Here is a 288,358-nt window from a genome sequence, read left to right as displayed (position 1 = left end):
ACAAGATCAGGTTGGGATTCCAACCCCTACATGAGATCCCATAGGTTGTGTGAGTCAAGGACATGTCTCATCAGATTTTACCAAGTAGTGAAGTTCAACCCAAAAAAATGAGTCTTATGATTAAAGGTATGTTTGGCTAATGAGAAGGAAGAATCATGAGGTGTTAGATGAGTGGAATAAGATGAAGGAGGAGGATAAGCAGAAAGGGAAGGTGGGTAGGAAAAAATAGACTGATAATGTCCAATGGCTACTGATTGATGCAGAGATACTAGAACATGAATGTTTCCATAAAGTGCCAATGGAGGTGGAGGCACCAGGACATATAAGCCCTATCCAAATGATATAGCTTGGGCACAACACAATGACCACAAGGTCCAGTAGGTAATTCCATGGATGCAAACTATAGTACCAACTAATCCACGCTCGCTGAAGGGTGTGTGGCATTCCTAAGCCGTGAAAAACCCAAAAGTGTGGGGTGTCAAGATTGTGGGAGAGAAGGAAGGAGTCTCGCTTGAAGCTTTCTTGCTTGCACAATGGGGGAAGACACACAAGGGTGGAGGCTGAAAACAGTTTTCCTCTTCTTAGTTGTGTAAGCCAAAAGAACTCTCTTACAAAGAAATAGAAGAACCCTAAATATGGGTCTCAAACCAAACTCAACTAACTAAGGTGGCATACTAACTGAGCCACGAACTAGAGTAGATAAGGATAGCTATCATGTAGCTATTATTCACGGGCGGTGTACCAACCGCATCTGCAATTAACAAGTCGGTGACATAAATACACAACGGTCACCCTGGCGTATCACGAGTGGAGCTCGATATCTCAACACTCCCCCTCGAGCTCAATCCCAATTCCTGCACACCAAGCAGGTCTCTAAACTTGCGTAGCTTCTCTGCGCCCAATGCCTTCGTGAATATGTCAGCTACCTGATCCTCTGTGCTGACATAAACTAGATCAATAAGACCTAGTAAAACCCTCTCTCGCACATAGTGATAGTGCACCTCAATGTGCTTTGTTCTAGCATGATAGACTGGGTTATTTGCCAAGTGTATACTACTCATGTTGTCACAATAAATGACAACTGGCCCATCTGTAGACTGATGCATATCATAAAGTAGCTTATGCAACCAAGCTACCTCACATGCAGCCATTGCTGCACCCCTGTACTCAGCCTCTATGCTCGACAAGGCAACTGTAGGCTGTTTCTTGCTGCTCCAAGTGACTGCAGCACTCCCAAAAGAGAACACATATCCACTGGTAGATGGTCTATCAGAAATACTACCAGCCCAATCAGCATCAGTGTGTCCATGCAACTGTATCTAAACCCCAGTCTCATAAAATAGTCCATACTGCAATGTGGACTTCACATACCTGAGTATGCGTCTAGCCGCATCCAAATGTGGTTTCCTTGGAGCCTGCATAAACAGACTTACCAATCCAACAGCATAGCTCAAATCTGGCCTGGTAATAGTCATATAAATCAAACTTCCTACTATGCGTCTGTACATAGTAGGGTCTTCTAGAAGCTCACCTGCATCTGTGCTCAGCTTCACATTCTGCTCCAAAGGAACTGAAATAGGCTTACAGCCTGTCATCCCATATTTGGACAGCATGTCCAATCCATACTGCCTCTGCAAGAGCTGTATCCCACTTGGTGATCTAATCACCTCAATGCCCAAGAAATAATGCAGCTCTCCCAAATCCTTCATCTCAAACTTCTGCTTCAATAGCATTTTCACATGAAGGATATCTTCATCACTGTCACCTGTCATAATCAAATCATCAACATAAATGACAAGTAGCATAATACCTTTCTCTGTTTTTCTCACATAAAGTGAGAAATCTGCCTTGGAAATCTGAAAGCCAATAGTGACAATATATTGTCCTATCTTGTCAGACCATGCTCTAGGTGCTTGCTTCAAGCCATACAAGGCTTTCTTCAACCTGCAAACAAACTCAGGATGAACAGCATGCACATAACCTGGCGGCTGCTCCATATATACCTCTTCTTGCAAATCACCATGCAAGAAGGCATTCTTTACATCCATCTGATGTAAAGACCATCCCTTTGATGCAGCCATAGCAATGACTGCTCTTACAGTTGCCATCCTTGCAACTGGACTGAATGTTTCTTCATAGTCAATGCCATATGTTTGTGCATACCCCTTGACTACTAATCTTGCCTTGTATCTGTTCACAGAACCATCTGCATTGTGCTTCACCTTATAAACCCACTTACAGCCAATTGCATTTTTACCTTTAGGCAAAGGTACCAATTCCCATGTAGCATTTTCTTCCAAGGCATCCATTTCTTCATCCATGGCTTTCTCCCATTTTTCTTTTCCCATGGCTTCCTCAAAAGAAGTGGGTTCTGGTTCTTGTATCACTTTAACCATATATGCATAGTGAATGGCTGTATATCCATCATATTTCAGCCTATCCACAGGATACCTAGCTCTCGTAGACCTGCGCAAAGTAGGTTCACTCCCAGGTGCTCTCAAAACATCCCTGGTCTTCCTTACTCCAGGTGTAACAATAGAAGGAATACCCAACTCATCATCAATGCTCTGTTCTGAGCCACTGGATTCACCATCTACATAAGAGTGACCTGCATTCACATCAAACATGGGCTGATCTACCTTCTCTTTTCCTTTTCGTGATACTTGCATACCACTATCTGCATTACTTTGAGAAGATTCTCCTGATCTCAATCTGCCTGTCCATGGCGAAGAATGTGAACCACTGCTAGAGGACGCTCCAGGTCCACTAATATTTTGTGACTGTTGTTGTGAATTTTGTGCAGCATTACCATTTTGTGCATCTACATCATCAATCACATTTACTGGTTTATACCAGCTACTCATCTCATCAAAAACAACATCTCTGCTCACTGTAAACTTATGAGTAGAAGGGTTATAGCATCTATACCCTTTTTGCTGCAGAGAGTAACCAATAAAGATGCACTTCTCAGCTTTTGGATCCAACTTGGATCTCAACTCATCTGGCACATGTACATAGGCAATGCAACAAAAAATTTTCAAATGAGAAATATCTGGTTTCCTACCAGTATACCTCTCCTCTGGAGTCATTCCATGTATTGCTGCAGTGGGAGTCCTGTTCATTATGTAGACTGCTGTAGCAACTGCTTCAGCCCAATAGAAATCTGGCAAGTCTTTTTCATTGAGCATGGCACGAGATACCTCTCCAATATGCCTGTTTTTCCTTTCTGCAATTCCATTTTGTTGTGGGGTATGACTGCATGAATATTGCTGCTTTATGCCATGCTCCTATAGGAACCTTGCAAACTCATTTGAGAGGTACTCTCCCCCTCCATCTGACCTTAGGCATTTTATCTGCAGGCCTGTTTCTTTTTCAACCATCGCTTTAAGAGTTTTGAAATGCCCAAAAACTTCACTTTTCTTTTTCATAAAATACACCCAAACTTTTCTGCTATAGTCATCAATAAAACTGATAAAATAATGACAGCCTCCAAGAGATGCAGCTTTAGTTGTCCACACATCAGAGTGGATTAATTCCAATGGCTTCTTACTCTCTTGAACATGTCTAGGAAATGGTTTCCTTGCCTGTTTTCCAAACTGACAGGCTTCACATACCTTATGCATTTCTGCAACCTTGAACTTTGGCAAACCTGCAACAATATTTTGGGCCTGCATTGATTTAAGTCGCTGTACATTAACATGACCAATGCGTTTATGCCAGATATCAATATCTGCAACTACACCGGTCCCATGTGCAAACATTGCTGCACTCAATTCAGACATGTCTGCATCCAACGTAAACATTCTGCCCTTCTTCTTTCCTTTTGCTATCAAGCGACCTTTATTTTTCATATCCTCAACAAAGCATCCATGAGGATTAAATCTGACCTGCAAGCCCTGCTCAACCATTTGACCGACAGAAACCAGATTCTTGGTGATATTCGGGACATGAAATACATCGGACAGGTATTTCTTTTTCCCATCCTGCATAGACAAGGGAATTTTTCCAATCTGCACAATAGGATGTGCAGTATCATCACCAGTCTCCACAAATCCTGGTTTTTCCATTTTCCTTGCATCCTCCATCCATTCTGCATGACCTGTCATGTGGTTTGATGCACCTGAGTCAACATACCATACATCATTGCTTTCTTCTGCACTTGTCACAGAATTGTTCATGTGCTGCACCATGAACAAATGTTCATTTCTGTCATCACCCTGTCTGTTAGAAGATGCATAATTCCCTTGTTGCAGTTTTCCATTCATGATGTCATTCTGCTTTTTATAGCAGTCTTTAGCCATATGACCCATTTTACCACAGTAGTAGCATTCAACATTACTGTTTGCATTTTGACCTCTTTGCCATCCACCACGACCTCTTTGGCTCCCCCTGCCTCTAGAGTTACCACGTCCTCCTCCATAGGACTGGTTTTCTTGAGTTTGCTGCATATTCTGATTTCTGCCACGGCCTCCAAATCGGCCTCCTCTACCTCTGCCTCTACCTCTTCCAGCATTTGAGTAGAAGACAGCTTCTTTTGAAGTTCCTCCTGAAGAAGACGCACCACCATTTCTCTGTTCCTCAGAAATTAGAAGAGCAATCAACTCCTCAAAATCAGGAAATCTTTCACGAACTGAAATGGATGTCCGAAACTGTGCATAATCCTTTCCTAGACCATTCAAGGTCACAGAAACTAAATCATCATCTTCCACTGGCGACCCAATGGAAGCAAGTGCATCTGCAATCTTCTTCACCTTCATGTGGTAGTCATTGATGCTCATATTTTCTCTTTGCACATTGTGCAACTCTTGCTTGAGCTGCATTTTCCTGGCTTGCGTATTTGTGCTATACATCTTTGACAGAGTATCCCATGCCTCCTTTGGCGTACTTGCATCCTGAATATGCACAATCATAGAGTTTGAAATGCTGATAGACAGCCAGTACATAACTTTCCTGGCTCTCTCATGCCATGCTTTGAATGCCTGCATTTGCTGTTGATTGGGAACATCAGGAAGAACTGGTTCTTCTTCATTTCCTGCAACAAATTCCCAATATCCTTTTCCCATAAGGAAATTCGTCATTCTAAACTTCCATGCCTGGAAGTTGTTCTTGTCAAGCTTTTCAGTGACAATCTGTGAAAGAGAATCAGACGCCATTACAGAATACTGCAAGAAATTCTGTCACTGCCAAAAAACACAGCTTCACCCTCACAAGGGCAAATCTGCAAAACTGGCGAAAGTGGTATTTGACCACACAGTCACTTCCTAGTGACGATTTTGCATAAACAAGAACCAAGGATGATTCTGAAACTCCCAATGTCTCTGCGCACAAGCATACGATGCAATTTCTACAGTAACTTTTCACCGACCTGTAGAACAGTGGCTGCACATCATAAAACTGAGCCTTTTCCTGAGTGCGTGCAGAAAACTTCCGTCTGCGAAATAGGCCCCGAAATGGCCTCAAATAAAAAAAACAAGGTCGCCAAGGGCTAAAGCCCTTTCCCGCAGCATATACTGCCCTCTTACTTCACCGCGAAGGGCGTCTCAACCTGAGACAATGCACTCCTGCAATTTTCGGCTGCGCTACCTGCAGAGATCTGCTCCCAAAATAGAAAATGAAAGCAACACTGCTCCTCTTACCAGAACACCGCGAGCTTGGCTTGCTTTCTTGAGCTCCTTACCACGAACAAGGCTCTGATACCATGTCAAGATTGTGGAAGAGAAGGAAGGAGTCTCGCTTGAAGCTTTCTTGCTTGCACAATGGGGGAAGACACACAAGGGTGGAGGCTGAAAACAGTTTTCCTCTTCTTAGTTGTGTAAGCCAAAAGAACTCTCTTACAAAGAAATAGAAGAACCCTAAATATGGGTCTCAAACCAAACTCAACTAACTAAGGTGGCATACTAACTGAGCCACGAACTAGAGTAGATAAGGATAGCTATCATGTAGCTATTATTCACGGGCGGTGTACCAACCGCGTCTGCAACTAACAAGTCGGTGACATAAATACACAACGGTCACCCTCGCGTATCACGAGTGGAGCTCGATATCTCAACATGGGGATGGGAGGATAAACCTCCATCATGGAAATGCCACCCATTAGAGGATTAGCTGAGGTCCTAAGGGGCGTACCTATGGATGAAGGACCCCTCTATTTGATGTATAAAGACATGTATGATGTAAGATACAGTTAATGGAGACTGAAAGGATAGTGCAGTGGAACTAATGGGTAGGATGGGTGGGAGATTGAATGGATTTGTCTTGTGTAGTTGTGGGAAATGTACTAGGTTCTTTTTATCCATTAAATACAAACGAAGAAATAGATGAATCACCAAAATCATATTGACCATGAGATGTAAAAGGTTAAGGAGAAGATGAAAAAGGAGCACTCATCATAGATTCTTGCAATTTTTGTTTATTTTTTCATGAGTGCAACTAGAAAAGTCTATTCTCTTTGGGGATAATGAACCAATATTTAGTTTGATGAGTTCCTTCATCATGAGCACCTCCAATATCTTGCAGAAGAGAGCAAGTAAAATTAAAAGATTATTAAGTAGCAACATGCGTACCTAACATAGGAGTGAATAAAGGTGCAGAAATGTGTGGAAAAGATAAAAGAGGTAAATATATAGATGATGATGGTAGAGAGGGAAATGGTTGGTGCTTCATGCCAATTTCCAAGTCAAGATGGCTAGTTTGTTGTGGAACTTTCATTCTTCTTGCAAAATCATTAGACCGATGCATTGAATCTAAAGAGCAAAACTCAAATTTACCTTCAATCTGCTATTGAGCTCGATACATGGGAATAAGATTGTATTCCGCTCATGAGATCTCGTATGGTTTGTGGACTCCATGGTAGTCCGAAGACTCTCCAATCATGTTAGAAGAAGACGCAAGCTATGAAGCCCACTCTATCTTGTGTCTCGATGTGCTAGGCTGAGGAGTATCATGATGAAGTGGTGAAGATGTGTTCGAAGTCATCTTGCCCTCCTGTTGTTCTTGCTTCTTACAATCAAAGGTTGAGGTTTAGTGGAAGAGAACCTTGCTCTCATACCATGTGAAGAAATACCCTAAAGCAGAAACATAAATGAAAGTGTACAACAAAGCAAAAATTCAAATGAACACAGTTAGGGTTAGGGTAACTAAGAGACAATGAACACAGTGGAAATCTGAATGAATGACTAGATGGTGAATTTTCAATGCTAATGTAGCAAACAAACTATGCAAGAATGGAAATTGTACCCTGAACTCTTCTATCTCGTGGACCATGGCAGAGGTGCTAAGTGGAAGAGTATGTCATACTCTTGACAGACCCCAAAATGTAGCAAGATAATCTCCAAATGTCACAACAGCAGCAAATGCAGCAAATGCAACAGTGTGTTGTGCCAGATCAGTGTTAGACAAACAAGCATGGAAGAGAGAAAACAACAAATGCAGATTTTGATGATGATGTGGAGTATCAGAGGCAGCAGTTGGGCGGACCAAACACAACCTTCTAATGATGCCTGAGTGTTGGACAGCAGTTGGAAGAGTCAAACATAGCAAGTGTGAATAATTGCCATGCTGAGATCATTATACGCAACTTGCACACTCAATGTGAACACAACGTGTTTGGAGAAGAGATGCTTGTTGGTGGCAGCAAAACACATTAGAAAACCTACACAAGAGGTTGGAAACAAGTCGCTCTGTCGAAAGGGGATGCAATAATGGAAGAGTGGAAAACTGCTATACTAGATTGCTGAACACCAGGGACAAAGGAAAGAGAAAGAGAAACATTGCAAAAGAAAAGAACATTGCACAAAGAACTCAGAAGTAAAGAGATGCTCGAGAAATGAAATCCATGTACCAAGATATGAGATAGTATAGAATCAATGTGAGTCACAAGCTATGAAGGCACTGGCACATGCTCCTCTCCCTCCACCAGAACCTATTAGATCATGAAGGACAACTGATGCATGATGACTGTGGAGGAGGAGCCTAAATAAATAAGCAAAAACAATGCCATAAATGATGTTAGGTCAGCAAGTAACAAATGCTAAAATAGCCAAATAAAATGCCTAAATAATCTAGGAAATAAACAGATGCCCTAGCCCACTGAATCAATGCACAGGCTCAGCCATGAACTCACATATCTGCTAACACCGTCTCTCAAATCATGGGTGATCTAATACAATACAATATGCAATGATAATATCCCGTCATAGTACATACAAGAAGAACCACCATGGTAGAAGCATAGATGCCCAAGCAGTGGGTGTGCAAGCCACCACCAAGGTGCCTCAAAGAGAACCTAATATTGATGTTGATCATACCAACTCCTGAAAATAGAGAAGAATCGTAGCAACTCTTAATATCTGCTAACAGTGTCAGCATAGAAGACCATCTTGTCTAAAATACATGTCAACATATGTGACCATGGATTCCCTGCCTTTGGAGACTACCAAAGTGTCCCCTCAAAATACGCACGTTGAGCTAGGCACCATATGCCTAGAGTTTGTGCCTTCCTCCAACAATTTTGTGGACATATTGATCAAGGCGATCAATTGGCCAGTGTTGCATTATATTCTACCCAAGATCAGCCTCGGATACACCCTCTACTACTTTAGTTTGACAAGGAGAGTGATTCCCTCAAGCTTTCCTTTCCAGTTTGAGAGGGGGCAGCTTTCTTCTCTTGGTGGTAACAGGATATTGTTTAAAATTTATTTTTCATACATTTTTTTGTATATTGTACTTTGTACCTTCATCTGCATTATCCATTTGACATGATTCTAAAAGGACACTTGGGTAAGTGAATAATTCACTTGCAAGGACATTATCCAAGTGGCACTGTTGCATAGCATTTTGCATGAGCATGATCACACGAACAGTCTCTCTTGCATAACTCTAGTGCATTGGCAATCTATTCTTGTAAACATGCATCTTTGCACATTTATCCCTTTTTGATCTTTTTTAGTGGTCAACTCTGGATCCACCATATTTGTAGCATTGCAGATGGCAGTCTTCCTTGCTTCCTTAGCTAGATTGGCTTGCTTTCGCACATCTTCTTTGAATCTCCACATACCCACCATATTTGCGTCACACACCACTAGCCTCTTTCTTTGTCCTCGACATCGAGTAGTAGTTGGGATGACTTGCTTATTTTGTGAAAGCCTTTGGGTCTGGCTACTAGTCTCCCTTTTTGAAAGAATCATTATCCAAAAAAAAAAAGGAGTTCACTATGGTTCCATTCACCTTTGCAGGACTTGGTAGGCCATTGGGCAGCCAATGTGCACACCCTTTGTTTGATTCCTTGACCTCTTTGGGGTGACCACTTGGACTCCCTTGGTAAGATAACCATTTCCTCTGTAGTCTTGGTAGGCGACTGGGCAGCCACCATGCACCCTTTGTTCATTTGCCTAACTGCTTTGGGACGGGATGCCTTGGGGTAAAAACACTAAAACAAAAACACTCAAAACCTTGGATTAGTCTTCCTTTCTAGCTTAGTTTTTGGGCTTGAGGGGGGATATTGACCTAAAATAAGCATTACATGCTAAATTAGCCACTTCAACAGCCCCAAAAATGCTTAATGAATGAAAACCCTAAAATGATGCACGGTTTGAGAGGGTTTTAAAAGGTTCACAATATGAGGTCCCAAACATTTCTATAAATAGGCATGCTACACTCCATTTAGTTAGATCTCATCTTTGCAAGTTTCAAGCCCTCTAGCTTTGCCTCTCACACCTCATTCGTGGAGGACATCATAGTTGAAGTTGCTCGTTGCTGTCTACATCCATCAAGCACTTGTTTTTAATCTACATCGTATAGTTTATATTGATTTTTGCTGCATTTGCTGATCAGCCACATTATCTACAGCTGGCGACCCGCTCAACTGCTGCATTTGTGATCTATGGCTGTTGTTCGAATTGCCACATCATCATACATGTGTTTTTACTATCGTTACATTTGCAAATTGTCTTTCTCCCGCATGTCTGCCATACTAGATCCGACATAGTTTGTTGTGTTTACAAGTGTCTGCACTCAGAGAATACCTTGCTACATTTTAGGATGTCCAGGAATACAACACACTCTCCTACTCAGCACCTTTGACTCAGTCCTCGAGGCATGAGAGCTTGGCTATAGTTTTCATTTCTCCCTGGTTTGTTTGCTACATGAGCATTTTATATTGAGCATTCAAACATTGATTTAGATTTCCACTATGCTCATTGTCTCTAAGCTACCCTAACCCTAACAATATTCTTTGAGTTTATGCTTTGTCATTTGCTTTCATTCATGTTTCTGCGCTAGGGTATTTCTTCACACGCGGTTGTAGGGGCTCAAGAAATGAGAATATCCATGATGGGGATCATGTGACTGGTAACTCCATTGTCCACAATCAAGAAAGTAGTTGAAATACTAAGCTATGATGAGTGGGCCTTTACAGTTACCTTGTCAAGATGCAACTCCCAAATATAAAAAAGACTCACATCCTCAAATATCTATACGGAGTAGATGTGGGCCTCTAAAAACCAATCAAACAAGCCCTCTGTGTGGAGAATATTGTCGGGCTGTGATGGGTAATCGGTGGCAGCATGGATCTGGCCTCACCATTGACCCTATTGTGAGGGTTGCCACCACCCTACCTTCCCTGCCAATGGTTGCTCGACAAAGGGGTGGGGGTCTAAGTCTTAGCTTTAGTGATATGTCTCTTACTTTTAATCGACACTCATCATCAAAGTAGCTAGCCTTTTAACAATGTTCACAATACCGATTTTTCTTCAGTACATTATGGAACTGGGTTTTAGAGATGACTCAGAATTTTCTTGGGTCTCACTAGATTGATTTTGAGTTTGAGTTTGTTTTTTGTTTTGATTGAAAGATTGAATTTGTTTACCCTTCCCTTGCTGCCCCTTCTGGGAAAAAGCAATGAGAGCCCTTTCTGTAGAGATCAAACTATGAAACTAATCAAACAACCAAGCATAAGGCAATAGGTGACACTCAAATTCATAGTGTGAGCATAGTGAGCTGTGGGATCACCTACTACACAAAATGAAAGTACTTCCTCGATAGCTTCTTTAGAAACAATGTGACCTAATCATCCAAGGAGAGCCCTCGTAGTAGAGAACTCAATGAGAAGACACCAATACTTAGCGAACTTGACTTTCAAGTCATTCCGATCGGTGATTTTAAAGTTTTGAAGCTCATGATTCAAATTGATGCAATGAGTTTTACCTCAAGCCACATAGTGGTCAATCAAGTGTTCCCCACGTTCAGATACTGAGTCAAAATGCTAAAGCTATAAATGAAATTTAGGTAATAGAACTTGCATCAGTTCAATAATAGTTGCAAGGATTTCTAGCCTTCCATGAGTAGACAACCTCGTATGGAACAAGACTGAGATCAGGTTGGGATTCTGACCCCTACATAAGATCCCATAGGTTGTGTGAGTCGAGGACATGTCTCATCAGATTTGACCAAGTAGTGAAGTCTGACCTAAAAAAAGGAGTCTTGTCATTAAAGGTATGTTTGGTTGATGAAGAGGAAGAATAGTGAGGTGTTGAATAGGTGGAATAAAATGAAGGAGGGGGATAAGTTGAAGGGGAAGATGGGTAGGCAAAAATAGACCGATAATGTCCAATGGGTACTGATTGATGTAGAGGTACTGGAACATGAATGTTTCCATAAAGTGCTGATGGAGGTGGAGGCACTGGGACATATAAGCCCTATCCAATGGTCGAGCTTGGGAAAAACAAAATGACCAGAAGGCCTACTAGGTAACGCTATTGATGCAAACTATAGTACCAACTAATTCACACTCGGTGAGGGCTAGGTGGCATTCCTAAGCCGTCAAAAACCCAAAAGTGTGGGGATGGGAGGATAAACCTCCATCATGGAAACACCACTCGTTAGAGGAAAAGACGAGATTCTAAAGGGCATACCTAAGGATGAAGGACCCCTTGGTAGGCTGTATAAAGACATGTTTGATGTAAGATACAGTTAATGGAGGTTGAAAGGACAGTGCAGTGGAACTAATGGGTGCGATGGGTGGGAGATTAAATGGATTTGTCTTGTGTGTAGTTGTGGGAAATGTGTTAGGTTCTTTTTATCCATTAAATACAAATGAAGGAATAGATGAATCACCAAAATCATATTGACCATGAGATGTAAAAGCTAAAGGAAAAGATGAAAAAGGAGCACTCATCATAGATTCTTTCAATTTTTGTTTATTTTTTTGTGAGTGAAACTAGAAAAACCTATTCTCTTTGGGGATAATGAGCCAATATTTAGCTTGATGAGTTCCTTCATCATGAGCACCTCCAATTTCTTGCAGAAGAGAGCAAGTAAAATTAAAAGATTATTAAGTAGCAACATGCGTACCTAACATAGGAGTGAATAAAGGGAAATGTGTGGAAAAGATAAAAGAGGTAAATATACACATGATGGTGGTAGAGAGGAAAATGCTTGGTGCTTCATGACAATTTCCAAGTCAAGATGGCTAGTTTGTTGTGGAACTTTCATTCTTCTTGCAAAATCATTAGACCGATGCATCGAATCTAAAGAGGAAAATTCAAATTTACCTTCAATCTGCTTTTGAGATCGATACATGGGAATAAGATCCTATTCCGCTGGTGAGATCTCATATGGTTTGTGGACTCCATGGTAGTCTGAAGACTCTCCAATCATGTTAGAAGAAGACCCAATCTATGAAGCCCACTCTATCTTGTGTCTCGATGTGCTAGGCTCAAGAGTATCATGATGAAGTGGTGAAGATGTGTTCGAAGTCATCTTGCCCTCCTTTTGTTCTTGCTTCTTACAAAGGGCTTTTAGATCAAAGGTTGAGGTTTAGTGGAAGAGAACCTTGCTCTCATACCATGTGAAGAAATACCCTAAAGTAGAAACATAAATGAAAGTGTACAACAAAGCACAAATTCAAATGAACACAATTAGGGTCAGGGTAACTGAGAGACAATGAACATAGTGGAAATCTGAATGAATGACTAAATGGTGAATTCAATGCTAATGCAGCAATCAAACTATGCAAGAATGGAAATTGTACCCCGAACTCTTCTATCTCGTGGACCACGGTAGAGATGCTAAGTGGAAGAGTATGTGATACTCTTGACAGACCCCAAAATATAGCAAGCCAACCTCCAAATGTCACAACAGTTGTAAATGCAGCAGTGTGTTGTGCCAGATCAGTATTAGACAAACAAGCATAGAAAATAGAAAACAACAAATGCAAATTTTGATGATGATGCTGTGGACTATGAGAGGCGGCAGTTGGGCAGACCAAACGCAACCTTCTAATGATGCCTGAGTGTTGGACAGCAGTTGGAAGAGTCAAACATAGCAAGTGTGAATAATTGCCATGCTGAAATCAGCATACGCAACCTGCACACTCAACGTGAACACAACATGTTTGGAGAAGAGATGCTTGTTGATGACAGCAAAAAACATTAGAAAACCTACACAAGAGGCTGGAAACAAGCCGCTCTGTCGAAAGGGGATGCAATAATGGAAGAGTGGAAAACTGCTATAATAAATTGTTGAACACAAGGAACAAAGGAAAGAGAAAGAGAAACACTGCAAAAGAAAAGAAATTTGCACAAAGAACTCAAAAGCAAAGAGATACTCGAGAAATGAAATCGATATACCAAGATATGAGACAATATAGAACCCATGTGAATCACAAGCTATGAAGGCACTGGCACATGCTCCTCTCCCTCCAACAAAACTTATTAGATCATGAACGACAATTGATGCATGATGACTATGGAGGAGGAGCCTGAATAAATAGGCAAAATTGATGCCATAAATGATGTCAGGTTAGCCAATAAAAAATGCTAAAATAGCCAAATAAAATGTCTAAATAATCTAGGAAATAAACAGATGCCCTAGCCCACTGAATCACATGCACAAACTCAACCATGAACATACATATCTGCTTACACCCTCTCTCAAATCATGTGTGATCTAATACAATACAATATGCAATGATAATGTCCCATCATAGTACATACAAGAAGAACCACCAGAGTAGAACCATAAATGCCCAAGCAATGGGTGTGCAAGCCACCACCAAGGTGCCTCAAAGAGAACTTAATATTGATGTCAATCGTACCAACTCATGAAAATAGAGAAGAATAGTAGCAACTCTCAATATCTGCCAATAGTGTCTTGCGGTAGCATGCAAGACCATCTTGTCAAAAATACCTCTCAACATATGTGACCATGGATTCCCTGCCTTTGGTGAGACTGAAGTGTACCCTCATGCGAGATTAGACTAGGAGCCAATCTTGCTCCTTGCCAAAGAACAAGCTCATCATGAACTTGGATGTCAAGCCCAGCTCCAGGATTTGAACATGTTAGACTTCAGTGTTTGATGCATCAAGAAAACCCCTTGTGAGAGCCTATGCACATGTATAGTTGTATAGATGAGGTTCTCCGACCCCATCTCACCACCCTCTCACACTCCCTCTTTTGCACTAGAATGTTGTAAGGGATGACCACATCATCTGTAGTAGCAGCCTGGAAGGGAGGCTCCTGCAGGCATCGTCAAGGCCACATAGCTCGAGCCTAACTTGGACATGGAGATGAGGAAGACTCGTAGAGAGAGTCGTCATCCTTTTTCACTATATGCTCTAGCTTCTGCTGGTAAAACTACTAATGTCGTGCAATCCTTTTGAAAGTGTCCCTTCTTGCCACAATAATAGCATTGAGACTTGTACTTCTTCTTTTGTAGGGCATCCCTCTCTGAAACTAAAACATTTGAAGTACCAAGAGATAACATCCTCATAAAAATCTGAAGTTGAACACAACAAGTCTCCATCATAACACTAGTAGACGAGTAAAGTATGTTGGCATGCTGACCATTAGGAGAAGATGCCGGAGGAGCCATGATGAGAGAGATATAGAGAAGATGAAGACAAGGGATCTATAGGGAGATAAGTATGCCAAAAATATAGACCCACAAGGATTGCACGATTTTAAAGGACTAAAGAAAGCAAATCGAGAAAAGATCAATAGTAACCAGAGTGGATTGATGAGAGCACGACGCATTGATGAATAGAATCAACATTGGTGAGCATTGTTGCCCGGTCCTTCGATGAGGTAAACCTCAATGGATTCATGATGAGGAAGACGATAGAGATGTCGGAAAATGACTTAGCCACCAGTGGAAGACATGCAAGGGGAGAGTCCTTGGTCTCCAAAGCCATGATACCATCATCCTTAAAGGCCTCCACCATTGGCTTTGGAGGAATCTTGACAACCATAATAAGAGAAGCACTAGGGAATACACAAGACAGTGAAGTAGTTTGTAAAATGTTAGACACGTCCCTTCCACATCAAGGACAGGAGCAGTCCAGAAAAAGGACAATGAGTTGGGACAAATGAGAGCAAGAAGCACAATCTGGCCAAGAAAGGGCCATGAGGTAAAAGAAAAATACTCTATAGAAGAAAAAGACCAAAGAAGAGAGGGAGCAGAAGGATAAAATAGACCTATACCAAGCACAAAGTGAGTCCAAAAGCATGAAAGAACGACGAAAGAAAGAAGAAAGGTGTTGAGATGTTTGCAATCACACCTACTTCAATCTCTTTGGAAAGAGCAGTGAGGGCTCAGGACAAGAATCCCATAAGCACAGTAGGAGGATGTGCTGCCTAGACTTTCCTATAAAGCATTGTACTTGCTTCCTTTTTTTTCAATGATATGATAGTACTCTTTTCTTTTCAGTAAAGTGTCTATGTCATTGTGTACACACAAGATTGTGTTTATGAGTCCAAGTCTCAATCTTGGAACCTAATTCACTTGTGTGATAGTTGGTCTTGTCTTTGTCTATGTCTTCATGAGTTTGGTCTCCATCTCTCAACCTCCATAGCTTCCGCATTGCCATGTCCTAGATCCATGTTTCAACATGGTATTAGAGCCTAGTCGGGCATGGCCTAGATCATCTCACTTCTCTCTCAGCTCCTCTTCAGTTCTGGTCAGCTCATGACTTCAATTCCAGCTCCATTTTCACTTGTATCTTCAATCAAGCTTGTGGAAGCCATAGCCACAGAGCATGCACCTTGCCATATTTGAGCACTTGGATTTCTTCATAGAAGCCATATCTCATCACAAATACTTCTAGAGAATTATTCCTTAACTAAAGGCACTACTCTTTATCACTTAAAACCCTAACATTGCTACATCTTTAGACCAGCATTGCATCTGCAACGATTCGTTGCCCAGAATGCACCTGCAACCTATTGTATTGCTGATGCTACATCCACAGTCCACGATGTTGACGACCATCATAGGGCATTGTTAGCCCATGAACATCAAATCAAGGAGGGGAGATTCTGAAGGTCATTTTGAAGATCTCAAGCTTCAAGCCACAATCATCAGTATCTCTTGATACTATTCATCTTGTGCCTTTTGACACTTGTGCTTATCAAGTACACTCAAGATCAAGTCTTCTGCTATTGAAATCTGACATTTGAAGCTGATTTGCTATTGATCCTCCAACTCCAGCAAGGGCAAGGACTCTCCAGCAGTTCACTTCAAAGGGGTTGGGTTTCACACCTGGCAGACCTGCATAAAGCTCATCCTAATGAAGAAGGGTCTTTGGGCCATCACCAATGGCAAAGAGAAGAAGCCTCGTGATGTGGACCTTATAGTCACTTGGCAAAAGAATGATGATAAGGCTTAGGCCATTATCAAACTGGAGCTAGATGATAGCTATATCCACCATGTGGATAACTGTGATACTTCACAGGATACATGGAAGAGACTTGACACTTTGTTTGGTGCACAATCTAAGTCATCAATGTATGGTCTCTTGACTGAATTTTTTAGGCTTGAATTGAAGTCCAACACATCACTTGCCACACATCTAAATTACATGGAAGGACTTCAAACCCAGCTTGTAGGAATCAACATTAAAATGGAAGATGTTTGCATTGGTGTTTTGCTCAAAAGTTTACCTCCTGAATATAATAATGTGTCAACAACTCTAATCAATGTGCCAAACCCTGAACTTGTTGATATCCAAGCATCACTATTAGAGGGAAAATAAGATGAAAACTAAGGAAGAACCAAGCACCTCTAGAGATGAACAAGCATTATATGTTGGCAACATATACAAAGGCAAAAAGGATAAGCTTTTTTGTGATTTTTGCAAAAGGACCGAACATACCGAGAAGTTCTGCCATGCCAGAAAGAGGTCCCAAAAGGCCTATCTAGTTGTCATTAAAGAAGAAGAAGGACATGGGGCAAAAGAAGAAGAAGAAGAAGAAGACCACCAAGAGAAGGACAAACCTTAGTAGTCCTTCTATTCAGATAGACTTTTTTAGCCTTGTATTGCCTAGCCCTAATGCTTCGGACATAAACTTGTAAACTCCTCATGTAGCCTTGTACTACAGCCTCTCTTTACTTTGTGAGGCCCTTGTTATAGCCTTGATGTCCACCATGATTGTGGTACCCACTCTTAGCCTTTTTTGCGACAACCCTGGTGTTTTTCCATGTCTATGGTGTGCCCACACTTTGCAGGCGTTTACTAAAGCCTCTATATGCTTTGTACTTCTGGTTGTGATTGAGGAGGGGTGTTGAGATGTTTGCAATCACACCTACTTTAGTCTCTTTGGAAGGAGCAGTGAGGGATCAAGACAAGAATCCCATAAGCACAGTAGGAGGATGTGTTGCCTAGACTTTCCTATAAGCATTGTACTTGCTTCCTTTTTTTTCAATGATATGATAGTACTCTTTTCTTTTTAGTAAAGTGTCTATGTCATTGTACACACACAAGATTATGTTGATGAGTCCAAGTCTCAATCTTGGAACCTAATTCACTTGTGTGATTGTTGGTATTGTCTTTGTCTATGTCTTCATGAGTGTGGTCTTCATCTTTCAACCTTCATAGCTTCCGCATTGCCGTGTCCTAGATCCATGTTTCAACAAAAGGGACGAACAAGGTGAAGAAATAAAAGAGGAATCCAGAAGAGCTGAGGAGGAAGAGGCGAGCTCAGGATGAAGGAGGAAGAAGACATAGCTCTCGCTATCTACCTCTCAGTGGAGCAACCTTCAAGGAAAGAAGAGTTGGCAGCCATGAGCCCACCACCTCGACACGAAGGTCCAAGCACTAGCTCCAAGGTACCCACAAACCTAGCACCTTGGTCACTACACCCACCAAGACTCCTTTACCATAGTAAATGCTAGAAATCTTACGACATGGGTGCAGTTCTTGGTCAACAAGGAAGCAACTCAAGGTATGAGTCTAGGAACCCTTGTGACGAGAGCAAGAAGATAGGCAGCTCTACAGATGCAAAATCTAGAGGAGACCTCAAACAACCGAAGGTTGAAGCATCTACAGCCATGGGTCCCTTTGCACTGCTCTTGTCACAACCTACGATGCCTATGTGCGAGAATTCCTGTCACAGCTAGAACAGGCAAAGTAAGATAAGAAGATAGCTGTAGCTAAGCTTGAGGCCAAAAGGGAGACGATAAGAAGATAGCTATAGTTGAGCTTGAGGCTAAAAGGGAGACGATGGTAGCCTCTCAGTTAGAGAGAACCCTTCAAGTGGCCATCAATTAAAGAGAGATCAAGGAGGTAAAAGCGAAGCTCAAGGCCAAAGGAGGAGAGGACAAGAGATGGCAAGCAGAATTCACGGCGGAAACACACAACCTCATGAGCCTATAATGCAATTTTGATGAGTTGGTCCTATACGAGGATCTGCAAAACGAAAATGAAAATATCTGAGATGCATAGAGCAGCTAGCAGCAGTAGAAGAAGGGAGAATCTGACAGCACCGATAGCATATAGTAAATCTGGAACAAAGGCTAGCCTTGGAGCTTGAAGAACAATAGCACTTGGAAAGAGAAATCAAAGAATAGGAGATACGACTAAGGCCCGATCTCCAATGCTGGCCAAGATATCTATTCTATGACTAGATCAATGTGTGGCAAAAAAAAAAAGCACAAGGTCACAGTCACTACACCTAAGGGTCCTCAAGTTAGCAACGTCCGCTGGCTTTGGTCGGTGGGACGGCTCCATCTTTGACCCCCTAGCCCATTTTGATTCTCCACATCACGCTGAGGGCACATCAAGGGCATGACATACCAAGGGGGATCACACTCGCCTATGGTTAGACCTATCTCCCTAAGCCACACATCGCACCTCCAACGATGCATGAATTGGGTCCTCAAGTGTGGGACACCACCCAGGCTTCGACCCAAATCCTAGTTCCACTCGCATGAGCACTATGCACCACACGGTAAGCTAGACACACCCCTAGGTAGTGCACCTTCTTTTATTTTCAAGTTAAAGAAAAGGTTGTAATCCACCCACATTGGAGGCTCCATCATCCATGCAATACATTCTTGGCCCCCACCACCTCAATCGGTTAATCAATCCGTCCCCAAGACCAAAATCCCCACAAGATCTAATCATCATCGACTCACATGACTACTCTTTTTCAATCATGAAATCTTCATTAGCTCAACACTGCAAGTGTTAGGGAACTGGCACCTGTCTAGAAGGGGGTAATGTCCCACAACAGGTCACCATTCAGCCGAAACAAAGTAGAGGACGACCAAGGAAGACCATGCCAAAAAGTGAATGAAGAAGCTCTTTCTACTCAAGCAGGCACAATGAAGAAGAAGGAAAGATCACAAAATGTGTGAGAGCCCAAATAATTTTGATGACATCCTGTCAAGGATGAAGGATGCTCTGTTAAGGATGAAGGAGAATCCCCAAGGGCTCTCGCAAGGAAAGTGCAGGTACAATGTAATCCATTTTATGAGAGTGCCAGGCACCATTCTAAGCAAGTCTTAAAGTCTAACAGCCCCCATAGGTGAAGGGATAAGGCAACTTGAAGGAAATAGGCAAAGAGTGTTGAGATATCAAGCTCCACTTGTGATATGCCAGGGTGACCGTTGTGCATTTATGTCACCGACTTGTTAGTTGCAGATGCGGTTGGTACACCACCCATGAATAATAGCTAGATGACAGCTATCCTTATCTACTCTAGTTCGTGGCTTAGTTAGTATGCCACCTTAGTTAGTTGAGTTTGGTTTGAGACCCATATATAGGGTTCTTCTATTTCTATGTACTTGAGTTCTTTTAGCTTACACAACTAAGAAGAAGAAAACTGTTTTCAGCCTCCACCTTTGTGTGTATTCCCCCATTGTGCAAGAAAGAAAGCTACAAGTGAGACTCCTTTCTTCTCTCCCACAATCTTGACATGGTATCAGAGCCTTGTTCGTGTTAAGGAGCTCAAGAAAGCAAACCAAGTTCGCGGTGTTCTAGTAAGAGGACCAGTGTGGTATAGCAAAGGGACAGTATATGCTGTGGGACAGGGCTTTAGCCCTTGGTTGCTCTGTTTTTTTTATTTGAGGCCATTTCAGGGCCTATTTTGGAGGCGGAAGTTTTTTGCACGCACTCAGGAAAAGGCTCTGTTTTATGCTGTGCGACCACTGTTCTACAAGTCGGTGACAAGTTACTGTAGAAATTGCATCGTATGCTTGTGCGTAGAGACATTGGGAGTTACAGAATCATCCTTGTTGCCTATTGATGCAAAATTGTCACTAAGAAGTGACTGTGTGGTCAAATACCACTTTCGTCAGTTTTGCAGATTTGCCCTTGTGGGGTTGAAGCTGTGTTCTTTGCAGTGACATAATTTTTTGCAATGTTCTGTAATGGCATCTGATTCTCTTTCACAGATTGTCACTGAAAAGCTTGACAAGAACAACTTCCAAGCATGGAAGTTCAGAATGACGAATTTCCTTATGGGAAAAGGATATTGGGAATTCGTTGCAGGAAATGAAGAAGAACCAGTTCTTCCTGATGTTCCCAATCAACAGCAAATGCAGGCATTTAAAGCATGGCATGAGAGAGCCAGGAAAGTTATGTACTGGCTGTCTATCAGCATTTCAGACTCTATGATTGTACATATTCAAGATGCAAGTATGCCAAAGAGGCATGGGATACTTTATAAAAAATGTATAGCACAAATACGCAAGCCAGGAAAATGCAGCTCAAGCAAGAGTTGGACAATGTGCAAAGAGAAAGTATGAGCATCAATGACTACCATATGAAGGTGAAGAAGATTGCAGATGCACTTGCTTCCATTGGGTTGCTAGTGAAAGATGATGATTTAGTTTCTGTGACCTTGAATTGTCTAGGAAAGGATTATGCACAGTTCCGAACATCCATTTCCGTCCGCGAAAGATTTCCTGATTTTGAGGAGTTGATTGCTCTTCTAATTTCTGAGGAGCAGAGAAATGGTGGTGCATCTTCTTCAGGAGAAACTTCAAAAGAAGTTGTCTTCTACTCAAATGCTGGAAGAGGTAGAGGCAGAGGTAGAGGAGGCCGATATGGAGGCCGTGGTAGAAATCAAAATATGCAGCAAACTCAAGAAAACCAGTCCTATGGAGGAGGACATGGTAACTCTAGAGGCAGGGGGAGCCAAAGAGGTTGTGGTGGATGGCAAAGAGGCCAAAATGCAAACAACAATGTTGAATGCTACTACTATGGTAAAATGGGTCATATGGCTAAAGACTACTATAAAAAGCAGAATGACATCATGAATGGAAAATTGCAACAAGGGAATTATGCATCTTCTAGTAGACAGGGTGATGACAGAAATGAGCATTTGTTTATTGTGCAACGCATGACCAATTTTGTGACAAGTGCAGAAGAAAGCAACGATGTGTGGTATGTTGACTCAGGTGCATCAAACCACATGACAGGTCATGCAGAATGGATGTAGGATGCAAGAAAAATGGAAAAACCAGGATTTGTGGAGACTGGTGATGATATTGCACATCCTATTGTGCAGACTGGAAAAATTCCTTTGTCTATGCAGGTTGGGAAAAAGAAATACCCGTCGGATGTATTTCATGTCCCGAATATCACCAAGAACCTGGTTTCTGTTAGTCAAATGGTTGAGCAGGGCTTGCAGGTCAAATTTAATTCTCATGGATGCTTTGTTGAGGATATGAAAAATAAAGGTCGCTTGATAGCAAAAGGAAAGAAGAAGGGCAGAATGTTTACATTGGATGCAGACATGCCTGAATTGAGTGCAGCAATGTTTGCACATGGGACCGGTGTAGTTGCAGATATTTATATTTGGCATAAACGCATTGGTCATGTTAATGTACAATGACTTAAATCAATGCAAGCCCAAAATATTGTTGCAGGATTGCCTAAATTCAAGGTTGCAGAAATGCATAAGGTATGTAAAGCCTGTCAGTTTGGAAAACAGGCAAGGAAACCATTTCCTAGACATGTTCAAGAGAGTAAGAAGCCATTGGAATTAATCCACTCTGATGTGTGGACTACTAAAGTTGCATCTCTTGGAGGCTGTCATTATTTTGTCACTTTTATTGATGACTATAGCAGAAAAGTTTGGATGTATTTTATGAAAAAGAAAAGTGAAGTTTTTGGGTATTTCAAAACTCTTAAAGCTATGGTTGAAAAAGAAACAGGCCTGCAAATAAAATGCCTAAGGTCAGATGGAGGGGGAGAGTACCTCTCAAATGAGTTTGTAAGGTTCTTGCAGGAGCATGGCATAAAGCAGCAATATTCATGTAGTCATACCCCACAGCAAAATGGAATTGCAGAAAGAAAAGACAGGCATATTGGAGAGGTATCTCATGCCATGCTCAATGAAAAAGACCTACCAGATTTTTATTGGGCTGAGGCAGTTGCTATAGCAGTCCCACTGCAGGAATACATGGCATGACTCCAGAGGAGAGGTATACTGGTAGGAAACCAGATATTTCTCATTTGAAAATTTTTGGCTGCATTGCCTATGTTCATGTGCTAGATGAGTTGAGATCCAAGTTGGATCCAAAAGTTGAGAAGTGCATCTTTATTGGTTATTCTCTGCAGCAAAAAGGGTATAGATGCTATAACCCTTCTACTCGTAAGTTTACAGTGAGTAGAGATGTTGTTTTTGATGAGATGAGTAGTTGGTATAAACCAATAAATATGATTGATAATGTAGATGCACAAAATGGTAATGCTGCACAGAATTCACAGCAGCAGTCACAAGATATTAGTGGACCTAGAGTGTCCTCTAGCAGTGGTTCACATTCTTCGCCATGGACAGGCAGATTGAGATTAGGAGAATCTTCTCAAAGCAATGCAAATAGTGGTATGCAGGTATCACGAAAAGGAAAAGAGAAGGTAGATCAGCCCATGTTTGATGTGAATGCAGGTCACTCTTATGTGGATGGTGAATCCAGTGGCTCAGAACAGAGCATTGATGATGAGTTGGGTATTCCTTCTATTGTTACACTTGGAGTAAGGAAGACCAGGGATGTTTTGAGAGCACTTGGGAGTGAACCTACTTTGCGCAAGTCTACTAGAGCTAGGTATCCTGTGGATAGGCTGAAATATAATGGATTTACAGCCATTCACTATGCCTATATGGTTAGAGTGATACAGGAACCAGAACCCAGTTCTTTTGAGTAAGCCATGGGAAAAGAAAAATGGGAGAAAGCCATGGATGAAGAAATGGATATTCTCATATCTTGGGGGATTCTCATATACATGGTAAACAACATAATGTGGTGGCTCTTGGGGATAACCAAAACATCCCGTACCAAAATAAGGCCTTCTTGGCACTACAACAACTCTCTCAAGTGGTAGTATTTGTAACACTTTTCGATATGCCCAGAATGTTTTAGGTGTAGACTCATCCCCAATGTCTAGTAACCATTCAACAAAGGCAATGAACAAAAGGTATATCTTAACTATCCCTAATTGTTTTTCCCATTGAATCCTCCATAGCTCGTAATGAAGAAGGATGTTATGCCCAAAATATATATCCATACGTGACCTATTCCTTGGCCAAAAATCTCTCATGTACCATGAGTTAGGATAAGATTGCAATATAATTGGAGGAATAAAGATCATCTCCATTATCTCAAATATAGCTTTGCGGTATGAGAGATTATTCGACCCTAAGGCTACTTGATACATGATGGGATAAATATCCTGCAAACGTGTAGCTTCCTCATCGATAAGTTCCTGATGAGCACAATGTGTATACTAGTATTAGTGCAAGATAATTGACAATACTTTTCTTCAAACAAGTGTGGTTATTTTCTTAATTCCTTTTATACATTGACTAGTTAACCTTACACTAAAAGCTCTTTTAAAACCTAGGCTCTTTTGAAACCTAGGCTCTGATACCACGTGTGAGGTGCCTCCTCCAACAAACTCAGAGGAGTCCTCTAGTAGTCGGCTAAAATTTATATCCGTGCACATCACCATCTCGTCTCCTTGTTCAAAATGTCAGATCTAGAGTATGGCTATGGTGGATGAAACACAAAGACAATGTTCATGATGACATAGACTGAAGAGACTGACTGTTACTCACGTGAATTAGGTTCCAAGATGGAAGCTTGAACTCATAAACACAATCTTGAGTATGACACTGACTATGACTGAAAGGAAAAAGTATAGTTGTATTCCATCCTTGAATGATAAGAAGGTACATCACTTTATAGGCTCATGATGGTTCCCTTTTTCTCCACTGTGCTTATGGGATTTAGGCATCCTGCATTTCAAGTATCCTTTCTAGGAAACTATTTGTGTCTTTCCCTATTGCTCCATACAAATAGGTTGTCACATGGGTGTGATTGGATATTTCTCAACACTTCCCATGGGAAACCTTGGACTCAGTTGAACATGGGAATCTCAGTTCTACTTCACAGAGGAAGTGTGGACAATTCACCCCTAATAGCAATCTAATGCCTACCTAAGAAAGACCACTTTGTAATCAATCAAAGGTAGGAGTGAGGTTAACACCGCACTTGGTTCACTGAGAGTGAGAGATGGGGGAGAGTGTAACTCGATCCCCCTACTCTAGAGTTACTAGAGAAAAATGCAATGCTCGAATAGTCCAATGCATTTAAGAAATGGAATTAGGATGATTAGAAAGTTACATGTTGGCTTTTCATCAGTGTTTTAGACAAGATGATTGGGTATATATATGAGACAGATAGTCCTACAAAGGCATGGAATCATTTGACCAAGTAATTTTGTACAAATACCAAAATAAAAAAGTTACAGTTGAAGCCTAAGTTAAACAATGTTAAGCATATCAATATGTTTATCAATGCATATGCATTGAAGATTAATAGCACTGTTGAAGCTCTTGGTTAAAGTATCAGTTGATGTAATAATGTGATAGTGGTTGCATGCTTGGATGGCTTGTTCAAGGAGTGTAAATAGTTCTAAACCTCCATCAACACGAGATACTCTTATTGATTTTGCAGATTTAGTATCTATGTTGATATTAGAAGAGAAAAACTTGAAACTTGCTACATCCTCATTATACAAAGTATGAATAATTCAGAATATGTGCTCTCCTCTCACACAAGTAGAGATAGAGGTCATGGTGGTAGAGGCTATGATGATGGCTATTATAGGAAAAATTAGGGGTAATCTCATTAATTCTTAATAGGTGCAGTCACATAGAGGTGGTGAGGCCAATCTTAATGTAGGGGGAGTCATAGAGGTGATGAGGCCAGGGAGTCATAGAGGACATGGTAGATAGAATACTAGTTATGATAATAGAGAATGATATAATTGTGATTAGAAAGTTTATATTTCATATGACTATCCAAAAGAGAAAATAGATGGAAATAACAAAAATAGGAGAAAAATAATAATAATTATGTATCTATTAGTAATCAAGTTGATAATGAGAAGTTGTTTTTTATGCAGTGTATGATAAATACTATGAATCCAAATGTATCAGTAGTGAGTAATGATGTACGATATATGGATTTAGGCATTTGTTAATGAGATGGCAACAAGCTCAACACGTGCAAAAATTGATGATGGACCACCTGGTTAGGTGGGTCTGCATATCTGCACTTGCATATCAGCACTTAGCACATTAGTGGTCATTATGATCCTCACATGGCCATTGACTTATCACTTATTATATTTGGTTTATTGCACCTATCTACATCTATCATAGTTATAGCGCCAACAATCGATTAGTATAGTTACACTATTTGGCTTAGTAGGTCACTTGAATTTATGTTGTATCTTATATATACTTTATATACATTACATTACAAGTGAAAGAAGAAGAAAAAACCAGCAAGAAAAGGTTTTTAACTCCATCTCTATTCTTGTGTTCTTGAGTACGCTTTCTCTTATATATATAGTGTTTGTTTGGTGTAGCAGGTCAAGCAAGTCTCCCCCACCATATGATTTGTGATATGGTATTAGAGCAGTGCCAGTGAGAGAGACTAGTTTTGAAGGTTGAAGTGAAGAAGAAGAAGTAAGGATTCGAACAAGCAAGCAATGTGCAAGAAGTCTCCCCCACCATATGATTTGTGATATGGTATTAGAGCAGTGCCAGTGAGAGAGACTAGTTTTGAAGGTTGAAGTGAAGAAGAAGAAGTAAGGATTCGAACAAGCAAGCAATGTGCAAGAAGTCTCCCCCACCATATGATTTGTGATATGGTATTAGAGCAGTGCCAGTGAGAGAGACTAGTTTTGAAGGTTGAAGTGAAGAAGAAGAAGTAAGGATTCGAACAAGCAAGAAATGGGCAAGAAGCTTTCCTATTCTTCTACTCTTTCTCTTGGATAGTGCTATGGAGGCACTAGAAGCAAGGTAGAGCAAAAATCTTGAATTGTAGTGAATTTAGTGTGTTAGTAGAGCATTGAGTATTTTGCAGATATGATCTTAAGGGATTTTGACCTACTTTTTTTTGCCATATGAGACCATTTAGAATCCCATTTTAGGCCCGCAAGATTGCGGATAATAGTTTCAAGATATACTATGATTTTGGTTATGTTGACCAAAAGTGGGTGTACATGTTATAGATTTTGAATCTATAAGTTTTGAGGTGTATTCCTAGAAGCAATCACAAGTTTTATCTACTAATAGATTATAGATTATATAGACTATTAGAAAATTAGTAAAAGATGTTGCTTGATGTATTGTTATGGACTTATTGTGAAACATTACACAAGAGTTGCTTGTTGTTTTGTATTAAATTTTGTGATAATGGTAGAGAACATTGGAAACCCCATCATTGAGAAGTTGGAAAAGAACAATTACCCATTCTGAAAGTTTTGCGTGACCAACTTTCTTATTGGAAAATGGGCCTTTAAGAGTTTGTTTTAGGTGAAGAAAAGGAGCTAGAGTTAACTAATATTGTGATGAGACTGCAGAAGAATTAAAGGCATAGAAAGAGTAGAATGAAAAAGACAAAAAGGTAATGTATTGGTTATCTATAGTCATTAACACTATGTTGGGGCATATCAAAAATGTAAAAACTTCACACATAGCTTGGATAATCTTCAAGAATATGTTTTTAGTAAATACAAAGGCACAAAAGTTCATCCAACTCAACCAAGGATTGAATACCTTGAAAAAAGGAAAGATATTTGTTGCTCACATGGATATTCTCTATTACTTTGCACAGGCTTTCCCTACCAGGTTCATAATTTTAATGGAAAGGATGTGTTGTCTACAATTCCTTAAAAATGTACCTCAATACTTTGTAGATGAGAACAAAGCCTTGGATCGTCTTAAATTTAGTATGCAATTTAAGAAGAAATACCTTCATCCTACTTAGTAGGAGGGTTTTCATGATTGTATCCTCTCTTTCTTAATGGAAACTTCTTCTTTCTCTTCAATTTTTTGGGGATTTGTGCTATTCAGATTATATTTGTATATGGGCATTTTTTGTATTGGGTTTTTTTTGTTTTTTTTATATTGTAAGGAGCTGATGAAGATGAAGTTGTGAAGATTGCTGATGATGGTTATAACATGGTTGCAATACAGATTCTATGAAGATGATATGTTGGGATCGTGATAATAGCTGGTGATTTGAGCTAGATTGACGATTCTTTTTAGTAGATATTAGAGCTTTTATTCATTTTTTTCTGAGGTCGCGAGGACGCTTCTTTTCTAAGTGTAGAGATTTGCTGAGTGTTGAAATGATATGTTTTTTTGGGCTGATTTTTTGTTGTTTTTTATTGTTGAATGGTTATTTTTGGTGATGGATTGTTTGAATTTGAAGATGTTTTGAAGTGTTTGGAATGGTTTGAGTATGTTTGAAGGGTTTATGATGGTTTTTGATGAGGATATGTTGTTCTGTAGGGTTCTGCAATTTTTTCTGTTTGGTTCTGTAAGATCTAATTTTCTTCTGTTTTCTTATGTTTTGGTAGTTGAGATGGTTGAATGAATATTTTGAGAGTTGGTTGAGGTTGTGTTAAAAGTTTTATGAAAGATCGAATTGGTTTCGATTTTGTTTTTATGGTTTTTATGGTCTCTATTGATCTTCTGTAAGGCTCTGTAGCTTCTATAGTTCTGTTCTTCTGTTGTCCTGTTTCTTTGTGGTATGTTCTGTTCGTTTTTGTTGAGTGTTATATTGGACGTATGGATGTTTTGGGAAGTGTTTTTGTTTTAGGAAAGGATGAATGTAAGCTCTATTCAAGCTAATTGAAGTGAAGAAGTAGCTGCTAAAGATTCACAAAAGGTTATAGAAGAACAGTGATAGAAGCCAGATCTCACAGGACACTATGATGACTTTGGTGCCTCTTCGCATCAAACATACCTTTTGGGAGGTGTATCCACGACCAAGAGAGGAGAATTGAGAGCCATTATTGAGTATTGTAGTGAGGCTATGATGTATTACTGAGAGAGCAAGAGTATGTGAGAGAGAGAAGTGAGAGAAACTTAGTTCCATGCCTAAAAACAATGTACCTACTATGAGAGATAGAGAGAGAACTATGAAGACAATGAAGATGAATACTATGTGATTGATTTCCATTAAAAAATGGTGTATTCTTTTGTGTTCTTGTTTGTTATGATGGATTTTATGAAGATATTGAAGATTATGGTTGATTCTATTAAATCCGTGGGAGATATCTACTATGATGCTGCATGAAGATTTGTTCTTTTCCTTGTTATGGTTCTCTAAAGAATGAAATAAAAGCTTGTTGATGTTACAAGATCGATTTTCTTGCACTAGAAACCCCTTTTCCTTGGTGTCTCTCTTGGGGCTCCATAGGAGCTCCTAATTGAGTTGTCCTCAATTAGAAAGGTAGTTCAGACCACCACTTAGGATGACCTCTTTGATAGTTCTTTTTAGCTTGGCCGTGTTGGAGCAGCACGTTAGTGACTAGCTCTGGCCTCTTATCAGTTTGTGCTAGGTTTACTCCTTGTGGATTTCATGCCTTGTTTTTGTCAAGGGGTAGGGTGAGAGCTGTGATGTGTTTTGTTGTGTATCTATTTTGTATCGGCTTGATGCTCTTTGTGGTTGTGTTTATGTGCAGATTCGTCCATGGGATTCGACGGGCTAAGTCACCCTATCCCGTGGTCGCCAATGAGAGCTGGATTTTAGGACATGATTTGGACCCGTTCTTGAAGCGTTGAAGCTCGTTTTGGAGCCAAAAAGTGCCCAGAGGCGTTAAAAAGCCAATTTTCATGAAAAATCAAATGATGGAAGATGGCCGAGCTAGAGTTTTCCTAGATGCATTTCGACATCAAGAATCCAACACAAGTCTTGGTTCGTCAATCGGAGGTCATTTGACCCTCCATTTAATCCCCACAAGATTCAGCATTATAAAGCAATTACCGGATCAGGAAGTCGTAAAGTGTGAGGGAGATGCCAAGGGATGGAGTTCAACGCCACAACGCCTGTCCAGTCGGATTGCAAATCGGAGTTCGTTTGGGCCTTCAAAATTGAAAAATCCTCTTGCGAGACAGTGTGAACACAAAAAGATGAACCAATTATTTTAATGTTTTAACCTTAGGCTTAATAAAAGCCTTGAAACTAATGCAAAAACTGTCAATGCGCCTCCTCATTTTTGCTCGATGTCTCTCCGATTCAAACCCGTTTGGAGAGAGAGAGGGAGATTCTCGATCAAGGCAAGGAGAGGAATCAGATGGCTGTAAGCTTGCCCGTTTTAATGGAGGATTTAAAAACCTCATTTTTTAGTCTTTCTCTCTCCTCCCTCTCTCTCCCCTTAAGAGACAGTTCATGCCCATGAAGAGGATAGAAGACTGATTGAAGACTGCTTGTCCGGTATGGTACCGGATCACTCCCGGATTGGTGGAGGGCTAGAGTTTGCTATTCGGAGGTAGAATGAGCCTTAAATGAGGGATGACTTGCAGTCCCCCATCAGTTTTTAAAACCCGCAAAGAAGGAAAAAAAATCGATAATTCTATTTTACAAAGGAAAATTGCTTGTTTTTTACATTTGATTGAGCCAATGTTGTTCTTATGGAGTGAAAATTGGTAGAAATGCTGTTTATTGTTTGTTCTATGCTTGCATGATGAAAAAATCAAGAAACATAAAGTCAAAATGCTGGAAATAATTTTTTGAAACTCGTAAAACATGGTTTTTATGAGGAAAATGGGGTTTTTGGTGTTTTCCAGTGGGATAAACCAATACACATGGGATAAAATGCTAATAAAATCTACATTTCTATTGTTCTAAGAATCAAGAGCCACTGCTCAAAAAATATATCAAATTTTTATTGGAAAAATAGAGAAAAATGGGAAAAAATAAGAGAAAAAATAGGAATAGACCTTAGAAAAATACGAAAAAATATAGTAAATGGTTGTGGATGTATGGTGGGGAAAAGCATGAGGTTAGGCCTCAATTTGCCCTATTTTTTTTTGTCACAGTGTGTGATTTATTATTTTTTATACACTAAACCATGACAAAACAACCTCTATACACCTATGCAACGAATCAAAACTTAAACGATTAGGGGGAGTAGGATTTTGTGCAATAGTTTGAGGGCTGAAGTAATACAAATTTTGATTGTTTTTTCTATGCATAGCATTTAGGTATCGGACTATTTGGAAATTAGGGATCTAGTAGCAGAAGGTTTGCCTTGGTGCTAGATTCTTGCAATGAAGCATATACGTATTAGTTGGAATTCATGGAAAGACTGTTTGCGTACTAGCACATAGGTTGATTTCGAAACATAATTGTTTGTGCACGATGAGACATCCACTATTGCATTGATCATACATGTGGTATCAAATCCTGGAAATGCATAGCAACTGTTTGAATTATAGTTGACCCACGCTTAAGAGGGTGAGATTCCCCTTGCTGTAGGTTAGCCGTTCGTTTCTTGGGGGAGATTATTAGTGAGGAAGCATGGTATCTCCTAGATCTCGCTTACAAAGAGAGGAGTCTTGTGCGAATGTGTTTATATGTAAAAGCAGCACATTGAGGGGCCAATCCCCAAGATGTAGAAGAGCTGGAGTGGGGTCACGTCAATCAGCTGATGGGATGTCTCCAATGTTTGTGATACATGGCACTTATTGCCAATATGTGTGGGATACCCCCTTTGAGGGGTTTTAGGGAAGGTGCCGTTGGCTACAAATGCAATATTAGATGTATCTAGTGTGCATTTAGTTATTACAAGTGCTCTTGGACTGCAAGGCCGTCGTGTGGTGATGGAGGTGTTTGTTATGTGTATGAGGTCTGGCTAGTGTCATAGCCAGTGCCGACCCACCGGCCCATTTTTGGTCCCATTAGCCCATCAGGACTAGATTTTTCTCTTCGTCATACAAGACATAAGGGTTCACGTAGGCTTTGTTCTCGTTAGGCTCCTCCATATAATGGACTAGAGCATCACTTGGTGGATGGGTCACGTAGGGTCTTGGTGGCTTGGTATGCCCATGGGTTGATCTCTAACCTAGGGATGGCTAGTTTTGCATCGTTTGTTGCTAGGAGCATCAGCTGGGCTCCTCTTCCAAACAAATTTGGCGGCCTGTTCCCTAGGCCTGACAGATTGTACTGTTGGACATTGGGGAATCTCCTAGGCAACTTGCAGTGCATGGCATCGTGGCCAAACCTACCATTTGTGCAAGGCCTAGATCTAAGATCTTGGCACTCAGCTGGTAGGTGGTTGCCGTCACAATGCACACATTGGACGTGCGATCGTGTTAGTTTCCTCACCAGTTCCTACAATCATGCTAGCTCCATTCTCACCTTGGCTAGCTCCTAGCCTTGATCTACACTCTTCCCCTTGTCCTGCATGGTAGGGGTTGAACCGTTGCTAGAGGTTGTGGTTCTCTCTGAGGTCCTCTGACTGGGGTTGTCACGGTTTGAACTTCTAGAGCTTCTCTCTCTTGGTTGGTCATCCATCCTAATTGCGTCAAAGACCCTAGCTAACACATCTCACTGCAAGCTAGATTTACTCGCTAAAGCCTTGTACAACTCCTCGCTATGGATTCCATTTATGAGCACAGTTGGAAACAGCTCTTTCATTGGGTCGCTCATTTGCGAGAATTCTCTTGAAGAGGCTGCACACATGGGTGATGTAGTCTCTTATGTCCTCCTTGTCCTTTTGACTCAGTTGGACTATGAAGAGATCTTTTAGTTGGGCAAAGTTTGCTCGCTCTGTTGTGTCTAAGCTAGTGTATCAGATCCTACCTTTAGCACCTAAGTGGAGCCCAAAAGCCTGGGAGCATTGTGCAAGGTTTGTGAGATCATTGGCCTCACAAACTTGCTCAAACTGCTCTACAAAACTATACAAGTCACTCTATTAGGATGGTACTTGTCCAGCTGCTTAGCCATTGTAGGGATTTCTTATTGGCTCTTTGTTCCCTAAGTAATTCCTAGGCCTGAGAGTAGCGAGGTCGCTAGTGCTGCTGCACTCTGTTCAGCAGCCGTGTTGTCCATGAGCCACTTGGTCACAAGCTGACTCTGTGAGGTTTGCCTCTAGCGCTCTCTCTCTCTCTGCGTTTGGTCCCGCCTTGCTTTTTTCAGCTAAGACTAGCACGCATCGAGCTTTGTGCACATCAATGTCCTGCTACAGCTTCCTAGCTCTCTGCTCGTGGTTGTAGGCCACTATGCCCTGTAGTGCTTTCCTAACTGCTTTCCTCTCTTCCTCTAGGCTTGCCACTACCTCCTCTACTGGACTACCGTGGATTACTATTCTGGTCAGCAAGTCATATTCATTGACCATGGCTTAGAACGCGACTAGGAATTCACCCAAGTCTAGTTGATCGTCTCTCTGGTTTGCATTTGCTCGTGACATCATTCCTGCTTCCCGCTCCATGAGGTTATTGAAGGGGACGCAATGGCAGTGGAGAAGGAGAAGAGGAAGATGCGGGAGAGAAGAGCACACACAATGTAGGTGCTATCCAACTAAACTGATAGCCTTATTGCAGTATCATATTATATATGAATAAAGAATGGGTGGTCACAGTGTACAAGGGCAGGTCCAAAGGCCTTTTACCCCAACAACCTCCCATTAAAAAGGCAAATGTGGCTGGGGAGTGAAAACAAAGAAAAGAAAAAAAAAGACAAGGTGAGAAATCATGACATCTCACCCAACGCCCAATCAGAAAGCGAGCTATGCAAGAAGTGTCGGAAACCTCTACAGAAGAAGTGTCGGGAACCTCTATAGAAGAAGAGTCAAGCATCCCTGAGTCCATGACATCTAGGAGATAAGCGATCCCACAGCTCCATACAATGGAGCAATCCAAGAATGCTTCTCATGAAGCAAGCACAACTCATCAGTGCACGGTTGTAAAGCATCAAAGTCACGCATAGTATCACCATGGCACATACAAGACAACGAAGAGTAGTCAAACTCTCCAGATTCAATCATTGAAAGAGAGCCAACATCTCGGACACTTGTCCAATGGGGTCTCAAGACTACATGTGGTCTCAACGAAGTGGAAGACTGACATATGGCCTGCAAAACTACAAGAAAATGGCTTTCATGAGCTTGCAGCAAGGGGTCTCTAGCAACTGACCACCAACATCCTGATCGTGACTGCTATGCATAGCTACATCATTTGGGCCAATAAGTGCCTCATTTTCAGCATAAACAGCTTGCTATAATGGCACTATAGCTGCTGTAAGATCAGCCATAAAGCATATTGAACCCTCATTAAGAGGCCTAAGAGATGTTTACATCTCATACAAGACAACATGACAACTGTGTATGACCTACTGGCCATCCAAATCCCATAATCTGTAGGCCTTAAAGTCACCATCTCCATAACCAAGGAGGATACATCTACATGACATAGGCTCATGTGGCATATGTACAGATGCCTAGCAGCCAAACATCCTCAAGTAATCATAGGAGGGTTGCATGCCACTCTATGCCTCATGGGGTGTAATACGATCTAAGGTCAAGCACGTCGTCTTGTTAACCAAATAGACTACCGTCATAAGACAACCCAGCTGTGGTAAGTGTAGAAGCAACATTTGCTTGTAAGGTCATGCACATGCCATGGGCAATCCCATAATACCGTGGGCACAAGAAATCAATGCCATACTGCTGACAAGAGGTCCGAAAGCTGCGAGAGAGAGCATGACTCTCATAATCCATCTGCAATCACCTAGGTCCGCTACCAGCAGAATCCATAAACCTGTCAAGCGTAACTGCAACATCCTCAATCTGCACCAAGGGAAAAGCCCAAACACGGTGGGTAGCATGATCAACAAAGTTCACAAAGTACGATGCTCCACTAAGTGACTGGGAAGGCATAGGTCTATATACTCCACAATGGACAAGATCTAGAGGAGCATGCCTCGTACGATTTCCATAAGCCAAGGGGGCTCTGCAAGGACCAAGTGTACAATCAGGGCAAGCATCAAGATCTGTAAGTGACATAGGAGGCAAGAATGAGTCTAAACAAGACAATATCTCTATCTCTCTGTGGTGCATATGGCCTAGGCAATAATGCCATAACAATGCCTGTGGTATCTGGATAACTGCAACCATAGAATCTCCCACATGAGAGACATGCATTGGGTAATGAGAACCAATTCTAGAACCTCTAGCCAAAACCAAGCAACCACGAAAGATCTTTCATGACCTATCTTGAGGAGAAATAGTATATCCTACATTATGCAATTGATTGACAGAAATCTAGCTCTTACTGAGCATGGGAACATGTAAAACATCCCTGAGTATAAGAGAAGTCCCATTAGGCAAAGCTAGGTGTATATCCCCTATACCAATCATAGCATAAGACTACTCAAGGCCCAAATCAATACATCTGTCAACCTCCGTGTAAGAAGAGAACCATGCTCTTTGAGGGGTAACGTGACAAGATGCCATAGAGTCCAAAAGCCAATAAAACACATAGGCCTGATCACTGAGCAAGTAAGCTATAGGGAAACAAGGTGACAAGAGTATATGCTCAACTGCATCATCATGGGTAACTGCATGTATATCACCACTAGTAAGAGTGGTAACACATGCTGTATCTACTGTATCTTTGACTGCATCATCATGGGTAACACATGTACCTTGCCACTAGTAAGAGTGGTAACACATGCTGCATCTACTGCATCATCATGGGTAACTACATGTACCTTGCCACTAGTAAGAGTGGTAACACATGCTACATCTACTATAGGGAAACAAGGTGACAGGAGTACATGCTCAACTGCATCATCATGGGTAACTGCATGTAGCTCGCCACTAGTAAGAGTGGTAACACGTGCTGCATCTACTATATCTCTGACTCTCTGCTCATGTTGAGTCCGTCTCTGTCTCTGCTGCTCTCTAATCCATCTAAAGCATTTTCTTTGAACATGCCCAAGCTTCCCAAAATGGAAGCTTGGGCGTAGAAGAACCTGTAGAAGACAAGTCATCATGAATAGGGTTGTCCATAGCATCCATAGAGCTCAAGCAATCAAGGGCTATCCCAAGGAGGGAACATGCTCATAAAGACAATCATCTACAAGTACATCAGTGGTAGAAGCATGCTACAAAGGCTCATGAAACCTCAACAGACGGGAGGACATAAAGGCATCAACCAAGGATGCAAAATCTCCCACATGAAGAAGAGTTGTGGCCAACTGCATGACATAACCAACCATAGTACAATAAAACATAAGACATTTGTCATAAGAGCATATGGTATTCAGCCTCAAAATCAGCCCATAACCATAATGGCAAACATGACTCTGCAGTACATCAGACCACATAGTAGCATCCAGTCAATGCAAGACTGGTAAGTGGCATAAGATCCTACAATGGTCAAGCTCCAGGAGAAGCCCAAGTATCTATACAGCAACATCCAAATAAGTGGCTCTGTAAAGTACATGACAATAGACAAAGTGCATAGCTAGGTAAGCATCAAGAGCAATTGCTCTCTGACGTATATGGGAAAAAGCAACCCAACTAGCATAGAAGCTAGGCAACACAGAAGCAACAAAGCCATAACTGCTAAACCCAAGCACTGTCAAGAAGTCTAGTGATCAAGGAGTAAACCGCAAAGAACCAAGCATCAATGAACAATGAAATCTCAATAACCAACTACCAAGACAATGGAGCAAGCAGTGCTCAAAACATGTATCTGCATTCAAGTAAATCCAAGATCCATAATCGGGGCATTAAGGGCCAAATAGCATCCAAGCTTCATAAGTGATAAGCCAACCAAATACAAAATACTCCACAAAATTCTCAAATGCAAGTCGATTCAAGCCCAAACATCTGCCATACTGCAGTCGAACCCAAAAGCATCCACATCAGACATCAGTCCCATAATAGGTAGCACGGGGCATAAATCTTATCAAGTGAAATGCCAATTGCAAAGAAAATGACAGTGAACCAAGAATTGAGCTCTACTCTTTGCTCAAGAAGCCTCTGGGAACATAAACATCAAAGTGGCATCGTCCAAATATATTGGCATATCATCTCGAGTAGTCGGGAGCACCCGTAGACCATAGGCATAACCAAACTAGAGGTAAAATAACATGTCAACCATGATAGCATAAATCCCAACCAGCAACAAAGTGTCCGCATCCAAATCAAGGCTCAATATCTCTCAAATAGCATATCCGGGCATAAACCATGATGACCAAGCATCAATACATCCAACAGGACACCCGAATGTCAACAAAGAGCATTATGCATAAGTCGTCCATGATAAAACCTTGCTGCCTAAACAATGTACAACAGTAAATCCCTGCATAAATCGAGCTATGGAAGCGCAAACCAAGTCCCAAAGCATCTCAAAACATTGGGCAAACATCCCCAAAGCATTTGGGCATCAAATACCAAGTCTCAGGAGCATCACATAAGCTAAGAACATGATATTTTCTTACTGTAAATCAACTAAGATATGTTATAAAATATTATGTGATCAGAATTTGGTAGATCTAACATCACCATTGCATCCGAAGCGTGCCAAAACCCCAAGTTATACTCTTATCTTGCCTAAATCGGGTTCCAGATGCCCGAGATATGAGAAAAAATGAGATTTTTTAGCCAGATTTTGAAACAGACGCAAAAAAATTTGAGCTGCTACTGTGGGACCTACTGGTTATGCTGAGGATAAGGGGGCAAATGGGGGCATACAAGGTGCCCAATGAAGTCAAGGAACACCTGCAAAGAGCCTATGAGGGCCGGGGACATGCAAGAGATGAAATCTTACCTCGAGGGGAAGAAACCATTGTTGGCATTGAAGCTCCAAGCTCTAGGTCTTCAATTTGGGTTGGCCAAGCTCCACAATCAAGCTCTGATCCAAAGCTTTGATACCAATTGAAGTGGATGCAATAGCAGTGGAGAAGGAGAAGAGGAAGTTGCAGGAGAGAAGAGCACACACAATGTAGATGCTTTTCAATTGAAGTGACAGCCTTATTGCACCATCATATTATATATGAATAAAGAATGGGCGGTCACAGTGTACACGAGCAGCCCAGAGGCCTTTTACTCCAACAGTTATGATCAGTCTGAATAGCTATGGTAGTACTTTGCCCTCAATCTTGTTGTTCTTTATATCCTATCGTTGTCTCAGAAGGTCCTATCGATGGGGCTCTGAGGCACCTTGGGATCTCCTCTTATTGGTGGGTTCCTTAAAGTTATTAAGTCTGAATGTATTCCTTGTTATTGAAAACAATCCTCATCTTATGTACACTCAATGTTAGGTTCTCTATTATACATAGTGCAAAATCAAGCTTTTCGTTCTTTTGGTGCACTCGTGTGAAAGAAATCACTGTGGGGTGTGCCTGTAAAATGATTATGTAATTCTAGCTATCCCCCTTTCTTGTCTATGACCTAATATGGCTCTAAGCACATAGTCTTTGGTCGCTCCTAAGGATTTTTCGGGGTCTATGCATCCGATCGGATGGTCTGATTGGACCGAGCTAGTCTGACTCAAAGTTTGGTCCGATTTTTTGTGTGGTTAGATTAGGGGCTACTGGAGTTGGTTTGACTGGCAATTGGGTGTCTGATTGGACGTGTGGTATGGGTCCGCCGATCAGACCACATGGTGGGATAGTCCAACTAGACCAATTAGATGGTTTGACTCTGATAGTCAAATGGACCAACTCTGATTCTAGGAGTCGGACTAGGACACAGTGGTCCGACCGCTGATTGCGACATCGTGTCGAGATGCGTTTTAGCCAATTTCTCCACTCCGTGATTGCGGCTGCCTACAAAACTTTCCAAATTGAGCAAATACATAGCAATGAAAGTTTGTATCTACATGGGTGGCTGAAAAACTCCAAATCAACGGGTGTGATCTCTTCTTTGACCTACAACTCTCTCTCTCTCTCAAACTCTCCTTCTCTCTTTCACTCTTAGTGTGCAAAAATGAGCTCTTTCCCCCTATTCTTGGGGTTTTAGGGTCCTGCCTTACTCAGTCCTTACCTCCCAACTCACCCTCCTTAGTCATTAGGCCTAGAAGCCTATCTTCTTCCTGCTCTTTTCCTAGTTGTGCCATATTTACAGCAGCAAAACCCTACTATTTTCTCACAATCTTTTGGTCCTATCCTACCTTAATGCAAACAAAAATCACAAGACAATGCTTGGGCTGAATCAACCTACTCATCTACACATCAAAAACCCAAAATACTTACTTGTTTCGAAGATTAACACTCCTAAATCTCCTATCTACCTCAAGCACTGGTTTGGGGATGAAACCCTACTTCCATGCTCAATTCAAAGCTCACGGCCCCAAGGCTCAAATTCGTTGGTCTGATAGTGAAACCAAAATGAAGGGAGTTCTCTAGCTCAACCCCCTAGACCTACAGACCGCTTATTGGTCAAGCGTTTCAAGCCGAGTGGCCGTGGCTACCTCTCACATAGCCGATGCGCTATCCCTACCTATGGGGTGTAGTGAGCTTACCTTGATGTTCGATCGAGTACCCTCCTCTCCCCTGCACACTGGTAGCTCCACGATCCTTGAGGCAAGCTCAAGCAACCTCAATCCCTCTCCATCAAGCTCCATCCTCCATAGTTGCACGAGACAAGAGAAGAGAAGAAGGTGCAGAGAGGAGATGGGAAGCTTCTTCTCCTCAATCCCTCACTCTCTCACACTCCCTCTCTCAAAGCACAAGTAAGAAGGAAAGAAGAAGTGAAGAAGAAGAAGAAGCTTTTTGCCACATGCCAAGAATGAGCTCTCATTCACTTTTTGAACTTTATATACAAAACCCTCTTTCCCTTGGCTGGTCATCCCCTTTTTACTTGGCCAGCCTAGGCCCTTTTGTCCATTGTCCTCCTATCTTCCTAGCTTCCTTTCTACTGCTCATCTACCTTTACAATTTGCATAGGAGGGATCCTGGCGCTCTTTTATAACAATTTCAGGGGCATCTTGTATTTAAAAATGTGCTTTTACCTTTGACTTGATTTTTGAGGCCGCCCTTGTGCTTTTAGTCATTTCCCTTCCTATCTTTTTTCGTTGTGTCCGATTTCCTCATGGGCCACCTGTGTTAGGTCCCGACTTGTGCTCTTCTACTTTTTTTTCTATTTCTTCTTATGCTGAGATTAACATGATCAAATAGCATCCCTGGTCACTCTGAAGTCACATGTGATGACAGGGTTATAACAACAATACCCTTTCTACTTAAAGAGTATCCAATGAAAATTTGGTGGTAAATTGGTGACTCAGATAACGACACGTGCAGTAAATTGGTGATACAAATAGCGATGGTTGCAGAGAAAAAAAAATGGTGGTAGGCAACAAGCTACCCTGCCATCCTCCGGTACCATATGTGTTGAATAATAATTTGCAAAGAAATTACATATTGAATACACAATCGTTATCAAGGCACGTGCAAAAACTACATAAAAATACAAGAATGATAACTCATAAAATAAGTACAAAACTGATGATAACAACTCATAAAACTACATGGAACCATAGAGAGGAGAGTCCAAAATAAGTATGAAAATATATCTATAAATATCACAAAATGTGATTCTATAAAAGGATGATAAATATATCTAAGGAATGCTACATGGAAGAGTCTTGCATAGATCATAGGACCAAAAGAGAAAATGATGTGTGCTCCACGAATCCAAGTGCATGCTATAGCTCTCACCATCTAAAAGCTCATCTTGATGCAATGAAGCATTAATAAATAGACTCTACAAAATAAACAACTAGACATTAGTCCACCATACATAATGCATCACAAAATAATAAATTATTGTAAACAAGAAAATGGATTGACTTATTGGGCCTCCCCACACACACAATCTATTGATAAGTGTAGTGAGACCGTGTCTGTTTGTATATAGAGTCTCCAAACTTGTAGGATCACGGTTTGTGATGGAGTGCTACAAAGAAAATATAATAGAATCATTAGAAATAAGGTTATTAGTACAAGTGATATTTCAAATAAGAAAGCAAGAAGAACTAAAAGAAATCTTACAAAGTCCTCCAAATAAGTCCTATGGCTGCCACTCCCTAGATGATGTACGACCCCTGCATCCAATCATGCCCTCATTGCTTCCTGATGTTATCGCCATTGTCTTGGAGAGTCCATGGCCTCCTCCTTGAGTCTCCACCAGTCCTCTGCATCAAACTACTTGGGCTTTGAGGCTCCACTCACTCTTGATTGCATTGCATTCATTTGATTGTCTATGTGACATGTATTCATGGATACACTTCATCATCCACCCAACGGAAAACCTCTCTAGCACTGTATGTAGTGAAAAATCCTCATACAAAAATGCCATACATAGTCCTTGCTCCCCTCCAATATATTCTTCCAATGGTCTAGAACATTGTGTCTAAATACTTGTCGGCACAACTCAATCTATGAGACATCACCCTCCTCCCCTCATCATTCATGATCACAACACATGTTTTCTTATCTATGAGATATATGTACCCTATTGGGATATGTCTAAAGTGCGGCCTCTCCCACACACATGCGACTATGCTCTTGGGCATAACCAAGATACCCCTATATATTTGACATACCTATGAGGTTTGTATCTCTCAGAGTAGCACCCATAAGGGTGCCACCTATGGACGATTGAGCAAAACTTGAAGTCACAAAAGTAGATGTCCCTACAAGTGTGACAAATCCTGGAGGTGACAAGTGTCCACCAGACTGATAAGACATAGACAATGCATTAGTGCCTCCACAATACCCACTAGAGCCACTCTCTCTAGAATTGGTATGAGAGTGAGGAGTAGCAACCCGTCGTGGGCTCACAATATCTACATCTCTACAGCACCTCCTCTGAAAACCACTCCCTCCATCCACGACTAGTCTATAGCCTCGACTCTATCTACTGGGGAGATCGAAGCATCAGAGCATACTGAAGTAGAACTTGTAGAACTACCAGATGATGATTGCCACAACTCTTGGTCCACCATATCTCTAAAGTAGGCCATTTGATCTAGAGACATACATGTAAAGATCTCCTATAGCTCCTCATCTGTCATGCCTCGATTCATTCTTCTCTTAGATATAATCAAAGGTAACCCCCTGCATAGGAAGAAAATGATGTTAGCATAATCAATATAAGGATTTAGGTAAAGAAAGACAACATAAATTTTTCAAAAAGGGTACTAATTAAAACACATATACTAAAGTAACCTTAAAAGAGAATTATCAGCAAATTGAGCAAGTAGACACGAATATGACCTAGCCTATAGCTCCATGTCAAGCTCTTGGCATAGCTACACTAGAAGATCTATATATAGCTCTCCATAGATAGTGGCATGTCCCTAATATATTATCTTCTTTATGGTCTGTGACATTTGGGAGTCTAACTGTAGCCCACACAATGGATATGCATGATAACCTAAGGTAATCAGACTTGTCACAATACCCCTATCTAGTCAACACAAACTTGAACATGCCATGTTAGATATCAACAACGAGAATAAAAGCCCACTTACTTGAGTACTCTTTGAATCCCAAAAATTCATGCATGGTCCATATGAGAATGGTCATATATTAGCAGATTATCGATCATCATGCTTGCTTATGTCTTTCACAGTGATCCCCTCCTTTCATAAAATCTTGAGCCCATCAGCTAATGGATAGAGGTAGACGTCTATATTCTTGACTTTTTAGGGGCCAAGAATGAGCAAGCTAAGAATTAGGTGTCCTTTCTTTGTAGGAAGCCATGGTGAGATGTTGTAGTTTATAAGGACTACAAGCCACACATTGTAAAAAGTTGAGAAGTTGACTGAATGGATTCACACCATCCATAGCAAGGCTAATTCAAATATTCCTTGGCTCTCATGCAAAGCCTAGAAAGGTGGAGTCAATGTGGCTCCATACACAAGAATCTAATATTCATTGGACTCCATCTATGGATCTATTTTGCATATAAGCTCACCATGCCTGATATATAAAACATGTGATGTATACAGGGTATAAAAGTGGAAAGTGTTTGAGAACCTTATGAGGGACAATTTTCCCTTGCAAGTCTTATCAACACCCGTGAGCATCACACTTTATGAAAGGTGAGAAGGATCGAAGCTTGCATGGGAGAGCTATGGTGGCAGAGTAAGAGCAAGAGAGAGAAAGAAACTCACAATGTGGAAACTCCAAACAGTCACAATGTGTGACCATCCTTCGCTTTTATTCACCTGTCACTAAAATAATAAATAACAAATTGACAGTGACAAGTGTCCATCGCCTGCAACTTGCATGTGAAGGTACTATCAGTATAGTAATACACGGGAGGCTAGGCAAAGGCGCCTTTATCCCCAACAACCTCCCACTTAAAGGTGAATCTACCCCAGTGAGAAGTGAAAAAGAAAAAGAAAAGACAGTACAACACATACACATGTACAATAGGATGAGGAAAGATGTCATCTCATCCCACACCCATCAATCTCTTGAGAAAGGCAAAGTTTTCCGTAAAGAGGCTTTTGGTGAGCAGATCTGCCGGATTTTGGTTAATCGATATCTTGACAAGGTCAATAGACTTGTCCTCAATGACCCCACGTATAAAGTGATACCTCACCTCAATGTGTTTCGTCTTTGCATCATGGAAGACGAGATTCTTGGCTAACTGAATATAGCACTCATTGAATCTGAATTCAATGTAGGGACAACATCAATACCAAGGTCATGAACCAAATGGCCTAACCATATGGCCTCCTTGCAAGCCTCGATGGGTGCAACATACTCAACCTTAGTGGTGGAAAGAGCTGTATACTTCTACACCCTGGACATCCAAGAGATAGCACCTCTAGCATAGGTGAACACATAGCTAGAAGTGGACTTCCTACTATCTACATGTACTGCATAATCAAAGTGAGTGTACCCCATGACTCATGTATCCTGGCTACCATAGCATATATACATATCTACAGTGCCCTTCAGGTACCTCATGATACCCTTCACGACATCTGAATGCTTCTTGTAGGTGTAGCCATATAGCGTGCCACAACACCAACTACAAAGACAATATCTGGACGAGTGGCTATCATGGCATACATAAGACTACCCATTGCAGATGCATAGGGAATCTTGGGCATCTCAGCCCTCTACTTATTTGTCTGCGGACAACTAGCCTATGATACCTTCACATAAGAAGGCAATGGACAGCCAATAGGTTTCATGTATTGCATGTGGAAGTGCTCAAGGACTTTATGAATGTACTCCCTCTATGACAAGTAAAGGAGTCCCTAATGCCTATCACATCTAATGCCCATAACAAGTATGTGAGAGGCATGTCCTAGATCCTTCATCTCAAAGCTCTTCTTGAGTTGAGTCTTAAGAGCATCTAGCTCATCATGAGCTTTCCTTGCTAATAATAGCATGTCATCCACATAGAGTACCAAAATAAGAAAAGATCCATCACGGGCTTTCTTCTGTACAAGCACAGATCCATAGCACTACGATTGTAGCCTTGTGACTGCATAAAAGCATTAAGCTTATGGTATTGTTCCCTAGGTTCCTACTTCAAGCCATAAAGACTTTTCTTCAACCTGTATACTAGGTGCTCCCTGCTAGGCTTTGCAAAGCCCTTAGGCTGCTCCATGTAAATCTAATCATGCAAATCCCCATGTAAAAATGTTGTCTTTACATCTATCTGATACAAGTCCAAGTCAAGTTGTGAAAGTAAGGCCAAGCGAAGGGTGATTATCTTAACCACATGAGAAAAGACTTCACCAAAGTCAACTCCATGCTTCTATTTAAAACCCTTAGCAATAAGTATTGCCTTATAAGCTGGCTTGGGGTTTCCAGGGGTATTCTTCAACTTATACACCCATTTGCATGGCAAAGCCTTCTTGCCACTAGGCAAGGAAACCAAATCCCAAGTCTCATTCTTATGCAAGGAGTCTATCTCAGATTGCATAGCCCTCTCCTAGGAGTGACTATCACCCTTGCACATAGCCTCATTATAAGTGAAAGGCTCTCCTGCATCTATAATGAAGACATAATGCATTGAGGGGGCTTAAATCTGTCAGGGGGGCGTCTATCTCTAGTAGAACGCTGCACTATAGGCTCTACTATTGCCTGCCCAACATTCTATTCAACAGCCTAGCCAAGAGTACATGCTACTGCTGCAAGCTATCCAATTGGTTGCACAGAGAGTTCATGGCTCCTCTTGAAATATAACCTTGCATATCTCTACTATCTTCTCAGGTTGCCTATGCATCTTGTCTTTAAACTCAATCTCTTGCAAAGCTAAATGGTTTATGATGGATTGAAACTCATTCAAGTGTGCAAACATAGAAGTCCATTCCTTCATGCAAATGCCAATCAACTATTCTAGCCTATACATTTGAGATATAGGACTTTTCTTTTCATAAAATTTCTTAATCTATGTATAAAGCTCATATGCAGTCACAACATTGTAGTGAACTTGCTTAGAGAATGAAATGATTGTGGATTTATATAGCTCATCTAGTTCATTCCAATCCTTGGTTTTGCAATGTTTTCAAGTTTGGCACCCTAATTTTTGAGTGGTATAACATGTAATTTCTACACTAAAACTTGCTATACTTAGGTCTTTCAATAGCTATAGTTGGTCCCATCGAGTTTCTTAATATTGAAGATAGCACTATTGTAAGAATCACCGGCCATAATGAGACCAAGAAAGTGCACGAAGGGGTAAAATATACTACTATAATTTCCTACAAATCAGCCCCAAAACCATTGGCAAATCAAACAAAAAACAAGAGGTATTGAAAAAATAATGAGCTATCCACAAACTGTAGTCAAGAAATTGTCAAGACAATTTAACTATTCTCATAAAAAATGCAAAAAACTATAATTATAGCATGCTAAAAAAAGAGCATAGTAGTAAGAAATCAAAGCCAAGTATGAGCTATCACTCATAAATTGTACATTGCAATTGCTAGGAATATTCTGCATAATGTGAGTATTTACAAACAACTAGCAGTCAGCAAATATGTGACTAGTATCCAAATTTGTAACCTCATAGTGTTAGAGGGGGATATCTCCTATGGCATAACAATCATGCACGTAGTAGGTCTCACAAATAATAGAAGAGACCTATAAAATACACAATTGATTGAGCAATGGTAACATAAGTTCAATACATAGCCATGTTAGGTATATCCATCATTGATAACGATTTGATAGAGGTAGGTGTCGGCCCATGGCCCAAAGACAAATGTGAGATTATCCCACTAGACATCCACAACTGCATACATATAGTATGAAGAGAGCATAGACATGAAGTGAAGATCCCACTGTCTCACTATAAGGAGCTCAAGCTCAATTGCAATCCAATGCATAATATAACATCCAATGTCAAGAAAGATACTCGATACATAAAGTCAGATAGCTCCCATTGAAGCAAAATTTGAATGCCATATGAGCAAAGAAAGCTCTTCGATCATTCTACCAAGTATACTGAAGTAACATGGAGAGAAAAGGCCTACTTGACTTAGTGTAGTTAGAGTATCACTTTCATATATACAACAAGAGTCATTGGTTCAAATCCAATAGTAGGTAAAACTTATTAGGTACCATATTATGCTATGTCGATACCTAATAAGTTCTATCATTTGAGATAAGCTTTTAGGGTAAGTGTGGAAATTTGCAGTACTTCCAAATAAATCTCCAATTACTTAAATAAATTTTCTTATTGAATCCTTCCACTTTTTGTTTTCCATGATTTAGGAGATAGAAAAATTGTAATTAATTAGGATTTAAAGCTTATGATCAAGCTTTGGCCCTTTTGAATGCCAAATGAGCCTTGATCATCTCTTTTCTCCCTTGGGCCTTAGTTGAGTCTAGCTTGAGAGTTATCTTGTATAGCAGGTGCAATTACTATGTTATTAACTTATTGAAACTTTAATACTAGCTTTTTTTATCCTATTAGAGGGGGAGATCTTGTTTTATATTAGTATTTGTTTTGGTTTTTTGGTCATTTAGAGGTTTATATTTTGATATTTCCGAGATTTGGTATTATTAGTTATGTTGTTTCTACTTTTGTTAGAAAACCTATTGAGAGATGAAAAGATGAGTAGGTTGCCTCTTACCCACCTAGCCTCCAATCCTCACTAAGAGAGCTAAATAAGGGCACCACCTAGCCAAAGGGAGGATGGGCTAGAACATCCCTTTCCTCAAAGAGAATGGAAAGAACCAAAACACAACTTCACGAGAGAGAATTTGTAGCCCATCTTAATGGAAATGAGGATGATGGAAGGTTAAGAGAGGTGATGGCTCCTAGATTCTCCTATGAACATATATATAACATGAGGAAATAAGGATTCCCCACCAATAGAGCATATGGCAAGTCTTACTTAATAAGTTTACGTATGAATGTAGAGGAAGAATTAGAAGAGAGTACATATGATCTAGATACCATATTAGAATATGAGAGAGAGAGAGAGAAAGAAAGAAAGAAAGAAAGTTATATTAACGTCTTCTAAAGACCAAAACTGGCCTATGAGACAAACTGTGATACAATTGATGAGGTCCAGCTATCCAAAATAAAAGTGCTGAATGAAAAGCTAAAAACTAGAAACTGAAATTACGGTGCTATGAGTGTGATAAGTGTCGTGTATGTGTATGTGCGTATTTAGCTCTGATACTCCAGATAATGGCTACAAAAGGGGAACAAATGTCGGCTGTGATAGGGGAACAACTGTCGGCTGTGATAAAGTGGTGCGATGTGTATATGTAACAGATGCAGGGAGATATACTATCCTGGGATGTAGTAGTAGTCGTCGAAGTCGCTAATAGCAGGTGATCCCTCCTGGATGCAGGATGTGGTACATCAGCGGTGGAGAAAGAGCAAACTAGAGGTCTGAGATCCAATGTGTCGAGTGCCGTTGGATCTCAGTCTGCTATCGATGTAGATCAAGAATCCTCCGGATCTCCTGTCGATGTGGCTATGGGGTCCGAAACCCATGGATCCTTGTGCGGCGTCGGGTACGCTGGTCCTCAGCCTGCTGTAGTGTGAGCCCGGAGGTCTGGCTGGAGGCTGGTACAGTAGCTCTCACTCTGCCTGTCTGAAAGAACTGTATAATAGTCGTCTAGGTGGGCCCCTCTCTGACTGGGATCCACTGTGTGCTCTGCTCTCTGATGTGCCATGCCTCTACCAGAAAACGGCCAAATGATCTCTGATCCATATCAGTCATACATCCCTGAAGTGAGCTGCTCAATGTGTATCTAGATCTCAACTCTGAGTATGCCGAGCATCTGAGAACAAAATGCTCCTCACTCTCCACCTCTGATCTGTAAAGGGGGCATATCCTCTACTCCCGTGGGATGCCACTGGCTCTGCCACTCTCAATCATAAGCTGATGTGATGATACCCAGAGCTGTCCAATAAGAACTCTCAATCGATGTGGCATATAGATGAGAGAGAGAGAGAGAGAGAGAGAGAGAGAAGAGGAGAAGAGGTAGAGGAAGCTTACCATTATGTATTCATGGAATGCTACATAATAAAAGAGACTCACTCATAACTTACCTCAAAGAGATGGACTAGCATGAGGGTGTTCTAGAGTACTCTCATGTACTTGTCATTGTGTCTCCTTTACATTTCCGTGGACACCTTATATAGCCTCCATGAGGGATTAGATTAAGCTAATCTTATTGATTAACATAATCTTAGATGATATATGGCATCTTTAAAAATATAGAGAATAGTGGATGGGACAAGTCCCCACCTTGGTCATCATGCAAGAAGCCAAGGGTGGTGGTAGACAAGATAGAGAAAGGGAGCTAGATTACAAGAGGTGGGTGCCCAAAGCACATTATTATAATATATTTACAAGAAGGATAAAATGGAAAGTTGATGTGATAAGGGTGAAAGAGAGAAGAAAATTGTGTACAGCCAACAATCTGCACCTTTGTAACTTCAAATTGGTGAAGAATCTGAAAAAAGTTTCTTCTCCAACTTTATAGGCCAGGTAAAAAACAGTAGAATATCGTGAGAATTTTCTTGAAATTCAAATTTCCTTGGGATTTATTGAAATTATAAAAATTAGATTCCAAAAGCTACTTTGACTTTAGTTTCTTATATATATATAAATACATATAAGCATGTGACAGAGGGGGTCCATGCTTGTAAGCTTTTGTGTAAGATCCAAATGACACCATGATGTGGACATTGACTTGTTTACAAAGGTGAGTTGTCCTCTAATGATGGTGTTACATCCCAAATCTTAGTGATGCAGGTGGAACCTACGTGTAGTTGGAGGCTAGTCCTTTGAAAAAATCTATGTATTCACTCAACCCCTAGGTGTAATCCATTTCCACCTTCACTAAGAAAACCCATCCCTTTTACACTTTACATTGACATCCCTCCTAAGAACTTGTTCTCCCACTTGCTAGAGTTATCATAATTGAGAAGCAATGTAGCATACCTAGTGCTTGAAGAATAAACCCAAAGTGATATGGTAAGTCTCTTGATAGGGGTTTTGGCCAAAATTTGTGGTAGAAATCTGGTTTGTAAAAAATTTGGATCATTAGCCCTCCCCTTAGGCTAGAGGCATTGATGCCTCTAGCTTACTAATGATGGTCCAATAGAGCAAGGAGGATTGCACCCCCTCATTGGTGGCTCTTCATTGAATGGCTACTCGAAAGTGTTCCTATTTCTTTGAAAATAAGGCTTGAGTTGCCATCCATTTACCCTTGTCTTGTGAACCCTCCCATCCATGTCACCTAGCTTATAAATGCCATTTGGATATCTCCTTATGACTATGAATGACCCTTCCCACTTGAACACAAGTTTAGCATCCTTTCTGTTATCAAAGCGGTTATCATTGCATAGTACAAGTGATCCTTCCCTTATGTGTTTGCTAGCCAGCTTCTTATTAAATGTCTTCCTCCTCTCTTCAGCCTGCATGGAATAGTGTTGCACTACTACTTCTCTATCTAACTCTAGCCTCTCTAGATCCAAGATCCTTTCCTCTAACTTTTTATCTTGATTCTTCTCTCGATTGGCTACTAAAACATGTAAGCTTGATTCTTCTCTTGACTGGCTACTAAAACATGTAAGCTGGTTAGTTCTACTTCTATAGGAAGCAAAGCGTCTTGGCCATAAATGAGGTGAAATGGAGTATAGCCAAGTGAGGTTCTAAATGAAGTCATGTAGGCCCAAAGAGATGCACTCAATTTTTTATCCCAGTGCTTGGGTGCATGTGTACTTTCTTGGTAATTATCTTACAAATCAACCCATTCACCTTTTTGACCAAACCATTACACTATGGGTAGTAGGGAGTAGAATGCTTGCACTTGATTTTTAGCCTTTCCATTAGCTCCTCCACTAGATCAACCCTAAAACTAAGACCCCGATCATATATAATTTCTAAAGGTGTGCCAAATCTGCAACAAATATTTTTAAACATAAAAATGTTCACATTTCTTGGGCTGTGATCCTACTAGTTGTTGCTGAAGCCTCTGCCCACCTCGTCATGTAGTCCATACCCATTATGATGTATTCCTTGCCAGAGTGAGTTCATGGGAGTGGTCATATTGTATCAATCCCCCATTTCTCAAATGGGCCATATGTAGTTATGGGATTTTGTTCCTCGTGCACTAGCTTCCTTGGTCTGGCCTTTTGGCAAGCATCACACGTGCAACACCAATGTTGCACATGTGGAAGAGAGGGAGAGAGACAGAGTAGAGTGGAAGATGAGCCTCAGCTCATTGTTGTTCTTCTTCCATTACTCTTCCATCATACAACTGAAAGAGACTTACACACATAGGTATGACTAACCAAGACTAATTGTGGTTAAGCCACTGACTACACTGATTTATTGAATGTCACACATGTGTACAACTGTATCTAGCAGTCACACACATAAAGATAGACTAACTAAAGAGTAACGGGAGCTTGATATTCTAACACTCCTCCTCAATCTCAAACCATCTGATAAAATCCAAGTAGCTGTCTGAAGTATATGAGTTTTTCTTTACCAAGAGACTTGGTAAATATGTATGCTACTTGGTCTTTAGTCTTCACATGAATCAAGTCAATCTGCCTTGTAAGAACCATTTCTATGATGAAATGGTAGTGAACCTCAATATGTTTGGACCTAGCATGGTAGACAGGATTGCTAGCCAACATAACACTACTGAGGTTATCACAATGCAATCTCACTCTACTTTCCAGCTGTATTCCCAAGTCTTTCAATAGTTTCATCAACCAAACTGCTTCGAAAGCTACTAAGGCAACTCCTCTGCACTCTGCTTCTATACTAGACAATGCAATAGTAGGCTATTTCTTACTCTACCAACTGATCATACTGCTGCCCAATCCAAATGCATAACCACTGGTTGACCTCTTGTCATAGGCACAACCAGCCTAATCAGCATCAGTAAACCCTGTCAAGTCAAGAGATTTTTCCATATGCATAAAATAGACCATAATCTATAGTACCCTTTACATATCTTATGAACCTCTTGACTGCATCTAAATGTGGTTTGCAAGGCTTTTGCATGAACTGACTAATCAGCCTCACTGCATAATATAAGTCAGGATGGGTAATAGCCAAGTATATCAAGTTTCCCACCATCTATCGATACATGGTCACATTCTCTATGTCATTCCAAACATCAATCTACAGCTTGGCATTCTGATCAAGAGGTGTCTCCATAGGCTTGCATTCAGCCATACCATACTTTTGTAACATGTCATGAGCATACTGCTTTTGTAGCAGCCACATACCTTGAGGTGTAGAGACTACCTCAATCCCAAAAAAATGCTTTAGTTCACGAAGGTCTTTGATTCTAAATTCAGCCTATAAACATGATTTAATTTCAGCAATGCCCTCTTCATCATCTCCAATGATGATAAGATCATCTACATAAACCACTAGAAACACATGTCCATGATCTGTCTTCTTCATGAACAGACTGTGATCTGCCTAACCCAATCTAAATCCATGTTGTTGTAAATAACTGTTGATCTGAGCATTCCATGCTCTAGGTGCCTGTTTCAGTCCAGATAAAGCCTTTTTCAGCTTACATATATGTGTAGGAAATTGCGGGTAAACATAGCCTTCAAATTGCTCCATATATACTTCCTCAACCAAATCACTGTTCAAGAAAGCATTCTTGATGTCCATTTGCCATAATTTCTTGTCTTTGCATGTTTCCAAATCAATGACAGTTCTGACTGTTGCCATTTTAGCCACCAGACTGAAAGTCTCCTCATAGTCAAGGCCATATTGCTGTGCATACCCTTTTGCAACTAGCCTGGCCTTATAGCATTCTAACAAACCATCTGACTTGCACTTAACCTTGTACACCCATTTGCAACCAATGGAGACTTTTTCTTCAGGCAACTCAACCAATTCCCATGTCTCATTTTCAGCCAAGGCTACATACTCCTCATCCATGGCAGCACACCAATTATCACTAGTAACTGCATCATCAAACTTTGTAAGTTCTTTGTAACCTGTCACACTAGCCATATATGCATAATGGCAGGCTAAATAACCAGTGTATGTAAACTTGTCAAATGGTTTTCTGACTCTCTCAAATCTCTATAACTATGGCTTACTCTGAGCTTGCCTCTCATGAGGCGGTACATAACAACTCTGCCTTGCTCTAGGCATCATAATAGATGGAATGCCCAACTCACTATCCAAACTATCATTGTTAGATTACTCATAACTTGTTGTAAGTGGACCTATCACATCCTCAATCATGTTTTCTTTTCCCTTATCCAATCTCCCCTTCATTAACATATCCATGTCAGTGGATGTAGGAGTACGACTCTGCAAGCGTCGTGACCAAGGATTTGTTGTAGGTGACCCATCACCTGTCTAGGACCACTCATAGATGTACTCACTATAGGTGTATTTTTAGCATTACTAATGCTAGTTGATCCATCAGTAGTCACTACAATAGGATTACCATACCACGATGCCAGCTCATAAAAAACAACATCTCTACTAATCAATGTCTCATGTGTAGACGGTACATAACACTTGTAAGCTTTTCGGTCTTGTGCATAACCAAGGAACACACTCTTGACAACTTTAGGATCCAATTTCTTCCTCTTTTCATCAGGAACATGCACATATGCAATGCTGCCAAATACCTTCAAGCGTGAAATGTCAGGCTTATGACCATACAACTTCTCATATGGAGTTACATCATGAATCCCTGTTGTAGGGGTTCTATTCAATACATAGATAGCAATAACTACTGCTTCAACCCAATAACCATTTGGCAAACTCTTCTCATTCATCATAGCTCTTGCTGATTCCATCAGTACCCTATTTTTCCTTTCTGCTACACCATTTTGCTGCGATGTATAGCTATAAATTAACTGTTTTCTAATCCCATGTTTAGCAAGGTACCTATCAAAGTAATTAGAGACATATTCTCCACCTCCATCTGATCTAAGACATGAAATTTTACAACTCAACTCATTTTCAACATGCTTCTTGAAGTCCTTGAATGCATCAAACACATCATCCTTATGTTTCAGTATGTAAAGCCAAGTATACCTACTGAAATCATCAATGAAGGATACATAATAACGAGCACCACCAAACGAAGTAGTATGAGATGGACCCCATACATTTGAATGTACCAACTACAAGGGTTGTGAGCTATTCTGTACATGTCTCATAAATGGAAACAGTATTTGATTTCCAAACTGGCATGCATCACATACATGTCCAAAGTAATGACACTTGAACTTAGGCAGTCCAAGCATAATCTCCTTTTGCTGCATAGATTTTAGCTTTTGTACATTCACATGGCCAATCCGCTTATGCCATATCTCAACATCCCGTATAGCACCATCATCATGTGCAAACATGGCTGCTTTCAATTCTGGAATTGATGCATCAAGAGTAAACATTTTGCCATCTCTTCGGCCTCTAGCAATTAATTTGCAGCCATTACCATATTCTTCAACAAAGCATCCATCTCTATTAAATCTCACCTACAGATTCTGTTCTGCCATCTGTCCAACTGACAAAAGATTCTTGGTTATTGTAGGTACATGCAATGCATCATGCAGGCTCTTTTTCTTGCCATCAGGCATCAACAAAGGAACAAATCCTGTGTGCTGAATGTCATGCTGGGTGTCATCCTCAATACACACATAACCATGTGAACCTACAACCATCTCATCAAACCATTGTCCATGGGGTATCATATGATTTGAAGCCCCTGAATCAATGTACCATCCCTCATCTGTGTTCTGCCTAGATGCATTCTTAGACACATGCTGCATGGCAAACAACCTGTTAACCTACTCATCATGAGCACCACTAGAAGATGCATAGTGCCCATGTTGTTTGCCCTTTGCCTTCATATCTCCCTGCTTCTTGTAAAAATCCTTTGCAATGTGTCCATATTTGTCGCAGTAATGACAGTTCTTATCTTTGTTTGACTGATCATTTGATTGCCATGAACCAGATCCACCACCTCTACCATGGGGTGATCTCCCCTTGCCTCTAAAGCTACCAGATCCATGTTGTCCCTATGTATTTGTGCCATGCTAGGCATTTTGTTGATGCTATCCATAAGCATTTCGAGTGTCTCCTCGATGGCCTCTACTGCCTCTACTATGCTAGCTAAAGTAAAGAACAGTGTCTCTGCTTTGAGACGTACTAGAACTTGTATTCAGCCCAAGCTTAACTTCCTCATGCAGTAGCAAAGCAATTAGCTCATCCCAATTATGGGATTCAACTCTCACAAAAATAGACGTATCAAATGCTTTATACTCTTTGCCAAGTCTATTCAATGTCATTGCAATCATATCATCCTCAGACACTGAAGATCCAATGGTGGCAAGCTGATCCGCTATATTCTTGATCTCTATAGTGTAGGCCTAAATGCTTCTGCCATTCCTAAACATGTTATTAAACTGTTGCTTTAGCTGAATCTTTCTTGCATGTGTTATATTTCCATGATTCTTCATGAGTATGTCCCACGTATCCTTTGGGGAATTGCATCCAGTAATTTGTATAACCATAGCATTTGATATGCATAAGGAAAACCAAAGTAATACCTTGCATTCTCTCTAAGTCCATAGCTTATGAGCCCTTTTCTGATCATTTGTCAGATTCCTTTCATGTATTTCAGGTTTAGCCTCATCACCTGTACATAAGTCTCAATAACCTCTGCCAACCAAAAAATTCTTCATACGAAACTTCCATAATTTTTTTTTTTGTTGTCCAGCTTTTCTCCCACAATTTGAGTGATATTGTTAGTGCCTTGAGCATCTGCCATAGTTGTAGCTTAGGTATTCAATGATGTATACAACTGTAAGTATCTGACTCCTTTTCCTATAGTTCAGGGCCAGTTTCCTGCTATTCAGGATAGTTTCTTGCAATTCAAGACAATTTCCTAACAACCTGCTCTTGCAATAAATTGTATTGCAACAATGAAAAAACACTATCAACTGAGCATAAACCAAGCTTAAATCAGTTCAAAACATTCCATGGTAGTGGCAAAACATCCCAACAACAAACTATATCCATACAAGTATCAAGGTTTGTACTGCATGCAAGTAGCAGTACCAAATACAGCCATCCCACTGCTATAACCAATAGTATTTTCTCTGTTAAAACAAGAGTATTGAGACCTCAAAACATCCCCAAAACATCTCATTCAGTTGCCACTCTATGCAGGAGTTGATACATGTCCAGCTGGTGAGAATATATTGCATGTATATCAAGTGAAGATGATAGGTATCCTTCCTTGCAGACAATAACTAGTCAATACCCTGGTATAACTAGTAACAAATTAGTCCAAACTTTTGACTTTCAGCACTCACAATATCCCAAAAAGTATCTACCACTCAAGTGGTATGATCCAAGCATTTGCCACTAGCAAATAAGCATCACAGATACTTCAACCCTTTAGGTATATTGTTTCCAAATTCAGGACAACAATCAATTCACTGTTTTCAGCCTCCAAATAAGCTCCAAAATTGAGCATTCAACACTCCAATATCATGCTCAAATGCATGATAATAAGGGCATATACATTGTTAGGATAAAAGCCACCAATGCCCTGGAATCATGAAAGCCACCAGTGCCTTGTGATCTATCAAAAATATTAAGTAAAACCAAAAAAATTAGTCATATAATAATTTCTCTAAAAACATGCAAAACCCACAACATTGCAGTTTTAAGGAGAATCATGAGTTTTTGGAATGTTGTGTATATGGTGTTCCTATGAGATCGAATGTGATATAAAAATAATTCTTGGCAAGGTTAATTAGGCCAAATTAGTAAAGTAAAAAATATTTATATTCATAATAAATAAATAGAAAAAAATAAAAAAGAGAGAAAAAATATTTTTTACATCTAAAAAATAGGAAAAAACAAATTTGTGCTTGTGAATGTATGATAAGATCAAGCTATGAGATTTAGCCTCAATTCAGCTCTATCTTTATGTTAGAGTGGGTACTTATTGCTTTTATGAAGAAAAAATATATAAAAATACTCTCTAAACCTACTACCGAATACACAACCTTAAGCGGTTAGGGAGAAGGGGGGTGTTGTTGATAATACACTGAATTCTGATTGTTTTTTGATACATGGTGTATAGGACATGTAGTCTTAAAAATTTAGAGAGTCTAGTAGCATGAGCATACTCAATGTTGGCCCTATGCAGCAATACAGCAATTACATTTAGAGTAAAGGCATGAAAAGAAATGTTTTTACACTTTCATAATGCTGGTTGTTGATGAAAAAAAAATGTTTGAGCACCATGAATCATACACAATTTCATTGCATGCAACACATGGTATCATCCTAGATGCACAACAATTACTTTCATGAACATTGACCTATCTTTGAGGAGGTGATATACCCTAAGTTATAGAGCTAGTGATCAATTTCCTTGGGGAGTGTTCAGTGAGGTATATATTACATCTCCTAGAATGATTCATTAAAAGAGTAGAGCATGTACCAAATGTGTTCTATGTATGAGCGGCACATCTTAGGACCAAATCCCTGAGGTGTAGGAAAGCCGTAGTGGGGTTGTGGCAATCAACTGAGAGGCACTCCCTTTGTCTGTGCTTATATGGTGTATTACACCGATATGTGTAGGGATTCCCTTTGAGAAGTGTGGGAAGGGTTATCCATTAGATTGCAATCCATACAAATGTGAAGTTTTACATTAGAGGTTAGGGTAGAATACCCCTTAGACACTGCCAACAAGGGGTGGTTTGGATGCTTTGGCTAGTGCCATAGAACTAGTGTCGAGCACGTTTTAGATCATTCATATTTTTCCTTGATAGTGCAATAGTTACATGGAGTAACAAAAAGCAATCTACAATTGTTTTAGTGAGTATAGAGACTGAGTACAAAGGTACTGCTATGGCAACATGTGAGCTGGTATGATTGCAAAAGTTATTGGGTAACTTGGATGTGTAGGGAGATGGTCTAGTTGTTATTCACTGTGACAACATGAGTAGCATATAGTTAGCTAAGAACCTAGTGTTCCATGCTAGGACAAAGCACATTGAGATGGGTTATCATTTGTTGAGAGAGAAGGTGCTTGTAAGAGAGATTGACTTTGTGTATGTCAGCACACAAGATCAAATAGCTGATATGTTCACAAAGACATTGGGTGCAGAGAAACTTTAAAAACAAGGTAAAAATTATGGGCGAATTTTAGTCCAGAGGCTAATTTTTGGAGGTTTTCTTGCTCACTATGCTAATATTTAAGGCTTGAAAACTCAAAAAATGGTCCATATATACAAAAGTTTACATATTTTAACCTAAAATTCAACTAAAAATAGATTAAAAATAGGGTTTTCTCTTAATATTCACCCAATTTTCTAAACTCTTCACCATTGATCAACCAAATATTCACCCACCTATTTATAAACTAAAAATGAAGGGGGTCACTTAAAATTCAAAGCTTACTTAGAGTTGCAGAGATATAAATTGAGCTTGAGGGGGAGTGTTGAGATGGCAAGCTCAACACGCGTGAACATTGATGATGATAGGCTGCCTAGTTAGATGGGTCCGCACATTTACACTTAGCATGCCAATGGTCATTATGATCCTCACATGGCCATTGACTTATCACTTATTATATTTGATTCGTTGCACCTACCTATAGCTAGTATAGCTATAGTGCTAGTCGGTCACTATAGCTAGTTATGCATTGTTTGACTTAGCATGCCACTTTTCTTTATGTTGTATCAAATCTGTAATTTGTGTACATTGTATTGTGAGTGAAAGAAGAAGAAGAAACCAACAAGTAAACATTTTTGTCTCCATCTCTCTTCTTGTATTCTTGAATGAGTTTCCTCTTGTATATATGGCGTGTGTTTGGCATAGCAACTCAAGCAAGTCTCCCCACCATGCGATTTGTGATATCTCTAACCATATAGCATCTCATGGAAAATGATTTAGAGAAATGAAAAATCTTGAAAAAATACTTGCTCTTATGAAAATAGATGACAATACAATGCATCCTACTGGTCATATTGGGAGTGCCTCATTTTTTATGCATGTTAGAAAAGTTAAATGCATCCTATTGGTCATATTGGGAGTGCCTCATTTTCTATACATGCTAGAAACTTTAAGTGTTTGGTTGATGTGTTGCATGTGCCTAACATTACAAGGAATTTGATTTCTATTGGACAAATGGTTGAGTAGGGATTATAGAATATTTTGAGAATTGATGTAAGTTGATTGCAAAAAGGCAAGCATGTGGAAAGAATATTTACATTGGATGTAAATATATCCAAGTTGAAGGCTACTATGTTTGTACAAGGTGTAGGAGTTATGGCTAATATTGATATTTGGCATAAATGTATTGTCCATATAAGTATACAATGGTTGAAGAATATGCAATCACATTAAAGTGTGAAGGGCTTGCCTAGGTTCAAAATGGCTAATATGCAAAAAGTCTATGAAGTATACCAATTTGAAAAATAGACAAGGCACACATTTCCTCATTATAAACATGTAAGCATTGATTTACTTGATATTGTATAGTTGGATGCATGGATTTTTTAGAATACTATATCAATGGCTAGATGTAAGTTTTATGTAACCTCTATTGATGATGATACGAGGAAAGTATAGATTGTGTTTCATGAAGAAGAAAAGTGAGGTGTTCTCCCACTTTCAGGATTTTAACTATATGATTGTGAGAAACAAACATGTATAGATTAAGTATCTAAGATCAAATGAAGGGGGAGAATACTTCTTTACTTAATTCAATAATTTTCTGAAACATCATAGAATTCAAAGTCAAGTAGTTTACATGTATATATAATTTGCAACAAAATGGTGTTGGTGAAGTGAAAAACATGCACATGAATCTTGATGGTTGAAAAGAGCATGCCTCACTATTATTGGATTGAAGTTGTCTCTACAGCTGTGTATATCATGAGTAGGACTCCCACTACTATAGTGCATGATGTGATACCACTGGAGAAGCTTACTGGCAAGAAACAAGATTTATCATATATTAAAATGTTTGTATGCATTACTTATATACATATTCTTGATGAGCTAAGGAAGATATTGGATCCAAAAGCTAAAAATTGTGTATTTCTTGGCTATTCCCTTGATAAAAAGGGTTACAAGTGTTATATCTAGTTACATTCAAGATATACATGAGCAAATATGTGGTATTTGATGAGATGAGCAGTTTCTTTATTCCTAAGAAACAAATTATTGTAGATGATGTAAAAGAAAAGGTGGTTGGATAAAGTTTGGGTCCACAATCATATGAGAGGGGATCTTAAAGGCTATTTTTGAAGTCGAAAAGAGCTCTCAGAAGGTCGCAAAAGACCAAATTTTCATGCAAAATGAAACGATTGTGGATGGGTGACCTAGAGTTTTCTTAGATTGAACTCAATGCTAGGAAGCCAACCCAAGTCTCGGTTCGTCAATCGGAGTCCGTTTGACCCCCCATTTAATCCCCGCAAGGTTTCACGTTATGAAGCAACTATATGACCCAAAAGCCTGAAAGTGCATGACGATGGAAGTGCGTGACGATGGCCAGCTTTATAGATTTCGACATCATGAAACTAGCCATCCATACAGATCTCAAATTTGAGTGCATTTGCCCCTCCGAAAGCGAAAAAACCACTTTGGTGGAAGTGTAACCCAAAGATATGAACTAGTGTTTTGTAACATAAAATATAAAGCTCAAACAAGCTTTAGATGTGAAAAGTCACATCTCTCATGAATCATGGGGGGACACATACTGTCTTTTTGGCATCCTCTTTGATGGTTAAAATATCATTTTTGGAGTCTGCAACCTCATGAGGATTGATCAAGGCAGCATGCTCCTGTCAAGTTTGTGGGAGAGAAGGAAGGAGTCTCACTTGTAGCTTTCTTGCTTGCACAATGGGGGAATACATATAAGGGTGGAGGCTGAAAACAGTTTTCCTCTTCTTAGTTGTGTAAGCCAAAAAGAACTCTAGTACATAGAAATAGAAGAACCCTATATATGGGTTTCAAAACCAAACTCAACTAACTAAGGTGGCGTACTAACTGAGCCACGAACTAGAGTAGATAAGGATAGCTATCATCTAGCTATTATTCATGGGCGGTGTACCAACCGCATCTGCAACTAACAAGTCGGTGACATATATGCACAATGGTCACCCTGGCGTATCACGAGTGGAGCTCAATATCTCAACACTCCCCCTCGAGTTCAATCCCAATTCCTGCACACCAAGCAGGTCTCTGAACTTGCGCAGCTTCTCTGCACCCAATGCCTTCGTAAATATGTTAGCTACTTGATCCTCTGTGCCGTAAAACCCTCTCCCGCACATAGTGATAATGCACCTCAATGTGCTTTGTTCTAGCATGATAGACTGGGTTATTTGCCAAGTGTATACTACTCATGTTGTCACAATAAATGACAACTGGCCCATCTATAGGCTGATGCATATCATAAAGTAGCTTATGCAACCAAGCTACCTCACATGCAGCCATTGCTGCGCCCCTGTACTCAGCCTCTGTGCTTGACAAGGCAATTGTAGGCTGTTTCTTGCTGCTCCAAGTGACTGCAGCACTCCCAAAAGAGAACACATATCCACTAGTAGATGGTCTATCAGAAATACTACCAGCCCAATCAGCATCAGTGTATCCATGCAACTGTATTTGAACCCCAGTCTCATAAAGTAGTCCATACTGCAATGTGGACTTCACATACCTGAGTATGCGTCTAGCCGCATCCAAATGCGGTTTCCTTGGAGCCTGCATAAACTGACTTACCAATCCAATAGCATAGCTCAAAATCTGGCCTGGTAATAGTCATATAAATCAAACTTCCTACTATGCATCTGTACATAGTAGGGTCTTCCAGAAGCTCACCTGCATCTGCACGCTCAGCTTCACATTATGCTCCAAAGGAACTGAAATAGGCTTATAGCCTGTCATCCCATATTTGGACAGCATGTACAATCCATACTGCCTTTGTAAGAGCCATATCCCACTTGGTGATCTAATCACCTCAATGCCCAAGAAATAACGCAGCTCTCCCAAATCCTTCATCTCAAACTTCTGCTTCAATAGCATTTTCACATGAAGGATATCTTCATCACTGTCACCTATCATAATCAAATCATCAACATAAATGACAAGTAGCATAATACCTTTCTCTGTTTTTCTCACATAAAGTGAGAAATTTGTGTTGGAAATCTGAAAGCCAATAGTGACAAGATACTGTCCTATCTTGTCAGACCATGCTCTAGGTGCTTGCTTCAAGCCATACAATGCTTTCTTCAACTTGCAAACAAACTCAGGATGAACAGCATGCACATAACCTGGTGGCTGCTCCATATATACCTCTTCTTGCAAATCACCATGCAAGAAGGCATTCTTTACGTCCATCTGATGTAAAGACCATTCCTTTGATGCAGCCATAGCAATGACTGCTCTTACAATTGCCATCCTTGCAACCGGACTGAATGTTTCTTCATAATCAATGCCATATGTTTGTGCATACCCCTTGACTACTAATCTTGCCTTGTATCTGTTCACAGAACCATTTGCATTGTGCTTCACCTTATAAACCCACTTATAGCCAATTGCATTCTTACCTTTAGGCAAAGGTACCAATTCCCATGTAGCATTTTCTTCCAAGGCATCCATTTCTTCATCCATGGCTTCCTCCCATTTTTCTTTTCCCATGGCTTGCTCAAAAGAAGTGGGTTCTGGTTCATGTATCACTTTGACCATATAGGCATAGTGAATGGCTGTAAATCCATCATATTTCAGCCTATCCACAGGATACCTAGCTCTGGTAGACCTGTGCAAAGTAGGTTCACTCCCAGGTGCTCTCAAAACATCCCTGGTCTTCCTTACTCTAGGTGTAACAATAGAAGGAATACCCAACTCATCATCAATGCTCTGTTCTGAGCTGTTGGATTCACCATCCACATAAGAGTGACCTACATTCACATCAAACATGGGCTGATCTACCTTCTCTTTTCCTTTTCGTGATACCTGAATACCACTATTTGCATTGCTTTGAGAAGATTCTCCTGATCTCAATCTGCCTGTCCATGGCAAAGAATGTGAACCACTGCTAGAGGACGTTCCAGGTCCACTAATATTTTGTGATTGCTGCTGTGAATTCTGTGCAGCATTACCATTTTGTGCATCTACATCATCAATCACATTTACTGGTTTATACTAGCTACTCATCTCATAAAAAACAACATCTCTGCTCACTGTAAACTTACGAGTAGAAGGGTTATAGCATCTATACCCTTTCTGCTGTGCAGAGAGTAACCAATAAAGATGCACTTCTCAGCTTTTGGATCCAACTTGGATCTCAACTCATCTGGCACATGAACATAGGCAATGCAACAAAAAATCTTCAAATGAGAAATATCTGGTTTCCTACCAGTATACCTCTCCTCTGGAGTCATCCCATGTATTGTTGTAGTGGGAGTCCTATTCATTATGTAGATTGCTGTAGCAACTGCCTCAGCCCAATAAAAATCTGGCAAGTCTTTTTCATTGAGCATGGCACGAGATACCTCTCCAATATGCATGTTTTTCCTTTCTGCAATTCCATTTTGTTGTGGGGTATGACTGCATGAATATTGCTGCTTTATGCCATGCTCCTGCAGGAACCTTGCAAACTCATTTGAGAGATACTCTCCCCCTCCATCTGACCTTAGGCATTTTATTTGCAGGCCTGTTTCTTTTTCAACCATAGCTTTAAGAGTTTTGAAATGTCCAAAAACTTCACTTTTCTATTTCATAAAATACACCCAAACTTTTCTGCTATAGTCATCAATAAAAGTGACAAAATAATGACAGCCTCCAAGAGATGCAGCTTTAGTAGTCCACACATCAGAGTGGAGTAATTCCAATGGCTTCTCACTCTCTTGAACATGTCTAGGAAATGGTTTCCTTGCCTGTTTTCCAAATTGACAGGCTTCACATACCTTATGCATTTCTGCAACCTTGAATTTGGGCAATCCCGCAACAATATTTTGGGCCTGCATTGATTTAAGTCGTTGTACATTAACATGACCAATGCGTTTATGCCAGATATCAATATCTGCAACTACATTGATCCCATGTGCAAACATTGCTGCACTCAATTCAGACATGTCTGCATCCAATGTAAACATTCTGCCCTTCTTCTTTCCTTTTGCTATCAAGCGACCTTTATTTTTCATATCCTCAACAAAGCATCCATGAGGATTAAATCTGACCTGCAAGCCTTGCTCAACCATTTGACCAACAGAAACCAGATTCTTGGTGATATTCGGGACATGAAATACATCGGACATGTATTTCTTTTTCCCATCCTGCATAGACAAAGGAATTTTTCCAATCTGCACAATAGGATGTGCAGTATCATCACCAGTCTTCACAAATCCTGGTTTTTCCATTTTCCTTGCATCCTCCATCCATTCTGCATGACCTGTCATGTGGTTTGATGCACCTGAGTCAACATACCATACATCGTTGCTTTCTTCTGCACCTGTAAATGCCTGCATTTGTTGTTGATTGGGAACATCATGAAGAACTGGTTCTTCTTCATTTCTTGCAACAAATTCCCAATATCCTTTTCCCATAAGGAAATTCGTCATTCTAAACTTCCATGCTTGGAAGTTGTTCTTATCAAGCTTTTCAGTTACAATCTGTGAAAGAGAATCAGACGCCATTACAGAACACTGCAAAAAATTCTGTCACTGCAAAAAACACAGCTTCACCCTCACAAGGGAAAATCTGCAAAATTGGCAAAAGTGGTATTTGACCACACAGTCACTTCCTAGTGACGATTTTGCATAAACAGGAAACAAGGATGATTCTGTAACTCCCAATGTCTCTGCACACAAGCATACGATGCAATTTCTATGGTAACTTTTCACTGACCTGTAGAACTGTGGTCGCACAGCATAAAACAGGGCCTTTTTCTGAGTGCATGTAGAAAACTTCAGCCTCCAAAACAGGCCCCAAAATGGCCTCAAATAAAAAAAACAGAGTAACTGCGGGCTAAAGCCCATTCCCGCAACATATACTGCCCTCTTGCTACACCACGAAGGGCGTCTCAATCTGAGACAATGCACTCTTGCACTTTCCGGCTGTGCTACCTGCAGAGACTTGCTCCCAAAACAGAAAAATGAAAGCAACACTGGTCCTCTTACCTGAACACTGCGAACTTGGCTTGCTTTCTTGAGCTCCTTACCATGAACAAGGCTCTGATACCATGTCAAGATTGTGGGAGAGAAGGAAGGAGTCTCACTTGTAGCTTTCTTGCTTGCACAATGGGAGAATACAAACAAGGATGGAGGCTGAAAACAGTTTTCCTCTTCTTAGTTGTGTAAGCCAAAAAGAACTCTAGTACATAGAAATAGAAGAACCCTATATATGGGTTTCAAAACCAAACTCAACTAACTAAGGTGGCATACTAACTGAGCCACAAACTAGAGTAGATAAGGATAGCTATCATCTAGCTATTATTCATGGGCGGTGTACCAACCGCATCTGCAACTAACAAGTCGGTGACATAAATGCACAATGGTCACCCTGGCATATCACGAGTGGAGCTCGATATCTCAACAGCTCCACCATTTTTTCACTTCCTATCACCTCGTTGAAATCACCAGATTTGGTGTATCATTCAACAAGATCTCATTCTAGTATTTCTCTCTCCTCTCTCCTCTTATGGATTGTTCTTATGGATCAATGTGAAAGAGAGGGGGATGGACTGAGACATGTGTTTTTTATCAAATGATGATGTGGGAGTGGAGAGACACGTGAATTGGAGTTGGATGGATCATCAGCATTCGTGAAAGAGCATCAATGAGCCTCCAACGTCGAAAAATGAGTGTCATAGTGAGTAGTTGAATGAGAAAAAGATAAATTGTATTGCTTTATGATGAATTCTTGTCTGAAATGGTTAGTAATGCTTGGATTTGATTGCCAATTCTCTGTTTGATCAGTCATGTTGAAAGAATCGTACAAAAACAGTCATATAATAATTGTATGCAAAACACACAAAACCCGAGACTAGGCAGTTTAAAGGGAAATATGCGGTTTTTGGGTTTTTGGTGTGCATTTACCATTCCCATGGAATGAAATATGCTAAGAAAATCATTTTCTGTAGGAGTAATCAATCTACATCTAAAAATCAGTAATTTTTTGTAATTTTCTATAAATAAATAGTAAAAATTAAAGAAAAATAGAAAAGTTTAGTTTTTTCGTATCATAAAAATAAGGAAAAATAAGATTAATGTGTGTGATCATATTATGGAGCTAAAACATGAGGTTTAGCCTCAATTTAGCCCATTTCTTTTTTAGAGAGAGTTTTTTTCACTTTCAATAAAGAAAAACACATAAAAATCATGCCTACACCTATCAGTGCAAGTAAAATCTTAAATAGGGAGTAGGGGATTGTTGAGGGTTTAAGTACATTAAATGTTGATGTTTGATGTTGCATATCATATAAAGTTTGCGGTTGTTTAAAATCTAAAGGGACTAATAGTATGAGGAAAGTCAGTGCTAGCCTTAAGCAACAAAGCACTCGCATAGAAAAGGAAATCATGAAAAGAATTATCTTCACACTTTCACATTGCTTATTTTCAATGAGTATTTATTTGAACATGATATCCCAAGCTGTAGGACTAGATATTCAGTTCCTTGGGGTTTACTTGGTGAGGTTTATATATCATCTCCTGGATCATTTATAAAAAGAGTGGAATTTATTTCGAAAGTGTTTTATGTTCACGACGCATCTTGGGGCCAATCCTCGAGGTGTATGAGAGCCGTAGTGGAGTCATGGTGATCAACTGAGGGGTGCTTCCTGTGTGTGCGCTATGTGGTGTATAACACTAGTATGTTTAGGGACTCCCTTTGAGGAGTGGGGGAAAGAATTGTTCATTGGACTACGAAAAACATGCAAACACAAAGTCCTAAACACTCCTAGCCATGTGAGGCTGTGTGGGGTGGTTTTAGGTGAGTAGAGAGGTCCGCTAGTGCCTTGGAGCTAGTGTCGGCGGGCTCATTTTAGGTCCTTACATGCGGTTCATTTGCCAAAAGCCGCTAATAAGTGGCAGTTTCTGAATCTTAATCAATAGGGACTAATTTATTAGTGTATGCCAAAAGGCAGTGAGATAGATTCAAAAGACTGTCAAGTCAAACTTCAGAAGCAAGAAAGAGCTGAACGGGCTAGATAGCGGGCCGAAATTATTAGAAGATATTCTCCACAAAGGAGTGGTCCAATATCCCTACAAGGGCAGGGTCTTAGTAACCCTAGCTGGACGCATAGTCCACTAGGAGGAGAAAGTTATAGTACTTTCCCTCTTCCAATCAATCCATCCACTTCGAGTAGAGTAATAGTTCCAATCGTTCAAACTCTAGACCACTTTCATTATGGAACAAATTGTTTGCTATTTCAGTCCATCGAAGGAGATTGTGTTTAATCAAGGGGTACACTTCTTAAACAAAGTTATTGTAGCCTTGACTGAAGCTTTGAAGATTAAGCACAACAAGACTACCCCGTATAATCCTCAAACGAACAGTTAGGTTGAGAGTACAAATAACAGTTGGTTGGAATCTTATCTAAGATCATATCAGAAAGTAAGCGCGATTGGGATAAGAAATTATATGTGGCAGTGGGGGCTTACAACACGAAATTCAAGAGAGCTACAAGCCACACCCCATTCAAGCTAGTGTATGGGAAAGAGTGTGTTTTGCCGTTGGAAATAGAGCTTCCTACTATGTGATTTTCTCTCAATCATTCATTGGGAGAGGAAAAAGCATTACAAGAAAGATATACTTCTCTTGCATATCTTGATGAGATTTGGTTATAAGCTTTACTACATCAAGAAGTAGGGAAGAGCGAAGAATGAAAGCCCTTCATGACCTTTGGGCTAAGAAGTACAAATTTGTGAAGGGTCAGTTGGTGCTGTATTATAATGTTCTTCGTGAGCTATTCCCTAGTAAGTTAGAACCCAAGTGGGATGGACCATAAAAAACTGTATGTTTCTCTACAACCCTTCTAGAAGATTTGCAAGGGGGTAGAGTTTAAGACTAAAGTTAATTTTAATAATTTTAACCCTTACTATGTGTAAGGGTTGACGTTGGGCTTGGTGCCTATGTAGGTCCTTTAGGATTCAACTTTAGCTTGCAATAGGTACCAAGATGAGTGGATGGGGCACATGTGGAGCATTCGTATCTAGAACAACATTATCACCAAGGTCGAGTGATCTGGTGGAGTAAAGGGTATTAGGTTACTGAGTGGCAAGATGGATCTTTCACGTGGGAGATTAAGGTCTACTGCCACCATTGTCAATGAATTGTGACTAGCATTCCTATTGAGTTTAGCGAGAAAGGAGGTATTGTATCTATTATACATTCTCTCTCTCGACTTGATTTTGATTATCACAAGTATGAGTGAGTTGATTACTATTATGTGGCCTATCACATAAGACATGCGTCTATACTCTGTATTTTGATTATTTTGATGGAGCTTCTAGAGGGCCCACTAAACATGCGAGTATTGGTGTGGTCATAAAAGACCCTTGTCGTAGGGTTGTCATGAAAATGGGAGTTTATTTAGGACCTTATTTTACTAATAATATGGCAGAATACAAGGCCTTGATCATGGGGCTAAATGTAGCCCGATGTGGTGGTATCCACTAATTATTGGTTAAAGGTGACTCGTAGTTAGTAATCAATTAGCTGAATGGGACCTATAGTGTGTGGGATCCCATTTTACAGATGTATCATCATGCATACTTGGATATGTTGCATATTTTTGAGACGATGACATGTCAGTTAGTTCCTCAATAGTGGAATCACTTTGCGGATTCCTTGGCTAATTATTCTTTCATTAGCCCTAGACTACTTTGGGGTCTTCTTTACTGACACGTCACATTTTGGAAACCGATGGTTAGTTTGGGTTATGAGTCAGATAGCCAGTGAGCACCTTCCTACTTTGTCATGGATGCATAGGATTGTGTATCGTCATATTTGTCGAACACCCATTGCTGTTTATGCAGGGAGATTAGCTACTAACATGATGCACTTAAGGGCTTGAGGAGCCCTCATCCTTGGTTAGTTTTGTGCTTTAGTAGCGTTATGTTATGACCAAGGGTTTGTTTTACCATAGTATGTTGTCGAGATCCAACTGGCCAGCAGCTCCATGGCATTGAAATCTATCAAACTGGCCTCCATCACCCTCTTTTCGGCTCCTAGATCACATAGCTACTTTAGAATGTCAAGCCTTGCAGGGATTAAATGTGGAGTCAAATAACCTCCGATTTGATGAACCGAAACTTGCATTGTGTTCCTAGCATCAAACTCTACTTAAGAAAACTCCAGCTCCACCATCCACACTCGTTCCATTTTTCATGAAAATTTGGTCCTTGGCGCCTCCCTAGCCACTTTTTCACTCTAAAAACTAGCTCTAAAATACAGCTCTCATTGGTGACCCACGGGAAATGTTGACTCAGCCCATTGAACCCACCATGAAGCGATCTGCATAATAAAAACCATAGGAAGCATCAAGATGCTACAAAAAATAAAACACAACAAAGCACAAAACACAACTTTCACCCTACCCCTAACAAAATGAAGGCATGGAAATCCTCAAGGGATAGACCCAGCATAATCTAACCAAATCCTAGAGTGAGTCACTAACCAACTACTCCAACACAGACTAGCTAAAAAGAACCAGCAAAGAAGTCATCCTAGGTGGTGGCTTGAATTATTGACCCAACTGAGGACAACTAGACCAAGAACTCCTACTAGCCGAGGACTCCTATAGTCTGGTTGTCATACATTTTCTTTTAACACATTTTTTCTTTCAAGGTTTCCATACTCGGGTGTGTAAAAAAGAGGGAGCTAAGCATAGTAACCCAAGGAGAACAAGGCATTGACTTTAGGCCCTAACTCAGTACCCAAAAATCTACCAAGCTCCTGCAAGGCTACACTTCAATCTTTTTCTCTTTCGCTCACTTTTGTTTTTGCTTCAACCTTTCTTAGTATTTCTTTTCCTAGCTAGATGCCATCGCTAGGAAGATGAGGTATTGTGGGTTTGACTTGTCCCCAGGAACCTACCAGGCCTTTGCAAGGTGATAATCAATTACTCTTAAGACTTTTCTTTCTTGTTTTTTCTCTTTTAGGGGGTTAGAACCCCTTTTTACACACCTTCATATTTTTTATATTTCAATTATATTCATACATGTCTCTTCTTTTTATTTTGGCAGGCTTCTCTAACTGCCTCACACTAGCAAGGATTCCTAGAATAGCTACCTAGTAGGCTAGCAGAACAAGGTCACTAGGATTGCCTTCTAAAATAGTTCTTATAATGCTTGACAATGTCTTGACAGGAGGCAACAACCAAGTGCTCAAACCTCCCTCAGATATACCTAACCTAACCCTAGGACTTCATGCCTTGATTGCTAATCCCTTAACAAAAGAACAATTCTCCCTAAGTACATAAACACATATAGCAGAAAAGGAAATTATTCATAAAGGAAGAGGACTTAGCTCCAAGAAGCTTCTGCATAGCAAGTGGCTCCCTTTAGGTGCTAAATCTGTCTAACACAGTACTAAAACAAAACCCATTAACAGCACCCACAGTAAATAGACACATGGCCCTCTTGGTTTAATGAAATGTGACGTTTCATTATTAGCCCTCTTGGCCTAATGAAATAATCCACAAAACAACCATCCAGCAATGTACTGTTGAAACAAACCCTTGGTCCTTACATAACTCTATTAAACCATATGACCAACCAAGGATAAGGGCTCCTCCTACCCTATATAAGTACATCAAGTTATTGGATAACCCTCCTACATAAATAGCAAGGGGTGTCTGATGAATATGACAATACACGATCCTATGCATCCATGACAGAATAGGAAGGTGCTCAATTGCTACCTAGCTCATAACCCAAACTACTCACCGACAGCCAAAATAGGGTGTGTTAGCAATAAGAAGACCCCAAAGTAGTCCTAGGCTAACATTAGAAGGTAATTGTAAGAGCTCCCTTGGAACCACAATTGAAAAAAACATCTTCAACACACAAAATCATAATTGGCCAAGGAATCGACAATGCAATTCCACTGTCAAGGAACTAACTAACAAGTCACCGTCTCAAAAATATGTAACATATCCAAGGCTACACGATGATACATTCGTAGGATGTGATCTTGCACACTATAGGTCCCATTCAATTGGTTGATCACTAATTGTGAGTCACCTTTCACCAATAACCAGCGAATACCACCACATCGGGCTACATTCAGCCCCATAATCAAGGCCTTGTATTTTGCCATATTATTAGTAAAAAAGTATCCTAAATATACTCTCATTTTCATAACAATCCTATGTCAGGGATCTTTAATTAGCACACCAATGCTCACATGCTTAGCAGACCCTCTAGAAGCTCCATCAAAATACAAAGTATAGACCTAGTCTTCATTGATAGGCCACGCCATACTAATCAACTCACTCCTATTTATGATAATCAAAGTCAAGTCAAGAGAGAGGATGTATAATAGGTACAACCTCTCCTTCCTTGCTGAATTCGATAGGAAAACGCTAGTCAGAATTCTATGACAGTGGTGGCAATAGACCTTAATATTCCACGTAAAAGATCCATCTTGCCACTCAATAACTTGATAACCTCTACTCCATTAGATCACTCGACCTTGGTGGTAATGCTACTCTAAATACAGATGCTCAAGATAAGGAATGATTCTTCCCATCTGATTGTCTTTGTACCTATTGCAAGTTAAAGTTGAATCATGAAGGACGTGCACGTGCACCAAGCCTGATGTCATCCCTTACATGTAGTAAGGCTTTAGCTTATTAAAGTTAACTTTATTTTTAAACTCTACCCCCTGCAAATCTACTAAAAGGGTTGTAAATGCATTCTTTCTTATACAAATAATTTTATACAGCCCATCCCATTTGGGTTCTAGTTTACCAAGAAATAGCTCACGACAAGCATTGTAGTATAGCACCAAGTAACCTTTCACAAATTTATATTTCTTAGCCCCAAGGCCATGAAGTGCTTTCATTCTCTTCTTCCCTAACTCTTGATGTAATAAATCATGCAATCGATTTTTATCAAGATACGCAAGAGAAATAAATATTTCATGTAATTTTTCTGCCTCACCCAACGAATGATTAAGAGCAAATCGCACAGTGGACAACTCTATTTCCAATGGTAAGACACACTCTTTCCCATATACCAACTGTTGAGGCTTGGTGTAGGCCTTCTTTGGCCCCCATTTGTGCCCCCTTTGGGCCCCATTGTTGACACGTGGGACAGTAGACCCCCCAGCCAGCTCACATTTTTTTTTGCACATGTTTCAAAATCTGGCCCAAAAATCACTCTTTTTGTCATATCTCGCGCATTCGGAACCCGATTCAGGCAAGGTAAGAGTCTAAGTTGGGGTTTTGGCACACTTTCGGCACGATGGTGATATAGGATTTGCCAAATTTTGATGAAAGAATATTTTGCAATAGATTTCAGGTCTGGACATCATGTATTTGTATGCCTATGGCTTATGTGATGCTTTTACTAATGTCTATTGATACCGGATCACTTGTGGATGTTATGCCTCTTATGTGAGACGCATTTGGAGCTGATGTAGCTTAGCCATTAACTGTTTTGAACAATCCCAGATCTATCCAAAACAGGGTAGCCACCATGTTACTTCAATTTTATGCTTACAGGTCTTGGCATTTGATGCTCGATTATGCCTGGTTGGTGCCTATACATACGGGAATGTATGCCTATGGTCTACCTATGGATTTGAGCTTGGATTGAGCATTGATTTGCTCAGTTTATAGAGGTTATATGCTGCTGGAAACTTCAGGGCTGAAGCTATTTATGCTACAGTTGGGTTATGCCTATTGGTGTCATGGGGTGCTCCCAGTTACTCGGTATGATGTCATGATGTATTTGGACTATGCCACATGTCTTGTTTATGATCTGGAATGATTTTGAGCTAATATTAGAGCTCAATTTGGGTTTGACTGTCACTTCTTTGTAGCTGGCATTTCATCTATGACATGGTTTATGCTAGGCTACCCAATACAGGTTATGATGTCTTGGTGAATGCTTTATGCTTTGGCTGTGGATGGCAGTTGTTTGAGCTCGTCTAGACATTCATTTGAGTATGGTACTTTGACTTGGTTTGATTGAGCTGTTGAGCTCGTTTATCTGCCTTTTGAGCTAGTGGGAGCATCTTGTATGCTTGATCAACATTGAGCAAGAGGTTTATGCTATTTGAGCATTTTGCAGATACTTGAAACTTTGGGATCTCTTACACTTACATGTTGCATGGTTCATGCACTGATATCTTGGAATTGCTTTTAACCTGAGCTTGGGCTTTGCACTCTAGTGAGGATACACCTACTGGTGTCAGGTCTTGCCAGTGTTATGTATACTTTTCCCTACTCTCCAGGGGGTATGCCTACTCACTAACGGATGCTTTAGTGACATGTTTGGGTGTTTGCTCAGGGACTTGATGACTGTTTGGTGCTGATTTATGCCCATTTATGGCTGGTCATGTCTTGGCTGTCATTTATTGACTTGGTGCAGTGATTTGCTTAGCAATTGACTCTCACAGTACCCTGCTATCATTTATTACAGCAAGCATATAACTCCAGACTAACATGGATTTTTCATGTTGAAATATTCTAAAATGATGTACTTTCACTAGTACTTGGTGGACAATAGCTTTGGTTACAATTTTCTCGCCATTTTCTCTCAATTTTGGTGATTTTCTAGTCATTTTCTGCAGTAAAAAACAAGCAGTTTTGAATTGTCTACAGTCTTCCAGCCTGCATTATGGTGAGTTCGTCACTGATCATGCTATTTTCAACATCACTAAGCTTGATGGTATGAATTCCTCTTATTGGAAGAGCCAGATTTCGCAGGTGTTGGTGCAGAAATCACAAATCAAACCATTGAGGTTGAGCGGGCATCTGCCTGACAACTATGCCAAATGAGGAATGGTTTGAGCTTGATGAGTTATGCAAGTCCACTATTGTATTATCTCTCATAGAACAGATTCATTACAATGTATTTGAGGAAGAACAAAGTGCATGGCAGTTGTGGGATAAAATCAAGAATCTCTATGACAAGAAAAGTCTAGCAAGTTAGATGTATTGGCTGAAACAGCTTATGGATCTGCATGCATGAAGGAAAATGTGACTATGTCTGCTCACTTGAGCCAGTTATGCTATACTCAAGAATTTGACTTCGCAGGACATCACTTTTGTATAGAATGTCACTCCTCTTTTCTCGCTTGGTACTCTTAATGAGTCATGGGATGTATTCCGCACTCCATTATGTGCCTCTACTGCTACCTTGAAATTATCTGATGTTGGGAGTGCTCTTCTGCAGGAAGAGGTTAATCGTAAGAATTTGGATGCCTCTCGTGTGTCGCATGCTATGACAATTAGAGGTAGGAATGATGGGTATGGAAAGCATGGTAGTGGCAGTGGCCGTGGATGGGATTCTCAGAAATCTCGGTCCAAGTCTCGTGGAAAGTCACATAGCAAATCCCGTGGCAGGAATGCATATGTTGTAAAATATTACACGGCGCAGCGAACAGAATCTGAGAAAGAGATAGAGAGTACACAACAGATAAGAGGAGAATCAGTAAATTCTTTAACTCCAAACAACTGATACAAACATGGCTCTGTCCACCCGTGCGCTTCCACTGTGTGAAGCTTAGATGGCGATCTAGACAGAAGATAGGTGAAGAGCTTAAGGCTAGCTGGAACAACAACTCTAACTGGGTGAAAGATGAGTGAGTGATGGCTGCGAAGGGGTTTAGCTTTTATAGCCTGCGAAGGTCGTTAGGCCGGCTTGCTAACCGACCTACCATATGAGCCTCCACTAGTCGGCTAGGGAATATTCCCTTTACCATCAACTCAATGCAATGTGCCTCGAGTTGCTACCAGCTTAACCACTCCGTCTAACCCAAAGATTAGACCCACAACAGTCACCTTTTTGCCATCCGGTCATATAGACCTCATCTGATATACAAGTCAGGACTCAACCAATGTCCGAGCTCACATTTGGCTTCTCCTCATAATGGGGGCCTTACAACTTTGAGCACCATGGATCATTGGTAGCACCTAATGAGGGTGGGGCATTGATCATATCTAACATATGTTACTTGCCACCATTGTGGAAAAAAGGGCCATATTAGGCCACAATGCCACAAACTATGCAATGAAAGGCGCAAAGATAAGGGGAAAGACAAAGTGCAGGATAAGTCTTCTGATCGTAGCATAGTGCCTGGAAAGCCCAGTGTTAAAATTGAAGAGATCAATGTTATGCATCATGAGGATGTTGATGATGATGATTATATCCTAGCAGCTTCTTCTAGTGCTTTGCAAATGATAGAGATACACTCTATGTATGCATAATGTTGGCTCTTGGACTCATGTGCGTCCTTTCATGTGACACCTTGCCGAGAGTGGTTTCATTTATACCGTACTGTTTCGGGTTCTGTGCGCTTGGGTGATGATAGCTCTCTTGATATTGTGGGCATTGGTGATGTTAGGCTGCAGTTTCCTTCTGGCAGCAGTTTTGTTAGGCATGATGTACATCATGTACCTGCTTTGACACGCAGTCTCATGTCAGCTGGACAGCTTGATGATGTAGGATATCATGTATGTTTTGGAGACTCTGCATGGAAGATCACTCGTGGAAAACTTGTGATTGCGAGAGGTGCCAAGGTTGATAGTCTCTGTCCCTTGATTGTATCAGCTTCTTCCCTTGATTATGTTTTGTTTGTGGGTTCTATCCCACATGTATCTCTTTGGCATGCCCATTTGGGCCATATGTCTTTGAAGGGAATGAAAATGCTTTCTGGTTTGTAGTACTTACCACCCCTTGATTATGCATGTTTTGATTCATGTGAGCATTATCTTTATGGCAGGCAGACTAGGTCTATGCATAAGAAGTCTAGTAGGCCATGCATGAGTGAGCCCTTGGCATTGGTACATTCGGATGTCTGTAGGCCCATGCCTTGTTATGTTCATAGATGATTTTTCATGGAAAGTTTGGGCTTATCCCATTAAGATGAAATGTGATGTCTTGGTTGTGTTTTAGAGATGGCTTGCATTGGTTGAGAACTAGTCTGGGTATAGGCTCAAATGTCTACAAACAGATAATGGGGGTGAGTATGTCTCACATGCTTTTGAGAAATTATGTGATGAGAGGGGTATTAAGTGTCAATTGAGCGCCCCCTACACCCCCCCCAAGAATGGTTTGGCTGAGCGGATGAATAGAACCATCCAGGAGCGTGTCCGTATTATGCTTAGCCACGCAGGCCTACTACAGAGCTTTTGGACTGAGGTAGTTAGTACAGATGTGCATGTGTCATAAACAGATCACCTTCTAGTGGTTTAGATTTCCAGGTTGCAGAGGAGGTATGGACTGGAAAACCTCCTTCTTATGTGCATCTTTGTGCCTTTGGATGTGAGGCATTTTGTTATGTGCCCAGGGAGAAGAGAAGTAAGATAGATCCTAAGCGTGTTAAATGCATTTTCCTTAGTTATGGGGATGCATGCGAGATGAGTTACTGTCTCTGGGATCTGTAGGCATGGAAAGTCATCCGCAGTCATGATGTAGTCTTCCATGAAGACAAGATGAATCGGCATCCTGAGAGAGTTGTTAAGATCCGCAAGGTCATATTTCAGGAGGAGCTGAGAGCTCTGAAAGGGGGAGAAGGATCGAAGCTTGGACTCGAGAGCTATGGCAGGAGAGCAAGAGCAAGTAAGAGAGAGACAAGAAATGGGAACTCCAACAGTCACAATGTGTGACCGGGCCTTCCTTTATTCAAACTGTCACTAAAAGAATAAAGAATAAAGTGACGGTGACGGGCACCCGCCACCTGCAGTGTGCAGTGGCGGTGACTGTCAGTGTAGTAATACACTGGCGGCTAGGCAGAGGCACCTTTATCCCCAAAAAACTCCCACTTAAAGGCAAATCTGTCCTAGTGAGGAGTGAAAAGAAAAAGAAAAAGACAGTACAACATGTACACATGTTCAACAGGATGAGGAAAGACATCATCTCATCCCACGCCCATGAACCTCCTGAGGAAGGCAAAGCGCTCTATAGAGAGGCTTTTCGTGAGTAGATCTACATGATTCTGGTCAGTCAAGATCTTGACAAGATCAACAAACTTGTCCTCAACGACCCCATGTATGAAGTGATACCTCACCTCAATGTGTTTCGTCTTCACATGGAAGACCCGGATTCTTGGCTAACTGAATAGCACTCATAGAATCCGAATGCAATGTAGGGATAGCATCAATACCAAGGTTAGCAACCAAACGACCCAACCAAATGGCCTCCTTGCAAGCCTCAGTGGTGGCTGCAAAATACTTAGCCTCTGTAATAGAAAGGGCCATGCATTTCTACACCCTGGACATCCAAGAAACAGCACCTCTAGCATATGTGAATACATAGCCGGAAGTGGACTTCCTACTATTTGCATATACTGCATAATCAGAGTCGGTGTACCCCACGATTCCTGTATCCTGGCTACCATAGTATATGCACATATCTGCAGTGCCCTTTAGGTACCTCATGATATCCTTCACGGCATCCCAATGCTTCTTGCTAGGTGTAGCCATATAGCGTGCCACAACACCAATTGCAAATGCAATATCTAGACGAGTGGCTATCATGGCATACATAAGACTGCCCACTGTGGATGCATAGGGAATCTTGGCCATCTTGGTCCTCTGCTCATCTATCTGTGGACAATCAGCTCCTGTGATACCTTCACATAAGAAGGCAATGGACAGCCAATAGGCTTTACGTCCTGCATGCGGAAGCGCTCAAGGACTCTATGAATGTACTCCCTGTGTGATAAGTAGAGGAGTCCCTGATGCCTGTCGTGTCTAATGCACATACCAAGTATGTGAGTAGCCTGTCTCAGATCTTTAATCTCAAACCTCTTCTTGAGCCAAGCCTTAAGAGCATCTAGCTCATCATGAGCTTTCCCTGCTATCAGCATATCATCCACATAGAGTAGCAAAATCAATAAAGAACCATCATGGGCTTTCTTTGTGTAAAGACACGGATCCATAGCACTCCTACTATAGTCTTGTGACTGCATAAAGGCATCAAACTTATGATACCACTCCCTAGGTGTCTATTTCCATCCATAAAGACTTTTCTTCAATTTGCACACTAGGTGCTCCCTGCCAGGTTTTGCAAAGCCCTTAGGCTGCTCCATATAAATCTCATCATGCAAGTCCCCATGTAAGAAAGTCATCTTCTCAAGTCAAGTTGAGCAACCAAAGCCAAGAATAAGCACAGGGTTGTCATCTTAACCAGAGGAGAAAAGACCTCATCAAAGTCCACACCATGCTCTTGCTTAAAACCCTTTGCTACCAATCTAGTCTTGTATGCCAGCTTGGGGTGTCCAGGGATACTTTTTAGCTTGTACACCCACTTGTATGGCAAACCCTTCTTGCCCCTAGGCAAGGAAACCAAATCCCAAGTGTCATTCTTATGCAAGGAGTCTATCTCAGACTGCATAGCCCTCTCCCAGGAGTGACTGTCACCCCTACGCATAGCCTCATCATAAGTGAAAGGCTCTTCTGCATCTGTAACCAAGACATAATGCATCGAGGGTTGAAATTTATCAGGTGGACGTCTGTCTCTAGTAGACCATCTCATGGTAGGATCTGCTCCCTGCCTAGCTGCCTGTCCAACACCCTGACCATGAGCATCTGCTGCAGCGGTAGGCTGTCCAACTGGCTATCTGGGAGCTCTCGGCTCCTCCTGAAATATGACCCTGTGGATCTCAATAACTCTCTCAGGCTGCCGATGCATCTTGTCTTCGTGGAAGACTACATCATGACTGTAGATGACTTTCCATGCCTGCGGATCCCAAAGACGATAACCCATCTCGCCTGCATCCCCATAACCAAGGAAAATGCATTTGACATTCTTAGGATCCAACTTACTTCTCTTGTCCCTCGGCACATGGCAAAATACCTCACATCCAAAGACACGGAGATGCGCATAAGAGGGAGGTTTTCCAGACCATACCTCCTCTACAACCTGGAAATCCAAACCACTAGAAGGTGATTTATTTATGACATGCACAGCTGTACTAACTTCCTCAGTCCAAAAGCTCTATAGTAGGCCTGCGTGGCTAAGTATACTACAGACACGCTCCTGGATGGTTCTATTCATCCGCTTAGCCAAACCATTCTTGGGGGGGGGGTGTAGGGGCAGTCAATTGATGCTTGATACCCCTCTCATCACATAACTATTCAAAAGCACATGAGACATACTCACCCCCATTATCTGTCCATAGGCATTTGAGCCTATACCCAGACTGGTTCTCAAACAATGCAAGCCATCTCTAAAACACAACCAAGACATCGGATTTCAGCTTAATGGGATAAGCCCAAACTTTTCGTGAAAAATCATCGATGAACGTAAAAAAATACTTTGCACCACCCATAGACTGACAAGGCATGGGCCCACAGACATCCAAATGTACCAATGCCAAGGGATCACTCATGCATGGCCTACCAGATTTCTTATGCGTAGACCTAGTCTGCCTACCATAAAGACAATGCTCACATGAATCAAAACATGCATAATCAAGGGGTGGTAAGTATTGCAAACCAGATTGCATTTTCATTCCCTTCAAAGACATATGGCCCAAACAGGCATGCCAAAGAGATACATGTGGGATAGAACCCACAAGCAAAACATGATCAAGGGAAGAAGCTGATACAATCAAGGGATAGAGACTTCCAGCCTTGGCAAATCTCGCAATCATAAGTCAGCCATGAGTGATCTTCCATGCAGAGTCTCCAAAACATACATGATATATTGCGTCATCAAGCTGTCCAGCTGACATGAGATTGCTTGTCAAAGCAGGTACATGATGTACATCCCGCCTAACAAAACTGGTTTTAGAAGGAAACTGTAGCCTAACATCACCAATGTCCACAATATCAAGAGAGCTGTCATCACCCAAGCGCACAAAACCGGAAATAGTACGGTATAAATGAAGCCACTCTCGGAAAGGTGTTACATGAAAGGATACACCTGAGTCCAAGAGCCAACACTGTGCATACATAGAGTGTATCTCTGTCATCTGCAAAGCACTAGAAGAAGCTGCTAGGATATAAACATCATCATCAATATCCTCAGGCTGCATTACATTGATCTCTTCAATTTTAACACTGGACTTTGCAGGCACTATGCTGCGATCAGAAGACTTATCCTGCACTTTGTCTTTCCCCTTATCTTTGCGCCTTTCATTTCACAGCTCATGGCATTGTGGCCTAATATGGCCCTTTTTCCCACAATGGTGACAAGAAATATATCCATTCCTGCCACGCGATTTGCTATGTGACTTCCCACGAGACTTGGACCGAGATTTTTGAGAAACCCATCCATGGCCACTGCCACTGCCATGCTTTCCATATCCATCATTCCTGCCTCTAACTGTCATAGCATGCGACACACGAGAGGCATCCAAATTCTTGCGGTTAACCTCTTCCTCCAGAAGAGCACTCTCAACATCAAATAATTTCAAGGTAGTAGTAGAGGCACATAATGCAGTGCGGAATACATCCCATGACTCATTAAGAGTACCAAGCAAGAAAAGATGAGTGACATCCTATGAAAAAGTGATGTCCTGCAAAGTCAAGTTCTTGAGTATAGCATGGAACTGGCTCAAGTGAGCAAACATGGTCACATTGTCCTTCATGCGGCGCAGATCCATAAGTTGCTTCAGCCAATACATCTGACTCACTGGACTTTTCTTGTCATAGAGATTCTTGATCTTATCCCACAACTGCCATGCACTCTGTTCTTCCTCAAAGACATTGTAATGAACCTGTTGTGTGAGAGACAATACAATAGTGGACTTGCATAACTCATCAAGCTCAAGCCATTCCTCATCTGGCATAGTTGCAGGCGAATGCCCGCTCAACCTCAAAGGTTTGATATGCGATTTCTGCACCAACACCTGCCAAATCTGGCTCTTCCAATAAGAATAATTCATACCATCAAGCTTAGTGATGTTGAAAATAGCATGATCAATGGACAAACTTGCCATAATGCAGGCTAGAAGACTGTAGACAGTTCAAAAACTGCTTGCTATTTACTGCAGAAATGACAAAAAAATCACCAAAATCGAGAGAAAATGGCCAGAAAAGTGGAACCAAAGCTGCTGTCCACCAAGTACTAGTGAAAGTACATCATTTCAGAATGTTTCAGTATGAAAAATCCATGTCAGTTCCATACATATATGCTTGCTGTAATAAATTATAGATTTTAGTAAATGAGAGCTAACAGTGCCAAAATTGAATCCCAAGGCAATCAAATACTTCCAAGACCAAAGCCGGCAACATGCAGGTATGACATAAGCATATGACGGTTGATAAGCATGAATCCAGCACCCAAGTATGCCATACAAACATCTGCCAGTAAGTAGGCACACCCCCCAGTCAACGCGGCAAAGTGTTCCTGCCATTACCAAAACTTGACACAAGTAGGTGTCAGCTCACAAAGATACGGATCCAAAATTGGGACTAAGCATACAGTGAACCAAGACATATAACGTATCATCCCAAATGGTAAGAAATCCCAAAGTCTCAAGTGTCTGTAACTACTCAATAGCATGTAACTGCTCAATACATAAAGGCACCGCCTGCTCAATGTCTGATAAGCATTCAAGAATGCTCCCACTGGCACAAAAGCCGTATGTAGGAGCTCAAGAGCTCAAACCAAGGCAAGGCACAGTGCCAACGACATAAGTCCAAGACAATACATCAATAGTATATCCGGAACATGTAGGCGGTATAGCATCCATATGTAGCATCCATAAGCATGTAAGACATCAAGTACATCCCAATCCAAACTCTGACAAACCTAGTAACATCCAAGACAACTACAGATAATCAAAAATGTATCCAAGGTAGAGCTTCAATGAGCACTCAAGCTCAACATATGCATAGGGTATTCAACCATGACATGAGCATCAAGCTGTAGGCAACGGGTATGCATAGACCCAAGGAGCATCAATGTCAAAGCATATTCCACTGTCAATGAGTGTATAATGTCAAAGCTCTTTCAAAAGAATCTGGAATGAAATCCAAGCTCGAAGTCGTACCCCGAAGATCAATACTCCATAGCATATATCCAAGACATAGGCCGGAACCAATAGGCATAACCCAAGGCATGTGTAATAGCTTCAGCCCACTTTTATTACAGCATGAAATGACTATAAAAATTGAGAAATTTCAGTCCCAAATCAGTGCCAAAATGATGGCATAACATGTGCAATCCATCCCCAAGTCGATCGGCATCCAATAGGCATCAAACCGGTTGACTATGTATGCCTAGACAAGCATAGCATTTACTGTCAATGTAGCATCAGCATAACATGACTATGAACTACTGTAAATAGTCCCAAACAGTGTTTGAATCAGCCCCAAATCAATGTCCAATTCTCAAGCCTTCAATACCAAGCCATAGACCATGTCAAGAGTGCATTATGAAGCCCAAACATCATGCCAATGACCACTAGGAAGTAGGGGGCCGCTTTGGTGCTATACATAGGCTACAAGAAAATGGCGCATAGGGAAGGCCTGCTGCTCAAGTGGCTGAAGCTTGAGGTGTTGGGGGGCAAGAGAAGTGGCCAAAGGTGGCCCACAATGAGCCCCAACAAGTCTGTTCAAAGGCAAGTGAGATATGAAGTAAGGGAGCTTCAATGATGGCTACCCCAATCTTGTTTACAGCTTGTGAGACTTGAGAATTGAAGTAAACCTAGAAGAAAATGACTAGATACCTTTTCTTGAATGCCTTGTGTGCCTCAATAGACCAGGAACAAGCTCGAGAAGCCAAGGAGTGACAGGAGATCGAAGGAGTCGGATATGGCTGCCAGGAAGGAGACCCAATGTGAGTCGGATATGGCTGCCGGGAAGGAGACCCAATGCGAGTAGGGAGTCGATGGGAAGCTGAGAATGCCATGGAGCAAGCTCAAGATTCAAGAAATCAAGCTCTGATACTAGTTGAAAGGGAGAGAAGGATCGAAGCTTGGACTCGAGAGCTATGGGGGGAGAGCAAGAGCAAGTAAGAGAGAGACAAGAAATGGGAACTCCAACAGTCACAATGTGTGACCGGGCCTTCCTTTATTCAAACTGTCACTAAAAGAATAAATAATAAAGTGACAGTGACGAGTGCCCGCCACCTGCAATGTGTAGTGGCGGTGATTGTTCGTGTAGTAATACATAGGCGGCTAGGCAGAGATGCCTTTACCCCCAACAAGCTCCCGCATAGCCAGTTGGATAGCCTACCATTGCAACAGATGCTCATGGTCAGGATGTTGGACAGGCAGCTAGGCAAGCAACAGAGCCTTCCGTGAGATGGTCTACTAGACACAGACGTCCACCTGATAGATTTCAGCCCTCAATGCATTATGTCTTGGTTACAGATGCAGGAGAGCCTTTCACTTATGATGAGGCTATGCACAGGGGTGATAGTCACTCCTGGGAGAGGGCTATGCAATCTGAGATAGACTCCTTGCATAAGAATGACACTTGGGATTCGGTTTCCTTATCTACGGGCAAGAAGGCTTTGCCATGCAAGTGGGTGTACAAGCTGAAAAGTACCCCTGGACACCCCAAGCCGGCATACAAGGCTAGATTGGTAGCAAAGGGTTTTAAGCAGGAGTATGGTGTGGACTTTGATGAGGTCTTTTCTCCTATGGTTAAGATGACCACCCTGCGCTTAGTCTTGGCTTTGGTTGCTCAGCTTGACTTGGATTTATACCAGATGGATGTCAAGACGACTTTCTTACATGGGGACTTGCATGATGAGATTTATATGAGTAGCCTAAGGGCTTTGCAGAACCTGGCAGGGAGCACCTAGTATGCAAATTGAAGAAATTTCTTTATGGCTTGAAACAGGCATCTAGGGAGTGGTATCATAAGTTTGATGCCTTTATGCAGTCACAAGGCTACAGCAGGAGTGTTATGGATCCGTGTCTTTACACGAAGAAATCCCGTGATGGTTCTTTATTGATTTTGGTACTCTATGTGGATGATATGCTGATAGCAGGGAAAGCTCATTATGAGCTAGATGCTCTTAAGGCTTAGCTCAAGAAGAACTTTGAGATGAAAGATCTGGGATAGGCTACTCACATACTTGGTATGTGCATTAGACGCGATAGGCATCAGAGACTCCTCTACTTGTCACAGAGGGAGTACATTCATAAAGTCCTTGAGCGCTTCTGCATGCAGGACGTAAAGCCTATTGGCTGTCCATTGCCTTCTTATGTGAAGGTATCACAGGAGCTGATTGTCCACAGATAGATGAGCAAAGGACCGAGATGGCCAAGATTCCCTATGCATCCACAGTGGGCAATCTTATGTATGCCATGATAGCCACTCATCTAGATATTGCATTTGCAATTGGTGTTGTGGCACGCTGTATGGCTACACCTGGCAAGAAGCATTGGGATGCCGTGAAGGGTATCATGAGGTACTTGAAGGGCACTGCAGATATGTGCATATACTATGGTAGCCAGGATACAGGAATCGTGGGGTACACCGACTATGATTATGTAGGACATGCAGATAGTAAGAAGTCCACTTCCAGCTATGTATTCACCTATGCTAGAGGTGTTGTTTCTTGGATGTCCAGGGTGTAGAAATGCACGGCCCTTTCTACTACAGAGGCCGAGTATGTTGCAGCCACTGAGGCTTGCAAGGAGGCCATTTATTTGGGTTATTTGGTTGTTGACCTTGGTATTGATGCAATCCCTACATTGCATTTGGATTCTATGAGTGCTATTCAGTTAGCAAGAATCCGGTCTTCCATGCGAAGATGAAACACATTGAGGTGAGGTATCACTTCATACGTGGGGTCATTGTTGTTGATCTTGTCAAGATCTCAAATGACTAGAATCGTGCAGATCTGCTCTTGAAAAGCCTCCTTTGCCTTCCTCAAGAGGTTGATGGGTGTGGGATGAGATGACATCTTTCCTCATCCTGTTGTACATGTGTACATGTTGTACTATCTTTTTTTTTTCTTTTCATTCCTCACTAGGGCAGATTCGCCTTTAAGTGGGAGGTTATTGGGGGTAAAGGCGCCTCCGCCTAGTCACTCATGTATTACTACACTGACAGTCACCACCACTGCACACTGCAAGTGGCGGGCGCCCATCACAGTCACTTTATTATTTATTCTTTTAGTGACAATTTGAATAAAGGAAGGCCCAGTCACGCATTGTGACTGTGTTGGAGTTCCCATTTCTTGTCTCTCTCTTTCTTGCTCTTGCTCTCCCGCCATAGCTCTCGAGTGCAAGCTTCGATCCTTCTCACCTTTCCAAAAATATAGTGCTTGCTACTTAATCTTTCTCTTCTCATACTTTTATAGAGCATCCTCAACCTCTCCTATAAATAGATAATGTGTTATAGCTGCATACTAGGAAGGGATGGAAGTTGTATCAATTTTGAATAGACCTTAGATTTCACTCCCTTCAACCATAATTTCCTTTGGCTCCCCAAAATCCATAAGACATTCCACAATACCTTGCAACTTTAGTGGCTTACTTCTAATCTCATAATCAAGCTCCTGCAAAGTGATTAACCACTTTGCTAAATGGTTAGGTGGCTACAACTTGTTCATCAATAGTTTAAGTCCCTCTGCCTTTGTAAAAAATACCACCTTCTCATAGAGAATATAGTGCCTAAATTTCTTTGTCTTGAAAACCATTCCAAGGCACAAATTTCTCTATATAAGTATAATTAATTTTAAATATCCCTAATTTATGACTATCAAAGGCTATTTGATAATACTATTTCTCTTTCCAAATTTGGGCTAAATAGTAGCTAATACTATGCATTATGGCTCTATTGAAAACATATAAAAGACCTCACCTCTTTTGGGTGCTTTTAGGATTGGCACTTTTGCTAGTTCCTACTTCACATCCTCAAAAGATACTTCACATGCTTTGCTCCAATTAAATAGACAGTTAGAAGATAACAAGTTCATCAATGGCAATGTTCTTTCTACCAATGCATTGATAAATCTCCGATATTACCACACTAATGATAGAAAGCTATGTACCTCTTTTGGAGTGTGTGGTGGACTCATAGTGGCTATAACCTTTATTTTTTCTAGATTGGTCACAATACTAGCCAATCTAACCATATGGCCTACTAACAACCCATAGGGCACCCCAAAAATGCACTTTCATGGATTAAGAGCAATGTAGAGCTGTCTGCAATGCTCAAAACATTTTCTTAAAATAATTAGTTTTCTTTCCCTTGTGGTGGATCCCCCCAAATAATCGATAAAAAATTTTAACTCCTCTAGGGAGATGTCACCAAAAGTCTTATCAATTGTACGTTGCCAAGACCTAGGCACATTGCATAACCCAAAGGCCATCACATGATACACAAAGGCACCAAAGACTATGATAAACGTTGTTTTTAGCTTATCTTTCTCCACAATAGCCATTTGGTTGTATCCAGCAAAGCTAATCCATAAATGAATGGACTTCCCTACCTACTAATTAATCTAAGTTCTAATCAATAAATGATAACAAATAGTAATCATTAACTGTCTACTTACTAAGATCTTTGAAATCTATGCAAAGATGAAATTTATTATTATTCTTCTTCTTAATAACGACTTGTAAATAGTACTCCATGTGTTGTACCAAAAATATCAAGCTAGCTGTCCCTTAGTTTTGTCAATTCTTCGAATAGCCCATCCATTAGTTCAAAAGGCATACGGCTTACTTTTTGTCGTGAAGGGTGGCTACATTTCTTTAGGAAATGGTATGAATAGCCAAGCTGGGAGGAATACCTCTCAGCTTCAACCACAGATATCATGGAATTCATGAATCAAGGACACATTGTCCTTCCCTTCTTCCAACTGAGCATGGTCCCTAATTTAATCGATCATGAATCATTTATTGTACCAAGTTTCAACTCAATTACATCCGCATCTCTTATCCTCTTTTGAGCCTCTATTGGCTCATTCAAAGTTACTTGATAAATATCCTCTATAATGGACCCCTCGTTGGATTCGTCACTTGATGACGTTTCACTACTAGCTGCATCCTCTAATGTATCTATCTCTATAGAGGATAAGGGAGCGCTTTCACTTTGAGGAGATTCATGGTAGGCATCTACTACTACATGTCTAGCACCTTTGCCAAAAATCAACTAACATCAACTTGACAATCCACTTGTAAGATCCATGGTTTGCCTAGCAATACTTGATAACTAGGCCACCGTGCAAACCTGATAACCCTAAAGTCCAAAATGCATTCCACATTGGCACAATGGTCACATGGACTTTAGTGATGCAACCTTCAAGTTGTCTTCAACTATCATCATCCATTTGGAGAATCGTGGAGGTATCTTTTTGGATTTCTAACCCTAGCGCCCAAGGGCTCCACGATATTATACCCCATGTGTAGAATCTTTTTAAATTCCTTACACACTCCTAGAAATAACTTAATCAACTGCAGGAGGTTTACATCTGACTTAACTTCACAAAGAGAAGTCGTTAAAGCAAATTTATAATAGTTAGAAATAGCTCTCTTCTCCCACCAGACCATTCTTTAGTTTGGTCTTTGAACAGGATTTGGTGCCTCTTTCTTAGCTTTTGCCTTCTTCTTTGGTAATTCATTATCCTTCTTGGCGTTAGCATTTCCATCAATGGCTTTTAGAGGTCCACCTTCCATGTTGGGATTAAGGATTTGTGCCCCCTCATCATCTTGCTTAGGGTTTCCCTCGACAAGTTTTAACTTGACTTTATCACCATCTTTACCCTTTTGACCTCTTGTAATGACCCATAAATTAGAAGCTTTAGTGCCATTGACATATACATCTTCAATAAGGCTTAGTCCACTGCCACTAGACAGCTCCTCTACAATAGCCTTCTCTCTTTGCAATATTTTTTTCGGTCCCTCATTTTGTTAGAGATTATTTCCTTGCTATGGAGAGAGCTAATCTTGCTCCAACAAGTACTAGCCAAGTGGATGGACTTTTCGCATATGTCACAGTTAACATTTGGACAATTCCTAGGGAAATGTTGGCTGCCACACCACTTACATCTAAATCTTGAGGGGGCACTCTCTTCAGGGCATCAACTCCCTATCAAATTCTATTGCTTCTTAAGGAAATTGACATCAATATCTATTTTCCCATATTGTTTGGTTATCATGTCAATATAGTGCTTCATCATATCCTTAACTTCGCCAAGGACATTTGAGGCACTTGAGTCATATCCGTGATCATCTACTTGTCGTTCCATTGGCCAAACCACTTGATTGGGAATTGGTTATTGATTCCCTGGAACACCGTTAGGATTTATTTTTTGGCCTCCAGAGCCATCTGACTAGCCATAGGCATGGTCACACTGGGAGGAGTTGACAACATGGGCACATTCAGAATCATGCTTCCTCTCCCATTGGAAGTACTCATGTGTGAGGTGCCCGCCCATCGGCTTTCCAGGGACTCTTTTAGTGGTGTATCAAGAATGAATCTAAGCATCGCTGCCCGGCACTCTTAGGGAATGTTTTGAGTTTTGTTGCCTAAGGTTTCCCGAATCCGCCTCGCAACGGAATGTTCACAACCGAACCCACTAGGATCGACTTGAAATTCGGGTTCCTAGTTGTCAAGGTCTCCTAATAGCATTCTAGCGTCGGGTTTTGGACATCCTACTTTACACAGAGATACCCAATTCGAAGCAGACCCATGCCGCACTTGGTTCAAAGAGAATGGAAAATGAGAGGGATACGCTGCTCAACCTCTCTGCCCATAGGGCATAGTCCCATTCCGGTCCCCTAAAATGGCATCAATCGAGGTTCTATCCTAACAAATTCTAAGGTCAAAGATGGTAAACCTTGTGAGAAGCCTCCCGGCTTTCTGGGACCACCCTGCCGTAGGACGGACCCGTCGAGGGTTCCGCCCACCCACTTCCCTTAATAGCTTTAGTTTTCTAATTAGGTCCTACCACATTTATGTGTGACACTTAAAGTCAGCTTCATTAATTAAGTCTTTTAGGGAACAGAGTTCGTTCACATAACTTATAGCACAGACACAAAAACAGAGCAAAGCAATCTATTGACAAATAAGTTCAAACAAGTTCCTTAACTGATCTTCAAGTTAATCTATGTCTCCCGCCCATACAGGAGAAACTATGTATCTCTTCTGTCCAACAGAAGTATCCCTTCTGCCCTGCAAAAGTAACTAGTCCAATTCACATGGAACCACAAACTCAATCCTTTATCTAGAATAGGATCTCCCAACATGCCCAGATGTTGGGGGCCACGGAGGTCTTCAACTCCATTCTAGACCTAGCAAGGGGTGTCCAGAGCTCCGACTGACCTGCAAACCATCTAGGAGCGAAACATCATTCCCGTGGTTGGCTTTTTCACCACTCGACCTTTGGCCCATGAATCGAGCAGTGCCCTCTTGGGTTAATCCGCGATGCGATCATGGAGGTGATCCACCCGTGCAATATATCCTTCCTTAATTAAATCCTTTAAGAATCAAGCACAAACAAGGCATTTAGCCCTAATATCATTCTCCAAGAAAACATTCATTTATTCCCATGGTGACTTGTCATCACAGACCCTTGCCATGCATTTACCATAAATCACAAGCACTTGGAATAATCATCCAAACAACAACTAACAACCAATTGAATGTAAAAGCATTTACGATGTTGTTCTTCGATCAACCACCAAAACCAATTGCATTCTTTCCATCCAGTGCAAGAATAGACGATATAACATTTTCATCGTATATTTGCTATCCCCCTTGGGATCTAAGAGCAATACTATGCAAAAATGTTTCTTAACACTTCCTTCCTTCGACTAGGGCATATGTTAAGGGTTCAAACACTATTCATGATGTAAGTTCTATAGGTCACTTACCTTGATTGATAACCCAACCCTGGATTTGGATTGGAAAAAGTCATCGTTATTGGACGGAACTCAAGACATCTTAGTTTTAACCCTTATGATTAATTTCTTGTACTAGCTCTTAGTCAATTCATGAGGCAACTAGAAAATTATCCTCATATATCAAACATGTTATAGGCATAACGTATAAATACTTGATAAGATAAGTGCGAGATGATCTCAAGTAATTAGACTCCAACAGGCCTTGCATTGAGCTAGAATCTAGTTTTTCTTAATATTTGGGCTCTTAGGCTAAGTACTTTTGAAGTATCTAAACTTTAAACTAGTACTTTCTATTCATGATTCTCAATGTCATATTCTTTTAGTAATTATGCTATTTGTAACCCTTGACTATACTTTAATCTAGCACTTGTATGCACAATCTTTTAATGTCATTCTTTTGATGACTATGGCATTCATAACGCTTGACTAATTCTTCGTTGTAATTGCTCTACTAGCAAATAAGTCATATGCAACTACGTGCAATTATCTTCCCTTGATATATACACTTTACAAACTCCATCTTCCAAGTAGGTGAGATGAAATTTATCCTTTCCCATGACCTATACTCGTGCATTGTAGTATGGGGCCTAACGTATCTCATACGAGAATCAAAGCAAGCATCTATCAATTTGAAAATACATTACTTACGACCGGAATCACAGTTGGATGGACAATGATTCCTTTGCCCGAAGCCTTGTCAGGATTGTCATCTACACATGTCATTCTTCACTTGGAGGCCATCATCCGCAAGTAGACCCAAGAGATTGTTAGATATGATCAATGCCCCACCCTCATTAGGTGCTACCAATGATCCATGGTGCTCAAAGTTGTAAGGCCCCCATTATGAGGAGAAGCCAAATGTGAGCCCGGACATTGGTTGAGTCCTGACTTGTATATCAGATGAGGTCTATGTGACCGGATGGCAAAAAGGTGACTGTTGTGGGTCTAATCTTTGGGTTAGACGGAGTGGTTAAGCTGGTAGCAACTCGAGGCACATTGCATTGAGTTGCGTGGTAAGGGAGTTAAAAGGGGCCCCTATTGTGGGGTCCGGGGGCCGCGGAAGCGGCCCCTGGCTGGGGGGTCCCAGGGGGGCCAGCGGCCCCCCTGGCGGGGGTCCGGGGGCAGCGCCCCCGGCCCGATGGTAAAGGGAATATTCCCTGGAATATTCCCTGGCCGACTAGTGGAGGCTCATATGGTAGGTCGGTCAGCAGGCCGACCTAACGACCTTCGCGGGCTATAAAAGCTAAACCCCTTCGCAGCCATCTGACACTCATCTTTCACCCAGTCAGAGTTGTTGTTCCAGCTAGCCTTAAGCTCTTCACCTATCTTCTGTCTAGATCGCCATCTAAGCTTCACTCAGTGGAAGCGCACGGGTGGACAGAGCCATCTTTGTATCAGTTGTTTGGAGTTAAAGAATTTACTGATTCTCCTCTTCTCTGTTGTGTACTCTCTATCTCTTTCTCAGATTCTGTTCGCTGCGCCGTGTAATATTTTACATGGTATCAGAGCCCAGGGGGCTCTAGAGATCGGAGAGCGTGCAAGAGGCAAAGGCTTCAACAGCAAAGAGAAACGATGTCGACTCCGGGAAGCAGTTCTGGCGCATCAGGAAGCGGTGCAGGAGGTGGTGCTGCTGTACCGGCTATTCAAACACTGAGGATTCGTCCACCAACCTTCAGCGAAGGCAAGTTAGATGGTACAAACTACACCTTGTGGAAGTTCAAAATTACAACTATCCTTGATTCTTATGAGCTTCTGGAGACTGTGCTGGGGACTGACGCAGAACCACAGCCTACCCCCGACCCATCAAATCCTAGTGTGATGATTCCTCCGAATGCAGATCTTCTACGAGCTTGGAAACGAAGGAATGCAGATGCATTGTGTGCCTTAGTTACAAGCTGTTCTGACAGTGTTTTGACTCTGATTCAGCATACAACCAAAGCGTCAGAGGCTTGGAATGTACTAAGGAGTCAGTATGAAACACGAAACCAAACAAGGATTCAAAACTTGGAGAATCAACTAGCAGCGGAGAAGTTTGCTGAAGGAGAGACGGTTGAAGCATTCATCACTCGGATTAAGAATCTGCGCGACCAGATGGCTGGCGCTGGGATACAAAAGACTAGTGAAGAGCTAGCTCGGAGGTGTCTTCGGATTTGTCCACAAAAGTTTGATGGACTAGTAACTGCCCTTAATACTCAGGTGAGACCTCAAGCTTTGACTTTTGAGGAGTTTTGTGCATTATTAATGGAGGAGGAGTTGAGGCTGAAAGCCCGAGAAGGAAGCAACAATGGAGATGCTGCATTCTCTGCCAATGCAAAAGGCAAAGGTGTTTCCTCCACCAAAAATGATGGTGACAAAAAGAAAAAGGGCGGCAAGAAGAAGTTTCAAGGAGAGTGCTTCTACTGTAAGAAGAAAGGACATGCAATTGCAGATTGTCGTGTCAAGAAGGCAGATGAAAAGAATGGTACCCTTAAAACTAAAGGGAAAGAGACAGCCAATACGGCTGAAGCAGAGTTGGAATTATTCATGGCGACCATTGAGGAAGTGTGCTCCTCGGCGCAAGAAGAATCTACCACTGACTCTTGGGTGTTGGATAGTGGGGCCTCCCGTCACATGACCAACAAGAAAGGTCTATACAGTTCTATGCAGCCTCTACAAGAATCCATCACTGTGACGGTTGGAAATGATGCTAAATGCCCTGCTGCGGGCACAGGTACTATTTCTTTTGTTGCTGCAAATGGTGAAGTCAAAAAGCTTTCAAATGTGTTGTATGTTCCCGAAATCAGAAGAAATCTCTTATCAGTTGCTGCCATAACTGATCTTGGTCATGAAGTGAGGTTCAAGAAGACAGGTGCAGAAATTATTGATAGTGCTGGCACAATTGTTGGCAAAGGAGAAAGGAGGAACAACCTGTATGAGCTAAGTGCTCTTACAGCCACCGCTGGAGTGGGCACAAGTAAGCTTTGGCATGAAAGGTTTGGACACATCGGATTTGCAGTATTGAAGGAGATGCAAAAGCAAGGTATGGTTGCTCACCTACCTACAATAACTGAATTGAAGGAACCATGTGAAGCTTGTATGATGGGCAAGCAACAGAGAAAGGCATTTCCACAAGAAAGCAAGAATAGAGCACATGCTCCTCTAGAGTTGGTGCATGCTGACTTGTGTGGTAAGATGCCTACACAGGCCTTGGGGGGATCTTCTTATTTTATGTTGATTGTCGACGACTACAGTAGGAAGATGTGGGTGTACTTCCTTCGTGATAAGGCTCAAGCTTTTGGTAAGTTTAAAGAATGGCTAATACTTGTTGAGAATGAAACAGGGAAAAGTGTGAAGAAATTTAGAACAGATGGTGGTGGTGAGTTCAACTCAAAGGAGTTTGAAGGCTTTTGCAAGAGCAAAGGGATCAAGCGTCAATTGACGACGCCTCACACACCTCAGCAGAATGGTGTTGTGGAACGCAGGAATCGTACCATTGTGGAGATGGCAAGATGCATGCTAAAGGGCAAGGGATTGCCTAACCATTTTTGGGCTGAAGCTGTTAATACTGCAGTCTACATTCTAAATCGGAGCTACACAAAGGCTCTCAAGGGAAAAACACCTCATGAGGCTTACACTGGTAAGAAACCATCTGTTTCACATTTCAGAATTTTTGGATGTGAATGTTATGCACATGTTCCAGATGAGAAGAGAAACAAGTTACAACCAAAAAGCAGAAAATGTATCTTCTTGGGTTATAGTGATGAGCAGAAGGCTTACAAGTTATATGACCAAGAGGCAAAGAAGATCATCGCGAGCCGTGATGTGGTGTTCAAGGAGGAGCCGCATACAGTGGAGGAGGAGAAGGCAAGGTCTTCCACTTTATCATCAAGCGAAGAAGTAGTCCACTATGAACCTGTCCCGAGAGCTATCCCTATCCTTAAGGAGGAGGAAGCATCATCTTCAGATGATGAGGAAAAAGTTCACCAACCTGACATCACCCCACCGGAAAAGCCATTGCCGCGCTGGGTGAAGCAGCTCTATGACCACAATAATCCTATGCCTGCATCTGTTGAGGAGAAGGCAGACGGACCAAGGAGGTCTCAGAGAATAGAGGAGCAAAGGAGGGCTTCTGCTCACATAGTCAACATGGCCTTGATGGTTGAGATTATGAGAGAAGTAAAGGAGCCAACTGACTTAGAAGAAGCACTTGCAGATCCATCATGGAAGGCTGCTATGCAGGCGGAGTATGACAGCATAATGAAGAATGACACTTGGGAGCTAGTGGATCGGCCAGCAAAGCGGAAGATTATTGGCACCAAGTGGATCTGGAAGGTAAAGTACAAGGCTGATGGTACCTTAGAAAAGTACAAAGCTAGACTGGTTGCCCAAGGATTTTCACAAGTTGAAGGGTTTGATTTTCAAGAGTCATTTGCCCCAACTGCCAGAATGACCACTATTCGCACGGTACTTGCAGTGGCTGCCCACAAGAAGTGGCCAGTGTACCAAATGGATGTTAAGTCAGCGTTCTTAAATGGTGACCTCAAGGAGGAGGTGTACGTGGCTCAGCCACCAGGGTTTGAGGCCCCCCATTCTGAGAACAAAGTGTGTAAACTGAAGAAGGCATTGTATGGGCTGAAACAAGCCCCCAGAGCATGGTACCAGCGGATAGATAGGTTCTTTTTAAACCTAAACTTCAAAAGATGTGCCTCAGATGCTAACTTGTATGTTTACAGGGATGGTAAAAAGTCTGTAGTGATTGTCCTATATGTGGACGACCTTCTTATTACAGGTGACTATGAAGATATGATCAACCAAACTCGAAAGGCTTTGAGTTTTGAGTTTGAAATGACAGACTTGGGCTTGCTGCACTATTGTTTGGGGATTGAAGTCTGGCAAGAGCCAGGAAAGATCTTCATCTCTCAGAAGAAGTATGCATGGGAGATCTTGAAGGCATTTGGCATGACCGAGTGCAAGGAGATAGCTACACCTATGGAGGTGAATGTAAAGTTATCCGTTGAGGATACATCAGCACTAGCAGACATTGGGAGGTATAGGAGGTTGGTCGGCAGTCTAATCTACTTGTGTAACACCAGACCAGATATCAGTTTTGCTGTTGGTGTTTTGAGCAGGTTCTCAAACAAACCTCATGAGAGTCATTGGAAGGCTGGGATGCGGGTGCTCAGATACTTGAAGAAAACTCTTGACTATGGTATCACATACAGTTTCGGAACTTCTCTTGTGGGGAACTGTGACTCAGATTGGGCAGGAGACATAGATTCCAGGAAGTCAGTTTCTGGTTATTGTTTCTCTTTGGGTTCAGGAATTTTCTCTTGGATTAGTAAGAAGCAACCAACAGTGGCATTGTCTTCTACCGAAGCAGAGTACAAGGCAGCTTGTTTTGCTGCATGTGAGGCCGTATGGTTGAGAAGGATTCTATGGCATATGGGAGTGCAGGATGAAGAACCAACTGTGCTGAGATGTGACAATCAGAGTTGCATCGCCATTGCCAAAAATCCAGTGTTTCATGCACGCACCAAACATATAGAGATCCAGTATCACTATGTGCGTGATTTGATGGAGGATGGGATAGTGGAATTGGTCTACTGTCCAACAGAGGAGAATGGAGCAGATATCTTCACCAAAGCACTTACGAAGGATCTGCTTCAAGTTCATCTTCAGAGACTCGGCATTGGGCCGAGGAGATAGTTCACCTATGGGTGGACATTGAGGGGGGGTGTTAGATATGATCAATGCCCCACCCTCATTAGGTGCTACCAATGATCCATGGTGCTCAAAGTTGTAAGGCCCCCATTATGAGGAGAAGCCAAATGTGAGCCCGGACATTGGTTGAGTCCTGACTTGTATATCAGATGAGGTCTATGTGACCGGATGGCAAAAAGGTGACTGTTGTGGGTCTAATCTTTGGGTTAGATGGAGTGGTTAAGCTGGTAGCAACTCGAGGTACATTGCATTGAGTTGCGTGGTAAGGGAGTTAAAAGGGGCCCCTATTGTGGGGTCCGGGGGCCGCGGAAGCGGCCCCTGGCTGGGGGGTCCCAGGGGGGCCAGCGGCCCCCCTGGCGGGGGTCCGGGGGCAGCGCCCCCGGCCCGATGGTAAAGGGAATATTCCCTGGAATATTCCCTGGCCGACTAGTGGAGGCTCATATGGTAGGTCGGTCAGCAGGCCGACCTAACGACCTTCGCGGGCTATAAAAGCTAAACCCCTTCGCAGCCATCTGACACTCATCTTTCACCCAGTCAGAGTTGTTGTTCCAGCTAGCCTTAAGCTCTTCACCTATCTTCTGTCTAGATCGCCATCTAAGCTTCACTCAGTGGAAGCGCACGGGTGGACAGAGCCATCTTTGTATCAGTTGTTTGGAGTTAAAGAATTTACTGATTCTCCTCTTCTCTGTTGTGTACTCTCTATCTCTTTCTCAGATTCTGTTCGCTGCGCCGTGTAATATTTTACAGAGATTAAGAATGTGAAATAGATTCAAGATGGGAGAGTGTAAGATAAGATGGTTAAGTCGAGGATCGAGATAGAGGGAATTGAGCTAATTCTCTTCCTTGCAGCCTCTCAAGGTGACTCTTCTCTCTCTCTCTCTCTCTCTCTCTCTCTCTCTCTCTCAAGCTCTCTTTCAAGCTCTTCTTCACAATCTCTTAGAGGGATATCCTTCTCTCTACCTCTCTCTCGCAGCCTCTCGGGGTCTCCTTATGCTTCCTTATGCCTCTCCCATGTCTCATATTTATAGTGAATTAGAGAAGAGGGCTTGTGGTGGTTGAGAAGTGGAGCTCGTTGTGGAGGGGGATCTTGGAAAGATGAGTGATCTGATGCTTAGATCATAAATCTGATGGTCCCATTGGCTCCGAAAGGGGGGTAAAACTCCAAGACACTTGATTAGAAAGCTCTTAGTTCACTCCTCCTTTTCTCTATTCAAAGTACTGTCCACTACTTGTGTACTGCAATCGCAGTGCGCACGATTTCACAAATCCTCTCTTTTTTTTTTTCTTTTTATAAAATCTCCAAACTAACTAAAATATCACTTGTCTTTTCTTTTAAATGACATCCAATTCTAAAAATCTCCATATCTTTTTTTAGGATAATATCTAAAATATCTAAAAATCTCCATATCTTTTTTAGGATAATATCTAAAATATCTAAAATACACTAGTTTTGCCCAAAATCTAATATTTTTGGACCATCCAAACTATACACATTAACCTAGTGATTAATATAACTCATAAGTCTCGTTCACGTTGTAACTTACATGAAGGGTGGCCACGGTCCTTATCAATCCGAGAAAAATATCGAATTTACGACTCTTGATTTTTCTAAATAAAAATATTTTTAATTAAATAAAAATCATTAATTATTAATGTTAATTAGTTTTTACCTTAATTAGTCTTTAGTTAGTAACCTTACTAACTTATTAATTAACTAACTAACTTTCAAACTAACCAACTAACTTTTATTGTGCGGAGATATTACATCCTCCTCCCCTTAGAGAAATCGAGATGTCCTAGAGAAACCGGGGGTATCATTTTGGAACCCGTGGGTTATGATCCCATCATGCTTTCGTTGTGTTACTCGGATCACTCATATACATGAGGTTTTTTGAAAAAAAATAACCTATTGTATTTGATATATCCGAGTCTTGATTATAAGAGAAAAATTATTGTAATTACATCTCATGGATATCTTCTAGGTTTTTCCTAAGCACTTGGTATATTCTAGATCACTGGAGCTTGTACAACTTCTTTTCCTGTAAGCTCAAGTTCTCTTCGAGTTCTGTTGGGACAATTGATATAGTTATGTCCAATGTTGTGGCACTCGGAGCATCGGTGTTTAGGGCGCTTTGGACATTCCGTGTTTCACCTTGTGTAGTTGCTATTTCACCATTCAAATCCTAAAATGTGACTTGACCTTTTCCACAATGGATATGAGCATAATTGGGAATCAGCCAATCCATTCCTAGTAAACATTCATAGGCTCCTAGGTTCATTACTCTGAACCTCATACTTGAAAGGTTTTCTCCTAGGTTAAACTCTACCTTGGTAGTTTGATGTGTAGAAAGTACTTCCTTTCCATTTGCGAATTCCACAAGTAGCTTTGATGTATTTACCATATCAATACCTATCTTCTTAGCACACTTGGGTGAAATAAATGAGTGTGTACTTCCAGAGTCAATCAAAACTTTAAATGATTTACCTTGGTGACTAGCCAATGTCTGTATTACCGAATATTGACGATTTGGTCCTTTCCTGTGGAATGCAGCATGAACAATTGCTCTTTTAATATCTTCTTCCATAGTAGGGTCTTCCTCCTTATTAGTCTCTTTTAGGGTAATATTTGACGTTCTTCCTCTTGCCATAGCTACATGACCACGGCCTTGGGCAGCTCTGCCTTGACCTCGAAATTGGCCTTGGTGATGATTCCTACCAAGCTTTGGACAATCTCTCCTGAAATGTCCTGTCTCATTACAGTGGAAGCACCTAAGACCATCCCTGTTTCCCTGGTTAGGAACAAAATTTCCCGATTTAAATTCTTAGACGATTGGATTCGCTTAGAGTAATGCATCTTGCAAGTCCGTTGAACGCATTGCTTCAAGATGGTGGTTTAGAGGAGTGTTTAGGCCATGTCAAAACTTGGATACTTGCTGTGCAATATCCATAGGTGGTGCGTATTTTAGTAGTGTTTACAAACTTTGAGTAGTAAGCTTCCAAAGTCAATTCTAGTTGTTCTAGCTTGAAGAATTCATTCATCTTCAAAGTCTGGTAGGTTGGCGGAAGGTATCATCCGTGTACAGCATCTTTCAGATGAACCCAAGTAACAGCGGCTTCAGAAACACCTTCATCTTTGCACCATTGGTTCCACCATAATTGAGCCTGGCCAACTAACTTAAGTTTGGCTATCATTTCTTGATTGGTAGAGGCAGCTCCCGAAGCAAAGAAATAGACATCCATCGACTCAATCCATATCTCTGCCTCTACTGCGATGTCTATCCCTTTTCCATCAAACTCGGGTGCCTTAATTTTCTTGAGAAAGAATTTCTTCTCTTGCATGTCAACATTCGTGGGTGCAGAAGGTGCCTGACAATCAAGCCATGCTACTTAGATTATTTTGTTTAGGATATGTCTACAAACCATACATTAATCAATCACGTATCATTATAAAGTTCTGCTCTGATACCAACTGTGAGGTGCCCGCCCATCGGCTTTCCAGGCACTCTTTTAGCGGTCTATTGAGAAATGAATCTCAGCTTTGCTGCCCGGCACTCCCAGGGAATGTTCCGAGTTTTGTCGCCTAGGGTTTCTCGAATTCACCTCGCAATGGAATGTTCACGATCGAACCCACTAGGATCGACCTAAAATTTCGGTTCCTAGTTGTCAAGATCTCCTGATAGCATTCTAGGGTTGGGTTTTGGACATCCTACTTTACACAGAGATACCCAATTCGAAGCAGATCCATGCCGCACTTGGTTCAAAGAGAATGGGAAACAAGAGGGATGCATTGCTCAACCTCTCTGCCCATAGGGCATAGTCCCATTGCGGTTCCCTAAAACGGCATGAATCGAGGTTCTATCCTAACAATTTCTAAGGTCGAAGATGGTAAACGTTGTGAGAAGCTCCCAGCTTTCTGGGACCACCCTATCGTCGAATGGACCCGTTGGGGGTTCCGCCCACCTGCTTCCCTTAATAGCTTTAGTTTTCTAATTAAGTCATACCACATTTATGTGTGACACTTAAAGTCAGCTTCATTAATTAAGTCTTTTAGGGAACAGAGTTAGCTCACATAACTTATAGCACAGACACAAAAATAGAGCAAAGCAATCTATTGACAAACAAATTCAAACAAGTTCCTTAACTTATCTTCAAGTTAATCTTTGTCTCCCACCCATACAGGAGAAATTATGTATCGCTTCTGTCCAATAGAAGTATCCCTTCTGCACTACAGAAGTAACTAGTCCAATTCACATGGAACCACAAACTCAATCCTTTATCTAGAATAGGATCTCCCAACATGCCCAGATGTTGGGGGCCATGGAGGTCTTCAACTCCATTCTAGACCTAGCAAGGGGTGTCCAGAGCTCCGACTGACCTGCAAACCATCTAGGAGCGAAACATCATTCCCGTGGTTGGCTTTTTCAACACTCGACCTTTGGCCCATGAATCGAGCAGTGCCCTCTTGGGTTAATCCGCGATGCGATCATGGAGGTGATCCACCCGTGCAATATATCCTTCCTTAATTAAATCCTTTAAGAATCAAGCACAAACAAGGCATTCGGCCCTAATATCATTCTCCAAGAAAAAATTCATTTATTCCCATGGTGACTTGTCATCACAGACCCTTGCCATGCATTTACCATAAATCACAAGCACTTGGAATAATCATCCAAACAACAACTAACAACCAGTTGAATGTAAAAGCATTTACGATGTTGTTCTTCGATCAACCAGCAAAACCAATTGCATTCTTTCCATCCAGTGCAAGAATAGACGATATAACATTTTCATCGTATATTTGCTATCCCCCTTGGGATCTAAGAGCAATACTATGCAAAAATGTTTCTTAACACTTCCTTCCTTCGACTAGGGCATATGTTAAGGGTTCAAACACTATTCATGATGTAAGTTCTATAGGTCACTTACCTTGATTGATAGCCCAACCCTGGATTTGGATTGGAAAAAGTCATCGTTATTGGACGGAACTCAAGACATCTTAGTTTTAACCCTTATGATTAATTTTTTGTACTAGCTCTTAGTCAATTCATGAGGCAACTAGAAAATTATCCTCATATATCAAACATGTTATAGGCATAATGTATAAATACTTGATAAGATAAGTGCGAGATGATCTCAAGTAATTAGACTCCAACAGGCCTTGCATTGAGCTAGAATCTAGTTTTTCTTAATATTTGGGCTCTTAGGCTAAGTACTTTTGAAGTATCTAAACTTTAAACTAGTACTTTCTATTCATGATTCTCAATGTCATATTCTTTTAGTAATTATGCTATTTGTAACCCTTGACTATATTTTAATCTAGCACTTGTATGCACAATCTTTTAATGTCGTTCTTTTGACGACTATGGCATTCATAATGCTTGACTAATTCTTCATTGTAATTGCTCTACTGGCAAATAAGTCATATGTAACTACGTGCAATTATCTTCCCTTGATATATGCACTTTACAAACTCCATCTTCCGAGTAGGTGAGATGAAATTTATCCTTTCCCATGACCTATACTCGTGTATTGTAGTATGGGGCCTAACGTATCTCATGCGAGAATCAAAGCAAGCATATATCAATTTGAAAATACATTACTTACGACCGGAACCGTAGTTGGATTGACAGTGATGCCTTTGCCCGAAGCGTTGCTGCTTGTTGGAGGATTGTCATCTACGCCCGACATTCTTTGCTTGGGGGCCATCGTCTGCAAGTAGACTCAAGAGATTAAGAAGGTGGAATAGATTCAAGATGGGAGAGCGTAAGAGAAGATGGTTAAGTCAAGGATCGAGATAGAGGAAATTGAGCTAACTCTCTTCCTTGTAGCCTCTCGAGGTGACTCTTCTCTCTCTCTCTCTCTTTCAAGCTCTTCCTCAAAATCTCTTTGAGGGGTATCCTTCTCTCTACCTCTCTCTTGCAGCCTCTCGAGGTCTCCTTATGCTTCCTTATGCCTCTCCCATGCCTCATATTTATAGTGAATTAGAGAAGAGGGCTTGTGGTTGAGAAGTGGAGCTCTTTGTGGAGGGGGATCTTGGAAAGATCAGTGATCTAATGCTGCTCAGATCATAAATCTGATGGTTCCATTGGCTTCGAAAGGGAGGTAAAACCCCAAGACACTTGATTAGAAAGCTCTTAGTTCACTCCTCCTTCTTTTCTCTGTTCAAAGTGCTGTCCACTGTTTGTGTACTGTGATCGCGACGTGCGCGATTTCGCAAATTCTCTCTTTATTTTTTTCTTTTTATAAAATCTCCAAACTAACTAAAATATCACTTGTCTTTTCTTTTAAATGACATCCAGTTCTAAAAATCTCCATATCGTTTTTTAGGATAATATCTAAAATATACTAGTTTTTCCCAAAATCTAATATTTTTGGACCATCCAAACTATACACATTAACCTAGTGATTAATATAGCTCATAAGTCTCGTTCACGTTGTAACTTACGTGAAGGGTGGCCACGGTCCTTATCAATCTGAGAAAAATATCAGATTTATGACTCTCGATTTTTCTAAATAAAAATATTTTTAATTAAATAAAAATCCTTAATTATTAATGTTAATTAGTTTTTACCTTAATTAGTATTTAGTTAGTAACCTTACTAACTTATTAATTAACTAACTAACTTTCAAACTAACCAACTAACGTTTATTGTGCGAAGATATTACATCATGGATATCCCTTGACCGTCATTCGTCAATGCCAAAGTATTTCCAACACCTAAACTCATATTCCATTGGACTAGAGGTATCGGCTACCTATAATCACCACTCTATCTTGTTTGCTTGTGTAACAGCCATATCAATCTCAGCAAGAGCAATAGTGTGCTCAACTGCACTTGAATGTTAAATTCTAACCCATGCAAAAAGTATTGGAGTTGAGCAACAGAAATGGGAATATAGGTTTGCAACTTATGAAATATTTCCTTCAATTTATTGGCATAGCCTTAAACATTCGCATGAGGTTCTTGGCGTGCTACATTAAGAACATGTAGCCAATACTGACCTTCCCTTTCACGGGGGGGGCAAACTCTCTTCAGAAGGCCACAAAGAATAAATGAATCATAGTTATGGTTCTAGCCGCTAGGCTATGATACCATACTGTAGCTCATTCTTTCAGATTCATATTAAAAAACACCATCAAGTGTCCTTCATCTTGGATTCCGCAATTAAACATTAACTTTTGGAATTCATTAATATAAAGTTCCACATCCTCCTCTACTAACCCATTAAAAATGGGTAGAGGAAATCCCAAGGCTAGCAAGTCTTCTGTTCTTGCTGGAATTGCAATGGGTTACACCATAATAACAATCAAATTCGCCAAAGGAGATTGGATGGATGGCACTAGTACCCCATCTGAAGTGGGCTGACTAAATGGGAAATTATGCCTCCCCCCTCCAATTGGCTGAAATTTCAAGTTTTCTATGCTTTGCATTTCATTTGAATGTCATTTAGAAAATACCCAACTCACAAGCTAATCTGTGCTTTGCATTTCATTTGAATGTCATTTAGCAAATACCTAGCTCACAAGCTAAGTGCTGGCACTGTAGATGAAGTGGTTTTTTGTATTTTGGAGGGGTAAATGAGCTGGGATTTGAGATCCGACAGGCTAGGAAGCTCCGTGGCATTGAAATCTATCAAAGTGGCCTTCGTCACACTCTTTCTAGCTCCCAGATCACATAGCTGCTTTAAAACACCAATTCTTACAAGGCTTAAATGGCGGGTTAAACGACCTCTAATTGACAAACTGAAACTCATGTTGCCTTCCCGGCAGCATTAAACTCTACTTAGAGAAAGTTCGACCATCTGCACTTCTTCCATTTTTCATGAAAAATTGGTCCTTAGCACCTCCTGAGCCAATTTTACACTCTAAAAATTGGCTATAAATGTAGTTCTTAATGAATCCATTTGTAGATCTTCTATTAGACATGCTACCATCCTAATCTACATGCATGTATCCAAACACTTGTATATTATTATGTGTCTCATAAAAAGTTCTATAATGCAAAGTAGACTTGATATATCTCAATATGCATCTAGCTACATCCAAATGAGGCTTTCTACTTATCTGCATAAAGTGACTAACAAGATCAACAACATAGCTCAAGTATGGCCTTGTGATAGTCATGTAAATTAGACTCCCTACTATCCTCCTAAACATTGTAGGATCTTCTATCTTATCCCCAATATCAGTATTCAACTTTACATTTTGCTCCAATGGCACTAAAAGAAACTTATACGTTGTCATACCATACTTGGACAACATATCCAAGCCATACTACATTTGGAATAGCCATATACCATCATCACATTTGATCACCTCAATATCAAGAAAGCACCTTAGCTTACTCAAATCCTTTATCTCAAATTTCTTCTTCAAAAGGTCCATAACTTTAGCAATCCCACTATCATTGTCACCTATAATAATCAAGTCATCTACATAAATGACTATGATGACTAAACCTACATCTCCCTTTCTCACATAAAGTGAGTGATAAGTATCAGAAACATAAAAGCCAATGTTAACAAGATACTCTTCTATTTTGTCAGACCATGCTTTAGATGCTTGCTTCAATCCATAGAGTGCCTTATTTAACCTACACACATATGTGGGATGCTCTAAATCCTCATAACCTACTAGTTACTCCATATATACCTCTTCTTGCAATTCACTATGCAAGAATGCATTATTTATATCCATTTGCTATAAACTCTAGCCTTTGGCTCTTTCTTCTTTCCTTTGTTTTTACCTCTAATGCTTGTAGATGCACGTGAAGATGTGGGGCTACTTTTGTTAGCCTCCCAGACTAAAAGCCAACTATAGATGTAGTACCAGATGATGTTTTTGGTCCACTAAGACTCCGTGATTCTTGTGATGGACCTAAAAACAGGCCAGCACTGGCTCATGCACTAGCCGGGCCTCGTCACTACGCACAAGACAACCCCTCGGCCTCGCGGCCAGGAGCGTCTATCAAAATCTTCGCCTTCCTAAACATTGCGTTTGTAATACGTTGTAGTCCAACTGATCCTAACCCAATATTACTCCTCAGAGGGAGTCCCTTTCACATAGCCAAAAGGCTCGAATCACATACACATGGGGTTCCTCCTACGGCTGAATGCTGTCAACCCTCTGCGACTCTCCTACACCTTGGGGATTGGCCCCTCGATGCGTCGCTCAATATCTAAACATTTCGCACAAAAGTCGCTCAAGGTACCAAATAAGCGTGTCCAAGAATGTACCATTGTCCTTACTTCTCTTTCCCCTAGACCCCACGACTAGCCTACAACATGGGTACCTCACTGCCTCTCATCGTAGGTCATGTTCTAATAAACCAATTGCAATGCATGTCCAGGAGCTGATCACTGATACTTTTAAATTCTTTTCATGCTCTATGCATTTGGTGGATGCCTAGTGCTCAAACATTTAGTAAAACAGTATCGTGCACAAGTGCAAAACATTCTTTTAATGGTTTCCAACTACCGTTCGTGCTTCGTTGCATGGGCTTAGCACCGAGGTGATCCTCGTGCTACTAAGCTCTTAATTTTAATTATCACCCATTCTAAATGCTATGCATAGAAATCAGCCACTTTCCCATCATCTCACATGGCATTTGGACATATTTCAACTTCTCTACCCTTCCCCGTTTAAATATTGCATCGTTGGATAGGTTTATAGAGTATTTTGACATCATTTTATGTGGAAAAAGCGGAAAAAGACACACTAGAACAAGGTGGGGTTGAACTAAGGCAAATACTCATGCTTCAGTCCCCACAAACATTCACAAACATTTCTCTTATTTATCCTTATTTTTCGAAACCCAAAATGTATTTTTCCCCTATTTTTTAGGATTTTTCCACCCTTTTTTGTATTTTCCCTTATTTTCCTGCATTATTTAATTACTGAAAATTAAGAACAGATTAGGGACTGTGGCCCTTAGTTCCTTCTTGCAGAAAAATGAAAGATTAGTTGATGTTCCTATTTACTTTCCCATTTTTATGCCAAAAACCATCATTTTCCCTTAATTTTTCATGTTTTTCGTGTTTTAATGTATTATTTTGAACCACAAGATGCATATTTTTCTGATTCTCTGATTATGACCAGCAAGAACTCATGGAAAACAGCAACACGAACAATTTTTAGCCCACATGAACAACATTTCATCAATCAAAAGCTATAGAATCTCAAATTTCCTTTGAAAATTTTAAATTACTGCTTATTTGCGTGTTTCGGGTTTCATGTCCATGGCTGCAAATTTGGAAATCAGCAGCACTTCATGTCCAGCACAATCACCAATCACCATTTCCAGCCCGTGGAGCAATCCGATCCATGCCGGACAAGCCTCCATCATTCTTTCTTCTTCCTTCTTCTTCCCACATGAACTTGTCTTTAGAAGAGAGAGAGGGAGGAGAGAGAAAGACTCAAATCAGAGATCTTCAAAGAGGGCATCATTGCGCGAGCGAAGGGCGGCGATAGAGTCAGGATTCAGAGGGGAATGAAGGGCAATCATCATCTGTAGGGGTTGTATGCAACCTCCATCCCTCAAGATCAACATAAAGGGCGAAAAAATCAGTGCATTCTGGCATCTCCCTCCCCCACATTTTTCCTTCATCTCTTGCATCAAACTTTTCATGTGACATTTAAATTTCTTGGGCTCCCAAAGGTCATGCCCACTTTGGCCAAACTTTGGTCCACCTTTTCAAATCTTGACCGGTTTCTTGGCCATTTCCCCGTCCGGACTCGGAATCGAGCTCTGAAAAATCATGGGCATCCGGCTTAGAATCCCGCATTGGCCAGTAACTCTGGCCAACCCGCACGACTGTCTGAAAATTTATGAAAAATCAACAAGTGTCACTCGAGCGCCTTTAAAGCACTTTGATGCTTAAAATTGTCCTAGATCGAGCCGCCGCCTTTGACGGTGAATATTTTTCCCTTGATATTCATAATTTTTAGCTATTTTTAAGCACTTCCCATCACCTAAATTCCGCTCTCATTGGTGACCACGGGATAGGGCGACTCAGCCTGTCGAATCCACGAACATATCTGCACATAAACAACCAAAGAAGCATCAAACTGATACAAAACAATTATATAATAAAACTCAGCACAATGCTCCCCCTACCCCTGGACAGAACCAAGGCAAGCATCATCTAATAGAAGATCTGAAGTGAGTCACTAACCAGCTGCTCCAACACAGCCAAACTAAACAAACCTATCGAAGAGGTTGCCCTAAGTGGTAGTCTGCGCTACTTACCAACTAAAGACAACATCACTAGGAGCTCCTGCAAGGCGAGGACTCCTATAGCCTGATCAAGGAGTATTTTCTTTCAGTACATGTCTTCTTTTAGGGTTTGTATTGGATGAACATACTTGGGCATGTAAAAAGGAGGGAGCTGAGCGTAGTGACCCAAGGAGAACAGGGCATCGGCCTCAGGACCTGTCTCGGCACCCAAGAACCTACCAAGCCCTGGCAAGGCGACACTTAATCCTTTTCTAACGCTCACTTTTATTTTCACTCCAACCATCCTTGTTTTGTCATTATTTTTGGCAAGAAGCCACCCCCAGGAAGACAAGGTATCGGCCCCGAGTCTGACTCGTCCCCAGGAACCTACCAGGCCTTCGCAAGGCAATGATCAACTGCTTATATATTTTCACTCCTTTTCTTTTCTTTGATAGGGGTTAGAACCCCTTTTTACACACCTTCCTATCGATATTCATCTTTTAGGATGTACAGAGGTTCTTGGCATCATTTTTATTATCTTCTAGCAGGCTTCTCTAACTGCCTCACTACTAACAAGAACTCCTAGAACGGCTACCTAGCAGGCTAGCAGAACAGGGCCACTAGGACTTCCTTCTAAAACAGGTCTTTCGATGCCTGCCAATGTCTTTACAGGAGGCAATGACTACTCCGACCTCCCTCAAACATACTGAACCTAAACCTGGGACTTCATACCTTGGTTGCCGGTCCCCAACAAAAATGTGTCCCCTCGACAAGTACAAATACACATATAACAGGAAAGAAAGGTACTCGTAAAGGAGAAATATCACCTGGATTGGCCACAAGAAGCTTCCATCGCAGCAAAGGCTCCTCCAGGCTCCACCAAAGTCCACTAACCACGAAATCTGTCCAGCACAACACTTAAAACAAAAACCCGATTAAACGCACCCGCACTAGGCAGGGAAATGGCCCTCTTGGCCTAATGAAATGAAACACTTCACTACAAAACTGAATCGGCCCTCTTGGCCTAATGAAATCAAACATACTACGCATAACATCCTCCTAGAAACAACTATGATAGACATCAAAGCATACCATTCCCAGGGGAACAGGGCTTGTAGCCCTAAACTAAGTGCATTAGATTATGACCTATCCCTCCTGCGTATATTGCAAGAGGTGTTCGCATCACATGCCGTCAAATCAGTCTGTGGGTCCAAGATAATAAAGGAAGATGAGTCTCGCTTACCCTCTGCATCACCCAAATCAACCATCGTCTGCCAAAGAGGGCATGTTCAGAAAGCATACCCCACAAACGACCGGGTCCTGTCTCACCATCAATAGATATATCGGGACAAGGGCCACAATTAAAGAAGAGGTCTTCTTCATACGCAAAATTAGCCAAAGAATCGGCAAACTGATTCCAATGCCGTGGAATCAGCTGGAAAGACACTCTATCAAATTCGTCTAGCAGGGCTATGGCAGTATGATGGTGTATACAAAGGATGGGGTTTCGTACCATGTACGTCCCATTGAGTTGATTTAAAACCAACTGAGAGTCCCCTTTCACCAACAACTGGCGGATACCACCTTGCTTTGCAATATTCAAACCCATAATCAGGGCTTTGTATTCTGCCATATTATTGGTAAAATTCACCCCGAGATAAGCAGCTAAATTCATGACAATGCGTCGTCGGGGGTCTCGGATGACAACTCCTACACTTCCTTTTTTGCATGGACCCCTGGACGCCCCATCAAAGTACAAGGTGTACGTCCATAAAGGGTTTACATATCCCGCCATACGGAACTCTACTCATAATTATGGTAATCGAAATTCAACATATTCAATGGGTGGACTGTGGGCTCCATCCCTCCATCGTCATTGAATTCAACAGGGATGCTCGTCAAAATTTGCAAGCAGTGATGGCAGAAGACCTTGATCTCCCAAATAAATGTACCGCCTTCTTGCTCAGTCACCTTATATCCTTTGCTCCACCAAATGAGCTTTCCCTGATGATATCTCTGTTCTAAATAAGGGATCAGACGACCCATCAACCTCTATCACGATTTCCTTGCAGATATTTGATCGATCTCTCCTAGACCTGCAAGGCAGTCATAGTATTAGTGCAATCAGAAATAATAAGGTTTAATCTTATTAAGATTAACCTTATTTTTAAATTCTACGCCCTCAAGGTCAGCTAACAAAACTGTGGATTTATTCTTTCCTATTCTAACGATCCTATAGGGCCCATCCCATTTAGGCTCTAACTTGCCTGGAAATAATTCACGTCGTGCATCATAATACAGAACAAGCTGTCCTTTCTTGAAGGTGTATTTCTTGGCTTTGAGGTCGTGTAGCTGCTTCATTCGGCACTTCGCCACTTCTTGGTGCAATAAGCTCTGCAACTTAAGCTCATCTAAATGTGCCAGTGTCGTCAAGCGCTCAAAAAGTGCGTCTTCATCGCTCAAAGAATGATTGATGGCAAACCGAATAGTCGGCAGCTCAATTTCTAAAGGCAAGACACACTCCTCCCCATATACTAACTTGAACGGGGTATGGCCAGTGGCTCGTTTGAAGGTCGTATTATAGGCCCACACTGCCACGTATAACTTTTTATCCCAATCCCGTTTCTTTTCCAACACAATTTTGGACAGGATGCCCACAAGCTGCTTGTTGGTGCTTTCAACTTGCCCATTGGCTTGCGGATTATATGGGGTTGTCTTGTTATGCTTAATTTGCCACATCTCTGTCAAACCTTTAATCACCTTATTCAGGAAATGGGTTCCGCGGTCCGACACTAATTCTTTTGGCGGACCAAACCGGCATATTATCTGCTCTAAAAGGAAACTAGTAGTTTCTTTAGCATCATCTTTCCTTGTTGCACGTGCTTCTGACCACTTCGTGAAGTAGTCGGTTGCTATAATGATGTACCTCTTTTGCATAGTCGACGACGGAGTAATAGGACCCACAAAGTCTATTCCCCACTTCTCAAATGGAAGTATCGCCATAATAGGGGTGAGTGGTCATTTCCTATTCTCTCGACTGTCATGTCGTTGACAAATATCGCATCTCTTAACATACGCAAACGCATCCTGGAAGATGGCAGGCCACCAATAACCTGCTCTTAAAGCCTTTTGTGCTGTGAGCCGTCCAGCAAAATGGCCACCGCAAGCAGAATCATGGCACTATTCCAAAATGAATGGCACCTCGTCAGGCATCACACACCGGCGATAGATGTCATCAACCCCTTGCTGATATAATGTACCTGCGATCAAGGCAAACTTTAACGCTTGCTGCTTAATTTTTCTTTTCTCAACCTTAGATAATTCGGATCCTGCCTCTCCCGTTGATAAATAATGTGTTATTGCAGCGTACCAGGAGGGAATAGATTGCGTATCTATTTTAAATAACAACTCCATGTCACTACCTTCAGCCACAGATTCTTTCGGCTCCCCAAAGTCCACAAGACATTCCACGATGCCTTGCAACCTTGGTGGCTTACTCTTGATTTCATAATCAAATTCCTGCAAAGTGATCAACCACTTTGCTAGACGATCAGGCGGCTGTAGCTTATTCATCAATAGTCGAAGTCCCTCCACCTTCGTATAAAGCACGACTTTCTCATAGAGAATGTAGTGCCTGAATTTCTTGGTCCCAAAGACCATCGCTAGACACAATTTCTCCATGTAAGTATAGTTGATTTCGGATACCCCCAGCTTCCGGCTGGCAAAAGCAATCGGGTGGTACCACTTCTCTTCCCAAATTTGGGCTAAACAACAGCTGATACTATACATGGTGGCTGCTGAAAATATATAAAACACCTCACCTCTTTTAGGTGCTTTCAAAACGGGTGCTCTTACTAGCTCTTGTTTCACATCCTCGAATGCTACCTTACAAGGGTCACCCCATACAAACGAACAGCTAAAGGACAATAAATTTATAAGCGGCAACGTTCTTTCTGCTAAGGCGTTGATGAATCTACGATAGTAACCGACCAAAGACAGAAAGCTATGAACCTCTTTCGGAGTGCGTGGTGGACCCATGGCAACTATAACTTTAACCTTCTCGGGGTCTGTCGCAATTCCTACCGAACTGACCACATGACCCAGCAATAGTCCATAAGGTACTCCAAAAACACACTTCCGTAGATTTAAGGCGATGCAGAATTGTCTACAACGCTCAAAGCATTTTCTTAAAATGATCAACTGCCTTTCTCTCATGGTGGCAACCCCTAAGTCATCAATAAACACCTTCAACTCTTTAGGGGATATGTCACCGAATGTCTTATCTGCTGTTCGTTGCCACGAACCAGGCGCATTGCATAAACCAAAGGCCATCACATGGTATGCAAAAGTACCAAATACAGTGATAAAAGTTGTTTTCAACTTGTCCTCTTCTGCAATTGCCATTTGGTTGTATCCTGCAAAGCAATCCATAAACGAATATATCTCCCTACCCGCTAATTGATCCAAAATCTGGTCAATAAATGGCAACAGGTAGTAGTCCTTAACTGTCTGCTTATTCAGCTCTCTAAAGTCTACACATAAATGGATTTGATTATTCTTCTTCTTTCTTATCACAACCGGCGAACACCATTCCGTGTGTTGCACAGGAAAAATCAAACCCGCTTTTCGAAGCTTTTGTAACTCTTCAAACAGCCCGTCCCTCAGTTCAAAAGGCATACACCTTACTTTCTACCGTACAGGACGACTGCCCTCTTTCAACGGAATTGTATGAACATCAAGACTAGGAGGGATGCCTCTCAACTCATCATAACTCCAGGCAAAGATATCACGGAATTCCTGGACCAAGGCCACATAGTCCTCCCTTTTTGCTGTGCTGAGCATAGAACCTAATTTGATTGGCCGCGAATCATTAGGCGTACCAAGGTCTAGCTTGATAAAATCTGCATCTCTTATACGATCTTGACCCTCTATCGGCTCATTCAAAGTGATCTGATAGATGTCTTCCGTGGTGGATCCCTCTTTAGACTCATCACTCGATGATGTCTCACTGGCAGATAAATCTTCTAATGTCTCCAATTCTGTGGAAGATAGAGGAGCTCTCTCACTCTGCGGGGACTCAGGATAAGCATCAACCACCACACGCTGGGCACCTCTGCCGAATATCAGTCGACCGGCAGGTATATCTACTTGGCAGTCCACTTGCAAGATCCAAGGTCGTCCGAGTAATACTTGGTAACTTGGACGGCCTGCAAAACGAATCACCCTAAAGTCCAATAGGCATTCTACATTTGCAATAGTGACATGGACCTTAGTAATGCAGCCTTCCGGCTGTCTCAAACTATCATCTGCCATTCTGAGAATTGTGGAGGTATCTTTCTGGATCGCAAGACCCAACCTTTCCATCAGTTCAGAACTCATAATGTTAACAGATGATCCCGTGTCGACAATGGCATAATCTACTAATATCCCATCGACATAGGCTGCAACCCTTGGGCAATGCTTCTCAGCATGCTCGAACCAGTCATCACCAACTCGTGCAATACCCAAAGGTTCTACGATATACCCGGTACGTAGGATCTTTCTAAATTCCTTACGTACTCCTGGGGAAAGCTTAATAAGTTGTAAAAGATTCACATCCGGCTTGACTTCGCAAAGAGAGCTTGCCAAATCGAATTCATGATAGTTCGATAGAGCTCGCTTTTCACGCCAAACCATCCACTCTTTAGGTCGCTGAACCGGCCTTATTGCCTCTTTCTTAACTTTCACCTTCTTCTTTGATGGTTCCTTATTGGCTTTACTCTCTACGGGCTTCAAAGGTCCCCCTTCCATGGCAGGATCCAAGACTTGCGTTCCTTTGTCGCCTTGTTTAGGGTTTCCATCGACAGGCTTATCCTTGTCGGCTTCTCTACCCTTTTGACCTCTTGTAAGGACAGCTCGCAGATTAGAGGTTTCAGCATTGTTAACGCGTATAGCCTCAATCAAACTAACCCCACTACCACTTGGTAGCTCCTCCACTGTAGTCTTTGGTCGTTGAAGTATTTGTTTAGGCCCGTCCTCTCGCTGGGAATCATTTCCTTGGGCACGATGATTAACAGGCCCTGGTTGCTGACTACCGCGTTGGAGGGAACTGATCTTACTCCAGCAAGTAGCTGCTACATGGCCAGATTTTCCACAAATGTCGCACTTAACATTTGGGCAATTTCTTGGATAGTGCTGCCCGCCACACCATTTGCAACTAAACCTCGAAGGTGCACCCTCCTCTGGGTATCTACTTCCTATTAAATTTTGTTGTTTTTTTAGGAAGTTGACATCAACGGCTATTTGTCGATATTGCTCCGTAATCATATCGGTATAATGTTTCATCATGTCCTTAACCTCGCCAAGAACATTGGAAGAACTCGACTCATAGCCTTGGTCATTACCCTGTCGTTCCATCGGCCTAACAATTCGATTAGGCACTGGTTGTTGAGCCACAGGCATGGTATTAGAATTGACCGCCTGGCCTCCACCACTTGGAGCCATTTGACTACCCGTAGGCATCGAAATGCTAGGGGGAGCTGGTAATAAAGGCACATTCTGCATCATGTTCCCTCTCCCATTAGGGTTAGCCATCGTTATCCCTTGACCACTACTGCCATTGGCCATTGCCATATTGTTTCCCAATCCTAAACCCATGTTCGAATTGCCTCGAGAAGCATAGGCTGCTTGTAGTCGGGATTCCACCTCTTGTGCTCGTGTAATGGCAGTATCTATATCCCCCAAGGGAACACTACTCAACTGCAATTGGATATTAAAGTCCAAACCATGTAGGAAATATTGCAATTGGGCAGCTGTGGGAATAGGAATAGAGGTGTCCAACTTACGGAAAACCTCTTTTATCTTCTTCGCATAAGCACGAATATCCTCGTGTGGTTCTTGGCGAGTCACGTTGAGTACACACAACCAATATTGCCCACCCCTTTCAGGGGAAAACTCCCTTCGAAAAGCTCCATAAAATGCATCAATGTTCAATATGGTTCCGGCTTCTAAACCATGATACCATATAGCGACTCTTCCTTTGAGAGTCATATTGAAGAACATCATTAAATGTCCTTCCTCTTGAATGCGACAGTTAAACATCAGCTTTTGAAACTCCCTAATGTGGAGTTCCGCATCTTCCTCAACTAACCCATTAAAAATGGGTAGCGGGTAACCTAGAGCCGGAAAATCCGTCGTTCCTGCTGGAATTACAATAGGCTACGCCATGACAAGGATTGGATTTGCACTAGGAATAGGGGACGGTGGGGTTACACCTCCCGTACTTGATGTTGACTGGCTTATAGAAGGAAGGGGAGCACTAGAGCTTCCACCTTCTCCTAACTTACTACTTGTGGCCCCAAGACCACTAGATCCACTCCCTCGTAAGGGTTCAGCACCGCTACGCTTAGGGGAATATCTCCTGCAAATTTCAGCACGTCGCCTATCTCTTTCTTGCTTTTGGATTTTTGCTAGACGATGCTTATCAATAAATAACGGATCAATCTCAGTATCCTTTGGCATAAACTGCTGGCTGGTCCCTAAACAACCAGGATTCGAGAACCGCCACTTTTAAGTGGCTCCCGACAGATGCACCACTGATGGACCTAAAAACGGGCCAGCACTGGCTCATGCACTAGCCGGGCCTCATCACTACACACAAGACAACCCCTCGGCCTCGCGGCCAGGAGCGTCTATCAAAATCTTCGCCTTCCTAAACATTGCATTTGTAATACGTTGTAGTCCAACTGATCCTAACCCAATATTACTCCTTAGAGGAAGTCCCTTTCACATAGCCAAAAGGCTCGAATCACATACACATGGGGTTCCTCCTACGGCTGAATGCCGTCAACCCTCTGCGACTCTCCTACACCTTGGGGATTGGCCCCTCGATGCGTCGCTTAACATCTAAACATTTCGCACAAAAGTCGCTCAAGGTACCAAATAAGCGTGTCCAGGAATGTACCATTGTCCTTACTTCTCTTTCCCCTAGACCCCACGACTAGCCTACAACATGGGTACCTCATTGCCTCTCATCGTAGGTCATGTTCTAATAAACCAATTGCAATGCGTGTCCAGGAGCTGATCATGGATACTTTTAAAATCTTTTCATGCTCTATGCATTTGGTGGATGCCTAGTGCTCAAACATTTAGTAAAACAGTATCGTGCACAAGTGCAAAACATTCTTTTAATGGTTTCCAACTACCGTTCGTGCTTCGTTGCATGGGCTTAGCACCGAGGTGATCCTCGTGCTACTAAGCTCTTAATTTTAATTATCACCCGTCCTAAATGCTATGCATAGAAATCAGCCACTTTCCCATCATCTCACACAGCATTTGGACATATTTCAACTTCTCTACCCTTCCCCGTTTAAATATTGCATCGTTGGATAGGTTTATAGGGTATTTTGACATCATTTTATGTGGAAAAAGCGGAAAAAGACACACTAGAACAAGAAGGTGGGGTTGAACTGAGGAAAATCCTCATGCTTCAGTCCCCACAAACATTCACAAACATTTCTCTTATTTATCCTTATTTTTCGAAACCCAAAATGTATTTTTCCTTATTTTCCTGCATTATTTAATTACTAAAAATTAAGAACAGATTAGGGGCTGTGGCCCTTAGTTCCTTCTTGCAGAAAAATGAAAGTTTAGTTGATGTTCCTATTTACTTTCCCATTTTTATGCCAAAACCATCATTTTCCCTTGATTTTTCATGTTTTTCGTGTTTTAATGTATTATTTTGAACCACAAGATGCATATTTTTCTGATTTTCTAATTATGACCAGTAAGAACTCATGGAAAACAGCAACACGAACAATTTTTAGCCCACATGAACAACATTTCATCAATCAAAAGCTATAGAATCTCAAATTTCCTTTGAAAATTTTAAATTACTGCTTATTTGCGTGTTTCGGGTTTCATGTCCATGGCTGCAAATTTGGAAATCAGCAGCACTTCATGTCCAACACAATCACCAATCACCATTTCCAGCCCGTGGAGCAATCCGATCCATGCCGGACAAGCCTCCATCATTCTTTCTTCTTCCTTCTTCTTCCCACATGAACTTGTCTTTAGAAGAGAGAGAGGGAGGAGAGAGAAAGACTCAAATCAGAGATCTTCAAAGAGGGCATCATTGCGCGAGTGAAGGGCGGCGATAGAGTCAGGATTCAGAGGGGAATGAAGGGCAATCATCATCTGTAGGGGTTGTATGCAACCTCCATCTCTCAAGATCAACATAGAGGGCGAAAAAATCGGCGCATTCTGGCATCTCCCTCCCCCACGTTTTTCCTTCATCTCTTGCATCAAACTTTTCATGTGACATTTAAATTTCTTGGGCTCCCAAAGGTCATGCCCACTTTGGCCAAACTTTGGTCCACCTTTTCAAATCTTGACCGGTTTCTTGGCCATTTCCTCGTCCGGACTCGGAATCGAGCTCTGAAAAATCTTGGGCGTCCGGCTTAGCATCCCGCATTGGCCAGTAACTCTTTCCAACCCGCACGACTGTCTGAAAAATTATGAAAAATCAACAAGTGTCGCTCGGGCGCCTTTAAAGCACTTTGATGCTTAAAATCGTCCTAGATCGAGCCGCCGCCTTTGACGGTGAATATTTTTCCCTTGATATTCATAATTTTTAGCTATTTTTAAGCACTTCCCGTCACCTAAATTCCGCTCTCATCTTGCTTTTCTATCTACATATAACTGTCATCATCATGATCATCATCTAATGCATCACCACAAGGTGTATATCAACTACTCATCTCACAAAAAATGGCATCCCTACTCACTCTCAACTCACCTATGACAAGGTTATAACACTAATACTCTTTTTTCTCTAAAGAGTATCTAATGAAAATATATTTTTTAACCTTTGGATTTGTAACATTTCCACGTAATAAAAGTTAGTTGGTTAGTTTGAAAGTTAGTTAGTCAATTAATAAGTTAGTATGATTACTAACTAAAGACTAACTAAGGTAAAAACTGACTAGAATTAATAGTTAATAATTTTCATTCAATTAAAAATATATTTAAAAAATCAAGGGTCATAAATCTAACATTTTTCTCGGATTGATAAGGACCGTAGCCACCCTTCACAAAAAGTACAATGTGAATGGGACTTATGAGGCATATTAATCACTAGTGTTAATGTGTATAGTTTGAATGGTCCAAAAATATTAGATTCTTGGGGGAGAAAAAAACTATTATATTTTAGATATTATCCTAAAAAGATAGAACTAAAATTCATTTAAAAGAAAAGGCAAGTGATGTTTTAGTTAGTTTTGGAGATTTTGTAAAAAGAGAAATAAAGAAAAGTGACTGGCAAAATCGTGCGCGCCGCGATTACAGTCTACAAGTAGTAGACAACACTTCAAACAAAGAAAAGAATGAGTGAACTAAGAGCTTTCTAACCAAGTGTCTTGGCATTTTACCCCCCTTTTGGAGCCGATGCAACCATCAGATTTATGATCTGAGCATCAGATCACTGAGTCTTCTAAGAGTCCCTCCACTCTTGTTCTCAGACTTATCCCCTCCTCTCTAATTCATTATAAATATGAGGCATAGGGAGGCACAAGGGAGGATAAGGAGACCCCGAAAGGCTGCAAGAGAGAGGGATAGAGATATTATATCCCTCCAAGAGATTGTGAGAGAGATCTTGAGAGAGAGAGAGAGAGAGAGAGAGAGAGAGAGAGAGAAGAGTTACCCCGAGAGGCTGCACAAATTCCCTCTATCTCGATCCTCGATTTAACCATCTTCTCTTTCACTCTCCCATCTCGAATCTATTCCACCTTCTTAATCTCTTGAGTCTACTTGCGGATGATGGCCTTCAAGCGAAGAATGTCGCGTGCAGATGACAATCCTATAACTAGCAACAGAGCTTCGGGCGAAGGCATCACTATTAATCCAATTGCGGTACCGGTCGTAAGTAATGCATTTTCAAATTGATAGATGCTTGTTTTAATGCTCTCAAGAGATGCATTAGGCTCCGTACCTTGTGATGCTAGAATAGGTCATTGAAAAGGATAAATCACATCTCAAATATTCAAAGATGAAGTTTGTGAAGTGCTTGTATCAAAGGGGTTAAATTGCACCTAGTTGCTATGTGATGAATCCATGCATAGCATAAGCAACATATGGGACACTAAAGTATTGAGCATCGATGAGTCTTTTATTAATCTTTACCGAGGATAATATTGTTTAAAGTTCACAAATGCATATACACGGTACATACATGGAAGAGATTATGTAATCTTTACATCGATGACATGCGACTCCTTGCCTTAGGAGAAAAGGAAAGTAAAGCCAAGAAAAATTTGTTGCATAGTAGGGAAATGCTAAAAGATAATTCTCACTTAGAGAAGAGGCATAAATGCTCTTGCTAGATTGATTAATTTGCATTGGAATGATAGGACTTATGTCATGTATAGTATTGGAACCTTTAGCATATGCCTTAGGCTAAAGGAGGGAATATTAAGTAAATTCTACTCTTTGGCCCCAAGGGGGAGAGCGAATATGCGATGGAATTATTGTCACGTCTATCATTGTATTGTTTGGAAAAAATACAATTAGTTTTGTTGGTTGATTGAACAACACCCTAAATGTTTTTCTTTCAATCAAGGGATTGTTGCATTGTGATTTGGATAAATATTCCAAGGCTTGTGTTGATGGAAAATGCATGGCAGGGGTCTGTAATGACAAGTTGCCATGGGAATAAAGGAATGTTTTTCTAGAATATGATATTAGGGTTGATTGCTTTGATTGTGCTTGAATTTTAATTGGATTAATTAAGGAATGATATTTTGCATGTGTGGATCATCTCCAAGATCACATCGCAGATTATCCCGAGAGGGCACTGCTCAATTCACAGGCCGATGGTCGAGTGGTGAAAAGGCCAACCACGGAAATGGCATCTCACTCCTAGACTGCTTGTGGGTCAGGTGGAGATCTGGACACCCCTTGCCTGTCCAGAATGGAGTTGGAGATCCCCTTGAGCCTAACATTTGGGATGTTGAAAGATCCTATTCTAGATAAAGGATGGAAATTTGGGTGCCATGAGATTTGGACCGGGTACTTCTGTTGGACAGAAGGGATACATAATTCTCCTATATGGGCAGGAAACAAAGATTAACTTAAAGATAAGTTAAGGAACTTGTTTGATAAAAGGACTGCTTGTTTTGTTTTTGTGTATGTGTTGTAAATTATGTGAATGAACTCTGTTCCCTAAAAGGCTTAATTAATGAAGCAGATTTTAAATGTCACACATAAATGTGGTAGGACCTAATTAGACAACTAAAGCTATCAAGGGAAGTGGGTGGACAGAATCCCCCGACAGGTCCGCTGGGTGATCCCAGAGAACTGGGAGGCTTCTCACAAGGATTTACCATAGGATGACTTTAGGTATTGTTAAGTTAGAACCCAATTCATGTCGTTTTAGGGGACAGGAATGGGACTCTGCCCTACGGGCAGAGAGGTTGAGTGGTGCACCCCTCTCGTTTCCCATTCTATATGAACCAAGTGCAGCATAAATCTGCTTCGACTCTGTTGTTCCTACTCAAAGTGGGCCATCTTGAGCTCGACACTAGCTACTTCCTAGAGACTTGGCTGATAGGAAAGAAACCCTGACTTCAGGTCGGTCCTAAGTGGGAACGGCCAGATACTTTCACTTCGGGGCAAACTCAGGAAGACCTAGATCGCAAACCCTATGGTCAAGTGGACACATTACATGATCAAGCTTCTTTTGCAAATCTCTAGCACATGAACATATGCAATACAACCAAACACTTTTAAGTATGACACATTGGGCTTCTTACTTGTGAAGCATTCTTTGGGGGTCATTCCATGAACTACAGTTGTGCGCATTCTATTCACAATGTAGATAGTAGTATGAATAGCTTCAAACCAAAAATGTTTTGGCAAATACCTTTCAACCATCAATGCCTATGTGATTTGTGATATATGCCTATTTTTTCTTTCTGTAACCCCATTTCATTATGGGATATACCTATAAGTTGGGGGAGTGAATAAACCCGTTCAAACTTCTATTGTTAATCTGATTGTCGCCATGGCCCAACCCATTGCAATTCCTGCAGGGACGCCGGATTTACTAGCTTTAGGAGTTCCCTTGCCCATTTTTAATGGGTTAGCGGAAGAGGATGTAGAATTTCACATTTGTGAATTCCAAAGATTGATGTTCAATTATCGCATCCAAGATGAGGGAAATCTCATGATGTTCTTTAATATGACGTTAAAAGGAAGGGTTGCGGTACGGTATCACAGCATAGAGTCTGGAACCATAACCACAATTGATCAATTTTATGCAACTTTCTGAGGAGAGTATGCCCCTGAAAGAGGTGGCGAATATTGGTTGCGAGTCTTGACTGTAACGCGGCAAGACCCTCATGAGAATGTGAAAGCTTATGCCAAGAAGCTGAAGGAAGTATTCTGTAAGTTACAAACTTACATTCCCATTCCACTGGCTACCCAATTGCAATACTTTTTGCATGAATTGGATTTTAATATCCAAGTACAATTGAATAGTGTGGCCTTGGCAGATATAGACACCGCTATTACGCGGGTAGAAGGAGTAGAAGCATGATTACAAATGGCCTACTCCTCTCGAATGAATGTCAATGTGGGTTTAGTACCTGGAGGCAATCCATCATTGACGAATGGAAATCAAGGGATGCCTATGACTAACCCTAATGGGAGAGGGAGCGTGGTTCAGAATGTACCTTTACTGCCAGCTCCTCCCAGTGTGACTATGCCTATGGCAAGTCAGTTGGCTCCACCAAATGTTGGAGGCCAAGTTTTGAATTCTAATGTTGTTCCTATGGGTCAACAACCAATGCCAAATCAGATTGTTAGGCCAATGGAACGACAAGTCGACGATGGAGGCTATGAGTCGAGTGCATCTAATGTCCTTGGCGAAGTTAAGGATATGATGAAGCATAATACCGATATGATTTCCAAACAATATCGACAAATAGCTGTCGATGTTAATTTCTTGAAGAAGCAACAAAATCTGATAGGGAGTCGACACCCTGAAGAGGGTGGACCCTCAAGATTCATTTGTAAGTGGTGTGGTGGACAACATTTCCCTAGAAATTGTCCAAATGTTAAATGCGATATTTGTGGGAAGTCGGGACATTTAGCTGCTACCTGTTGGAGTAAGATTAGTTCCCTCCAACAAGGGAGTAAACAGCCGGGTCCCGTGAATCATAGAGCCCAAGGAGATAACTTGCAACAGAATGATGCACCAAGACAAATATTGTAGAGGGGAAAAAAACTATAGAAGAGTTGCCACAAGGCAATGGAGTCAGCCTTATTGAGACTGTACGAGTCAATGATGCTGAAAACTCTAACTTAAGAGCCGTGATAAGAGGCCAAAAGGCTAAAGAGGTTGACAAAGATAAGGAAAAACCGGTTGAGGGAAACCCTAAAAAAGGGAATAAGGGGACGCAAGTCCAGAATCCTAGCATAGAAGGGGGACCGCTAAAGCCGGTTGACAGAAAAGGCGACCCTAAAAAAGATGAGGAAGTGCCAAGAAAGAAGGCAAAAGCTAAGAAAGAAGCACCAAAACCGGTCCAAAGACCAAAAGAGAGAATGGTTTGGTGAGAGAAGAGAGCTTTGGCTACCTATCATGACTTTGATTTAGCAAGTTCTCTTTGCGAAGTTAAACCAAATGTGAACCTCTTGCAATTGATTAAATTATCTCCAGGAGTACGCAAGGGATTTAAGAAGATCCTGCGTATTAGGTATATTGTAGAACCTTTGGGCATAGCACAAGTAGGGGAAGATTGGTTTGACCATGCTGAAAAGAATTGCCCTAGGGTTCCGGCTTATGTGGATGGAATATTAGTGGAACATGCCATTGTAGACACTGGATCCTCCATCAATATCATGAGTTTAGAATTGATGGAGAGACTAGGTCTAGGCATCCAAAAAGACAGCTCCACCCTTCTTAGAATGGCTGATGATAGTCTAAGACAACCAAAAGGTTGCGTTACTAAGGTCCATGTTACAGTGGCGAGTGTAGAATGTTTCTTGGACTTTAGGGTGATAAGATTTGCAGGACGTCCTAGCTATCGAGTTTTGCTAGGGAGGCCTTGGATCTTATGAACAGACTGTCAAGTCGATATACCCACCGGTCGTGTGGTTTTAGGTAGAGGTGCTAATCGAGTAATAGTCGATGCTTATCTTGAGTCTCCTCAAAGTGAGAGAGCTCCTTTATCTTCTATTGAATTAGAGACAGCAGACGATCCATCTGGTAGTGAGACATCATCTAGTGATGAATCTAAAGAGGGGTCCACTACAGAGGATATCTATCAGATAACTCTAAATGAGCTAATAGAGCCTCAAGATAGGATAAGAGATGCGGATGTGATTGAGTTGGACCTTGGCACACCAAATGATTCGCGGCCAATTAAATTAGGTTCCATACTCAGTTCAGTAGAAAGGGAGGACTATATGTCCTTGATTCAAGAATTCCGCGATATCTTTGCTTGGAGTTATGACGAGCTGAGAGGCATTCCTCCCAACCTGGCTGTTCGTACTATTCCTGTAAAAGATGGCAGTCATCCTGTGCGTCAGAAAGTAAGGCGTATTCCTTTTGAATTAAGGGATGGGCTGTTTGAAGAGGTACAGAAGTTACGAAAAGCAAGTTTAATCTTTCCTGTTCAGCATGCAGAATGGTGTTCACCAGTTGTTATTAGGAAGAAGAAAAACAACCAGATCCGACTGTGTGGATTTTAGAGAGCTGAATAAGCAGCCCGTTGCCATTTATTGACCAGATTTTGGATCAATTAGCGGGTAGGAAAATATATTCATTCATGGATTGCTTTGCAGGATATAACCAGATGGCAATTGTAGAAGAGGACAAATTGAAAATGACTTTCATTACTGTCTTTGGTACTTTTGCGTACCATGTGATGGCCTTTGGTTTGTGCAATGCACCTGGATCATGGCAATGAACAACAAACAAGACCTTTGGTGACATCTCCCCAGGTGAGTTGAAAGTATTTATCGATGACCTGGGGACAGCCACTGTAAGGGAAAGGATGTTGATTACTTTAAGAAAGTGCTTTGAGCACTGCAGACACTTTTGTATCGCTCTTAACCTGTGGAAGTGTGTCTTTAGAGTACCTTATGGGTTATTGTTAGGCCATGTAGTCAGTTCAGTAGGGATAGCAACTGACCCTGAAAAGATCAAGGTTATAGTTGCTATGAGCCCACCACGCACTTCGAAAGAGGTTCATAGCTTTCTGTCGTCGATAGGATACTTTCGGAGGTTTATAAATGCCTTGGCAGAAAGGACATTGTCATTAACGAACTTATTATCCTTTAGATGTCTATTTGAATAGAGCGATCCTTGTAAGGTAGCTTTTGAGGATGTGAAACAGGAGCTAGTAAAAGCACCTGTTTTAAAAGCACCTAAAAGAGGTGAGGTGTTCTATATATTTTCAGCAGCCACTATGCATAGTATAAGCTGCTGTTTAGCCCAAATCTGGGAGGAAAAGTGGTATCATCCGATAGCTTTTGCTAGTCGAAAATTGGGCATATCAGAAATTAATTATACCTACATGGAGAAGTTATGTCTTGCGATGGTCTTTGGGACTAAAAAATTCACGCACTACATCCTCTATGAGAAGGTAGTTTTCTATACAAAGACAGAAGGGCTTAGATTGCTTATGAACAAGCTACAGCCGCCTGATAAGTTGGCAAAGTGGTTAATCACTTTGCAGGAGTTCGATTATAAGATTAAGAGTAAGCCATTGAGGCTGCAGGGTATTGTGGAATGCCTTGTAGATTTTGGGGAGCCGAAAGAGATTTTGGCTGAAGGAAGTGACATTGAAGAAATGTTTAAAATTGATACTGCTTTCATTCCATCTTGGTATGCTGCTATTACGCATTATCTATCAATAGGAGAGACTAGAGCTAGTTTATCAAAGTCAGAAAAGAGGAAAATCAAACAACAGGCTTTGAAGTTTTCCTTGATCACAGGGACACTATATCGGTAGGATGTTGATGATATCTATCACCGATCTATGATGCCTGACGAGGTTCCTTTCATCTTGGAGGAGTGTCATGACTCTGCATGTGGAGGGAACTTTGTGGGATGGTTGACAGCGCAGAAAGCTTTAAGAGCTGGATATTGGTGGCCATCCATCTTCCAAGATTCTTTTGAGTATGTAAAGAAATGTGATGCCTGTCAAAGACATGACAGTTGAGAGAATAGGAAACGCCCACTTACGCCTATCATGGCTATCCTTCCGTTTGAGAAGTGGGGCATTGACTGTGTGGGTCCTATCACCCCGTCGTCTACTACTCAGAAGAGATACATTATAGTAGCCACTTATTATTTTACAAAATGGTCAGAAGCGTGGGCGATGAGGCAGGACAATGCAAAAGAGACTGCAAGTTTCCTTTTAGAGTAGATTATCTGCCATTTTGGTCCACCGAAAGAATTAGTGTCGGACCGTGGGACCCATTTTTTGAATAAAGTGATCAAAAGCTTGACTGAAGCTTGGCAAATCAAGCACAATAAAATGACCCCCTATAATCCGCAAGCAAACGAGCAAGTCGAAAGTACTAATAAGCAGCTTGTGGGTATCTTGTCTAAAATAGTCTCTGAGAAGAAACGAGACTGGGACAGGAAGTTGTATGTGGCAGTATAGGCGTACAATACAATGTTCAAGCAAGCTACCAACCATACTCCATTTAAATTAGTTTATGGGGAAGAGTGTGTGTTACCCCTTGAGATTGAATTGCCAATCATACGGTTTGCAATTAACCATTCTTTGGGAGATGAGGATTCCCTTTTTGAACGTTTCACGACCATAGCCCATCTGGATGAGCTGAAGTTGTAGAGCTTATTACACCAGGAGGTAGCTAAACATTGGATGAAGCAGTTGCATGACCTTAGAGCGAAGAGGTATACCTTTAAAAAAGGACAATTAGTCCTCTACTATGATGCGCGTAGGGAGCTGTTTCCAGGGAAGCTGGAACCTAAATGGGATGGCCCCTACAAGATTGTCAGGATGGGGAAAAATAGATCTATGGCTTTACTAGCTGATCTACAGGGAGTAGAGTTTAAAAATAAGGTTAATCTTAATAAGATTAAACCTTATTATTTCTAAGTATACTAATACAAAGAAAATGCATTGTAGGTCCATGTTGGGGATGATTTGAGACCTGCAAAAGAGCTTAAGGCTGGTTGATGGGGTGGTTAATTCCTTATTTGGAGCACCCATATCTGGAGCAGAGATACCATCAAGGGAAACTCATCTGGTGGAGCAAGGGATACAAAGTGATTGAGCAAGAGGACATAATCTTTGTGTAGAAGATCAAAGTCTTTTGCCATCACTACTTACGACTGTTGACGAGTATCCCTGTTGAGTTTAAGTTCATCCTCTCAACATGCTAACCTTTGATTATCATAATTATGAATAGAGGAGTTCGTGATGGCAGGCTGTGTAAACCCATTGTGGACGTACACATTATATTTTGACGGAGCGTCCAGGGGCCCTAATAAAAAAGGGAGTGTTGGAGTAGTAATCCGAGATCCCCGACGTAGAGTTACGATGAAGTTAGCTACTTATCTCGGGTAGGATTCACTAACAATATGACGGAGTATAAAGCCTTGATTATGGGGCTGCATATTGCCAAATGTTGAGTGTGAAATATGTTGGTTTTTGGGCTGATTTTTTGTTGTTTTTTATGATAAATGGTTGTTTTTTATGACCGATTGTTTGAATCTGAAGATATTTTGAAGTGTTTGGAAAGGTTTGGATAGATTTGAAGGGTTTTGATGGTTTTTGATGAGGATGTTTGGTTCTGTAAGGTCTGATTTTCTTCTGTTTTTTTCTGTTTTGTTTGTGTTTTGGTAGTAGAGATGGTTGAATGAATGCTTTGAGAGATGATTGAAGTTGTGTGAAGAGGTTTATGAAAGATTGAATTGGTTTTGTTTTGGTTTTTATGATTTTTATGGGTTCTGTTGATCTTCTGTGAAGTTCTATAAGCTTCTATAGCTCTGTTGTTCTGTGCTTCTGTTGCTCTATGATTCTGTTCTGTTGTTTCTGTTGAGTGTTATGATGGATGTGTGGATATTTTGGGAAGTGTTTTTGTCTTAGGAAAGGATGAATGGAAGCTCTATCCAAGCTAATTGAATTGAAGAAGTAACTACTGAAGATTCACAGAAGATTTACAGAAGACAGTGAGTGACAGAAGATAGATCTCACAAGACACTATGAAGTCTCTGGTGACCCTTCATACTAGACATGATACCTTTTGGGAGGTGTATCCACGACCTAAGAAGGATTATTGAGAGTGATTATTGATTGTTTTAGTGAGGATATGATGTATTAGAGATAGATAGATAGATAGATAGATAGAGAGAGAGAGAGAGAGAGAGAGAGAGAGAGAGTTAGAGATATTCAAATCTATGAAAACAGTGTAATTGTATATGAGAGATAGAAAGAGAGAACTATGAAGATATTGAAGATGAATAATATGTGATGTATTTCCAAGAAAAATATGGTGTAATCTTTTGTATTCTTTGTTCTTTTGATGGAGATTATGAAGATTATGAAGAATATGGTTGATTTTATAAAATCTGTGGGAGATCTACACGATGTTGTATGAAGATTTGTTGTGCCTGGTGTTCTTTTCTTCATTGTGATCATATAAAACCTAATAAAAAATCTTGTTGATGATGACAAGATAGATTTTCTTGTAGTAGAAACCCTATTTCCTTGGTGTCTCTCTTGGGGCTCCATGTTTTTGGTGCGTAGCCGGGGAGAACCACCATCAACAAGCACAAATAGAGGCCGAAAATGGAAGAAGTGGCACTGTGGAAAAAGAAGTAAATCAATGGATAGTAGAGTTCCTGCCACTGTTGAAGAATTGCAAGCCTTCATTGCCAAGGCAAAATTCTAAAAAAGATTCATTCTCCAATGGAGAAAACACAATGCGATTCTGATGAAGTCCCTCTGTGACGGTCTGTTTTCACTACCCTCTGAAGCTGTAGAAAGTTGCATCACAGTTGCAAAGTTCCTCCCACCAAATTGAGGAGTAGAACAGAGAGAATGAGTATCAATGGAGGATTTGGCCTTCATTGAAGAATTTCCAAACATCATCAAGTGGGAAATAGTCAAGAAGCTTCAGGAGTCGTGGTCTGTGGAGGTTCACAAAAATAAGAAGGAACAGAGCTGGGACTTGTTCATAGACGCTCAATAGCAAGATACGTGGGATGCTTGGTGTTCTGACAATATTTTGTTTGTCCAATTGGCAACCCACTGGAAGTTGGTAGATAGAGTGTTCTTTACAACATACACTATTGAAACCATTAGAAGCTGGCATTACTATGATGATGGCACCACCACAATGCTTAGACGTATGCATTTTGACGCCTTCAGAACTGAATACCTTCCTCTATGAAGTGGCATGAAAGCAGAATTTAGAGAGTTGAAAAGGAAGAAGTAGAAGAAATGAGAGAAGGCAAAAATCAAAGCCGAGAACGAGCTAGCAGGAGAAGCTTCCTTTGACGCCCTTGCGGAACTCTTTACAGAAGTCCCAATGGCACATCAAGCCCTTTCTCCTCCTGCTGGAGGTCCACTTCCAAGCCAGATCCGTCCTAGAAATATTGATGATGACAGGCCAGCGAATGTAGTCGCGTTGCCAATTTTTAAGGGAGAGTACAATGAAGACCCCAATATTCATGTAGCAGAGTTTATGGTAGCGTGTGTGGTTAACAATGCCAAAACCCCTGAGCATTGGTTGGCAATATTCCCTACCACTTTCAAGGGCACGGCGTTTCAGTGGTATGAGAGACAAGCAGTAGGAACTTTTGGCACATGGGACGACCTGAAGTTGGCCTTCCTCACTAAATTCAGGCGTGAAGGTTTTGAAGAGCGGATGCGAGAGGAGTTCATGAATTTAAGTCAGTCCTCTGGAGAAAGAGTAGAAGCTTATGTCTCGAGAATGGAATCCATCCTGAAGAGATGGACCAACCATAATCTAGATGATGGCATTCAGAAGGGAGTCTTCCTCAGAGGATTACAACTAGAAGTCCATAAGTTTGTGGCGCTGCAAAGACCAGCCACACTGCAAGCTGCAACAGAAGGTGCAAGACTGTACGATGAAGTGGAAGCTAGATTGGTGATGAATCCAGGAAGAGGAGTCCCACCTCCTCTGATGCTGCCAGGGATGATGTACCCACCAAATACAATCCCAAGGACTGTCCCCTATACCTACAGACAGATGCCCCCAGTATCACAGTATAGTGCACCAAATCCATAGTGGCCACAATCAATGCCTCAAATGATGGTTCAACCACAACAACAATGGTCCCAAACAATTTTCCCAATGCCAAATTAGCAGCAACAGTGGAACCCTACGAACTGGAGCCGACAGCCAACAGTTCAAATAGGAGCTCTGAAACAGAATCAGAACAGAGCAACCTGTTTATGTAGTGATTACAGAGACTCCTCAAAACCCTATTGCCAGTGCCTCAGGAGAAGAAATCTTGAAGGATTATTTATCCAACTCAGTTGCAAATATCAAAAAGGAGTTGATGGATGTGATTACAGAACAGTTGTAGACACTGAAGGTAAATACCGCCAATATATCCACTCTTGCGGGAGCTGGAAGAGATGTGATGCGGTCAAATATTTGGTGTGGTAAGTGTCATCAAGCAGGCCATTTAGCCACTGAATGTACACGAAAGCTAATAGTCCCTGGAGCTTTCTACTCCTACTGTCTTAGGAAGAACCATACAGAGGATATTTGCTCTCTGAAAGAGATGCATGAACGAAGAAGGAAGGAAGAAGACACAAGATTCGACTTGCTGGAATCCAAAATGAAAACACAGGATATTGGACCCAAGCCTAGAGAGTTTGATCCTAATTTCGGACCCAGAAGATTTTCCTCTCAAAGTTATAGAGGAAGACAGTCTGGTGGTGGTCAGAGATCAGAAGTGGAGTGCTATAGATACGGAGAGAAGGGACATATTTCACCAAATTGTCCAAATCCCAGAAGGTCAGTGGATTACAAGCCCTTATGCAGCCAATGCAAAGGAGAAGGCCACACTGCAAAAGACTGTCCAAGCCCAGCCCCAGTGAAAAACAGTGCTACTGATAATCCGTCCAAGGCCCAAGAGCCTACCTCCAATTTAGTGGAATTGGAAGTTGCTGCCATCACGCGTGCAAAGAAGAAGGAACCACCTATCCAGAAAGAAAATAATCCTCCTATCAGAACACTGAAGTTCAATCTTCCAACAGAAGAACAGAACAGAACAGATCCTGACAGTGCCGTACAGAGCACCATAGTGCCACAGAGAGTCACAGAGACAGTTCCAGAGACAGGACCAAAGGTCCAGGAGATAGAAGAGGAGAAAGTGCCACAAGTGGCAGAAGAAGTCCCCATGATGCCCCTGTTGGAAGAAAGAAGGAAAATGAAAATGGGTGTTGCCCCATTCCCTAACCGGTTAGAGAAGCCAGTGGATCCTATTAAGGAATACGATCTGGTCAAAGATCTAAATACCTTTAAACCAAACCTCACATTCAGACAATTGTTGATGTTGTCTCCCAGTTGCTGAAAAAGGTTCAAAAGTATATTGACAAGAAGAAGTGGCTAAAGGATTGCTCCCTCAATAGCAACAAAGTCCAACAAAGCTCCAGAGCCTGTAAAAGAAGTGGATGTGGCTAACACCTTCCTAGATCCTAGTATCCCAGAGACTGGTGTGTGGATAGAAGGTTGCTTTATTGCAAATGCACTGATTGATGGTGGCTCATCAGTGAACATTATGACGGATGTGACAATGAAGGATCTAGGCCTACAAGGTATGCAACCAACTCAATGGCTCATCAGACTGGCGGATCAGAGCAGAATCAAGCCTTTGGGCATTCTTCCATATGTGAAGAATATAGTGGCTGGAACATATTATTGGCTAACCTATCTGGTGGTGAAGCCAAACTCTTATGGTACATCTTACCCCCTGTTACTGGGTAGACTATGACTTTTTGAAGCTAGAGCAAGGATGGATTGGTTCAAAGGAACCTTGACCTTGGGTAGAGGACCCAATAAAGTGGTGCTGAAGCTATATGGTGCTCAAAAAGGACATGGATCTGCCTCCTTGGAATTATCTTCTGACTCCTCCAATGAGGCTACAGATGGAACATCAGCAGAAGAAGATGCTGTCAAACAGATCCTTCCCAAGAAAACAAAGGCACATTCCCTAACAGTGGGTACTGTAAGCCAACTCCCAAAAGATGCAAAGCCATTATCAATGGGTGAATACTTCCTGCTTGAACTAGGAACGATTTTGAAATCACTTCTGACAATGAGATAGAAGCATGGATGTACTGCTCTCCCTGTTACATGGCCATAGTAGAGCCAGAGACAGAGGCAGAAGGCGAAGCAGAGGACCTGTTCTTCTCTTACAGAGTGCCTACCCACAGAATCACTTACAGTCTGAAGAGGATGATGATGAATCTGAAGAAGGAGACTTTGAAAGCGAGACATAAGAAATCACTCCACCCACAGAAGGCATAGATGAGGAGGGAGTTCAAGAAGCTTCAGAAGCAGAAGACTCCATGCTGTGGGACAAAATGTCAATGGTACCCTTTGGATTGGTAAATGGATCTTTCTATAGGCAAAGCCTATATAAGAAGTGGATCAAGCAAAATAATCATTCTTTTATTAGTGGTACTTGTCGCACCCATCCACACTTGTCAAGAAAGGATGATGATGATGCTCCTTGTCAACAAGTACCAGTCCCAAGGCCACAACAGAATTCTGAGAGTCCCTATTATATAACATTCCTGGATGCATCCTCTAAAGAGGAGTCCTCAAGTTCTAAGGTAATTAACACTCAAACCAAAACCGAGACAGCGATGATCCCATTTCAGCATTTCAAGGAGCAACCTAAGTCCTTACTGAAAGAAGACGTTGGGTCTAGTGGGACATCAGAAGAGGACACCACCCCCTTGAAGGAGTCGGATCTGTACCCAGAAGCAGTCCGTGGGACCTTCATCCATGAAGTAGAAGGTGAAAGGCAGTTAACCTTTGTGGATGCAGATGGCATTGAATGCCACTTGAAGGTGGGTGGCAGCCTACTAGAAGAGGAGTTGTCAACCTTGTATAACTTGTTCAAAGAGAATTTGGACGTGTTTGCATGGTCCTACAAAGACCTAAAGGGGATTGATCCCACAATATGTCAGCATCATATTGACTTGGAGCCTGATGCCAAGCGAGTACGGCAACGACAGAGGTGAATGAACCCAAATTATTCCACACTGGTGAAAGCAGAGTTGCTAAAGATTTTGGAAGCGGAGTTTATCTATCTAGTGGCCAACAGTGAATGGGTCTCACCCATTGTGGTTGTACCCAAGAAGAATGGCAAGATTCGTATATGTGTGGATTTCTGCAAGTTGAATTCCAAGACGAGAAGGATCACTTTCCTATCCCTTTTACAGACCAGCTGTTAGACATAGTGGCAGGCCATGAGCTTTACTCCTTGCTAGATGGCTTCAGTGGATACAACCAAGTGCAGATAGCAGAAGAGGACCAATCTAAAACAACCTTCACCACAGAATGGGGGACCTCGCTTACCGAGTGATGCCGTTTGGGCTCTGCAATGCCCTTGCTACCTTCTAACGAGTCATGATGGCCGCATTCCAAAATCATTTACACAACTTTATTGAGGTATATTTGGATGACTTCTGTGTCTATAGTTTGATCCGTGAACACTGGGGACATTTGGAACAATGTTTTGACCGATGCCAGGAGTATGGGATCTTCCTCAACCCCAACAAATGCATCTTTGGAGTTTCTTCTGGAGTTTTGTTGGGCCACATTGTCTCTGCACAAGGGATATCAACAGGCCCTGCAAAGATCGGGAAGATCGCAGCTCTGACATCACCCACCAACCTCAAATAGTTGAGGGGATTCCTAGGCCATGTGGGTTACTACATAAGGTTCATAGCCCATTTTGCAACAAAGGCAACCCCCTTGCACAAACTTCTGAGGAAAGATGCAGAGTTTATTTGGACGGAAGAATGTGACAAAGCCTTCAACACTCTGAAGCAGTGTCTGATTGAGGCACCCATCCTGCAACCTCCTGATTGGACGAATGAGTTTCATGTACACACTGATGCATCCATTGAAGGCTTAGATGCGGTCCTATGCCAGAAGGGATCCTTGAAGCTGGAGCAGCCCATCTATTACGCAAGCAAAAAATTCACTGATAGAGAGTGGAACTATACAGTGACCGAGTTGGAGTGCTTGGCAATGGTATTTGCCCTAGAGAAGTTTCGCCACTACCTACTGTCTACCCACTTTAAATTTTATGTGGATCATGAGGCCCTGTCCTTCCTGATGAACAAAGCAGACGTGAAAGGACGAATGATGAGATGGCTCCTTCTATTTCAGGAGTTCGACTTTGAGGTAATTACCAAACCTGGTCGTTCCCATGTTCTGGCTAATCATTTGTTGCGTATCCCGCAGACTACAAACGAGGAGCAGGATGATCCATACCTCCCTGATGCTTCCCTATTCCTGGTAGAAATTGTAACCCCCTAGTATGCAGACATTGCCAATCTGCTGGCAATCCAACAGTACCCTCCTGGCATTTCAAGTCGGGAAAGGAAGAAGCTTATGTTAGAATCATCCCCCTACACCCTATTAGGTGGTGCACTGTACAAGAAAGGCAAAGATGAAGTGCGCAGAAGATGTGTTGTAAGAGTTGAGATTGGGATTGTTTTAAAGGCTTGCCATGACGAGCCATGTGGAGGCCACTTTGCAGGAGAAGCTACAGCCAGGAAGGCTCTGCTAGCAGGTTATTGGTGGCCGACCATTCATAAGAATGCCTACGACTACTGCACGCGATGTGATGCTTGTCAGAGGATGGGGAAACCCACCAAGACTTGCGCTATGCCACTGCAACCTATCCTTCCTTTGAAGCCATTTGAGAAGTGGGGCATCGAATTCGTCGGCCCAATCGATCCTCCCACTAGAAGAAAACAGAACAAATACATCTTAGTATGTACAGATTATGTCACAAAGTGGTGTGAAGCTAAAGCCCTAAAGTGGGACGATGGTAACAATGTGGCCCTGTTCATGTACGAGAATATTATCGCCCGTTTTGGCAATCCCCTCGAGCTGGTAAGTGACAAAGGCACTCATTTCATTAGTAAAGTCATGGAAGAGTTAATAGAGCTGTATAAGATCCGCCATCGCAAGTCCACTCCTTACTACCCCAGAGCCAACGGCCAAGTTGAAGTCACCAATCGCATCCTCTGCTCGATCCTAACAAGGACGATTACCGCACATCGTCGTGATTGGGATGATCGACTTACAGAGGCCCTCTGGGCATACAGAACCTCCCATAAAGCAGCAATAGGACAGACACCCTTCCAGCTAGTGTATGGTATAGAAGCTGTTTTCCCAGTTGAACTGGAATTGCCCTCTTTGCGAGCGGCTATCAGAGAGCGTTTGGGGGACGATGATTCACTGCAACGTCGTCTCCTGCACTTGGAATGTTTGGACGAAACTCGCAAGATGGCTCTACTGTGCATGGAAGCCACGCAAGTTTGATGTAAGGCCTACCATGATAGCTTCATCAAGCACAAGGAGTTCAAAGAAGGTGATTTGGTCGTAGCATATGATTCACAATTTGGCAAGTTTCCTAGCAAGCTTCAACAGCGGTGGATGGGCCCATATAAGGTACTTGCTGTCAACCCTAATGGCTCTGTCTAAGTGCAGACCGTTGATGCCTCTGATGATCCCTTCCTGATTAATGGATATCGCCTGAAGAAATACTTCCATCCTTGGGGATCTTGACAATCACAGTCACTTGATCATTTCCCCTGTTGATGTGGCACTATAACTCTTATGATGCTACTTCTGATAGCCGTTCTTCAGCCACTCCTGATGAGGTGGACGCAACCCTCTGTCCCCTCAGCCCAACCTCCCGCCCCTGCTCTCTTATCCTCTATTTTCCACCAGTGGCAGTGGCGAGGATGGTTCTGACAAATGGTATTTCTACCATTCCCTTACTTGATTGGGAAAAAAAAGGAAAAAATATACATACATATCGGTCATGGGAGAAAAGGACTTCGGTCCCTGTCATGCCGACCTACTCTCCAAGAAAAGGTGGAGACACCCTCGGGAATAGGAGGGAAAAAAAAACAAGAAAAAAACAAAAAAAACAAAAAAAAACAAGAAAAGAAAAGAAAAAAAATTGTTATGGGAGAAAATGAAGAAATTCCCTATCATAGCAGGCCTCGTTCCAAGAAAAGGTGGTCAACACCCTTGGGCGGGAAGCTGGCTGTGGAAAAGGTGGCAACACCTAGCAATCCAGAAAGTGGATTCATCAGTTGACATCCCCAAGATCCAGTTCCGAAGCTGCCTCCCTTGGTACGCTGTGTCCTATGCCTTTCTGCAGAGCGTTTGATAGTCCTCTATCAGACGCCATGTTCCTATCTAACACACCATTCGATCTAATGGCTACCTCCCTGGGTACGCCTCTTCAACTGACAACGCGATCTTCATAGACAAACAATCGAGTGACGCGAGCTTTCATCCTAACCGGATGGGGAAGTGAGTATGGTTGTCCCCTTTGTATCTTTCAACAGAGAGTGAAACAGAGGGTGGGGCGAGTGACCAGTCTTTCCCTTCAAATCAAATGAGAGGTGAGAAGTGTGAATGGAGTGTTGCACGCATGGGATGGGCCTCTCAATGCACAAAGCACGATTTGTTCTTGTGCACTACACTATAAGGCTCCCTGGCCTTCCTTCTTGCATTGTATGCTAGCACAGGGCGAGATGCACAGTTGCACCATCAAATGCACACAAGGCATACAACCTTTGCACAAGTGATCGTGAGGATTACATCAACCGGTTTCAGGACATGGCTGCCTTTTGTATCTATCAACAGAGTGTGAGACAGAGGGTGGGCTGAGTGTAACTGGAGTTTCTTCACTCAATTACCAAGAGGTGAGGTTGAGGGACGTTACGATCTTTGGAGTAAGGTATGTTCTCTTTTCCCTATGCACCCACGGGTTGGGTCTCTGCCATCAATACATGACACGTCACCCTATTCTGTACACTGCACTATAAGGCTCCCGAGCCTTTCTTCTTGCACCTATGCCAACTGGGTTGGACGCACTGATACACCATCAATTGTGCACCCTGACATACTCCTCTACACCATCCCCCTTGTCAATTCCTAAACTGGGTGTGAGATATGGGTTTCAATCATTATTCATCGAGTGCTATCCATAATGGGGCGAGTGACTGTTCTCTCGTTTCATCTGAGTGTTGTAAGCTGAGTGACTATCCTTCGTCAACGACACCGACTTAATGAGATTCATCCATTAGCTACCTCCCTGGGTGCTGTTACATGGTCCCTGCCATGTTGGACGCGTCTGTTGCAGAGCGAGCTCTGGTACCTCCTACCACCCCCTGAGACACAGCGCGCGACATCGACAATCGATTTCAACTATCTGCCACACGGGCCAAGTTTTCCTAAACCTATCTCTTGATTGCACGTGTATGTTAAGGTGTTAAAAGTGTGGGAACGTTAGTGTCCAGTCTATCAGCGTCCAATCAGTTGTCGAATTGTAGGTTGTTGTGATGCATTTCCCTTGCCGTTAATGTTTTAAGTGTGGGGACGCGTCCTTGCACGTCTACATTGCATACTGCCCTACATATGCCTCACTTTGATCATGCATGTATGCCATGACTTTCTTTTACCCTCCTGGGGTCCCTTCCCCACCCACCCGTCCACTGTCACCCCTCCCTTGGGGCTGTTCCTCCTCCAATTCTCTTTCTCCCTTATTTTGATGTGTTTCTATGTGAACGCACACTACATTCACCGAAATTCCAATCCAAAATTACCGCCCTATTTGTCCCATTGAACTGTCCAATTTTCCTTTTTACCCACCCCTGTTTCGATGCACGGTTTTTGAGTTATTAATTTTTGAAGTATTTTACGTAAATTGGACCGTTTTCCATGTGAACGCATCTTGCTTCCTTCGGAACGGTGATCTAACGTGATAGCCCTATCCTGCCCTTCCTTGCTACCATTTTTCCTTTTTACTCCATGTCATTCTGATGCACAATTTGTCCAATATTAATTTTTGCGGTTTTTCACGACCTTTTTGTGCTTATTTTCCACATTTTTCCATGTGAACCTACCTTGTTTGCATCGGAATTCTAGTTTGATTTGACAGCCGTGTCCACCGTACCTTTCCCTACATTTTTTCTTTTTTCTCCCCCCTATTCCGACTTTCAAATTTTTAATTATTAATTTTTAAAAGTGTTTTTGAGTATCATTTTGGTGTTTTTTGCATGTGAATGCCCCCGAACCCTATCAAAATTGCATTTTAACGTGACAACCTTGTGCAACCCCTTCCCCCGCACATTTGTTGTTTTTGTTGCCCTCTGTTTCGATGAATCGATCTTCTGTTATTAATTTCCGACCGTATTTGCGTGTGTCCTTTTTACGTTTTTCCCATGTGAACGCGTCCTATCTCAGTCGGAACGTTGTTTTGATGTGATAGGATTGTCGGGCGCGTTCTTCTACACATTTTTCCTTCTTTCCGCCCTGCATTCCGGCGAGTGGATTTCCCGAAATTAATCGATGTATGTGTTTTTTGGGCCGTTTTTCGTGTTTTTTTGCATGTGCACGTCCTTTATTCCCCTCGGAACCCCCATTGACCTTTTTCCCTATCTTCCCCCTGCCGTATGGTATATTTTTTGTTTTTACACCATTTCGTTTCGACAATCGAATTGTGAGATATTAATTTTTCTTTATTTTGACATGTTTCGCGCGACTCGTCTCGCGTGTGAATGCACGCATTTTTAGTTTTATGCGTCTTGCCACGCCCGGTCGCGTAAGCGCCCTCCGTGTCAACGTCCCACCGCTGTTCCGGCGCATACGCGTGGGACGGGGGCACACCTTTTTTTAAATTAATTAATTTACTAATGCATTTTTAAAATTAATTATTTCATTTTTTTCTCTCCCCCCACGGGCATCCTCCCCTCTCCCAACCACCCTCTCTCTCCTTCTCTCTATCTATCTCTTCTTTTTGTTTTTTTTTCTCTCTCCTCCCCCTCCCTCTCTCTCCCCGTAACTTCTCCCTCCACCCTCCTCCTCTACTCCTTCCCTTACACCATCTCTCCCCCACATCCTCCTTCTCCCTCCCTCCTCTCCCCCCTCTACCCTCTCTCCTCTCCCCCCTCCACCCTCCCTTCTTCCTCCCGCTGCCTTTGTATTCCTCCCGCCGCCATGGCATTTCCGCTCGCCACCCCTCAGGCCACTCGCCACCTTCGCCCGCCCGTCCCAGCGCCACCCGCCTGTGGAATCACCCGTCGTCTGCCGTCGATGTGTCCTAGCCCGCTTGGCGCCGTATGTCCTGCCGCCCACCCTCCCTTCTTTGCCCTGCCGCTCGCCTGTACCCGGTCGCCACCCGCGGGAGCGCCGCCCGGCTGCCTGGTCTTCCGCTCGGCCGCCTGGTCTTTCGCCGCCCTGGTGATCAACGCCAGCGCCCTCTTCTCGGTCCTCCGAAGCCCGCCGTCCCACTGGGCCTCCGCCGCCCTCCTCTCAAGCCTCCACCTCCCCCCATTGCCCCCAGTCACACACCTTCCCCCCCCAACACCCCCGTTCACACCACCCCCTCATTCACACACACACACCACCCTCATAACCCACCATTCACACACCACTCCCCCATTTCCACATCACCACCCCTCCCACACCCCCATGTATACACACACCCCTACCCAAATCCCCATTCCCACCACCCCCCCCTTAATACCCATTCCCACCACCCTTCTTAAACCCCACCACACCCTAACCCCTTCCTAAGCACCCCTCCCTACCCTAGCCCCTCTTCACCCCCTCCCACAGCGAGTCACACACAAAAAAACGGCTCAACACCACCTACAACCCGTGGTTCTCATACGGCCACCCCTGTTGGTGGGTTTTTCTCGTGTCTCCTAGCGGCTGTTTGCGTGTATGGACGCGGGAGCGCGTCTTTTTGCGACAGTTCACGCGCGGGACGCGCGTTTGCATTTGTCCATGAGGTGGTGCGTGCTGGTTAGTTCACACGCAGATGTTCATGTGTGTATGGATATTCCTTTTTGAAATTTCGAAAATCATTTTTTAATCACAAAATCCATTAAATACATTTAAAATTTGAAAAAAATCATTAAAAATTCCAAAAAAATGTGAAAATTTACCAAAAATTGCTGAAACATTTTCCCACAATTTTATAAAATTTTTGCCTAAAAAACCTATTAAAAAATTCTTGAAAATTCCAAATTGGCTGAAATTCTTTCTAAATGGATGGAAATTGATTTAAAAAATCTAGAAAAATGCATAAAAATAAGAAAATAATTTTTTAAAAAAGAAAATCACATTTATCCTTTTTCATATTTTGGACATTTTCTTGAAATAAAAAAATATTCACATAATGTTGGGAATTTTTTTTTGGAAACATCTCTTAACAATGTATTTATTATAAACAATTTTTTTGAAACTCCCCAACATCAAATGAACATTTCCATCACATTGAAACAATATGGGTTTCCGTCCTCGTAGTGTGAAAATTTGGGTTCTTGGTTTTTTTTTTAAAAATACAAACAAAAACAAAAATTTAAAAAAAAACACACAAACAAATAAAAAACACCACTAACTAAAAGCATAAAAACCCTACAAATCAACACATCAAAATAAATCTAAGACATACATTTTTTTCTTCTTTTCTTTTGGTCATCCGTTCATTGTTCTTTGTCGTGGTCATGGTGTTAGCTCATTTTTGTTTTTCTATCCAACAGGACGACTCTTGGCAGTCAACTGTTTGACGTTTTGTGGATTTTTGTGGACTGGGCATTCCACTTTTGGAGGTTGTGATTTCAGACTTCGTAGGCAGACCCACACATTACCAGGTTCTTTCCTTTTTCTCCCTTTCACTTGCACAATAACACACATTAATTGTAAATAAAATCAACCGAACGTTGCACACACATAATTAACAGATTGCACCTCATAAATTGTAGATAAAATGAACCGGACGTTAATTGTAAAAAGAATCCCCGCCGTTGCATGTGCACCTTTGCACCCTAACCCACATAAGTTGTAAATTAAAATCAATTCACAAATGCACATGCACACGCGTTTTAGACACATTAACTTGTAATTAAAATCAACCCCCAAAGTCACGCATGCATACACGCAAGTGCCATACATCATCTAATTATAACAAGGAACTGCATTAGTAGAGACCCAGTCAGTCAGTCTAGTCGTGTCAAAATCTGAGTGGGGCTGGGTTACAATGTCGACTCACCATGCATTAACGGGTTAATTTAATAATGAACAATGCTTAATTATTTATATAATAAAAAATGACTCATTAGTTTCACTCACACACTCCATCGCACTGTAGGACGTGAACGCTACGTGGGAGTGGGAGTAGTAATGTGACATTGGTCAAGATGGTATTTATTCTCGTTTTTAGTCAGAATATTTGATTGCGTCATGATTTTTTTTTTTGAGTCTCTGTCTGGACTACAGAATGTAGTTTTATTTTATTTTCTGCCTGATACGGGGTTACAGGGTGCATGTATGTGTGCATAGCATGAAGCTTTCGGTCGCATGTGTGTAGAGGTCATGCTGTTTTTTTTCTAGGATGTGGTTTGCCTGGGGGTTGTTATGGTCCACTCAGTCGTGTCAATTAGTCGGTTTCCTGTTGATGGTCTCAGTCTTGGTTTTGTTTTTGGGTTTTGCAAGTTTTCTTTTTGTTTTCCTGGTTGTGTGTGTGGGTTTTTTTTTTAAACCATAGTCTAAATGGCACCTCTTTCTACGCCTCCAATTGTGATCCAGCATGTTCCTCTTGCAGTCCATGACTATTCTCTTCTATTAGAGGCAGATTGTATTCGACGAGCTGGCCTTCGCCCATTTGTGGCTCTCACTTTACCACATGTAGATGAGAAGCTGTGTTATTCTTTCCTCACTTCTTACAAAAACCAGTCTGGCCTAGCTTACAACCGGACATTCTGTTTATCAGCCAATATCAATGAAGCATTATGTTTGCCCTTATCTGCTTTCTTTGTGCCCAGTGGTAAACTGACGGTTGAGGAGATAGTCACACTGATGAAGAAGGAAACTTCCGCCCCCTTGCTCCTTAACCAACTCATTAATAGCTCGGGGGTGTATGTTGCCCACATTAATTCTCCAGTCTGGAAGCAGTTATGCCAGTTCCTATAGGACCGGTTCATGTCAGGAAAGAATGCATCCAAATACCTGTCAAAAGAATTATTCACAGCTTCTGTGAAGATTCTGGAAGGAGCTAAATTCAACTAGGAAAGTTTCCTATTATCTAAGATGGATCAGCATTTCCAGCGTGTCAGGAAAGGTCAAAATAGTACTGTTTCTTATGGTGCCTTCCTACAGAGGATCCTTACTTTTGCACCTCCTCCTGGTGGTGTTTCAGTGCCAGATCCAGCTCCTTTACCAATGCAGCCTACAGTATCAGTTTCTTCTCCTAGGCCCATGCAGTTTAATTCAGAAGATGAGGAGCCACCTGTTATTTTTTCTAGAAAGAAACGCCTTCGCACAAAGGGACCTTCCAACCCTTCTGTCCAAGATCCATTGGTGTAAAAATCCACCCCTGTTGTGTCTGGCAGTACCCTTCCTTCATTCCTTTCTTGTACCAATCTATTTGCCGCTCAAAAGGAAGAAAAATTAGATTCACAGATCCCTTCATCATTACAAACCATTTTAGCTGGACCCATGCTTCCATAGATGGTTTCCAATGTCGAGTCTACTCTGGAAACTTCCCTTACTTCCTGTCTTCAGACACTGTACACCAGTGTTTACACTTCCATGCAAGACAAGGTGGATTCCCTCACTAGTCAATTGAGTAAGGCATTGGAGGATCTATCCTTAGAAAGGGCTACCCTTAGTGATATCCATAATCAAATGACTACTGCCACAGCCTTAATGGATTCACAGAAGGTCACTATTCAGGAGCTAGAAGATAAGGTTGTTAAACTAGAGGAAGAGAATGCATCTTTGATGCTTGAGAAGAATTATGCCCTTGCAGAGATGGTCACTTTGGCTAGTAAGCTTGCGACCAGTGAGGGTCAGTTCCAACAATCTCAGGACACTATAGAGTCCCAACAAAAACTCATTGAAGAACTTAATCAGAAGGTGGATGTTCTTTCTGTTTCCCCTCCTGCTCCTGTATCTTCTGTTGTGTCATCCCAAGAGGAGCTTAATCAATTGCAACATAAGGCTAAGCTTTGTGATGGGTTCTCAACTAAGGTTGATTGCCTTCAGCAGCGGATGGATTGTGTGCAGAGTGATTTTGTCCGTTATACTGAATTGGTGTCACCTCCTCCATCCTTTTGGGTGAAATATCATCAACAGAGGTTTGCCTTATATATCTCTTTGAGCAATGTGGATTTAGAGCCTCCAGAGGATGGATGTCTAATCTCTGGCCTGCGGATCTCTTACGAGCTGTTTTTGACAAATTTGTGGATGACTTGATTTCCCATTAGGTCTAGTTACTCTCTTTCATGTATCTTACAGGCTATCTACAGATCCCTGATGAGGAAGATTTAAATGTTTATGTGGGAGATGTTTTCTTACAGGCAGTGATGTATGTACATTCAGTTGAGCTTCTGTTATTAGCAGAGAGTTTACGAACTTATCATGAGCAAACGTCTTCGTGCAAGGGATATGCTTGGCATCCACCTTTGGAGGATATTTCTTTGGAACCTCGCCGCCTCAGAAGTGTCTTTTATAAATCAGATGTCCAGCCTCTTCAATCTCAGTTGTTGAGCTTCATTGTTGATAACCCACTATTTACCGAGTCTTTCTTTCACGATTTAAATTTCTGATATTCTATTTATCCTTTAGATCTTGTTGACCTTTTATCATATTCCCTAATGTCTTATCGTTTCCCATTATATGTTTCTCTTCTTTCATCTAGTCCTGATAATATTCCTCTCTTATCATTTACCCCTTTAGGATTTTCTCACATTCTAGTATTCACTACATGTCCTTTCATTGTTGATCCTATAGTATCTCCTACTCCTTCTGACATTCCACCTACTGTTCCTCCTGTTCCTTTAGTTTTTCCAACAGAACCCCTTCATACATTTTTTATGTATTCTCCATCTTTTCCACCTTCTTTATCCCTTCAATTACCCTCTTTTTATGATCTGTCCTATCCTTCATTACAATGATCTCCTTTCATTCCATTACCCTCTCCGACAGATTACATTAACCTTCCTCCCCAAATAGTGTTGAATACCCCGGGGTATGATGGTGACATCCTTCGTAGAAGACAGTGGACATTACATGATTCAGTGACAGGTCTAGTGTTTAATTGGCCTCTCATTCTAGGGTCCTAGGATACTTTTGCAACGTGTTCCAATTCTTACCTCTGCTTTGCTAGGGTACATGGTACTTTTGGAGATACCATAGTTCGTCTTGCTGCTCATTTTTGCTGGTATCTTGCGTTCATGCATCATCAGTCACATTTGAATACTCGTAAGGGTATCCCCCAGATGCTGATTAATCCAAATGAGGATGTAACAGTTGCTCAAATGGATCTCTTATATTATTTTGCACATGCCTTCCCTATCAGATTCATCATATTATTGGAAAGGATGTGTTGCCTACAATTCCTCCAAAATGTACCTCAGTACTTTGTGGACGAAAACAAAGCCTTGGACCGTCTTAAAATTAGTTTGCAGTTTAAGAAGAAATATCTTCATCCTACTTAGTAGGAGGGTTTTCTTGATTATATCCACTCTCTTCTTTTTAATGGAAATTTCTTCTTTCTCTTCAACATTTTTGAGGAGTTGTGCCATTCAGATTATATTTGTGTATGGGTATTTTTTGTATTGGGTACTGTTGTTTTTCTTTGTGGATGAGGAGCTGATGAAGATGGAGCTGTGAAGATTGATGATGTTGCTTATTAGCTGGATGAAGTTGCAGTTGAAGATTTGGAAGCTGAAACATATTATATAGGTTTTATGAATCTAATGTTGGGGTCATGATTGTAGTTGGTACAGTGTGTTGATTGAAGATTTTTTAGCAAAGAGATGAGAGCTTTTATTCATTTTTTCCTTGGGTCGCGAGGACGCTTCCTTATCTAAGTGTGGGGATATGTTGAGTGTGAAATATGTTGGTTTTTGGGTTGATTTTTTCTCGTTTTTGATGATAAATGGTTGTTTTTTATGACTGATTGTTTGAATCTAAAGATATTTTGAAGTGTTTGGAAAGGTTTGGATAAGTTTGAAGGGTTTTTGATGGTTCTTGATGAGGATGTTTGGTTCTATAAGGTCTGATTTTCTTCTGTTTTGTTTCTGTTTTGGTGGTAGAGATGGTTGAATGAATGTTTTGAGAGATGATTGAAGTTGTGTGAAGAGGTTTATGAAAGATTGAATTGTTTTTGTTTTGGTTTTTATGATTTTTATGGGTTCTGTTGATCTTCTGTGAAGTTCTATAAGCTTCTGTAGCTCTATTGTTCTGTGCTTCTGTTGCTCTGTGGTTCTGTTATGTTGTTTCTTTTGAGTGTTATGATGGATGTGTGGATATTTTGGGAAGTGTTTTTTTCTTAGGAAAGGATGAATGGAAGCTCTATCCAAGCTAATTGAAGTGAAGAAGTAACTACTGAAGATTCACAGAAGATTTACAGAAGGTTACAGAAGATAATGATAGAAGACAAATCTCACAGGACACTATGAAGTCTCTGGTGACCCTTCATACCAAACATACCTTTTGGGAGGTGTATCCACGACCTAAGAAGAATTATTGAGAGTGATTATTGATTGTTGTAGTGAGGATATGATGTATTAGAGATAGAGAGAGAGAGAGAGAGAGAGAGTCAGAGATATTCAAATCTATGAAAACAGTGTAATTGTTATGTGAGAGATAGAAAGAGAGAACTATGAAGATATTGAAGATAAATAATATGTGATGTATTTCCAAGAAAAATATGGTGTAATATTTTGTATTCTTTGTTCTTTTGATGGAGATTATGAAGATTATGAAGAATATGGTTGATTTTATAAAATCTGTGGGAGATCTACATGATGTTGCATGAAGATTTGTTGTGCCTGGTGTTCTTTTCTTCATTGTGATCATATAAAACCTAATAAAAAAGCTTGTTGATGATGAAAAGATAGATTTTCTTGCAGTAGAAACCCTATTTCCTTGGTGTCTCTCTTGGGGCTCCACCAAACAAGGTGGTATTCAGCGGTTGTTAGTAAAAGGGGATTCCCAATTGATCCTGAATCAGCTAGATGGGACATACACAATGTGGAATCCCATTCTTTGTATGTATCATCAAATTGCCATGACCCTCCTTGAGGAGTTTGAGAGAGTGTCTTTTTAGCTGATTCCACATTACTGGAATCACTTTGCAGATTCACTGGCAAATCTTGCTTATGAGGAAGACCTTTTCTTTAACTGTGGTTCTAGTTTGGATGTCATTATCAATGATGAAACAGGACCCGGTCACTTGTGGGGTATGTTATTAGAGCATGCAATATATGGCAGACGATGGTTGATATAGGTGATGCAAAGAGTAGCCGAGACCAATCTACCTTTATTAGCCTGGACCCATAGGTTGATAAGACAACATGTTATGCGTACGCCTCTTGCTATATATGCAGGAGGGATGGGTCATAACCTTATGCATTTAGTTTAGGGCTGCGAGCCCTGTGGTTTTCCTCCTTGGATAGGAGCATATTATTGTATATTTGTACTATTCCAAGGAAGGATGTGTAGGTGCTATTCTGTTTGATCTCGTTAGGCCAAGAGGGCCCATTTTGCGAGGTTTTACTATTTTATTTCATTAGGCCAAGAAGGCCAATCAAGTTTTGTAGTGAAATGCTTTATTTCATTAGGCCAAGAGGGCCAGCAGTCGTCTGTTTAGTGCAGGTACAATTAATGGTTTCTTGTTTTAGTTTTGTGCTAGACAGGTTTGAAGAAAAGCTTGGAAGGAGCCTTTGTTGCGTGGAAGCTTCTCGTGGCCCTATCTAGGTGATATTGCTCCTTTATGAGTACCGTGTTTTATGTTATATGCCTTTGTGTACTTGTAGGGGTTTTTCGTTTCTTGTTGGGGACCAGCAACCAAGTCCCAGGTTTAGGTTCAGTATATTTGAGGGAGGTCTGAGTAGTTGTTCCCTCCTATAAAGACATTGTCAAGCATCAAAAGACCTATTTCAAAAAGTAGTCCTAGTGATCTTGTTCTGCTGGCCTGCTAGGCAGCCGTTCTAGGAGTTCTTGTTAGTTATGAGGTAGTTAGAAAAGCCTGCTAGAAGAAAAATAATAATGATAAAGGAAGAGAAACCCTGAATATCTTAAAGGCGATTAATATATACAAAGGTGTGTAAAAAGGGGTTCTAACCCCTATAAAAATAGAAAAGAAAAGAAACAAAAATTTATAAGCAGTTGATCATCGCCTAGCGAAGGCCTAGTAGGTTCCTGGGGACGAGTCTTCCTAGGGGTGGCATCTTGTTGGAAAAGAAGAAAGTCAGGAAGGTTGGAGCGAAAATAAAAGTGAGCGTCAGAAAATGATTAAGTGTCGCCTTGCGAGGGCTTGGTAGGTTCTTGGGTACCGAGACAGGACCTGAGGCCGATGCCATGTTCTCCTTGGGTCACTATGCTCAGCTCCCTCCTTTTTACATGCCTGAGTATGGAAGAATAAAAACCTAAAAGAAGAAATGTGCTATAAGAAAGTACTTCTTGATCAGGCTATAGGAGTCCTCGCCTAATAGGAGCTCCTGGTTGTGTTGTCCTTAGTTAGGTAGGTAGTTCAGACCACCACTTAGAGCAACCTCTTTGATAGTTCTTTTTAGTTTGGCTGTGTTGGAGCAGTTGGTTAGTGACTATCTTTGGGCCTTTTATCAGATTATGCTAGGCCTAATCCTTGTGGATGTTATGCCTTGGTTTTGGCAGGGGGTAGGGTGAGCATTGTGCTGTGATTGAGTTGGATAAGTAATCCTTCATATTTTCACCTCCTGGAGTACTTGTAGTAGGATTTTGAGAAGGTTCTATTATTGCTACAAACGCTGGTTGGGTTGATCCAAAGGGTCCTCTGCTCTAGTTTTGATTTAGAGCTCCTGTTGAGACTTGGGGTTGTTGATTCCAGTTGGTAGGGTATCACTATTGTTGAGTCACGGAACTGTTTGAGGCCATTGATGTTGTGGTTGAACCATCATTTGAGACATTGTTGTTTGTGGCCACTGTGGATTAGGTGCATTGTATTGCGGCACTATTTGCATCTGGGAATAGGGGTAGGGAACTGTCCGTAGGATTGCATTTGGGGGGTATACCATTCCTAGCATGGGAGGAGGTAAGACTGCTCTTCCTGGAGTCATTGATAGCCTTGCTTCAACTTTGTCATACACTCTTGCACCTTCCACTGCAGCTTGCAGATTGATTGGTCTTCTCAATTCCACAAACTTGCAAACTTTTAGTTGTCGGCCTCTGAGGAACACTCCTTTCTGGATGCCTTCATCTAAATGATGGTTAGTCCATCTCTTCAAGATGGATTTCATTAGCGAGACATAAGCTTCTACTCTTTCTCCAGAGGACTAACTTAGGTTCATAAACTCCTCTCACATTCTCTCTTCAAAGTCTTCATGCTTGAATTTAGTGAGGAAGGCCAACTTCAGGTCGTCCCATGTGCCAAAAGTTCATACTGCTTGTCTCTCATACCACTGAAACACTGGCGGGGAATATTGCTAACCAATGCTTAGGGGTTTTGGCATTGTTAGCCACACATGCTACCATAAATTCTGCTACATGAAGATTGGGGTCTTCATTGTACTCTTCCTTAAAAATTGGCAATGGGACTACATTTGCTGGCCATCAATATTTCCCGGACGAATCTGACTAGGAAGGGGACCTTGAGTCACCATGGGGACTTCTGTAAAGAATGATTTTAGGGCATCAAAGGAGGCTTCTCCTACAAGCTCATTCTCAACCTTGATTCTTGCCTTCTCTCTTCTCACGTACCTCTAAACTCGTTCTAGCACTTGCCTCTTGATTGCATCATTCATCAGGGGTTAACTCCAACCAATTAGTCTTTACTCAACATAATAGAATAAGAGGGGAACTTCAGTCTCTGGAGGATTCTCTTGCCAACATCTCTTCTACTTCCTTCTTTTCAACATCTTTGAATTCAGCTTTCAGACCACTACAGAGGGGGAGATATTCCGTTCTGAAAGTATCAAAACTCATTCTTCTTAGGATTGTTGTTGTGCCATCATTATAATAATGCCAGCTTCTGAGGGTTTCAATAGTGTATATTGTGAAAAACACTATGTCTACCAACTTTTAGTGGGTTGCTAATTGAAAAAACAGGAGGTTTTCAATGCACCAAGCATCCCACGTATCTTGTTGTTGAGCATCCACAAACAAATTCCAACTCTTTTCTTTCTTGTTTTCGTGAACCTCCACTGACCACGACTCCTGAAGCTTCTTCATGATCTCCCACTTGATGATGTTTGGAAACTTCTCAATGAATGTCAAATCTTCCATGGATGGTCATTCTCTTTGTTTCTGCTCTTCAGTTTGTTTCCAAACAATTTGCCACCAAGATGCATGTCTCTGTTGCTTCAACAGGAAGAGGAAATAGTCCACCACATAGAGCTTGCATCATGATGGTAATATGTTTCTGCCATTGTGGGATGAACTTCTTGTAGAAAGTGGATTTGACAATAAGAATCTCTAACTCTTCAGTGGAAGAAGGAATTTTGCAAGCATCCATTGAATTTTCCTCTTCTTAGCACTGCCATTTCCTTCATTTTCAGCCTCTTCTAATGCTTGTTGATGGCAAGCTTCCCCGAATGCACACCAAAAACATGGAGCCCCAAGAGAGACACCAAGGAAAAGGGGTTTCTACTGCAAGAAAATCTATCTTATAACATCAACAAGATTTTATTTCATTCTTTAGAGAACCATAACAAGAAAAAGAACAAATCTTCACGTAGCATCATGGTAGATATCACCCACGGATTTAATAGAATCAACCATAATCTTCAATATCTTCATAAAATCCATCATAACAAACAAGAAAACAAAAGAATACACCATTTTTGAATGGAAATCAATAACATAGTATTCATCTTCATTTTCTTCATAGTTCTCTCTCTATCTCTCATAGTAGATACATTGTTTTTAGGCATAGAACTAAGTTTCTCTCACTTCTCTCTCTCACATACTCTTGCTCTCTCAATAATATATCATAGCGTCACTAAAATACTCAAGAATTTCCCTTAATTATCCTCTCTTGGTCGTGGATACATCTCCCAAGTGGTATGTCTGATGCGAAGAGGCACCAGAGACATCATAGTGTCCTATGAGATCTGGCTTCTATCACTGTTCTTCTGTAACCTTCTGTGAATCTTCAGCAGCTACTTCTTCACTTCAATTAGCTTGAATAGAGCTTTCATTCATCCTTTTCTAAAACAAAAACACTTCCCAAAACATCCATACATCCAATATAACACTCAACAGAAATGAACAAAATAGACCACATAGCAACAATACAATAGAAGAACAGAACGACAGAAGCTACAGAGCCCTACAGAAGATCAATAGAGACCATAAAAATCAAACCAAAACCAATTCAATCTTTCATAAAACTTTTAACACAACCTCAACCATCTCTCAAAACATTCATTCAACCATCTCAACTACCAAAATAAAAATAAAATAGAAGAAAATCAGACCTTACAAAACCAAACAGAAAAAATTACAGAACCCTACAGAACAACATATTCTCATAAAAAACCATCATAAACCCTTCAACATACTCAAACCATTCCAAACACTTCAAAACATCTTCAAATTAAAAGAATCCATCACCAAAAAGAAATCAAACATTAAACCCTTAAAACAACTGGCCTTCTTGGCCTAAATAAATCAATCAAACCATCTCATATAGATCCCTCCTTGGAAGGAGGCAGATATACAAAAATACACTATATTTCAATGGTAAAAATAGGGCTCTCAACCCTAAACTAAATGCATCAAGTTGTGACCCATACCTCTTGCATATATAGCAAGAGGCATACACATAACATGTCATTTGACCAACCTATGGGTCTAGGATAATAGTGGTAGATGGGTCTTGACTACTCTTCGCATTACACCCATATCAACCATCGCTTGCCATATAACGCGTGGTCTGATAACATTCCCCACAAATAACCAGGTCCTATCTCATTATCAAGAGCAACATCCGGACTAGGACCACGGTTGAAGAAGAGGTATTCTTCATAAGCAAAATTGGCTAGTGAATCCGCAAACTGATTCCAAGAACGTGGAATCAGCTGAAGAGATACACTCTCAAATTCATTAAGTAGGGTTATAGCAGTTCGATGATACATACGAAGGATAGGATTTCAGACTATATATGTCTCATTGAGTTGATCAGCTGGGAATCCCCTTTTACTAACAACTGTCGAATACCACCTTTCTTGGCAATATTCAGTCCCATAATCAAGGCTTTATACTCCGCCATGTTGTTAGTGAATCCTACCCCGAGATAAGTAGGTAATTTCATTGTAACTCTACATCGGGGATATAGGATAACTAGTTCAACAATCCCTTTTTTATTAGGGTCCCTGGATGCCCCATCAAAATATAATGTGTATGTCCACAATGGGTTTACACAGCCAGCCATCCAGAACTCCTCTATTCATAATTATGATAGTCAAAATTCAACATATTGAGAGGATGAATTGATCGATCCATCCCACCTTCATCATTAAAGACTATAGGGATGCTCATCAAAATCTACACAAACAGTGATGACAGAAGACCTTAATCTCCCAAACGAATGTCTCGTCATCTTGCTTAGTCACTTTATAGCCTTTACTCCACCAGATGAGCTTTCCTTGATGATATCACTACTCTAAGTATGGGTGCTCCAAATAAGGGATTAGCCGACCCATCAACCTCTATCGTTGTTTCCTTGCAGATGTCTGATCAATCGCACATAGACCTGCAAGGAACTTATGTCATTAGCGCAGTCAACAATAATAAGGTTTAATCTTATTAAGATTAACCTTATTCTTAAACTCCACACCCTCAAGATCTGCCAATAATGATGTGGATTTATTCTTTCCGATCCTGACAATCCTATAAGGACTGTCCCATTTGGGGTCCAACTTTCTTGGAAATAATTATCTACGCACATCATAGTACAACACTAGCTGTCCTTTCTTCAAAGTGTATTTCTTTGCTTTTAGGTCATGGAGCTACTTCATTCGACGCTTGGTCACCTCCTGATGTAGCAAGCTTTGCAATCTAATCTCATAGAGGTGTGCCAGAGTCGTAAAGTGCTCTAAGAGGGCATCCCTGTCACCCAAAGAATGATTGATTGCAAATCTTATCATTGGCAACTCGATCTCTAGAGGTAGGATGCACTCCTCTCCATATACTAACTTGAATGGGGTGTGACCAGTAGCTCGTTTGAATGTCGTATTGTATGCCCACATTGCCACGTATAACTTTTTGTCCCAATCTCGTTTCTTTTCCAATACTACCTTAGACAGAATGCCCACAAGCTACTTGTTGGTACTCTCGACCTACCCATTGGCTTGTGGGATATATGCTTGATGTGCCAAGTCTCAGTTAGGCTTTTTATCACTTTGTTCAAAAAATCAGTCCCTCAGTCTAATACTATTTCTTTTGGCCGGCCAAATCGACATACTATTTGCTCTAATAGGAAATTGGCGGTTTCCTTTGCATCGTCTTTCCATGTTGCATGTGCTTCTGACCACTTAGTAAAATAATCAATCGCTACAATAATATATCTTTTCTGAGCAATGGATGATGGAGTAATAGGGCCCACAAAGTCAATCCCCCACTTCTTGAACGGAAGGATCACCATAATAGGAGTGAGTGGTCACTTCCTGCTATCATGTCATTGGTAGATGTTGCATCTTTTAATGTACTCGAATACATCCTAGAAGATAGCCGGCCACCAATATCCCGCCCTCAAGACTTTTTGCATAGTTAGTCGCCCAAAAAAATGACCTTCGCAAGTAGAGTCATGGCATTCTTCTAAGATGAAAGGGACCTCATCAGGCATTACGCATTGGTGGTAGATATCGTCTAACCCTTGCCGATACAACGTGCCTGCAATTATTGTGAATTTTAAAGCCGGTTGCTTAATCTTTCACTTTTTTGACTTCGATAGACCAGCTCCAGTATCTCTTGTTGATAAATAATGCGCTATTGCCGCATACTAGGAGGGAATAGATGCCGTGTCAATATTGAACAATGAGTCCCAGTCACTACCTTCAACCAGAGCTTCCTTTGGCTCCCCAAGGTCCACAAGACACTCTACGATACCCTACAACCTGGGTGGCTTGCTCTTAACCTCATAGTCAAACTCCTACAAAGTGATTAACTTGGGTAGCTTATTCATCAACAGTTGTAGACCTTCCGCTTCGTATAAAGGACAACCTTCTCATAAAGGATGTAGTGCCTGAACTTTTTAGTCGCAAAGACCATCTCAAGGCACAACTTTTCCATATAAGTATAATTAATTTCGGATACACCCAACTTTTCGATTGGCAAAAGCAATCGGGTGATACCACTTATCTTCCCACATCTGTGCTAAAGAGCAACTAATTCTATGCATGGTAGATGCTGAAAATATATAAAAAAATTTCCCCTCTTCAGTGCTTTCAACATAGGTGCTCTTGCAAGTTCTTGCTTTACATCCTCAAAAGCCACCTTACAAGGGTCACTCCACATAAACAAATAGTTGAAGGATAACAGATTTGTCAATGGCAACGCTCTTTCTACCAAAGCGTTTATGAACCGTTGATAATATCCAAGTGATGACAGAAAGCTGTGGACTTCTTTGGGGGTGCATGGCAGACTCTTGGCGACTATAGCTTCGATATTTTCAAGATTCGTCGCAATCCCTACCGAGCTAACTACATGGCATAGTAGGAGTCCATAAGGTACGCCAGAAACACACTTCCTCGGATTGAGAGCTATGCAAATTGTCTGCATTGCTCAAATTTTTTTTGTAAAATAATCAACTACCTTTCTCTCATGGTGGTTGACCCTAAATTGTCAATAAATACCTTTATCTCCTCAGGGGAAATGTCACCAAAGGTCTTATTTGCAGTTCGTTGCCAAGAACCAGGTGCATTGCATAGATAAAATGCCATCACATGATACGAAAAGGTCTCGAAGACTGTTATGAACGTCATTTTGAGATTATCCTCTTCTACGATCGCCATCTGATTATAGCCTGCAAAATGGTCCATGAATGAATATATCTCCCTACTTGCCAATTGATCCAGAATCTGGTCAATAAAAGGTAGTGGGTAGTAATCCTTAACCGTTTGCTTGTTCAACTCTCGAAAGTCCACACACAATCGGATTTGATTTTTCTTCTTCTTGATCACAACTGGTGAACACTATTCAGTGTGCTGCACAAGGAAGATCAAACCCGCCTTCCGTAATTTTTGTAACTCCTTGAATAGCCCATCCCACAACTCAAACTGCATATGCATGACTTTATGTCGCACAGGATGGCTTCTTCCCTTCAATGGAATTATATGGAGAGCGAGGGTGGGAGGAATGCCCCTAAGTTCATTGTAACTCCAAGAAAAAATATCATGGAACTCTTGGATTAGAGTGACATAATCCTCTTGTTCCTCCGCACTAAGCATAGACCCTAGCTTTATTGGCCACTCATTGTTTAGCGTACCAAGGTCTAGTTCAATAACATTTGTGTCCCTTATTCTATCTTGAGCTTCTAATGGCTCGTTCAGCATTACTTGATAGAAGTCTTTTGTGGTCGATCCCTCTTTGGATTCATCAGTTGATGACGTCTCCCTTGCTGACACATCTTCCATTGTCTCTAACTCTGTAGAAGATAGGGGATCTTGCTCACTTTGAGGTGATTCATGATATGCATCGACTACCACGCGTCTAGCACCTCTGCCAAATATCAATCTACCAGCAGGTATATCTACTTGACAGTCTGCTTGCAAAATCCAAGGTCGACCAAACAATACTTGGTAACTCGGATGCCCTGCAAATCGGATTACCTTAAAGTCCAATAGGCATTCTACGTTGGCAATTGTCACATGGACTTTAGTAATGCAGCCCTCCAGCCGTCTTAGACTATTGTTAGCCATTCGAAGGATTGTGGGGGCATCTTTTTGGATCGCAAGACCCAACCTCTCCATCAATTCAGAACTCATAATATTAATCGAGGATCATGTGTCGATGATAGCATTACCCACTAGAATCCCATCAACATAGGCTGCAACCCTTGGGCAGTGCTTTTCGGCATGTTCAAACCAGTCACCCCCTACCCGTGCTATTTCCAAGGGTTCTACGATATAACCTGTACACAAGATCTTTTTAAATTCTTTGCATACTCTTGGTGACAGTTTGATTAGCTACAAGAGATTCATGTCTGGTCTAACATCGCAAAGGGAGCTAGCTAAATCAAATTCGTGATAATTCTCTAAAGCTCACTTCTCGTGCCAAACCATCCGCTTTAGGATGCTGCACCGGCTTTATTGCCTCTTTTTCAAACTCTCATCTTCTTTCTCGACACCTCTTTATCTCTCTTGGCATCAGCCTTACTCTCAACGGGCGCTTCAGAGGTCCCCCTTCCTTGTCAGGATTTAAAACTTGCATTCCTTTATCACCCTGCCTAGGGTTTTGTCAATAGGTTTTACATTATCTTTGTCACCTTCTCTATGTTTTTGGCCTCTTGTTATGGCATGTAGGCTAGAAGCTTCAGTTCCATTAACCTGCATGGCCTCGATGAGGCTCACCCCACTACCACCTAGCAGTTCCTTGGTAGTAACCTTACCCCTTTGGAGTATTTGTTTCGGCCCATCATCCTGCTAAAAATTGTTTCCTTGAACACGATGATTAACAAGCCTTGGTTGCCGACTGCCTTGCTAGAGCCTTGCTGGAGGGAATTGATCTTGCTCCAACAGGTGGATGTTAAATGGCTAGACTTCCCGCAAATGTCATACTTGATATTTGGGCAACTATGTGGATAATGTTGCCCACCACACCATTTGCAGTTGAATCTAGAGGGTGCACCCTCTTCGAGGCATCGACTCCCTATCAGATTCTATTCTTTCTTTAAGAAATTAACTTTAATGGCTATTTGCTGATATTGTTTAGATATCATATTCGTGTAGTGCTTCATCATGTCCTTGACTTTGCTAAGGACATTTGACAAACTTGACTCATAGCGTTGATCATCTACCCATCAGTCCCTTGGCTGCACAATTTGATTAGGCGTTGGTTGCATTGCATGTTGACCCACAGGAATGACGTTAGGGCTCACTACTTGGCTTCCCACATTTGGAGGCATATGACCAGCCATAGGCATAGTCACACTAGGCAGAGCTGGCAATAAAGGCACATTCGGTACCACGTTCCCTCTCCCATGTTGAGATATCGAGCTCCACTCGTGATACGCCAGGGTGACCGTTGTATATTTATGTCACCGACTTGTCAGTTGCAGACACGGTTGGTACACCGCCCATGAATAATAGCTACATGATAGCTATCCTTATCTACTCTAGTTCGTGGCTCAGTTAGTATGCCACCTTAGTTAGTTGAGTTTGGTTTGAGACCCATATATAGGGTTCTTCTATTTCTTTGTACTTGAGTTCTTTTGGCTTACAAAACTAAGAAGAGGAAAACTGTTTTCAGCCTCCACCCTTGTGTGTCTTCCCCCATTGTGCAAGCAAGAAAGCTTCAAGCGAGACTCCTTCCTTCTCTCCCACAATCTTGACATGGTATCAGAGCCTTGTTCGTGGTAAGGAGCTCAAGAAAGCAAGCCAAGCTCGCGGTGTTCTGGTAAGAGGAGCAGTGTTGCTTTCATTTTCTGTTTTGGGAGCAGATCTCTGCAGGTAGCACAGCCGGAAAGTGCAGGAGTGCATTGTCTCAGGTTGAGACGCCCTTTGCGGTGAAGCAAGAGGGCAGTATATGCTGCGGCGACCTTGTTTTTTTGATTTGAGGCCAATTCGGGGCCTGTTTTGCAGACGGAAGTTTTCTGCACGCACTCAAGAAAAGGCTCAGTTTTATGCTGTGCGACCACTGTTCTACAGGTCGGTGAAAAGTTACTGTAGAAATTGCATCGTATGCTTGTGCGCAGAGACATTGGGAGTTTCAGAATCATCCTTGGTTCCTGTTTATGCAAAATCGTCACTAGGAAGTGACTGTGTGGTCAAATACCACTTTCGCCAGTTTTGCAGAATTCCCTTGTGAGGGTGAAGCTGTGGTTTTTGCAGTGACAGAATTTTTTGCAGTCTTCTGTAATGGCATCTGATTCTCTTTCACAGATTGTCACTGAAAAGCTTGACAAGAACAACTTCCAGGCATGGAAGTTTAGAATGACGAATTTCCTTATGGGAAAAGGATATTGGGAATTTGTTGCAGAAAATGAAGAAGAACCAGTTCTTCCTGATGTTCCCAATCAACAACAAATGCAGGCATTTAAAACATGGCATGAGAGAGCCAGGAAAGTTATGTATTGGCTGTCTATCAGTATTTCAGACTCTATGATTGTGCATATTCAGGATGCAAGTACGCCAAAGGAGGCATGGGATACTTTGTCAAAAATGTATAGCACAAATACGCAAGCCAGGAAAATGCAGCTCAAACAAGAGTTGCATAATGTGCAAAGAGAAAGTATGAGCATCAACGACTACCACATGAAGGTGAAGAAGATTGCAGATGCACTTGCTTCCATTGGGTCGCCAGTGGAAGATGATGATTTAGTTTCCGTGACCTTGAATGGTCTAGGAAAGGATTATGCACAGTTTCGGACATCCATTTCAGTTCGTGAAAGATTTCCTGATTTTGAGGAGTTGATTGCTCTTCTAATTTCTGAGGAACAGAGAAATGGTGGTGCATCTTCTTCAGGAGGAACTTCAAAAGAAGCTGTCTTCTACTCAAATGCTGGAAGAGGTAGAGGCAGAGGTAGAGGAGGCCGATTTGGAGGCCGTGGCAGAAATCAGAATATGCAGCAAACTCAAGAAAACCAGTCCTATGGAGGAGGACGTGGTAACTCTAGAGGCAGGGGGAGCCAAAGAGGTCGTGGTGGATGGCAAAGAGGCCAAAATGCAAACAGTAATGTTGAATGCTACTACTGTGGTAAAATGGGTCATATGGCTAAAGACTGCTATAAAAAGCAGAATGACATCATGAATGGAAAACTGCAACAAGGGAATTATGCATCTTCTAGTAGACAGGGTGATGACAGAAATGAGCATTTGTTCATGGTGCAGCACATGAACAATTCTATGACAAGTTCAGAAGAAAGCAATGATGTATGGTATGTTGACTCAGGTGCATCAAACCACATGACAGGTCATGCAGAATGGATGGAGGATGCAAGGAAAATGGAAAAACCAGGATTTGTGGAGACTGGTGATGATACTGCACATCCTATTGTGCAGATTGGAAAAATTCCCTTGTCTATGCAGGGTGGGAAAAAGAAATACCTGTCCGATGTATTTCATGTCCCGAATATCACCAAGAATCTGGTTTTAGTTGGTCAAATGGTTGAACAGGGCTTGCAGGTCAGATTTAATCCTCATGGATGCTTTGTTGAGGATATGAAAAATAAAGGTCGCTTGATAGCAAAAGGAAAGAAGAAGGGCAGAATGTTTACATTAGATGCAGACATGTCTGAATTGAGTGCAGCAATGTTTGCACATGGGACCGGTGTAGTTGCAGATATTGATATCTGGCATAAACGCATTGGTCATGTTAATGTACAGCGACTTAAATCAATGCAGGCCCAAAATATTGTTGCAGGATTGCCCAAATTCAAGGTTGCAGAAATGCATAAGGTATGTGAAGCCTGTCAGTTTGGAAAATAGGCAAGGAAACCATTTCTTAGACATGTTCAAGAGAGTGAGAAGCCATTGGAATTAATTCACTCTGATGTGTGGACAACTAAAGCTGCATCTCTTGGAGGCTGTCATTATTTTGTCAGTTTTATTGATGACTATAGCAGAAAAGTTTGGGTGTATTTTATGAAAAAGAAAAGTGAAGTTTTTGGGCATTTCAAAACTCTTAAAGCTATGGTTGAAAAAGAAACAGGCTTGCAGATAAAATGCCTAAGGTCAGATGGAGGGGGAGAGTACCTCTCAAATGAGTTTGCAAAGTTCTTGCAGGAGCATGGCATAAAGCAGCAATATTCATGCAGTTATACCCCACAACAAAATGGAATTGCAGAAAGGAAAAACAGGCATATTGGAGAGGTATCTCGTGCCATGCTCAATGAAAAAGACCTGCCAGATTTTTATTGGGCTGAAGCAGTTGCTACAGCAGTCTACATAATGAACAGGACTCCCACTGCAGCAATACATGGAATGACTCCAGAGGAGAGGTATACTGGTAGGAAACCAGATATTTCTCATCTGAAAATTTTTGGTTGCATTGCCTATGTACATGTGCCAGATGAGCTGAGATCCAAGTTGGATCCAAAAGCTGAGAAGTGCATCTTTATTGGTTACTCTCTGCAGCAAAAAGGGTATAGATGCTATAACCCTTCTACTCGTAAGTTTACAGTGAGCAGAGATGTTGTTTTTGATGAGATGAGTAGCTGGTATAAACCAGTAAATGTGATTGATGATGAAGATGCACAAAATGGTAATGCTACACAGAATTCACAGCAGCAGTCACAAAATATTAGTGGACCTGGAGCGTCCTCTAGCAGTGGTTCACATTCTTCGCCATGGACAGGCAGATTGAGATCAGGAGAATCTTCTCAAAGCAATGCAGATAGTGGTATGCAGGTATCACGAAAAGGAAAAGAGAAGGTTGATCAGCCCATGTTTGATGTGAATGCAGGTCACTCTTATGTGGATGGTGAATCCAGTGGCTCAGAACAGAGCATTGATGATGAGTTGGGTATTCCTTCTATTGTTACACCTGGAGTAAGGAAGACCAGGGATGTTTTGAGAGCACCTGGGAGTGAACCTACTTTGCGCAGGTCTACAAGAGCTAGGTATCCTGTGGATAGGCTGAAATATGATGGATTTACAGCCATTCACTATGCATATATGGTCAAAGTGATACAGGAACCAGAACCCACTTCTTTTGAGCAAGCCATGGGAAAAGAAAAATGGGAGAAAGCCATGGATGAAGAAATGGATGCCTTGGAAGCAAATGCTACATGGGAATTGGTACCTTTGCCTAAAGGTAAGAATGCAATTGGCTGTAAGTGGGTTTATAAGGTGAAGCACAATGCAGATGGTTCTGTGAACAGATACAAGGCAAGATTAGTGGTCAAGGGGTATGCACAAACATATGGCATTGACTATGAAGAAACATTCAGTCCGGTTGCAAGGATGGCAACCGTAAGAGCAGTCATTGCTATGGCTGCATCAAAGGGATGGTCTTTACATCAGATGGATGTAAAGAATGCCTTCTTGCATGGTGATTTGCAAGAAGAGGTCTATATGGAGCAGCCACCAGGTTATGTGCATGCTGTTCATCCTGAGTTTGTTTGCATGTTGAAGAAAGCCTTGTATGGCTTGAAGCAAGCACCTAGAGCATGGTCTGACAAGATAGGACAGTATCTTGTCACTATTGGCTTTCAGATTTCCAAGGCAGATTTCTCACTTTATGTGAGAAAAACAGAGAAAGGTATTATGTTACTTGTCATTTATGTTGATGATTTGATTATGACAGGTGACAGTGATGAAGATATCCTTCATGTGAAAATGCTATTGAAGCAGAAGTTTGAGATGAAGGATTTGGGAGAGCTGCGTTATTTCTTGGGCATTGAGGTGATTAGATCACCAAGTGGGATACAGCTCTTGCAGAGGCAGTATGGATTGGACATGCTGTCCAAATATGGGATGACAGGCTGTAAGCCTATTTCAGTTCCTTTGGAGCAGAATGTGAAGCTGAGCGCAGATGCATGTGAGCTTCTGGAAGACCCTACTATGTACAGACGTATAGTAGGAAGCTTGATTTATATGACTATTACCAGGCCAGATTTGAGCTATGCTGTTGGATTGGTAAGTCAGTTTATGCAGGCTCCAAGGAAATCGCATTTGGATGCGGCTAGACGCATACTCAGGTATGTGAAGTCCACATTGCAGTATGGACTATTTTATGAGACTGGGATTCAGATACAGTTGCATGGATACACTGATGCTGATTGGGCTGGTAGTATTTCTGATAGACGATCTACCAGTGGATATGTGTTCTCTTTTGGGAGTGCTGCAGTCACTTGGAGCAGTAAGAAACAGCCTATAGTTGCCTTGTCGAGCACAGAGGCTGAGTACAGGGGTGCAGCAATGGCTGCATGTGAGGTAGCTTGGTTGCATAAGCTACTTTATGATATGCATCAGTCTACAGATGGGCCAGTTGTCATTTATTGTGACAACATGAGTAGTATACACTTGGCAAATAACCCAGTCTATCATGCTAGAACAAAGCACATTGAGGTGCATTATCACTATGTGCGAGAGAGGGTTTTACTAGGTCTTATTGATCTAGTTTATGTCAGCACAGAGGATCAGGTAGCTGACATATTCACGAAGGCATTGGGCGCAGAGAAGCTGCGCAAGTTCAGAGACCTGCTTGGTGTGCAGGAATTGGGATTGAGCTCGAGGGGGAGTGTTGAGATATCGAGCTCCACTCGTGATACGCCAGGGTGACCGTTGTATATTTATGTCACCGACTTGTCAGTTGCAGACGCGGTTGGTACACCGCCCATGAATAATAGCTACATGATAGCTATCCTTATCTACTCTAGTTCGTGGCTCAGTTAGTATGCCACCTTAGTTAGTTGAGTTTGGTTTGAGACCCATATATAGGGTTCTTCTATTTCTTTGTACTTGAGTTCTTTTGGCTTACAAAACTAAGAAGAGGAAAACTGTTTTCAGCCTCCACCCTTGTGTGTCTTCCCCCATTGTGCAAGCAAGAAAGCTTCAAGCGAGACTCCTTCCTTCTCTCCCACAATCTTGACATCCCATTAGGGTTGACCATCCCCATCCCTTGGCTTCCATTGCCATTGATCAAGTGCAAATTATTTCCCAATGTTAGGCCCATATTGGGATTGATTTGAGAAGCATAGGCCACTTGCAAATGGGATTCTATTTCTTGTGCTTGTCTAATGGCAGTGTCTATATCCACCAAGGTGACACTACTCAGCTACACCTGGATGTTAAAATCAAGACCATGCAAGAAGTATTGCAACTAGGCAGTAGGTGGGATAGGGATAGAGGCATCCAATTTTTAGAAAACCTCTTTGATCTTCTTGGCATACGCTCGTATATCTTCATGAGGTTCTTGCTATGTCACATTTGACACGCGCAACCAATATTGGCCACCCCTCTCGAGGGTGAACTCCCTTCGGAAGGCTTCATAAAATAAGTCCATGGTGGTTATGGTTCTGACCTCAACGTCATGATACCATATAGCCGCTCTTCCCTTCAGGTTCATGTTGAAGAACATCATTAAATGCCCTTCCTCTTGGATGCGGCAATTAAACATCAGCTTTTGAAACTCCCTTGTATGAAGCTCCACATCCTCTTCCACTAACCCATTAAAAATGGGTAGGGGGAAACCTAAGGCTAGCAAATCCACCATTCCTGCAGGGATTGCGATAGGTTGCACCATTGCAATGATCGAATTTGCTAATGGAATTGGGTTAGGCAAAGCTATCATACCACTCGAAGTGGGCAGATTAATCGTGAGGGGGGAAGTACTAGAACTTCCACCTCTTGTCGGACTTTGTTTTAGGCTAAGGTTACTAAGACCCCGACCTTGAATAGGTCCAAGACTACTCCTTTTAGGAGAATAATGCCTATTGATTTTGGCCCTCCATCTAGCCCTCTCAGCTCTCTCCTGTTTTTGGAGTTTGCCTTGATGGATGGATCTCTTCAAAGGACATCAACTAACAAGTAGGTCCCAAGAGACCCTAGATTCGAAAACCACCATTTTGAGGTAGCTCCTAGTAAACGCACCACTGATGGGACCAAAAATGGGCCGGCACTGGCTATGGCACTATTCGAACCTCATGCACATAATAGATACCTCCACCACCACACGGCCTCGCAGTCCAGGAGCGCCTGTAATAACTAAATGCACACTAGATACATCTAATATTGCATTTGTAGCTGGATAAGAGTCCAACGGAACCTTCCCCAAAACCCCTCAAAGGGAGTATCCCACACATATTGGCAATAAGTGCCACATATCATAGATATAGGAGGCACCCCATCAACTGATTGCCGTGACCCCATTGCAGCTCTCCTACATCTTGGGGATTGGCCCCTCAATGCGCTACTTTTACATATAAACACATTCGCACAATACTAGTCTCTTTGTCAGCGAGATCCAAGAGATACCATGTTTCCTCACTAATTATCTCCCCCAAGAAACAAACGACTAACCTACGGCAAGGGGAATCTCACCCTCTCAAGCGTGGGTCAACTATAATTCAAACAATTGCTATGCATTTCCAAGAGTTGATACCACATGTATGATCAATGCAATAGTGGATGTCTCATCATACACAAATAGTTATGTTTCAAAATCAGCCTATGTGTTAGTACATAAATAGTCTTTCCATGAATTCAACTAATACGTATATGCTTCGTTGCAAGAATCTAGCACCAAGGCAAACCTTGTGCTACTAGATCCCTACTTTCCAAATAGGCCATTTCCTAAATGCAATGCATAGAAAAAAATTCGGAATTTGTATTAATTCAGCCCTCAAGCTGTTGCATAAAGTCCTACTCCCCCTCACCGTTTAAGTTTTGCTTCGTTGCATAGGTGTATAGAGGTTGGTTTGTCATGGTTTAATGTATAAAAAGCAATCAATCACACATTGTGGCAAAAAAATAGGGAAAACTGAGGCCAAACCTCATGCTTTTCCCCACCATACATCCACAACTATTTATTATATTTTTTCGTATCTTTCTAAGGCATATTCTTATTTTTCCTTTTATTTTTCCCAGTTTTTCTCTATTTTCCCCTATTTTTCCAATAAAAATTTGATATATTTTCAGAGCTATGGCTCTTAATTCTTAGAACAATAGAAATGTAGATTTTATTAGCATTTTATCCCATGTGTATTGGTTTATCCCACCCGAAAACACCAAAAATCCCATTTTCCTCATAAAAACCATGTTTTACGGGTTTCAAAAAAATATTTCTAGCATTTTGACTTTATGTTTCCTGATTTTTTCATCATGCAAGCATAGAACAAACATTAAACAACATTTCTGCCAATTTTCACTCCATAAGAACAACATTGGCTCAATCAAATGTAAAAAACAAGCAATTTTCCTTTGTAAAATAGAGTTACCGATTTTTGTCCTTCTTTGCGGTTGTAAAATCTAATGTGGAACTGCAAATCAGCCCTCATTCAAGTCTCAGCCTACCCCCAAACAGCAAGCTCTAGCCCTCCACCAAACCGGGAGTGATTCGGTACCATGCTGGACAAGCGGTCTTCAATCCTCTTCATGGGCATGAATTGCCTCTTAAGGGGAGAGAGATGGAGGAGAGAGAAAGACTAAAAAATGAGATTTTTAAATCCTCCATTAAAATGGGCAAGCTTGCTAATGTGCACCATATTCAAAGATATGCTTAGATGAGAGCTAGAGGTGTTTGTAGATGACCCATGTGTGCACTCTAGCCTAGGTAGAACACTTGGAAAAGCTGCAAGTAGTCTTTGAATGATGTTGGCTTTACAACCTATCACTAAATCCCTTGAAGTGTCACTTTTGGGTCAAGCATGGATGCATCCTAGGGCATGTGGTGTCCAAGAACGACATAGCCATCGACTTTTTGAAAGTCAAGGTCATTGTCGACTTGTCACCACCTAAGGATTATAAGGGAGTTCAGTGTTTCTTAGGTCACACCGGATACTATTGGTGCTTCGTTTGTTGAATTATGCATTGATTGCAAGACCATTGTATAAGTTGTTGATCGTGTTTGAGTGGACTGACAAGTTCCAACGAGCATATGAGGAATTGAAGAAATCTCTTATAGCTGCACCAATCTTACAAGCCCCAAACTGGAGCATCATGTTCCACGTGCATATAGACACATCTAAATTTGCTATTGGAGTTGTTTTGTGTCAACCAGGTGAACATAATTTGGATTATCCTATGAGTTTCACTAGTAGGCAGCTCACTGACACGGAGATGAACTACTCCACCACAAAAAGGGAGGGGTTGGCCATAGTGTTTGCTATGAAGAAGTTCTGACACTACCTCTTGGCCACACCTTTCACCTTTTTTGTAGACCATCAAGCACTAGTGTATCTCATGAATAAACCATGCACTACTCGACACATTGCTAGATGGTTGCTTCTTCTTTTAGAATTTGATTTCTTTGTGGTGGTACAAGGGCAAGTAGCACTACATGGCTGATCACATGTCTCGAATAACCACAGGAGAAGCAATTGGACAAGGCATAACTGACGATCTACTGGATGCTCACCTTTTCAACTTGTCTATCGAGAAAGACTTGTTTAGAGATGATCTAATGCCGTATTGGGCAGATGACATAGTTTAAGTGCTAGAGCACAGTCTGCCTAAGAGAACTTTTGAAAAAGCCAGGCTTAGGAGACTTATTCTAAAAATCCAACCTTACCAATTGATAGCCGGTCAACTTTATAGGCTAGGGCAAGACAGGTTGCTACGGCAATGTGTGTGCAAGCACCTGCTGTTTTGTAGGCCATGTGATAAGCCCATAATGCTGCCATAAGTTTGTTGTTCTAGTCGCTTCCCAAGGTAGAAACTACCTTCGTAAAGACATTGACTAAGATCTTGCTCGTGGATTCTTCTTGGCCATTAGCTTGAGGGTAGTAGGGTGATGACTAAGAAGGTTGAGAGCAGCTGGGCAATCACCTCTTCAATGAAGTGAGTGCCTTGGTCACTTACTAATTCAATAGGGCAACCAAATCGTGAGATAACTTGCTTCCACAAGAACTTTGTTGTGGTCCTAGCGTCATTCTTTTTGGTGGCTCGTGCCTTGGTTGATTTCGTGAGATAGTTAGTTTTTGCCACAATAATGTATCTAGCCTGTGAGTATTGTGTTGTGGGACTGACGGGTCCAATGTAGTTGATTTTCCATTTCTCAAAGGGTTGTCATGCAATGATAGGGGTCAACTCCATCTTATCCTTTCATGCAAGAACTTTAGTCCTTTGGCACTCATTGCAATGCTTTAGGAACTTACCAGATTCATGGAATAGGGTGGGCCACCACAACTGAGATTGCAACACCTTGCGGACTATTGTATCCCCATTGAAGTGCACTCTAGAAATCCCTCCATGTGCTTTGCTCAACACGTCGTACATTTCATGGGACAGATGCCCTTTAGGCTAACCTATAGGACTGAGGCAATCTTGCCATTAGAATTATTTGTCCCTAGCTTGAGGATAGCAGTACATGAGAGGTGGGAAGGGAAGGAAGCTTGGACCAACCGTCTCATGGAGTTGGAACGACTCTCTGAGATTCCGCTCATAGCTACCGATGTCTTAATTTGTGAGAAAGCACGATGGAAGATGTGGTTTGACAAGCACGTCAAACAACACAAATTTGGGTAGGGAGACCTTGTTTTGCTTTACTCAATAAAGGGCCATAAGTAGAAAATGAAATTTCAAGGATTAGAATCTTTTCGAGTGTGCACCATTAATAGATGGGCAACGTAGAACTTGAAACCCTTGAAGGCGAGGGCATAGGCTTCTTCAATGGTAGTCGCATGAAGAAGTTCTACCCTCCCACACATCCACTACATGAGTCCCCTATGCTAGAAGCCCCTAGCAATGTCCGCGTAGCCACCATCACTGAACTAGAGGACGAGGATGAAGAGGTAGTAGCACTAGCATACTTGCGCATCATGGGCACCGGCTGGTGCACACACATTTTGATGCCTTGATTAACGAGGGAGCTGAATTCAATGTCTTGACTCATGCTCATTGGATCCTCATTGGTCAACCAGAGTTATAGCCCACCAACGCTAAACTCAACCCATTCGAGGGCAAGCCATATGCACTCCTAGGGAAGTGCAAAATCGTAGTCTCTATCGAGTCCGAGAGCCTATCAATCATCTTCTATGTATTGCCAAACATGAAGGATGCAGATCAAGAATCGCTATTAGGATGCATTTTCAAGAAGCAAGAACATTGCAACGTAGATTACGATCTGAAGCGTATTCACCTTGCCATTGTCAATGTTTGAATCAGGATAGCTTTCAACAAGGGCAATGAGGCTCCACTCAAGCCTGCTATGCCACCGATAGAGCTACCTAGGACCAAGCCTAGGGAGGTGACTCATCACAACCCACCCAGACTACAAAAGCACTGCCAACTAAGACCATCCCCAAAGCCACAAAGCCCACCCTTAAATGGGTGCCAAAGCACCAAAAGTGACCTACTCATAGCTAGCAAACCCAGCCCCGTAATGCTAACAACTATCATTCGAGACCCAAGAAACTGACCTGACACTATCAACATAGGCGCACAATCAGGTCATGATGGATCCCCAAAGATTTATTGCAAGCCCAAGTATATTATGAAGGAAACAGTTGGATATGGGTGCCCAAGAAAGGAAATCCTAGAGGCATAGCCCCCAACCATGACCATAGCTTGCCATCCCATCTCCAGGAAGCCACACTCCTGCTAAAGTAGGGAACACCTAGGAAACCTGAGCTGCAAAGCCTATAGAAATCGTGATGGTTGCGGTCAAAAAACCCCAACCAATTTATTGACCCAAACAACATCTTGATGCCCTGAGATTATCTAAGTCTAAAGAGCTTGGCACCCCAGTGGCTGCGCAAGAAGAGGGAAACACACCATCTATGCCACTGAGGCCACCCTCAATACCCTGAAGCAGCACTCGACACATGGATCAGACTATGGAGCTACCCTTAGATGCACCACTGTCAAGTCTGCTGCCACTAGAACCATCACCATCTAGCCCAATTCCATCATAACTACCAATTGGTCTTAGACCTTCCTACGAGCAACATTCATTCCTAATGGTCACTAAGAACCTTGTTGAGAATACGGGAGATGACTTGGTGACTTGCATCAAGCTCTTGGACAACATTTTCACCACTTTTGCTAGGAGCTATGAATGACTTGACCTCAAATTGATTGATAAACCCCTTGCCTCTGATGTTCATTCTTTATCTTGCACTTGGGAAGAATATGAGTTCATAATTGTAAAATTCCCCAAGGTCGCAAGGGATCTGATCGATAATGGTGAAATCTCAAAAGAGCACACGCTCATTAGACGGCTAATAACATCATATCGCAAGCCCCAAAGGCATGTGTCACCCATTGAGCTTGAGGAACTCACTCGCCTTGCTGACTCTGACTCATCGTTCCTTCAAAAATGGTGTAGCCTCTATCTCCAATGGGAGAAATGGGGTTGCTAAGTAATGACTAATGTTGAGCAGCAACGTGCAATTAAAACAATCAAGTATGACCCAATTTATGTAGCACCAACCTCTTTCAAGGTCTTGGCCATCACTCAAAACAGACACCTAGACGACCAGGTCTTGGCCCACCCTTACATTGATTGCATCTTTATGGAAGAGGAGCTAGATGTGGCTAGCCGCATTAACTTGGGTGATTTTCAAATCGATGTCCTAACTTACATTACCCAAGTATGTATTATCCCTCATAATCTTTATCGTCATGCCCACTTAATACAACCCTGTTTTCTACGATTGGCTTATGCCAAAGTAGATAGCACCATACTACGCTCAAGTGACCTTGCCTCTCCCATGTCCAATCCTAGAAAGGATTCTCATCATTTCCCAAGGGGGGAGGAGGTAAAGTGATTAGGTGATTAAAGGGGGGTAAGGTGACAGAAAAAAAGAAGGAAACAAAAAGCCTTAATCAGAGTTAAAAGCAGGAAAGAATAGAAAGGGTTGGAAGAAAATGTTGAAAATGTTTTGGAATAAATAGGCTGATCTTCGAAAATTCATGTCTTTAATTCAACTTGTTCATTCTCTTCATGGAAGCAGAATTGATTTTCTGCTTACCAAAAAGTCATTTGAGGAATACCAATGTTGGATTATGACAAATGACAGGTGTCCACAATGGCGGGGCAAGATAAAGGTGGCAAGCTCCCTTTCACGAAAGAAGAGCAGGCCTGATTGTCAAGATAAGGGGCTTTAGCCATTTCACCTTCAAACATACACTGAACCTAGGTGAAGCCATCCTGGAGGAGTCGGTTGTAAAGTAGTTGGTGGAAAAATGTGCCCTCTGAAAGTACGTAGAGAAAGTAGGGCAAGCAATTGACTACAACATGTGTGCAAAGTTCCTGAGAAGCTTTGATGATGCAAGAGATTGTGGCACAATAACAGTCAGGACAAGAGGAGAAGAATGCCAAGTGGAGGTGCCCTAAGTTCTACAATTGTGGAGAAGGGCCTAGGTTTGGCCCCCAAGAAATAAAAACGCCATCGAAGAGACGTGTACGCAATGCTCAATGTGAATAAGAATGATGTGCACATGGTGGATGGGATAAGTCTGTTAGACATCCCAAACCCAAAAGTGAGGATGCAAGCAAAGATGGCCCATACCCTCTTCTCGAGGCAGAGGTACAACACATTGATGAACACGATTGGCATGCCACTGCTAGAGAGCATAGCCGCAAGGTCCCCTTAAGAAGTGGATTGGAATGGGTTTTTCTTAAAAACCATCAAGACCTCGGTTGCCATCCTAGCCACAAGCGCAACACCAGCAGGAGGGGAGTCCCCAGCCTCAACAGTCAGAACAGTGCTTAAGAAGCATGCCTCCAAGGCCTCCACTATCAGATTCAATGGAGTCTTAATGGATATCATCCAAGAGGCCATAAAGGAGGCAGAAAGAGTTGAAGAGGAGGTAGGAGAGACACCCCAACAGTCACCATGCCCTGATGTAGAGCAATCCAGTGAGAGAACCATCAACGACCAAGGAGAGCAAGAAGTGCAGGCTACCCAGAAGGAGGCCAAGGCACAAGAGAAGAAGAAGGTCACGAATCCCTAGCAACAAATGAGAGAGGAGATGACAAAGGAAGAACTGGCAGAGCTTAAAAGAGCTCAAAAAGAATCCAAAAGGACGGAATAAGAACGAAGGCAAAAGAGGAGGAAGAAATGAAGAAAGTGAGAGAAGAATCACAAAGATCTGAGGAGGAGAGGAGAAGGAGAGTGGAAGAAGAGGGTGAGGAGTAAGGAGAAAGGAGGATGAAGACATGGCAGAGGGCATGCACATGTCTACAGAGGAGACGATGCTGAAGAGATGGCCACCTTGAGCCCAGGCATGAAGGCAAATCAAGTGACAGCGCGAGAGTGGCCCCTTTTGTTGCAGGAAAGGGCAAGGCCCCACTCCACCCCCTCCCTTCGACTCTTACACCTCAGACCTCCACCACCACCTCCACAACATAGGAGCCAGCACCTGCCATGGACAGCACTCAGCTCATGTCCATGATGCAGTTCCTGGTTATGAAAGTACAAGAGATAGTGCTAGGGCCAAGAGCCAAAAGGTTAGCTGCAACAGATGCCGAGTCAAGGCAAGACCCAAAGCGGCAAAGGTTGGAAGCATCCACCACCACAGCACAGCCAACAATGCCCCTAGCACAGATGATGATGCCTATGTAGCTGAACTGTGTTCCTAATGCCGATAAATCCGGTGTACCTGCTAGAATTATGATAGGTTGTGCCATGGCTACAATCGGATTGACAACAGGAGTTTGTGTAGGCAACACTACACCCCCACTTGTTGTGGGCTGATTAACTAGAAATAGGGAAGTACCAAGACTTCCACTTGCACTCCAAGAGCTACTCGTAACACCTAGGTTACTAGAACCACTACCACTTATGTGTAATGGCCTGCTCCTTTGAGGAGAATAGCGTCTTACAATCTCCAACCGCCGTCTAGCCCTCTCATCACGTTCCGTTTTTTGTATTTCAGCTTGACGGTCCTTGTTAGAGGACATAAAACAACTATATGGTCCCTAAAAACCCTAGATTTGAGAACCACCACTTGTTGGCGGCTCCCAACAGACGCACCACTAATGGGACCTAAAATGGGCCGGCACTAGCTATGGCACTAGCCGGACCTCATGCATATGACAGACAACCCCACCACATTGCCTCGCGGGCCAAGATCGTCTAAAACTCACTTTGCACTAAATGCTTATGATGATTTTGCGTTTGTATCCAATATATAGTCCACTGTTCACCTTTCCTTCTCCTCAGAGGGAGATCCCATAATATATAGGCATAATGCCTTATAGTACACACATAGGGAAGAACCTCTTGACTGATTGCCATGGCTCCACTACGACTCTCCTACACCTTGAGGATTGGCCCCAAGATACGTCGCTAATACATATGACATTCGCACAAACTCCACTCTTTCATGATTCAACGTTCCAGGAGATTTTGATTTGCATCATAAAACTTTTCCCCACGGAAGCACCCGTCTAACCGACAACTTAGGTTTCCTGTTCTCTCAGCGTTGGTCAAAGTTTATCGATCAATTGCAATGCATTCCAGGAGATACCACGTGACATGCTTGATGCAAGGTGTATGCCGATTGTGCACAACCATTTTATGATTAAAAAAACCAGCCATGTGAGGTGCACTTGTATATCTGGCCCAACATATTTCTTCAATTGTGATACACGAAAACCATTATGTATACTGGTAGTAGAAGGTAATTGGAGCAAGATCTCCAATCTTTTCCAACACCAAGTATGGGCCATAAAACCTGTGAGCCAGCTTGTTGTGCCCTCCTTTGAGGATAGCATAATGAGACTTGGAAACTTTCAAAAAGATCCAATCTCCAAAATCAAATTCTATGTGCTGCCTCCTATCACTAGCATAAGATTTCATGACATCTTGTGCCTTCCTTATATTCTCTTTACATTGCTTCATAAGCATCTCCATTCACTCTGGCTCATCCTTTGCTTGTGGATTAACCTCTTCATGAAACATGGCTGAAGGAATTTGAACCCTGTATCCATAGAGTGCCTCAAATGGAGCCATCCCAATACTCATATGATATGTATTGTTGTAACAAAATTCAGCAAGATGCAACCAATCATCCCAAAACAAGGTGACTAATCCTGCTCTGACTGTAGGAAAGTAATCCAACAGTGAATCCCTATTTGCATTTGCTACCAGATTCTTGAATGCTGAATTGAAGTACTTCAATGTATCAATAAGCATACATGCTACTCTACATATCTCTGCCCATATTTTCCAAGTGTTTCATGCTGTCATACATTTTTCCACATATCATGTTGCCCATAAGTTTGTCAATACATCATGGAGTCATTTGCCAAGTGCATCATGCTATAGGAAAAATTACATCACTCTATATGTTGTACCTACACCTAAATTGAAAAATGTGTGGGATATCTGTGACTTAAGGGGTTTGCAAATTTCCCTCTCGATCCAGTTTGTGCTCCCCTTCAGTGTCCTCATTTTAGTAGGAGAGGGTCACGTCACTATTGTCCTACCAGCTTGCATGGCATCCACTTTTCCTCGTGGGAAATGACATGGAAGATCAATACTAGGCTAATAAAACATCATGAAATGCATGGATTGAAAGAAAATAAGTATCTATTTCATGATATGCAAGAATTGAGTGAAATGGATTGGAAATTGAAATGGAAATAGGTGGGAAATACCTTCAGCAACGATGACTCACTGCCTTACATTTTTTTTTTCTTCACTTACCATTGGGCACAAATTTTCTCATGACATTTGAGACAACAATCAAACAAGGCAATGTTAAGGCTAGGGAAAAATAGATGAGAAATTTGGAAACTAAATTATGGTTATGGCAATAAAATTAGAGTGGTTTGGTAATCATTACCATCTATGAAAGCTCTAGGGAAAGATCATGTAATACATTCAAGAACATGGATAATTTTCTTATCAATTTAACCTCTCTTTTATCAATTGGGTAAGCTTAGCAATAGGATATTCAAGAGAGATTAAAAGATGTTTGAAAATACCTCTTGTACTTGGGGTTGAAGAATATTATTGATGAAGAACCCTTTGACAAAATGGTTTCAATTTAGCCTCAAATTGACCAAGTTTCTTCATTAAAATCTTGCTCTATGTTGGATTTCAACCCTACAATATGCTCTTCTCCTTCAAGTTCCATAGGTACTCCAGTAAACCAAGATTTGTTGATGTAGTCAAAATCCCCAATGTAAAGAAGGTCTATGCTATCCATATATGGCTAGGTTGAAGATTTCTCTTAATACTTCTTTCTCAGATCGCAGAAGATGCTCACAGATGAGAACCTCACTGATCCTTCAAAAATAGATTGATCAAAGGGTTTGCTGAATTGACATTCTTGTTCCACTCTTTTATGAAGGTGAACCTCTTCACAATTTATAGGCCTACCTACTATCCATCTAGTTCAAAAAACTATTCAGCTATGAATGAAATAATTCAAAATAAGTTGAGCAAAAACTGGGGGCCTTTAATGGCAAGCATCTTGCCCCAGCAGGTGAATGGTGATTGTCTTGGTGAGTAGTTCAAAAGCTATGTATTCAAGATCATGGGGTGAGAGCTAGATTTTAGGACCCGATTTGGACATGTTCTTGAAGCAATGAGCCCGTTTTTGGAGCCGGAAAGTGCCAAAGAGGTGTTAAAGAGCTAAGTTTCATGAAAAATCAAATGGTGGCAAATGGTTGAGCTAGATTTTTCCTAGATGCATTTCGACATCAAGAATCCAACATGTCTCGGTTCGTCAATCGGAGGTCGTTTGACTCTCCATTTAATCCCCACAAGGTTCGGCATTATAAAGCAGCTACCAGATTGGGAAGCTGTAAAGTGCATGGGAGAGGCCAGGTTGATGGAGTTTGAAAGCCACAAAGTTGCCTCTCCAATCGGATTGCAAATCGGAGTTCGTTTGGGCCTTCAAAATTGAAAAATCCACTGCAGGACAATGTGAACACAAAAAGATGAACCGATTATTTTAATGTTTTAAACCTTAGGCTTAATAAAATCCTTGAAAATAATGCAAAAAATGTTGAACAGAGGGAAGCGTCAATGCGCCTCCTCATTTTTGCTCGTTGCCTCTTTGATTCAAACCCGTTTGGAGAGAGAGAGGGAGATTCTCAATCAGGGCAGGGAGAGGAACAAGATGGTTGCAACCTTGCCCGTTTTAATGGAGGATTTAAAAAACTCATTTTGTAGTCTTTCTCTCTCCTCCCCCTCTCTCCTGCAAGGGGCAGTTCCTGCGCGTGAAGAAGAATGAAGCCCGGTTGATGAATGCTCGTCCGGTGTGGTACTGGATTGCTTCCAACCGAAGATGCGTTGAAGATGGCAGTGTAGAGGCGGGCTGACCATCAAATGGGCCCTAATTTGCAGATCCACAACAAGTTTCAAAACCCAAAATAATGAAAAATACACGATAATAATATTTTTACAAAGAAAATGGCTCTTTTTTCGCATTTACTGAGGTTAGCAATGTTCATATGGGCTGAAAATTGATGGACATGTTTTTTGCTGTTGGTTTTAGTCTTTCATAATAAAAAACTTAGAAAATATACACTTAAAGTGTGGCAAATAAATGGGAAAAACTTGAAAAGCATGGTTTTTAGAGTAAAAATGGGGTTTTTGGGCTTAAAATCGAAAAAGCGTGAAACAAAACACCAATAAAATCTACATGTTTACTATTTAAAGAATCAAGAGTCACAACTCTGAAATAATGCTAATTTTCTTTCATTTTTATTGATAATTAATAAAGAAAAATACTTTTTAAAATGGAAAAATAATAGGAAATGGATGAGGAAAATTATGGATGTGTATGTGGGTATATAATGAGGATAAAGCATGAGGGTTTGCCTCAGGTTATCCCCATTTATATGTTTTTGTGAGTATTTACTGCTCATTTCATACAAAATACACATGAAATTACCCCTTTACCTATCACCGCAAGCAAAACTCTAAACGGTAGGGAGATGAGGGAAGTTTGAGTGCTAAAATATGATATAAAATCTGATGTATCTACAGTCCTTTATCAACATCTGAAACGGTCTCCCTATGGACACTAGTTCTTGTGTTGGTCTGATGCATTTGAAAACTCTACAATAAGCAGCACAGTTGAAGCAAAACCACCATAAATGGTGCTCGCACGCAAGCTTAGTAAATGAAGAAGCTTGTTATGGAATGCCTTTATAGGATAGAAGCCATAGAATCAAGGTAGGAATTGAATTTTTCCATGGAATCCATGAAAGAAAGCTTAAAAAGAGAGAGAAGAAACCATGTCTTTCAAAAAATGTAACTCAAGTTTGGTCTCCATTAAAGATTGTAGCCTTCATTTTGTCCACCTTGCCCTAATTTTTAGTTAAAATTTTGTCATGACTTGCCAAAATTAGCTGGAATTTTCCATTATCCATTGGTTCATGCCAAGAACCTCCATCTTGGTCACAAGTTGTGATAGATCTCCATATCTAACCACAGTTATGAAGGAACTAACTCCTGTGACTAAATTTAAACTATGTTTTTCACTCCCTAGTCACACTGCAACTAAATCTAATGCATGAAAATGACTTCTGATAGGATCTAAACTAAGGCTCTAATACCAATGTAAAGAAGGCCTATTCTACCATGGAAATCAACAAGAAAACTAATTAACTGAACTAAGGCAAATAACATGAAAAAACATGAAATGCTTCAATCATGGCCATGCCATAGACATCTTCCATTATACCACAGCACAACGTAGCCATGGAAGCTGAAATCAAGATACAAGAAACAAAGCTTGGTACTCACCCCAAGTTGGTGATAAACAAGAAATCTCTAAGAAAATAGTATAAGTGTTAAAAAGGTATCTACATTAGCACTTCTTGCCTTTTTATAGTAAACCCTAGTACCATCATGGCTAAGGTATTTACATGGTTTATTTTGGTAAAGATAAGTGAACTAATGTGGCTAATTTGCTTCATTATAGTGACCTCCTTGTAGGTGTACTGATTTCATTTGACTTGTCATCCTTCGATGAACATGTTTGAGTTTATTTTGGACTTGTAGAATAGATAGATCTTTGCAACCTTAAGGGTTTCCATCCATTTCAACCTCTTCAAATTATTCTAGAGATAAACGAGAGAGTTTGCATCAATGTAACAATACCCTCTACTTAATATCTATCATCTTTCACAATACAAGGGCAAAGGATTGTATATTTTGTCTAATATTTGCACCATCTAGTTTCTCCAACTAAAACTAGATGAGTGCATGGCAGCCATAAACATGATTGGGAAAATCAAGAATCATTCCCAACATTTTTCATTTTGCCAAAAATCAAGAATATATATTAACAATAGAAGAATTCACAAATTAAGGAAAAGGTAACTTTTGTTGTAGTTACAAATCTTTACTAGTTTTAGTACTTGTATTGTATCCTATATTAATGTACACTCTGATACCACTTGTAACATGCTTGCTTGAGAGAGCTGCTTCCTCGTTGGCATGTTTTTAGTAGTCCATCAAGAGATATCCTAGACAACACCATCTGGGATTCCGTGGAATACCTCAGAGTTTGCTATCTAGGCTTGTTTGAGTCCACCGTGTAGTGGAAGTTCCAAATGTTCCCATGAGGATCGACTTGAGTTCTAGTTCCTATTATTGGTCAAGTCACCTAACAGTTAGCTAGTGTCAATATTTTGAGTTTCCACTTCTCACAGGATTACTTGAACTGAAGTGGACTTGCATTGCACTTGGTTCAAAGAGAATGGGAGGTGAAGGGGAGTGCAACTGTAATATTTCCGCTACTAAATATTCAAGATCCTAAATCTCGCACAAAAGCGATTCAAAGCAACTCCCCGCAACAAAAAGACCTTGGGCTAAGTGCTCCACCCTTGCGTAATAGCAAACTCTAGGCCATATTGTGCATAAGAGCCGTGGGTTGAAAACCGTGAGCCATCGTAGGCCTCCATGGGAACACCCCTTCTTGGGGCAAAAAGATAATGAATTTGTGTAATTTTTTTAATTAAAACTCCCCTCCCCTTCAGCCCTTGCATGGCGGGGGAGAGGAAGTGTGAGAGGAGTGGGTGTGGAGTAGGAGAGCATGTGGGGGGGGGGGGGGGGAAGGAGGCATGCAACTTGCCACGTGTGTGGCTATCCCCCCCCTTCAATCTATATGACCCCCCCTCTCAAGCTTGAGAGGGAAGGAGGAATCGTGCTGCGCATTACTGCCGCCGCCACGTTGCCATCACGTTGCCGTTTGGCCATGCCGCCTGGCCGTTGCCGCTTCCGTCCCCACCACCACCACCATCATAATCTTCATCGTCGTCATCTTCAACTCCATCCTCATCATCTTCCCAATCATTTTCTCTCTCCACGTCATTTTGCCTGTGGACAGAAGCATTAAAAGCTTCCATTGGAAGTTTCTAGTAAGGCTTTCTTAGACCTTGTTCTCCCCGTGCCTCGAGCTTTTAAAACCGAATTTGTAAGGCCCGATTCCTGCGAACAGGAGTAAATTCGCGGGCAGAAGGGAGTTTTGGAAGTCGATTAAAGGGCAAGGAGAGTTTGCTGAGTTGAGATCTACATCATCGATGGCTCCTAAGCAAAAGTGGCGAGGCGCACATGCAGGAGCTTCCACCCCGAGTATGTGAGTGGACAACGCCCCGATTCTTAATGCCCAAGTTCCGATAGTATTCCCGCATGAAAAGGATGCATTAAGCATGTTTTTCTTTAAGGAAATTTAAATACATTGGGAAATTTATTTGCTCGCCCGATTTACAAGATTTAGTTGCATGTCGTGCATTTGAAATTGCTTGCACTTCCATCGTCAAGTTGCAATCCTGAATGCATGATGCATAAGTAAAAAGACAGAATTGTGCAAAGGCATCCTTGTTGCACCTCGCAAAGGATAGGACATATAACTTGTAACGCATTTATGAAATTAATTCTTGGTTGTGTCTCGCGATTAAGGTAATCATAGACGGACATTAAATGATATCTGAATAGTTGCAATGCGTGGAAAGGATTTATGTACCTTGCAAATTGCATGCGATGATAGTTACATTTTGGGTTGGGTTAAGTGCTAAAGGAAGGATTAAGTCAATGATGGACTCATGGCATTCGCTCATGCGTGGAGTTCTTTATTAAAGTTTGAATTCATCTTCATTAAAAATATTAAAGCTTTGACTTTGTTGCATCAACGTAGGGTTTATAAGAGTTAGCTCTGAATGTCAATCATTATATTATAGGGCAAGGAAAATAATGATCTCTAAGTTGCATAAAAGCAGGTCTATAGTTTGAAGTTGCATACTCGCATGGAATGATGCATCTCACCTAGTTACCTACATATTTTAGGGGAAAGTACTTGCTAATTTAGAAGAATGAATTTGCATCTTTAAAGTGAAGATCATCTTTACTTGCGGGTTGGATGGATCAACTAAGTAATCCGCTTATAGTTGAGTAGCTCACATGAAAATCATAAAGGTACGATTAGATTACATATGACAATCACCACGTGCTAGGTAGGGTTAAGTTACGTTAAAATTCTACCTAGTATCGCACTTGGGTTGCTGACCTAATATTTCCAATCCCAAAGATCCTACCCACATTCTCGAAAATGTTAGGATTGTCAGATCGGCCATGCAAGAATGATCGAGGGTTCTCACCCTAGTGATCGGATGACCAAATGCTAGACTTCCGCAAGAAAATTAGGAACCCTAGGGCCAAGATGTTATCGGTCTAGTAGGGTGTTGGGTCAAGAGGACTCCCAAGCCCTTATCTTGATCAAGAGAGACCGTACGAAGGAAAATAATCCCACAAGTTAGGTGCTCACACCCATCTCGTGCAACAAGTTGCAACGTCGCATGGTTTTGTGTCTAAATCACAAAATAGTATTGCCACTCCTTAGAACAAGGTTGGCGAGTTCTAAGTACAAGTCTAATTTTCTAGAGCATAAGTAGTCAACCTGCTACATCACCCTTCCTTGGGGCTGATTTGCCAAGTTAGGGGAGTTTCGAATTTGCCAAGAAAGTAGTTGACCAACCAAGTTAGGGCGACGAGGTTGCCCAGGATTTATTGACCATATGGAAACCTAAGGTATTGAAAATTTGGGTCAATAGGGTATAAACCCTAACCCAAGGAAAGAGGATAAATAAGCAACTCAGCTTACAAAACCCTTGGGATCTTGCTAAGTCGCGATTGATCCCGGATCAAATGTTGGATGTATTCGAAAAGAAGGATTCACACCTTAGCAGTTGGCCGTACAAACGACCACTGGAATGCTCGTGATTGTATACTTAGGAGCACTGTTTGTACTTCTTTGCTCAAGGAACTAATACTGGAAAAATAATTAATGCTTCAGGTTGAAAGCATGGAGGGAGAGGCAGCATTAGTTACCTCCGACTGTCTGCTTGACCCTATCCAAGGGGGTTGTTAGCCACGCCGGGTACATGGACCAAACCCGCCCGCAAGGGGTCTCCTTGGGTGCTACTTGGAGCAGGAGGACGCTTGGGTGCTAGGGGGGGCTCTGGCCATAAATCCCTTGCCTCCGGATCCTACACAAGAGGCTGATGTGACTCGAGATGGGATCTCGAGGCCCGCATACTAGTCAACGGGCGGAACTTGGAATAGCGATCCCTGAGGATTGCTGGAATAGCCTTCGGGTGGATTATATGATGTATTCCAAAGATTGATAAATAAAGATCAAATGTTGAAAAGGAACTTGCTTGACATTGTTTTTTTATGTCAGTGCCTAAGTTACGTGAAGGAACCAATGATTAATTGGCTAATTAAGGAAGCTTTTTTTGCTTGTCAAACTAAATGTGGTAGGTAATTAGATAACTAAAGCAACTTGAGGAAAGTGCAGTGGATGTGACCTTGGGTCCGTCCTCCAGAAGGGTGGTCCTGGTTGGCCAGGAACTTTTCTCAAAGGAATTGACATCAAGGTAACGATGACCTAGAATCTAGAAACCTAGAGTCCCAATTTATACTATTTTAGGGGAACGGAATGGGACTATGCCTTATGGGCAGAGAGGTCGAGCTTCGCATCCCTCTCCTTTCCCATTCTCCTTGAACCAAGTGCAGTATAAATCCGCTTCGACCCCAACGTTTCTGTGCAAAATAGTTTGTTTGGGGCTCGACGCTAGTTACCTCCTAAGAACTTGACCATTAGGGAAACCCTGATTCAGGTCGGTCCTCAGTGGGAACGGCCGGAATGCTTTCGCTTTGTGGCAGACTCGAGAAGACCTAGATCGCAAACCTCGTGACATTTCGTGGGAGTGCCGGGTGGCGCTTTCTGGAGGCTGCTAAAACGTGTCCTACAAGTGGACAGGGGGACACGTTACAACAGCCTGTCAATCCTTCAACTCATAAGGCACAATCACATTCCAGCCCCCTAAAACGATGCAAGTCGGGTTTTTCCTAATATCTAGCAACTATTCATTTGCCTATTCACTAACGTAATTTTTATTTTTGAGAAAAGATATCAATTAATCAAGACCACCCAACCATAGGTCTCGACCTATTGGGTATTCATATACTTGCTTCCCTCGATAGAGTATTTTTAATTACCTAATTATCTACCACTTTAGGTTTGACATATAAAAATAGCTTTTTTGATTATCTTCTGATGCAAATTCATTACACGTCTTTATTTCATGACACAAAAATAGTGTAAATCAATTCTTTATCAATAGTTCCTTCAATAAAAATATATTTTTATAATATTTTCTATCTTGTCTCGACATAATATCAAACAGAGGATAGTACTCCACCAAGTTCAGCCTCCTAAACTAGTATCAAGACCTCTAGAATACTATTTGGATTTGAAGGGTAATTGATAGTTCATAAGAGTCTAAGAAATTTGTGACCAAAGCCCCTTGGTATCGTCATCTCCTCCTACCAACTAGAATTCCTTATGACAAGACCTTTTGTGTTGTGATTGGTCCATACTCACTAACACAAAAAACAAAAACCCCTTGGAGTAGATTTTATTCATGCTGACCTTGGAGAGGTCTAGCACCATCATAAGGGAACATTGCCTCAATCAGCGTTCTGTGTCCACATCGGAATACTACCTCAGTCACAGCAATATGTACCCGATTATCCATCTTTATCTTAATAATCTTAAGAAAAATTAAAATCTAATTTGCAACCACATATAGCTTACTCAAATATATTATAAGACAATAATTTAATTTTCTTCCAAGACAAACCATTTTCCTAGAATAATAATATCAGGGCTAAACTTAGCATAAGTGGCAATATCTTCCAATAATCCTTTTAGATTAATCCTTCCCTTGGGATTTAGACCAAGATAAATTTTAATAAGAGTTTTTTTTTAAACTTCCCTCTTTGAGAGTAAACTCCCGTGTTGATCATTTTTTTTTCTTAACAAAATTTTGTATGTCCTTGTCTAGCAATAATTAATTGGATTCAAAACCCGTGGATATTTCTTTACAAAAGTATTCTAATAACCCCATCTCAAGATCTTTCAAGAGTTTAGTATTCATATTTATTAATCAAAGGTTCTATTAGTTTAATGCAAATTAGATTTAAAAAGTTAACTACTTAAATATTTCTTGTTGCAAAAATCATAGTCCCTGAATCTAGCTCTGGGTAAAGTCCTATTTGATACAAAAAAAATCATAATTTCTTTTGGGTAGTGCAGTATCTTCCTTGCATCCTATTCCTAGTACATCTCGTGTAATCCAAATTAATCCTTTCAATTTGCAATTAGGAATTTTCTATGCATGAGATTATATGGGAAAATCTTACTCTTACGGATGTAGTTTGTTGTTATTACCAACCCATGAGATGATGATTTATTTGTTGTCTTTAATATTTAAAATAATAGTCAAATATGGCACCTTGGGATTTACAATGAGTGCTTGGTTGTTGTTGGTATTTGTAGCTTCATTTGTAATTCTGATACTTGCCATTCCATTTATTGTGGTAGTATCCATAGCATTATTAGCAACTCCCGTTTCCACAACCCTTCAATATTTTCTTCTTCGAAGCCATGGTCTTCGATCACAAAATTGTAGATAAAACTTCAATAATATATTTTTGGTTCATCTCAATTGGATTGGTAGGGATAGTGACAATAGGAATTGAGAAGAAAGCGAGTAGAGTCTCGATTCTATAGGGGAATGAAGGTAGAAGAGATGGGATTCAAATTCAAAAGCCCGTGGAGTATCCCCCTTGTCTTGCAATAAGAATTTCCTCTCTCATGCTCCTCTTGTCTCTCTCTCTCTCTTACTCTTCTCTCTTGGTTTAAGAAGTCCTTGATTCAAGCTCATGTCCTCAATGGCTCCTTATTTTCTTTTGCATCAAAAAGAGAATCAAATATTTATAGATTAGATCATTTTTCTCTCGTAATTCAATAGAATATTCTCAATTAAAAATTTTAATTTTGAAATTCTTTAGACTTTTTTCATTATCCTTTGTATAAATAACTTCTGCTAATACATAATCCTTAGTATATACAGTTTTCTCGTAATTTAAATCAGGGTGTATTCTAATATGCGATAAACTAAACGGTAACAAGAGAAGAGGGGATAATACACCTCATTCAAAATCTGAATGAATTGTGCCCCTACATTAAACAATTGATTTGTGATGACTATAAGAACTAGGAGATAAATCTGTTAGAAGCTTTTATTGATCAAAAACCCAGTTATACCTTGTCGCCGTGTGTAAATTGTGTAATTATCCAACGTGGAGAAACGTATGAGAGAGGTCATTCATCATTACATTGATGAAAAACCCACAAGATTTTTTTGTACAAGGAATTGGAGAAAAAGAAGAAAAATGTTCACGAGGATCAATTACTAAATGTGTTTGAACCAATTGAATACTTGCCCCCTTTTTTATTTCTACGTGTTCATCATTTTCATAAAGCATGTACATAAAGGATTGGGTCCTTACACATTCTAATGTTTTAGGTGTCTCATGAGGAAAGTTGACCTGTGCTAACAAATCACCAGATACTATGTATTCAACAATTGGCCTTATCAAAAGAAAAGGTTTATATGCCCTGTGAAGTAAAACCAATTGTAGGTAAATCTAATTCTTAGCTTGAATTCATCTAGGACAAAATTCCCTGGTCCAATACTAACACCCCCATGATCAAATACCCTCATTATTACTTATGGGTTTTTGGGGTGATAGATATATCCTGGTAAAATCATTATTTCCATACCATTTTCTATTGCTTTTATTTGAACATGTCCAGAGACTTGACTAGTGATGCTAGGAAATATTTGTGTACCTTCTTCAATGAAGCAATGGTTTGCTATGAAGAGAGATGAAGGGGGTTCATGAGTAAAATACATCTCTTTGGGAACTAGGAAGAAATTACCTCCTCCAATAATTTGGTTTCGCAGTCGAAAAGTGTCTGTCATTTTGTCTCCCGAAACAAATTATGTTTCCTTAGTAGGTTCGACTCAGAATCCAATATTTCTTGTTTGAGGAGGCAAAACAGGGGCACAAAATTTCATCACAAATAGGCATTTCCCAATTGTTATTGATATTGAGAAGTGGAACCAAAATAAGCCATTGAAACATAGGAAATATCTCGATTCCAAAAATAAAAGTTTTGATGCTTATTAACTTTTTGTCGTTGGTAATTCTTAAAAAAACTTTGGATATTTTCTTCCCGTAGGTATAGGAAAATTGTTAAGTTTTAATACTCAAAGAATTTGAGAAAACATGAAAAGTATTGATCAACCCTATGGGGAACCAAAAATCCTGGTATAGTTCATTGCATCACAACCAAAAAATAGAGTGGCTTTTCGAAGGACTATGAAAAAAGTTATTGAACTGATTGGTGGAACTAGTAACAAGGGTGTCAAAATACAAATTGTGGAACATCTAAATGGTAGTGAAATGACTCGTAAAAAATGGACCAAAGAAGGTAGAGTCCCTCTACAAACCCTCAGGGCATGTATTGATTACTGTTACTACCTGGCTCAAATGATTTACGGAGTTTTAGGAATAAAGGTACGTATATTTCGAGATGCAAGATGATTCCTCCTCCTCCCTTCTTTTTCCTTATGGAATCACTTCAATTTTTTTGCAACGTCTGAAATTTCTTGATATATAAATATATATGGAACGATTCAACAAAATCCAATACTTCTTGTTTGAGGAGGCAAAATAGGGGCACGAAATTTCATCATAGATCGGCATTTCCCAATTGCTATTGCTATTGAGAAGTGGAACCAAAATACGCCATTGAAACACGAGAAATATCTCCGTTCCAAAAATAAAAGTTTTGATGCTTATTAGCTTTTTTCCATTGGTAATTCTTAAAAAACCTTTGGATATTTTCTTCTCGTAGGTAAAGACCTATGAATCTAGTATGAAATTCATGGATTCGTACCTTCGATGATAAATTCTCATTTTATGCAACGTCCAAAATACTGTTTTTCTATTGTATGCCCTATATTTATAATTAAATTGAAGGGAGAGAGTTCTTTATGAACGATATCTTGCCAATCTAGCTATCTAAAAGCTTTCGAGATGTAATCTGATGCTAGAAATTTGATCTTTGAGATCTAGAGAGGTTGTCAAAGATGCTATGACTAATTTGCCTAGCTTTTGAGTGATCTTACTTCAATATAGGCCTCTTATCGAACTGAAAAAAGGGGGAGATTGCTGGAGCTTTCTATTAAGATTGAGAGAGGGGAGATCTCGGGGTTTTTTTGTGCATGTTGATTTTCTAAATTTAGGGGGGGAGAAGATGATGGCAACAAATTCATTTTTCAAGGGACGACACAATTTGATCGACAACTCCTCCTTTTATTAAGATTTTAAAAAGCTTAAGGCATTTTTTCTTTCTTGGCCTTAATCTCTTGCAAGTCAAGTATTGACTTGCTTAAGTATTAAATGTGTTTGCTCTATCCCAAACTTACTAGTCCTAACCACCATGCACATGGCAATTCTTGTGTAGAGATGTTCACAACTGTATCGGTCCTGAAAGGTGTTGTGATACGAGATATAAATTATTTTATTTGAGATCCCACTTTTGATATTCTAAACTCTTCAAATCTAAATTAGAGAAGTTGGGAAAGCCAAAATATCATAGGGCATATGGTGGCATTTGTTGAAGGATACTTCGATGCAATCACCATAGCTAGAAAAGTACTTCAATCACAGTTTTGGTGGTCCACATAATTTAAAGATGGTGCCCAATTTGTTAAGCACTATGATGAGTGGACCAAGTCACCTATTAGAAAGGCTAAAATGGAACTCATACCAATGATTGCAGGCCAAGCCTTTGAGAATTGGGATATTGACTTCATGGGACCTATCAATCCAGCTCCTCAATACTTGCAAGCTCGATACTTTATTGTTGTCATGAATTACATGATTAAATGGGCAAAGGCTAGGACTATTAAAAAAAGGATACAATAAACACTACTCAATTTTCATAGGAGCAAGTCATTTCACGTTTTGGACACCATCGAGATTGTTAATGAGAGCAAGGGACCCATTTCATTAATGAAGTTATTCACCACCTCTTGTCCATGTTCTTGGTCATCCATAGAAAGTCTGTCCTATACTATCCTTAGGTAAATGGCAAGATAGAGATTAGAAACAAATTTTTTGTTAATGTCTTGACGAAAACCATCTGAGTATCATGCTCAAATTGGAATCATAAACTCATGTTAGCAGGTCTCTTGGTAAGGTGTAGAAGTCACCTAGAAGCTTGACAAAAGGCAACATCGTGCCCAAAACATCCATAGTACATAAGCGACCCTATCTTGAGCATTCAAATGGGAGGTGATCATTGCCACAATGGATGTACTACACATTTTTGGGCCTTCTATGGTCATGAATACTTCAAGGCTTCTCATATCATTAGTAGGAGCTTTTGTTGTTGTTTCTTGATGCCAACCACCATGAGATCTTGCATATCACTAGGCTCATTATGCCTTGTTAGACTCTCATTTATTTATTATCCCTAATTCATCCCCTATGGAGATCATTGACTCTAATAGCCTCATCTAGCACATCATTGTTTTTGGATCAATTTAGGCTTGAGTTTCATACCATAGTTTCATAGATTCTTTCATTATGGATTCCCTTAATGAAATCTTTTGTACTACTTTAGTAACGGATCTCTCAGTAGGGGTAATTCTTCTACAAAAGCTCCTAACCTTGGAAACATAGTCACACATTCTTTCCTCATTATGTTGTATTTTTGTCAATTGCACTAAGATTGTCTCCATACGCGCAACTTTAGCAGATCATTTTATGAAGAGGTCCTTAAGCAATGTGGATGATCATTTATGCAAGGCTTCAAGTCCTGTGAACCATGTTTTACACTTATTCACTAAGCATAATCTAAATGCTTGAGCCTTCTTTGCATCTTTCATTAGTTTGCTAGCTTTGAAAAAGTATTCAAATTTTTGGACAAAGCTCTATGGATTGTCTTCAATTCTTATACTTGTCTAAAGGGATTATAGCAAATCAAACATCAACTTGAGATCCATGAAATCAAACATAGATGCAATTGTAATTGGGTCCAAGTTCTAATTGTGTTCACTAGGTGCAAACTAGTTACACCAACTCTATAGAACAATAGAGCCTTATCATACCCAAAATCAACACAAGGGTATGCTAGCATTGCAAACTCAACAATAGAGCATACCGGCAAAGTTAAGTACCATTTGCACTATTGATACAAGCAATTAATCAAGAAAAGACAATGCTGATATATTCAATCAATAGTTTACAAGGTTTGATAACAAAAATTGAAACACAAAGTACATTCCAAAAAGTAACTACTCACAAGAAATACATGACAATGGACTAGACTGAATTGGTTGCCCTCATAGCATTAAATTGTGTTGAAGAGCTATATGGTGATCATCAGAGTTTGGAAAAGGTCAAGACTCAAACAACAGGTTGAAGGAGAAAGTAAAGAAGAAGAAGTAAGAGTGAGAGACAAGAGGAAGGATGATCGAGAGAGGAGAGGAAGAATGAGCGAGAGAGGAGCACACCACTTCTTCTCTTATCCTTTTATAGCTTTTGGTACTTGTGTTGTCATGAAGTCCATCTTCCATAATCCATGGATAATCACTACCTTGTATTACTACACTCCTATTGTCAAAATTGATGGCCTATTTTAGCCACCATTCCATGAATGCCTCATCTTGAGAGAAACCGGGGTATCATTATGGAACCTCTAGGTTATGGGCTCACCATGCTTTTGCTGCGCTACTCTGATCACTCACAAGTACACGGTCTTTTGAAACAACAACCTATTGTATTTGATATATCCGAGTCTTGATTACAATAGAAAACTTATTGTAGTTATATCTCATGGATATCTTATAGGTTTTTCCTATGCGCCTAGTATATTCTGGATCACTGGAGCTTGTACAACTTCATTTCTTGTAAGCTCAAGTTCTCTTCGAGTTCTATTGGGACAATTGATGTAGTTATGTCCAATGTTGTGGCATTTAGAGCATCGGTGTTTAGGGTGCTTTGGACATTCCCTTTTGAAATGACCTAACACCCTGCAATAGAAACATCGCGGAACTTTATCACTTGTGCTCACAAGATTCTTGGTTGTCCTTGGTAGGATTTTCTTCTTTAGACCAAATTGTCCTAGGATCCTTTTAGTGGATTGGAGTGGTCCTTTATCTTGGAAACTATGCTCCCAGATTGTTCTCTTCTTAGTTCCAGACTGAGCTCCATGGACAATTGGCTTTGCTTGTAATACTAAAGAATGCTTCCAAGCTTCGACATTTTGATGAGACCCAATCTATATTAGTTGAGAAGGAATGACTAAACAAAAATTCATTGCAATTTATAATTTTCATTCCTTGCCAATGTATCTCTAATCATTTACAAGTTCTAGGCTCAAAGTAGATGCAACTCATATTAATCAGGTTAACTGTAGTTACAAGAGTAAAGTTTATTCCAATACAAGTTGTATTTCATGTCAACAAAATTTCTAGGATTTCTAGTCATCCTGAAGAGGTGTTTTCAGTTCCAGGTCTTCGTTTTCATCTGATTCCTCTATATATCCATAGATTGCACCTATGTAGCTTCATTTTCTTGGAGGCTCAATGTCTTCTGGACTTAGATCAGGGCAGTCTTCTTGGATGTGTCTTAGCTCATTACAGTGGAAACATCGACGGTAGAGACATCTCCTATGGATGTGCCCTATCTCTCCACACGTATGGCATCTCTTACTCAAATCTTGGGAGTCATCTTTGCTACAATTGCCCGATTTAAGTTCTTAGATGATTGGATTCACTCAAAGTAATGCATCTTGCAAGTTCATTGGACGCATTGCTTCAAGACGATGGTTCAGAGGAGTGTTTAGGCCATGGCAAAACTTGGATACTTGCTACGCAATATCCATTGGTGGTGCATATTTTAGTAGGGTTACAAACTGAGTAGTAAGCTTCCAAGGTTAATTTCAGCTGCTTGAGCTTGAAAAATTCATTCATCCTCAAAGTTTGGTAGGTTGGCGGAAGGTATCATCCACGTACAACATCTTTCAACTAAGCCCAAGTGATATCGACTTCAAAAATACCTTGATCTTTTCACCATTGCTTCCACCATAATTGAGCTTGGCCAAATAACTTAAGTTTGGCTATCATTGCTTGATTGGTAGAGGCAGTTCCCAAGGCAAAGAAATAGTCATCCATCAACTCAATCCATATCTCCGCCTCCGCTGTGATGTCTATTCCTTCTCCATCAAACGTGGGTGCCTTAATTTTCTTGAGAAGAAATTTCTTCTCTTGCATGTCAGCATTTGTGGATGTAGGAGGTGCCTAACAATCAAGCCATACCATTTAGGCTATTCTTTTTAGGATATGTCTATGAACCATACATTAATCAATCACACGTCATTATGAAGTTTCACTCTGATACCAACTGTAAGGTGCTCTCTGTCCAAGTACACTTTTAGCGATCTATCGAGAAACAAGTCTAAGCGTCACTGCCCGGCACTCCCAGGGAGTGTTCGAGTTTTGTCGCCTAGGGTTTCCCGAATCCGCCTCGCAACAGAACATTCACGGCCAAACCAATCTCGCCTAGGGTTTCCCGAATCCGCTTCGCAATGGAACATTCACGGCCAAACCCACCAGGATCGACTTGAAATCTAGGCTCCTAGTGGCGAAGGTCTCCCAATAGCATTCTAGTGTCGGATCCTGGACATCCTACTTTACACAAAGATACCCAAGTTGAAGCGGACCCATGCCGCACTTAGTTCAAAGAGAATGGGAAATGAGAGGGATGCCCCGCTCAACGTCTCTTCCCGTAGGGCATAGTCCCATTTCGGTCCCCTAAAAAGACATGAAGTGGGTTCTAACCTAACAATACCTAAAGGTCAAACAACGATAAAATCTTGTGAGAAGCCTCCCAGTTCTCTGGGACCACCCTGCTGTAGGACAACAGACCCGTCCGGGGTTCCGCCCACCCGCTTCCCTTAATAGCTTTAGTTTTCTAATTAGGTCCTACCACATTTATTTGTGACACTTAAAGTTAGCTTCATTAATTAAGCCTTTTATGGAACAGGGTTTGTTTGCATAACTTATAGCACAAACACGAAAATAGAGCAAAGCAATCTATTGACAAACAAGTTCAAGCAAGTTCCTTATTAACTTATCTTCAAGTTAATCTTTGTCTTCCACCCATACATGAGAAATTATGTATCCATTCTATCCAACAGAAGTATCTCTTCTGCCTGAAAAAGTAACTGGTCCGAGTCTCATGGCATCACAAACTCAATCCTTTATCTAGAATAGGATCTCCCAACATACCTAGACGTTGGGGGCCATGGAGGTCTTCAACTCCATTCTAGACCTAGCAAGGGGTGTCTAGAGCTCCAACTGACCCGCAAGCTGTCTAGGAGCAAAACATCATTCCTGTGGTTGGCCTTTTCACCACTTGACCTTCGGACCATGAATCGAGTAGTGTCCTCTTTGGGTTAATCCGCGGTGTGATCATGGAGGTGATCCACCCGTGCAAAATATCCTTCCTTAACTAAATCCTTCAAAAATCAAGCACAAACAAGGCATTCAACCCTAATATCATTTTTTAGGAAAACATTCCTTTATTCCCATGGCGACTTGTCATCACAAACCCTTGCCATGCATTTACCATAAATCACAAGCACTTGGAATAATCATCCAAACAACAACTAACAACCAGTTGAATGTAAAAGCATTTAGGATGTTGTTTGATCAACCAACAAAACTAATTGTATTCTTCCCAAACAATGCAAGAATAGTCAAGATAACATTCCCATATCTGCTCTTCCCCTTGGGATTGAAGAGAGATTCCATGTAAAATTTACTTAACACTCGTATACATAATTCTTAATGTCATGATTATGCCCTTCATAACCCTTGACCGATTCTTCCTTGTAATTGCTCTATCAACGAACAAGCCATATGCAAATAGGTGCAATTAACTTTCCTTAATACATGCACTTTGCAAGCTCAATCTTTTGAATACATGAGATAAAATTTATCCCTTCCGATGACCTATACTCGTGCATCATAGTATAGAGCCTAATGTATCTCATACGAGAATCAAAATAAGTATCTATCAATTTGGAAATACATTACTTACGACCGAAACTGCAGTTGGAATGACAGTGATGCCTTTGCCTGAAGCTTCATTTCTAGTTGTGGGATTGCCATCCGCATGCAACATTCTTTGCTTGGAGGCCACCGTCCACAAGTAGACTCAAGAGATTAAGAAGGCAGAATAGATTCGAGATGGGAGAGTGTAAGAGAAGATGGCTAAGTCAAGGATCGAGATAGAGGAAATTGTGCAGCCTCTCGGGGTAACTCTTCTCTCTCTCTCTCTCTCTCTCTCTCTCTCTCGCTCTCTCTCACAATCTCTTGAAGGGGTATCCTTCTCTCTACCTCTCTCTCGCAGCCTCTTGGAGTCTCCTTATCCTCTCTTGTGCCTCCCCATGCCTCATATTTATAGTGAATTAGAAAAGAGGGCTTGTGACTGAGAAGTGGAGGGGAATCTTGGAAAGATCAGTGATCCAATGCTCAGATCATAAATTTGATGGTTCCATTGGCTTTGAAAGGGGGATAAAACCCCAAGACACTTGATTAGAAAGCTCTCACTTCGCTCCTTTTCTCTGTTCGAAGTGTTGTCTACTGCCTATAGACTACGATCGCGGCGTACGCGATTTTGCAAACCACTTTTCTTTATTTTTCTTTTTATAAAATCTCCAAAACTAACTAAAACATCACTTGTCTTTTCTTTTCAATGGCATTCAGTTCTAGAAATCTCTATATCTTTTTTTAAAAGGATAATATCTAAAATATACTAGTTTTATCCAAAATCTAATATTTTTGGACCATCCAAACTATACACATTAATACTAGTGATTAATATAGCTCATAAGTCTCGTTCACATTGTAACTTACGTGAAGGGTGGCTATGGTCCTTGTCAATCTGAGAAAAATATCAGATTTACAACTCAATTTTTTAAACATATATTTTTAATTAAATAAAAATCCTTAATTATTAATGTTGGTTAGTTTTTTTCTTTCTTTTTTAGTTAGTCTTTAGTTAATAATCTTACGAACTTATTAATTGACTAAATAACTTTCAAACTAACCAACTAACTTTTATTGTGTGGAAATATTACACCGCCCTTGCCACTACGAGCTCTTGTGTCAAGTGCTCAATCTGTTCATCTCATTGGCTAGCAGTATTGATGCATATCATATGCTTGGATGCTAGGGCCTCTAATTGCATTAGCCTCCCTTTCAGTTACTCCACTTTGATTTGAAGTTTGATGTCAGGCTCCACCTCTTTATTTACCTATGTGCGCTAGTCTTTGCCCTCCTTGGACTTCTTCTGCGAGGTGTGCTTCTTCTAGACTCTGTCCCAATAGTAGTGGATGTTTGGGCTCACGTGTATCCTTTAGCTATGGCTATGGTTGTGCTAGGGTCCAAGTTAGAAGAGATGACACCATGCTCCATCATCCTCTCCAAGGTTTCTTAGATCGATAGAGGGATGTGCTTGTACAAGTACTTGATCTTTGTATATGCATCAACTAGTAGTTGGCATGAAAATAATTTTGAAGCGCTTGCACTTGCTCTAGAGCCTCATCATGCTGTTGGTCAAGGGCCTTACAATGCTCCATGAGCATAAGCTTTGGTGGGGTTTCCTTGGGGAGCTTCATCATCTCTAAGGGGCATAGGTTTCTATTTGATGATGGTCTTCCCTTTAACAAAAATTCTTTAGCTCCAAACAACTAATACAATATATGGCTCTATCCACCCGTGTGCTTCCACTGTGAAGCTTAGATGGCAATCTAGACAGAAGATAAGTGAAGAACTTAAGACTAGCTGTAACAACTCTGACTGGGTGAAAGATAGATAGCTGTGAAGGGGTTTAGCTTTTATAGCCTATGAAGGGGGTCATGATGGATGACCTTCCATATGCACATGTGTCTCTTTACCTTCCATGTGCATAGGTGTTTGTTGACCTTCCATATGCACGTGTCTGTTGACCTTCCATGTGCACCTTCACTAGTTGGCTAGGGGAATATTCCCTAATATTCTAGGGAATATTTCCTTTACCGTTCGCTAGGGCCCCTGATAACTCCCTTACCTTGCAACTCGATGCAATGTGCCTCGAGTTGCTACCAGCTTAACTACTCCATTTAACCCAAAGATTACACCCATAATGGTCATCTTTTTGCCACCTAGTCACTCAGGGGTTCACTATATATATATCCTCTATATAGCGTGTGTTCATTGCATATTTATAAATATCCTAATCTGTGAATTTTTCTTGAATAAAACACAGCCCTTTTCTATTCAATCTGTAAGTAACCCCTTTATATGACACCCTTCTGTATGTAAAAAATGTATCAAAATGGTGTTTTAAAAACCCCTTATTTTGAACTCACATTATATATACATATATTTATAAGTGACCCCCCCCCGAGCCTAGTCACATGGACCTCATCTAACATACAAGTTAGGACTCAACCAATATCCGGGCTCACATATGGATTCTCCTCATAATGGGGTCCTTACAACTTTGAGCACCATGGATCATTGGTGGAACCTTATGAGGGTGGGGCATTAGCATATCTAACACCCCCCCTCAATGTCTACCCGTAGGTAAACTATCTCCTAGAGTATTTGAAGATGAACTTGAAGCAAATCCCTCGTAAGTGCTTTGATGAAGATATATGCTCCATTCTCCTCTGTTGGACAATAGACTGGTTCCACTATCCCATCCTCAATCAAATCATGCACATAGTGATACTGGATCCCTATACGTTTGGTGCGTGCATGAAACACTGGATTTTTGGTAATGGTGATGCAACTCTGGTTGTCATATCTCAGTACAGTTGGTTCTTCATCCTGCACTCCCATATGCCATAGGATCATTCTCAACAATACTGCTTCACATGCAGCACAACAAGCTGCCTTGTACTCTGCTTCGGTAGAAGACAATGCCACTGTTGGCTACTTCTTACTAATCCAAGGGAAAATTCCTAAACCCAAAGGGAAACAATAACTAGAAATTGACTTCCTGGAATCACTATTTCCTACCCAATCTGAGTCACAGTTCCCCACAAGAGAAGTTTTGGAACTGTATGTGATACCACAGTCAAGAGTTTCCTTCAAGTATCTGAGCACCTGCATCCCATGAGACTCTCATGAGGCTTGTTTGAGAACCTGCTCAAAACACCAAGGTCTGGTGTTACACAAGTAGATTAGTCAACCTCTTGTACCTTCCAATGTCTGCTAGTGATGATGTATCCTCAACGAATAACTTTTCATTCACCTCCATAGGTGTAGCTATCTCCTTGCACTTAGTCACGCCAAATGCCTTCAGGATCTCCCATGCATACTTCTTCTGAGAGATGAAGATCTTTCCTGGCTCTTGCCAAACTTCAATCCCCAAACAATAGTGCAGCAAGCCCAAATATGTCATTTCAAACTCAAAACTCAAAGCCTTTCGAGTTTGGTTGATCATATCTTCATAGTCACCTGTAATAATAAGAAGGTCGTCCACATATAGAATAATCACTACTACAGACTTTTCACCATCCCTATAAACATACAAGTTAGTATCTGAGGTACATTTTTTTAAGTTTAAGCTTAAAAAGAACTTATCTATTTGCTGTTACCATGCTCTAGGGGCTTGTTTTAGCCCATAAAATGCCTTCTTCAACTTACACACTTTGTTCTCAGAATGGGGGGCCTCAAACCCTAGTGGCTGAGCCATGTACACCTCTTTCTTGAGGCCACCATTTAAGAATGATGACTTAACATCCATTTGGTAATTGGCCACTACTTGTGGGTGATCACTGTGAGTATTATGCAAATAGTGGTCATTTTGGCAATTGGGGCAAACGACTCTTGAAAATCAAACCCTTCAACCTATGAAATCCCTGTGCAACTAGTCTGGATTTGTACTTTTCTAAGGTACTATCACCCTTTTGACACTGTCGGGATGGGTGACCCCTCCGAAAGATTTTTCTACAAGCTAGTGGGAGCTTCTCGCACGTAGCCAATGGTGCCAATGAAGCCTTCATAGACCGTTTCCATGTATGCCAAGCTCTATGCCTTGGTCAGCACCTTGGTTGTAAGCCTTGGAGTGACGGTTGCTCAACGATGCACCACGCGATGCTCGCCCATAGATCTATGAATGTTTATCTTCGTGCTACAAAAATGGAGCTCCCTCTTTGACATCATCAATGATGTCATCAGAAGTGCTAAAAGAAAGTGTTCTCTCTTTGACATTGATGATGTCATCAAAAAATGCTAAAAAAGCAAGTGTCCTCTCTTTTACCCTCCTGCAAAACTATAAATTGAGGGCTTGGGGATGGCTAGGAAGGGGGATAAGAGCAATCTTGACAAGGACAAGACACTGATCAAGAAGGAAGAGACTCTATTCCATGAGATGAAGAGACACCATTCCATTCAACCCAAGGAAGGGGATACACTGAAGGTCTCTTATCCTCTTCTACTCTAATCTAACAAGAGAAGACACTAAAGAACTTTATCATATTCTATCAATCCATTTAGAATTCATACCTCTACTCTCTTCCCTATTCCATCTACTAGAGAGAGAGAGAAGTATTGCTCTCCACAAGGCAAGAAGAACCTACATCATTGAATCCTGCAATAACCATCATCATCATCAAGAGTCTTACACCCTTGCCAATCGATATTACTACCGTGTTCTTCTTCTTCTACAAATCATATCTCTGTCATGGCCCCAAAGAAAAAGAATTCAAAAGAAAAAATCGCAAATGACCCTACCAACGTGGAAGTAACAGTTGGAGTTACGAGCACAGGAGTCACCAGCGCGGAGAACCCTTTACCAATTTCGATACCACAGGTTTTTTTCTAAAAATTTATATCCAAATTCAATAGAAATAAGATAATTCTCTTAAGAAATACTACGATCTTAGAGTATTCACTTGGTAAATTATTAGAACATCTTACAGGCTAGAAACTGTTAGAGAAACTACAAAATTCTAGAACTCAAGAGAAATCATGAGGAAATTTTCAAGATGGATTTATTAAGAACAAACCCCAAAGAAATTAGTCAAGGATATAGTTTAATCGAGAAGCCTTAATAGAAGATTTTAAGATCAAAAGTTGAAGAAACGAGACTTAAGGCCGGACTTAAGGCCAAGAAACTTGGTTGCAAGAATAAACCTTAAACTAGAAAGTTAGAGACCCCAAAATCTAGATACCCTTAGTTAAATTCCAAGAGGAAAAGTTCATTATGTGAAATTCAAGTATCGATTGCTACTAGATTAATCATCACTTAAAAGTTGCATGATTGATTGAAGTCATAACTGCTTGAGGACATCAATCTTGTTTGTGATTTTCTAGATTTAAAGATCTTGATTGAATTAAGTATTGGAACAAATATAAATTGAGGAGCCTTATACCTCCCCCAAGGATAGGTGTTGAATCCCCATACCAAGAGGGGATGTTTTTACCACTGCAGAAGCATGGACTAACTCCTATGGCGAGAGGTCTCCCAATAGGGATTGCATTAAGTAAGAGATGGTTAGGGTGCCGGGGGGCTCTGACTAGTAAATCCTTTACGCACCTAGGAACTACTTGGTCATCTGTATGGTGCAAGTTCTACTTGGGACACCTAAAAATGCTAGCTATAGGTGGATTTGATCTTGGTGACATGCAGATGTGCCAGATGAGACAGCAAGTGAAATTATAATTTTTCTCCTGTATAGGCAAGAGAACACACATAATGGAACATAATCAATGAATTTGTTTTATTCTGATTGTGTGTCCATGAGTAAATTACACAAATGAACAACTGGTATAAAAGGATTCTTTCTAATTAATGAAGGTGTTTTTATATGTTTCACGTAATGTGGTAGGTAATTAGATAACAAAGAACTTCCATAGAGGGAAGCGGGTGGATGGATTCTCAACGAATCCAGTCCTATGGTAGGGTGGTCTCGGTTAGCCGAGAGGTTTTCCCAAAAACAAACAATAGGAAGAAACTCTAGGAAGGGCCGATTCCCTAACTTACCTAGGGTTTGGTCTAAGAACCCGAACTGTAAATTATCTTAGGGGAAAGGTGTCAAGAATCGTGTGGTGGGGGGGATTTGCTTGAGCTGCTGCGCCAAACACACATTGTATACACAAGAGGAAGCTCACTCAAGAACACAAGAAGAGAGATGGAGGCCAAAACGTTTTCTTGCTGATTTCTTCTTCTTCTTCTATACATATACAATGTACACAAAGTATAGATAGGATACAACATAAAGGAAAGTGACCTACTAAGTCAAACAGACTACACCAATCAATTGGCGCTATATCTTTGCCAGCTCTAGGTAAGTGTAACAAACTAAATATAATAAGTGATAAGTCAGTGGCCATGTGAGTATCATAATGACTACCAATATGCTAAGTGTAAAAGTGCAAACCCATCTAGCCAGGGAGTCCATCATCAATGTCCACACGTGTTGAGCTTGCCATCTCAACACTCCCCCTCAAGCTCAACTCTATCTCTGCAACTCCAAGTAAGCTTCGGAACTTTTGAAGCTTCTCTGCACCCAATGCCTTTGTGAAAATGTCAGCTATCTGATCTTGTGTGCTAACATATACTAAGTCAATCTCTCCTGCAAGTACCTTCTCTCTCACAAAGTGGTAGTGCACCTCAATGTGTTTTGTCCTAGCATGGAACACCGGATTTCTAGCTAATTGTATGCTACTCATGTTATCACATTGAATGACAACCTGACCATCTCCCTGCGCATCCAAATCACCTAATAACTTTTGTAGCCATACCACCTCACATGTTGCCATAGCAGTATCTCTATACTCAGCCTCCGTACTCGATAAAGCAACTGTAGGTTGCTTTTTGCTGCTCCATGTAACTGTTGCAATACCAAGGGTTTTTAAAATATGAATCCACTAGTAGATCTTCTGTCTAACATGTTACTAGCCCAATCTGCATCTGTGTATCCAAAGAATTGTACATCCTTACTGTCTCATAAAAAAACATAATGTAAAGTGGACTTCACATATCTCAATATATGTCTAACTACATCCAAATGAGGCTTTCTAGGCATCTGGATAGACTGACTGACAAGGCCAACATCATAGCTCAAGTCTAGCCTTGTGATAGTCATGTAAATTAGACTCCCTACCATCCTCTTGAACATAGTAGGGTCTTCTATCTCATCCCCAATGTCGGTACTCAACTTCACATTTTGCTCCAATGGTACTGAAAGAGGCTTACATGCTGTCATACCATACTTGGATAACATATCTAGGCCATAGTGTCTTTGTGATAGCCATAAACCATCATCACATCTGATCACCTCAATACCAAGAAAGTATCTCAGCTCACCCAAATCCTTCATCTCAAACTTCTTCTTCAAGAAGTCCTTAACTTCAGCAATCCCATTGTCATGTCACCTATAATAATTAAGTCATCCACATAGATGACTATGATGACCAAACCTGCATCTCCCTTTCTCACATAAAGTGAGTGATTAGCATCAGAAATACAAAATCCAATATTGACAAGATACTCTCCAATATTGTCAAACCATGCTCTAGGTGCTTGCTTCAGTCGATAGAGTGCCTTCTTTAACATGCACACATATGTGGGATGCTCTAAATTCTCATAACCTGTTGGCTTCTCCATATACACTTCTTCTTGCAATTCGCCATACAAGAAGGCATTCTTAACATCCATTTTCTGCAAACCCCAACCTTTGGCTGCTGCCAAGGCAATCACACACCTAACAATTGCTATCCTAGTAACTAGACTGAATATCTCTTCATAATATATGCCATACGTTTGAGCATAGCCTTTTGCAACTAGCCTAGCCTTATACCTGCTAATTGAACCATCTGCATTATGCTTGACTTTGTAAACCCACTTATAGCCAATAGCTTTCTTACCCTTAGGCAAGGGTACTAAATCCCAAGTCTTATTGGCTTCTAATGCAGCCATCTCCTCATCCATTGTTGCATCCCAATGAGCATGACCAACAGCATCCACAAAACAAGTGGGCTCAACATCCTCAACTAGTTTCACCATATAAGCATAATGGTGAGCTGCATAACCTTCAAAACCAAATCTTTTAACAGGGAATATGACCCTGCTAGACCTACGTACCACTAGATCACTCAATGGAGCCTTTACATTACTATGAGCTCTCTGTACACCTGGTGTCCTGACTGAAGGAATACCAAGCTCAACATCCAAACTCTCTGAACCACTAGAATCTTCATCAAATCCCAAATGACTAGTAGATGCATCATTACCATCTAGCACTTTATTCTTTCCTTTGTATTTGCCTGCAACACTTATGGATCCACCTGAAGATGTGGGGCTACTCCTTAGTCTCCAAAACCAAGGGCTCACTATAGGTGTCGTACCAGATGATGTTTCTAGTCCATCATGATTCTTGCTTTTCTTTCTGCACATAGCTATCATGATCATTATCATCATCTAGTACATCACCAACAGGTGCATACCAACTACTCATCTCATAAAAAATAACTTCCTGGCTCACTCTGAACTCACCCCTGATAGGGTTATAACAACAATACCCTTTCTGCTCAAAAGAGTATCCAATTCAAATGCATTTTTTAGCCTTTGGATCAAGCTTCTTTCGTAGCTCATTTGACACATGAACATATGCAATGTAGCCAAATAACTTCAAGTGTGATACATCAGGCTTCTTGCCAGTAAAGCATTCTTCAGGACTTATTCCATGAACTATAGCTGTGGGGGTTCTATTCATAATATAGACAATAGTATGGACAACTTCAGACCAGAAATATTTTGGCATATTCTTTTCAACCATTAATGCTATGCAACTTCTGCAATATGCCTATTTTTTCTTTCTGCAACCCCATTTTGCTATGGGATATACCTGCAAGTAAATTCCCTCTTTATCCCATGAGTCCTCAAGAAGCCACTAAACTCATTAGAGAGGTACTCTCCCCCTCCATCTGATCTCAAGCACTTCACTTTCAAGCCTATTTTTGTTTCAACAGTGCCTTGAAAGATTTGAGGTGCTCAAATACATCACTCTTTTCCTTCATAAAATATACCCATAGCTTTCTTAAACAGTCATCAATAAATGTGACAAAGTATTTGCTTCCACCAAGATATACATTTTGTGTAGGCCCCCAAAAATCTATATATACTACATCAAGTATATTTCTGCTCACTTCTCTGGGAGAAGTGTTGTCTTGCCTGCTTGCCAAACTGGCATCCTTCACAAACTTTATGAAATTTTGCAACTCTAAAATGAGAGCTAGGTTTAGGACCCGATTTGGACCCGTTCTTGAAGCGATGGAGCCCGTTTTTGGAGCTAGAAAGTGCCCGAGAGGTGTTAAAGAGCCAATTTTCATGAAAAATCAAACGGTGGTGGATGGCCAAGCTAGAGTTTTCCTAGATGCCTTTCAACATCAGGAATCCAACACAAGCCTCGGTTTGTCAATCCGAGGTCATTTGACCCTCCATTTAATCCCCGCAAGGTTTGGCATTATAAAGCAGCTACCAGATCAAGAAGCGGTAAAGTGCATGGGAGAGACCAGATTGATGGACTTCGACACCACGAAGCTGCTTGTCCAATCGGATTGCAAATCGGAGTTCGTTTTGGCCTTCAAAATTGAAAAATCCACTTGCGAGACGATGTGAACACAGAAAGATGAACTAGTTATTTTAATGTTTTAAACCTTAAGCTTAATAAAAGCCTTGAAACTAATGCAAAAACTATCAAATAGAGGGAAGCGTCGATGCGCCTCCTCATTTTTGCTCGTTGCCTCTCCGATTCAAACCCGTTTGGAGAGAGAGAGGGAGATTCTCAATTAGGGCAGGAAGAGGAACAAGATGGCTGCAAGCTTGCCCGTTTTAATGGAGGATTTAAAAATCTCATTTTTTAGTCTTTTTCTCTCCTCCCTCTCTCTCCTGCAAGGGGCAGTTCCTGCATGTGAAGAAGAATGAAGCCCGGTTGATGAATGCTCATCTGGCGTGATACCGGATTGCTTTCAAATCAAAGGTGGGTTGAAGATGGAAGTGTGGAGGAGGGATGAGCATCAAATAGGCCTTGGTTTGCAGACCTCAACAAGTTTCAAAACCCGAAATAATAAAAAAGACACAGTAATTATATTTTTAAAAAGAAAATGGCTCATTTTTTGCATTTGATGAGGTTAGTAATGTTCATATGGGCTGAAAATTGATGGACATGTTGTTTGCTATTGGTTTTAGTCATTCATAATAAAAAAATAAAAAAAATATACACTTAAAATGTGAAAAATAAATTGGAAAAACTCGAAAAGCATGGTTTTTAAAGTAAAAATGGGGTTTTGGGCTTAAAATCGAGGAAAACATGAATCAAAACACCAATAAAATGTACATGGTTGTTGTTTAAGGACTTAAGAGCCACAACTATGAAATAATGCTAATTTTCTTCCATTTTTATTGATAATAGATAAGAAAAAATTTAAAAAATGCTCTTTAAAAGGGAAAAAAATAGGGAACGAACGAGGAAAATTATGGATGTGTCTGTGGGTGTATAATGAGGATAAAGCATGAGGGTTTGGCTTAGGTTATCCCCATTTATATGGTTTTGTGTGTATTTACTACTTATTTCGTGCGAAATACACATGAAATTACCCTTTTACCTATCATCGCAAGCAAAACTCTAAACGATAGGGGAGGAGGGAAGTTTCAGTGCTGAAATATAATATAAAATATGATGTATTTACTGCATTATACATATAGGATGACGTTAAGTTAAATAAAGGGAAGTACAGCACGAGTGTAAGGCTTGGTGTCTTCTCTCATTGCAGCAATTAGGAGTTAGTGTATGGAAACATGAAAAGAATGGATTTGCATAATACACGAGGCTGTTCTTTCAATTGTTTGAGCACTTAATCATATACACATTTGCATTAAGCATTGTTAAATGGTATCAATTACAAGCTCCTGGATGCATAGCACTTGGTTTCTTTAGGACTTGACCCACATAGAGAGAGTGAGCAACCCATCTGTAGGTCTAGACAGTGGGTCCAAGGGGACAGATAAGTGAGGATAAGTGCATTCATTGAACGTTAAATATATTGGCACTAAGAGGGAAGTTTGTTTTGAATGTGTCTATGTGTGGAAGCAGTACATTGAGGGGCCAATCCCCCAGATGTAGGAGAGTTCCAATAGGGCTGCGGCAATCAGCCGATGGGGTGCCCTTGTCTCTCTATGATATGTGGCATTTATTGCCGATATATGTATAATCTCCCTCTGGGGAGACGGGGGAAGGGAACATTCGTTGGATTGCAGACTATAAACGCACAGTGATTAGTGTTTAGGATAGTGTATCCCTCGACAGACGCTCCTGGCCCACGAGGCCGTGTGGTGTGGTGGGGTTGTCTGTTGAGGGCATGAGATCCGGCTAGTGCCTTAGCCAGTGCCGGCCCATTTCGGATCCCATCAATGGTGCAGTTGTCGGGAGCTGCCTATAAGTGGCGGCCTTTGAATCTAGGTTGTGAAGGGACCTAAGTTTATAATTTCCATTAGGAGTATGCTAAGCTAGCCATAAAATGGGGTTTGTTCAAGGATGGAAAACCTTGGCTTTCCCTATACAAAACCTACTGATGAAGGACTTAGTTAGTTATGTAGAGCATGAGTCCTCTACAGAAGATAATTTAGGTGATGAGATGAGTAGCCAATTAGTGGTTACCCCATCCTCTAATGCGATGGTATGGGCCGAGGTTTGCCTTGGTGTGGTCTCTACCCAAGAGAAATCATGTATAACCATCCATCAACCTAGAGGGCATGGAATAAGTATGTTGGAAGCTATGGCGGTCATTGCATCAACAAGTGATTATGCTAAATCCGTAGTGCCATGGGAAAAACTCGACACACAGTGGAGTGCAGTTATGGCTGAAACATCCCATGTGGTGGGGCATTGTGCCAAAATTTTAAGTATCACAAGGATGTTAGAAGCCCTAGATGTAAAGGGAAAACCGTTGCTTAAAAGACACGGTCCCTAGGTCCTAAGTGCTAAGGATAAGTTTGCTTTTGATGAGGGGTAGAAGCTCCTAGATAAAGCCATCATGGAACTGCCTAGGAAGGGGCAAGATATGGAAGATCCTCTAAGAAAGGATCGGAATGACATGCTAAGATCTATAGGTCTCCCTAGACCACTTTATGAGTTGGTAGAAAGGGATATAAAGGATAATATTAACCTCCCTACACCAGTAAAGGTGGAAATGGAAGAGGTTGGAGACCCTAAGACACTAGGGTTAGGCCATGATTATGAGGATTTTAATGGCCTAGTGCTGATCCTAAATGAAAGGACTAAATGCCCTCCTCCTTATAGGGATCTCCCAGTGTTTTGTGGGCTAGTTAATGAGGATCCGATGGTGCATTTACGAGAATAGGGCCTAACTTGCCTTGCAAGTGGGTTCAATGATATTCATCGGATGCTCGTATTCTCAAGTAACCTAAAGGGAGAGGCTAGAAAATGGTATTAGAGCCTCCCAAGGGGGTCTATTAAATCCTTTGAGGAGTTGAGTGATCGATTTTTAGATGAATATGAAAAGAAGGTGCCTATGACCCAAGTTTTAGGGCAACTGATGCAGATTAGGCAAGAGTCCTATCCTTGTGTTAAAGAATACTCTAGAGCCTTTGATGATATTCTAAGGCTTTGGCCAAGAAGAGCTATTGCATTGCCAGGTGATGTGCTATGTGAGCTCTTTTTGAGTGGCTTAGAGATTAACATGCAAATCCAAGTGGGACTGTGGAATCCTAAGTCGTTTAGGGAAGCAAAGATGCATGTCATTCATTATGAGGAACATATTCAGAGATGTTGGGAAAACTTTTGGAGTTTTCCCCACTCAGTACAAGTTCGTTCTAGCTTCCAACCATTTCTACAAGGAGACAGCTCACTTGTTGATACCAAGGTAGCCATTGAGAGGAACCTTGGTAGCCAAAATCTCCAAGCAGAAAATGGCAATAGTAGGCATAATATATCCCCTGGAGATAAAAAGATTCCAAGCCCAGTAAGTCCCATCAAGGCTTGTAACACTTCCATGAGAGGTAGTTGTGACGGTGGAATTGATAGAACCATTAGGTCTACAAGCTTAGATGAGTGTTCTATGAGTGGTTCTAGTTGTGCTCCTAGTAAGGCTCTTGAGAGACCTTTCCTATGGCTAAGCAGTTGTTGCAGAGTGGACAAAGGCAAGTAAAGACATCTTGTGTAGAGAAGATGCGGCATGCCAAAGGTCCACCTATATTAAATAGAAGCCATAAGGCTGTGAGGCCATCTGGTAATGGTGATAAATCCACAGTGCGTCCATTGGACCAATGTGGGAAAATGAGGCAGTCTAAGAATATGAAAAGGAATATGAGATGGGTTTGGAGGCCCAAAACCCCTAAAAATTTTATTGGTGTGTCAGATGAAGGGCCACGAATTACATGTGGACATGCTTTGATGGATTCCCAAGAGGATGCCACTAAAGGCCATAATGCGACATTTGACAATAGGGACCGCCGCCATGAGATGCATCTATGTGATGGGACTAGGCTTGAAGCTCTATCTAGTTTGGATCAAAGCATTGACATATGTAATGGTCCAATTAGAGAACAGTTGAATGATCATAAATCCATGATTCTCCCTGTAGAAGGAGTTGTTGGAAAGTTGGGACAAGCGATGTGTTTGAATGATGACCAAGGGGATGAGATATATCAACCTAATGATGTCATTCATTCAGCTCATAGTACCCAAGAAGAGATGGCCATTATTACTTAGATATTAGTAAAAAGGCTTGGGCTAGTGGATCTACAAAGAGCGTCGATCAAGCTTTTAGCTGATTCGGATGAGTATCATGAGGCTAGTCCTCCTATTATATGCTATCCTTGGTATCCTGATTAGTTTGATAAGATGTGTTGTATATGCCAAGGAGATCATATATTGCATGGATTAGAATGTACTATCCATTTTAGGCCAAGAGGGCCAGCTAGTTTGAAGTGAAATGTTCTATTTCTTTAGGCCAAGAGGGTCATTTGTCTATTTGGTGCAGGTATAGTTAATGGGTTTTTGTTGTAGTGATTGCATTATGCAGGTTATCGAAGTTGTTGGAGGGAGCCGTTGCTGTGAAGGAGCTTCTTGTGGCCATTCTAGGTGGTTTAGTCCCCTTTTCGATTCTTTTCCCTTACGCAATTAATGATATATGTGTGTGTAAGGGTTACTTTCTTTTGTTTGGTGGGGACCGGCACTCGAGGCATGAAGTCCCAGGATTAGGCTCTGTATGTTTGGGGGAGGTCTAAGTAGTCATTGCCTCCTACAAGGCATTGTAAGACTTGTTTTAGATGGGAATTCTAGTGACCCTGTTCTGCTAACCTTCTAGGCGGCCATTCTAGGAGTTCCTATTAGTTATGAGGCAGTTAGAGAAGCCTACTAAAATAATGATGGAAAGAGACAAAACCCTAAATATCTGAAAGACAATATATGAATATACGGAGGTGTGTAAAAAGGGATTCTAACCCCTATAAAAATAGAAATGGGAAGAAAGAAAAATCTTTGAGCTATTGTTTATCGCCTTACGAAGGCCTGATAGGTTCCTAGGGATGAGGCAAGACCCAAGGCCAATGCCTTGTCTTCCTAGGGGTGGCTTCTAGCAGAAAAATAAGAATAAAAGAAGGTTGGAGTGAAAATAAAAGTGAGCATTAGAAAAGGATTAAGTGTCACCTTGCGCGGGCTTGGTAGGTTCTTGGGTACCGAGACAGGACCTAAGGCCGATGCCTTGCTCTCCTTGGGTCACTACACTCAGCTCCCTCCTTTATACATGCCCGAGTATGGAAAATAAGAGGCTAAAGACCCAATGTGCTAAAAGAAAATATTTATTGATCAGGCTATAGGAGTCCTCACCTAGTAGGAGCTCCTAGTTGAGTTTTCCTTAGTTAGGTAGGTAGCTCAAACCACCACTTAGGATGACCTCTTTGATAGATCTTTTTAGCTTGACTGTGTTGGAGCAGTTGGTTAGTGACTAGCTTTGGAATTTCTATTCGATTATGCTAGGCCTACTCCTCGTGGATTTCATGCCTTGGTTTTGACAAAGGGGTAGGGTGAGAGCTGTGCTTTGTTTTGTTGTGTATCTATTTTGTATCAACTTGATGCTCTTTATGGTTGTGTTTATGTGCAGATTCATTCGTGGGGTTCGACGGACTGAGTTGCCCTATCCCGTGGTCGCCAATGAGAGCTGGGTTTAGGACCCGATTTGGACCCGTTCTTGAAGCTTTGGTGTTGAGAATCTAGCAATCACATCCACTTGTATGCCTCTTTGTATGGAGTAGTGGACAAGGGAAAGCAAGCAGTCTAGGATGAGGTCATGAATCCCATAAGCACAGTGGTGTAGAATGCTACTATCCAGTTCTATATAACATTGTACTTGACTATCACTTTCATATGAGATGAATACAATATCATGATGCTTTCCTCTTTCAGTTAGTGTCATTGTCATTGTCAGTCTAATACACAAGAATGTGTTTATGAGTTCAATTCTCAATCTTGAAACCTAATTCACTTGTGTAACAGTCTTGTCTTCTTTGTCTATGTCATCATGAGGTTTATCTCTACCTTCCAACCTCCATAGCTTTTGCCATGTTCTAGATCTCGCATCTTTAACATGGTATCAGAGCCCAGTCGGGCATGGCACTACTCCTCCAGCTACGGTTTATACTCTCTCAACTTTGCTTGATCTCTCCCCAACTCAGGTTGAAGGCACGACCTCATTTCTTCACCTGAATCTCATAACCATTGCTTGTCTGCCATAGCCTATAGGACCCTGCCTCCTTGGAGCTTCTTGATCTCCTCATCCAGGTAGAGATAGCTGACGTTTTCTTTTGGGGGTTTCTTCCTTTTCTCAGGGCGCATCATTGCATCATGATACAGATCAACATTACATGCTCCATGCCCCGGCATTGCCTATTTCCTTGCTCACTGTTCAGAACTGTGCACTTATTGGTCGTACGCTCTGTGTGATCAACACTGGCCACGAACAGTCCTGCGACCATAGGGCTTTTGAAGAGCCATATCTAAACCTTCTTCCACTCAGAGGGATCTTCAAATGCCTACTTTTGCGCACTGCTACGTTAAAAAAACTAGTTAGGTTCAGAACCCTACTGTGGAAGCCATAGCTTTTCTACTTCAAGCTTCATTTCACTTGAATTTCTCACTTCTCTGGAGTCAGCAAAACCTTTGCCACTCAAATCTGACTGAACACTGAAGATTCTAACAAGGATTTCTCATCAAATCACATCAAGGAGTGGAGATTTGTGCTTGGAAGATTTGAAAGAGTTGAAGAAATCAAGCAGCTCAAGCAACAACCACATCAAGCTCTGATTTACTTCATTTTCCCACTTCCAACTCAACTAAAGCATTTGTTACTCAGATTTGAAGTTTCCAGCCAGTATAAATCTTCAAGAAGAAGATTTGGAGCACACGCTTGAAGATCCAAGCACCCACCTGAAGATCAGGCAACCCACTTGAAGTTCAAGCATAATATCTCTTGATACTAATTTAGTGCTTCTTGGCACTTGTGTTTTTTAGCACATTCAAAAATAAACTCATTGGTGGTCTAATCTCACTCATTTGATGTTGATGCATCTGCCAAACATGAAGATTTTTAAGTGGATGCTTCTTTTTAGGAGTGACATAACTACTCTTGTTGCTCACTGGTACTACATAGAAGATGTTTCTATTCTACTTGCAAAGAGACATGGAGCTGCCTACATTAAAGTACAATCAATGAGCTCATTTGAAGAACTTGAAGACATGTCTGCTACCTTTGGGATAATGCAAGATTTTGAAGACATTTCCGTTGCCTCAAAGATGACGGTATCTTTGCTTGAGGGGGACATGGGCATGGACGTGAAGACTACCAATGCAAGCAAAGACCAAGAAACTGAAGAGGACCATGAAAAAGAGGACCAAATGACCAATGCAAGCAAAACAGTGGAGAAAAAGAAGAAGAAGAAGACCTACATCAAGATGAAGAAGGACAAGAAGTTTTGTTATGCTCATAATGCCATACCTAAAAATAAAGAAAATCACAAGGGCCTACCGGTCCTTGACCTAAATTTTTACTAGACTTTTTTATTATATGTACTTGCCATTGATGCTCCTACCATAAGCTTGTAAACTCCTCATGTAACCTGGCATTACAGCCTCTATACACTTTGTGAGGCCCCTGTTACAGCCTCTGGATGTCCACCATGTTTATTGTACCCACACTTAGCCTTTTCTGTGATAGCCTCTGGTGTTTTGCCATGTTTGTGGTATGCCCACACTTTGCAGGTGTTGCTCTCACTAAAGCCTCTACACACTTTGTGCCTTCTTGGTTGTGATTGAGGAGGGGTGTTGAGAATCTAGCAATCACATCCACTTGTATGCCTCTTTGTATGGAGCAATGGACAAGGGAAAGCAAGCAGTCTAGGATGAGGTCATGAATCCCATAAGCACAGTGGTGTAGAATGCTACTATCCAGTTCTATATAACATTGTACTTGACTATCACTTTAATATGAGATGAATACAATATCATGATGCTTTCCTCTTTCACTTAGTGTCATTGTCATTGTTAGTCTAATACATAAGAATGTGTTTATGAGTTCAAGTCTCAATCTTGAAACCTAATTCACTTGTGTAACAGTCTTGTCTTCTTTGTCTATGTCATCATGAGGTTTATCTCTACCTTCCAACCTCCATAGCTTTTGCCATGCTCTAGATCCCGCATCTTTAACATTTGGAGCCCTTTTCTGGAGCCGAAAAGAGCTTGATAGAACCATTAGGTCTACAAGCTTAGACGAGCGTTCTATGAGTGGTTCTAGTTGTGCTCCTAGTAAGGCTCTTGAGAGACCTTTCCTATGGCTAAGCAGTTGATGCAGAGTGGACAAAGGCAAGTAAAGACATCTCGTGTAGAGAAGATGTGGCATGCCAAAGGTCCACCTATACTAAATAGAAGCCATAAGGCTGTGAGGCCATTTGGTAATGGTGATAAATCCACAGTGCGTCCGTTGGACCAATGTGGGAAAATGAGGTAGTCCAAGAATATGAAAAGGAATATGAGATGGGTTTGGAGGCCCAAAACCCCTAAAAATACTATTAGTGTGTCAGATGAAGGGCCAGGAATTAGATGTGGACATGCTTTGATGGATTCCTAAGAGGATGCCACTAAAGGCCATAATGCGACATCTGACAATAGGGACCGCCGCCCTGAGATGCATCTATGTGATGGGTCTAGGCTTGAAGCTCTGTCTAGTTTGGATCATATCATTGACATATGTAATGGTCCAATCAGAGAAGAGTCGAATGATCATAAATCCATGATTCTCCCTGTAGAAGGAGTTGTTGGAAAGTTGGGACAAGCGATCCGTTTGAATGACGACCAAGGGGATGAGATATATCAACCTAATGATGTCATTCATTCAGCTCATAGTACCCAAGAAGAGATGGCCGTTATTACTGAGATATTAGTAAAAAGGCTTGGGCTAGTGGATCTACAAAGAGCGTAGATCAAGCTTTTAGTTGACTCGCATGAGTAGCATGAGGCTAGTCCTCCTATTTTATGCTACCCTTGGTATCTTGATTAGTTTGATAAGATGTGTTGTATATGCCAAGGAGATCATATATTGCATGGATTAGAATGTACTATCCATTTTAGGCCAAGAGGGCCAGCTAGTTTGAAGTGAAATGTTCTATTTCTTTAGGCCAAGAGGGCCATTTGTCTATTTGGTGCAGGTACAGTTAATGGGTTTTTGTTGTAGTGATTGCATTATATAGGTTATCGAAGTCGCTGGAGGGAGCCTTTGCTGCGAAGGAGCTTCTTGGGGCCATTCTAGGTGGTTTAGTCCCCTTTTCGAGTCTTTTCCCTTACGCAATTAATGATATATGTGTGTGTAAGGGTTACTTTCTTTTGTTTGGTGGGGATCGGCACTCGAGGCATGAAGTCCCAGGATTAGGCTCTATATGTTTGGGGGAGGTCTGAGTAGTCATTGCCTCCTGCAAGGCATTGTCAGGCATTGTAAGACTTGTTTTAGATGGGAATTCTAGTGACCCTATTCTGCTGACCTGCTAGGCGGCCATTCTAGGAATTCTTGTTAGTTGTGAGGAAGTTAGAGAAGCTTACTAAAATAACGATGGAAAGAGACAAAACCCTAAATATTTGAACGACAATATATGAATGTACGGAGGTGTGTAAAAATGGGTTCTAACCCCTATTGTTTATCGCCTTGTGAAGGCCTGGTAGGTTCCTGGGGGCGAGACAAGACTCAGGGCCGATGCCTTGTCTTCCTAGGGGTGGCTTCTGGCAGAAAAATAAGAGTAAAAGAAGGTTGGAGAGAGAATAAAAGTGAGCATTAGAAAAGGATTAAGTGTTGCCTTGCACGGGCTTGGTAGGCTCTTGGGTACCGAGACAGGACCTAAGGCCGATGCCTTGCTCCCCTTGGGTCACTGCACTTAGCTTCCTCCTTTTTACACGTCCGAGTATGGAAAATAAGAGGATAAAGACCCAATGTGCTAAAATAAAATATTTGTTCATCGGGCTATAGGAGTCCTCACCTAGTAGGAGCTCCTAGTTGAGTTGTCCTTAGTTAGGCAGGTAGCTCAGACCACCACTTGGGATGACCTCTTTGATAAATCTTTTTAGCTTGACTGTGTTGGAGCGGTTGGTTAATGACTAGCTTTAGGCTTTCTGTCAGATTATGCTAGGCCTACTCCTCGTGGATTTCATGCCTTGGTTTTGACAAGGGGTAGGGTGAGAGATGTGCTTTGTTTTGTTGTGTATCTATTTTGTATCAACTTGATGCTCTTTATGGTTGTGTTAATGTGCAGATTCGTTCCTGAGATTCGACGGACTGAGTGGCCCTATCCCCTGGTCGCCAATGAGAGCTAGGTTTAGGACCCGATTTGGACCCGTTCTTGAAGCGATGGAGCCCGTTTTTAGAGCCGAAAAGTGCCCGAGAGGTGTTTAAGAGCCAATTTTCATGACAAATCAAACAATGGCGGATGGCCGAGCTAGAGTTTTCCTAGATGCATTTCGACATCAAGAATCCAACACAAGTCTCGGTTCGTCAATTGAAGTTCATTTGACCCTCCATTTAATCCCCGCAATGTTCGGCGTTATAAAGCAACTACCGGATCGGGAAGTCATAAAGTGTGTGGGAGAGGCCAAATTGATGGAGCTCGATGCCATGAAGCCGTTTGTCCAATCGGATTGCAAATCAGAGTTTGTTTGGACCTTCTCATTTTTGCTCGTTGCCTCTCCGATTCAAACCCGTTTGGAGAGAGAAAGGGAGATTCTCAATCAGGGCAGGGAGAGGAACAAGATGGTTGCAAGCTTGCCCATTTTAATGGAGGATTTAAAAATCTCATTTTTAGTCTTTCTCTCTCCTCCCTCTCTCTCCTGCAAGGGGCAGTTCCTGCTCGTGAAGAAGAATGAAGCCCGGTTGATGAATGCTCGTCCGACGTGGTACCAGATTGCTTCCAAACCGAAGGTGGGCTGAAGATAGCAGTGTGGAGGCAGGCTGAGCATCAAATCGGCCCTGATTTGCAGATCCACAACAAGTTTCAAAACCCGAAATAATGAAACATACACGGTAATAATATTTTAATAAAGAAAATGGCTCTTTTTTCACATTTGCTGAGGTTAGCAATGTTCATATGGGCTGAAAATTGATGGACATGTTTTTTACTGTTGGTTTTAGTCTTTCATAATTAAAAAAAATGAAAATATACACTTAAAATGTGGAAAATAAATGGAAAAAATCCGAAAAGCATGGTTTTTAGAGTAAAAATGGGGTTTTTGAATTAAAATCGGGGAAAGCATGAAACAAAACACCAATAAAATGTACATGGTTGTTATTTAAGCACTCAAGAGCCACAGCTCTAAAATAATGCTATTTTTCTTCCATTTTTATTGATAATAAATAAGAAAAAATAAGGAAAAAGAGAAAAATTCTATTTAAAAGGGGGAAAAATAGGGAACGGATGAGGAAAATTATGAAAAATTATGAATGTGTCTGTGGGTGTATAATGAGGATAAAGCATGAGGGTTTGCCTCAAGCTATCCCCATTTATATGGTTTTGTGAGTATTTATTGCTTATTTCATGCGAAATACACATGAAATTACCCTTTTACCTATCACCGCAAGCAAAACTCTAAACGGTAGGGGAGGAGGGAAGTTTGAGTGCTAAAATATAATATAAAATCTGATGTATTTCCTACATTATTCATATAGGATGACGTTAAGTTAAGTAAAGGGAAGTACATCACGAGTAAAGGGATGTATTTCCTACATTATTCATGATGGCTCCTAGATAAAGCCATCATGGAACTACCTAGGAAGGGGCAAGATATGGAAGATCCTCTAAGAAAGGATCAGAATGACATGCTGAGAGCTCTAGGTCTCCCAAGACCACTTTATGGGTTGGCAGAAAGGGAGATTAAGGATAATATTAACCTCCCTACACAAGTAAAGATGGAAATGGAAGAGGTTGGAGACCCTAAGACACTAGGGTTAGGCCATGATAATGAGGATTTTAATGGCCTAGTGCTCATCCTGAAGGAAAGGACTAAATGCCCTTCTCCTTATAGGGATCTCCCAGTGTTTTATGGGCTAGTTAATGAGGATCCGATGGTGCATTTACGAGAATAGGGCCTAACTTGCATTACAACTGGGTTCAATGATATTCATTGGATGCTTGTATTCTCAAGTACCCTAAAGGGAGAGGCTAGAAAATGGTACTGGAGCCTCCCAAGGGGGTCTATTAAATCCTTTGAGGAGTTGAGTGATCGATTTTTAGATGAATATGAAAAGAAGGTGCCTATGACCCAAGTTTTAGGGCAACTGATGAAAATTAGGCAAGAGTCCTATCCTTCTGTTAAAGAATACACTAGAGCCTTTGATGATATTCTGAGGCTTTGGCCAAGAAGAGCTACTGCATTGCCAAGTGATGTGCTATGTGAGCTCTTTTTGAGTGGCTTAGAGATTAACATGCAAATCCAAGTGGGACTGTGGAATCCTAAGTTGTTAAGGGAAGCAAAGATGCATGTCATTGATTATGAGGGACATATTCAGAGATGGGAAAATTTTTGGAGTTTTCCCTATTTAGTACAAGTTCATTCTAGCTTCCAACCATTTCTACAAGGAGACAGCTCACTTGTTGATACCAAGGCAGCCTATGAGAGGAACCTTGGTAGCCAAAATCTCCAAGCAGAAAATGGCAATAGTAGGGATAATATATCCCCTGGGGATAAAAAGATTCCAAGCCCAGTAAGTCCCATCAAGGCTTGCAACACTTCCATGAGAGATAGTTGTGACGGTGGAATTGATAGAACCATTAGGTCTAAAAGCTTAGACGAGCGTTCTATGAGTGGTTCTAGTTGTGCTCCTAGTAAGGCTCTTGAGAGACCTTTCCTATGGGTAAGCAGTTGATGCAGAGTGGACAAAGGCAAGTAAAGACATCTTGTGTAGAGAAGATGGGGCATGCCAAAGGTCCACCTATACTAAATAGAAGCCATAAGGCTGTGAGGCCATCTGGTAATGGTGATAAATCCAGAGTGCGTCCGTTGGACTAATGTGGGAATATGAGGTAGTCCAAGAATATGAAAAGGAATATGAGATGGGTTTGGAGGCCCAAAACCCCTAAAAATACTATTAGTGTGTCAGATGAAGGGCCAGGAATTAGATGTGGACATGCTTTGATGGATTCCTAAGAGGATGCCACTAAAGGCCATAATGCGACATCTGACAATAGGGACCGCCGCCCTGAGATGCATCTATGTGATGGGTCTAGGCTTGAAGCTCTGTCTAGTTTGGATCATATCATTGACATATGTAATGGTCCAATTAGAGAAGAGTCGAATGATCATAAATCCATGATTCTCCCTGTAGAAGGAGTTGTTGGAAAGTTGGGACAAGCGATCCGTTTGAATGACGACCAAGGGGATGAGATATATCAACCTAATGATGTCATTCATTCAGCTCATAGTACCCAAGAAGAGATGGCCGTTATTACTGAGATATTAGTAAAAAGGCTTGGGCTAGTGGATCTACAAAGAGCGTAGATCAAGCTTTTAGTTGACTCGCATGAGTAGCATGAGGCTAGTCCTCCTATTTTATGCTACCCTTGGTATCTTGATTAGTTTGATAAGATGTGTTGTATATGCCAAGGAGATCATATATTGCATGGATTAGAATGTACTATCCATTTTAGGCCAAGAGGGCCAGCTAGTTTGAAGTGAAATGTTCTATTTCTTTAGGCCAAGAGGGCCATTTGTCTATTTGGTGCAGGTACAGTTAATGGGTTTTTGTTGTAGTGATTGCATTATATAGGTTATCGAAGTCGCTGGAGGGAGCCTTTGCTGCGAAGGAGCTTCTTGGGGCCATTCTAGGTGGTTTAGTCCCCTTTTCGAGTCTTTTCCCTTACGCAATTAATGATATATGTGTGTGTAAGGGTTACTTTCTTTTGTTTGGTGGGGATCGGCACTCGAGGCATGAAGTCCCAGGATTAGGCTCTATATGTTTGGGGGAGGTCTGAGTAGTCATTGCCTCCTGCAAGGCATTGTCAGGCATTGTAAGACTTGTTTTAGATGGGAATTCTAGTGACCCTATTCTGCTGACCTGCTAGGCGGCTGTTCTAGGAGTTCTTGTTAGTTGTGAGGAAGTTAGAGAAGCCTACTAAAATAACGATGGAAAGAGACAAAACTCTAAATATTTGAACGACAATATATGAATGTACGGAGGTGTGTAAAAATGGGTTCTAACCCCTATTGTTTATCGCCTTGTGAAGGCCTGGTAGGTTCCTAGGGGCGAGACAAGACTCAGGGCCAATGCCTTGTCTTCCTAGGGGTGGCTTTTGGCAGAAAAATAAGAGTAAAAGAAGGTTGGAGCGAGAATAAAAGTGAGCATTAGAAAAGGATTAAGTGTCGCCTTGCACAGGCTTGGTAGGTTCTTGGGTACCGAGACAGGACCTAAGGCTGATGCCTTGCTCCCCTTGGGTCATTGCACTCAGCTCCCTCCTTTTTACACCCCCGAGTATGGAAAATAAAAGGCTAAAGGCCCAATGTGCTAAAATAAAATATTTGTTCATCGGGCTATAGGAGTCCTCACCTAGTAGGAGCTCCTAGTTGAGTTGTCCTTAGTTAGGCAGGTAGCTCAGACCACCACTTGGGATGACCTCTTTGATAAATCTTTTTAGCTTGACTGTGTTGAAGCAGTTGGTTAATGACTAGCTTTAGGCTTTCTATCAGATTATGCTAGGCCTACTCCTCGTGGATTTCATGCCTTGGTTTTGACAAGGGGTAGGGTGAGAGATGTGCTTTGTTTTGTTGTGTATCTATTTTGTATCAACTTGATGCTCTTTATGGTTGTGTTAATGTGCAGATTCGTTCCTGGGATTCGACGGGCTGAGTGGCCCTATCCCCTAGTTGCCAATGAGAGCTAGGTTTAGGACCCAATTTTGACCCATTCTTGAAGCGATGGAGCCCGTTTTTAGAGCCGAAAAGTGCCCGAGAGGTGTTTAAGAGCCAATTTTCATGAAAAATCAAACAGTGGCGGATGGCCGAGCTAGAGTTTTCCTAAATGCATTTCGACATCAAGAATCCAACACAAGTCTCGGTTCGTCAATTGAAGTTCATTTGACCTTCCATTTAATCCCCGCAAGGTTCGGCGTTATAAAGCAACTACCGGATCGGGAAGTCATAAAGTGTGTGGGAGAGGCCAGATTGATGGAGTTCGATGCCATGAAGCAGTTTGTCCAATCGAATTGCAAATCAGAGTTTGTTTGGGCCTTCAAAATTGAAATATCCGCTTGCAGGACAGTATGAACACAAAAACATGAACCGGTTATTTTAATGTTTTAAACCTTAGGCTTCATAAAAGCATTGAAACTAATGCAAAAACTGTTGAGCAGAGGGAAGCATCAATGCGCCTTCTCATTTTTGCTCGTTGCCTCTCCGATTCAAACCCGTTTGGAGAGAGAGAGGGAGATTCTCAATCAGGGCAGGGAGAGGAACAAGATGGTTGCAAGCTTGCCCATTTTAATGGAGGATTTGAAAATCTCATTTTTAGTCTTTCTCTCTCCTCCCTCTGTCTCCTGCAAGGGGCAGTTCCTGCGTGTGAAGAAGAATGAAGCCCAGTTGATGAATGCTCATCCGACGTCGTACCAGATTGCTTCCAAACCGAAGGTGGGCTGAAGATAGCAATGTGGAGGCAGGCTGAGCATCAAATCGGCCCTGATTTGTAGATCCACAACAAGTTTCAAAACTTGAAATAATGAAACATATACGGTAATAATATTTTTACAAAGAAAATGGCTCTTTTTTCACATTTGCTGAGGTTAGCAATGTTCATATGGGCTGAGAATTGATGGACATGTTTTTTGCTGTTGGTTTTAGTCTTTCATAATAAAGAAATATGAAAATATACACTTAAAATGTGGAAAATAAATGGGAAAAATCCGAAAAGCATGGTTTTTAGAGTAAAAATGGGGTTTTTGAATTAAAATCGGGGAAAGCATGAAACAAAACACCAATAAAATGTACATGGTTGTTATTTAAGCACTCAAGAGACACAGCTCTAAAATAATGCTAATTTTCTTCCATTTTTATTGATAATAAATAAGAAAAAATAAGGAAAAAAGAGAAAATTTCTATTTAAAAGGGGGAAAAATAGGGAACGGATGAGGAAAATTATGAAAAACTATGGATGTGTCTGTGGGTGTATAATGAGGATAAAGCATGAGGGTTTGCCTCAAGCTATCCCCATTTATATGGTTTTGTGAGTATTTATTGCTTATTTCATGTGAAATGCACATGAAATTATCCTTTTACCTATCACCGCAAGCAAAACTCTAAACGGTAGGGGAGGAGGGAAGTTTGAGTGCTAAAATATAATATAAAATCTAATGTATTTCCTACATTATTCATATAGGATGTCGTTAAGTTAAGGGAAGTACATCACGAGTGTAAGGCTCGATGTCTTCTCTCATCGTAGCAATTAGGCATTAGTGTATGGAAACATGAAAAGAATGGATTTGCATAATGCACGAGGCTGCTCTTTCAATTTTTTGAGCACTTAATCATATACACATTTGCATTAAGCATTGTTAAATGGTATCAATTACAAGCTCATGGATTCATAGCACTTGGTTTCTTTAGGACTTGACCCACGTAGAGAGAGTGAGCAACCCGGCTGTAGGTCTAGAAGGTGGGTCCAAGGGGACGGATAAGTGAGGATAAGTGCATTCCGTGAACATTAAATATATTGGAACTAAGAGGGGAGTTTGTTTTGAATGTGTCTATGTGTGGAAGTATCGCATCGAGGGGCCAATCCCCCAGATGTAGGAGGGCTGCAATAGGGCAACAGCAATTAGCTTGGTGGGGTGACCTTCTGTTTGTGATATGTGGCATTTATTGCTGATATATGTATAATCTCCCTCTCGGGAGACGGCGGAAGGGAACATTCGTTGGATTACAAACTATAAGCGCGCAGTGATTAGTGTTTAGAATAGTCTATCCCTCGATAGACGCTCATGGACCGTGAGGCTGTGTGGTGTGGTGCGGTTGTCTGTTGAGGGCATGAGATCCTGCTAGTGCCTTAGCCAGTGCCGGCCCATTTTGGGTTCCATCAGTGGTGGGTTCGCCAGGAGCTGCCTATAAGTGGCGGCCTCTGAATCTAGGTTGTAAAGGGACCTAAGTTTATAATTTCCATTAGGAGTATGCTAAGCTAACCATAAAATGGGGTTTGTTCAAGGATGGAAAACCTTGGCTTTCCCTATACAAAACCTACTGATGGACTTAGTTAGTTATGTAGAGCATGAGTCCTCTACAGAAGATAATTTACGTGATGAGAGGAGTAACCAATTAGTGGTTACCCCATCCTCTCATGCGATGGCATAGGCTGAGGTTTTCCTTGGTGTGGTCTCTACCCAAGAGAAATCATGTATAACCATCCATCAACCTAGAGGGCATGGAATAAGTATGCTGGAAGCTATGGCGGTCATGGCATCAACAAGTGATTATGCTAAAGCCGTAGTGCCATGGGAAAAACTAGACACAATGGAGTGCAGTTATGGTTGAAACATCCCATGTGGTGGAGAATCGTGCCAAAAGTTTTAAGTATCACAAGGATGTTAGAAGCCCTAGATGTAAAGGGAAAACCGTTGCTTAAAAGACATGATCCCCAGGTCCTAAGTGCTAAGAATAAGTTTACTTTTGATGAGGGGTAGAAGCTCCTAGACAAAGCCATCATGGAACTACCTAGGAAGGGGCAAGATATGGAAGATCCTCTAAGAAAGGATCAGAATGACATGCTAAGAGCTCTAGGTCTCCCAAGTCCACTTTATGAGTTGGCAGAAAGGGACATTAAGGATAATATTAACCTCCCTACACAAGTAAAGGTGGAAATGGAAGAGGTTGGAGACCCTAAGACACTAGGGTTAGGCCATGATTATGAGGATTTTAATGGCCTAGTGCTCATCCTAAAGGAAACGACTAAATGCCCTCCTCCTTATAGGGATCTCCTAGTGTTTTATGGGCTAGTTAATGAGGATCCGATGGTGCATTTACGAGAATAGGGCCTAACTTGCATTACAACTGGGTTCAATGATATTCATTGGATGCTCGTATTCTCAAGTACCCTAAAGGGAGAGGCTAGAAAATGGTACTGGAGCCTCCCAAGGGGGTCTATTAAATCCTTTGAGGAGTTAAGTGATCGATTTTTAGATGAATATGAAAAGAAGGTGCCTATGACCCAAGTTTTAGGGCAACTGATGAAAATTAGGCAAGAGTCCTATCCTTCTGTTAAAGAATACACTAGAGCCTTTGATGATATTCTGAGGCTTTGGCCAAGAAGAGCTACTGCATTGCCAGGTGATGTGCTATGTGAGCTCTTTTTGAGTGGCTTAGGATTAACATGCAAATCCAAGTGGGACTGTGGAATCCTAAGTTGTTAAGGGAAGCAAAGATGCATGTCATTGATTATGAGGGACATATTCAGAGATGGGAAAATTTTTGGATTTTTCCCTATTTAGTACAAGTTCATTCTAGCTTCCAACCATTTCTACAAGGAGACAGCTCACTTGTTGATACCAAGGCAGCCTATGAGAGGAACCTTGGTAGCCAAAATCTCCAAGCAGAAAATGGCAATAGTAGGGATAATATATCCCCTGGGGATAAAAAGATTCCAAGCCCAGTAAGTCCCATCAAGGCTTGTAACACTTCCATGAGAGATAGTTGTGACGGTGGAATTGATAGAACCATTAGGTCTACAAGCTTAGACGAGCGTTCTATGAGTGGTTCTAGTTGTGCTCCTAGTAAGGCTCTTGAGAGACCTTTCCTATGGGTAAGCAGTTGTTGCAGAGTGGACAAAGGCAAGTAAAGACATCTCGTGTAGAGAAGATGCGGCATGCCAAAGGTCCACCTATACTAAATAGAAGCCATAAGGCTGTGAGGCCATCTGGTAATGGTGATAAATCCAGAGTGCGTCCGTTGGACCAATGTGGGAATATGAGGTAGTCCAAGAATATGAAAAGGAATATGAGATGGGTTTGGAGGCCCAAAACCCCTAAAAATACTATTAGTGTGTCAGATGAAGGGCCAGGAATTAGATGTGGACATGCTTTGATGGATTCCTAAGAGGATGCCACTAAAGGCCATAATGCGACATCTGACAATAGGGACTGCCGCCCTGAGATGCATCTATGTGATGGGTCTAGGCTTGAAGCTCTATCTAGTTTGGATCATATCATTGTATGTAATGGTCCAATTAGAGAAGAGTAGAATGATCATAAATCCATGATTCTCCCTGTAGAAGGAGTTGTTGGAAAGTTGGGACAAGCGATCCGTTTGAATGACGACCAAGGGGATGAGATATATCAACCTAATGATGTCATTCATTCAGCTCATAGTACCCAAGAAGAGATGGCTGTTATTACTGAGATATTAGTAAAAAGGCTTGGGCTAGTGGATCTACAAAGAGCGTAGATCAAGCTTTTAGTTGACTCGCATGAGTAGCATGAGGCTAGTCCTCCTATTTTATGCTATCCTTGGTATCCTAATTAGTTTGATAAGATGTGTTGTATATGCCAAGGAGATCATATATTGCATGGATTAGAATGTACTATCCATTTTAGGCCAAGAGGGCCAGCTAGTTTGAAGTGAAATGTTCTATTTCTTTAGGCCAAGAGGGCCATTTGTCTATTTGGTGCAGGTACAGTTAATGGGTTTTTGTTGTAGTGATTGCATTATACAGGTTACCGAAGTCGCTAGAGGGAGCCTTTGCTACGAAGGAGCTTCTTGTGGCTATTCTAGGTGGTTTAGTCCCCTTTTCGAGTCTTTTTCCTTACGCAATTAATGATATATGTGTGTGTAAGGGTTACTTTCTTTTGTTTGGTGGGGATCGGCACTCGAGGCATGAAGTCCCAGGATTAGGCTCTATATGTTTGGGGGAGGTCTGAGTAGTCATTGCCTCCTGCAAGGCATTGTCAGGCATTGTAAGACTTGTTTTAGATGGGAATTCTAGTGACCCTATTCTGCTGACCTGCTAGGCGGCCGTTCTAGGAGTTCTTGTTAGTTGTGAGGAAGTTAGAGAAGCCTACTAAAATAACGATGGAAAGAGACCAAACCCTAAATATTTGAACGACAATATATGAATGTACGGAGGTGTGTAAAAATGGGTTCTAACCCCTATTGTTTATCGCCTTGTGAAGGCCTGGTAGGTTCCTAGGGGCGAGACAAGACTCAGGGCCGATGCCTTGTCTTCCTAGGGGTGGCTTATGGCAAAAAAATAAGAGTAAAAGAAGGTTGGAGTGAGAATAAAAGTGAGCGTTAGAAAAGGACTGTCGCCTTGGACGGGCTTGGTAGGTTCTTGGGTACCGAGACAGGACCTAAGGCCGATGCCTTGCTCCCCTCGGGTCACTGCACTCAGCTCCCTCCTTTTTACATGCCCGAGTATGGAAAATAAGAGGCTAAAGGCCCAATGTGCTAAAATAAAATATTTGTTCATTGGGCTATAGGAGTCCTCACCTAGTAGGAGCTCCTAGTTGAGTTGTCCTTAGTTAGGTAGGTAGCTCAGACCACCACTTGGGATGACCTCTTTGATAAATCTTTTTAGTTTGACTGTGTTGGAGCCGTTGGTTAATGACTAGCTTTAGGCTTTCTGTCAGATTATGCTAGGCCTACTCCTCGTGAATGAAGCCCGGTTGATGAACCATTAGGTCTACAAGCTTAGATGAGCGTTCTATGAGTGGTTCTAGTTGTGCTCCTAGTAAGGCTCTTGAGAGACCTTTCCTATGGCTAAGCAGTTGTTGCAGAGTGGACAAAGGCAAGTAAAGACATCTCATATAGAGAAGATGCGGCATGCCAAAGGTCCACCTATACTAAATAGAAGCCATAAGGCTGTGAGGCCATCTGGTAATGGTGATAAATCCAGAGTGCGTCCGTTGGACCAATGTGGGAAAATGAGGTAGTCCAAGAATATGAAAAGGAATATGAGATGGGTTTGGAGGCCCAAAACCCCTAAAAATACTATTAGTGTGTCAGATGAAGGGCCAAGATTTACATGTGGACATGCTTTGATGGATTCCTAAGAGGATGCCACTAAAGGCCATAATGCGACATCTGACAATAGGGACTGCCACCCTGAGATGCATCTAGGTGATGGGTCTAGGCTTGAAGCTCTGTCTAGTTTGGATCATATCATTGACATATGTAATGGTCCAATTAGAGAAGAGTTGAATGATCATAAATCCATGATTCTCCCTGTAGAAGGAGTTGTTGGAAAGTTGGGACAAGCGATTCGTATGAATGACTACCAAGGGGATGAGATATATCAACCTAATGATGTCATTCATTCAGCTCATAGTACCCAAGAAGAGATGGCCCTTATTAGTGAGATATTAGTAAAAAGGCTTGGGCTAGTGGATCTACAAAGAGCATAGATCAAGCTTTTAGTTGACTCGCATGAGTAGCATGAGGCTAGTCCTCCTATTTTATGCTATCCTTGGTATCCTGATTAGTTTGATAGGATGTGTTGTATATGCCAAGGAGATCATATATTGCATGGATTAGAATGTACTATCCATTTTAGGCCAAGAGGGCCAGCTAGTTTGAAGTGAAATGTTCTATTTCTTTAGGCCAAGAGGGCCATTTGTCTATTTGGTGCAGGTACAATTAATGGGTTTTTGTTGTAGTGATTGCATTATACAGGTTACCGAAGTCGCTGGAGGGAGCCTTTGCTGCGAAGGAGCTTCTTGTGGCCATTCTAGGTGGTTTAGTCCCCTTTTCGAGTCTTTTCCCTTACGCAATTAATGATATATGTGTGTGTAAGGGTTACTTTCTTTTGTTTGGTGGGGACCGGCACTCGAATCATGAAGTCCCAGGATTAGGCTTTGTATGTTTGGGGGAGGTTTGAGTAGTCATTGCCTCCTGCAAGGCATTGTCAGGCATTGTAAGACTTGTTTTAGATGGGAATTCTAGTGACCCTATTCTGCTGACCTGCTAGGCGGCCGTTCTAGGAGTTCTTGTTAGTTGTGAGGAAGTTAGAGAAGCCTACTAAAATAACGATGGAAAGAGACAAAACCCTAAATATTTGAACGACAATATATGAATGTATGGAGGTGTATAAAAATGGGTTCTAATCCCTATTGTTTATCGCCTTGTGAAGGCCTGGTAGGTTCCTGGGGGCGAGACAAGACTCAGGGCCGATGCCTTGTCTTCCTAGGGGTGGCTTTTGGCAGAAAAATAAGAGTAAAAGAAGGTTGGAGCGAGAATAAAAGTGAGCGCTAGAAAAGGATTAAGTGTCACCTTGCACGGGCTTGGTAGGTTCTTGGGTACCGAGACAGGACCTAAGGCCGATGCCTTGCTCCCCTTGGGTCACTACACTCAGCTCCCTCCTTTTTACACGCCGGAGTATGGAAAATAAGAGGCTAAAGGCCCAATGTGCTAAAATAAAATATTTGTTTATGAGGCTATAGGAGTCCTCACCTAGTAGGAGCTCCTAGTTGAATTGTCCTTAGTTAGGCAGGTAGCTCAGACCACCACTTGGGATGACCTCTTTGATAAATATTTTTAGTTTGACTGTGTTGGAGCGGTTGGTTAATGACTAGCTTTAGGCTCTCTGTCAGATTATGCTAGGCCTACTCCTCGTGGATTTCATGCCTTGGTTTTGACAAGGGGTAGGGTTGTAAAATAATACACGGCACAGCGAAGAGAATCTGAGAAAGAGATAGAGAGTACACAAGAGATAAGAGGAGAATCAGTAAATTCTTTAACTCCAAACAACTGATACAAAGATGGCTCTGTCCACCCGTGCGCTTCCACTGTGTGAAGCTTAAATGGCGATCTAGACAGAAGATAGGTGAAGAGTTTAAGGCTAGCTGGAACAACAACTCTGACTGGGTGAAAGATGAGTGAGTGATGGCTGCGAAGGGGTTTAGCTTTTATAGCCCGCGAAGGTCATTAGGTCGGCTTGCTGACCGACCTACCATATGAGCCTCCACTAGTCGACCAACGAATATTCCCTTTACCATCGGGCCCCAAACAATAGGGGCCCCTTTTAACTCCCTTACCACGCAACTCAATGCAATGTGCCTCGAGTTGCTACCGGCTTAACCACTTCGTCTAACCCAAAGATTAGACCCACAACAGTCACCTTTTTGCCATCCGGTCACATAGACCTCATCTGATATACAAGTCAGGACTCAACCAATGTCCGGGCTCACATTTGGCTTCTCCTCATAATGGGGGCCTTACAACTTTGAGCACCATGGATCATTGGTAGCACCTAATAAGGGTGGGGCATTGATCATATCTAACACCCCCCCTCAATGTCCACCCATAGGCGAACTATCTCCTCAGCCCAATGCCGAGTCTCTGAAGATGAACTTGAAGCAGATCCTTCGTAAGTGATTTGGTGAAGATATCTGCTCCATTCTCCTCTATTGGACAGTAGACCAATTCCACTATCCCATCCTTTATCAAATCACGCACATAGTGATACTGGATCTCTATATGTTTGGTGCGTGCATGAAACACTGGATTTTTGGCAATGGCGATGCAACTCTGATTGTCACATCTCAGCACAGTTGGTTCTTCATCTTGCACTCCCATATGCCATAGAATCCTTCTCAACCATACGGCCTCACATGCAGCAAAACAAGCTGCCTTGTACTCTGCTTCAGTAGAAGACAATGCCACTGTTGGTTGCTTCTTACTAATCCAAGAGAAAATTCCTTAACCCAAAGAGAAACAATAACCAGAAACTGACTTCTTGGAATCAATGTCTCCTGCCCAATCTGAGTCACAGTTCCCCACAAGAGAAGTTCCGAAACTGTATGTGATACCATAGTCAAGAGCTTTCTTCAAGTATCTGAGCACCCGCATCCCAGCCTTGCAATGACTCTCATGAGGTTTGTTTGAGAACCTGCTCAAAACACCAACAGCAAAACTGATATCTGGTCTGGTGTTACACAAGTAGATCAGACTACCGACCAACCTCCTATACCTCCCAATGTCTGCTAATGCTGATGTATCCTCGACGGATAACTTTGCATTCACCTCCATAGGTGTAGCTATCTCCTTGCACTCGGTCATGCCAAATGCCTTCAAGATCTCCCATGCATACTTCTTCTAAGAGATGAAGATCTTTCCTGGCTCTTACCAGACTTCAATCCCCAAACAATAGTGTAGCAAGCCCAAGTCTGTCATTTCAAACTCAGAACTCAAAGCCTTTCGAGTTTGGTTGATCATATCTTCATAGTCACCTGTAATAAGAAGGTCATCCACATATAGGACAATCACTACAGACTTTTTACCATCCCTATAAACATACAAGTTAGCATCTGAGGCACATCTTTTGAAGTTTAGGTTTAAAAAGAACCTATCTATCCGCTGGTACCATGCTTTGGGGGCTTGTTTCAGCCCATACAATTCCTTCTTTAGTTTACACACTTTGTTCTCAGAATGGGGGGCCTCAAACCCTGGTGGCTGAGCCACGTACACCTCCTCCTTGAGGTCACCATTTAAGAACGCTGACTTAACATCCATTTGGTACACTGGCCACTTCTTGTGGGCAGCCACTGCAAGTACTGTGCGAATAGTGGTCATTCTGGCAGTTGGGGCAAATGACACTTGAAAATCAAACCCTTCAACTTGTGAAAATCCTTGGGCAACCAGTCTAGCTTTGTACTTTTCTAAGGTACCATCAGCCTTGTACTTTACCTTCCAGATCCACTTGGTGCCAATAACCTTCCGCTTTGCTGGTCGATCCACTAGCTCCCAAGTGTCATTCTTCATTATGCTGTCATACTCCACCTGCATAGCATCCTTCCATGATGGATCTGCAAGTGCTTCTTCTAAGTCAGTTGGCTCCTTTACTTCTCTCATAATCTCAACCATCAAGGCCATATTGACTATGTGAGCAGAAGCCCTCCTTTGCTCCTCTATTCTCTGAGACCTCCTTCGTCCGTCTGCCTTCTCCTCAACAGATGCAGGCATAGGATTATTGTGGTCATAGAGCTGCTTCACCCAGCGCGGCAATGGCTTTTCCGGTGGGGTGATGTCAGGTTGGTGAACTTTTTCCTCATCATCTGAAGATGATGCTTCCTCCTCCTTAAGGATAGGGATAGCTCTCGAGACAGGTTCATAATGGACTACTTCTTCACTTGATGATAAAGTGGAAGAACTTGCCTTCTCCTCCTCCACTGTATGCGGCTCCTCCTTGAACACCACATCACGACTCGCGATGATCTTCTTTGCCTCTTGGTCATATAACTTGTAAGCCTTCTGCTCATCACTATAACCCAAGAAGATACATTTTCTGCTTTTTGGTTGTAACTTGTTTCTCTTCTCATCTGGAACATGTGCATAACATTCACATCCAAAAATTCTGAAATATGAAACAGATGGTTTCTTACCAGTGTAAGCCTCATGAGGTGTTTTTTCCTTGAGAGCCTTTGTATAGCTCCGATTTAGAATGTAGACTGCAGTATTAACAGCTTCAGCCCAAAAATGGTTAGGCAATCCCTTGCCCTTTAGCATGCATCTTGCCATCTCCACAATGGTGCGATTCCTGCGTTCCACAACACCGTTCTGCTGAGGTGTGTGAGGCATCGTCAATTGACGCTTGATCCCTTTGCTCTTGCAAAAGCCTTCAAACTCCTTTGAGTTGAACTCACCACCACCATCTGTTCTAAATTTCTTCACACTTTTCCCTGTTTCATTCTCAACAAGTATTAGCCATTCCTTAAACTTACCAAAAGCTTGAGCCTTATCACGAAGGAAGTACACCCACATCTTCCTACTATAGTCGTCGACAATCAACATAAAATAAGAAGATCCCCCCAAGGCCTGTGTAGGCATCTTACCACACAAGTCAGCATGCACCAACTCTAGAGAAGCCTGTGCTCTATTCTTGCTTTCTTGTGGAAATGCCTTTCTTTGTTGCTTGCCCATCATACAAGCTTCACATGGTTCCTTCAATTTAGTTATTGTAGGTAGGTGAGCAACCATACCTTGCTTTTGCATTTCCTTCAATACTGCAAATCCGATGTGTCCAAACCTTTCATGCCAAAGCTTACTTGTGCCCACTCCAGCGGTGGCTGTAAGAGCACTTAGCTCATACAAGTTGTTCCTTCTTTCTCCTTTGCCAACAATTGTGCCAGCACTATCAATAATTTCTGCACCTGTCTTCTTGAACCTCACTTCATGACCAAGATCAGTTATGGCAGCAACTAATAAGAGATTTCTCCTGATTTCGGGAACATACAACACATTTGAAAGCTTTTTGACTTCACCATTTGCAGCAACAAAAGAAATAGTACCTGTGCCCGCAGCAGGGCATTTAGCATCATTTCCAACCGTCACAGTGATGGATTCTTGTAGAGGCTGCATAGAACTGTATAGACCTTTCTTGTTGGTCATGTGACGGGAGGCCCCACTATCCAACACCCAAGAGTCAGTGGTAGATTCTTCTTGCGCTGAGGAGCACACTTCCTCAATGGTCGCCATGAATAATTCCAACTCTGCTTCAGCCGTATTGGCTGTCTCTTTCCCTTTACTTTTAAGGGTACCATTCTTTTCATCTGCCTTCTTGACACGACAATCTGCAATTGCATGTCCTTTCTTCTTACAGTAGAAGCACTCTCCTTGAAACTTCTTCTTGCCGCCCTTCTTCTTTTTGTCACCATCATTTTTGGTGGAGGAAGCACCTTTGCCTTTTGCATTGACAGAGAATGCAGCATCTCCATTGTTGCTTCCTTCTCGGGCTTTCAGCCTCAACTCCTCCTCCATTAATAATGCACAAAACTCCTCAAAAGTCAAAGCTTGAGGTCTCACCTGAGTATTAAGGGTAGTTACTAGTCCATCAAACTTTTGTGGACAAATCCGAAGACACCTCCGAGCTAGCTCTTCACTAGTCTTTTGTATCCCAGCGCCAGCCATCTGGTCGCGCAGATTCTTAATCCAAGTGATGAATGCTTCAACCGTCTCTCCTTCAGCAAACTTCTCCGCTGCTAGTTGATTCTCCAAGTTTTGAATCCTTGTTTGGTTTTGTGTTTCATACTGACTCCTTAGTACATTCCAAGCCTCTGACGCTTTTTGGTTGTATGCTGAATCAGAGTCAAAACACTGTCAGAACAGCTTATAATTAAGGCACACAATGCATCTGCATTCCTTCGTTTCCAATCCCGTAGAAGATCTGCATTCGGAGAAATCATCACACTAGGATTTGATGGGTCCGGGGTAGGCTGTGGTTCTGCGTCAGTCCCCAGCACAGTCTCCAAAAGCTCATAAGAATCAAGGATAGTTGTAATTTTGAGCTTCCACAAGGTGTAGTTTGTACCATCTAACTTGCCTTCGCTGAAGGTTGGTGGACGAATCCTCAGTGTTTGAATAGCCGGTACAGCAGCACCACCTCCTGCACCGCTTCCTGATGCGCCAGAACTGCTTCCCGGAGTCGACATCGTTTCTCTTTGCTGTTGAAGCCTTTGCCTCTTGCACGCTCTCCGATCTCTAGAGCCCCCTGGGCTCTGATACCATGTAAAATAATACACGGCGCAGCGAACAGAATCTAAGAAAGAGATAGAGAGTACACAACAGATAAGAGGAGAATCAGTAAATTCTTTAACTCCAAACAACTGATACAAAGATGGCTCTGTCCACCCGTGCGCTTCCACTGTGTGAAGCTTAGATGGTGATCTAGACAGAAGATAGGTGAAGAGTTTAAGGCTAGCTGGAACAACAACTCTGACTAGGTGAAAGATGAGTGAGTGACGGCTGCGAAGGGGTTTAGCTTTTATAGCCCGCGAAGGTCGTTAGGTCGGCCTGCTGACCGACCTACCATATGAGCCTCCACTAGTCGGCCAGGGAATATTCCCTTTACCATCGGGCCCCAAACAATAGGGCCCCTTTTAACTCCCTTACCATGCAACTCAATGCAATGTGCCTCGAGTTGCTACCAGCTTAACCACTCCGTCTAACCCAAAGATTAGACCCACAACAATCACCTTTTTGCCATCCGGTCACATAGACCTCATCTGATATACAAGCCAGGACTCAACCAATGTCCGAGCTCACATTTGGCTTCTCCTCATAATGGAGGCCTTACAACTTTGAGCACCATGGATCATTGGTAGTACCTAATGAGGGTGGGGCATTGATCATATCTAACAAGGGTGAGAGATGTGCTTTATTTTGTTGTGTATCTATTTTGTATCAGCTTGATGCTCTTTATGATTGTGTTAATGTGCAGATTTGTTCCTGGGATTCGACAGGCTGAGTAGCCCTATCCCTTGGTCGCCAATGAGAGCTAGGTTTAGGATCCGATTTGGACCCATTCTTGAAGCGATGGAGCCCGTTTTTAGAGCCGAAAAGTGCCTGAGAGGTGTTTAAGAGCCAATTTTCATGAAAAATCAAATAGTGGCAGATGGCCGAGCTAGAGTTTTCCTAGATGCATTTCGACATCAAGAATCCAACACAAAAATCTTGGTTCGTCAATTGAAGTTCATTTGACCCTCCATTTAATCCCCGCAAGGTTCAGCGTTATAAAGCAACTACCGGATCGGGAAGTCATAAAGTGTGTGGGAGAGGCTAGATTGATGGAGTTCGATGCCATGAAGCCATTTGTCCAATCGGATTGCAAATCAGAGTTTGTTTGGGCCTTCAAAATTGAAATATCCACTTGCGGGACAGTATGAACACAAAAAGATGAACCGGTTATTTTAATGTTTTAAACCTTAGGCTTCATAAAAGCGTTGAAACTAATGCAAAAATTGTTGAGCAGAGGGAAGCATCAATGTGCCTCCTCTTTTTGCTCGTTGCCTCTCCGATTCAAACCCGTTTGGAGAGACAGAGGGAGATTCTCAATCAGGGCAGGGAAAGGAACAAGATGGCTACAAGCTTGCCTATTTTAATGGAGGATTTAAAAATCTCATTTTTTAATCTTTCTCTCTCGTCCTTCTCAGTTCCTATGTGTGAAGAAGAATGAAGCCCGGTTGATGAATGCTCGTCCGGTGTGGTACCGGATTGCTTTCAAATAGAAGGTGGGCTGAAGATGGCAGTGTGGAGGAGGGCTGAGCATCCAATAGGCCTTGGTTTGTAGACTCGCAACAAGTTTTGAAACCCAAAATAATAAAAAATACACGGTAATGACATTTTTACAAAGAAAATGGCTCTTCTTTCGCATTTGATGAGGTTAGCAATGTTCATATGGGCTGAAAATTGATGGACATGTTGTTTTTTGTTGATTTTAGTCTTTCAAAATAAAAAACTCAAAAAATATACACTTAAAATGTCAGAAATAAATGGGAAAAACTTGAAAAGCATGGTTTTTAGAGTAAAAACGGGGTTTTGGGCTTAAAATCGGGGAAAGCATGAAACAAAACACTACTAAAATATACATGGTTTTTGTTTAAGGACTCAAGAACCACAGTTCTAAAATAATTCTAAATTTCTTCCATTTTTATTGATAATAAATAAGAAAAAATAAGGAAAAAAAGAGAAAAATGCTCTTTAAAAGGGAAAAAAATAGGGAACGGACGAGAAAAATTATAAAAAATTATGGATGTGTCTATGGGTGTATAATGAGGATAAAGAATGAGGTTTTTCCTCACGTTATCCCCATTTATATGGTTTTGTGAGTAGTTACTACTTATTTCATGCGAAATACACATGAAATTACCCTTTTACCTATCACCGCAAGCAAAACTCTAAACGGTAGGGGAGGAGGGAAGTTTGTGGTGCGTAGATCAGACGCTGTACGCTCGCGTAGTGAATGTCAGAAGGTCCCCAAGAAGAATAGAATTCTACTTTTTGCATAAAATACAAGGTAAAAAGCATGAACGACATGAACAAGAGACCAATTGGGTGCAATCTCCCCCCATGCCTTGTGTGAGTGCTTCACAAAGCATGTATTTTATGTATTAATCATCTTCAAGCTCAAATAATAGCCCAAATTACAAAATAGCAAGCTTTTAGCTTTTGAGTTTGCTTTAGTACAAAATAGGAATAAGGCTAATGGGCGGTGCCCAAAGAGTCTGGCATGCCCAATACAATGTCCAAGTATAAATAACATAATCGTGCGCCCATGCGCATACAAAATAATAATAAATATCCAACGCCTCAATAAATAGGCGTGACAAAATATAGGCGCCATGCCTAAGGTATGCGCCCATCAAAATATAAGTAATAAATCGAATACTCGCTATCCTCCAATCCGTTCCTCCACCACTACTACTATCTCTATACATCAACTAAAGCATTCACAATCGTTAGTAAAATAATACAATTAAATCGACAAAAGTGAATACCTAGGAGTCTTCAACTACATAAATAAATCAACTAGTTAGAAATCAATCCTAACCTTAATTTATTACGAGTGCACACTCTAAACTCATAAACGTTTATTAATTTAATATGCATTTTGCGGAATCACCCGCTATGGAATCACCCATGTACACACTAAATTAATGAAATGCCCAAAAAGGATAAGCGTCCCCATCAACTTCTCGCACAAAGAATCCACTTTGTGTATAAGCCCCGGTCATCAAAGTTTACGGAATCCACCGTAAAACCTCACGAAATCCACCGTGGCACGGAATCCACTGTGAAATATGCCTCCTAGCATCAGTTTGAGTGCTAAAATATAATATAAAATCTGATGTATTTCCTACATTATTCATATAGGATGACGTTAAGTTAAGTAAAGGGAAGTACATCACGAGTGTAAGGCTCGGTGTCTTCTCTCATCGTAGCAATTAGGCATTAGTGTATGGAAACATGAAAAGAATGGATTTGCATAATGCATGAGGCTACTCTTTCAATTGTTTGAGCACTTAAACGTGCAGTGATTAGCGTTTAGGATAGTATATCCCTCGACAGATGCTCCTGGCCTGTGAGGCTGTGTGGTGTGGTGGGGTTGTCTATTGAGGGTATGAGGTCCGGCTAGTACCTTAGCCAGTGCTAGCCCATTATGGGTCCCATCACTAAAAGAAGGCAACCCTGTAACCAATCCTCCGGACTACATTAATTTCAGCCTTTGCACATTTGCATGTCCAATACATTGATGCCATATTTCAATGTCTCCAACCACTCCCTTTTCTTTAGCATACATAGCAACATCCATTGCAGGAATTCCAGCATCTAAAGTGAATATGCGGCTAACTCTACTTCCTTTTGTGACCAACATGCACTTGTCATTAAAATCTTCTACAAAAAACCCTTTTGCATTGAATCAAACCTGCAACCCTTGCTCTACCATTTGGCCAACAGACACTAGATTCTTTGTGATTGATGGCACGTGTAATACATCTGTCAAACTCTTTGTCTGGACATCATACAAGGACAAGGGAAACCTTTGAATGTGTGAAATTGGGTGGCATGAATCATCACTCGTTTGCACATAACCTGGAGTTTGTAAATCCTGCATCTCTCCAAACCATTCAGCATGACTAATCATATGATTAGATGCACCTGAATTGACATACCATACATCATCATGTGTCCCCTTTCCTGTAACTGTATTCATCATGTGCTGCATAACAAACATACACACTCATTTTTGTCTTCATTCTGTCATGAAGATGATGCATAGTTTCCTTGCTACAATTTACCATTGTGAATATCATCCTTCTTAGTATAACAATGGACTACAATATGTCCAATTTTTCCACAGTAATGGCAAATAATAGCAGAATTTTCAGAACCTCTATTCTACCATCCATCTCTTTCTCTAGAGCTCCCCCTACCTCTAAAATTTCCTCGGCGTCCTGAAACATGCATTTCACCAAATTGCTGATTGAACATGTTTTGCTAGTTATCACCAGCACATCATATACCACGGTCTCTCAAAGAGGATCTACCACATCCCCTTCCTTAACTTGAGTAAAATGCATGGACTTGTTCACCATTTCTTTCAGATGACTCACCCTGCATATTGATCTCTTCGGTAATCATGAGAGAGACCAGCTCATCAAAATCTAGAAATGGCTTCCATACATATACTGAATTAACAAATGATTTCCATGCCTTCTCATTATTAAGGCCACTCAAAAGTGGATGAAACCAAATCATCATCATTCGGCATTGCATCAATTGATGCTAAAGCATTTGCAATGCTCCTCACCTTCAAAACATACTCATTGACAGACATTTTTCCTTTCTTCAATGTATTCAACTCTTGCTTGAGTTGAATCTTCTGTGCCCTTGTATTTACTGAAAATATGTTCTCAAAAATTGTCCCAGCTACATGTGAAGTTTCTACATTCTTGATATGTCCCAATATCTTATTATCAATGACTACAGATAGCCAGTACATCACCTTTTTGTCTTTTGCATTCCACTCTTTCCAAGCCTCTAATTCATCTGTAGTTGGAGGAATACCTAGCTATGGCTCCTTTTCTTTACATGAAACAAACTCATAAAGGGCCTTTCCAAGGCACTTTCCAATGAGGAAGTGCGTCACACGAAACTTCCATGAAGGGTAGTTGTTCTTATCGAGCTTCTCAATAATGGGATTTCCATTGCTCTCTGCCATTATCACAAAAAAGGATACAACACAGCAAGCTAGTCTTCTGCAGCCTTTCACAACAAGTCCATAGCAATACACCAAGCAACTTTTTTCACTGATTGTTCAATAGTGCATGTAATCTGCAACCTATTTGCAGATAAACCTTATGTTTTCTTCATGACAAACACCTCAAAAATTACAGATTCGAAATCTGTAACATGTGCACCCACTTTTAGTCAATACAGCCGAAATCATAGTGCACCATAAAACTGATGTCCGGCTCTAAAATGGGGCCTGAACGAAGGAAGCTCACTCAAGAACACAAGAAGAGAGATGGAGGCCAATTTTTTTTTTGCTAATTTCTTCTTCTTTTTCCACACACTATACAATGTACACAAAGCATAGATAAGATACAACATAAAGGAAAGTGGCCTACTAAGTCAAACAATGCATAATAGACTACACCAATCGACCGGTGCTATATCTTTGCCAGTTGTAGGTAGGTGTAACAAAATAAATATAATAAGTGATAAGTCAGTTTCCATGTGAGTATCATAATGACCACCAGTGTGCTAAGTGTAGACGTGCGGACCCATCTAGCTAGGCGGTCCATCATCAATTTCCGCACATGTTGAGCTTGCCATCTCAACAAAAGGTACAGCGGATGTGCCAGAGCACTGTGAGGGATTTCATAAATCCTTAGTCTGCTACTGGAAAAAAGTGTTGTACTCCATGAACTAAGGGTAATGGCAGTCGCTCCTTCTGGACAAGAAGCCTCTCAAAGGACACCTCCAAATGTGAGCTAGTTGTTGATAGGTGACTGTTAGGTCAATTAGGAACCTTTAGGTCGGTCCTCCATGAGAAACAACAGGATGCTTCCCCTACAGGGTAGACCTAAGATTATAGAGCTGACAAAATCCAATCATTCTGGTTAGAGTACGGATGGAGAGGGCTAGAAGGTAAACTCTAGGCAACTACTGAAATGTTACTTGTCACGTAATAAAGGTGGGTACGTTACAACTTGATAAGTCATGGAAGAAATTGGACCCAAAGGTTGCAAAATCTATTTTCATTGGATATTCTATTGAGCAACAGAAAGGGTGTCAGTGTTATAACCCTATTGGTAGTGGTGAGTTTTGAGTAAGCAGGGATGTCACTTTTGACGAGATGAGTAGTTGGTATGCATCTAGTGGAGATGCATTGGATGATATTGATGATCACGATAGTCATATACAGAGATAGAAAAGTAGGAATCTCGTACTCTTAGTGGACTAGAGATATCAACTAGTAGCAGATCTACATTTAGTCCTTGGTCTAGGAGACTAAGGAGGAGTAGCCCCACATCTTTAGGTACATCTACTAGTGTTGCACATAATGACAAAGGGAAGAAAGTGTTAGATAGTAATAATGCATCTACTAGTCATGGAGTTCTAAATGGTGATTGTACTGGATCACAAAGTTTAGATGATAAGCTTGGTATTCCTTTAATCAAAACACTAAGTGTATAGAGAGTGCATGGTAATGTTAAGGCTCCATTGAGTGTTCCAATGGTATGCAAGTCTAACAAGGTGAGATATTTTGTTAGAATAATTGGTTTTGAGGATTATGTAGCTCACCATTATGCTTATATGGTAAAGGTATCTGAGGATATTGAGGCCATTCGTTTTGAGTAGGCTATTAGTCATGTTCATTGGAATCAAGCAAAAATGTTTAACGAAAGAGAAACACATACTCATAGAGGGAGAGGGAGAGGGAGAGGGAGAGGGAGAGGGAGAGGGAGAGGGAGGAGAAGCTGAAGATGAAGATGAAGGAATAATACTACACTGACTAAAGAAGAATGTTGATACAATGAGGATGGATTGATCAATCCCTACACCCAGCCCACAACATTAGTGAGGGCACCAAATCAAGCTAATGACATGGCAGCACCAAGCATGGAGTATCAAAATGTCAAAGTTTACACATGTAAATGAAGGATTGAAAACTAAATATTGTGTGTGTGCCAAGTGGGAGAGATAGGCTGTAAATAGCCAATAAGATCAAAGTATGGCTGACCTACACCAACAGGTGCCAAAAAATCTAGTCAACTAGCACTTAATGTTGTGACGACATATATCAAAGTGTATCAATTCAAGTGGCTTCTTGCATACATGCTTTTCACATGGAAACGCATGCCTTGCTTTCTTGCTTTCCAAATTAAAATTCTTCACATACTTTAAGTATCCATGAACCCTAAACTTGGGCAGCAAGCCATCCACAATCAATTTTAACTACATGTCTTTCGGTCATTGCATTCACATGACCAATTCTCTTATGCCAAATTTCAATATCAACCACAACATCTAAACCTTGTGAAAACATAGCAACATCCATTTCAAGAAAACTTACATCAAGAGTAAGTAAATTTCAAAATTTTTGAAGCTTCTTTGGATCCAATGCCTTTGTGAAAATATTAGCTATCCGATTATAGGTGTTGATTATACCAAATCGATCTCTCCTACAAGTACCTTCTCTCTCATAAAATGGTAATGTGCCTTAATGTGTTTTATCTTAAGATGGAACACTAGGTTTCTAGCCAACTATATATTGCTTATGTTGCCATACTGAATGACAATTGGACCATCTCCCTACAAATCCAAATCACCCAATAACTTCTATAGCCATGCCACCTCTCACATGCTACCATAGCAACACCACCTTGTAACATTCCATCATTACGAATGCCCCCCCTATTATTATTATTTTTAATAAAATTAAAAAAAATCATTTCTCTCCCCTATCGTCACCGATAGGTGGCAAGGGGAGAAAGAGGAAGGCATGAGGAATGACGATGATAGCGGGAGGGGAAAGAGAGAAAGAGAAGTTGACGTGGTGGAGGAGACATCGACATGAAAGACGGTGTGGTTGATGAAAGTGATGAAGAGAGGGAGAAATGAGGCCATAAATGAGGCCAGCTGGGAGGCTACTAGTCCCCCCTGCCATGCAGAGAGGGACATCCACAACTCTGGCCGTGCCCAGATGGAGGCTCAAGGCCACCTCACTCCCCCGCCCTCTCGGAGGTCCACTAGGGTTTACCGTATGGTACCATATGAGTGTAAGGGAGGGGGATTATTTAAGGGAATGAATGTACATTTTATAAGGTAAGGTCCCTTAAATAGGGGGTAGATAAGGGGTATTTTCATATATTTCTTGCACACATATGACGTCTCCTTATTACTACTAGTGAATCCACTACGATTTATCGTATGGTACCACGTGAGTGTAAGGGAGGGGGGTTATTTAAGGGAAGGAAGGTACATTTGGGGGTAGATAAGGGGTATTGTCATATATTTCTTGCATGTAGATGATGTCTCCTTATTACTACTAGTGAATCCCCCGTGCCCCCCCCCCCCGCCCCCCCCCCAATAATAAACCTCCCTCCCCATTATAACCCCCCTCCCCCCCCCAATCGCAAGGTAGGGAGGAGGCCTTGAGGGTTTGACACTACTTTGTCCCCCCCCCCCCCCCCCCCCCGCCCCAAATCATATTAAAAAAAGAGGCATGTGATACCACTTCTTTCCCCCCTTGTTATTGAGAGAGAAAGAGAGAGAGAGAGAGAAAGGAAGAGAGAGGGAAAGGAAGGGAGAGGTGAGAAGAGAGAAAGGAAGAGAGAGAGAGGAGAAGACAAAGAAGACAAAGAAGAAGAAGAAGAAGAAGAAGAGAGAGAGATAGGGAGAGGGAGAGAGAGGGAGAGAGAGAGGAGAGAAGAAGAGAAAAAGAAGAAGAAGAAGAGGGAGCCCTTCCCCTCCTTAGAGGGTGACCACACGTGTTTACCCCCTCCTATTCGGGAGCTTAACCCCTTTCATCGTGATAGAAGGGAGTCACTGGCATGCCATCTCTCGAATGAGAGAAAGGGAGAAAGAGATTTATAGGCCAAAGTATGGCCCCAAAATGGAGGATGACACGCACCAACAGAAATCCCCCATCCAATAATGGAGCTATCGGCGAGGGCATTATTGCCAATATGAATACAACATCGGGTATGGATAATTCATATCCGAATATCTAGGTACTAATTGCCATCTCAGCTATTCATTGAGGTATAGATATGCGACTGAATTCATTTCAACAAGTAGCTTGAATTTATTTTTCAATAGTTAACAAACTCATAGGGGATCATAGGTTAATTCTTTTCACAACCATAGATGACCTTGCATAGATTTATGCATATGGCACATTGGGGTTCACACAAACCCATGTACTCAAATACTTTACATCCCAGTGCTACGCGACGAAGTCATACATGGCATAAATAACATAAAGGTTACTTAAGGGTTATGCACATAGACAGTGCATGCATGGGAAAGATTATATGAAACATGCATTGATGATACACAAATTGACCTTGCATTAAAGTCTTGCTAATACCGCAAGCTTTTAGTTCATTGGGTTCTTGAAGTTATGCATAGCTAGTGCAAACAACAATCATTAGGATTATAACTATAGTGCCTTGAGATCCGCATCTGATAGCGGCTACATTTATCAATCCAACTTTAGGGTTGGTCTATAGATGCAACAACAGCTCCAAGGCAAATGAAGAGATGTTCAAGGAATTAGGAAACCCTAAGTCAGAGGAAAGACTGATGCTTTTGTACTTGTTAGGAAGAAGGCTATTATCAACCAACGTAAGTGACTACTAGAACTTATGTTTGAAACCCTAACATATGCTGTAACCAAAACAAGGATGTGTTAAGTAAATTTTACATGGAACCGCTCCTGACTCCAAGGGGGAGAGCAAATACGCTACGGAAAGGTTATCATGACTATTTTTGCAATGTTTGGAAAAGGATACCATTGTTTTGGTTGATTGATCAAATAAAGTCCTGAATGCTTTTGCATTAAACTGATTGTGGGATGTGATTTGGATGATTATTCCAAGTGCTTGTGTTTGATGGTAAATGCATGGCAGGGTTCTGTGATGACAAGTTGCCATGGAAATAAAGGAATGGTTTCCCGGAAGATGATACTAGGTTGATTGCCTTGATTGTGCTTGATTCTTAATTGGATGAATTAAGGAAGGATATTTTGTGCGGGTGGATCATCTCCAAGGTCATGCCGTGTTTTGACCCAAGAGGGCACTGCTCGATTCACGGGCCAAAGGTTAAATGGTGAAAAGGCCAACCACAGAAGTTGTGTCTCACTCCTAGGTCGGTCGGGGTTAGTGGAGCTCTGGACACCCCTTGCCTAGACTGGAATGGAGTTGTAGATTGTCGTGAGCCCAACATCTAGGGCATTGGATGATCCTATTCTAGAGATTGGATGGAAATGGTGGTACCATGTGATTTGGACCAAGTACTTTTGCAGGGCCAAAGGGTACTTCTGTTGGACACAAGGGAATATGTAATTTGTCATGTATGGGCAGGATACAAAGATTAACTTAAAGATAAGTTAAGGAACTTGTTTGTCAAAAGGACTACTTGCTTTGTTTTCGTGTCTGTGGCATAAATTACACAAACAAACCCCGTTTTGTAAAGGCCTAATTAAGGAAGCTAGTTTTGAATGTCACACATAAATGTGATAGGACCTAATTAGAAAACTAAAACTATCAAGGAAAACGGGTGGCCAGAACTCCCGCGGGTCCAAGGTGGTCCCAGAGAGCTGGGAGGCTTCTCACAATGTTTTTACCGACATTTGACCTTTAGGTATTGTTAGGTTAGAACCCGATTCATGTCGTTTTAGGGGACAACCAGATGCTAGAATGTTGTCAGGAGACCTTGGCCCCTAGGAACCCAGATTTCAGGTCGATCCTAGTCTCAGGGAAGTTACTATATGTATATCCTCTACATCACATGCGTTCATGGCCTATTTATAAATATCTTTATCTATGAATTTTTCTTGAATAAAACATAACACTTTTCTATTCAATCTATAAATAACCCCTTTATATTACACCCTTCTGTATGTAAAAAATACATAAAAACGGTATTTTAAAAATACCTTATTTTGAACCCACATGATGCACACATATATCTATGAGTAACTTACCCAAGATCCTAGTGGGTTCGGCTGCAAACGTTCTGTTGCGAGGTGGACTTGGCAAACCCTAGGCAAAAAAACCCAGAACATTCCATGGGAGTGCCGAGTGGTGACGCTTAGACTCATTTCTTGATGGACCACTAAAACATGCTTGGATAGTTGATAGGTGGGCACTTACAGTTGGCATTAGAGACAAACTTCATAATGTTGCATGACTAATTAATGTATGGTTTGTAGACATATCCTAAACAAAACAACCTAAATGGTATGGCTTGATTGTTAGGCACCTTCTGCACCCACGAATGCTGACATGCAAGAGAAGAAATTCCTTCTCAAGAAAATTAAGGCACCCAAGTTTGATGGAGAAGGGATAGACATCGCTAGCAAAGTATGGATTGAGTCAATGGATGATTATTTTTCTACTTTAGGAATCACTTTCTCTAATCAAGCAATGATAGGCAACAAACTTAAGTTAGTTGGCCAGGCTCGGATATGGTGGAAGCAATGGTGCAAAGATCAAGATATTTTTGAAGCCGTCGTTACTTGGGATCAGCTGTAAGATGTTGTAAGTAGACGTTACTTTCCACTGACCTAGCAGACATTGAGGATGAATGAATTCTTCAAGTTAAAGTAGCTGGAATTAACCCTAGAGGCTTACTACTCAAAGTTTGTGATCCTACTAAAATACACTCCACCTATGGATATTGCATAGCAAGTATCCAAGTTTTGCCATGGCCTAAACACTCCTCTAAACCACCATCTAGAAGCAATGCTTCTTCCAATGGACTTGCATGATGCGTTACTTTGAGCAAAGCCAATTGTCCAAGAACTTAATTTGGACAATTTTGAGACAAAGAGGATTCGCGAGAACAGGGCAAGAGATGCCACACGTGCAGTGAGATAGGGCACATCTGTAGGAGATGTCCCTACCGCCAATGCTTCCATTGCAATGAGCTAGGACACATCCAAGACAATTGCCCTAACTTGAGTCCGCTAACTTAAGTCCAGAAGACATTGAGCCTCCAAGAAAAAGAATCTACACATGTGCAAACTATGGATATATAGAAGAATCATATGAAGATTAAGATTAAGACCTAGAGCCTACTACACCTTTCCAGGATGATTAGCAATCCTAGAAATTTTATCAACACGTAATACAAATTATATTGGGAATAAACCTTGCTCTTGTAACTACAGTTAACCCGAGTAATGTGAGTTGCAACTATTTTGAGCCTAGAACTTGCAAATGATAAGGAATACTCTAGTGAGAAATGGCAGCTATAACTTGCAATGAATTTTCCTTAAGTGTTCTTCTTGACTAATATAGATTGGATCTTGTCAAAATGACAAAGTTTGGGAGTATCCTTTAATACTACAAGAAAACTCAATTGACCATGGATCTCAGTCCAGGTCTAAAAAGAGGACAATTCGGAAATAAGGTTTCTGCAATAAAGGACCACTTGAGTTTGCTGAAAGTATTCGAGGACAATTTGACCTAAAGAAGAAAATCCTTCCAAGGACGACCAAAAATCTTGTGGCTCCAAGTGATAAAGATTCATGTTGTTTCTATTGCAAGGAGCTAGGCCATTTCAAAAGGGAATGTCCAAAGCACCCTTAACACCCATGCTCCGAGTGCCACAACATTAGACATAACTACGTCAATTGTCCCAACAAAACTCAAAGAGAACTTGAACTTACAAGGAATGAAAGGGTACAAGTTCCAGTGATCCAAAATATACAAGGTACTTAGGAAAAATCTAGAAGATATACATGAGATATAACTACAATAAGCTTTTCTCTTATAATCAAGACTCGGATAAATCAAATACAATAAGTTTTTATCTCAAAAGACCATGTGCTTATGAGTGATTAGAATGTCACAACGAATGTGTGATGGATCCCTACCCCACAGGTTCGAGAACGAAATCCCTAGTTCTTCTGAGATGAGGACATCTCGAGTTCTTTAAGGGGGAGAGGATGTAACGTTCCGTTGTTATGAATGCCCCCTCTATTATCATTATTATTTAAATAGTCAATTTTTTTTTCATTTCTCCACCCTGTCATCGCCAAGACAAATGGCAACAGGGAAAGAGAAAGCCATGAGAAATGATGATAATGGTAGGAGGGAAAAGAGAGAAATAGAAGTTGACGTGGTAGACGAGTGACATTGATAGGAAAGATGACATGGTTGATGAAAGTGATGATAGGAGGGAGAAATGAGGCTAGTTGGGAGGCTCCGAGCCTTGTTCCCATACATAGAGGGGCATCCCAACTCTAGTTGCCTAGATGGAGGCTCGAGGCCACCTCATTCCCCCCACTATCTATCTCCCCCCCATAATAAACCTCCCCCCCATGATAACCCCCTCCCCCCAATCGCAAGGTAGGGAGGAGGTCTTGAAGGGTTCGACATTACTTTGTTTCGCCCCCCCATCATATAAAAAAAAAGAGGCAAGCGATACCACTTCTTTCCCCCCTTGTCATTATGTGTGTGTGTGTGTGTGTGTGTGTGTGTGTGTGTGTGTGTGTGTGTGTGTGTGTGTGTGTGTGTGTGTGTGTGTGTGTGTGTGTGTGTGTGTGTGTGTGTGTGTGTGTGTGTGTGTGTGTGTGTGTGTGTGTGTGTGTGTGTGTGTGTGTGTGTGTGTGTGTGTGTGTGTGTGTGTGTGTGTGTGTGTGTGTGTGAGGGAACGGAAGGGTGAGGTGAGAAGAGAGAAGGAAGAGAGGGAGAGGAGAAGAAGAAGAAGAAGATAGAGAGACAGGGAGAGGAAGAGAGAGGGAGAGAGAAAGGGGAGAAGAAGAGAAGAATAAGAAGAAGAAGAGGGAGCCTTTCCCCTCCTTAGAGGGTGACCACAAGTGTTTACCCCCCTCCTATCCACGAGCTTAACCCCTACCATCGTGATAGAAGGGAGTTGGCGGCACGCCATCTCTCCAATAATAGAAAGGGAGAAAGAGATTTACAAGCCAAAGTATGTCCCCAAAACTGAGGATGACACGCATCAACCGTAATCCCGCATCCAACAATGGAGCCACCGGCGAGGGCATACTGCCAATATGAATACAACATCGGATATGGATAATTCATATCCAAATATCTAGGTACTAATTTCCATATCTGCTATTCATTAAGGTATAGGCATGTGCCTGAATTCATTTCAACAAGTAGCTTGAATTTATTTTTTGATAGTGAATGAACTCATAGGGGATCGTAGGTTAATTCTTTCTGCAACCATAGATGACCTTGCATAGATTTATGCATATGGCACATTGGGGTTCGCACAAACCCATGTACTCAAATACTTTGCATCCCAGTGCTACGCAACGAAGTCATACATGGCATAAAGAATATAAAGGTTACTTAAGGAGGGTTATGCACATAGAGTGCATGCATGGGAAAGATTATATGAAACATGCATCGATGGTACGCGAATTGACCTTGCATTAAAGTCTTGCTAATATCGTGAGCTTTTAGTTCATTCGGCTCTTGAAGTTATTCATAGCTAGTGCAAACAATAATCATTAGGATTGTAACTATGATGCCTTGAGATCTGTATGATAGTGGATACATTTATCAATCCAAATTCGGGGTTGGGCTAGATGCAACAACAGCTCCAGGGCAAATGAAGAGACATTCAAGGAATTAGGAAACCCTAAGTCAAAGGAAAGACCGATGCTTTTGTACTTGTTGGGAAGAATGCTGGGTTATCGACCAATGTAAGTGACTACTAGAACTTATGTTTGAAACCCTAACATCTTCCATAACCAAAAGAAGGGTGTGTTAAGTAAATCTTCAATGGAACCGCTCCTGACTCCAAGGGGAAGAGTAAATATGCTACAAAAAGGTTATCGCAACTATTTTTGAAATGTTCGGAAAAGGATACTGTTGTTTTTGTTGATTGATCGAATAACATCCTAAATGCTTTTCCATTAAACTAATTGTGGGATGTGATTTGAATGATTATTCTATGTGCTTGTGTTTGATGGTAAATGCATAGTAGGGGTCTGTGACGACAAGTTGCCATGGAAAATAAAGGAATTTTTTCTTGGAAGATGATACCAGGTTGATTGCGTTAATTGTGCTTGATTCTTAATTGGATTAATTAAGGAAGGATATTTTGAGCAGGTGGATCATCTCCAAGGTCACGCCACTTTTTGACCTGAGAGGGTAGTGCTCAATTCACGGGCCAAAGGTCGAGTGGTGAAAAGGCCAACCACGGAAGTTGTGTCTCACTCCTAGATCGGTCGGGGTCAATGGAGCTCTAGACACCCCTTTCCTAGACAAAAAGGGAGTTGTAGACTACCGTGAGTCCAATATATGGGGTATCAGAAGATCCTATTCTAGATACTGGATGGAAATTGTGGCACCATGTGATTTGGACCAATTACTTCTGCAGGGCAGAAAGGGTACTTCAATTGGACATAAGGGAATATATAATTTCTCTTGTGCGGGTAGGAGACAAAGATTAACTTGAAGATAAGTTAAGAAACTTGTTTTCAAAAGGACTGCTTGCTCTATTTTCGTGTCTGTGCCATAAATTACGCCATAAAGGACTACTTGCTCTATTTTTGTGTCCATGCCATAAATTATGCAAACGAAACACGTTTCGTAAAAGGCCTAATTAAGGAAGCTGGTTTTGAATGTCACACATAAATGTGATGGGACCTAATTAGAAAACTAAAGCTATCAAGGGAAGCGGGTGGGGGAAACTCTCGATGAGTAGGGTGGTCCCAAGAATTGAGAGGCTTCTTACAAGGTTTTTACCTTGACCTTTAGGTATTGTTAGGTTAGAATCCGGTTCATGCTGATAAGTCGTCCTACGGTAGGGTGGTCCAAAGAACTGGGAGGCTTCTAACAAGGTTTTTTTCCTTGACCTTTAGGTATTGTTAGATTAGAACCTGGTTCATGCCATTTTAGGGTATCAAAATGGGACTATGCCCTACGGGCAAAGAGGTTGAGCGACACATCCCTCTCTTTTTCCATTCTCTTTGAACCAAGTGCGGTATGGATCTGCTTTGGATTGGGTATCTCTGCGTAAAGTAGGATGTCAAAAACCCGACACTTGAATGCTATCAAGAGACCTTGACCCCTAGGAACCCAAATTTCAGGTCGATTCTAGTAGGTTTGGCTGCGAACATTTTGTTAGGAGGCGAACTCAGAAAACCCTATGCAAAAAACCCCGAAACATCCCATGGGAGTGTTGGACGATGACGCTTAGACTCATTTCTTAATGGACCACTAAAACATGCTTGGACGATAGGCACGTTACAGTTGGTATTAGAGTCAAACTTCGTAATGTTGCATGAGTGATTAATGTATGGTTTGTAGACATATCCTAAACAGAATAGCATAAATGGTATAGCTTGATTGTCAAGGCACATTCTGCACCCATGAATGCTAACATGCAAGAGAATAAATTCCTTCTCAAGAAAATTAAGGCACCCAAGTTTGATGGAGAAGGATATGCATCGCAGCAAAGACGAAGATATGGATTGAGTCGATGGATGATTGTTTCTATGCTTTAGGAACCACTTTCTCCAATCAAGCAATGATAGGTGACAAACTTAAGTTAGTTGGCTAGGCTCAGATATGGTGGAAGCAATGGTGCAAGAATCAAGGTATTTCCAAAGCCACTGTTACTTGATCTCAGCTGGAAGATGCTGTACACGGATGTTACCTTCCATCAACCTACTAGACTTTGAGGATGAATGAATTCTTCAAGCTAGAGTAGCAGGAATTAACCCTAGAGGCTTACTACTCAAAGTTTGTGACCCTACTAAAATATGTGCCACCTATGGGTATTGGGCAACAAGTATCCAAGTTTTGCCATGGCCTAAACACTCCTTTGTACCACCCTCTAGAAGAAATGCATCCAACGAACTTGCAATATGTGTTACTTTGAGCAAAGCCAATTGTCTAAGAACTTAATTCAGACAATTGTGGCAAAAAGGATTCACGTGAACATGGCAAGAGATACCACATGTGTGGACAGATAGGGCACAACCGTAGGATATGTCCCTTCCATCAATGCTTCCATTGAAATGAGCTAGGATATGTCCAAGCCAACTGCCCTATCTTAAGTCCAGAAGATTTTGAGCCTCCAAGAAAATGAAGCTACATAGGTGCAGTCTATGGATATATAGAGGAATCAGACGAAGACAAAGACGAAGACCTAGAGCCTACTATACCTTTCCAGGATGATTAGCAATCCTAGAAATTTTATCAACATGTAATACAAATTATATTGAGAATAAACCTTGCTCTTGTAACTACACTTAACCTGAGTAATGTGAGTTGCATCTATTTTGAGCCTAGAACTTGCAAATGATTAGAGATACTCTAGCGAGGAATGACAACTATAACTTGCAATGAGTTTTCCTTAAGTGTTCTTCTCAACTAATATAGATGGGATCTTGTAGAATGACGAAGTTTGGAAGTATTCTTTAATATTACAAACAAAGTCAATTGATCATGGACCTAAGTATAGTTCTAAAAGAGAGGACAATTCGGAAACAAAGTTTCCGTGATAAAGGACCACTTGAGGCTGTTGAAAGTATTCTAGGACAATTTGGCCTAAAGAAGAAAGTCCTTCTAAGGACGACCAGAAATCTTGTGACTCCAAGTGATAAAGATTCGTGTTGTTTCTATTGCAAGGAGCTAGGTCATTCCAAAAGAGAATGTCCAAAGCACCCTAAACACCCATGCTTTGAGTGCCACAACATTGGACATAACTACGTCAATTGTCCCAACAGAACTCAAAGAGAACTTGAACTTACAAGGAAAGAAAGTGTACAAGCTCCAGTGATCTAGAATAAACAAGGTACTTAGGAAAAACCTAGAAGTTATCCATGAGATGTAACTACAATAAACTTTTCTGTTGTAATCTAGACTCAAATATATCAAATACAATTTGTTATTTCAAAAGACCATGTGCTTATGAGTGATCAGAATGTCACAACAAATGTGTGATGGATCCCTACCCTCCTACAGGTCCGAGAAAAAAATCCCCAATTCTTTCAAGATGAGGACATCTCGAGTTCTCTAAGAGGATATAACATTCCATCGTTACGAACAGCCCCCTATTTTTTTTAATAATTGATTTATTTTTCTTTCTCCCCCTTGTCGTCACTGACAGGTGGTGAGGGGGGAAAGAGGAAGGCGTGAGGAGTGACGATGATGGCAGGAGGGGAAAGAGAGAAAGAGAAGTTGACATGGCGGACAAGTGACGCCGATAGGAAAGATGGCGTGGTTGATGAAAGCGATGATGGGAGGGAGAAAAGAGGCCAGCTAGGAGGCTATGACCCCCGTCGCCATGCAGAGAGGGATGGCCCACAACTTTGGCCACCGAGATGGAGAATCAAGGCCACCTCACTCCCCTCCCCCCCCCCCCCCCTCCCCCCCCAATCGCAAGGTAGGGAGGAGGCCTTGAAGGGCTTGACACGACTTTGTCCCCCCCCCCCCCCCCCCATCGTATAAAGAAAAGAGACAGGTGATACCACTTCTCCCCCCCCCCCCCCTTTTCCATTGAGAGAGAGAGAGAGAGAGAGAGAGAGAGAGAGAGAGGAAGAGAGAGGGAAAGGAAGGGAGAGGTGAGAAGAGAGAAAGGAAGACAAGGAGAGGAGAAGAAGAACAAGAAGAAGAGAGAGAGATAGGGAGAGGAAGAGAGAGGGAGAGAGAGAGAGAGACGAGAGAAGAAGAGAAGAAGAAGAATAAGAATAAGAAGAGGGAGCATGGCTAGTCAGTCGGCCTCACTAAATAGTGGGGGCCAAACAATGAATCCTAATGTTGTCCTAGTAGGTGAACGGCCAATCCCTAATCAAGTGGTTAGGCCCATGGGACGACAAATTGACGATCGCGGCTACGAGTCGAGTGCCTCTAATGTCCTTGGTGAAGTTAAGGACATGATGAAGCACTACACCGATATGATCTCTGAACAGTATTGACAAATACTTGTGGATGTGAATTTCCTTAAGAAGCAACATAATTTGATAGGGAGTCGATGCCGTGAAGAGGGTGGCCCCTCAAGATTCAGATGTAAGTGGTGTGGTGGCCAACATTTCCCTAGGAATTGCCCAAATGTCAAATGTGATATTTGACGAAAGTCTGACCACTTAGCTGCTACTTGTTGGAGTAAGATCAGTTCTCTCCAACCAGTAAACAACCTGGTCTAGTTAACCATCGCACACAAGGGAATAATCTCCAGCAAGATGAGGGACCAATGCAAATACTACAACGAGGAAAGGCTATTGTAGAGGAGTTGCCTCCTTGCAGTGGAGTCAGCCTTATTGAGGCTGTACGTGTCAATGATGTTGAAACTTCTAATCTATGAGCCGTAACAAGAGGGCAAAAGATTAAAGAGGGTAATGAAGGAACTGTAAAACTTGTCAAGGGAAACCCTAAGCAGGATGCTAGTCCTGAATTCGGATATGGAAGGTGGACCTCTAAGGCTTGTTGATGGTAAAGTGGATTTCGAGAAGGATAGAGAGGTGCCAAGAAAGAAGACAAAGGTAAAAAAAGAGACACTAAAGCTGGTGGTCCAATGACCAAAGGAAATAATGGTTTGGTGTGAGAAGAGAACTTTGGCTAATTACCATGACTTTGACCTAGCAAGTTCTATTTGCGAAGTCAAACCAAATGTGAATCTCCTACAATTGATTAAACTTTCTCCAGGAGTACGCAAGGAATTCAAGAAAATCCTGCATATCGGGTACATAGTAGAACCTTTGGGCATAGCTAGAGTGGGAGAAGATTGGTTTGATCATGCTGAAAAGCATTTCCCTAGGGTTCCAGCGTATGTGGATGGAATATTAGTGGAGCACGCTATCGTGGACACTGGATTCTCCATCAATATCATAAGTTTAGACTTGATGGAGCGGCTAGGTCTCGAAATTCAAAAAGAGGCTCCACGCTTCTTAGGATGGCGGATGATAATCTAAGACAACCGAAAGATTGCATCACTAAAGTCCACGTTACTATTCCAAGCGTGAAATGCTATTTGGACTTTAGGGTGATAAGTTTTGCAGGATGTCCTAGCTATCGAGTTTTGCTAGGAAGGCCCTGGATTTTACGAACAGACTGTCAAGTTGATATACCCGCTAGTCGAGTGATTCTAGGTCAAGGTGCCCATCATGTAATAGTGGATGCTTAGAGAGATCCTTTATCCTCCACTGAACTAGAAACAGTAGATGATCCATCTAATAGTGAGACGTCATCGAGTGATGGATCTAAGGAAGGGTCCACTACAAAGGATATTTATCAGATAACCTTAAATGAGTCGATAGAGCCTCATGATCGAATAAGAGATGTGGATGTTATTGAGCTAGACCTTGGTATGCCCAATGATTTGCGGCCAATCAAATTGGCTTTTATGCTCAGTTAGGAAGAGAGAGAGGACTATGTGTCCCTGTTTCAGGAGTTCCGCGACATCTTTGCTTGGAACTTAGGGGTATTCCTCCCAGTCTAGCTATGCATACTATTCATGTAAAGGAAGGTATCCACCTGTAGGCATATGCCTTTTGAATTAAGGGACGGGTTGTTCGAGGAACTATAGAAGTTGCGAAGAGTGGGTTTGATCTTCCCTGTTCAGCATACTGGATGGTGCTCACTAGTTGTGATCAAGAAGAATAATAATAATCAGATCTGGCTTTGCATAGATTTTAGAGAGTTGAATAAGCAAACTATTAAAGATTACTACCCGTTGCCGTTTATTGACAAAATTTTGAATCAACTAGCAGGTAGGAAAATCTATTCATTTATGGACTGCTTTGCAGGGTATAACCAAATGGTGATTGCTAAGCAAGACAAGCTAAAAACAACGTTTATTACTGTCTTCGGTACCTTTGCCTACCATGTGATGGCATTTGGGTTATGTAATGCACCATGTTCGTGGTAGAGAACAACCACCAAGACCTTTGGTGACATTTCCCTCGAGGAATTGAAAGTATTCGTTGATGATCTGGAGGCAGACTATAAGGGATAGACAGTTAATTATCTTATCAAAGTGTTTTGAGTGTTGCAGACAAGTCTGCATAGCTCTCAACCCACGGAAGTGCGTCTTCGAAGTCCCTTATTGTCAAGAACTGCATGATGGAGGAATTTGCTTGAGCTGCTGTGCCAAACACACACTGTGTACACAAGAGGAAGCTCACTTAAGAACATGAAGAGAGATGGAGGCCAAAACGTTTTCTTGCTGGTTTCTTCTTCTTCTTCCACACACTATACAATGTACACAAAGTATAGATAAGATACAACATAAAGGAAAGTGGCCTTCTAAGTCAAACAATGCATAACCGACTACACTAATCGACTGGCGCTATCATAGGTGTAACAAACTAAATATAATAAGTGATAAGTCAGTGGCCATGTGAGTATCATAATGACCACCAATGTGCTAAGTGTAGATATGCGGACTCATCTAGCTAGGCGGTCCATCATCAATGTCGACACATGTTGAGCTTGCCATCTCAACACTCCCCCTCAAGCTCAACTCTATCTCTGCAACTCCAAGTAAGCTTCGAAACTTTCAAAGCTTCTTTGCACCCAATGCCTTTATGAAAATGTTAGCTATCTAATCTTGTGTGCTGATATATACCAAGTCAATCTCTCCTGCAAGTACCTTCTCTCTCACAAAGTGGTAGTGCACCTCAATGTGTTTTATCCTAGCATGGAACACTGGATTCCTAGCTAATTGTATGTTGCTCATGTTGTCACAATGAATGACAACTAGACCATCTCCTTGCACATCCAAATCACCTAATAACTTTTGCAACCATACATCTCACATGATGCCATAGCAGTACATCTGTACTCAATCTCTGTACTCAATAAAGCAACTGTAGGTTGCTTTTTGCTGCTCCATGTAGCTGCTGCACTACCAAGGGAAAACATGAATCCACTTGCAAATCTGTTGTTTAACATGCTACCAGCCCAATTTGCATCTATCTATCCAAAGACCTGTACATCCTTACCTTCCTCATAAAAAAGTCCATAATGTAAAGTGGACTTCACATACCTCAATATACGTCTAACTGCATCCAAATGAGGCTTTCTAGGCCTCTTCATAAACTGACTGACAAGACCAACAACATAGCTCAAGTCTGGCCTTGTGATAGTCATGTAAATCAAACTCCCTACTATCCTCCTAAACATAGTAGGGTCTTCTATCTCATCCCCAACGTCAGTACTCAACTTCACATTTTTCTCCAATGGTACTGAAAGAGGCTTACATGCTATCATATCATACTTGGATAACATATCCAAGTCATACCGCCTTTGGGATAGCCATATACCATCATCACATCAAATCACCTCAATACCAAGAAAGTATCTTAGCTCACCCAAATCTTTCATCTCAAACTTCTTCTTCAAGAAGTCCTTAACTTCGGCAATCCCATTGTCACTATCACCTGTAATAATCAAGTCATCCACATAGATGACTATGATGACCAAACCTGCATCTCCCTTTCTCATATAAAGCGAGTGATCAACATCAAAAATATAAAATCCAATATTGACAAGATACTCTTCAATCTTGTCAGGCCATGCTCTAGGTACTTGCTTCAGCCCATAGAGTGCCTTCTTTAATCTACAGACATATGTGGGATGCTCTAAATCCTCATAACCTGCTGGCTGCACTTCTTCTTGCAATTCACCATGCAAGAAGACATTCTTAACATCCATTTGTTGCAAAATCCAACCTTTGGCTGCTGCCAAGGCAATCACACACCTAACAGTTGCCATCCTAGCAATTGGACTGAATGTCTCTTCATAATCTATGCCATATATTTGAGCATAGCCTTTTGCAACCAGCCTAGCCTTATACCTGCTAACTGAGCCATCTGCATTATTCTTGACTTTGTAAACCCACTTACAGCCAATAGCTTTCTTACCCTTAGGTAAGGGTACCAAATTCCAAGTCTTATTGGCTTCTAATGCAGCCATCTCCTCATCCATTACTGCATCCTGATGAGCATAACCAACAGCATCCTCAAAACAAGTGGGCTCAACATCCTCAATTAGTTTCACCATATAAGCATTATGGTGAGCTATATAACCTTCAAAACCAAATCTTTTAACAGGGTATCTGACCCTACTAGATCTACGTACCACCGGATCACTCAATGGAGCCTTTACATTACTATGAGCTCTCTGTACACCTCGTACCCTGACTGAAGGAATACCAAGCTCATCATCCAAACTCTCCGAACCACTAGAATCTCCATCCAGTCCCAAATGATTGGTAGATGTATCATTACCACCCAGCACTTTCTTCTTTCCTTTGTCCTTTCCTGGAACACTTATAGATCCACCTAAAGATGTGGGACTACTTCTTAGTCTCCCAGACCAAGGGCTTACTATAGGTATAGTACCAAATGATGTTTCTGGTCCACTAAGATTGTGATTCTTGTTTTTCTTTTTGCACATAGCTGACTTGATCATTATCATCATCTAATACATCACCAATAGGTGCATACCAGCTGTCCATCTCATCAAAGATAACATCCTTGCCCACTCTGAACTCACCTATGACAGGGTTATAACAGTGATACACTTTCTGCTCTAAAGAGTACCCAATAAAAATACATTTTTCAGCCTTTGGATTTAGCTTATTCTATAGCTCATCTAGCACATGAACATATGCAACACATCCAAATACCTTCAAGTACAATACACTGGGCTTCTTCCCAGTAAAGCACTCTTCAAGAGTCATTCCATGAACTGCAGTTGTGGGAGTTTTACTCATAATGTAGACAGCAGTATGGACAGCCTCAAACAAAAAAAATTTGGGCATATTCTTTTCAGCCATTAATGCCCGTGCAACTTCTGCAATATGCTTGTTTTTTCTTTCTGCAACACCATTTTCCTGTGGGGTATACCTATAAGTAAATTGCCTCTTTATCTCACGAGTCCTCAAGAAGCCACTGAACTCATTAGAGAGGTACTCTCCCCCTCCATCTGATCTCAAGCACTTCACTTTTAAGCATGTTTCTGTTTCAACAACTGCCTTAAAAGATTTGAAGTGCTCAAACACATCACTCTTTTCCTTCATGAAGTATACCCATAGCTTCCTTGAACAGTCATCAATAAATGTAACAAAATATTTGCTACCACCAAGAGATACATTCTGTGTAGCCCCTCAAACATCTATATGTACTACATCAAGTATATTTATGCTCACTTCTCTATCATGTGGAAAGGATTGTCTCACGTGCTTACCAAACTGGCATGCTTCACAGCCTTTATGCAATTATGCAACTCTAAAAGAAGGCAACCCTATAACCAATCCTCTGGACTGCATCAATTTCAACCTTTGCACATTTGCATGTCCAATACGTTTATGCCATATTTCAATGTCTGCAACCACTCATTTTCCTTTAGCATACATAGCACCATCCATTGCAAGAAATTCCAGCATCTAAAGTTAACATTCGGCCAACTCTACTTCCTTTTGCGACCAATCTACACTTATCATTAAAGTCTTCTACAAAAAAATCTTTTGCATTAAATCGGACCTGCAACCCCTGCTCTACGATTTGGCCAATAGACACTAGATTCTTTGTAATTGATGGCACATGTAATACATCTGTCAGACTCTTTGTCTGGCCATCATACAAGGACAAGGGAACCTTTCCAATGTGTGAAATTGGGTGGCATGAATCATCACCCGTCTGCACATAACCTAGGTTTTGTAAGTCTTACATCTCTCTGAACCATTCAACATGACTGGTCATATGATTAGATGAACCCGAATCGACATACCATACATCATCATGTGTCCCCTTTCCTGTAACTGCATTTATCATATGCTGCATAATAAGTAGATGCTCATTTTTGTCTTCATTCTGTCATGAAGACGATGCAGAGTTTCCTTGCTGCAATTTACCACTGCGAATATCATCTTTCTTAGCATAACAATTGGCTGCAATATGTCCTGTTTTGCCACAATAATGGCAAAAAATAGCAGAATTTCTAGAGCCTCTATTCTGCCATCCACCTCTTCCTCTAGAGCTCCCCTTGCCTCTAAAGTTTCCTCTGCCTCCATAAACCTGTATTTCACCAAATTGTTGATTGAACTTGTTTTGCTGGTTATCGCCAGCACATCCCATACCACGGCCTCTCGAAGAGGATCTACCAAGTCCCCTTCTTGAACTCGAGTAAAATGCTTGGACCTATTCACCATTTCTTTCAGATGAATCACCCTACATATTGCTCTCTTCAGTAATCATGAGAGAGATCAGCTCATCAAAATCTGGAAATGGCTTCTGTACATATACTGAAGTAACAAATGATTTCCATGCCTTCTCATTGTTAAGGCCACTCAGAGTGGATGAAACCAAATCATCATCATCCGGCATTGCATCAATTGTTGCTAAAGCATCTGCAATGCTCCTCACCTTCAATACATACTCATTGACAGATATTTTCCCTTTCTTCAAGGCATTCAACTCTTGCTTGAGTTGAATCTTTCATGCTCTTGTATTTACTGAAAACATGTTCTCAAAAATTGTCCAAGCTACATGTGAAGTTTTTGCATTCCTGATATGTCTCAACATAGTATTATCAATGATTGTAGATAGCCAGTACATCACCTTTTTGTCTTTCGCATTCCACTCTTTCCATGCTTTTAACTCATCTACAATCGGAGGGATACCCAGCTCTGGCTCCTTTTCTTCACCTGAGAAAAACTCATAAAAGCCCTTTCCAATGAGGAAGTTCATCACACGGAACTTCCATAAAGGATAGTTGTTCTTGTCGAGCTTCTCAATAATGGGATTTCCATTGTTCTCTGCCATTATCACAAACAAGGATACAACACAACAAGCTAGTCTTTTGCAATCTTTCACAACACATGTACAACAATACACCAAGTAACCGTTTTCATTGATTGCTCAATAGTACATGTAATCTACAACCTGTTTGCAGTTAAACCTTTTGTTTACTTCCTACAAACACCTAAAAATTTATAGATTCAAAATATGTAACCTGTGCACCCACTTTCGGTCAATACAACCAAAATCACAGTGTACCCTGAAACTATTGTCCACAACCTTGCGGCTCTAAAACGGGGCCTAAAACGGCCTCAGATGCCCAAAATAACTACGGAAGAGTCCTAAAGGGATAATCTACAGAATATATAGTGATTTGCGTGCACACCAAATCTCACAGTAATCTGAGATTTTTGCTCGACCCTGCTTCCAGTGCCTCCACATGCACTATCCAAGAGAGAGAGTGGAAAAATGGGAGAGCTTCTTACCCGTTGCTTGCTTGCTCAAACCTTGCTTCTTTTCCTTCACTTCAACCTTCAAAATCAGCCTCTCTCAATGGTGCGGCTCTAATACCATGTCAAGAATTGCATGATGGGGGAATTTGCTTGAGCTGATGCGCCAAACACACATTGTATACACAAGAGGAAGCTCACTCAAGAACACAAGAAGAGAGATGGAGGCCAAAATTTTTTCTTGTTGGTTTCTTCTTCTTCTTCCACACACTATACAGTGTACACAAAGTATAGATAAGATACAACATAAAGGCAAGTGGCCTTCTAAGTCAAACAGTGCATAACCGACTACACTAATCGACTGGCGCTATATCTTTACCAACTGTAGGTAGATGTAACAAAATAAATATAATAAGTGATAAGTCAGTGGCTATGTGACTATCATAATGACCACTAATGTGCTAAGTATAGATGTGCGGACTCATCTAGCCAGGCGGTCCATCATCAATGTCCGCAGATGTTGAGCTTGCCATCTCAACACTTATGGGTTCTTATTAGGCCATGTAGTCAGTTTGACAGATGATTTTTTATACCGAGAAGTGCTTAAATATAGACAAATTACGAATATCAAGAAAAAAATAGACTTCGTCGAAGGCGGTGGTGGCAATCAGTACAATTTTAAGCGGCAAGTCCCTAAGGTGCTAGTGCTTATTTTCATGGAAATCAAACGGTGGTGGATGGTCAAGCTGGAGTTTTCCTAGATGTAAAATGACGTGTTAGAACTCCATTCCGAACTCCATTCCGAGCGACAAGTCCCTAAGGTGCTAGTGCTTATTTTTATGGAAATCAAACGGTGGTGGATGGTCAAGCTGGAGTTTTCCTAGATGTAAAATGACGTGTCAGAACTCCGTTCCGAGATCATTTGATCATCCATTTAATCCCCGCAAGGTTTGGGGTTGTGAAGCAGCTACTAGATTCAGAGGCCAGGAAGAGCGTGACAGGGCCTAGCTTTGTAGATTTCAACGGCACGGAGCCACCCGTCCAGACGGATCTCGAATTCGATGTCGTTTGCCCCCTCAAATCTGAAAAAACCACTTGACCGCGAGTGTGAATGCAAAAGCATGAACTAGTTAAGTGTATTAGAGTTTAGAAGCTCTTAACTAAAAGAGCTTAAGGCTCAAAATCCCACAATTTGAAACGATGGGGGGGGGGGGGGGGGAAAGGAGGGGCGTCTGTTTTTTGCGCCCCCTCTTTTCTCCCATGATGATGATTTCCTGATCTGGAGAGTGAGGAAGAATGCTTCTGGGCCTGGAATGCTCCTATCCTTCACCCTCCATCGCCACAAACCGATTGAAGAATGATGCACTGAGTGAAGTGAACAAAAACTAGTCTTTCTCTCTCCTCCCTCTCTCTCCTGCATAGAAGCTATTCATGTGCAAGAATTCAGGGGGGCTAAAGAATGCTTGTCCGGTTGAGATGATCGGATTGCTTCAAGATGAAGAGAAGGCTCAAGAAAGAGGTTCAACACTAAAGAATGGTTGCTGATTGGTTTGTGGGTTGCTCAGAATAATGATTAAAAAACCCGCAACACGCAAGACACACGGTATGCTTCAATTTTACAAAGAAATTTGATTGTTTTTGTTGTTTCATGATCCAAATGTTGTTTATATGCAATGAAATTTTGTTTGAACCTTGTTTGCATCAGGATTGAGGGCTGAAATTGTAGAAATAAAAAATCCGTAATGATTGAGAGTCGTTATTAATTCTTAAAACCCGTAAAATGTCATTTTTAATGGAAATTAGTGGTTTTTTTCTATTTTGATTTGGAGAAAAGGGATGGAAATGGGATAAAATTAGAGAAAATATTAAGTCTCAGTCAAAACAATAAGGTAGTACCAATAAATTAGAAAATATCTATTTTTCATGAATAATAAATAGGAAAAATAGCATAAAAGAAGAAAACTGGTTTTTTTCTCAAAAAATATAGAAAAATAAGATTTATGTGCATGAATGTTTGGAAAGGTTAAAGCATGAGGTTAAGCCTCAGTTTGGCCTTTTCCTTTATGTTATAGTCCATATTTGTCACTTTGTACATACAAAAATGATACAAAACAACCATTTACACCTATGCACCACAGCAACACCTAAACAGTGAGGGGAGGATGAAGGTTGTGTGACGATCTAATTGCTGAAAAGATACAAATTTTGATTTTCCTCTTTGTGCATAGCATTTAGGAATTGTTCCATAATTAAATATTGTCAAGAATCGCGTGGTGGGGGGACTTGCTCAAGATGCTGCGCCGAACACACACATAATGCACAAGGAGAAGCCCACTCAAGAGACACGAAGAGAGATGGAGGCCAAAACGTTTTTTTGCTGGTTTTTTCTTCTTCTTCCACACACTTTACAATGTACACAAAGTATAGATAAGATACAACATAAAGGAAAGTGGCCTACTAAGTCAAACAATGCATAATCGACTATACTAGTTGACTGGCGCTATAACTATGCTAGCTGTAAATAGATGTAACAACCTGAATATAATAAATAATGAGTCAGTGGCCATGTGAGTCATAATGACCACCGACATGCTGAGTGTAGATGTGTGGACCCATCTAACCAGGCGGTCCATCATGAATGTCTGCATATGTTGAGCTTGTCATCTCAACACTCCCCCTCAAGCTCAACTGTATCTCTGCAACTCCAAGTAAGCTTCGGAACTTTTGAAGCTTCTCTGTACCCAATGCCTTCATGAAGATGTCAGCTATCTGATCATGTGTGTTGACATACACCAAGTCAATCTCACCTGCTAGTACCTTCTCTCTCACAAAGTGGTACTGTACCTCAATATGTTTTGTCCTAGCATGGAACACAGGGTTTCTAGCCAACTGTATACTGCTCATGTTGTCACAATAAAAGACAACTGGACCTTCCACATGCACATCTAAATCAGCCAATAACTTTTGCATCCATACTACCTCACATGCTGCAATAGCAACACCTCTATACTCAGCCTCTGTACTCGACAAAGCAATTGTAGATTGCTTTTTGCTGCTCTAAGTAACTGCTGCACTACCAAGAGAGAACATGTATCCGTTGGTAGATCTTCTATCAGACATACTACCAACCCAATCTGCATTTGTGTATCCAAACACATGTACATCTGTACTTGCCTCATAGAAAAATCCATAATATAATATGGACTTCACATATCTCAATATGCGTCTGACTGCATCCAAATGTGGCTTTCTAGGTACTTGCATAAACTGATTCACAAGACCAACAGCGTAGCTCAAGTCTGGCCTTGTAATGGTCATGTAGATCAAACTCCCCACTATTCTCCTGAACATAGTAGGGTCTTCTATCTCATCCCCAACATACCCAAGCCATACTGTCTTTGGGACAACCATATACCATCATCATATCTGATCACCTCAATGCCAAGGAAGTACCTTAGCTCACCTAAATCCTTCATCTCAAACCTTTTCTTCAAAAAGTCCTTGACTTCAGAAATCCCACTTCTTCTTCAAAAATTCCTTGCTCACTCTGAACTTACATGTGACAGGGTTATAACAGCAATACCCTTTCTGCTCTAAAGAGTATCCAATAAAGACACACTGTTTTGCCTTTGGATCAAGCTTCTTCCGTAGCTCATCTGGCACATGAACATATGCAACGCAGCCAAATACCTTCAAGTGCGATACATCAGGCTTCTTGCCAGTAAAACATTCTTCAGGAGTCATCCCATGAACTGTAGCTGTGGGAGTTCTTTTCATAATGTAGACAGCAGTATGGACAGCCTCAGACCAAAAATGTTTGGGCATATTCTTTTCTTCCATTAATGCACGTGCAACTTCTGCAATATGCCTGTTTTTTCTTTCTGCGACACCATTTTGCTATGGGGTATACCTGCATGTGAACTGTCTCTTTATCCCATGAGACCTTAGAAAATCACTGAACTCATTCGAGAGGTACTCTCCCACTCCATCTAACCTCAAGCACTTTACTTTCAAGCCTGTTTCTCTTTCAACTGCAGCCTTGAAAGTTCTAAAGTGCTCAAATGCTTCACTCTTTTCCTTCATAAAATATACCCATAGCTTTCTAGAACAATCATCAATGAATGTGACAAAGTATGAATTACCTCCAAGAGATACATTTTGTATCGGTCCCCAAATATCTGTATGCACAACATCAAGGATATTTTTTCTTACATCTCTGTCATGTGGAAAGGGTTGTCTTGCTTGCTTACCAAACTGACATGCTTCGCATACCTTATGAAATTCTGCAACACTTAATGTAGGCAAATCTGTAACCAACTCTTTGGACTGCATTAATTTCAGCCTTTGTACATTTGCATATCTAATGCGTTTGTGCCAAATTTTAATATCTGCAACAACACCTTTTCCTTTAGTATACATAGAAGCATTCATAGTAGGGATTCCAGCATCCAGAGTAAACATACGTCCAACTCTACTTCCCTTTGCAACCAACCTGCACTTGTCATTGAAGTCTTCTACAAAGTAGCCCTTTGCATTAAATCTAACTTGCAGCCCTTGCTCTACCATCTGACCGACTGACACCAAGTTCTTTGTAATAGATGGCACATGTAATACATCTGAAAGACTCTTTATCTTACCATCATGCAAGGATAATGGAACTTTTTCAATGTGTGAAATTGGGTGGCATGAATCATCACCCGTCTGCACATAACCTGTATTTTGCAAATCTTTCATCTCTCCAAACCATTTTGCATGGCTGGTCATATGCTTGGATGCACCTAAATCAACATACCAAACATCATCATGTGTTCCCTTTCCTGTAACAGCATTCAGCATATGTTGCATAACAAACAGACGTTCATTTTTGTCTTCATTCTATTGTGAAGACGATGCATAGTTTCCTTGCTGCAACTTACCACTACGAATATTATCTTTCTTAGCATAACATTGGATTGCAATATGACTTGTTTTGCCACATTAGTAACACACAATACCAAAGTTGTTAGAACCTCTGTTCTGCCATCCACCTCTTCCTCTAAAGCAAGGGCCCCTTGCCTCTAAAGTTACCACGACCTCCTGAAACCTACATATCGACAAATTGATTATTCAATCTGTTTTGCTGGTTGTCACTACCACGTCCTGTACCACGGCCTCTTGAAGAGGACCTGCCACGTCCCCTTCCTGAAATGGAGTAGAAAGCTTGGACCTGTTCACCACTTTTTTCAGATGTCTCACTCTGCATGTTGATCTCTTCAGTGATCATAAGGGAGACCAACTCATCGAAACTTGGAAATGGCTTTCTGACATATACGAAAGTTACAAAAGACTTCCAAGCCTTTTCATTGTTAAGTCCACCTAAGGTAGACGGCACCAAATCATCATCATCGAGCATTGCATCAATCGCTTCCAAGGCATTTGCAATGCTCCTTACCTTCAGTGCATACTCGTTGATAGACATCTTCCCTTTCTTCAATGTATTCAACTCTTGCTTGAGTTGAATCTTTCGTGCCTTTGTATTTACGGAACACATACTTTCAAGTATGGTCCGAGCTGCATATGAATTCTCTGCATTTCTAATATGTCCCAGCATATTATTGTCAATTACTGCAGATAGCCAATACATGACTTTTTTGTCTTTTTCATTCCATTCCTTCCGTGCCTTTGTCTCTTCTGCAGTTGGAGGATCACTCACCTCCGTCTCCTTTTCTTCACCTAAAACAAACTCATAGAGGCCTTTTCCAATAAGGAAGTTCGTGACACGGAACTTCCATGAAGGGTAGTTGTTCTTATCGAGCTTCTCAATTATGGGGTTTTCAATGTTCTCTGTCATTATCACAAAACTAATACCAAACAGCAAGCAAATCTTCTGCAACCCTCAACCTGTAGTGCATAGCAATACACCAGACAGCCTTTTTCACTGTTTGCTCAACAATACATGCAATCTGCAAACCAGTTTGCAGATAAACCTTGTGTTTATCCACTGGTAAACACCTTTGAACTTACAGATCTAAAATCTGTAACATGTGCACTTGTGTACGACATACATAGCTGAAATTGCAGGGTATCTCGAACTGCTGTCTGCAACCTTGCGAGTCTAAAATGGGGCTTGAAATGACCTCGGATGGCCAAAATAGCAGCGGCAGGTAAGCCCTAAATAGCTTATCTGCACAATACACAACGCTCTTCACATGCACCAAATCTCACTACAATCTGAGATTTTTGCTCTGTCCTACTTCAGGTGCCTCCATAGGCACTATCCAAGAGAGAGAGTGGAAGAATGGGAGAGCTTCTTACCCGTTGCTTGCTTGCTCAAACCTTGCTTCTTCTCCTTCACTTTATTAGTCTCTCTCAGTGGCGCGGTTGTGATACCATGTCAAGAATCGCGTGGTGGGGAGACTTGCTCAAGATACTGCGTCGAACAAATACATAATGTACAAGGAGAAGCCCACTCAAGAGACAAGAAGAGAGATGGAGACCAAAACGTTTTCTGGATGGTTTTTTCTTCTTCTTCCATACACTTTACAATGTACACAAAGTATAGATAAGATACAACATAAAGGAAAGTGGCCTACTAAGTCAAACAATGCATAACTGACTACACTAGTCGACTGGCGTTATAACTATGCCATCTGTAAATAGGTGTAACAACTTGAATATAATAAGTAATGAGTCAGTGGTGGCCATGTGAGAATCATAATGACCACCGACGTGCTGAGTATAGACTTGTGGACCCATCTAACCAAGTGGTCCATCATTAATGTCTGCATGTGTTGAGCTTGTCATCTCAACAAATATAGATGACTAGTAGCATGAAAGTTTCGGCGCTAGTCCCTAAAGCAGCGTAGCACATAACGCTTAGTTAAAATTCATGAAAGGGCTGGTTTCTGCACCCCACATGGCTAGTTTTAATCATAAAATGGTTGTGCACAATAGTCATACACCTTGCATCAAGCATGCAATGTGGTATCTCCTGGAATGCATTGCACTTGTTTGATAAACTTTGACCAACGCTAAGAGAACAGGAAACCTAAGTTGTAGGTTAGACGGGTATATCTGTTGGGAAAAGTTTTGTGAGGTAAATTAAAATCTCCTGGAATGCTGAATTATGAAAGAGTAGAGTTTGTACGAATGTTTTTATGTGTTAGCAACGCATCTTGGGGCTAATCCCTAAGGTGTAGGAGAGTCGCAGTGGAGCCGCGGCAATCAGCCGAGAGGTGCTTCCCTATGTGTGTATTACGAGGCACTATGCCTATATGTTTGGGATCTCCCTATGAGGAGAAGGGAAGGTGAACGTTGGACTACATATTGGATACAAACACAAAATGGTCATAAGCATTTAGTGCAATTTGAGTTTTAGATGCTCCTGGCCCGTGAGGCCATGTGGTGGGGGTTGTCTGTCATATTTATGAGGCCCGGCTAGTACTATCGCTAGTGCTGGCGGTCCACTTTAGGTCCCATCAGTGGTGCGTCTGCCAAGAGCTGCCAATAAGTGGTGGTTCTCAAATCTAGGGTTTTTAGGAACCAAATAGTTGGTTTATGTCCTCTGACAAGGACCGTCAAGCCAAAATACAAAAAGTAGAACGTGCTGAGAGGGCTAGACAGCGGTTGGAGATTGTAAGACACTATTCTCCTCAAAGGAGTAGCCCGTTACACATAAGTGGCAGTGGTTCTAGTAACCTAGGTGTTACGAGTAGCCCTTCAAGTGCAAGTGGAAGTCTTGGTACTTTCCAATTTTCAGTTAATCAACCCACAACAAGTGGGGGTGCAGTTTTTCCTACACAAACTCGTGTTGTCAATCCGGTTGTAGCCATGGCACAACCTATCGCAATTCCAATAGATACATCAGATTTACCGGGTTTAGGAGCACTGTTGCCCATTTTCCATGGGTTAGCAGAAGAAGATGGAGAACTCCACATTAAGGAGTTTCAAATGCTCATGTTCAACTATCAAATTCAAGATGAAGGACACCCAATGATGTTCTTCAACATGACATTAAAAGGAAGAGCGGCAGTGTGGTATCACGATCTAGAAGCCGGAACCATAGCTAGCAGTGCCCAATTCTTTACGGCTTTCCGTAAGGAGTTTTCCCCTGAGAAGGGTGGACAATATTGGTTGCATGTTTTGAATGTAACACGCCAAGAGCCAAATGAGAATGTCCAGGCATATGCCAAGAAACTAAAGCAAGTTCTTCGCTAGCTTAACGCTTATACTTCCATTCCAACAGCTGCATAGTTGCAATATTTTCTACATGGATTGGATTTTAATATCCAAGTGCAGCTTAGTGTTTCTTTGGCCGATATTGACACTGCCATTACCCAAGTAGAAGGAGTAGAGTCGCGGTTGCAAGCGGTTTATGCAGCAAGGATAAATTGGAATGGCCTTGACCAATGGGAGTCAAGGGGACCCCATGTTAAATACGAGTGGCAGAGGGAATATTATGTCCAATCTGCCTATGTTACCAGCTCCTCCCAGCATGACTATGCCTATTGCTAGTCAGGCGGCCTCACTAAATAATGGTGGAAATCAAACAATGAATCCTAATGTTGTCCCAATTCCTAATCAAGTGGTTAGGCCCATGGGATGACAAACTAACGATTACGGCTATGAGTCAAGTGCTTCTAATGTCCTTGGTGAAGTTAAGGATATGATGAAGCACAACACTTATATGATCTCTGAACAATATCGACAAATAGCTGTGGATGTCAATTTTCTTAAGAAGCAACAGAATTTGATAGGGAGTCGACGCCCTGAAGAGGGTGGCCCCTCAAGACTCAGCTGTAAGTGGTGTGGGGGCCAACATTTCCCTAGGAATTTCCCAAATGTCAAATGTGATATTTGTGGGAAGTCTGGCCACTTAGCTGCTACCTGTTGGAGTAAGATCAGCTCTCTCCAATAAGGGAGTAAACAACTAGGTCCAGTTAACCATCACGCAGAAGGGAATAACCTCCCGCAAGATGACGGACCAAGGCAAATACTACAAAGAGGAAAGGCTATTCTAGAGGAGTTACCTCATGGCAGTGGAGTCAGCCTTATTGAGGCTGTATGTGTCAATGATGCTGAAACTTCTAATCTACGAGCCGTAACAAGAGGCCAAAAGGCTAAAGAGGGTGAAAAGGATAATGCAAAACCTGTCGAGGGAAGCCCTAAGCAAGATGCTAGGGAAAAGCAAGACCTGAATCCCTGATAAGGAAGGTGGACCGTTAAGACCTGCTGGTAGTAAAGCCGATCCCGAGGAGGATAAAGGACTACCAAGAAAGAAGGTAAAGGCTAAAAAAGAGGCACCAAAGCGGATGGAAAGACCAAAGGAGAGAATGGTTTGGTGTGGGAAGAGAACTTTGGCTATTTACCATGACTTTGATCTAGCAAGTTCCCTTTGCGAAGTCAAATCAGACGTGAATCTCCTACAATTGATTAAACTTTCTTGAGGAGTATGCAAGGAATTCAAGAAAATCTTGTGTATAGGGTATATAGTAGAACCTTTGGGCATAGCTAGAGTGGGGGAAGATTGGTTCGATCATGCTGAAAAGCATTGCCTTAGGGTTCCAACATATGTGGATAGAATATTAGTAGAGCACGCTATCGTGGACACTGGATCCTCTGTCAATATCATAAGTTCAAACTTGATGGAGAGGTTAGGTCTTGAGATCCAAAAAGATGGCTCCACACTTCTTAGAATGGCTGATGATAGTCTAAGACAACCAGAATATTGCATTACTAAGGTCCACGTTACAGTTGCGAGCGTGGAATGCTATCTGGACTTTAGGGTGATAAGGTTTGCAGGATGTCCTAGCTATCGAGTTTTGCTAGGCAGGCCATGGATTCTACGGACAAACTGTCAAGTCGATATACCCACTGGTCGAGTGATTCTAGGTCAAGGTACCGTTGTGTAATAGTGGATGCTTACCATGAGTCCTCTCAGAGTGAGAGAGCTCCACTATCCTCTACTGAACTAGAAACAGTAGATGATCCATCTAATACTGAGACGTCATCGAGTAATAGATCTAAGGAAGGGTCCACTAGAGAGGATATTTATCAGATAACCTTGAATGAGTCGATAGATCCTCATGATAGAATAAGCGACGTGCATGTTATTGAGCTGGATCTTGGTATGCTAAATGATTCGTGGCCAATTAAATTAGGGTCCATGCTGAGTGCGCGGAAGAAAGAGAGGATTATGTGTCCTTAATTTGGGAGTTCTGCGATATCTTTCCTTGGAGCTATGATGAACTTTGGGGTATTCCTCCCAGTCTAGCTGTGCATACTATTCCTGTAAAGGAAGGTACCCATCATGTACGTCAGAAAGTAAGGCATATGCCTTTTGAATTAAGGGACGGGTTGTATGAGGAACTACAGAAGTTGCGGAAAGTGGGTTTGATCTTCCCTGTTCAACATAATGATTGGTGCTCACCGGTTGTAATCAAGAAAAAGAAGAATAATAAAATTCGTCTTTGTGTAGACTTTAGAGAGATGAATAAGCAGACTGTTAAAGATTACTATCCGTTGCCGTTTATTGACCAAATTTTGGATGAACTAGCGGGTAGGGAAATCTATTCGTTTATGGACTTCTTTGCAGGGTATAACCAAATGGTGATTGCTGAGCAAGACAAGCTAAAAACGACGTTTATTACAGTCTTCGATGCCTTTGCATACCATGTGATGGCAATTGGATTGTGCAACGCACCTGGTTCGTGGCAAAGAACAACCGACAAGACCTTTGGTGATATATCAAGGGATAGATAGTTGATCATTTTGCATAAGTGTTTAAAGTAGTGTAGACAATTTTGCATAGCTCTTAACCCACGAAAGTGCGTCTTCGAAGTCCCTTATGGGCTCTTGTTAGGCCATGTGGTTAGCTTCGTAGGGATTATGACTGATCCTGAAAAGATCAAGGTCATAGTCGCCATGAGTCCGCTGCCACGTACTCCAAAGGAAGTGCATAGCTTTCTTTCATCAGTAGGGTATTATCGGAGGTTTATCAATGCCTTGGTGAAAATAACATTGCCATTGACAAACCTATTGTCCTTTAACTGTCACTTTTCATGGAGTGATGCTTGCAAAGTGTCTTTTGATGATGTAAAGCAAGAGCTTGCCAAAGCACCTGTTTTAAAAGCACAAAAAAGGGGCGAAATGTTCTATATATTTTCAGCAGCAACCATCTATAGTATCAGCTGCTGTTTAGCCCAAATTTGGGAGGAAAAGTGGTACCATCCGATAGCTTTTGCTAGTCAAAAGTTGGGCATTCGACTCCTAATACGGCATCTAGTCGCTCCTGATATGCTACTATAACGCACTATCTTTCTACGGGAGCGAGTGGAGCTACTCTATCAAAACCCGAGAAGAGGAAGATTAAACAACATGCATTGAAATTTTTATTGATCACAAGGACATTATATCGGCAAGGTGTTGATGATATCTATCATCGATGTGTGATGCCTGACGAGGTTCCCTTTATTTTGGAAGAGTGCCACGACTCCGCTTGTGGAGGACACTTTGCTGGGCGGTTGATGGCACAGAAGGCTTTACGAGCTGGTTATCGGTGGCCGTCCATCTTCATTTGACTATGTTAAGAGATGTGATACCTGTCAAAGGCATGACAGTAGAGGGAATAGGAAACATCCACTTACGCCTATCATGGCTATCCTTCCATTTGAGAAGTGGAGCATTGACTTTGTGGGTCTTATCACCCCGTCGCCTACTACTTAGAAGAGATACATTATAGTAGCAACTAATTATTTTACAAAATGGTCAGAAGCACGGGCAATGAGGCAGCACAATGCAAAAGAGACTGCCAGTTTTCTACTTGAGCATATCATCTGCCGTTTTGGTCCGCCAAAGGAAATAGTATCAGATCGTGGAACTCACTTTTAAATAAAGTGATTAAAAGCCTGACTGAAACTTGGAAGATCAGGCATAACAAGATGACCCCCTATAATCTGCAAGCAAATGGACAAGTCAAAAGTACCGATAAGCAACTTGTGGATATCCTATCCAAGATAGTCTCCAAAAAGAAACGGGACTGGGAGACAAAATTATTTGTGGCGGTTTGGGCGTATAATACAACGTTTAAACGAGCCACTGGCCACACCCCATTCAAATTAGTTTATGGGGAGGAGTGTGTTTTACCCTTAGAAATTGAGTTGCTGACCATTAGATTCGCAATCAATCATTCTCTGGGTGATGAAGATGCTCTATTTGAGCAGTTTACGACTATAGCCCACTTGGATGAGCTCAAATTGTAGTTTGTTGCATTAGGAGGTAGCTAAACGTCAGATGAAACGGTTGCATAATCTGAAAGCGAAGAAATATACCTTTAAGAAGGGGTAGTTAGTTCTATATTATGATGTGTGTAGGGAGCTATTTCGAGGAAAGCTGGAACCTCGATGGGATGGCCCTTACAAGATAGTTCGGATAGGTAAAAATAAGTCCATAGTTCTATTAGCTGATCTACAAGGGTTGGAATTTAAGAATATGGTTAATCTTAATAAGATTAAACCTTATTATTTCTAAATATGTTAACATGCTAAATGCATTGCAGGTTCATGCTGGGGCTGATTTGAGACCTGCATGAGAGCTTAAATTGGTTGATGGAGCGGTTAATTCCTTATTTGGATCACCCATATCTTGAGCAAAGATATCATCAGGGGAGGCTTATTTGGTGAAGCAAGGGATATAAAGTGATTGAGCAAGAAGACGGTACCTTTGTGTGGGAAATTAAAGTTTTCTGCCATCATTGCTTACAAATCTTGACAAGCATGCATGTTGAGTTTAATGAAGAAGGCGCGATGGAGCCGTCAGTTCATCCTCTAAATATGTTGAACTTTGACTATCATAATTATGAATAGGGGAGTTCTTGATGGCTGGTGGTGTAAACCCATTATGGACGTATACATTATACTTTGATGAAGCATCCAAGGGCCCTAATAGAAAAGGAAGTGTTGGAGTAGTTATTCAAGATCCCTGACGTAGAGTTACAATGAAATTAGCTGCTTATCTCGAGGTAGGATTTACTAACAACATGGCTGAGTATAAAGCCCTGATTATGGGATTGAATGTTGCTGAGAAACGTGGCATTAGGAGGTTGTTAATAAAAGGGGATTCCCAGCTGATTTTAAATCAACTCAATGGGACATATACATTCCGGAATCCTCTTCTTCGTATGTATCATCGAACTGCCATAACCCTACTTGATGAATTTGAGAGCATATCTCTTCAGCTGCTTCCACGTTATTGGAATCAGTTTGTGGATTCCCTAGCTGATTTTTCTTATGAAGAGGACCTCTTTTTCAACTGTGGTTCTAGTTTGGATGTTGCTATTGATAATGAGACAGGACCTGGTCGCTTGTGGGGAATGTTATCAGACCACACGTTATACAGCAGGCGATGGTTGATATGGGTAATGCAAAGAGTAGCTGAGACCCATCTACCGTTATTATCTTGGACCCATAGGTTGATTAGAAGACATGTTATGCGTATGCCTCTTGCTATATATGTAGGAGGTATAGGCCATAATTTGATGCATTTAGTTTAGGGTTGAGAGCCCTATTTTTCCCCTTGGAATGGAGTGTATTTGTGTATATCTGCCTTCTTCCAAGGAGGGATCTCTATGATTGTTTTGTTTGATTCCATTAGGCCAAGAGGGCCAATAGCTTTAAGTAGTTAATGTCTGATTTCTTTAGGCCAAGAGGGCCAATTGTCTGTTTAGTACGGGTGCAGTTAATAGTTTCTTGTTTTAGTCCTATGCTAGACATGTTCATTGTCACGTGGAAGCTTCTCATGGCCCTATCCAGGTGATATCTCTCCTTTACGAGTGCCTGTTCTTTCACGTTATATGTATCTGTATACTTGAAGGGGATTTTCTTTCTTGTTGGGGACCAGCAATCAAGGCATGAAGTCCCAGGCTTAGGTTTTGTATGTCTGGGGGAGGTCTGAGTAGTCCCTGCCTCCTGCAAGGCATTGTCAGACATTGAAAGACTTGTTTTAGATGGGAGTTCTAGTGACCCTGTTCCGTTGACCTACTAGGCAGCCGTTCTAGGAGTTCCTATTAGTTGTGAGGTAGTTAGAGAAGCCTATTAAAATAATGATGGAAAGAGACAAAACTCTAAGGATTTGAAAGCCAATATATCTGAATATACAAAGATGTGTAAAAAGGGGTTTTACCCCTATAAAAATAGAAAAGGAAAGAAAGAAAAAATTCTTGAGATATTGTTTATCACCTTGTGAGGGCTTGATAGGTTCCTGGGGATGAGTCAGACTCGAGGCCGATGCCTTGTCTTCCTTGGAGTGACATCTTGCCATAAAAAAAGGAAATATAAGAAGGTTGGAGCAAAAATAAAAGTGAGCATTAGAAAATGATTAAGTGTCGCCTTGCGAGAGCTTGGTAGGTTCTTGGGTACCGAGATAGGACCTGAGGCCGATGCCATGTTCTCCTTGGGTCACTACCCTCAACTCCCTCCTTCTTACATGCCCAAGTATGGAAAATAAGAGTTTAAAATAGAAGAGTAATGTGCTAAAAGAAACTATTTCTTGATTAGGCTATAGGAGTCCTCACCTAGTAGGAGCTCCTGATTGAGTTGTCCTTAGTTAGGAAGCTAGTTCAAACCACCACTTAGGGCGACCTCTTTGATAGTTCTTTTTAGTTTGGCTGTGTTGGAGCAGTTGGTTAGTGACCAGCTTCGGGCTTTCTATCAGATTATGCTGGCCTACTCCTCGTGGATCTCATGCCTTGGTTTTGTCAGGGGGTAGGGTATGAGATGTGATGTGTTTTGTTGTGTATCTATTTTGTATCAGCTTGATGTTCATTTTTAATGTTTCTGTGCAAATCTATTCGTGAGATCCGACGGGCTGAGTCACTCTATCCCATGGGTCGCCAATGACAGATGATTTTTTATGCCGAGAAGTGCTTAAAAATAGCCAAAATTACGAATATCAAGGGAAAAATAGACTTCTCGAAGGCAGGGGTGGCAATCAGTACAATTTTAAGCGACAAGTCCCTAAGGCGCCAATGCTTATTTTCATGGAAATCAAACAATGGCGGATGGTCGAGCTGGAGTTTTCCTATATGTAAAATGACATCAAGAATCCAACACAAGCGTCAAAACTCCATTCCGAGATCGTTTGATCCCCCATTTAATCCACGCAAGGTTTGGGGTTGTGAAGCAGCTACTCGATCCAGAGGTCGGGAAGAGCGTGATGGGGCCCAACTTTGTAGATTTTGATGCCACGGAGTCACCTGTCTAGACGGATCTTGAATCCGATGTCGTTTGCCCCCTCAAATCTGAAAAAACCACTTGACCGCGAGTGTGAATGCAAAAGCATGAACTAGTTAAGTGTATTAGAGTTTAGAAGCTCTTAACTAAAAGAGCTTAAGGCACAAAATCCCACGATTTGAAACGATGGAGGGGAGGGGGCGTCAGTTTTTTGCGCCCCCTCTTTTCTCCCATGATGATGATTTCCTGATCTAGAGAGTGAGAAGGAATGCTCCTAGGCCTGGAATGATCCTATCCTTCACCCTCCATCACCACAAACTGATCGAAGAATGATGCACTGAGTGAGGAGAACAAAAACCAGTATTTCTCTCTCCTCCCTCTCTCTCCTGCATAGAGGCTACTCATGTGCAAGAATTCAAGAAGAGGAGGGGCTGAAGAATGCTTGTCCGACAATTGCTTCAAGATGAAGAGAAGGTTGAGGAAAGAGGTTCAACACTGAAGAATGCTTGCTGTCGATCTGTGGGCTGCTCAGAATAATGATTAAAAGACCCGCAACACGCAAGACACGCGGTATGCTTCAATTTTACAAAGAAATTTGATTGTTTTTGTTGTTTCATGGTCCAAATGTTGTTCATATGCAATGAAATTTTGTTTAAACCTTGTTTGCATCATGATTGAGGGCTGGAATTGTAGAAATACAAAACCCTATTTAATGATTTAGAGTCGTTATTAATTCTTTAAAACCTGTAAAATATCATTTTTAGTGGAAATTAGTGGTTTTTTTCTATTTTGAGTTGGAGAAAAGGGATGGAAATGGGATAAAATCAGAGAAAATATTAAGTCTCAATCAAAACAATAAGGCAATACCAATAAATCAAAAAATATCTATTTTCCATGAATAATAAATAGAAAAAAATAGCAAAAAATAAAAAAATAGTTTTTTTTTGCTTTAAAAATATTAAAAAATAAGATTTATGTGCATGAATGTTTGGCAAGGTTAAAGCATGAGGTTAAGCCTCAGTTTGGACTTGTCCTTTATGTTATTGTCCATATTTATCGCTTTTTACATACAAAAATGATACAAAACAACCATTTACACCTATGCATCGTAGCAACACCCAAACGGTGAGGGAGGTTGTGTGATGATCTAATTGCTGAAAATATACAAATTCTGATTTTCCTCCTTGTGCATAGCATTTATGGATCATTCCATAATTGAATATATGTGACTAGTAGCACGAAAGTTCCGGTGCTAGTCCCTAAAGTAGCGCAACACGTAACGCTTAGTTAAAATTCACGAAAGGGCTGGTTTTCGCACCCCACATGGCTAGTTTTAATCATAAAATGGTTGTGTACAATAGTCATACACCTTGCATCAAGCATGCAATGTGGTATCTCCTGGAATGCATTGCACTTGTTTGATAAACTTTGACCAACGTTGAGAGGACTGGAAACCTAAGATGTAGGTTAGACGGGTGTTTCTGTTGGGGAAAGTTTTGTGAGGTAAATTAAAATCTCCTGGAACGCTGAATTATGAGAGAGTGGAGTTTGTACGAATGTTTTTATGTGTTAGCAACGCATCTTGGGGCTAATCCTTGAGGTGTAGGAGAGTCGCAGTGGAGCCACAGCAATCAGCCGAGATGTGCTTCCCTATGTGTGTATTACGAGACACTATGCCTATATGTTTGGGATCTCCCTATGAGGAGAAGGGAAGGTGAATGTTGGACTACATATTGGATACAAACATAAATCATCATAAGCATTTAGTGCAAAGTGAATTTTAGACGCTCCTCACCCGCGAGGCCATGTGGTGGGGGTTGTCTGTCATATTTATGAGACCCTTGGCTAGTGATATCGCCAGTGCCGGCCCATTTTGGGTCACATCATAGTTCCGTAGGGATTGCGATCCTGAAAAGATAAGGTCATAGTTGCCATGAGTCCACCGTGTACTCCAAAGGAAGTGCATAGCTTTTGTCATCGGTAGGGTATTATCAGAGGTTTATCAATGCCTTGGCAGAAAGAACGTTGCTATTGACAAACCTATTGTCCTTTAATTGTCAGTTTTCATGGAGTGATGCTTGCAAAGTATCTTTTGACGATATAAAGCAGGAGCTTGCCAAAGCACCTGTTTTAAAAGCACCTAAAAGGGGTGAAATGTTCTATATATTTTCAGCAGCAACTATGTATAGTATCAGTTGCTGTTTTGGCCCAAATTTGGGAGGAAAAGTGGTACCATCTGATAGCTTTTGCTAGTCAGAAGTTGGGCATATCATAAATTAACTACACCTATATGGAGAAGTTGTGCCTTGCGATAGTATTTGCGACCAAGAAATTCAAGCGCTACATTCTTTATGAGAGGGTGGTTTTTTATACAAAGGCAAAAGGGCTTCGATTATTGTTGAATAAGTTACAGTTGCCTAATCATTTAGCAAAGTGGTTAATCACTTTGCAAGAGTTTGATAACGAGATTAAGAGCAAGCTACCGAAGCTTCAGGGCATTGTTGAGTGTCTTGTGGTTTTCGAAGAGCCAAAAGAGGTCGTGGCTGAAGGAAGTGACATGGAAACATTGTTTAATATTGATACGGCATCTATTCCCTCCTGGTATGCTGCTATAACGCACTATCTTTCTACGGGAGAGACTGGAGCTACTCTATCAAATCCCGAGAAGAGGAAGATTAAACAGCATGCATTGAAATTTTCATTGATCGCAGGGACATTATATTGGCAAGGTGTTGATGATATCTATCACTGATGTGTGATACTTGACGAGGTTCCCTTTATTTTGGAAGAGTGCCATGACTCTGCTTGTGGAGGGCACTTTGCTGGGTGGTTGACGGCACAGAAGGCTTTACGAGCTGGTTATTGGTGGCTATCCATCTTCCAGGATTCATTTGACTATATTAAGAGATGTGATACATGTCAAAGACATGACGATATCAAGAGAATAGGAAGCGTCCACTTACGCCTATTATGGCTATCCTTCCATTTGAGAAGTGGGGCATTGATTTTGTGGGACCTATTACCCCGTCTACTACTACTTAGAGAAGGGTGGGCTGAAGATGGTAGTGTGGAGGCAGGCTGAGCATCAAACGAGGCCTAGTTTGCAGACCTGCAACAAGTTTCAAAACCTGAAATAATAATAAAAATACACGATAATGGCATTTTTACAAAGAACATGGCTCTTTTTTCGCATTTGATGAGGTTAGCAATGTTTATATGGACTGAAAATTGATGGACATATTGTTTGCTGCTGGTTTTGATCGTTCATAATAAAGAAACTCAGAAAATATACACTTAAAGTGTGGAAAATAAATGGAAGAAACCTGAAAAGCATGGTTTTAGAGTAAAAATTGGATTTTTAGGCTTAAAATGGGAAAAGCATGATATAAAACACCAATAAAATCTACATGTTTGCTATTTAAAGACTCAAGAGCCACATCTCTGAAATAGTGCTAATTTTTTTCCATTTTTATTGATAAAAAATAAGAAAAAATAAGGAAAAAATGAGTAAAAATGCTTTTTAAAAGGGAAAAAAATAGGAAATGGACAAGGAAAATTATGGAAAATTATGGATGTGTATGTGAGTGTATAATGAGGATAAAGCAGCATGAGTGTTTGCATCAAGTTATCCCTATTTATATGTTTTTGTGAGTATTTACTGCTTATTTCGTGCAAAATACACATGAAATGACCCCTTTGCCTATGCAACGAGGCAAAACCTTAAACAGTAGGGGAGGACGGAAGTTTGAGTGCTGAAATATAATATAAAATCTGATGTATTTACTGTATTATTCATATAGGATGACGTTAAGTTAAATCAAGGGAAGTATAGCACGACTGCAAGGCTCATGTCTTCTCTCATCATAGCAATTACACGTTAGTGTATGGAAACATGAAAAGAATGGATTTGCACAATGCACAATGCTATTTTTCAATTGTTTAAGCACTTAATCATATACACATTCGCATCAAGCATCGTTAAATGGTATCAATTATAAGCTCCTGGATGCGTAGCACTTGGTTTCTTTAGGACTTGACCCACGTAGAGAGAGTGAGCAACCCAGTTGTAGGTCTAAACGGTGGGTCCAAGAGGACGGATAAGTGAGGATCGGTGCATTCCTGGAACGTTAAATATATTGGCACTAAGAGGGGAGTTTGTTTCAAATGTGTCTATATGTGGAAGCAGCGCATGGAGGGGCCAATCCCCAAGACGTGGGAGAGCTGCAGTAGGGCCATGGCAATCAACCGGTGGGGTGCCCTTGTGTGTGGAATACGTGACATTTATTGCCGATATATGTATAATCTCCCTCTGAGGAGATGGGAAAGGGAACATTCGTTGGATTACAGGCTATAAACACGCAGTGATTAGTGTTTAGGATAGTGTATCCCTTGGCAAACGCTCCTGCCCCGTGCAAGGCCGTATGGTGGGGTTTTCTGTTGAGTGCTTGAGGTCTAGCTAGTACCTTAGCCAGTGCCAGCCCACTTTAGGTCCCATCAGAGCCCTTCCCCTCCTTAGAGGGTGATCACACATGCTTACCTCCCCCCTATCTGCGAGCTTAACCCCTTTCATCGCGATAGAAGGAAGTCACCGACATGCCATCTCTCCAACGAGAGAAAGGGAGAATGAGATTTACAAGCCAAAGTATGGCCCCAAAACAGAGAATGACATGCACAACAGTAATCCCACATCCAAAAATGGATCCAGCGGTGAGGGCATTATTGCCAATAAGAATATAATGTTGAGTATAGATAATTCATATCCGAATATCCAGGTACTAAATGCCATATTTGCTATTCATTGAGGTATAGGCATGCACTTGAATTCATTTCAACAAGTAGCTTGAATTTATTTTTCAATAGTTAACCTGAATTCATTTCAACAAGGAAGGCACCTGACTTTGACGGAGAAGGGATAGGCATTGCAGCAAAGGCGGAGATATGGCTGAGTTGATAGATGATTATTTCCCTACTTCAAGAACCACTTTCTCCAATCAAGAAATGATAGGAAAACTTAAGTTAGTTGGCTAGGATCGAATATAGTGGAAGCAATGGTGCAAAGATCAAGGCATTTCCGAAGCCACTTTTACTTGGGCTCAGCTATAAGGTGTTGTACGCGGACGTTACCTTCCGCCAACCTACCAGACTTTGAGAATAAATGAATTCTTCAAGCTAAAGAAGCTGGAATTAACCCTGGAGGCTTACCACTCAAATTTTGTGACCCTACTAAAATACGTGTCACCTATGGATATTACGCAGCAAGTATCCAAGTTTTGCCATGGCCTAAACACTCCTCTGCACCACTCTGTAGAAGCAATGCGTCCAATGGACTTGCAAGATGCATTACTTCAAGCAAAGCCAATCGTCTAAGAACTTAATTCGGAAAATTGTGACAAAGAGGTTTGGCGAGAACAGGGCAAGAGATGCCACACCTGTAGTGAGATAGGGCACATCCGTAGGAGATGTCCCTACCATCAATGCTTCCATTGCAATGAGCTAGGACACACCCAAGTTGATTGCTGACTTAAGTCCGAGCCTCCAAGAAAACAAAGCTACACATGCGCAATCTATGGATATATAGAGGAATCAAACAAAGACGAAGTGGAAGACTTAGAGCCTACTATACCTTTCCAGGATGATTAGCAATCCTAGAAATTTTATCAACATGTAATACAAATTATATTGGGAATAAACCTTGCTCTTGTAACTATAGTTAACCCGAGTAATGTGAGTTGCATCTATTTTGAGCCTAGAACTTGCAAATGATTAGAGATACTCTAGTGAGGAATGGCAGCTATAACTTGTAATGAATTTTTCTTAAGTGTTCTTCTCGACTAATATAGATTGGATCTTGTCAGAATGACAAAGTTTGGGAGTATTCTTTAATAGTACAAACAAAGTCGATTGATCATGGACCTAAGTACAAGTCTAAAAAGAGGACAATTCAGAAACCAAGTTTCTATGATAAAGGATCACTTGAGTCTGCTGAAAGTATCCTAGGACAATTTGGCCTAAAGAAGAAAATCCTTCTAAGGACGACTAGAAATCTTGTGACTCCAGAAACAGAGAGGAAGAGAGAGGGAACGGAAGGGAGAGGTGAGAAGAGAGAAAGGAAGAGAGGGAGAGGATAAGAAGAAGAAGAAGAAGAAGAAGAGAGAGAGATAGGGAGAGGAAGAGAGAGGGAGAGAGAGAGGAGAGAAGAAGAAGAAATAGAAGAGGGATCCCTTCCCCTCCTTAGAGGGTGACCACAGATGTTTATCCCCCCCTCTTATCCACGAGCTTAACCCCTTCCATTGCAATAAAAGGGAGTCATCGACATGCCATCTCTCCAATGAGAGAAAGGAAGAAAGAGATTTACAAGCCAAAGTATGGCCCCAAAATGAAGGATGACACACACCAATGGTAATCTCACATCCAACAATGGATCCACTGCCGAGGGTGTACTGTCAATACAAATACAACATCGGGTATGGATAATTCATATCTGCTATTCGTTGAGGTATAGGCATGCACCTGAATTCATTTCAACAAGTAGCTTGAATTTATTTTTTGATAGTTAATGAACTCATAGGGGATCATAGGTTAATTCTTTCTGCAACCATAGATGACCTTGCATAGATTTATGCATATGGTGCATTGGGGTTCGCACAAACCCATGTACTCAAATACTTTGCATCCCAGTGCTACGTGACAAAGTCAGACATGGCATCAATAACATAAAGGTTACTTAAGGAGGGTTATGCATATAGAGGGTGTATGCATGGGAAATATTATATTAAACATGCATCGATGGTACACAAATTGACCTTGCATTAAAGTCTTACTAGTACAGTGAGCTTTTAGTTCATTGGGTTCTTGAAGTTATACGTAGCTAGTGCAAACAACAGTCATTAGGATTATAGCTATGATGCCTTGAGATCTGTCCGATAGTGGCTACATTTATCAATCCAACTTCGGGGTTGGGCGAGATGCGTGAACATCTCCAAGGAAAATGAAGAGACATTCAAGGAATTAGGAAACCTTAAGTCAGAGGAAAGACCGATGCTTTTGTATTTGTTGGGAAGAAGGCTGGATTATCGACCAATGTAAGTGATTACTAGAACTTAGGTTTGAAACGGTAACATATCCCATAATCAAAAGAAGGGTTTGCTAAGTAAATTTTATATGGAACCGCTCCTTAATCCAAGGGGGAGAGCAAATACACGATGGAAAGGTTATCACTACTATTTTTGCAATGTTTGGAAAAGGATACCATTGTTTTTGTTGATTGATCGAATAACGTCCTAGATGCTTTTGTATTAAACTGATTGTGGGATGTGATTTGGATGATTATTCCAAGTGCTTGTGTTTGATGGTAAATGCATGGTAGGGGTCTATGACAACAAGTTTCCATGGGAAATAAAGGAATGGTTTCCTGGAAGATGATACCAAGCTGATTGCATTGATTATTCTTGATTATCAATTGGATTAATTAGGGAATGATATTTTTCATGATTGGATCATCTCCAAGGTCATGCCGCATTTTGACCCGAGAGGGCATTGCTCGATTCACGGGTTGAAGGTCGAGTGGTGAAAAGGCCAACCACCGAAGTTGTGTCTCAGTCCTAGGTCGCTTAGGGTCAGTGGAGCTCTGGACACCCCTTGCCTAGACTAGAACAAAGTTGTAGACTGTCGTGAGCCCAATGTCTAGGGCGTTGGAAGATCCTATTTTAGATATTGGATGGAAATTGTGGTACCATGTGATTTGGACCAGTTACTTATGCAGGGTAGAAGGGGTACTTCTGTTGGATAGAAGGGAATATATAATTTCTCCTGTATGGGTAGGAGAAAAAGATTAACTTGAAGATAAGTTAAGGAACTTGTTTTTCAAAAGGACTACTTGCTCTATTTTCGTGTTTGTGCCATAAATTAAGCAAACGAACCCCATTCCCTAAAATGCCTAATTAAGGAAGCTAGTTTTGAATGTCACACATAAATGTGATAAGACCTAATTAAGAAAACTAAAGCTATCAAGGGAAGCGGGTGGGCGGAACTCTCGATGGGTCCCTCCTATGGTAGGGTTATCCCAGAGAGTTGGAAGGTTTCTCACAAGGTTTTTACCAACATTTGACCTTTAGATATTGTTAGGTTAGAACTCGGTTCATGCTATTTTAGGGGATCAGAATGGGACTGTGGCCCCTACGGGCAAAGAGGTTGAGTGACACATCCCTCTTGTTTCTGATTCTCTTTGAACCAAGTGCGGTATGGATCTACTTCGGAATGGGTATCTCTGTATAAAGTAGGATGTCTAAAACCCGATGCTAGAATGCTATTGGGAGACCATGACCCCTAAAAAACTAGATTTCATGTCGATCCTAGTGGGTTGGCCCGCGAACGTTTTGTTGCGAGGTGGACTCAGGAAACCCTATGCAAAAAACCTTGGAACATTCCATAGGAGTGCCGAGCGATGACACTTAGACTCGTTTCTTGATGGACCGCTAAAATGTGCTTGGATAGCCAATAGGTGGACACATTACACATCTCTATAATCAACCTTTGTACACAATAAAGCAACTATTGGTTGTTGTTTGTTGCTCCATGTAATTGTTGCACTACCAAGGGAAAACATAATTTTTTTGGTAGGTCTTGTATCAATTGCTACCAACCCAATTTGCATCTATATATCCAAGCACATGTATATCCTTACCTACCTCATATTAAATACAAGGTTGACTTCAGATACCTCAATATGTGTATGACTACATCCAAAAATGAGGCTTCTAGATATCTGCATAAATTGACTCATAAGTCCAACATCATAACTCAAATCTAGCCTTGTGATGGTCATTTAAATCAAACCTACTATCTTCCTGAACATAATAGGGCCTTCTATCTCATCCCCAACATTAGCACTCAACTTAACATTTTGCTCCAATGACACTAAAAGAGGCTTACATGCTATCATACCATACTTGGATAACATATCCAAGCCATACTACCTTTGGGTCAACCATACACCATTAACACATTTGATCAACTCAATATTAAGAAACTACCTTAGCTCACCCAAATCCTTCATCTCAAACATTTGCTTTAAAAGGCCTTGGATATGAACAATCCCATTGTCACTATCAACTATAATAATCAAGTCATCCACATAAATGACTATGAAATCAAACCTACATCATCCTTCCTCACATAAAGTGAGTAATCTGCATATAAAACATAAATGCCAACATTGATAAGGTACTCTTTGATCGTGTTAAACCATGATCTAGGTGCTTGTTTTAGCCCATAGAGTGCACTCTTTAACCTGCACACATATGTGGGATGCTACTACTCAGTATCCCTCTTGTAGCAGGATAAGCCTATTTAGATTCCTCTTTAGTACTAACAACTCATGTAGAATTCCAATGTTTCTCACTAGACCAACTTGCTTACATGCCCAATGGAATAGTTTACTCTATGTGAACTATGTTCTTATGTCATAGATTCTTCATGACATCAAGCCTACTACGATCAAGGAGGATCTTGCACATGGTATTTGATGTCAAGCCATGCAAGAGGAGCTCAATTCCATTGAGTAAAATCAGACTTGGGAGTTAGTTTTGTGTCCATTGAAGTGGAAGGTGAATAAGTGTGAAGTGGGTCTACAAGACCAGGCACCTTGCAAATGGTTCCTTAGAAAAGCACAAAGCTAGGATTGTTGCCAAGTGTTTTGCTCAAAGGGCGGTTTTGGACTATTTTGAGACTTTTGTTCCTATGGCTTAGATGTCTAATATTCTAACTATCTCGGCTCTTGCAGCGCACTACTGCACACGTGTTTATCAAATGGATGTAAAGCTTGCCTTTTTGAATTGTGTTCTTGAGGAGGAGATTCATGTTTCATAGCCTCTAGGTTTTCTTGTGCAGGGGAAGCAGGGCCATGTTTGTAGATTGTGAAAGGCCCTCTATATGGCATAAAGTAGGCTCGTAAACCTTGGTACCAAAGGATTGATTGATTCTTTCTACAAATTGGCTTTCATTGATTGCCTCATGATCCCAATCTATGCTACAAGGTTGAGGGTGATATGTGTGTTTTGCTCATATTATATATAGATGATCTTATCATCACAGAGCTATACTCAAGAGGTTGATTGGACTAGGGAGATTTTACAACATGAGTTTGACATGATGGATCTTGGGATCCTATACTTCTTCCTTGGCTTGGAGATCTATCAAATGGCAAAAGGCATCATTATTTCCCAACACATGTACATTTTTTATCTTCTTTCAAAGTTTGTTATGGCTGATTGTCAGCCGATTTCATGCCCCATGCACCCAAATTCCAAGAATTTGGTAGCTGGAACTCCACTTTTATAGATACCACCCATTGGAAGTGTCTTGATGGCTCCCTCATCTCACTTATTTACACATAGTCAGAGATATTTCTTTTGTTGTCACTTTGTTGTATTCTTTCATGAAGACTCCCACTCATGAGAATTGGAGAGGGGCCTTACACATTATTTGTTATCTATAGGGGACTCAATCCTATAGGATCATGTATGGGGAAGGGGTTACTCTCTCTAGTTGGATTTATTTTGACTAGGAAATCAAGACGGTCCACTATATGTTATGCCTTCTCTCTTGGATCAGGAGCTATCTCATGGAGCAATTAAAAGTAGTCTAATGTCACCCTTTCTTTTTCAAAGGTGAAGCATAGTGCATTGTGTTCTATAGCTATGGAGGTGTTTGGCTTCACTGCATGTTGGTGAAGATTGGCTTTCCCCAATCTAGACCTATGGAGTTGCATGTGGCCAACCGAAGTGCTCTAGCTCTAGCAAAGAACCTTGAGTTTCATGCACACAGGAAGCACATTGAGGTTCAATATTACTATGTTTGAGAGTGGCTTGTGGATTCTGAATTAATGGTGGCCTACTGTCTCACAATGGACAATGCATCGGATCTCTTCCATGAATCCTTTACACAAGGCTTCTATGGGAGAGGGGCTGTTAGCTTGCCTATGGTAATCATGTTAGTTGGGCATCTCCTAGTTGTGAGCTCTTTTGAGAGTTTGACAAGGACATAGAAGCTTTGGTATTTTTAGGTGCATTTTCTTCAATTGTTGGTTTATTATGTGCATTTCCTAGGTCAGTTTTTACTTTCCCCAATTTGTCTCTACATGCCAAACATTGTCCTTATTCGGATTTTTCTGTAGCCTTCTCCTATTTTTTAAGCATTTGGGAGTATTGAGATGGCAAGATCAACACATGTAGACATTGATGATGGATCACTTGCCAATTGGATGGGTCCACACAGCTACACTTATCACGTCAATGGTGGTCAATATGATCCTCACAATGGCCACTGACTTATCACTTGTTATATTTGATTTGTTATATCTACCTATAGCTGGCATAGTTATAGCATTAGTTAATTACACATTGTTTTCCTTAGTATGCCAATTTTCTTTATATGTATCTTATCTATACTTTGTGTACATTTTATTGCATGAGGAAGAAGGAAGAAAAACTAGTAAGAAAATGTTTTAGTCTCCATCTCTCTTCTTATGTTCTTAAGTGAGCTTCCTCTTGTGTGTAGTTTGTGCGTGTTTAGCACAATAGCTCAAGCAAGTTCTCCCCACCACACGATTCATAACACATTCCATGTTATCCAACATCTCCATTGGTTTCATGTAGTAACCATGTTATTATAGGTTCTGTCAAGTTGGGAGATGACACTATGGGAGCTCTCGCTCAACCGCCAAGTCCCACGGACCGCTTATTGCTTCAAGCATTCCAAGCCAATCACTAATGGCTACCTCTCACATAGCCGATGCACCATCCATCTCTATAGGTGTAGTGAGCTTACCTCCATGCCCAATCGAGTTACCTCCTCTCCCAAGCACTCCGGTAGCTCTATGATCCAAGTGCAAGCTTCAAGTGAGCTCCATCCTCAAGCTCCCTACTCCAAGCTCCATTGCCGTGAGCAAGACAAGAGAAGAGAAGAGAAGAGAAGAAGAGAGGGAAAGATGGAGAGCTTCTCCTTCTTGGTCCCTCACCCTCACACTCTCGCACTCCCTCTCTCAAGCACAAGCTCAAGCAAGCAAGAAGAAGGAGAAGAAGAAGTGGAGAGCCACTTTTGGCCACACACAAGAATGAGCTTGTCATTCACTTTTTAACTTTATATACAAAACCCTAAATTCCTTTTGGGTGGTCATCCCCTTATCCCCTTTTTTACATGGCCGGCCCTTTTTTCCATTGTCCTCCTATCTTTCTAGCTTCCTTCCTACTGCCCATCTACCTTTACAAATTGTAGGGGTGAGAGCCTGGCACTCTTAAAATAAATCATGGTGAGCCTTTCTCCTTGATTTAGGACTTTTCTACACTTCTTATGTTTCCAAATTCTTCTTGGCATGCCTTCGTCTTCTATTTCACTTTTGCCTCGGCCTTGTCTCCTGCTTTAGATATTTTGGCTTTTCCACCTTGTTGGTTTGAGGGTTAACATTATCCCCCTCCTGGATGAGTGCCAGTCCCATAGTACTCATCTTGTTGGTAGCAAGCTTTGGCATGCACCGAAGACATGGGTGGAGGGGACATCTCTAGTTTTTCATGGAGGAGTTTTGGTGGTGGGGTGGATGAAGGTCGTTTGGGGCATGTGGTTGGTGGTTGGCTGGTGGTAGGGTTGGTGAAGTTGGTGATAGGGCTGGTTGTTGTCAAGGGAGTTGCACTCTTGGGTTGGCACAAGTGTTGGTATTCTAGGTATTCTGCGACGGATGATTCTTGGTGGGCTTGCATGATGATAAAGGATAAGAATTCAGAGTTGAATATTGATGAAGGGCAAACAACACTTTTGTTGGATTCTTCAATACCTGCAATTGAAAACCTCTCATATGTGGTCTCTCCCCGGGGGTAGTACTAGTCTTCTTATCGTGCACAAAACATAGTTTGATTAGTTTGGGAGACAGGTCAAACTCTAAGAAAGCTGAGAGTATTGTCCAGCTTGAGGACCCAAACTGTGTATATATTTTGGTGCAGATATTATGTGAGTGCTCATGTATACTTAGATATTACGTAGTTAGAAGACCGCATGTCTAGTTCCTCAAAACAATGTGTGGATGAAGCAAAGTTTTCCATGTTGAGGATAAGTACACAGGAAGGTGTATGAGACATCCTTTGCATTATGATAGCATGATGTAGCATAATTGAACACATTGACACCAAACTTTTGGTAGCTAGTAGCTATTGGGCTTGCTTGACAAGTACGGTGTACTTTTCATGGTCATTCGTGTGGTGCTTTCACCATGATCAATTGCAATGATACTAAGGCAGAGTGCAAAAAAGGAATCGTGCAAATGGGTCAAGTTGAGAGGTCTAACCATAGGCGAGACAAGCTCCCTAGGTATGTCCTATCCTTGATGTGCCCTGAACAATTGTGGAGGATGTGTAGAGGGCTAGGGGACTAGGGATGGAACCACCTGACTAAGGTCACTGGACATATCTAATTTGAGGACCCCTAGGTGTTGTGCTGTGATTGTGAGTGCTCCTTTTTTCTTTCTTTCTTTCTTTCTTTCTTTCTTTCTGTTTGTTTATTTCTTTTTCTTTTTCTTTTTCTTTTCTTTTTCTTTTTCTTCTTTACTTTTCTTTCCCCCCCTTTTTTAAAAAAAAGAATAACATGAGTACAACCATTGCAATACATTGAGCCTATCAGCCTTTCAATTGGATTGGGACACCTCTTTCACTAGTGAATGGCTAAGGACACATTCCACAAGGGGCATCATCATGGCCAAAGGTTGTGACTGCTGTGATTCGTGATTGGAAGTAGTAGCAACTAGTTCAGTGGACTGGCTACTATTAGTAGATTGCAGAGTTAGGTCCTCATGTAAATCGGAAGTGGTTTTGTCTTTTGTTTCCCTTTGAGCATTCACTTGTGTAGATCGAGCCTCAGCTGATCTAGTCACAATAGATTGCACATGCATATCCTTGGGCCAAGAGCTACGGGTGGTGTCATGTCCCACCTCTTGGACATTTGGAACCTTAGATGGAGATAGAGATTGGGATTGAGCAGCTGCACTTGATGACTATTTTTGTGCTTCCTATGTCCTTTTAGGGAAAGAGGGTGTAGGAGACTTGGGACTCCTAAGTGGCTTTGACATTGGCTGGGAGATTTGCTCGTGACTGTTAGGTGATTTTGCCATTTGCTTTGTTGAGCATTTAGCCTTGCCATGAGCAATGTTGTGCCTATGATGCTTGTTATCCACTTGGGGAATCAAATGCTCCTTGGGCATTAGTGGCTTTTGTGTACACTCGACAGGTACATATGATATTCGCTTGTTAAAGCATGATAGGCTGAGGATCTACCCTTTGAATAGTCCCGTTTGGTTTCTCGATTTCGATCGTAAGGGGCTCAGTCACTCCAATGTTTTTGACTCGAGATTTGGTTTTTCATTTAGATTTCCTCCCGCGCTTCTTTGCTCTTAATACGATCTGGCCTTCAGCTAACAAAGGTGGTTTAGCTGAGGGCTTTGGCACCCAAATCCATTGGTTATCTACGTAATATCCTTGAGCACGTAGCAACCTTTTGGATATCCATCGCACCGTTGTGCTGGTTCTCCATCGATACCTTTGTCTATAAGGCTTGGGCTTCTTTTGTGGTCTTCTATGATATTTGTAAGTCCAAAGCCTATCCTTGGCATTGTCTCCTGACCTTCTTGTTTCAAGCATGGCCTCCCTCACTGGTTCTCTCTGTTCAACATGCGCTTGTACTACCAACTCTTTCACCAAGTCATTGCTATTATTACTCGGCTTGCTTGGCATATCGGAATATTCCTTGTCTTTCCCTCGAGGTTTAATGAGGTCACCCTTGCTAAAGGTTGCAATTATCCTCACACCCGGTAGTGTCAAGTGTATCCCCTATGCTGCATAATCAGCCTCGCACTTCATTGCCCTTTTGAAGGGTCGTCCTAGGATGGTTTTCTTTCCGCAATTAGCACTATTTGGAGGGACATGGAATAGAATAGGCAAGTTTTCAATTTCAATGGTTACAAGGATTTTGCACTTCCCCATAAGTGCTTGTGCGTGTCTCCCATAAGGATTAAGAGTTGCATCAGTTGATGCGAGCTCTGGTTAGCCTAGTAGGGTCCATGCTTCATAGATCAAGATATTAAAATAAGCTCCTTCATCGATGAGAGCGTCGACACAATGCTATTTTTTTGTGGTGATTTTGACCCTAAGATAAGCGGGTGATACTATGTATTCATCTTCTAGGTCTTGGCTTATAAATTTGAGCCTTCTAATACATGCCCTTGAGTCCCTAACTGCACAACCAGATGTGGATTCTCCATTGATGTCTTGGATCGTCTATGCAGTGCTGTTCAAGGAGCATCTATTATCAAGACTGTCATGTCTAGTCATCCTCGCGGTTGTAGCTTGATGTTGTTGCTTTCGGCTTTAACTAGATGCAGTTCGAATGCAACACATACATGTTTTTGCGGTGTGACCTTCTTGCCCTTGTTGGCTAGATTGTCCCATTGAGGTTCTAGGGTCTCTGTTTGTCTTTGTTTGGGTATGGGCTTTTGATTGCTCCTTTGCAAGTAAGAATCCATGCTTGTGTAGAGCCATTACTACACTAGGATCTAATTTGGAGGACCTGTCACGACGCACATTTTCTCTCCAACCTACTTGGGGGAGGTGTGGAGGGGACAGAGCTCCCCCCGGCCCACAAGGCCATTATGGTAAACACCATGTGCGATTTGAAGGACCGTTTATAGCCAAGTTTTGAACTACTTGCTCTAGATTTCAGTCTAATGATAGATCTATGATGTGCTTTTGGCTCTATGGGGTCTCTGGTCGATTTCAGAATCTACAAGTTAGAATTTTGAAAAAATCCAAATTCGGCCCAACAGGTTCGAATTGCAAGGGCCGAATGCCTAATTCGGCCCATCCGAATGGTCGAGGGCCGAATGTAACTGGTCCAAATGTCAAATTCAGCCAGTCCGAGTGTGGGTGTCCAAGGGCCAAGTGGCTGAGTGGGCCAAGGGCCGAGTCAGGTTGGGGACCGAGGACCGAGTGGTGAATTCGATCGGGCCGAATGGCAACTTATTCAAATGGGGTTGGGCCGAGTCGACAGGGTCGAGGACTGAATATCAAGTTGGTCCGAATGCTTGATCTGGATGGGTCGAGCGGAGGGCGTCTAAGTAACATGGGCTGAATGGTTGATTCGGCCACCAAGGGCTGATTCTGCGACTCGGCCCAGAATCACTGTCACTTGGACGACAGGCGAAACACGGTGCGATTTTGGCCGGTTGAACAATAAATCACTCAAATCACACAATTTAGGTCATAGCCTATCACCTGCACCTCCAGATCAAAGCTATGGGTGGAGGGGAAGAGTTGTATATACCTGTAGCAAATAAACTCCAAAATGCAAATTGGCAAGCAAATCAAACCCTCTTTCCCTATTATGATAGCAGAAACCCCAATGCTTGTTTTTCTTCTTTTTCTTTATTTTTTCCTACCCTGATGCATCCAAATCACAAAGAGAATACCTACCCTACTCCAACATACTTTTCCAAATCCAAAACACTGAAAACCTACTTGCTAAGGAGATAGAATACCTCTTCAAACTCCCTCGCTTCCTTCCTATCTACCTCAAGCACCGGTTCAGGAAAACCCTACTTCAATGCTTGATTCGAAGCGCGTAAGCGCTCAAGGCTTAAATTTGTTGGTGCTGGCAACGGAACCAAAATGTGGGAGCTCTCGCTCAATTTCCAAGACCCACGGACTGCTTATTGCTTCAAGCATTCCAAGCCGAGCACTAATGGATACCTCTCACATATCCAATGCACCATCCATCTCTACGGGTGTAGTGAGCTTACCTCCATGCCCGATCGAGTTACCTTCTCTCCCAAGCACTCCAGTAGCTCCATGATCCAAGTGCAAGCTTCAAGTGAGCTCCATCCTCAAGCTCCCTGCTCTAAGCTCCATTTCCGCGAGCAAGACAAGACAAGAGAAGAGAAGAGAAGAAGAGAGGGGAAGATGGAGAGCTTCTCCTCCCCGATCCCTCACCCTCACACACTCACTCCCTCACACTCGCTCTCTCAAGCACAAGCTCAAGCAAGCAAGAAGAAGAAGAAGAAGAAGAAGAAGAAGAAGTGGAGAGCCACTTTTGGCCACACACAAGAATGAGCTTGTCATTCACTTTTCAACTTTATATACAAAACCCTAAATCCCTTTTGGGTGGTCATCCCCTTATTCCCTTTATTACATGGCCGTCCATGGCCTATAGGCCCTTTTTTCCATTGTCCTCCTATCTTCGTAGCTTCCTTCCTACCGCCCATCTACCTTTATAAATTACATAGATGAGAGCCCGGCACTCTTAAAATAAATCATGGTGCGCTCTGCACCTTTTTTACAAAAGTCTTGACTTGCGCTTTTTCTCGTGCGCCTTTCTCCTTGATTTAGGACTTTTCTACACTTCTTATGTTTCCAAATTCTTCTTGGCATGCCTTCGTCTTCTGTTTCACTTTTGCCTTAGTCTTGTCTCCTGCTTTAGATTTTTTGGCTTTTCCACCTTGTTCGTTTGAGGGTTAACAGACACTGTATTGGATATTATTAGAATAGGTGATGTTAGACTACACTTTTGTGTTGGTGCTCCTTTCGTGGTTCGTAATGCACATCATGTCCTAGCTTTGATAAAAAGCCTTCTTTCACTTGGATAGTGGGATGATGATAGGTACCATATATCTTTTAGTAATTAATGGAAGATCACCTATGGTAGTCTTGTTTTTGCTAGAGGTAACAAGGTTGGCAGCCTCTACCCTTTGCTTGTTTCTAGATCTGTTAACCATGTTTTAGCTATGACCAACCTTCCATATATATCTTTATGGCATCATCACCTTGGGCACATATCTTTGAAAGGAATGAAAGTATTAACCCATTTATAATATCTCCTGCTCTATTCTTGTTTTGATTCATGTGATCATTATTTATCAGGCAGGTAGACTCGTAACTTGCATAAGAAGTTTGATTCTATGCATGTGGATAATCATTTGGCTCTTTGCATTCAAATTTTTGTGGCCCCATGCCCTATCTATCATTAGGTGGCAACAAATATTTGTTACATTCATATATGATTTTTTGCATAAGGTTTGGGCCTATCCTATTAAGCAAAAATGAGGTATTTTGCCTATGTTTCTTTGCTTTCATGCCATGGTTGAAAACTAGTCTAGGTATAGGCTGAAATTCCTATGTTCTAAAAATGGGGATGAATATGTTTCTAAGTCTTTTGAGAAGCTTGTGATGAGTGGGGTATTAAGCATTAGTTGACCGCCCTATACACCCCACCCTAGAATGGTGTTGCAAATCACATGAATAAGACTATTCAATTAGGTAGGCTTACTATAGTATTTTTTGGCTGAGGCTTTTATTCAAATACATCAATGATGTAGATGAGATGGGCTATCATCTTCAGGATTTGCACAGGCTCGGAAGGTTATCCATAGCCTTGATGTTATCTTCCAAGAGAAAAGGATACATATGATATTAAAGCAAGTGATTGAGATTCATATGGTGATCTTTGTTGAGAAGTAAGCATGGGAACTCTCCTTATAGTGGAGAGGATAAGGGTAGCTAAGTGTAAATGGACTGGTGGACAGGGGAGCAAGGGAAAACCCTAACCCTAACTCCTCCAGAGGCTATATAAACACCCTAAAGTACACACTCATAGTTGAGGAGAGTGTACTAGTTGTATCTTAAACAACTGACTAAGCAAGATCTTATTCTTGTACTTGAGCTCTCTCTCTCCCTCTTGTGCATACTCTCTCATGCTTCCAACTCTGATTTGCAACATGGTATCAAAGCCATCTTTGATCCTTCAGCTTCCCTTGACTTCCCTACATCATTAAGTGCACATGAGCCTTCATTTTCTACCTCTTACCTCTTGACCACCATATCCACAACCAGACCCACCTCTGATGGAGAACTTGGGGAGAACAAAGGAGGAGGTTTCAGCTCAAGGTTTCTTCTAAGGAACTCTTCCCCAGCTCAAGGCGCAATAGTCCAGCACCACAAACCCCCACATTGGTCAGGCAACAGGATGACATTGCTGAAAATGCAAAAATCAGTGCAGATTTGCAGATGGCCTATATCACAACTAGTAGAGAGCACGATTCAGGTGACCACCATAAGGCTTCCAAAGTCCCCCCAAGTGGGCCATCTTTCTCTAAGAGGGTTTGGAGAAATTCCTCCTGTGTTGGTTGCTATGAGCCAAACCCTAACTATGGGTTTCTGGTAGCCATAGCTAGGGAGCTTCGAGCTCGCTCATTTTCATTTTTTCTCAACTTGGGCATTATCAACAATGATTTTAATCACTGAAAAACACTTGTCAAGATTTGTTACTGCCGTGTGGAGCTTAAATGTAGAGTGCTTCTCATTCCATGTACAATATTAAGCTTGTAAATATCAACCTACATTATGAGTGATGGGACCTAAAAAGGGCCGGCATTGGCTATAGCACTAGCCCGCCCATCTAACATGCATAAGACAACCCCACGGCCTCGCGGCGAGGAGTGTCTACAGTACACACTTTGCCCTGCCATCGTATGTACATTTTGCATTTGTATCGTATTTGTAGTCCAACCCTTAACCTTCTCAGACTCCTCAAAGGGATACCCTACACATTTTAGTGTAATTCACCATGTAGAACAACATAGGAGGCACCCCTCGGCTGATTGCCACGGCCCCACTGCGACCCTCCTACACCTTGGGGATTGGCCCCTCGATGCGTCACTAACACATATAACACATACAAAATAGACTCCGCTCTTGGTACCAATATTATATCGTTCTAGGAATGTACCAGTCCTCACTTATATGTCCCCTTGGACTCACCATCTAGACCTACAGCTTGGGTGCCTTACTCTCTCCAGCGTGGGCCATTTATAATTCAACCAATTGCTATGCATGCCAGGAATAGATACCATGTGTATGATTCATGCAATGGTGGATGCCTTATTGTGCATAAACATTTATGGTTTGAAATCAGTCTATGTGTCGTGCAAAAACAGCCCTTTTAATGAATTTCGGCTAATACGCAATGCTTCGATGCAATAACCTAGCACCAAGGCGAACCTCATGTTGCTAGTTCCGTTATTTCCAAATAAACCGCATCCTAAATGTTATGCATAAAGGGAGCAATCAGACTTTATATTATTTCAGCGCTTAAACTATTGTATAACATCATCCTCCCCCTCACCGTTTAAATTTTACTGTGTTGCATAGGTGTAGAGGTTCTTTTATGTCATTTTTTTGTATGTAAAAGCAATAAATACGCACTTTAACACAAAGGACAAGGGCAAAACTAAGGCTTTTAACCTCATGCTTCAGTCGTGTTAGACATTCACATACATAGATCTCTTTTTTTTTTTTTCCAATGTAAGAAAGCCATTTTTCTTTATTTTTTCTATTTATTTTTAATAAAAAATAGGCATTTTTTGGTTTTTTTCTGATGAATGATCATTGGAACTGAAACTTAGCATTTTCCCTTATTTTACCCCATGTCCACTCATTTTTCCCACTCAAAATCAAAGAAACTATCAATTTCCATCAAAATTTATCGTTTTTTAGGTTTTGAAAATTTATAATTGCTATAAATCAATATGGGTTCTGCATAACAGTGATTGCAGCCCTCAAACATAATGCAAGGAACATTCAAATAAAATTTCAGCTCATGTGCATACCATTTAGACCATGAACGATAAAAAACAAGCAAAATTCTTTCATAAAATAGAGCATATCGTCTTTTTGCGTGTTTCGGTTTTTTGAATATTTAATTGGGACTCTGTATCGACCAAACAGCCATGGATTTCAGCATAGATCTTCAGCCTTGAGCCTCCTAAGCCTCTTGGAACAATCCGATGCCTCTTGGACAAGCATCCATCTCTCGATTCTCTTCTTGATTCTTGCCACATGAAGTGCCTCTATCCAGGAGAGAGAAAGAGCAGAGAGAAAGACTGAATTCTGATCAGACCATCTGGGCAACCATTCCACACGCAAAGACCAGTGATGAGGAGCAAAGATAGAGTGCATCTCAGGCATCCAGGCAGTTGGAGGGGTTGCTTTTAGGCTCCCCAACCCCCCTCTCCATCAATCGTGGTTATGGCGCGCCCTCATTCTCAATCTATGCGAAAAAAATGGACGCCCTCCCCCCCCCCCCCCCCCCCTCCCCCCCCGAAATTCATTTTTTGTTGGGCTCCAAGGGAAGCCCCCAAAAGGCATACCCTTTGGGCCCCCTAAATCCTATTTACACTTAGCCTTTGGCCCGTGGCCTTCCGGGCACTCTCGTTTCCTTGTCCGGTGTCCGATTCGCGATCTGGAAATTTTTGCTTGACCATCTCAAAGTCCCCCATTGCTGGGCATCTCCCAGGTTCTCGTCTGACATGCCAAAAAATTATGAAAATTCACCAACAGTCATCCAATGGGTCTTTTAAACACTTTCGAGCATTACTGCTTAAAATCGTACTGATTGCAATTGTTGCCTTCGACGAAGTCTATTTTTTCCCTGAAATTTGAAATTTTTGGCTATTTTTAAGCCTTTCTCAGCATAAAAAATCATCCGTCATTAGTGACCACATGATTGGGCGACTCAACCTGTTGAATCCCACGAACAGATCTACACATAAACACAACCACAAAGAGCATCATGCTCATACAAAAAAGATACTCATCAAAGCACAACACAGCTCTTGCCCTACCCCCTTAACAAAACCAAGGCATGATTACACAAGGAGTAGGTCTAGCATAATCTGACAAAAATTCTAAAGCTAGCCACTAACCAACTGTTGCGACACAGCCAAGCTAAAAAGAACTATCAAAGAGGTCATCCTAAGTGGTGGTCTGAACTACCTACCCAACTAAGGACAACTCGACTAGGAGCTTCTACTAGGTGAGAACTCCTATAGCCTAATCAAGAAATAGTTTCTTTTAGCACATTGCTCTTTTAGCCTCTTGTTTTCCATACTCGGGCGTGTAAAAAGGAGGGATCTGAGCATAGTGACCCAAGGAGAACAGGGCATTGGCCTCAGGCCCTGTCTTGGTGCCCAAGAACTTACCAAGCCCTCGCAAGGCGACACTGAATCCTTGTCTAATGTTCATTTTTATTTTCGCTCCAACCTTCTTGTATTCTTTGTTGTTCATCTAGATGCCACCCCTCGGACAGGGCATCGGCCCCGAATCTTGTCTCATCCCCAAGAACCTACTAGGCCTTCGCAAGGCGATAAACAATAGCTCAAGGATTTTTCTTTCTTTCCTTTTCTAATTTTATAGGGGTTAGAACCCCTTTTTACACACCCCCATATATTCATATATTGGCTTTCAGATATTTAGGGTTTTTCCTCTTTCCATCATTCTTCTAGTAGGCTTCTCTAACTACCTCACAACTAACAGGAACTCCTAGAACGGCCGCCTAGCAGGTCAGCAAAACAGGGTCACTAGAATTGCCTTCTAAAATAGGTCTTTCAATGCTT

The sequence above is a fragment of the Lygodium microphyllum genome, chromosome 4, assembly GCF_053477565.2.
Source record: "Lygodium microphyllum isolate KBCC chromosome 4, Lygodium_microphyllum_v1.1.10, whole genome shotgun sequence".
In the NCBI taxonomy this organism is placed as follows: Eukaryota; Viridiplantae; Streptophyta; class Polypodiopsida; order Schizaeales; family Lygodiaceae; genus Lygodium; species Lygodium microphyllum.
The sequence above is the reverse complement of the archived record's forward strand: the minus strand, read 5'-3'. Positions refer to the sequence as shown.